General features: G+C 43.2%; 6 protein-coding genes across 11 annotated transcripts; 4 read left to right on the top strand and 2 right to left on the bottom strand.

Moving 5' to 3' along the window:
- Window positions 1-8080: 8080 nt before the first annotated feature.
- On the top strand, window positions 8081-32061 carry MTURN (maturin, neural progenitor differentiation regulator homolog). 4 transcript variants are annotated; one of them, XM_074900618.1, is made up of 4 exons: window positions 8081-8271; window positions 14172-14294; window positions 20356-20508; window positions 31245-32061. In XM_074900618.1, the coding sequence occupies exons 1-3, from the start codon at window positions 8110-8112 to the stop codon at window positions 20464-20466; spliced, it is 396 nt and encodes a 131-aa protein (XP_074756719.1). In that variant the 5' UTR covers window positions 8081-8109; the 3' UTR covers window positions 20467-20508; window positions 31245-32061. The 4 variants fall into 4 exon arrangements, with proteins under 4 accessions (XP_074756719.1, XP_074756718.1, XP_074756717.1 ...); XM_074900617.1 differs by lacking the exon at window positions 31245-32061 and adding an exon at window positions 23166-26648; XM_074900616.1 differs by lacking the exon at window positions 31245-32061 and adding an exon at window positions 21925-22298.
- Window positions 32062-81073: 49012 nt separating this feature from the next.
- Window positions 81074-141821, top strand: ZNRF2 (zinc and ring finger 2). The gene is made up of 5 exons (XM_074900614.1): window positions 81074-81997; window positions 113691-113786; window positions 133929-134034; window positions 134757-134834; window positions 136005-141821. The coding sequence occupies exons 1-4, from the start codon at window positions 81535-81537 to the stop codon at window positions 134812-134814; spliced, it is 723 nt and encodes a 240-aa protein (XP_074756715.1). The 5' UTR covers window positions 81074-81534; the 3' UTR covers window positions 134815-134834; window positions 136005-141821.
- Window positions 141822-147437: 5616 nt separating this feature from the next.
- Window positions 147438-177384, bottom strand: NOD1 (nucleotide binding oligomerization domain containing 1). 3 transcript variants are annotated; one of them, XM_074900612.1, is made up of 12 exons: window positions 177213-177384; window positions 168952-169290; window positions 166911-167085; window positions 163925-165728; window positions 161777-161860; window positions 160641-160724; window positions 159003-159086; window positions 156828-156911; window positions 154613-154696; window positions 153897-153980; window positions 151739-151822; window positions 147438-150300 (listed from the first exon to the last, which is right to left on the bottom strand). In XM_074900612.1, the coding sequence occupies exons 2-12, from the start codon at window positions 169165-169167 to the stop codon at window positions 150228-150230; spliced, it is 2856 nt and encodes a 951-aa protein (XP_074756713.1). In that variant the 5' UTR covers window positions 169168-169290; window positions 177213-177384; the 3' UTR covers window positions 147438-150227. The 3 variants fall into 3 exon arrangements, 2 of the variants coding, with proteins under 2 accessions (XP_074756713.1, XP_074756714.1); XM_074900613.1 differs by lacking the exon at window positions 177213-177384 and adding an exon at window positions 170339-170426; XR_012633231.1 differs by lacking the exon at window positions 147438-150300 and having other exon boundaries at window positions 151781-151822; window positions 153897-154147.
- An 861-nt stretch (window positions 177385-178245) lies between these two features.
- Window positions 178246-187645, bottom strand: GGCT (gamma-glutamylcyclotransferase). Its single transcript, XM_074898111.1, has 4 exons — window positions 187429-187645; window positions 184446-184591; window positions 181228-181363; window positions 178246-179302 (listed from the first exon to the last, which is right to left on the bottom strand). The coding sequence occupies exons 1-4, from the start codon at window positions 187579-187581 to the stop codon at window positions 179153-179155; spliced, it is 585 nt and encodes a 194-aa protein (XP_074754212.1). The 5' UTR covers window positions 187582-187645; the 3' UTR covers window positions 178246-179152.
- Window positions 187646-216361: 28716 nt separating this feature from the next.
- Window positions 216362-239338, top strand: ENTPD3 (ectonucleoside triphosphate diphosphohydrolase 3). The gene is made up of 11 exons (XM_074898109.1): window positions 216362-216822; window positions 217530-217586; window positions 220691-220811; window positions 223798-223915; window positions 227138-227288; window positions 228058-228217; window positions 231242-231472; window positions 231922-232194; window positions 232292-232402; window positions 232873-233010; window positions 236017-239338. Exons 3-11 carry the CDS (start codon window positions 220692-220694, stop codon window positions 236248-236250), a joined length of 1536 nt encoding a protein of 511 aa, XP_074754210.1. The 5' UTR covers window positions 216362-216822; window positions 217530-217586; window position 220691; the 3' UTR covers window positions 236251-239338.
- Window positions 239339-242353: 3015 nt separating this feature from the next.
- RPL14 (ribosomal protein L14) lies at window positions 242354-245862 on the top strand. Its single transcript, XM_074900611.1, has 6 exons — window positions 242354-242460; window positions 242923-243024; window positions 243649-243743; window positions 244471-244570; window positions 244936-244989; window positions 245558-245862. The coding sequence occupies exons 1-6, from the start codon at window positions 242458-242460 to the stop codon at window positions 245750-245752; spliced, it is 549 nt and encodes a 182-aa protein (XP_074756712.1). The 5' UTR covers window positions 242354-242457; the 3' UTR covers window positions 245753-245862.
- The last annotated feature ends 22553 nt before the right edge of the window (window positions 245863-268415 follow it).

Here is a 268415-nt window from a genome sequence, read left to right as displayed (position 1 = left end):
GTGCAGGGGCCATGAAGGTGAGAAGCCAGCCACAGGATCCCATCAGCCAGGTCACACCATAGCCCTGTAGCAGCCCAGCACAACCGATGTGAGAGGTCACTGGCATGGGGAAGAGGCTTTGACTGCCCTGAGAGATGATGGTAGTTGTCATCCTCCCTTTCATGATGTAAGAAATATACTTAGATACACAATCATTGCGTAATTAGGGAAAAGACCTGGATGCTTGGGTTTGGATGGTGGAGAGCAAAGGCAGAAGGGAAGAGTAGGGATGGGGACCACGCAGCAGCAGCAGGCTCTGGTTGTTCCTTGCTCTTTTCAAAGAGGAGCTAGTGGGTCTTAAGAGAGATCACCGATTCCCATTGGGAGAAAAGATACTGGTTAAGCCCACCTCCCAGAAGTGAAGGGACACTTTCAAAAACCAGCTCTGTGGTAACCCCATCTTCAAATTAGTTCTTTCAGGCTTACACAAAAGACTAAGGTGCTTTACCTCAGGAACAGAGCCAGATTTTTTCTTCTATGCTACTGAGGCTGGACTCGGCATCATAAACAAACTGGTGGAAACACAAAAATAAAGTCCCTGATTAAACATTAGCCAGTCAAGATACCAGGTTTGGTGGTTAGTTAATCCAGCCAGTGAACTCAATTCCCAAATGCCATCAAGAGATTTTAAGGTGCAGTAAATATGCTGTAGCTATGTCTACGCTAGCAAGTAGTACAGGCTGGGAGAAGATCCATAATGCCCAAGAGTGCTGAGATTGCAATGTGTCTGCCATCCAGCTTTCATCTGAGAGGAATCCACCTCGTGTGCCCTCTCCATGATGCAAACCACAGCAGTGTAAGTGGGGATGATTGAGGCATTCGCTTTCTAAGTGCTCTCCTGACCTGAGCTAACCACTAAAGTGTAGGCACCTTGCATGAACTGGCCCCGTTCCAGCTTCTCTGCAAAAATACTGGGATAAGAAACACATTAAGAAATACTGCTTAATCCCAGAAGCATAATATTAGGCTTTATAGAGACATTCTCAGTATGGTATTAATATATGAATCATGCTGAATAATAATACATGATCAAATAGCTGAAACATAACCATTTTTTAAAAAAATCTTTTTCCGCAGGAGAAACTCATATTTTCACAAGCTTTAAGGCCATGAACAGCATTCCTATGTGATACACACAAATCTCCATCTTATAAGGTGCTAAGTGACTATGCCAAATCAAAAAGAAGGCTGTCAGCAGCAGAGCTAGGACCAGGCTGCAGATTTTCTCATCTAATCCTAACAGCAGCCTCACACCCGCAACATCAACACAGGGCTTGCCTGTGCAGGAAGGTATCCTAACAGACTGAAATTGGGAACCAATCTGACTTTCAGAGAAGAGCTTTTAATTGCAGATGAATGTTCAGTGTTTGTTGCTTTCAGAAGCTTAGGCTAAATTTGGGAAGGGGAGCTTCCTTTGCCATGGGCTGTTGACCTGGCCAATGTCACTGCTGTCACTGCCTGCGCTTAGTTTTTCATCGCTCTTGCCCTAAAGCAAGTGACTGTAACAGAAATAAGCGACGCTTCCAACATCAGTGTGGACCTACTGACAGAGCAATTGCAACAGAAGTTAGGACAAGGTCTGGGCCAGTGTCCGTGCTTGGGAAAAGGCCCTCAGGGTATGATGTGCCAGATACTGCCATATCTGTGTCAGTTCACACCAGTGCTGTACCAGTGTCTTTTTTTCCTCTGTATAGAGTACAGTCAATTTTCCTCTGCTTCTCCCAGCCTTTAGAAGGAAATAAATCACTCTAGTTAAAATCACAAGTCCTAGTAAAAACCTGTTTGTGCCCAGAAAGCTAAGTATCAGAGCTTGCCTGAAGCTTAGGAAGAAGTGGCATCTTTTTCAATAAATTTACATCTCTAAATAGATGATAAGTGTTGAATCAATTTCCATATGTTTAAAATAGCAGAGCATTAAGGATTCTGGCACTTCAAGCAATCAGCTAATTTGGGACTATTATGAGAATATCTTTTATACTAGTGGAGCAATCATCTGAAAATCAGGGACAGTCTGCAGTTCTATGCCCTTTCAATATCATAAAGGACTGCAAATCAACGAAAAATCCTGTTTGTTTGCCTGAACACATTATGGTGCCTTATGACATTGAGGTCTTTGCAAAATCACCTTTCAGCTGTTAATAAGCCAATTCATAATATACTCCACACTTGGCTTGCCTGGCCACAGGGTCTGCACAGAGTCTGCTCATGGCTACACAGATCTAACAATAAACAAGAGTGTCAGCAGATACTTTCTGTGAAAAAGGTAGGAACTGGGGCATAACGAGCCCAATGTCCAAAAAAGATGCAAGGGCAGAAGCTGTCCAGTTCTCCTCTCAGTTTCTTCCATCCCTGATCCAGCCTGGGCTCAGTAAGCCTCATCTCTGGGCATGTTTGGCTGGCTGCTTGCTGACCCTCAGCTGGCTGGCCTTAAACAAGGTTACGCAACTCTTCATTCCTACCGTCACATCTATAGTTGAGATGAGTCATACCATTTCAAAAGGGCACTGAATGTTGTGTACGCAGCCTGTGTTTCAGAAAGTTTCAAAGAAAATCAACTTCTTTCAAAATCAGCTGGTGTTGTTTTTACCTGCATGCGGTAGGATGAAGGCTTCGTGCTGGGCTTTGAGGGTCAGAATAAAGGGAGGATAGAGGAAAATATCTACAGCTGAAGTGATCCACAGTGAATCCAGCCTCTTGTGTCACCCTGTTTGCTGAGTCATCAAGTATTTCCATTCTATTTCAGTACACCGCTCACAAATGTAATGTGCCATTGCTTTAAAAAATGCACAGCACTATCAAGCCTGGAGACACGTGACTGTTACTGCACAGCACCCAGCAGTGTGGTGTAATACTGCTGGTCTGGATGTCAAGAGCAATGGAGACTTCAAAACTGCCTGCCTGCAGGACCAAGAAGATGACAGGGCATCAGTATATTCTTCCTCACATTTGGCACATGATCTTCCTATTCCTAAAAAGCAGGGACATGAAGGAGGACAGACTTGGGGGTTGTTTGACGACTTTTTAAAATTTAAGTTCATATTTTGGAGCAGGCAATGATATCAGGGAAAGCTGCTAATTAGCAAGTGGGTTTTGCATAGCCCAGATCTTCATCACTGTTTATGTGCTTGATTTCTTACTGCCGAAACAATAGGATGTTCAGCCATTGACTTCAAAAGGAGGATTTGTGGGAGCAACGGGGTCTTCATTCTGTTGAGATTTTTAACTAATATTTTTTGACAGTTTAAAACTTAATTAAGAAACCGTGCATTTCTAATTTACCATCCCTCTACAACACCTTCTTGTCTTGGATCATTCTTCACAGTTTTCTTGCTCTTTCCTGAGCTCCATTTATACCATGGCAATGGGTTAAAAAAAAAAAAAAAAAAAAAAAGACAACCCAAAGCAAAGAGGACAGCCGCAGCTGCATTCCTCTTAAAGACAAGAAAAACACAAATCGATGTCTAGACTCTGGAAAGCTGAGTATCCTCGGGAGCCGAGAAGTCAGGTGGAGAACAATTTGCAAGATACCAGCACACTGTGGTGACTCCAGGCTCAGGGGATGATGCGGTTGGTATTGCGTGCTTGGGGAGGATGCAGCACCTGGTGGGTGGGTTGGAATTATTGTATCAGCCAGGAAGTTTTAGTAACCTTAGTGTAGATGTTCAGCAGTTAAAAACTCGTCTGCTGGGCAACTGTCACTCAGCTTGAGTCCCTGGAAGAAGCCCCTGCTAATGTGCTGCAGTATGATTTTTAATGCTATTAAGAGGCTTGGTGAAGGCGTGTGTAGAGCTGTGATGGTGCAAGCACCATTGAAAGCCCTGCATAAACTAGGCTTTTGCAGGGACAGCTGTTTCAGTATCTCACTCAAGCAAGCGCAATAGTCAAGGCTTTGGACATATGAAATGCATGCTGCAAATGAGCTGGTACTGATAACAGTAAGAAATAGGTTCTTTTTCAAGGCCCATGGTGTAAAGAAGATCTATGAAAGGATCAGTCCCCCTCACCCATTTTTTTTTTCCCCCTAGGATTTCTTGATCCTTTTCTCTTCTGGAGCAAAGGAATAAGTCTTTCCTTAGGACACCAAACTGTGGAGACAGTGTAGAGATTCAAGAGAACAAGCCAACGCAGCAGCAATTAAGGGTGTATCTCTAATAATTTACTGGAGCTCACCCTCCTGACCTTTCTGTATTTAGATCAGCAGGAGGAGTGTGTAATGAGGGCTGCAGGAGGGCCATCGGGTTCTTACAGCCGGTCAGGCGAATTAATGCGGGTTGCTTGGCAGTTCACCAAAAGCAGACCAATGAGGGCACTTCATGAGAAAAAAAGAAAAAAAAAAAATTCTCGAAGGTGGCCAGTCCATGCACTGGATTTGTCAGATTTCTAACCCACTGTAGAGAACAGTGGTTCAGTGTTTTGGGAAGACACCACAGCTGAGGGTAAGTTGCCTTTGTCTGACACGTTTCAGAAACCCTTCCGTTCCTCCACCACCTTCTGCAGCTTCTCGCTCCCCGTCCCCTGTGCCCCTTTTCCCCACGTCATTTAATGTCACTGTGTCCTGGAGAGTAGGGGAATAGTAAACACCTACAGGATGCTCTTCCCTTCCTCACTTGAGCACAGGGCTGCCAAGTTTCCAGCCTTCTAGACCATGCTCATCACGAGGCATCTCAGACACAAAGGCTTTTGTAAAGGTAACTCCTGGGAGCCCAGGTATCTGATACATTAAAAACTTTCTCCTCCACACCTCCTCCAATCCATGCAAATGGCAGAAAATTGGTTTATTCACTCAACCCTCATGCTGTCATTCCCCTTTGACCTGACAATTTCATTTCTGAGATGGTGGAGAACCTTGCATAAAACCAGAAGTCACCTATAAAATGCCGATACTTACATTTCTGATTCAACCAGCATGGCTGCGGCAGTGCACATGCTCCCCCTTACTAACACTCTTCATACATTCTTCAAAGTCAAATGCTGTTTCCAGTAGGCAATAGTTACTGGCTAGGGGCATCTCTCTGAAATGGTCTCACAACATTTCCCTGACCTCACCATGGCCTGGACCTGGCAATGGAAAAGCACCAGATCTGTTGTGTCCTGGAGGGAGATGCAAATGAAGTACATCCTCACAGGGTAGGGGGAAATACCTTCCTCCTGGTGCAGTTTCCCTTCTGCAAGCTATCCTTTCCATAGCAGACAGCTTCTTGACCTCCGCTCTCCTCCTCTCCCAAGAAGACAGCTGCTCCCCTTATGTGGCCATCCTTCGGGGCATGGATGCTCAAGGGTATTTGGAACAAGTCGGAAGCAAAACCATGCGCGTGATTTATACAGTATTTTGGAAAAGCTGAGGCATAGTACATCACTGCTGGCCATCTACCCGTCCCTTCAAACGAGCAGCGAGTGCTTCTGCTTTTGACTTGCAGGGAGGCAGATCAGTGTCTCACGCACTGCATCTGCCTCGCGTCCACGTTGCCATCCCTTGGCCCCTGGCATTGGTGTGACGGCCAGGGCCACGGTGCCTGGCTTGCTCTGCAAGCAGCACTTCTGCAGGTTGCATTCTAGCATTGCCAAAATCACCATCCTTTACCCGGTTGTTTTTATAATCTGCTTTTGGGGTACAGGTGTAAGGGCAAAGGGACTCGTCACATGTAAATAAACAAATAAGCATGGCTGTCTGGTTTGAATGGCTCCGCTGTCAGACATGACAAAGGATTTTGCGGTGCATGCTGAAATAAGATATTTAAAATCTCATTCAAAACCTGTCAGCTTCCCTACCCCACAGAAGGGAGATAACGAACAGCACATACTTCAAAGCGACGTTTTAAGGACTAAAAAGACGTTCACGTGGGGCTTTGAAAATGCACATAAATCATAGGTGTTAACACCGAGACCTCGTTTATTTGAAATTGTGGCTGCATGCAATGCAGCTTTGACTTTCCCCTTGCTGCTACAGGCCAGGGCGCTGCCAGCCGGGAGGACATGGCTGCCTGGCTGCCCGCCTTGGAGGCCCCAAACCCTGCGCACGGCCCCGCCGGTGAGAGGGAAGGACAAGGCTCCGCTCCCACCACTGCATCCTTACCCAACATCAACATCGTTTTTGAGAAGGACAGAAAACAAGACCAGATTTTGGGGAAGCACAAAGAGACGGTGGGATTGAGATCGACCCTGGCGGCTGAGCACTGTGGTGGGGAGATGTCTCTCCGGGCAGTGGCACCCTGCCCACCAGTTGCAGGCAAGCTGACAATGTCAGGTTTTAGGAGAAAGGGCTGTATTTTTCCATGTCCTATTTTCATGCTAATTAGTAAATACATTTGGAGGAAAAAAAAAAAACACCCAAGACTGAAAGAGTGTTGAAGTTGCAAAGCCCTGTGAAGGACTCACAGCCTCACCAGCTTCCGGAGCCCCAACAGCCTGTGGTCACGTCTGGGTTTCTGCAGGATCCCTGCCTCCTTCAAGAAATGGCAAGTGGTTTAGGATTTCCTTTCTAGTTGTTCAGGACTCACCGCTCCGGTCCCGAGCTGCCTGCAAAGCCATGGATCTTCCACAGATGCCTCACGCACCAAGTGTTTTGCGGGTATTACTGGACTCACCTCTGCCAGGCCTGTGTGGTAGGTGGGAGACTGGTATTGCCTCATTTTCTCCTGACAAAGGGAGGTGAGGTGAAACCAGGGTAAATACCTACAAGAACACCCCTATATTCTGGGATTTGAGGCACCTGGGCTGGGAGTTTTGAAACATTTGTCATTTTTACGATGCTTTGCACAGTCAGAGCGTCGCTCCAAGTGCAGTGAGGGGCGCTCAGCACCTGCCACTTTATAGCACCCCAGGAACGAGGGCAGTATCCAGAATATCTGCACAGAATAAATGAAACGTTCTTTGGTGGCAAAACCAGCAGGCAGTCACATCCCACAGGCACGAAGGGGCTGAGTTACAGCTGCAGGAGCGCTCATGTCACTGGTATTTCCTGACACCTCAGTGCTCACAGTGCCAGTGGAGGTTTTTCTCTGTGCCATCACCAGTTCCCAGCCCTGCTGCACCCATGCCTGGGGGCAGATGATGATGATGGCGGGGCAGAGCGCAGCGGCAGCAGTGTGGGTGCTTGGCGTGTGCCCCGAGGCCAGCCAGAGGCAGGGTGGGTGCCTCCTTGCCGCAGCCTTGCTGGCGCTGCCCCGCTTGCCCTCATCCCCACCCCGCAGCTTGTGGCCTCGCCGGTTCCTTTGGTAGAGGCTGAATGATTTTGTCACCGACTAATACGTACGATGGGCGCGTACGATGCCTAAGGCAGACCCCATCAGCGGGGCATGCGGTGCCTGCGGCGGGAATGCAGTTAAACACCGCTCCGGGGGTGAGCCACAGTGAGTGCGTGGCACCACTGGGAGGCCGAGGGTTGCCTTCGTCCGTGCGAACTCTTCACCCGCTGCCGCGGCTGGGCTCGGCGCTGCCCGGTCCCCTCCGCGAGGTCACAGGCTTCCAGCCAAAGCCCGCCCGGGTCTGTGGGGATTTGTTTTCCTTTGTGGCACAGCAGACACCGACGCGAAGCCGAGGCCCTTTGTAAATGCAGACCTCTCGTCCCGGAGACGCCTTGCCAGACGCGCAGACGATCCCCCGGGATGTGCTGGGCAGAGCAGCACGAACCCAGCCGCAGATGCCCGCTGCCCCGCGCCGCTGACACAAGCCGTACAGCTTTCCCTCCTCACGGGGTGAACCCGGGGCGGCGGGGCAGCCTCGCACCTGGGCGGCTTCCGCGGAACTCGGCGCAAGCGGTTTAGTTCCGCGCGGAAGGGTTATCGCTCGGCGGGCTTTCTCCCCGGGAGCGGGCGGCTATCCCGCGGACGGCGATCCAGAGGGAGGGAGCGGCCGGGGGGGCGGCGGGGACAGGAGGCGGCCCTTTCTCCGCCGGGAAGCCGCCAGGTCACCCCCGCCCTCAGACGAGTTCCCCCCCCCCCCCCATCCGCGGGCGGGGAAGGGGGGCGGGAGGTTCGCGGAGGAGGGGGGGCGGTGCGCGCGGGGCGGGCGCGGGGCGGCGCGCGCGGGGCGGCGCGCGGGCGGGCGCGGATCGCGGCGGCGGCGGCGGCGATGGCTTTCGAGGCGCTGGCGGAGGCGGCGGAGCGGTGGTGCGCCCGCACGCCCTTCCAGCTCATCGCCGCCGAGGAGACGGAGCGGCGCATGGACTTTTACGCCGAGCCCGGCGTCTCCTTCTACGTGCTCTGCCCGGAGGCCGCCTGCGGCGACAATTTCGTGAGTGACCCGGGAGGGAACCCGTTGGGGGGGAGGGGGGGAGTGCGGGCGGCGCGGTCACGGGCGTGCGTGGGTACCCGTGCGTGTGCATGAACGGGCGGGCAGCCCTTGCAGCCGCTTTGGGACGCTCCCCCCGCTCCCCCCTCTCTGTCCGTGCAGGTCCCCGGTGCTTGGGGGAGCACCCGAGGGGGGAGCGCCACGGGGGGGGTGGGGGCGGAGGAGGGAGCCGTGCCCGGGAGGGGCGGAGGGATGCGGGGATGGAGGGCGGTGGTGCCGGGGGCTGCGGGGGCTCCCGGCGCAAGGGCCGGGGGGATCCTCCCCAGCGCGCACCACAATCTGCAAAATGGAGTCCGCTGCCGGTGGGGGGCGGCCCCGCGGGCAGGGCTGCGGGCAGGGACACCCCCCGCCCCCCCACCCCCGCCTCCCCCATCACCCCGGCCCGGGGCGACTGCGGGCTCCGGGGCGGGGAGAAGAGGAGTGCGAGCCCCCCCCTCCCCGCTCCTCCTGCGCCCCGCGGGGGCTGCAGCTGCGGCTCCCCCCGCCGCCCCCTCCATCCTTCCGGGGTGCCGGGGCACGGCGCAGGGACGGGCGGGCTGACAGGGCTGTCACGGCAAATGGAGAATAGGCAGGAATAAAATGGAGTCAGGATGACAGGAGGGCCGCACCGCCTCCTCCCCCCCCCCCCCCTCCTCGCCCCCGGGCCGGCCGGGGCTGGGGGACCCGGGCAGGTGCGGGCCTGGCGCCGCCGCGTCCCCCCCCCCGCCCCTCGCCGAGTTCAGCGGCAAGTTTGTGCAGAAAAGGCGCCGGTAAAAGGTCCCTGGCTTTGGGACGCGGGGGGGGGGGGTATGGGTTGTACCCCTCCCCCAAAGCCTCCCGGTGGTGAGCAGAAGTGCAAGAAGAGTAACCGAACAGCAGCACCTCGCCACGGGGTTTGTAGCCTGCAAAGCTCCAGCTAACTGTAATGAAAGGATTTTATTTTATTCTTTTAAAAAATAGCTCCTAGCACAGTACATTACTGTAGGAATGTTGCAGGTTCGTCCCTTCCTGGAGCAACTTTCATCCCTCGACCTGCTTGACAAATGTTCATTAATTCCCTTCCCAACAGGTAAGTGCAGTATGAACCCCTTTGACAGACGGGTTCATGGAAACAAAGAGCAGCGAAGTGACTTCTCCAAGACCGCAAACCTCAGGGAGCAGGACGTTTATTTGTTGTGTCGGGCAGGTGGACATGCTGAATTATGAAAGAAGTTATCTGGAGTTCAGTTATGCATCTGTCCAGGGATACACAAGACCTTCAGCTGCAGTCCCAGCTGTGGCAGTGGAGCATCTCTGGTTGTGGATTCTCCCAGTCCACGGGAGGGACTAGCCCTGCACACCCATCTCCCATCGTGAGCCTGTCAAACCGCGGCGCGTGTTCCCTTCTAAGATGTCTGTGCCCAGAAAGGGCCATGCCGGCTGGACTCTTAAGCAGGGTTGTGTATGAATCTAATGCAGGACTAGGCTGAAGCTGTGATTGGATGCTAACATAAGAAATTGCAAAGAAAGCTCGTTATTTTTCTTAGACTTGTATTCTTCCTTTATATGTTGCTCTTTCAAAACAAAATCTAGTGAACTTTATAAAAAAAAAGCTTAAGCTGTTTCAGTCCCTGTTCCCATGCTTCCAACACTGGCCAATTTTTGTGGGTTTGTAGCCACATTTTCTTTTTCTTTCTTTTTTTTTTTTTTTTTTGGCAAATACTTTCATTCCAGGGTTGCTGTGAGAAGGACTCCAGGCCCAAAGCTGCCAGTAGTAAAGCAGAGCAAAAGGGCCAACTGTTGTCAAGTGGAGAACGTAAACAGTGGAAAACTAGAGGCAGTGTTTTCTTCTTTTTTTTTTTGACATAATTACTTGAAGCACTTTTTGTAGTAATAATACTTTTAAGACAGGCAGATAGGTGTCATTCTTCATTATTTTTCTGTTGATGGTGTCTCTTTAATGTGATTAAGAACCACTAATGAGCTGATTCACCAGTGTTTTCTGCTCCTAGTGCACTGTTGGAGCTTCCTTTCTGCTCCCAGTTTGGCTATCTTGGTTTTTGCAGTCATGTTCTTTTTTTATGTTCCAGAAGATATGTTTCCTTTCTACGTGAAATTACAGGCTAAAGTTTACTTTAAGGAGACTTAATACAAGCCAGGGGACTGATTCTCATTTGCACTTGAGCCTTGTTGCATGGCTCCAGTAACACAATGGAGTGCGAGAGTGAGTAAATATAAACAGAATTCACGGTGGCACACTTTACAGCCTTGTTGCACCCTGCAACTCTTATAAAGAAGCCTCACATTTAATAAGCATCTGGTGCCTGGTATTCTTGTTCTCTTTCTTTAGGTCTTCATTTCATAATAATGCAACTTAAAAAGCTATGTAGGAGGTGCCAGAGAAGTCCATGATAACCCACTTGTAAGGAGGAAATGATGAGCATGATGAACTTAAAAGGGAGGAGGAGAAAAACATGGAAAGGTTGCCAAGATGCAATCTGGGGGAGAATAACTCTGAATTTTGTATAAAATCAGAGATTCCAGATCGCAGCAGTCATGCAATTTTAATTTCCTGGAAAGGTGTCTTTGGGCTAGATTTTTAACATGCTAGGGATGCAGAAGATGCATCTAGATGCCTGTTGGCATTTTCAGTACCAGCTGGACACTAAAACTCTCTGAATCAGCATTTTAGATAGCTGAAGTAGGTATAATTTAGCTCCTGAGGCTTGTGGTGTTCTCAAAAAATTAATTGGACTTGTATAGGCATAACCAATGAGGGTGAGGGTTACGATGCTATTCCTTATAGTCTGTAATTTGTTTTGTCACCGTGTTATTTATTGCTGGTATTCAAAGTAACTGATAAAGCAAATTAATATATGATGCTACCTTGATGCAAGATTTCCTGTAAAATATACAGTCAGTCTGAGTGTTTTCTGCAAGTCAAGTTACCCCCACAAAGAAAAAGTTTTGCTGCCATGTTCAACAGGTGGGCTGGTTAGAAAAAGGTGGTACAGCAAGTGGCTGTCATCCAGCAACGCTGAATCCTCTAAAGGCGTGAGGGAAAGCAAACCCCTCCAGATGCAACCCTATGAATTGCCTCAGCTATGTGCTGCGTGTAGATGAACTAAATAATTCAACCATGATCCTAGGTCAGCTGAGGTGGAAATTAGTGGCTGTGTGCTTTTGTAGTGACACAAAAGCAGCTATGAGCAAAACTGGGCAAGCTTGGAAAACGCATACTCAGATGATGAGGTTAATATTTTTTTAATTGCGCAGCCACGGCCAAGCACTATGGTCCACTGGTTTGCCAGCAGCCCACTTCTCCCACCGCAGAGATCCTCAGGCTTCAGGGTTTTTTTCAGTAAAAGCATCTCTATGTGCAGCCTCACTTGACTGCTCTTAACTTTATAAGCAGGAGCCGAATCCTCAAATTACCTTTGTTTTTATTTTGAGGGGCCAAAATTCCTTTTGCACGTTCCTCTGGAGATGCATGAGTCAGTGGTGAGACTCAGTTCCTGCACTGCTGCGGTGCAGCACTGAACGTCCACAGAGAGCTGTGGATGCAGCTGAACTTAGAGGTGTTATAACCCTGGTCTTATTACAGTAGAGTTTTCTTGGGGGGAAAGATGAAATCAAGCTGTTTCTGAATGAGATACCAGCACTAATGGCATGTGAGACCTTTCACAGTGCATTTGTTGCTACAGCCAAAGTTTTAAATCTTCTGCAGATGTGGATATTGTTGGAAGCCTTACTTATTGCCTTACGATGCTGTGCAAAAATGTCTCTTCAAAGGCTCAGTGATCAAGTTACTCACTTAGGTTTTCCCTCCTGCTAGATCATCTACTGCTGACAAATTCACAGTGGAGTCTAAAATGTGGTGCAGCTTGAAAAGACACCGTAAACACATGGGGTTAACTTTCCCTGGGGAACGAACTAGCTGTTATTTATAAAAGCAGGGCCTGATTTTCATTTTTATAAGCTTCTGTGTATAGCTCTGGTAGTCAAAAGAAGCCACAATTTAAACAAGAATCAGGATGTTAGCAGCCATAATCATTTCATATATATAAACAAATAAACAATTGCAACAGGTTTAGCATGAGCCATGAATTGCCAAGCTGCAACATCCAGCTCCGAAGTTTGATGCAAAGACGAGAAGTAACTGAACGGTTATTGGTAACCCCAAGTATTACGAAATCGTGAGACAGACCTCCAAAATCTTGAGGCTATTCTTAAAATGTTGTGATTTGAAAGTGTTCATTTGATGTTTTAAAGAGGGTTCATTTGAGTTCACTTCATGTGCCTTCTGCCTTTTTAGGCCATAGAAATCACAAAGTGCAGACTTTTCTTTTTTTTTGTGTGTGTGTAAACAGAAACTGAGATTTGGTTGTCTATTTATAGAACTACAAGGCCCATGACTCTAAGATGGCATGAAATATCATGAGACTTGTGGTATGTGCCTTTGAAAATTGGCAAGACTGTAAAGAACTTATTTTTATTGCCAGACTGGTTAAGAGATGACTGTGATTATATGGCAAGAGCAGAACCTACACAGCAAGGCAAGGCTCTTTTCATAACAAAACATTTCACTATGTTTATGCTTGTAAAATGCAACAAGCAGCAAAGAAAATGTAGGTCAAGCGAGGCTCATAGGAAGGCAGTTACAGTTTTTGTCTGAAAGATGCAGCTTAGGTGATGTTAAGTAGTGTTCTTCGGTAAGTGTAAAACTGCATCCCTGGCAGGTACTCACCGCTGAGCAGGAAGGCAACATGCAAGCCTTGTGTTAGGGATTGAAACTTCTGTCATTCTTACTCTTTCCCTGAATGTTAGTTAAGCTTCAGAGAGACCCTCCTCTTCCCTTGTTTAAGCATAACCTACTGTTTATAGCACAGTAAAAAGCTGCACGACACTTTGGGGAAAAGAGCTGCTGTGCAAAAATAGAGGTATAAGAGCCTCAAACCAATTTTGAAGTATTAACGCTTGCTTCTCTGTTTAGCAGACTGCCTAAGACTGTCCCATGCACAAAGTCTTCAGAAAGAAAATCTTTTAAAAGTATGCATTAGCTTGTGCTGAGTGCAGCCCTTGTGTGCAAGGAGCATTGTTGCCTGAGTGCTTCCACCATCGCTCACCAGCTCTGTTTCAAACAACCTCGTAGCAGCAAAATAAGCATCAGTTTTGGGAGAGGCCTCACAGGTTCATGCTGGGGAACCAGCATTTCCGAAGCAAGAGCAAGATGAGAGGAATATCACAAATGGGTTTAAATGTGCCTGCCTGGGAAGAGATGATTCGGGTCTAGGAGTAGTAAACCTGAAAACAGGGAGGGAGGCATGAAGTGTCAGGATGTTGTGAGTGCCCAAATGTCTCTCCTTGGCTCTCTGTCTAACCTGCAGGTATATTTTGCATCTTTTTTTCTGCATCCTCGAGGGAATTGCACATCAAGTTCCACCTCCAGGGTCGTATCACGCTTGCACTAACGACAGGAAGACAAAGATGCTTTAGCTCTTCCTGAGGGCTTCATTGCAGCAGATGATGCAGAAGAAGGGAAGACCCAGCGTGACTGGCTGATGTCAAACAAAAACACCTTTACTAGTAAAATGCGTGTGTGCAAGGCGTGTGTACCCTTCATTGCTGGCGCAGTCATAAGGCGTTTTTTCTTCTGGATTGATTTCCCTGCTTTCTGATGCATCGTGTTAATAAAATCAAGGTTCCTTCTCAGAAGTGTGGCTTCTGAAACAGCCTGCACTGCCTGTTCCTAGCACAGGTCTGAACTGCAGGAGACCTGGTGTACTCTGGGAGATGTTTACATGTCACCTTACAAAATCATGTGGAAAGGCCAGTGTGAATTCTTACTAATGCCTTTTCTTTCTTGTGTTGCTGTTGGCTTTCAGCATGTGTGGAGCGAAAGTGAGGACTGCTTACCTTTTCTGCAGCTTGCACAGGATTACATCTCCTCCTGTGGGAAAAAGACACTCCATGAAATATTGGAAAAAGTCTTCAAATCCTTCAGACCCGTAAGTGCCTCTTTTTTACTTCTAAGCATTGACAGTTACCTGTGACTTTTAATAGGAAAGCACTGTATGGAGCAAGGTGGTTTTTCTTCTGCAGGGACTTACATCTCCAGTCAGCTGCCTGAGCGCATGGGTGTTAGCACATAAACTACTGTCAGGCAACTGGAAATTGTTTTTTTGGAAGCCAGCTGCCTTTTTATTTCCATCTCTGTGTTTAAGAGGATGAGATTCCTGCACGGGGTGGGAGGCCAACTGGTGTGGCAGCCGGTGGCACTGGCTCTCCAGCTGCGCAAGGGATCCTGTCCTGCTGATGCAGTGCTGACTCCGAGGAACAGGATGAGAGTTAGCGCCGCAGGACTTTGTGGCAGAGTTATTTCCTGGCACTGGAATTGGGGAGTTTTGCAAGAAGAAGTTGGAGCAGAAGCTGGCTTTTGTGGCGAGAGGGCATGTTATAATTTTCTGTTTTGCTGCTACTCAACTTTCTCTGTCCTTGTTTAAGACTAAGATTTGGGTCAAAGCCTGGGTTTCATCAGAGTGAGGTGATCTAGGCTGGCCATTGTCCTTCATTTTTGCCAAATCCTCCCTTTCTGCAGCCTCTCCTGTTAGTGCCTGGGCCTGAGTAAGGGGCTGGTGCAAAGCAGAGCGGAGGTTTGTTGCCAGACTCATGCTCCCACGATGTCCATGGGAAAGCTGACCAATGGCCGTTTTTATACTCAGCTGAAAATGTAGACCTTTTTCCCTCCTCTTTTTTTCTGTCTGACTAATTGAGAAGACTGCAAATGTATCCCAAGTATTTAGAGCACAAGGGAGGGCCTGGAGTGCCGGTATGAAAACAGTGGCCTTCCCTGTGTTACACCCTTGCATTGCCTTGCCACGGACCACCACAGCTGGTGACATAAAAGAGCATCATTTTAAAGAATCCTTTGAGAGACTGGAAATAAATAGAACAGATGCACACTTTTCTTAGAAAGGACTGGAAATCTGATCCGTCAGTACAGCTGCTTGTAATTGTGAAAACATACAAAAATATAAATATGTTTCCGAGAACAATATTTGGCTCTTGGATCTTCATAGCTGTTTTCTCCTGCTCAGAAAAGCTGTGTCTTTGAGGAGAAACTGCCATTGGTTTAACTAAAGAGGACTTCAAAAAGACTTAATTAAATTGGTACAGATCACTGATTTCATTTAAATCACATATATTTCAGCATAGCTTCAGTTACTGAGAAATTGGCTTCAGTCAAACCAAGTTAAGTTACTCTTCAGAGTAAAAAGGTTCAAAGCAAGGGAAACTATTACGCTCATATAGTCTGGGCCCTTCGTTAATACATCACATTTCACACCATGATTCCCACGACTGAGCACATAAATTGTGGTTGAGTTGGAGCGTGTCTTTTACGAAGACACCCAGTCTTGATGTAATGTCTTCAGGTGTCTTAAAGAACACAGCACTACTGGGCACTTTTTCTTCTCATCATTAGTTATGCTCCTGTGAAGAACTCTTTTTTTTAGAATTTAAATTTTTCTAGCTTTGCTTCATAGCTGTTGACTTTCATTATGCTTTTGTCTGCTCAAAAACAGTATCCTCGACTGTTAGAGACCTCTTGCAGACTGTAATCAAGTACCTCTTAATTTTCTCTTGGAGGTATCACAAAGATTAAGTTTTTCAGATTCTTCTTTGACCTGGTATTGAGAGATTTGTATCACTGTAACAAAACGAGGTTTATCATTTGAGGTATGGTTGTGTGTAGGTAAGTCTAATAAGGAATGTGTTGACATTTTTCCCTTATTGTAATTATTAAAAATAGCACACATACAGTAGGATAGATTTTTAAAAGTGAAGGGTATTACAGTAGATGTACAGAAACAATTACTTTGCACCGTCAGCCTTTGCCAGAACAAACCCACTTTTCATCAGTACTGGGAAATTATTTCCTTGGCGTTCCTTCATGCTCACCCCCATCCTTTCTCTGCTGGACTTGTGTTGCTAATCAGACTATTTTGCTGTCAGCTTGGAGGTAACTGCATTTGAAGGGCATTTTTTGTCCACTAAGTCTGCTCTCAGAAACCAGTCTGGCAAATTTCAGTTTGGAAAATGTCAGTTTAGGAAAAACTACTGCTGAAGGTCAGACTCTTCTGAAGTGTCTGACGGTCCTGGCCAGTCAAGACGGAGACGCTGAGGAGAGGCCAGGTTTTTAGCGTGTGCTTGGTAAGTGCCTTTTGAAAACCTTTCCTGCTTCAGTATTTGCAGCTGGACACCCAAGATTATTAGACAGTTTTGAAAGTCTTTGTTGGGGTCCTTCAAAGGGAAATGTTTAGCAGGAGACACCGGCAGAGCATTTGCAGCTCTCCATGCCCCTCTGCATGGCACAAGCACCTGCCCTCCCTTAACTAAGGGCTCCCAGACCAATCTTTGCCCAGTAACTCAGCTCATCCCTGCTCTGCATGTTTGTGATAACAGTTCAGCCCTGTCTGTGCAGGCTTACCCTGGGGCTGTGACCTGGGAAGGGACTGGCTGCGGGCAACACTGGGCCCTGTGTTTTGGAGGCAGTGAGAGCAGAGATGCCCAGCAGTTGGCATCTCTGTTGGTGAGAGACACAGATTTCCCTCTGCTCACCATTCTTCCCTGGGCACAGGAGGCAATGAGAGTGGTCTGGGGGCTACTCATCAGCCCTTGCTGCTCTCAAACATCTCTCTCCTTTGATTTATGGACATAAACACAGTGCCAGGGCAAGATATTTATTGAGATGAGATTTTTAAAGTGTTGGTTAACCCTTGACAGCTAAAGAGCAGGATCTCTAAATCCTCCTCTAGAAAAGGTCAAGCTGTTTGTTTGCTGAAGGTGGAGTGGGGCGTGTGGTCTCTGCCCATTGCTGCTTTCCTGGGTCAGTTTCCACAAAACTCTATGATTTGCCTTACCACTTACTCAGGGAGCATCCAAAAGTGCCAGACACCATGCAAGTACATGAAGTATCAATAGCACTGGGTTCAAATACCATTATTTGCCTCAGAGCCTCCCAGCTTCTCTGATGTCCTTCTCTCTCTGGTGCTAGAGGTGTCCATGCTGGTGCTTGTAAGGACATCTGCCTGGAGACTGCCCTTCACATCAGGATTCAACTGAACTGTGTTATCTGTAGCATAGCATCATGTGGACCATTAAAGTTCAGTCTTGTACTTCGTTTATTTTTCAGTGTGCTTGTACGTTAGCTTTTGGTAGGAGGCAATGTCACTCTGCTTTTGTGACTTAAAAACTACTAGATTATTTGTATAAAATCAGGGCACTTTGAAAGACAAAGACAAAGAAAAAAAGACAAATTAAAAAAAAAAAATGCCTGAGGGACATCACACCAAGTGGCAGAGTTCACAGAGAACCAAAACATGAGTTGTGCAATTCAGCAGCAAATTCCAGGGCTCCGTCATTGAGCTTACCTTCAGCCTAAAAAGCCTACATCCAAACTGGGGAGTCTGCAGTCTAAAAGCTATTTATCCCATATTCATTGAATTCATACACATCCCAGTGACCTCTCCTTTACCTCCAGATGGATACTTTGGCCAGTAGGAATAAATAGGTGTAGTTCAGGCAGTGCTGCCACTGGTTGTTGTCCTCCCTCCCTCCCTCCCTCCCTCCCTCCTCACCCCACTTCTGTCCTCTTTTTTCTCCACATGTCCCCACCTGGCAGTTTTGTTCCCCTCAGCTGTTTGGCTGATGGATCAGCTCTCTCTTTCTACACCCCTTTACTGTTTTCCGTCTTTTCTCTTTGTTTTCACTCTCCATTAAAGTCCTTTCCAGTCTGCCACATAGCCGATATTTTAATATATGAAGCAGATTAAAAGCAGAAACTAGTGTATTTGAAAGAAGACAAAGTGGGAGTCAATCTAGGATCAGCTGAGGCCATTTCCATCATCTTATTTTGTCCTCATCTTTTATACTCCCTCCTTCTGCTTTGGCCCAATGATTGTAGAGCTCCTTGCACTTTGGACCCTGATCCTCTCTCCTTGGGGTCAAGATGTTGGCTGATTTGTCATGCAGTCCAGAGAGATGTATGGGGTTAACAGCAGTGAGGGACTGTAGTCCTGGGGACGGCATCAAGATGCGACCCTTAAAAGCAGGACCTGTGTGGCTGAGGTCCTTCATGCCTTGGAAGATCCTAAAGTGTCCATGAGAGAGCAAAACTGCCCCGTGGAGGGGTGTCCCATCCTGTCCCATGCTCGTCCTTCTTACACTCCATAAAACCGCTAACGTCTGCAGCATCATGGTGATTTACGCTGTGCTAGGGAGAGGAGAGCTGGGTTTCCCGAGGGTGAAGGGAGAGGGGATATGTGAAAAGGAGGACGTGCTCTCCATCCTTTGGGATTGTGTGCATCTTTGCGGTTCTTGTGATGTATGTTGTGTTTTCTGCGCTAATTTTGCATGGGAAAGGCTTACGGTGTGCCATAAAATGAAGATTCACATGGCTCATTTCTCTGCAAATCAAGGAGGAATTATAACCAGACCTGGGCAAAAAGAAAGTGATCAAAGCTCTTTCTGCTGGCTGATACAGAGGGAGGAGTACAACACTCACATTTAATTTGAATACACCATATCAGTTTAGTGAAAATAATACTGGTGGATAAGAAAGTCTAGGGGCTTTGCTTTTGCATTTTAAAAACTGAGTATTTTAGTTTTAGCTTCAACGTGAAACAAAACCCCTGCATCCTGAAGACAAACCAAGTAGTTTCACGTTCAGTTAAGCATTTGTTTTGAAAAATATATATGCATAGGAATATTTACTTTTTGTTCTGCTCAGAATACAAGAACTTTTTCAGCTTGGGGTCTCTTGTAAGTATTTTTAAAATGTGTAGAAGGGGGTTTAGTTAGCAAATTCTCTTGCAACTTCACTGCCGAAGAAACCCTGCAACTAAACCACTGTTTTTCTCCCAGTAGCAGAGCTTCGTTGGACCTAGAGGCTGTGCATTGTGTTTGTGAATAATTTTGAATGTTGATCACAGACTAAATGAGTTTAGGTCCCTAAAATCTGCCTTGTCACAGCCTTCTGTTCATACTACCAACTAGCGAGTGTCACCCTCCTCCTGATTTTTCTGGGCTTTGCCTCTTCTAAGAGCTAACAGCTGCATCACTCTCCAAACAGGGTGTTGCATGCAGCTGTGCTGCTCTTCCAGCCCTGGCAAGCTAAATACATGGTATTCCCAATAATGCCTGGCACAGGATTTTGCTTTATGGCTATTAATAGCTGCTAGTGTAGGATTCTAATGTGAGATTTCCACAACAGATGCATTATTTTGACTATTACTTGGTTTACCTGTCTTCCTGACTTCTGTTGGCTTGGCAGCCTTTTGGAGAAGAGGGGAAGAGTTCAAACGTCGTTGTTTGCTCCTTTTCCTGTAGCAAGCAAGTGCTCTTGCAGTGATAGGAGCCATCAGGTGGAGGCATTCAAACATTGTCCAGGGAAGATGGGCTGGCAGGCAGTTCTTCACAAGCCCAAATCTAATTTTCAAAAATTGAAAGGGACTCAGACAGTTGGATACACAGTATTTCTCAGTGTGAGGGCTTCACCCACTGTGCAAGACTTTGTCTGGTGTGATGGAGTGAAGGGTTCAAGAGAAGCACTTAGCATGGTGGGATCTTAAGGTTTCTAGGGACTCCTTGCCTACTCCATACTAGCCAGCTCTGCATGAGGATGCTTTCTTCTCTGGATTTTATAGGGTTGCCAAACACAATCTTAAACCAAGATAACTACTGCTACAGTATTATCATGGTTGTTTGTGAAGTTAAACCACTGCCAAGTCTAAACACTCAACAATTCGTGATACGACCTCGGGGAAGAAGGTGAAGCTTTTTCCAAGTGCTTTGCTATGGTTTTATTTATCTTCCAGTCTCTGAGCACTCAGTTTGGTGTGAGGATGCATTTTCAAATCTTTCTCTCTCACAGGAAGGAGAGAAGGAGCGTGGAGAACATTACCCCGCGTTCCAGGGTTTGTGGTTTTCAGGAGTGGCACCTGGAAGATTTGCAGCGAAACTGCATGAGTGGGTAATTCTCTATTACACAGTATTTTCTCTTCTTTGTAGTTACTCGGGCTTCCAGATGTTGATGATGATGCATTTGAAGAATATAACGCAGATGTTGAAGAAGAGGAACCAGAAGCCGATCACCAACAGATGGGTGTCAGTCAGCAGTGATTCTCTGAGAAGCTAAAAAAATTCGGAAGCCTTTGGTACCAGGTGGGGTCAGGTGGTCCCACGTTAGCCTGTTCGAATGAGCACATCACATGGGGATATCTGGCTCTTAGGATAAAAGTTTTACAAAATGGTTTTAAAAAAAATTATTAATAATAATAATCATCTGTGATGAGCTTTGCTAAGAAGTGACCTGAATTTTGCTCCTGCTTCAGTGGGTTTTCTATGGAGTTGTCTTGGTAGCATTCTGCCATTATCAGTCTAGAGGTAGTTTTGTCACTGACTTGTCTCTTTGATTTGTGTTCAAGAGTAGCATTCGCTGACATGAATGTAGAGTACTGAGAATGTAGGAGGCGTGTGGTGAGAGTGCCGAGTCCTCACCAGTGACCTTTCCGAAGAAACCAGCGCAGAGAGCAAACGTGACCTGTGCTTTTCTTTTTAGTTCAACAGCTATGTTTTTTGACGAAGTACCAAACTTGGAGAGATTTCTCCTGAAAAACACTAGTTTAACAGTGGTCGGTACTGCAGAAGTGCACATGAAGGCTTAACAAAAATAATGGGAAGTGGGAAATCCAGGGGAGTATTGGTGTCAGACATATTTATGTTGTTTTACTGACACCTGAGATTACAAGTGCTGGATTAATAACTGGGTGTAATTAGTATCAGCTGTACATGTTATAACCAGCCCTGGTACTCCAACACCATTTGATCCTCTGACACCATTTGATCCAAAGCTGAATGCTGTTTTTGTACAAATCAATTAAAAAATAGCCATGGCCTATCCCACTTCTGCATGACACCAACTTTAAGCTTCGCTGTTTTTAACAGACTGCTAAATTACTACTCAAACCTTGTGGCATCATGAATTGAAGTGCAACTTAACTTTGAAGCCATAAGGGTGTAAACCAGCACCTGGCTCTTAAAATTGTGCTGGACCTGTTCCTATCCCTGGGCCTTTGAGCTAGTCTGGACATTTACACCTCTTTGGAGGGAAACTAAAATACTACTACTTTGGCTGATATAAAAACTAGTGAGGTTTTACTTAGCTGGGGACTTGCTCCCCAGAGGGGTTTGGTCGTGTCTTGGTATAAAGGAGAAGACAACCCCTCATATTTTATACTTATTTTGCATAGATTTAAGTGACTCAGATTAGTGTCAGACTGTGAAGATGCGGGGTCTCTATTTACTTGCTTTTTGTACTGAAAATATAAGAAGGGAATTCTGTTGTAATACAACTCTTTTCCACAACTGAGCAAAATGTTTCTAAATTTACTCCTTTTTTCCAATTTTTTAAAAGTCATGAAATGAAGGTCACACGCTTCAAAAGCCCTTTTATACAGAATTAGCTTTATAAAAACAAAAATTGAGCAAAGAAAAAATGCTTGGACAACTCCTAGAAACACCCTGTTGTTGGTGATGTCTCCTTTTCAATAGATTTTTTAAAAAGATTTTTTTTTCAAGGTTACTTAAGAGATCAAGTTTTCTTGGTGGTTTACTTTTCTGATGATGGCTTGAGAGATGCATCATTGCACTTGATTTTCCAATCTGGGGCAAAGACCTTCCATAACCGGGACGGTATGTGGTACTGGAGTATGCACAGAAGTGTCTGCAACACTGTAAAAGTCAAAATTTAAGAAAATCAAAAAAAAGTGGAAGAGAAACAGATCTTAATGAAACTTTGTACATTCTTTCAGCATGCAGGCATAAACATGGTAGTTGCAGCACATTTTCTATGGACTAGTGACGTGAGAACCGTGGCAGTTCATTGTATAACACTGTACAGCAGCAATAGGCTTTTTGCTTACTAAAATAAAGTGAAAGACCAGTGGTTTCCATCCCTGCTTTAAGTCCCTAAGTTGTTTGTTTACTCTCCAGCTAAAACAAATGCCATAACCTTAAAACAGAACCTTGCTTTTGGAGAACCTTTCTCTTCATAGCATCCAATCCTTTGGTTGCAGCTCATACAGGTAGATCTTTTGGGGCTGACTTTCCTCCGCTGTAACGTAATGCAAGACATAATTTACAGTAGCACAAGGTGGAGGCAAAGTCCTGTTCAGGTTTGCTAGCCACTTGCACCCATTTTGCTTAGGTGCAGGTGGTTGGCAGCGACACTCACGTGCATGCACCCAAACACACACCTGCACAAGCCCTGGGCACAGCTGTGTTGTGACCTGTGGCTGGGAAATAACTCTGCCTTTTTACAGACAGGCAGTTTTCCAGCCGGATCAGTCCCACCATCTGGTTCAGCGTGTGGCTGTACAGGTGAGGGGAGGGTGCAGGTGAACGTGGGTGGTAGCTGAGGACCCACAGCCGAAGGCAGCTTGCACCCCTTGCACGGTGTTAGGGGCCCGTGGCAGAGGTGCAGGCGCAAACTGAACCAGCCTGAGAGCTGTGAAGGATTGATTCCACAAGGCTCAATGGAGAAGTGGGCTCTGGGCTGGCAGCGAAATAGGCAGGAATTTGTGAAATGAGGAAAGACTGTAAGATCCAGTGCTTGTAATTGCATACGAGAGGTTGTAGTATGTACTGCAGTATGCTACCTTTCCCTGCATACTGATTGAATTATTAATGAACGGTTGAGCATTAATATGGTTGCAAGCAAACATAATGCTGTAAATTATGTAGATATATTATTTTCTGTATTCACTAACTCACTTTTTTTCTTGGAATGCCATATGCCATTTGGGTGACTTCCACACCAGACTGCAAGTGCTGGACAGCCGGGGGGCCCTCCTGCAGCATTCACCCCTGCACAATTCTCACTGAAGCCAGCGAAATTTTGTTCAAAGGGGACCTGCAGGACTGGGCACTCCAGGGGATGTGCGAGGCTTGGTCCTGGAGAGCGCTGGGCGCTCTCGTCCCTTCTCACTTTGCTGGGAGCCGAATGTGTTGAGCCTTGCTGCTAAACTGAAGCATAGACAGGCAGCACCGAGAATAAACTGGAATTTTATATGTAGAAAATTTAATTTACATGTGTATTAGATGTGAATGAGCATTAATATAGAATATATTTTACCAAAAAATATTGATCGCTTACTTTGACCAAATACATTTCTGTATTACCATTTACTTATTCCATACTTACCAAACGATGCAAGAGATGCGGAACTGGTTGAGTTGTATTACGGCGTATTTTTATATTTTATTTGTATTTTATTTTTCCCTCACTCTCACCACATATTGAGGTTAGTAGCCATTCAATAATTAACCACAAGTAGCATGACCCAGTGGCTAGGCTGCTAGATTGAGCTGCTAGATAAATGCTTGCAAGCCTGGGGACTTTGGTGAAAAGACATGGGTTCAGAGCTGTGACACTGCCTTGCCCTGAGCTTCGGTGGATCATAGTGGCTGGGAATTTAAGGCAAGCCTCCAGTTATGCATCCAGGCCTCCATGAAATTCAGTGGGAGCAGGGTAACTCCTTTGCAAGTCACACCTTAAGCCTTTTGTAAAAGGTAACATCAGTAGTATTTGCCTACTAGTGTACAAAGTGCTTTTAGATCTGTAGGTGAAAAGAAGTATGCATCATCATTGCCTATCCTCAAAGCAAACCATTAGTGAAAGGACACAGAAGAGTCTCCCTTTTTCCTCACCCTTCTCTCATAGGTACTTCATGCTCTAGCCAAATACAAATTTACCAGAGCAGAGCCTCTTGCAGAACTGGTGCTTCAGAATAAGAGTTGCACAAGTGCAGTGAGCAGAGTGCTGCTTGGGGGATGAGAAATACATGGGATGCCAGAGGGAAGAGCAGATTTCAGAAATGTAACAACTGGTTTGGGCAGCAGGGGCAAAAGTGAGAAAGGCCCCTTTTGGAGAGGTGCTGGGATTCCTGAGACAGCCCAAACCATCCTGCGAAGTATCTGCTTATTGAACCTATGTAGTTTATAAAAAAGCTGCTCTGGACATTACCAGGGCCTTGAGCTCATTTGTGTTTTTCTGTTAGTGTCTTGCCAGATGAATGCATTGAGATGGTTGAGAGAGGAAGCAATGAAGAAAAGGCAAACTAAAAAGCCCTCTCCTCTCTTCTACAACATTATTATTTATGACACTGTGTGAGTAGGTAGGAGCAGCAGTCAGGGAGCAGGAAGCTGCTTTATTAGGTGTGCAGTAGTATCTATTAAAAGGATTTGCTCATGGGAGAAAAAATAGGCAGGCTGTTTCCTCGCAGAAACGTGAATAGCGCACCCCTGAGCATGACAACCTGAACCCTACCAGACTTCAGCTCCACCTTCTGCCCAGCTCTGAGCTGTTTTCCAGGCAGTTTCCCTCTGTGCATAGTGCTGTGCCTTTGAAAGCGGCATGCTTGTGGGAATACCACTTCGGATGGGAATAGCCAGTTAGTTTTCCAGCGGCAGTGACCTGCACGTTAGCTGCTGCATCTTGGTGCCGTGTCCCGTGTGAGGGTGCTGTGCCAGACGGTGGCTGGGGACAGCAGGCAACATTGCTTCGCAGGTAACTGCCCTGTCCCTCTCTGCAGGGGGACTGAGACTGTGACAGTAAAAGTGATGGCCATAACATGGTGGACGTTGCTTTGGAAAGCTGCCATACAAGGCATATTCCCAGCCTCTTTCAACATGTTTCCTGATCTTTCACTGGGACACAGCGTTAACCCTTGGTTAGTTTACTCACAGTCAGCTTTAGCTGTGGCAGGAGGTGAGGTTACCACTTCATCCATCCTTACCCTGTGTCCATCCTTCCCTCAGGTTCATCCTTACCACTGGTGTCAGAAATTCCCACTCCCAGAAGAGGGGAAGCAGAGGAGGGGGGAGAGAAACACCTCATCTCCCGTAGCTTGCAGCCAGGTGCATCAGTGAGAGCCACAGTTCAGCGCAGTGCGTGTTACTGAGCCACGCTTTCCTTTCTGCACAGGCAGCACCTTCTCACAGGGGGATGAGGTGGCATGGGGGGCCTGTTATCCCTCGAGTACTCGTGAGTGGTCCATGCTGCACAGGGGTTATACATAAGAGCAGTCATTTTAGGTGCCAAACCCAAGATGGTTTCACAGGGAGAAATGCTTAGCTAAATAATCCATTCTCTGAAAATCATGATCCATTGAGGCTTTCAAGGCTGGGCATCCAGAAAATGAGACCTCTCTGTCTGCTGGTTGCTGGAGAGCCTGGCTGAGACTGCAGGTCTCTTTCTCAGTGTTGGCTGGTTTTGAGCTGGCCACAGGACATGAGAAATTGCGGAGGACCCTTCAGGGGCTCTAGCTGGATGCCCCTTTCTGTGAATCACTGAGCAGAGGGAAGTGCTTTGTTTTATCTCTATTTCTGGCAGGACCTCCCTGGCAGCCGGTCTCTGCAGCTGGGAAGCCTTCGCATGACAGCCAGGCAGGAGTGACTCAGGGCAGCAGCTCTTAAACCCTATTACAAGCTGGTCTTGAGGTGGTCCCTGCAGTTACCACAGAGCTAAGGGCTCAGGGACATCACTTCCAAGGCAGATACTAAAATAGATTCCTTAAATTTGGTCCTTACCTCTAATAAGAGGGACTCTTAGGGCAGACCCTGTCACCTCAGGTTTTGATAGGACTTCTGAGACTTACTTGTTGGTATCTGATGTCTGTGGCAGATGTACAAAGCAAACCTCTTACCGACTATCACCCGTTCAGTGAGCCAAATTATCATTTACATGCTCTGTTTGACTTTTTTCTCATCGCTGATTTTTTTAAAAAAGAAAAACAACCCCTAAAGGTGCATCTGCATTATTGCAAGCCCCAGTTTTTACAATGCCATGTAGCACTGCACTGTCAGTACGAGCTTGGTCATAAACAAATATACAGATTAACAAAAAGTGTGTTCGTTTGCTGAAAAAAACCTTCTTTGAAGTAGTAACTGCTGACTACAGTAAAACTCACTGATTTAATGTAAAATACATTGAACTTTGAAATTCCCTTTCTGTACTGACATGCTGTTGCTCATGTAGGCAAAGATCTGTGGTAACACTGTATGTAAAGGAAGTCTGCTTTCATCTTTGGGGGTGGTGGTAGAAATGTCAGCTCTGGATTTCAGTCAGTGCAAATTTTTTTGTTGTCAAGTTTTCCTTTACTAATGCAGGGACCAGTCAGACCTCAACATGTCAAGCAGAAATCATGTTGCACCACGCCATGCAAAGGCTGTCTTTGGTGTGCTTTCCACCATTTTTCTGGCTGGAAGATCTCTCTGTCTTTGGGACTACAGAGCTGTGAAATGGGTCACCAAAAGATGTTGCCCTTTTGTTCAGTGCTTTAAAAGGTGTAAGCCTTCAGCGGAGCCCTGCCTTTCTTCTGATCCTCCTTCCTCTCCCACCACCAAGGCATCACATCCAGCAGTGTCATTACACCATGAGCTTGCCATTAAAGAGCTTACCAAACTCTGATGACTGATGGAGTCTTCTCTGTGAGAAAAATCAACTAAACGGGGATTTTGAGGGGCTAAAGCATAGCTACAATGCATGTGGCAAAAGGAATTACAGGCTTGCATTTCCTGGGCAATGTTGGTGTGTGGTGGGATAAACACAGTGTTTGCAGGTGTAAGGAGGAGAAAATGATTTCATCTGATCTTTGGGCACTGCAGAGTAAGCCCTGCTTTGCAGGACAGGACCCAGAACTGCCGGGTGGTTTGGTTTGGCACAGTCTGAGGCAGTAAGATGGGATTGGTGGTAATATTTGTGGAGAAGCCAGTATTTCAGACCTCCCAGGTCCTCTTCTGTTTTGCACAGATTAGGGAGACATCTGTTTTAATTAGGAGACATGTAACGATGCTGAAATGAAAATTGGTGGTTCGGTTCAACTCATTTGTCTCGTCTCTTTAAACACTGCACTTTTAATTGCTGCTTTGACATCTTCTCACTCTGATTTAGTTGAAGGAATGCTGTCAGTCGTTACCTTTTGTCATGAGCCTCCCTGTCTGTGGGTTGAAGAACATCTTCCAGCCCGTGGAAGAGCAAGTGCTTTAACTTAGCACTTGCCTTGTATTTTTGGCACTTTCCATGGCGTGAGCACTGAGTAGGATCATGCCAATTAAGTGCCCTGTGGTGTGTCCAAAGCCCTCAGGGCTGTCTGTAGTCTATTACTGCAGCTGGCGGACTGCCTGCCAGGACCAACTCCCTCGTGTTGGTGCATGGTCCCAGCAACACAAGCCCCACAGCCTCCTGAGAGACCTTTGCATACCGTGGAAGCCACTGTGACAGTTGGGCTCTGGCTTACAGATACAGCTGCACTTGTGGAAGAGGTGATGGTCCCAGCATGTGTTCAGCTACTTGGAGCCCACTGCCCACTCAGGGCTGCTGGATGGACTTCTTCCTTCATCAGAAGGTTGAGTGAACTTAAGACAGTTTAGATAGCAGGTCTCTGCTGATAAGGACATCAGACCAGGGACAACGAGCTGCTCTGCTGTGGTGGGGAGCTCTCACACAAGGTGGCTGCAGCTGGGGACACTGCCATGTGCATAGCTTTTGCCTTAGTCTGGGTCTGTCCACACTCCAGCTCTCCAGAGTTATGTCACATCTTCCCCAAGCCAAGAAATGGGGATATTCCAGGGCTATGATAGGTTTTGGCTTTGTATCAAGGAGAACAGATCCATTAGAGATGTGCAGTTTGTGTTGCCTCTGTAGGCTGCTGCCTAATGCTTTGTCTCCCACCACAGCTGTCCTCAAGTGGAGTCATCTGGGAAATGCAGTCACCCGTCTCAGCAGCTCCCATGTGCTGTTTTAAAGAATACATCAGATTTTATGCTTGCTTTACCTAAGTCTTCATGTTCTTTCTTCTCTGTGATGAGGTTCTTGCTTCAACCGCTTGTTTAGTGAGTGATGAAATGCCATAAAAAAGCACATTTAACTGTATTTCCACTGCCTAGCTGTATGCATCCATGCTTTTGACCGAGTAGTGCTGTAGTTGTGACACCAAGGCAAGGTTTTTATACCTTTTATTAGACAGACTGATACAGGAGAGGCTGAAAGCCACAAGCTCTCAAGTTCCCAAGTACTTCTCCACACTGAAATAAAAGCAGCGATTATGTGTGGCAGTCTGATAGCAGGTGATACCTCTCCACAGCAACCTTACCTTGTAAGGTACACTTCTGTGCTTGTACACTTTTCTTAAGTTATTGCTGCTATAATGGTGCGATGGAAGAGGCAGTGTTGGAGCCAGGTTTTTATTTACAGCCTCTGGTAGTGCTAAAGGGCCCAGAAGTGGGTGTTAGCTATATTATACTCACCACAGGGCTCCTTAAGAGCGTGTGAAGGGTTCTAAGCATGCTTTGAAGCCTTTATGCTTTTGGGTTTGTAGCAGTCCCCTAGAGGTCAGCAGAGCCTAAATTTTGAAGCAACTCTAGCCAATGGTGGCATTGCAGCGATGATAAATGCAAGTTTGCTGCTGGCCTGCAAGACCCTGCTTTCCTCTCTTGCAACTTCAGCTGTTCTGGAGAAGGGGCCAGGCTGGGAAAAAAATAATCAGCACATGGGACAAAAAGCCCTGCTTTGGAGATGAATGGGATGAGAACTTGCCATGAAGAAAGACCACAGGGAGGAGGGGGGAGAAGCAGCCTGAAGATGGGTGCCAGCATTGTCAAAGCTGCACAGGGCAGCGGCAGCCGGACCCTACATCTCTTGGCCCCAGTGGTACCCATCCTTCCTGGGACTGTGGCTGGACCGCAGCGCATCCAGAGCTGCAGCTCCCGTCAGAGTAAGCTCCACTGCAGCTGTGCTTTGTGCGCATGCATCTGCGCTCCAGTGTTGCAGTGGTGTGGCTGCTGGTCACACTGGTCTGCTCTCAGCCTTGAGCTGCCTCCCCGTGCTGGCCTCAGCCATGCTGCAGCCGCTGACCAGATGTCACCTCTCTGCACACCCGGGCCCTTTCAGTCCCAACCTACCTCACTCATTTTACCTGTCACCCCTGCCCAGGGCTGGAAGCGAAGCAGGGTTTTCCCTGGACCTTCTCAGCTTCTGGGATTGGAGTGGCCATGTAAGGGAGCCAAGCTGTGCCACAATGAGATGCTGACAAGCTGGTTGCAGACAGCCACTCTATGGTCAGCTTTCCACAGTACCAGGATATGGACAGAGTTTTGGCACAAGGCACCTGCAGAGCCATAGGCTAAAGGGTGCTGAGAAGATGGCAAGTGGTGAGCCCTACCCTGCATGTACTAGCAATCCAGCGGACAGACCCCAAACCAAGACCCTAATTCCTACTGCCAGACCCAGCAGGAAGACCTGAAACCAGTGCTGTATTTGCCTGCAGGGCACTGTCAGCGTGTGCATTACATTTCTCAGTAATGAGAAAACGAGTTACCTGAAGTGGGTGTGAGCTTGCATTCACCCTACATACTGCTCTCCCTCTCCCCAGCTACAGCTGCAGGCTAAATAACTGAGAGGGCAGTTGGCAAAATATGCCATTTTCTCCCCAGTTTTTCTCCTGGTCAGCATGCCGAGGACTGTGGCTGCCCTTTCCCCTATTGTTTACCTGGCCACCCTCCAAGCACAGCTCTCGGTCCTTAAGGACCATACACTCAGCTCCAGCAAAGGCATTTGATGAGGACTGAGCCTTGCAAGCTTCATTCAGGAGGACATGTTGTGCTGGAAATGCAGCGATTCACATAGAAAACCAGTGCCAGTTTTTATCCCACCATGCTGTCCCTTTTGGTTAATAAAAGTTAGGAAATTTTTATATTGGCTCTTCTAAAGGTGTTTGGGTTTTTTGTGGGGTTTTTTGTGTTTTTTTTTTTTTTTTTAATTATTCTATTACTTCTTGTTTGCTGTATTTCTTTTTGTTTCTGCACAACTTTTATCAGGGAAGGTTTTGAGCTGCCTGTGAGTCACGTAGCAGCAACGGGGAGTGGCAGAGCAGAGCTGTGCGAGCCAAGCATGCGAGTTTGTGCCCTGTTTACGTCTCATGACAAAAGCTGCTGTTGGGTCACCCAGCTATTGATGGACTTTCTGGCTGCAGTGCCTAGGGTGGCCAACCATGATGCTAGTCACGTCTCTCCTCCATGTGCCGTCAGCTACAGAAAGTGTATGCCTCAAGCCTGATGAATTCAGTTCTGGTTTTGAGCCTTCTTGAGCCTTCTGAAGTCAGTGTAGCAGACTACAATGAAATTATTTATGCAAAGCCTAAATTACAAAGCACAGACCCGTGGATCCTTTTTCACCTCCGTGAAATGTCAGAGCCTGAGGGCAAGACAGTTTTATGGATTCAACAAGCCATGAGCTGAAGATGTAAAGTGGGATAATGAAATGCTCACTAAGGCTTCTCAAACTGTGAGGCAAGACTTCCTTCCCCCTAGTCCTAGTGCATGGGTACATGTTTTTCCAGCTCTGCAGGATAGCAGGAGGCACCTTTCTGGGAACCACCACAGCAAGACTCTTGCTAAATTCCTTTAGGCTTTGTCACTGTGCAGTTTCTTTGTTGCATCATCCAAAAAAAGGAGGGAGGACACCACCTGCAGAACCGGTAATGTGATCCCTAATTGGGCTTCATCAGCGTGAGCCCTCCCAAACACACAGGAGCAGTTAATTAGATAACTGGCCCCATACAGCGTCCCTTGTAAAAGATAGATTGCGGCACACAGCAGATCAGCAAAGGTGTGTACCATCAGCCCTAGGAACCTGCTTTCATGCATCAGCACACAAAAGAGCTTGAGGGTAACTAGGGGTAGACCTACCATCTCTGGGGTCCTCAGAAACGTGTAAGAAGTAGTGGAGATAGGAACTCCAAACTGGAGTGGGGAGGTGTTTTTGGAGGAAACCAAAAAAATCTTTGTTACTGTGGAAACCAAGCGATGAACAGCAGCTTGTTTCTTCTCTTGCTTCACAGGGGAGATGCTGGCACAGTAAGCCCTTGAGGAACAGCAGCATCGACCTTGGGCCAGCAGGCTGCAGCTTGAGGCAGATGTAAAGAGCCAAGGAGGAGGCATCTGAGAGATCACAGACCCCACCTCAAAGTGGTCTGTGGTTCAGGAGCTGGCAGCATACCTGAGACAAGGAAAGGAAATGGTAAAGAGGAGAGACAAGAAGTCTGAGACTAGGAAGAGGGCATCATAGCAAGGGATTGGTGAAGAAGGGGATCAGTTTGCTCTGCGATGGGACTGGAGAAGGCCTTGTGACAGCTGAGTGCAGCCTGGCTTGGCCAGAGCAGGCCACAGAAATGGACTTGGAGATGTAGCAGCATCTGATGGAAAAACACGCAGGCAAACATGGCTGTAGCAAGTGCCTCTGAACAGTGATCGCTGCACCTCTTCTTCTTCCTCCTCGCTATTCACCAGTGAGGCGCTCTGCGCCTGGTCCTGCGCCAGCCATCGTGGGCTCCAGGAGCTGCAGCCCGCCCCAGCCCCCTCCCCTGTCACTCAGCTTCATCTGCCTTTGCAAAAAAAGCATTGGCAAGACCCAAAATCCTTGTGACTAAGCACCAACCTGCTGCCACAGTGCTCCACATCCAGCTGGCCAGCACACTGAAAAGAAAGGGTATTTGCTGCTGTGTGAGGCACATCTGCAGCTCTGTGGCTAAAGTTCCCCATACCCTTGGCACAGCTTGTCACCATGTCCGTTTGCATGGTTCACAAACTTATATGTGTTATCACACTGTTGGCACTTTCACCACTGACTATTCTTTTGGAACAATAAAAATTATGTTTTCCTTCCTAATAAAGTTTATTTCCACTCGCTGGCCCTGCAGCAGGGTTGTTTGTACAACGTATGGCAAGCCTTGTCCATAGACAGGGAACCTGCCCAGGCCTGCAGGTCCTTGTGCTCACCCAGGCCGAGGGTGGAGAATTAATGGTGCTGAGAGTTAATACAACCAAAGCAAAGTGACCAAATGCTGCTATTCATTCATCTGCAGTGGCCTGACACATGCTGTTGTATCAGACATTAGACATGCAAGCAGATTACACAGAAGACATGAATAATATATTTCTGACTGCTACCACTGAAACCAGCATGTCTAATGGGCAGCTCACGTGGTCTTGCAGATCCCTGAACCTCTGCTCTCCTTTGCCTTTGCAGCTGGTGTTCAGCAGAGTAAAGCTTCCAGTCAGTGCCTGTCACCTACCCTTCATTTCTCAAAATGCATGCACCGCTCTTAGCCAGCAATGGTACTTAAATAGCATCGATCTGCAATCCCAATATCCCATAAAATGTTTCGTTAGCCATGATAACAGAGGAGAAGAGCTTCAAAAGAGAAGGGAAAGACTGCTGATATCATGAATGTCCATATTAGCTATGCTGGCAAACGACCTTTGTGCATTAAACAGCTGAGAATTCCTGAAAAATTTCAAGCAGATATTCTCCAGATCGAGCTCATTTTGACTTTTTAAACTTACACTAGGGCACAGTGAAAAAAATGCTGTTTCTACAGATGACCACTGAGGGACAGTGTGGAGTGCAGCCAAGAGGAATGGAAATGTCCTGTGGCGCTCCCATGCAGTCCTAACCATCAGTAACCACTGCTGATGACCAGTGAGGCTTACAGCATGTGGTAGCAGCAGAGTACACAACCATTACTCAGCTGTTCAGCAGCCAGCCTGCACTGATGAAGCTGGTTGGCGCTGGCCATCCATAGCTGGACCTGTGGGTTTCATGGCGGTGGTGGTCACATGCTTCTGAACGCACAACCACGCTCTCAGTTACATGCTCCACTGTCACGCCCACTGTGGACCCCAAGAACTGCTCACAGTTCACAGCCTCCTGGACAAACAACACTACCTAAGGTAGGCATTTGTTTCTTCATGATTCTCCTTTGAAAGATCCTCTGTCCTCTTCCCCTCTCTCAGCTGCAGTTGCTGCTGTTGCTACAGCAAGCTGCAGCCAACACAGGCTGGCAGGGCAGGCACGTGGCTCACCAAGCCACAGACGGACAGAAGAGCAGGTCAAACACATCAGCAGGAGCCACTGCCTGCAACCAGTGAGCAGCAACGTTGTGCATGGAGCTTTCTTGGTCACAGCAACACATCAGACCTTTGCAAAGTCCTGGCAGCCCCTGAGAAGCAGGAGAACATGGGAAGCCAGACAGGGCTTGCAGAGTTTGACCTGCCAGATGTGCATTGTGGACCCTCCTGGCTATTTTCTCTCTCATATCCTATTGGTACCATATGAGAGACTCCATGTGAATTAGGCCTGACTCACCCATGGAAGAAAATGTTACGTGGGAAGGAAACAACTTGACTGGGTCTGTGTGGAAGCAGCAAAAGCCTGGTTTAATTTCCCTCCTCTGCAGTGTTTGCATTCCTTCAATACCACGTGACATATTCTTGCACTCACACCATGAGGATTACCTCAGAAATGCAAGTACCTTCTTTATTTTTTAAAGTAAAGAAAGACATGGTGGCGAAGTACAGGGGGTGGAAGTATCTGAGCTCTGCAGGTGGGCTGTTACTGGGGTCACCCACTGGGTTTGCATCCCCTGGGAATATGCTGGGCAGGACAAGCTTAGTTCCTCTGCAGTGGCTCTGACCCCCTGGCAAGTTAGCACTCAGGATATTAAGTAGTGCCATTGGGTTTGTTTACTGATAAGCTTTCTGAGATGTGAAATCTGTGTGAAAAGACAGCACGTGGTTAAAGCTGATTTTACTGACAGCTCAGCTGTTACAAGATCTTCACAAAAGAGCAAAATCCCAATCTCCTCTTCAGCCTAATCAGTGAGTCTGAGAGCTGATTTTCATCCAACTCCTGCTCTTTTTGTCCACCTAACTAGCTGCTTTACGGCTGCATAGAGAACTCCTAGAGATGTTCTGGCCAAGCCTTTTCCTTCCATCTTCAGGATTTTCTGGGTCACAGAGTCCCTTGTCATACTGCCCTGGCACGTATACGTGACTGCCAGAAGTGCCTGAGAAGCAGATGACGGGGAGGCCCCTTGAATGACCAGGCTCTGATCCAGGAGGACTGGACAGCCTGCCTCAGAGCCTGAGCAAAGGCTCAGGTGAGAAGCCACGTGCTGACCAAACCCTGCTGGAGCCAGCAGCTGGGCAAGATGCTGTGGAGGCGGAGCTCAACACAGCTCTGTGAGCTGGTGTCACTGTGTGGAGGTGGCTCAGACATGCACTGTGTGCCAAGGCAGGCACCCTGGCGTGACTCCACAGCCGCCAGCTCGCCTGCTCCCTCCCACGCCAGCCTAGGAAGTTTTCTCCCCAGCCCTGCCCTAATAGCTCATTCCTGGCCTCTGGCCACCGTTTGCTGCTCCGGTGCCTCTGGTACAACTATCTGCAGAACTGCACTGTGACTGACAGAGCTGGGTTAACAACCAACAAGGGCAACCACGTTTCTGCTTTCTTCTGGATGGCTGTTTTAAACCTCAGTCAACCACAACTGCTTCAACCTGGGGGGCAGGGGATGACAGCGCAAGGGGACAGGGTGGGTGGGAACATCTTCAGTTGGCTTTGCTGCCAAAGCTGGCAAAGCAACATCCCTACACCTCAGCCTCGCTAGAAGCTCTCTCTACTCTTCCAGGGCTCCCATCACTTTGTTGGCAGATTCCTACATTGCTTGAAGGAGTTGCTTTTCCCTTTAGGGAGTAAATTGTTCACGCAGTTTGGCATTTATTCTGTCACAGCATATGTGGGACTATCATTAACATTAACAGGAATGACACATCCATCCAGTAGAGAATAATCTGCTTAATGGCTAAATAGGAAAGCTGTGTACGTTAAATTGCAGGCAGCTAGTCAGCTTTGTGATGTAGTTTTTCCTTTGATAAAAATGAGACTCATTTCAGAACAGGAAATTAATTTTCCCTCTTTTTATTCAATGGGTGCCATAAATACAAACCCGCCCCTTGACAACCCATAGAGGTGTCCGCTGTAAGCGATGTATTTATAGGAGTGGATGTGCTGTAGATGCATTAATGTAACACCAGCCTCTGGCTTTGTTAGACTGATGGCTTCTGAAGGGACAGATAGCCTAGAACAACATTTGTCTCAGCTCAAACCCTGTGCCAACCCATGAACAGCTTTTATAAGTTGAACTTAAGCATCCAAAGTTTCTCTGCTAGAAAGCAGGAAAGCAAGGTGATTTGAAAGAAGGGTGAAAAAAATGCAGGTGCGTGATAGGTACTTGATTTGTAGAGGTATAAGTAACCACCAAGTATTTAGCTATTCTCAAGAAGAGAATAACATCTGGGTGCATTTCAATCAGAAAATTCAGATCAGTTGTACTTAAGCCCAAGCTATTCTTTGAATAATTTAAGTTCTGGCTACAAATTTGCATAAATAAGGGTAGAAGTTCTTTGTTATGCATTTTAATAAATGAATTGAAAATACAGCTAGAGAAAATGGGAACTAGGGAAAAGAGCCACTGGGGATCCAACAGCAGCAAGGCTTGGGGCTATCATTTGAACTGCTGCCTTCTCTGTTACACATTCAGCTCTCCAGTAGATGTATAGCAGTTGCTGGGTTGCAGTATTTAGTGTGCATATACCACTGCACTGCCAAAACAGATTTTGAAGTGTGTGCAAATAGCAGCAGCAGCATTAGCAGACAATAGCACCTGGATGGCATGCACGTTTTTGCAGGTAGTCTAGCTCAAGTGGGACTTCACTCTGCATTTGGCTATTCATTTCTCTCCAGCCCTGCTCTCTCAGTTGTGCCAGTGAGATTACTTGTGACATAAACATGACTGGAGACTTGATTTGTGTTAAAAACAACCTCCCATATAGACATGGTTATTTCTAACCCGGGCTGGTTCATCTTTTGGCCCCAAATCAGGAACTGATGGAACAAAGGGATGTTTCTAAGAGGCAATGAATAGCAAAGGAAGAAGCCACTGCTGAAAGAAACGTGAATCAAATGGCAGCCTAAGACGATGATCTGTCAGTCCTCCTGTATGTGTTTCACTGCTGTTTGTTTATGGACAAGGATGTTCATCCTGAGTTGTGGCTAACCCTGAACTGCAGGTGGAGGTTACACATGAACAACAATTAATGTTTAAGTACTTGAATTCACAGCTGTGTTAATTAACAACATTAAGTTGTCATTAAAATGCAAGAACTGAACCTAAACTCCTTTTGTTGTCTCAAGGTCACAAAAGGACCTGGAGAAATCAAGACAAAGTGTGTTTCCTCCCTACAAATTCCCACATTGCCATCCCTCTCATTGCCACTGGATAAGTTCTTCTCACACTGCTGGCCACCAAGCAGCTCTCAGCTGCTAAAAACAAATCATTCAGGCAAGATGTGTGGGACCTATGTCTGTGTTAGAATAACCCCCTCAGCCTCAGCAGCTCCCCTGGAGCCAGGGGACAAGCCTGAGGTGGAGGGGAACAAGACCCAGCTTGCCTGACCCACCTCCTAACCTACCCGCAAACCTGGGGGGCTCAGGCTTCTCCCCAAGAGGAGCAGTTCACCTCTGGTTAACTGGAAACGTACCAGGATCATACTAAAGTGCAGTCAAACCACAAGCCAAAGGAGTATTATTGTTGATATTTTGTTTAAACAATGGTTTCCCATATAAGTCACGTATGCTACAGCTGTATATGCTACAGCCTGATAATTAACAGCTTGTTGATTATGTCTGGGGTGGATAATAAATACAGTGTGTCCTATTTTCTCCTCTCCCCATCCCAAATAAGGAGGTTCTGAGGGCCTTTCAGGGCTGCCACCAGCTCCTAACATGGGATATCCCCAGCACAGGTTACACTGAAAGGGAATAAAAAACCCACCACAAACAAGTACCTTAGTCCTCTCTCTGACCCCTTGTCTCCGTCTGTCTTTGCAGCTTCTGGCCTCCCATGGGGAAAGGAGCTGCAGCATAACTTGTTCCCTCTTTCCCCCCATCCAGGCCACTCCCGGGGGAGCAAGGAGGGAAGCCGGAGCCAGGGTGGTCCCATCCAGCCCCGCTCGGCTGTCACAACTGCAGCCCTTCACCCTGCTGGGGCAAAGCTGCTGGACACTGCAGTGTGAAGCCAGGAAAACAGAGAAAATGGTGTCTTGCAACAATTTGTATTAATATACAACCTGGTTTCTTTGGTGTTTTCCTGAAAACATAATCTCAAACGCTACCACTTCTATCACCACTTTTGAAATAAAATATCTCTCCTGATACCTGCCCGGCATCAGGACAAGAAAGCTCACCCACAAAGCAGAGGCTCTTTAGTGCTTCAAATTATGAGGAGCGGCTGTTCTTAACACAAGTAACAGGCAGCATTCATAAAAAGCCTTAGCATGGGAGTAGGGTCGGGCTGAGCACATGAATATTCTGCTGCTTAAAGACTACCAGCCTGGTGCAGAGTCATCCTGGCTTCTGTGGCTGCCCAGTACAATTTGAAGAGATGAAGAAGGAAGATCTGATGAAAAGGAAATGGTGTTTTGGCTGGTGGACACACTGGATACAGGAGAGCTTCGCAGATACTGCTCCTTGTTCCCAGAGGAGAAGGAGCTCAGGGCTGCAGATGGCTTTGGGCAGTTTGCAATTTCAAGGGATCATATTTTATTTTTCACTTGTGGCCAAGTCAGCTGCTGTATTAAAAAATGACCATGAACAAAATCATGCTGGACACGGCCATGATATGGGGAGGAAAAATCATGCAGCAGTACATCTGTTTCCCTGGCACACAGCCCAGCACATTAACCCGTGCTGGGGAAGAGGAGGGGAGGGGAGAAAGAGCTACAGTCTCCAGAGGCTTCCCTGTCCTGATGGCGAGTCTTTCTTGGGCAAAATCTTCCCATGTTGGATGAGTTTATGTATCCCTGTGCAGCACACTCTTAACTCAAGACGCATGATTAAATGGTTTCACGAGTAGGGGCAATCTCAAGTGTATATAGGCTTTTGTTCTGACCTCTTACCTGAGACCCACGGAAGAGTGGGATGTAAGATGCTCGAGGGAGCATGTGGAGGGACGCAGCTACCAGGCTTGCCAGCCTGTGCAGGCATAGGGAGATAGCCAAACAGGGCTGCGAGGTCAGTCTGGGAGTTTCCCTGAGGATGCCCTGGAGTTGGCAGCCAGAGCATCAGGACCTTACTCTTCTTCTGAGTAACAACCTTGGCCGCAGGGCAGCAGATCCCACTGTGCTGCCTCACCCCCCTCGCCCTACCAGCTGCTGGAGACTGCAGCAAGGGGAATCCCAAAGGCAATGAATTTGGGTCAGAAACCCCCTGACCTCCACCAGCCCCTTGCTAGAGCTGTGCAAGCTCTCACACATGCTGGCAGTCCCCAGGGGACTGGATGGATTGGGGTCTTGCAGTGCAAGTGCTCAGGGAACTATTTCTTTGTCTGGATTTCTCTGCTGCCGCCACAGAGGGGTACTGATCTCTGCCTGGGAGCCCTGTGTGCAGTCACTGTGTCAATATTTAATCACGGTAATTAGTAACAGGCTGGGTGGCTCAGGAATTCACAGCTCAGCATTTACCTATTCACCTCACCCATCTTTTGGGCACATAAGGGATATGTCTACAGCAGAGAGAAGCAAAGGCTCGCCTAAGTGCCCCATTTTTTTTGGTAAACATTTTATTTATAGGCTTTCACAAATGCATCTTCCTTTTGCTCTGGTGGCACATGGTGCTGTAAACCTAGGAACAGAAGAACTGCATTCCAGGTCAAAAACAAATTACTTTTGTACCTAACCTATGGGCAGCTGCCCTTTGCTCCCAGTGTTTTAAGGCTTTTAAATACCACAGACTGGTGGCAGTGCAGAAAGCAGTCTCCTTCCTCCTAAAAGTGGAGTAAGGCAAGATCCTGCATGCCTCATGCAGCTCTACCCCTGCATTACAGCAGAGCAGAACCACACATTCAGTTATGTCCATCAATGCCCTGCATCTCTCCCAAAGGCATCAGCTACCAGGAGTGGGTCCTCTTTGTTTTAAGGTGTGAGGCTCAGCCAGCAGACTCTGGCTAGTTGCTTCTGAAACCTTTAGGAATTTCTGTTCAGGAGAGTTATAAATTAAGCTCTCCTTGGGGACATCATAACTCAGATCCAAAGCCTCCTGCTTTGAACTGGCTTTCCAACACAGCAGAAGGACTCTACTCTCATTTGTGGTGTCCATGAGCCAGGGCTCCAGGATATACTGATTCTTCGGATCTGAAAGTTCAAGTTAATAGGTGTAGTAAAATGAAAGCCAAATGCGAAGAGCTGCAAGCGGAACGGGCAATAAATTTGTGGATAAAACTTAACATCAAGAAATGTTTCTGGGACTCTTTTTCCTGCAAAAGGGAAAGTGCAGAGGGGGATACTAAAGGTCTGTAAAGTCATGAGTCATGTGAAGGTGGAGAAAGTGGTTTTCACTTTCTCCTCTGATACAGGAGGCAAGGGCCATTAAATGAAACTATTAGCAGGAGGCAGGTTCAAATAGGTGAATGGTGTTTCTTCACCCAAAATGTACCCAAGTGGTGAAATATGTTACCTAACACAGGAGGATGTGGGTGCCCAAAGTTTACCTCATGTAAGAATATTTGTAGAAGAACAGATTGAGGGGGGGGAATGACAAGATATGGTTCTAGTGGCCTCCCAAAGCTGCATGTAGCCATCAGAACATGAGCTGCATTGAGTCCTGAACTGGAGAGAGACCTGTCATCCGGGGAAGCAAAATTTGCTGTTCATATAACAAAACAGTGATGGACTCACATCTCTATCACATACTGAAGCCTCTGTTGTCAGCACTTACTGCACAACAGAAGATAGTTACTCAGCCAATGTTCCCTCCTCATCTATCCTCACCCTGTCCCACATCTCCAGCAGGGCACTGGTTGCACCACATCACGTGTCTAGCATATATGAGGGTTTGATAGGAGATAAAGGTCTGAGCTGGACACCTCACTCACTAGTTTCAGCCCTCCCCAGTGTCCTGGTTCAGCTAGGATAGGGTTGAGTTTCTTCCAAGCAAGGGGAAGGGATCTCCAACCAGGTTATTCATACCAGGCGTGGCAGTGTGGGAAGCTTTTTCCTTTGTGGCTTTGGTCTGGGGAAGCACACGGTGGGCTGTCCGTAACCATTGCGGTATTTCTCTGTATATCTTCTGTCTTGTTTACTGTTATTGCTGTTTATTGTTATTATTGCTATTGTCGCTGTTCAGATTGCTTATTACACTGTTGTATTAAATCTTTTCTTATTTTAACCCAGGGTTTGTGCCCTACTTGTGTCCGGGGGGGGGGGAGGGACAACGGCAACGTGGTCTCTGGTCCCGGCAGGGCCTAAACCACTACACCCAGGAATACGGATCAGTGGCCAAAGTACTGGTAACAGTGCTCCAAGGCACATGATAAACTGAGCTCCTGCTTTTTTTAGAGTGCAAATACTGCAAAATATTGCAAATACAGAGTGATCAGCCTCTCTCCTGCCCCTGCCTGAAGGTGCTGGCCTGTGGGACCACAGACTGGGAGAAGGTCTATGGCATCATGGTGTAGTAAAAGGGGCAGCAAGGCAGTGACTATCCATCAGGGCCTGGTTAAAGGGAACCAGCTACCCAGCTGTTTCCCCTTGCACATCTGTATTGAGCTGTTTTCTCTGTGACGCCTGGTGAGATCCACCGAACACCATAGCACCAGCCTGCCCACTGTCTTGCACCATACAGAAGATACTCAAGATATCATTATCACCTTTCCCTAATGCCTGTGCGCACATGCTAGTGCATATGCATCAACTACAGTCATAGAAATACCTATGGGTGTATTTTTATATAGATATAAACAGCTATTTTAGGTCTGCTATTTTCCAAAGAGAAAAGGCCCTTTGGAAAGGGCCTTTTTTTCCCAGAGGAGGCAATTAGGTAGTCTATGTATTTTAATAAGGGCCGTATCCCCCTCTGCCAGCGATCAGTGAGAATGATTGCCACAACAGCCGAGCAGTGCAGCTGGCGAGCGTTTGGCTTAATCATTTTTCGAGGGGACCGGGTCTCTGTGGATCATTCATAAATAATTAACCCTGATGGGGACGCAGGAGTCAGCTCATCACTGAGGACCCACAAAAAAACAGACAACAAAATCCCAACCAAACCTTGAGTCTTTTCTGATTAGTGGTGTGAAGCTCCTACTAAACTGAGCTCAGAACAGAGCTTCTTGTTCACGCTACAGAGGAGAGGGTATGGCATTAGCATCCCTGGGGGCTCATCAGTGACAAGGAGAGGGAGGGGGAAATATCTGGAGCCCCGATGAGTGTGGATGGCAGGAGGTGAGTGAATAGGGATCTTCACTTGGAGCATGACAGCTGCAAGGCTCCACGTCCCCTCCGCTCCCGACAGCAGTGCCTCCTGGAGCTTTTGTTTCTCTGCAGCCAAGATGACAGCCTCATGCATCTTTTCACCAGGGTACGCCTTCCTTCCAGACATGGATGCTGTGCACATGGGATTGAGCATTATCAGACTCTGCCAAACAATAGGGCATTAAGGGAAAATGAAAGGTGGCTTTCTTCAGACCCAGACTTTTTCAGTTCCAAGTGATCTAGCTTTCAATGAGGGCAGCTTACCTGACTGGGCCACTCCTTGCTGAATGAAGGGAGAAGGAAATAGTCAGGAAAATACCCTGTGCTGTCGAAGATGGAAAAAAAAAGCTGCCTTCTCAATGCAAATGGAAATTAGTAACAAGGGAGCAATAGGCTCAAAGCTTTCAGGGTCTTGCTTTCTCATCTCCATCCTGCCACCCTTGCATGCATCAGCATTCTTCCTGCACACTGACCCTGTGCTGGTGCTGTCAACACACTGCTATGACCTCTCTGAGTTCAGTGCTGCACCTCCCGACCTGGTGCTGTGTCAGTGAGAGATGGAAGGGGCTGTGCTCAGCCATGCATCTTGTGACAGTGCAGCAGAGACATGCGAGTAAGGGCTGACATGTCCCTGTGGCATGGCAGTGTGTGCTTTGCTGGCTGATATAACTTCTGAACCCCACTCCAGCATGGCAGAAAACCACCCATGGAGGGTTCCAGGTGTGTATTTGAATGAGCCAAGGTCCCAAATTAGTGTGACCCTGTACAGCCTTCATCATCTTGTGGACTTCTTTAAGGCTGCAAATGCTGGGATAGCTGCTTTGGTTTTGTCTGAGCAAACAGTGAAAGCTCCAGGTTGGGCTGGGATGCAGGAAGGTGGTTTGGGAGCTGGCCGCAACTCTGGCAATGAGAACTCCTACAGAGAGCCTGCGGGCTTTCCTCTGAACCCCTGCTGCTTGCATTCCCATGTCCTTCCCCTGCTTTTCATACAGTTCTCTAAAAGCAACCTCCTCCTGCCTGTTCCCACCCCTGTCTCTGATGTGGAGGGGGACTGCACAAGCCATTTTACTTCTGTAGCTCTTGGTCTTCCCACCCATCAGAAGCTCTGTAGAAAGACCTAAGGGTGCTTGTTCCCTCTTTAACCTGTATGGATGATATACCATGCTGCGGTGAAAAAAGGGGGATGCTTGATTCACACAGATAAGTGAGTGTCATACATTAGACACTGTGAGCACCACATCAGCGCTGGAGTACTGTATTTGGCATCTAACAGCACATCAAAAAAAAGTAGTTGATATATTTTAGTGGTTCAGGGGAAAGCAATGATTCAGGAGTGGAGGGGTGTCTAGATAACACCACTGGTGAGAAAAGACTGTAGAAATGGACAATGATAGTGAGGTGAGAAAGCAAAACAGAAGATTGAGAAGAATGAGGACTGCAGTCCTCAAACATGATGCTGATGATGTGCAGGGAATAGTCTGTCCATCACAGGCAGGACAAGAATTGAACTTAAACTGCAGCAAGGGAGACTTAGACCAGAAGGTTAAGTTTCCTAACTCTAGGCATTGTGAGACACTGCAGGAGATTGCCTGGGGTGCTTACTGAATCTCTGTTGCTGAAGATTTCTAAGAGCAGACTAGGAAAATGCCTGTCAAAAATTATTTACATCTAATTGATTCTGCCTTGAAGCAGAAGGATAGACTAGATGGCTACTAAAGGCCTGAAGGCAGTCTTATTTCCTGAGGTGCTTTTACATGTGCTAATGATCTAAACAGTTCCTAAGAGCTAGGTATTTGTTTTTAATACCTAGCATACCTGGCATGTTCAGCATGCTCTTAACCAAGGTCTGGGTACAAAGGGAAACTTCTCTTTCAGTCAGCTAGCAATATCCCAAGCGAATCATCTGTATTAAAAATGCCACTCATGGCACGTATTTTTATGAGCAGAATATTCATCAGGTTGCCAGCCAGCCAGCTTCAGAACATGGAGCACACAAAATCCCTGGCTCACACATTTATGAAACCTGTGTTCCCACGTCCTCCTTAAGTTAGCAAAGATCTGTGATTTATGACAATAAACAGCCTTGATTGGACTTGACCATGGTTGAGAGCGCTCACATAAGCAGGTAAGGTCAGAGGAGTCGGGAACTCCCAGCACAGCCTGGGACAAGCACCAGGGACACTCCGCTACGGGGATTTCCAGTTACTTTCCAGTAAAGCGTGAGCTAGCCTGGTTTGGCCTACTGTACTTAGAGAAACACACAAGTCCAGATGAGGCAATGTGCTAAAATCCACTGCCAACCTGACACCCATGGAAAAATGGAGAACAAAGAGATGCCTTCTTTTTGAGGATGGAACATATGACAAGCTGAGATGGTGAACGCAACTGTGGGTCACAGGTGAGCCTCCATACACAGTGGTTTTGCAGCTGCTGTCAACCAGTTCTTGAAGCAATCTGGAAAAAAAAAACACCTTTCCATTAACCCTTGTGATGCTGGACTTGGGGTCTCTACAGAGAAAAAAACTGTTAGGAGAACCTTGTCACTAGGCTCTTCTCCCATGCTCTCCTGTAACACACATCCTTCATAGACGTAATCAATGCCCACTTCACATGGCTTCCCTAGACTGTTCAACTCCAGCACCGTCTACAAAATGTGGAGAGGAAGGTAGGAAGATGGAGCTATGCCACCCAGGGTCACAGTGCAGGCCAAGGGGCAGAGCTAGCAGGCTGTGCATTGGTTATGGGTAAAACTTCCATCGATTTGTCTGCTCTACTAAAAACCAGCTCTAAAGCCAGTCCTGCCTAGTTTCTGACCACTTCCGAACAGCCTGTGCTGTCCATGTGCCTCAGAATATCAAGTATGCCAGGGACTCCCACCAGCCATGGCCAGCTAAGTCCATGCCCTTTCAGGGGAGTCAGGTCTGGACAGTGGCCATGAGGCAAGGTGGACCTGGCCACAAAGACCAGCATTTCAGTCTATATGCCTTGTATGCTACTCTGCCTGCTCTGCTTGTTGCCAGCTGAAGGCTAAGGTGCTTGTTCAAGTCACTCTTGTGGAGAAAAGGATAGAAGGCAGCCAAAAAGCAGGTGGTGTGTTGTGGATTGCTACTTCTTTTGAAAACATTTCACTAGTGGACCTGTTGGCTCAGTGTATCTAAACTGAACAGACTACCTCCGAGATCCAAGGAAGAGATGGCCAGGCCTTCTCCCGAGCAGCAGTCACTCCTCTAACAGGCTGAAGCACAGCACAGTTGGTCTATGATCCTCTTCCCAGCCACAGCTCCTGGAGTCCCATCAGAGAGCTGCAAGAGAAATAAAATAAGTATGTGTGTGGACTCTGCAGGAATCTGAGGCAGAGAAGTACGCACAACTGTAGGGGAAATTATCTCCCATGCTGGTGACACAGAATGAAGAAAACCGTATCTCCAAACACATGCAGAGGGTCGGATGGTGCTAAGATCTGCCCTAAGTCTCCTTTTGTCAGGAGCACCCTGGCAGGACGGATCAGGGATTCTGTGGCAACCCAATTTAAATATGAAAACATCCAGAGTAAGTATGAATATTAATACACAATTCAGAGCCCTCCATCCTGGTCTGGGGCTTGCTTCTGATAAACTTACACTAAGAAGCAATTAACTTTGAAAATGACCCTATTGGACCAAGAAAGCACGGTAAAATTTTCTGTCTGACAGCCATTTCAGGCCATTTCAGTTCTTCTACGCTATTTCAACATATTCCATTTTTTATCTGCTATTATTGTGGTTTTCCTCAAAACAGTGTGCAACCTTGAAGTTTTCAGGCTTTGAGGATTTTGAGAGGATATGGATGAACTCATCAGCAGGAGCAAAATGATCACTGAATGAAATAATTTGCATAGACATCTAAATGGCTACTTTTAGGTTGCAGAGCTATTCTCTCACTAAAAGGAGAACAGTTTCCTTTTGAAGTTACTGCTTGAAACTGCCTCATGCTCTGGGAAAACAACTTGCTGTCAATTCACATTGTTTTCCGCCCACAATGATGCCTAGTTTGAAAACAACAGAGGTAAGCCTTCACCAAATGCCTTGTTCCCACTCACGCTGTCTCCTAAGCTTCTCTCTTGCTCAAAGGTTTAGCATCTTGGTCTCAGTTTCCACATTCCAGTTTTTCAGCAAGGTATCGAGATGCTGGCAGTTGCCAGCCAAACGCAGAAATAAGCTTTTGGTAAAGGAAAGGAGACAGATGCATTAGTTACCTGCCAGAACATAAAACTACCAAGGGTGTGTCTGTTTGACCCATCTCAGAACCATGCTGTTTTGCACCACAGAGGTGCAACATTTGCATTGGCACTCAAGTCTGGCTCATCGGTTTATCGTGCAAAGAATGGAAATAATAGAAAAGGCAATAGAAGTCTTACACCCCTTCTGCTGCAGGGAGCCCTGGCTGCTGCAGCACAGGATGAGCTCCTCTGCCTTGACCACGGCGTACTGGGATAAGCTCCTCTGCCTTGATGGCAGCACGCTGGGATGAGCCCCTCTGAGCCACTCTTGAGTTCACTAGTGCTCTTATAGTGTGGTGCTCATGACACAGATTCACCAGTCACTGATAGCGATTGGGTCCAGCATCTGGACTTAGCTTTGAGGAGTCCCTTGGACGATACGTCCATGCTCTTATCTCATTAATAAAATTACAGTTCCTGAATAGGTGTATCTAATATTTGTGGATAAGACAATACATGATACGTATACCCATTGAATGTAAGTACACTGATTAACTATGTATTGATTATGTGTACATTTGCTATACTGTTGATGAGGTACACCATGATTAAGTAGCAAAGGAACAACTTCTGTGATATGGAGGGTTACCCCTGGGTACTCATGGTACTGCATGTCGTTGGCTGGTGAGTGGTCACAGGTTGCTCAGCATATATGGGAAGGCAGCAAACATGCAAATTGCTCCTCATACAATTATTTCTGGTTCCCCCACGACACATACAGAAACAGCTAAGCAGGTGGTTAGCCGTCCATATGAAACCAAATGAAATCAAGGAAAAACAAAAATACAACACTCATAAAGCTCCATGCACTCAAGTGCACTGAGATCAGGCAGCTCTGCTGAACCGAAGGGCCTTTCACGCCACTTGATGTATATGTGTGAACTGTGCCCCTGTGAATTGCTAAGTGGTCCTTTAGGAGCCAGTTAGATGAATGAGATTCCAGTATCAGAGCTAATGCCCCTTTGAAGTGTCGCTTTGCCTTTGTGTGCTTCTGTCTCTGCATCATCAGAATGTCTTCCACAAAGCTTTATTATCACTGGTAATGAAGAACTAAGAGGCAAAATTTGCTGTTCAAGGCTTGAGTAGTTAAAAAAAACCCAACTTCCCTGGATACTGGAAAATCAAATAGAAGACTCCAGGGCAGAAGGGCTAATTAAAAAAAAAAAAAAAAAAAAAAAAGCCTGCTTTACTATGAAAACCCTCGAGGGGAGATAAAAGCTGAAGGGAGGTGCATGCTTGAATAATTGCTTTGGGTCCATGCCTAATACAAAGCATTGATTTTGGTTGCTTCATGAAGTTAGTTACTTGATTAGAAAAATCTAATTTAAAGGGACACTGCCCACTAAGATCACTCTCTTGGAGAAGTCTGTATCGCTGTCATAAGTAACTACTATTTTTAAAAAAAAAATAAGAGACTAGAGTGAAAAAAATTCTTTGGGTAATCACTTTATTTCATACAGCTGGCAGAATTAGTGGTATGTCATAGCTTCCCTCTTTGCTGTGTCCACTCCTTGCACCCTTATTTGGTCTCCCAGCAGCTTATTGGGAGTAGAAGGCTGGAGAAGTATAATTAAAAAAAGTAATAGGAAGATGTGACTGTAAAACAACAGCAAAAGATAGAAGCTGGCTGGATAGAAGGAAGCCAGGGAGGCATTTCCATATGATATTATTTGAAACTAGGCTATTTCCAGTTTGAGAGTGCTCACTTAAATAGGTGGGAATTAGACACATCTTTCTCAGGGCAAATGTATTGTTTTGTTTAGAAATGACAGATCAGGAGTGAGGCTGGGCCACTGACACACCTCGATTCATCTAACTTTAGACATTACAATATAAAGGTCTTTATCTGAGCTTGGGGTTTGAACTTCCTTTGTAGTCATTGGGAAGAGAGTGAGTCATCTCACCCCAGTGCAGACATCGACGAGAGGGCAGATGACTCACGCCTTACAAGCACCTACTTCTCTTCACTGATGACAAAGGCCAGCTCAGATGGAGACATCTGATGTCAGGTGAGATGACTCCCACCTTGACTGGCCAGACTACTGTAAAATGCAAAATATGAAGTCAGACAAAGAACAACACATGCAGACTGCTTAGTATGATGTTACCCTAATTGGTGACTTGATAAGAAATCTTGTGTCTGATTGCATTCTCACATCGATGTACACCAGCTGGAGAAGAAAGTCACCATTCATTCAGGACTGTCCTGGCATGCTCCCACCCCACAGGAATGACAGCCCGGATCAGCTTGGCAGAGGAAAGGTTGTGGGTTAAACCCTGTGGCCCAGGTTATGTGGTCGTTCAGACTGGGTGGCTGTAGCTGTCAATTTTAGTCTGAGCATCTGTGAGAACCATGCTAAAGGATACAGAAATACATGGTGTAGGAACAAGAATGCCAGCAAACAGAGGTTTTTGGTGTTAGAATCAGGCAGCCATCCCCTTTTTCAAACCCTCCATTTTCAGTCATCTTGCCTTGTCCTTCTCAGGATGTGACAAACAGTGACAGTGGCCACTGGTTCATCCACAACTGCTGAGATCCAACTGCAAGGGTCACTGAAGAGATCATCCAGAAACTCCCGTTTGTTGGTGACTGTAGCACCATTGCATGGTTAGGAGGCAACGTTTCTAGCATCACTCAGAAGCTCATCCTAATCATTAGTATCAGAAAAGTGGGTTTTCCCCCAGGCCAGCGTTACAATCTTCCTGAGAGGCCAGCTAAACAGCGGTTAGCAAGCTTATCAGTCTTGGTACCATTCCTTCAAATCAGCAGTAATTGCTGCATTTCAAAAGCAAACCTGTCATTAGATCTACAGAGTTGTCTTTGGAATGAATGAAGGATTCAGGGCTCAGCCAAAATGACTGTGTGTCTGACGCTTGTTATTTCTGCTCTCCTCCCTGGATGGTAACCTTGGGTTCTGTAGGGATGCCTAACCCAGCTACTGCAAATGCTGCCCATACTGGATTCTGGGTATGCGCTGCATGGACATGTCATTAACACTGAGACTCTGTCTTGTAACAGTTTCCTGCATGTTACAACCATATTATTAAGAACTCAACAGCATTGGAACATACGTTCAGTGAGGATGGGCATCTCTGGGTTCCTGAGCAGTACAGCTAGTACTAGCTTGGGACAAAGAAGCAGCTAGTGGCCAAGTATTAGATGCTGGAAATGTGAGAAAAACAAAACAGTGAAAAATCTGTAAAACACACATTTCCTTGATGCAGGGTGCCCAGAGCAAGCACAGGACAGGATGGAGGTCCACTGATTTGTGTTTGTCAAGGCACCAAGGAGGAATGTGAAGCGGGGTGTAGGCCGTGCAGTCGTATTCTCTACTCTTTTCTCTCAAGGGATGATTTTTGCAGTAGCCTGCTGGCCTTGTTCTTCATCCTCCCTTTTTTGTCATAAAACCCCAGCTGCACCTCTCGCGTCGAGCCAGCCTTGTTTCTCATCCTCCCTTTTTGCCCACGAAAAACATCTGTACCCCGGCACCCAAGAATGTGCTGTGTCGTTACTCAAAAGATAATGGCTTGACTACAGTCCCACCCACTCACACATACAAACTAAGATAAATACTACCCCAAGTTTGTACCTAACTTGGAGGGACAATAATCTGACACCAAATAAGAGGGACAGGTCGACAGGTTTGTGCTCTTGCCCCCCAACCCCGAAGTGACGCCTTTTGGTAAAATTTCCTCAGCTACACTGAGTGTATACCCGGGAAGTGTGTGTGTGATTGCAATTGTTTTTCTTTTGTGTAGTGCCATAGATCCAACCTGCAGTTTGTGCATTTATCATAAGCAATCTTAAAGAATCTGTATATGTTGCATAAAAATAAACCATACTATTTGTGAATCTGACAGCTCCTCTTGAATGCAACCAGACTTACAGTATATGGGCTGTTTGGGCATCTGGGTCAGACCTATAGTTACAGCCCCAACTGGAATATGTATTAAGAGGCAAGTCCAGCCACCCCTAGCCCCTCTAATCTCTGAGAACCAGATAGAACGCAAGGGGATTTATCTCTTATCAAATTTATTTTATCTCTTACCAAATCTATTTTTCCAAAAAGCCTAAATGCAACACCAAGGTAGTGCTTTCAGGATACCCTGAAATCATCCTGCAGAGTCAGTCAAAATTAGCAACTGGAAAGGGCAAAACTTTGGACACAGGCATCTAGAGACAAAGCTGTGACCAAAGCTTTCGAGGCCAACATGGAGGCCAGGAGAGAGGAGAGGATGCTTAAAGAGAATCCGTTAGCCCCTTTTGCATAATCTAAAATTCATGCACCCAGTTTGTAGCTGTGCACATTCCTCATAGACTGGTGTGTTTTCATGTGACTGCACAAAGAGATGGTGTAGTGGCTAAAATTAGCTAGAACACATCTAGGAAATGGGCAGTATAATAACACCCATTAATCATAATAATACTTGTCATACTTCCCCTAGTTTCTGCAACAAAACCTGTTTAACCATTCAAACTTCACAGGGGAATTCTGCTGTTAGGTCTCGCCATCATTACAAAGCAGAACCTGGTGCTGAAGCCCACTGCAGCTGTTGTCTCAGGTCCTACATCAGTTCAGGGGTTATCAGTTTTTATGAGTTTTTATGAGCACTCAAAGATAGTTTGGATTGGTTTCCCAAATAGCGATATTATTATTTATAGCCAACAAGTCTCATTAATCCAAATTCTGCCCCCTAACAAAAAAAATAATATAACACCTCCTAAGGGAGGAGGTTGCTTCTGAGTCATTGGCAGAAGAGTTTGTTCTCTGGTCTCATTGGCTCCCCAGCGTTTATGGCCTTTATTTCTCCTTCTTTCTGGTTTTATGAGTCTTCTCTTGGATTACAATCATGCGCCAAAGTCCTGCAAGGTGGCAAGAAATGAACAGGAATGTCTGGGCGTTTCTCTTAGAGCTGCCAATCAGTATCAGTGTTGAGCAAACGACCTGGTGCTCATTCACCCTGCCAGGTAGCATTGAACATGAGTCTGGGGCATGTTTCAGCAAAGAAACCTAAAAATTAGGGCTCTATCCTTACTTTTGTAATTTGAAAGCTATTGGTCAGAAGTGATTAAGCATTGAAATGTGCGTGTTATAACACAGCACAAAAGCTTGGCTAGGCATTCAATGACCTAGCTAATGAGGAAAGATGATCTCAGTCTGTTTATGAGAAGCAAAATGCTTCCAGCAGTGTTCAGATGGAAAAACAAGTTGGTGTGTAGTAGCATCTCACTTGACATGGCTGAGTGAAATCCTGTGTGAAAACCAGCTATGTTGGGCCTGAGTCCCAGAAATTCTCATGCATGTGCTATACTATCAACATATGGGCAGTGCTGTTTAAGTCAACAGGACAACAGGCCTCTCCTTCAAATGCAGTAGCCAGACTTGTGATTGGCAAGTTACATTCAGAAGATCCTTGCAGCTGGAATATGAGGGCCATGAGAGGCTATTGCTGTTGTGGTATAGGCAGAGAGATGTGAAGACTTGCCATTCTCTTGTGACAGTGATGAGTGTCTCTAATGAACATCAGAGTTGCTCCCCCGCCTTAGACAAGGCAAAGAGCATGCCTGACTAAAAGCATTAGCATCACTGCTCGCTTTCTGGTGAGCAGGACATTAACTCATCGTGACACTGGGAGCAGTAAGACTGGGTTTGTAGTTTTTGCTTGCTTGTTTTATTGTTTAAAGTTGAGAGAACTGTAATGAATACCCCCTGGAAAAACCTAACTGGATCTGAATAGCTTAATTAATGGAGATAGTCACCTACATAAAACCTTTTCTATTCTTTTCCAAATAACGGGGATCTGCAGTCTACAAAGCACGTGCTCTATGATACAGTGCTCAGGTATTGGTTAACCATATCATTATTAATGGTTTATGTGGAACTGTTTAGGCTCTTATTGTTCAAGTAGGCTATATGTATGTTTGAAGGTCATGAGTCATACAGCAAAATGTTCACTGCTAAGAACAAGAGAAATTTCTAGTTTGTTTTTTTCTTTTAAAAAAAATATAAGCCTGTTATAACAGAGAATTAAACTATGACAGTATGATGAACAACCAACTGACATCAACTTTATGGTTGAAGTGCTGGCCTTCATCTGAAGTGAAAGCTTTTCTTGTTACCTGCAGAAATTATTTTTGCAATTACTATTAACATTAAGCTGATTAATTTACAGTTGTAGCATTCTTGGTCACAGTTTAACAACAGTGAAAGGAGAACATTTGTGCCACATTCCTGCTGCCTGTTGGAGCAGGAAAAGATCTAGTGTCATGGTAGTAGAGGCATGGCTGTTCTCTAAACTGTCACCTCCCATAGCCTTCAGGAATTACCTGAACCAGGTAATGCTTAGCTGATAGTAAATTTTATAAAAGCCTTTCTCAGAATACCTGTGGAATTCACAGAGCAGTAGCAGAAATGCCTCTCTCTTGGACTCCACAGGAAAGAGGTATCAGAAGAGAAAGACTGCTGCTTTAGGCGAGGGGGGGGCACTGGCTTGGCAGGACTTGATTGATGCAGAGAGAAATATCTTAAGATATCTGTCAGTGGAAGCTATAGGCTTTCCAGGATTTCCTTTCAGTCAGACACTTATCCTAAAGTGTGGCCTGGCTGATACTGTGATGGAAAAAAGGGCAGAGTTAAGGTTATAAGGTTATAGAGCTGACATTTATGGTGCTCAGTCATAACACTCTGTACTGTTTTCTTAGTGTTAGGTGGGATGTTTCTATGAAACACAGCTCTTCTATTAAGTTTCAATAGGATCTTCCTTAAAAGGAGACCTATGCTCTTAACAGCAGTTCAATGGACGCAGTACTTCAGTACCTTCTGAAGTCCCTGCTGATGTGAAGGGAGCTTCAAGCTGTTGAGTCAGTTGTAACACTCTCACCTCCTGACATATTTCTGACTACATCTATGGTGAGGGATTGCTTAGCAGAGTTGAAACAGACTATTGATTTTGCACTTATATATTGGTAACTGCGGTGTTGACAGACGAGCTCTATCACAATGTTAAGATAATGAAATTAGACATGATCTTAATTGTTTTGCATGGTTTATGTTTTTAAAGTGCTCAGTGCTTATCCCCTCTGTATTGGTCTTTTTGGAGATCAGGTTTACACTGAAGATCAAGATCAGGTCTCTTGTTTTAAGTGCAAAGTACAAAAACAAGCTACTGTGCAGTAGTGCAACAGGACATCTCCCATTATTTTCCCTTTGACCAAGAGCCAAAGGAATCCATGGCTGACTTTCTGTCACTTGCCAGACTACCCAGACTACCATTGACTTTCTGGCTACCCTGCTAAACTGCAGAGGACACTGTACTTTGATTTTCTTCATAATTTTTTCCAGTCATAGAGGGCTTGTAGTGGGAGGAAATACTTGAATCTTGTTGTTCAGCAGATTTATGGACATTGTAAGTCACATTGACCTTGTGAAGTGTAATCAAGTTGCCACTAATATTTCAGACTTCTGCAAGTCTGTTGAAATTTTATCTTCCTGCAAACAAGCTCAGAATCCCTTTAACCAATGTTACAGCTTTTAGAGTCAACAGACATAGCTTTTAACGTACATGTAATCTAACCTTGGTTCTTACTTGTCTTTTTTTTTTTTTTTCCCCAATCTTACTCATTTTCACCACTACATTCAATGCATTAGTCCTGAATATCCTTAACAGAGTAAATATGTTAAACGTGGTGTGCTCTTGAAGCAACCTATCACAAAGAGGCTTTCCTTGGAATACAAATGACACCTTCAAATTTGTCTTATTTCCATAAATAAATCTATTCTAATGAAATAATTTGTGCCAAGATCATTTTCTGTTCTCAGGTGTTAATCGCCTTGCAAGTCTCTTCAGGTCTTCAGAGTAAACAGTTGCATCATTGTTGGTTAGTAATCAGTCATGGTTCTCCTGAACAAACATGGGCCGTGGTGGCACATGGTCCCACAAACTGATGCCAGGCTAATGAGGCAGTATGAGTAGGGCTTTCTTATTTGATTGAACTTCGTTTTTGACAGATACAGCAAAGAACCTCTGGCTCTTTTTAAAACACGAGCTGTACTTTATCATGAACATTTGCTTACCAGAATGCTTGGGTTTTCTACTGTTCTACTGTAATTTGTAAGCATAAAAACAGACAATCCATGCTGAGACAAGAAACCTGGTTACCGTATACTGTATACAGAAAGGCACTCAAGCACATTTTTTAGTATGGGTGAAGTTGCCAAGAGTTAAGATCATCCTAACTCATGTTCCAGATCAGAATAGACGTAAACCACCTGCATCTTAGCGTGCTTTTCCTGCTAATGTGTATTTTATACAGGACAACTTTATTTCCTGCACCCTTTGGAAAACAAATGAAAGTTATCACAAATAATAAATACTTCTGGCTACCTCATTCTGATCCAACCTATGAAGTATAAAGAAAAATTACCGAGCTCCCATGAGATGTGATTGATGGATTACTTATGCCTAGTGTTGCTGTTGCTAGAAATGCTCAAAAGAAAATGAAGAGAAATAGTAAACTGCGCCTGTACGAATGATGCTGCTAGGCTGAATAACTAGGACTGTATTGTGCAGAAGTTTTTTATTAATGGTAGATCAAAGAAGATAATTTCACTCAACTTCTTAAAACTTCCACAGGGCTAATTAACTATAACTCCACCAAAATTCAGAATCCAGTTTTTCTTTCCTTTTTTTCATTAACACAAAGATCTCCTGCAATGAGTGGCTGAAATCACTGTTAGCATACCCAGCAATCACACCAACAATGCAGGTAAAGGGATTTAAGACATAAGTGGAGCCTGAGGTGGCCAGCCAGCTGACCAGAAGTTGTACAGAGCATTCCTAGCAGATGTTTGTTTCCCAGAGTTAACAGAAACCCTTGGAAAGCAGAAGATAATGTAGCAAAACCTTGAAGCTACTCTGTCTTGAAAAATAAAAAATAGAGCTTTTCTCATAACCTCGCTCCAGGTACCTGACTCAGTAGGAACAGGGCCCGCCCAGTTTTTACTTAGAACAGGGCCTTATATCTGATCAACAAATGTATACAACTTATTTTGCAAATTTACAGTCACAAACCCCAGAGGTGACAAAAGTATGCAAATTGAACTCTTCCTCAGCATCCATTAAAGCTACTGCTTTTCAAATGAAAAGCATAAGTGTATACTTGACTATGTTTATGTACAAGAGTAGGAGCTATGTCTGCAAAATCTGCATTCGCATAACAGCCAACTCCTTTCCTGAGAACTCTTACAACAGGAAACTTAAAATAAAACACAAAGTAAATGAATAATTTAGAGATCTCATTTGTATGAATTCACTTCATAAAATATGTGTATGTGTGAAGGGGAAGCCAACTGACCATAAGATAAAATAAAAAGCCATGAGCTCACTGTGTAAGGAAAGTTATTTTCAGTCAGATTTAAAAGAAATGCTTTCTGTTCAAGCTTCCTATCATGCTCTATTAAATTGTAAGAGTGAAAACAGGTTCTGATTTAAGAAGAGATGGCACAACAAGATGCAATGTGTCACAAATGTAATTGTATATTGTATGCTGATGCTCTGCTTGTCTTCAGTTTCTTGGAGGCTGACCAAATGGGGAAGCTGATCATAGCTAGAAGAATCTTAACCCTCAAGAGTCCAATCCTGCAGCTCTTCTATACAGCAGTAATATTTCCCCCTTGTGTAATCAATAGGGCAATTTATGTTATTTAAGAATTCACCAGAAGTAAATCCCCCAAAGTATAGTTAGAGTCACTAACTCTAGAGTAATGGAGGTGAGAGCTGTGTCTGAAAATTAGGCCATAAAGACCAAACCCACAAATAATATAGGCTGATACAGTCTTTCAGATGGACAAAAATAATCTGTTGAGAATCCTCCCCACTATGCAGAGTCCCTCTCAATGGCAAATGATGCCTGGGTGTCTTGCAACTAAATATACATTGCCAATCTGGCTCCAGGTGCTGTTAACACCCATCCCTGCCTTACCATGTTCCAGCAGAGTTAGTGACTCTGGTTCATTAAATCTCCTTGTTACCTCCAAAGAGCTTGACTTGTCCCCAAGACACTCCTGACTTCTCTTGTGAGACTGCAGCCTCTACCAGTCCTGGTCCCACCCAGTTCTTTTGTGCCTTGGTTGTCAAAACCTGACATTCAGGCAGCTTGAACAGAGGCAAAGAAATGTATGTATAAATAAGAAATGAAAGCTATTTTGCAGTTTAAATGATATAATCTCAGACATAAAGTTTGACAGGCCTAGTATTTGAAGGGAAGAAAGGAAAGACAGGTTTTGACTGCTGTGATCCAGAACAGCCAACCTTTGGCTTCTTACAGTGTCAGTGGAGAAAGGCAGTGCCCAAGAAATGGAGGTTGCAATACCAAATGAGGGGTTACAGCAGCCAAACTGGGTGTAGTCTGTGGCAATCATGCCTAATGTACTAACAAAATATCATCACGTAGGAGGGCATTCATTTTACCCAAGTTTAGACTTCTAGATATCAAGCATCTAAGCTAACCTTGGTACAGACCCAATCTCTATAGTCAGTGGAGACTGTCCACCACCGGGGGCAATTATCACATCCTAAAAAATGAGGGTAAGCTTGGTAGGCTGAACGGCTTTTGGAAGATACCTATCATTGACCACCGACTATAAACAGAGCCTAACGACATCAGATAAGATTAAGTGGAGGATGCCAACCTTTTTCTCCTTAGTCCCAGGACTGATCCTCATTCACAAGACTACTCTTCTGACTAAGATTTAAGATTAGAGCCTGTACCACCTGACTGAGTGCACATGTAGAGAAGAAAGCATACATTGAAAGAGAACTCTCCTTATCCAGAGCCTTTCAAAATCACCTGAACAACAAGAACTTCAGTTTCTGTTCAAACTTTCAAGTATTGATGAGGTCTTCAGGTATCTCTGGAGTGAGGAAGGACAGCTGAGTAGCCTGCTCAACCCTGTTCTTCTCTACAGGCTCTGAAAATGGACTTCCAAACTAACAGGAAAGTGGTTTCTTGAAACCCACTTGCCTTCCATCCTGCTCCTGAAGTTACTGCTGGTGCAGCAGTCACAGGCAGGTGGCTGGAGGCTCAGGCTACAACTTGCCAGCAGAGGCTTTTCTTCTGTATTGTCTCAGCAATTAAATAATGGCTTGTAGACGTAAGTTGTACAGCTTTAGCCATTCCATCATGAACACCAACTGCCAATTTGGAGAGGACATATAGGATATACACCTATGCTGCACTAAAGAGCACTGAAAAAATATCTAAATTGGCTTTATAGGTTATCCTTGTGTCTCTTTTCACTGCCAAGACATAAAAATAGCTCATTAGTGCCCTACTGACAGCATCAAATGACCTCTGATTGGAAAATAGATGCTCTGGTGAGCTCTGAGGGGGTTGCAGGAAAACACTGGAAAACTAACAGGTCCTTAATATTTGTTTTTTTATGGTTATAACCATAGTGAGGAGGACCTGAGAGAGATCCTCACCATGACAAAAAACTCAGCAACTGTCCACATTGTTCAGAAATTAGGACATCTTGTATCTAGAGAGGAGTTGCATAATGGACTCATGAAGCTTCAATTCATAATGCTTTGCTACTGAACTGCAGTGCTCAGGAATGGAACTGTTCAGGGAAAGTCACCCAGAAAACCCAGTACGTGGTTCCAAAGTACTCCTATTTACCGAGGCAAGAATTAATGACTAGTCTAAATAGATATAAAATCCAAATACAACAGGAAAAAATAGGGGGCGGGGGGGGGGAGGGGGGAAGAAAAGAACTGAGCATTTAACTTGATAAACATCTCAGGAGGCTTGCCTGAGATCAGTTGATGAATAAATGAGCTGGTTGGTGCTGTACTTACATCAACCCCTACTTTTCTTCGAGGCTCTTGCTCTTAACGCATAATACAACAGGGTCATATTTATTTGGTGTTGTCCACACATGCTAAAGGGCATTTGATGATGAATAAAAAATAAAGCGAAAAACTCAAGAAATGCCATTTGCAATCTGAGGAAAGAAATAACAGAGTAACTCACTTTGAGAAGAGTGAACTTCCAGAGCCACTACCAGACTCTCTCTATCCATTTATCTGGAGGTCTGATGTAGCTAGTCATTGCTACAAAACTTTGCCTGTGGAGGACTTTGACTTGCAGAAGTCCAGGAAAATGAGTTGGAGGGAAAACCAAATCAGGTGGTGTGTTCTTCTCTGGCATTCATCCTGACAAAGGAAAATATGAGCAAAACATGCAAAACCTCACAGGAGCCCTCTGGTTCCCTGCAAATGGCTTTGTGCTTAGCACTGGTGTTGTTCTCTTGTATATGATGTGGTCATTTCATCACAAGCATGTATTCTACATGCTATAGAATACAATTTTTAGGTCCCTCAAAATTCCCTCTTGTTGAAGGCTTTTCTTTTCTTTTAAAATTGCTCACAGGCTTTGAATGCAGAGAGTACCCTGTGTCTGACTTCACTATTCCATTAGATATAGTGAGGGCAGATCTAGGGATATAATAGGACAACAGATTGGCTGGTATGTGTGCAGATTTGCAATTGCTTGTTCCTGCCTCCTCTGGAAACAGTGGAGGATCAGAAGCAGCTGGTATGCAGAGAAAATGAAGCATAACATCTCTCTAGGAGTGTGGACTGCCCAAGCACCTCTGGTCCTGCCAGGCCTGGGCTGTATGCTGGTGAGAGCAGGCAAGCTCAGATGGCTGTTTTCAAGGCTGTACACCATTTGTCCCTGTCTATATACCATTTGTTACTATTGCCCAGCATGGGCATCTTGCTTTGGTCCACAGTGTTGCTTGCTGTGCATTGCAGCGCTTCTGCATATGTTGCTTCTGAAAGTGGCAGCAAGTCTTGCTGATAGGGTTGGGTGTTATAAGCTGCTTGACAACCTTGTAAGCCAAATTTGGCCCGTAGTGTGTTACAAGGGGAAAACAAACAGCATGGAAAGCACCAAAGTGTGGCTTACACAACATGGCTTGATAAAGAAACATCCTTCTCCATGTCCTCAGCTGGACTTGCTGGCTTCCCTGACTTTAATGGAGTTATTCCAGCCTACACCAGCTGAGAATACAGCCCACTAGACTATGCATTGCCATGTAAAATTCCTGTGAGCAGTACGGTTTATTTTCTCATTTGTTGGTTCTGCCATCTGGCACAGCCTTCTTATATCCTTCTCCATTCACTATCCTCTGAAAACATCTTTTGTGTTGTCTATAGACACGACACTTTTCCCTTGCCAAATATTAGCTTTATGACTGAACACCTCTTCTGATTCTTTCTGAAATCACTTCACAACATTACCTTTTCCCCCCCCAACAACACCATCAGGTGTCTATTATGCAACGTTGTTTTGTGTTTCCAGGTGCAGTACGGGTTAAAAGAATACAGCTCCAGTTTTGCAAACATTTGTGCAGCCTCACAGATTTAATGGATCCCAGTGACTATAAATAATAAAGGGAAGCTAAATAATACACTCCTTCCTGTGAGGCACATGTAGGTTGTCTACATTTCTGAATTCTCCTCTTGAGAGAAGAAGCTTTGCCTCCATTATAAGACAGATACATATCATCCTGTGATGGCACTGCAGGGTCAGGCTGTAGCTGATGAAAAGTCATGGATGTCACATATACCAGAATGACATTTAAACTGAAAACTCTTGTGATTGATAAAAAATACAGTGTCCCACAAAGGCCTGTGCTCATCTACTGAGGGATGGGATTAGGAATTCTCCTGCAAAGATTCCCACATTTAATTTCCTTTGACTGTGTAGCCACAGGAGGTTGTTCCTGAAGATCTAGACACAGAACTCAAGGCAAAAGGAAAAAGCTTTTCTAACTACACATAAACACTACCCCAACCAGTTACATGTAGAGTACTCATCCCACTGAAACTACAATAGGACTTTTAACAGGTCTGTACTAGCTGACCTTCATGGCTTTGTTCTCGTGGTTCCCAGGATACTGCACACAAATCTGGAAGGACAGTTAGGACAGAAGGAAAGACACAGCCAGGACCTGGTTCAAAAGTCTTCAAGCACTGAGGTTAGATGGAGCTTTGCTTTCATTAGAGATAAAATATTTGCCTAGGAAGAACTTGTCAGCTAATGATTTCAAGAGTGAGAGACGGTGATCTAAGACAGATCCCTGAAAACTGATCTCTTCTGCCAAAGACCATTTATCGTTCCTGGAACAGACAGTATTTCCCATCATCACGAAGGACTTGTGAACAAGGTAATTATTCCACCTGAAAGAAGACAATTTTTTTGGTATGGCTACACCATGTCCATCTCAGGTATAGCAGCTCTTCAGAAAGAGGTCATTTACTAGTAATTTCAGTCAGTACTGTTTGTTGCTCCCTGTATAATCTTGTCTGCTTTTTGGCTAACTCTTGACCCTTGGGAAGAGGAAGACAACAATCACAGCTCCCTCTCCAGGCCCAGAGTGTCATGGTATGGAGCAATGAATGAAGAGGCAATTCTTAATGGCTCCCACATCACTTACAACTGCAGTAACAGATTCACTTTTTCCTATAGATACTGCTGAGTGGATAGAAAATATATTTAAAAGTAAGATCTACATATCAAAAAGTGCTGCTGAGCTCTTCTCTCTTTGAGACATACTTGAAGAAATGCATTGGTCTAGTTGGTACCTATCAGATGATGGTTAGCAAACAGGAAAGGTGGGAAGCAGATGCATCAGGGTGAAGCTTTTCAGTGCTGCTCTGACCAGAAGAGTTAACGCCCAGCACAGGGAGTTACTCAAAACCTTCAGTTCTCATGGGAGTGGGAAATGTTCAGCAGCTCTTGGGTGGTCCTCAGCATGTTTCAAGATCAGGGCTTTTTTAGGATATTATGTATGTATTGAACCACTTAGAGTGAATAAACAGCAACTCAAGAATAAATTGTGAATGTTAATGTGCAGGGTGGGTGACTTCTAACAGCAAAGAAAACAGAACTTTTGATCTTAAGACACATTGTTTCTCCCCTGGAGGGTGTCCTTTGATTGATTCTGTGTTTGTAAAATGATTAGAGAAAATGAGATTATTGCAAAAGATCAGGAGCAGCAAGAACCAAACACAAGAGAAAACATTTAAACAGAAAGGCAGGTGTGGAAGAGGGGCCATACAGAGCGAGAACTCTTCTCCATTTCACTGGTGCTCCTTTCCCACTTGTAAATACACTCCTGGGAGATTAACTGCATGAAGTAAAAAAAAATGGTGGGATGAAAAAAGAGGAACTGTGACATATTTCTATGACTCCCTAATAACTGACTGGCAAACTAGCATACCAGATCACTAAATGCCATCAATCATTTGCTGACCAAGATCAAAGAGTAAAGAGGGCATAGTTCACCTAGCCGGGAATTCAAGCAGGGATTTGACTACCTGAAGCCTTCAGAAAATCACTGGTTTTTCACTTCTCATGTTTCTCTTTTTCTCTTCTCTTCTCTTCTCTGTTTCCTTCATGTACTCGTTAGTCTACGCTTGTGTAGTTCTTACTTAATCACCTTAATCAAGAAGCAGAATTTCAGGTTGTTTCAATTGGTTTTTGCCAAGAGGAAATCAAGCCCAAGTATTTCTATTATTTTTTGTTCCCTTCCTTCCAAGTGCTGAACCTTGTATTAGGTGAAAGAGAAAAAAAATCTCCTGTGGGAAAAATAAGGATTGACTAGTCCTGTGCCTAATCCTATTTCATATTTTGCCTCCATCTGAAAATAGTGTCTTGTAATTGGAAGACCTATGGAACCAGCAATCAAATTATTCTAGTGTATATGCAGTTCAGATCCAAATAGTCAGATATGGACATCCCATAAACATAAATCAAATAAATCTGCACAGCAGGAGAAATTTGTCTTATCCAGATATCCAGAGCTGACAATATACGTCTGAGACCTCTACTAAAATGAAAGTATGATGCATAGCAAACAGCTTGGAGGAAGAGTAGCAATCAATACACTGAAGACAAGAAATGGAAAACAGGGCTGTAAATTTAAGCATCCCTAATGCCACAATACTTCTGAAGCAAGTTTGACAGACCTCTGGTGTTTTTATGGAAACAGCAAAGTCATGCCTGAGGTTTTCAGAATCTCCACTGAAGCTGCAGTTCTGTCAGACTAAGCTGACCTAGGCTGCTGTTGCCTCTTGACTACCTGCCCCTCTGCCCTATGACACAGATGGCTGGATTTTCTGTCTCTCCCTCAGACTGGCAAAAACATACCTAATCCTGCAGTGAGTTCGTTTGGAGAGCTAAACTGGAAGAAAATGCTGGGTTTTGTTTGTTGTTTTTTTTTTTTTACCCCATCAAATGAGTTGCTAGTTTCTCTCCCTTAACTGATGAGACAAGTACCAGTGAAGAGACAAATACCAGTGAAGATAAGAATGGAGAGTGTATCTTAGATCTTAGTGGAGATGCACTTGGATCATATTCAACTGTGGAACTGCAGCTTTAAATGCACAATCCACTCCCAATCATATGTATTTGTGTATGTGGATGTTTTGAAAGGCCTACACATTCAGTTTACTGCAGCTGTGTATGTTTACTTTGATACAGGATTCTTGAAACACTGGGTCCACTTGCTGCATGAGTTAACTACATGGAACTACCATACTCTTTGGCATTTAAACCTCCATTAAAGAACAAAATATGCTCCCATCCACCATGGTTGTTCAGGAAATCTTCCTAGGCGGACTCAACTGTGCATCTGTCTTGAGTCTGAAAATAGTCTGAAACAATACTGATGAGAGAGGTAAATGCTGCCCAAACTGCTTTTTTCCATTCAGGCTTTGACTCAAAACCTTATTGACACCATTATAAATGTCAACATTTGATACATAATACATGAATACATTTTAGCAGATGGAGAGGAATGAAAATGAAGCCAAGATGCAGTTGAGGCTGTGTTTGGAATTGCTGGAAGGAGGAGGATGAAGAAAGGAAAGATGCCAAGAAGGAAGTAGAGCAGAAACAGAGAAAGGAAGATGGGAAGGAAAGGAAGAGAAATCACTCCTACTGAGTTCTGCTGAATCAAGCACTAACAGAGTGAAAGAATAATAAACAGTGCATTACCTTCTGCAGCAAAAGATGAGGCTTTGCCTTTGCTCATTCTGTGAAGCTCCCTTTGAGACGAGCAGGAGTTGTGCTGTGGACAGAAGGCAATATACTTGTTTATATTCGTACCGTAGCCCATCCTCCATACCCAGGCATGGAGATTGTTCTCCTCCACAGGATGAACAGGATACCCCCCATCAGAGACAGCTTAACTAAAACAGTCCATTAACCACCTAGCTTAACAAGAGTAACCCACTGCCTAAAACCAATAGCTATATCAATGCTACAAGTTGCATGAAACTTCTGAAAGAGTTTTGTCATAACTAAAAATTATAATCATTCTAGATTAAACGGATACGGGATGCTACCATTCATCATTCTGGCCATAAAGAAATGTATACTTCTTTGAAAAGCTCATCACTATGAAGCAGAGACACATGCAATAGGGATGAACTGTCTGCAAAATAGTCTTTCCTATCTGCCAATGATGACTATATTTCTGGGGTCTAATAAAAAGAGGCCAGAGGACAAGATGAGAAAAAATGTGCAAGCAATTGGTAAACTTTGATTTTGCACTCTGGGGACCAGGTTACTAAGAATTATTATCATTACCCATGTATCAAACAGGAACAGAATACAATTTTCAGAAATCCCTTCATATTTTCTAAAAAGGAGCTTCAATGAATCTTCTCCTTTCCTCCTCTTCCTATGTTGTTTACGTGCTGAATATTCACACTTATTTTCTTAGAAACACAGTTGATTTGTTTCAAAGACTCTGCATTTAAAAGATAAGCATATTAGTTCATTATATTCACTATATTCACTATTCTCATGCTTTTCCTTCTCAAAATATAAAAGAACAACCACAATTCAATACTCAAGACAAATTTCCCTAGGAAAACAAGGGATCCTTGGTAGCTCCATTTTCATAGCATGGATCAGTTTGTCTGCTTTTGGCCTCAGAATTGCTTATCTAGCCTTCAGCAAGTGCTATGCACAAGCATAAGTCTGACAAACTTGATTTATGTTAAGAAATAATTTTTCTGTTGTCATAGAAACCCCTGCTAGATGATCCAGGCATGAATAAAAAGTAACAATGATAAGCAGGCTGCTGGTTTCACCAGTGAAATTCCCCTCTTTGTTGATGTCCCACCAGTAATTTCCTTGCCCCCCCCCAAGGTGAAAAGGCAAAAAGATGGTATCTGGAAGGATGGCTGAGAGGAAAAATATGCCTAGAGAGTGGCTTCAATGTCATAAGGCAGGCACTTTTCCCAGTCCAGAAGAGGGTGCGCAGCCCGCACAGCTTCTCCTGCAAAGGCTGCGCATGGGGAGCAAAGTAAATGTTACTTTCAAATAAGGAGCAAAACTGAACTAGAAATCCCCCAAGCCTGTTATAGAGACCTCCATGTCACAGTGGAGAGAGAGGGAAAAATTTGCTTCTCTTATGCCAGGGGTTTGCTTTCATCAGCAGGAATGAAACATACCCACATTTTAATGTTTGCACAGCTCTTGCCACTGCACTATGCATAAACGATTTCTGCTTCAGTAAGGGGAAGCATCCACCTGGACAGTAACAAATGTAAGGGAGGAGAAGAATCAATGAACACTGATCATCATGACATGTTCATGTACAAGTGTCTTCACCCACCCCAAGCTCCATGTCACAGTGTAGACAACTACGCCCTTCCCTATATAAATGACCATTTATTGTCATTTTTATGCAATGAGAGCACAGGAACGTACACTGTGTACTACAACATTTACACTCTACTCAATCTCCACCATCAGTCATTGACATTTTAGGGATGTTTATCCCCAAGATTTACAAGGGCAATGAACATTGCTAGTACTTGCCACTACAGCTGTCAGACTGACTTGACATTCTTTCCCAAGGGAAATCTGTTTCTGCATCTGCTACTGTTGGTTCAGCTTACAACAGGCTTTCAGCTAAAGGGTTGTTGCTGTGGATCTGTAGCCTTGCAAAAACGCAAAGGGACAGAAGTGTTACTGCAAAAAAGTCAGAAAACCTGTAATGTTTTGTGCAGGCTTGGAGTTCCTCTGAGCAATGCGTAGAAAAGCCAAGGGATTCCGGTCCGGAACACTCCTCTGCTGCAATTAGTACTGGGAATAGTCCAAAAAGACGAGGACATGGATAGATGACAGCTTCTTTTTGCCTCTAATGCTTCTTAGTTGCCATATGTCAATAATTAGAATAGAGTTTAGTGAACAAATATTGTCTCTTTTTCTGCTGGTGCACTGTCCAGACAGTTTTATTTCCCCCGTATTATTTATCATTTGAAAATATTTGCCAGACAATCTCTCCAAGTCCTTTCTGATCTGAAGCTTACTGATATTAATTTTGCAAGTGTAAGAAACAGAGGCAGATCTGGCATTGCTTCTGATTCCTGATAAGGCAAAAGCAGATTTTAGCGCTGGGTGTGCTATGGATTGTGGAAAGTGAATTATGAACTGATATTTTCCAATATTCTCTGTAGAATGCATTCTTGTAGGCTTTCCATGCAGCTTTCTTCTTGTCAATAAAGAAAAAAACACAGAATACAAGAGGCAGGAAGACAGCTGAAATAAACTTGCCTGATGATTTAAGTGGATATTAGCAGACATTTTTGACAGTGTTCACTGGAGTCTAGTGACAAGAATCTGAACAGAAAGCCTGGTTATTTGCTTCTTTTCTCCCAATACACAAAGGTGCATGGAGGATGGACAAATGAAAACAGAGCTTAATTATTGTCATGATTATTGTTGCTAGATTATAGGAAAGTGCCTATCTGCCACTTCTTCCCTGTGTGCACATGTACACTATCTCTTTTATGTTCACTGCCTGTCCACAGCTTGTCTTATACATGCATCTCGTTGTGTCTCATTATCACATTTCATTCCCATGCTCTTTATAGTGCAAAACAAGGTGTGTATTTGGTTATGAAAATGCTGGAGGGGGTGAGGGAGTTTTTGCATGGGAGATGTTATATTACCATGTCAATCATTGCTCCTTCTCTTTCTTAGTCTTTGCAGATTAATCCTGGATGAGCCTCAACTGGGATGCTTCTGGCAATGGGGAAGCTGAGATTTCAATCACAAATTCTCAGCCCAGGTCCACTGGCATGTGATTCACACAGTTACCAAACTTGCACTGAGGGGCCTGAAGCTTTCCTCCCACCGTGCCGAAAATCTTTTTAGAGCTAAGCATAACATGGATTGCTGAGGAAAGATTGTCTTTCCCAGTTGAACTCTTTCACTCTGGGCCTACATATAATCCCCTTTTTTTCTTCCAGAAGAAGGGCTATTGTCTATTAACTAGCCCAGCTACCAAAAAAAGGAGTAGAGGAGGCAGACGGCAGGCTGCTTCTCCAGCATTACAGCACCCACTGATGCTGGCTGGGCACATTGTTTCTACATGTCATCTAGGCTCCTGCTGCAGTTTGTCCACCGTGAGTGTGAGTACTGAAGAGTTCTGCTGTTGTAGCCTGCTGCTGAGATGTTTCTCGCTTTCTCTTTTGAGGTGAGGTGTGAGTTTTACCTATGTTCAGCAGGAGGTACCACTAAACATTGGGACCTGAAGGCTGCCAGGGTCTCTTGGACAAAGAGGGAGGCAGTGGGGTATGCAGAGGGACTATCGTGGGAAAGACCTAGGTGCCTTCCCCACGAGAGAGGACTAAGGATGGGTGGAAGCAGAACCACAAAAGCAAGATGGCAGCATGTCTGTTCTGAAACAGAAAAACAAAACCCATTCAACTGGAATAGTGATGGCTGCTGAGTGATGGTGGTTGCTGTGACCTGAGGTGTAGGCATCATGTGTTCAACTGCATAATCTACACTCTCAGAAAGGCAGTGATCCCTGAAAACAAGCGCTTACGTCATCTACATGCTCAGATAGCGCTGCCTGGACTGCTGCATCCTGGGGCAATTGCAGATCCAGCACGTTCATCAGCTGCTGGTAGAGGCTCTGTACAGAGAGGTGGAACAGGAGAATGGTTGTAGCATTAGGAGAGGAGTCACAGCAGCAGGTAGGTCTGTGGGAGAGAAGGGGTGTCTGCAGGTGCTGGGATATGAATATAAACCATGCTGCTGCCAAATCAAACAGTTCCCCTTGTTTGTTTCTTTTTTTTTTTTTTTTTTTTTTACAAATAACCGGTGATTTAAAGACAGAAAAAAGATAATCTTATGCCCTCCTTTATATTCTAGAGTGTCACCCCTCTCCCTGCTGTTTGGCATCTCTCCCATTTCCAGCAGGCACTTTCAGATGCAGATTTCTCCCTCAATAGGTATGGCAGGGCTCTTTGTCCTCATCTTCTTCTACCTTCATTAGCCTCTCTGCTGTTGGGGGCCTTGCTCAGATATCAGAGGGAACAGGGCCGGGTAAGAAGCAGAGCAGAAAAGGCCCCCTGAATACTGATTCATTACCATACAAATGGAGGAACACCCTAGCTATGCAGAGGGCGGTATCTTTACAAAGCATGCATAAATATCACACAAAACAATGATTACACAGCGCTTATGCACCAGTTAAAATTCATCCTGGGTAGACTGGATAACACATATCATATACGCTAAAATGGATTCACTTAGGATCTCTAAATGGTTTATAGATGTCTCCTGAGATAGGGGCATTGCCTGGGGCGTGGTGGACATATCTGTGCAGTAAAGTATCAGCAAGCCAGCAAGCCGTGACAAGAAGACAGATGAGGACAGGCAACTCGAGATGATTCCCCATTTGTCTGTGTACGTGTGTCTCAAAGGCCATCCATCCCTGAGCCATCCCCTGAGGATTCACTCGGAGTCCTAGCTGTGTGCTATGCCCAGATCCCTGGTGTGTCCACAAATACAGACAAGCTCATCTGAGCATTTGCACTAGGATGGGTTATAACCTTAAATCCTTGTGCTGTCGACAGTCACACAGGCACCTTGGGGAGGCAATGTTTTTTTTTCAAGAAAACTATTTCAAATGAGGCCTTTCTAGTTATGGCCCGTGGTTCACTGGAAACAAATGACAGAGAAGCTTGGGTTAGCATAATGCTGAGAGTTGTGGGATATACCCACAGCAGCTCCAACACCAAACACAAATGACAACCAAAGTGCTTGTACAGTTATTCCACCTCTGTTTGCCCATGTTCCTCTCTCCCAGCAAGGAAGATTAGATTGGAGATGGGTGATGACACTTGAACACAGCCCTGCAGTGCAGCTCTATGTGCTCCAGCTGGGTCCACTGCTCACTTGAGTTAAACCTACAGCGGAGACAGATCTTGAAGAGCTAAATCTGAACAATTTGGTCCAGGAAAACCTGGTTCATCAATTCCAACTTCTTTCTTGCCACCATGGAAACGTTTTCTGGAAGCATTATATAATGTCTATCTATATAAATAGCCACACAACATGCTGGATTTGCAACCATATAACCATATAATTATATAGTTACACCTTCCAGAACAATATATTGTAGCCCTCTAAAGACTTGAACAAGCAGGTAACAAATACTTTGATGACAAACACTCTGAAAGGACTGGAAAAGAAGAGGAACTAATAACCCTTTTGAGAACTCCTTTGATATGTGAAAAAAAGAATAAATCTCCACATTTCTTTGAAAATCAGCACAAGGCAATACTGTCTATAGAAATCTACTTTCTGTCCTTTCAGGTTCTCACTTTTCAGACATAATCCATTTGCTGATATGTAAGCCTCCCAGTAACAACTATGCTTTCATACCTTTATTAACCAGTAGAACTGGGAAACTGGCATATCCCAGATCTGGAAGAGGAAGACAGGGAAAAGATCTTACGAGCTCCACGAGAATGAAAATCTGGAATATAATTCAGGATTTCTTGCAAATGTTGACAGGTTGACCTGCCCATTGTACATGTGCCAGGCTGTAGCCTCATTAAGAGATTCCAGATTAATCATATGCATCTTTAGAAAGGTGTCTTAGCTAGCTTTATCTCAAAGACTATTGACGTGGTTCCAGTTATGTTGGTCTCCGGTTAGTATAATGGCAGGGGTTTTAGCATGTGTGTTAAAGAAGTAGGTGAAGAGGTATGTCAGGCTAGCTTAACTGCAATTTCAGACTGGTTAAATCTGTTTCTAAATCAATTTAATTCTGCTACCTCCATGCCCAAACCACACACAGAAAGGCCTTAAGAACTTAAATTATAAAACCCCAAGGAACAGCAGTTTATAATGAAAACAACAAGGCTGATAATTAAACTTCTACCAATGGTCTGAGTTGGCAGTCAGCTCAGTTAGCAAACAGTAATAGAGAAAGACAGTCCAAATTCTTTACTGCTGTCTGTGGGACTGATCAGCCTTGACAACGTTTCACCCTACCTTTCCAAAATGGGGTGAAAGGCTCTATTCAGACAACAGGCAAAGCTGTTTCCATCTGGCATACTCCTCCTTTCTCATGAGTTTTCCCCTACTGATTATTAAGGAGCTGTTTTATATAACATACCCCACATCCCCCTCCCCAGTTTGCCTCTGGATTCCCACCTCATTCCTGTCTCATTACTTCAGTTTTGATGCCTGCAAGACATTTTAATAAAAATTAATTTCCTACCTGAGAAAGCCCTAATATGCACTGCACAGTGATGTTAATGAAAAACAATAGGTGCTATAGCATCTGATTCCTGGGATTTTATGATTAATTATGACAGCAGCATTAACAGTAAACACATTTATGTCAGCGGGTGATTGACAAAATATTAATCTATTATATTCCAGTATAGGTGATATATATAAATTCAGAATTCAGAAGTGGCTTCTCTAGCCACAGCAATCTCTACATGATAAAGTATTCCCTTGACTCATTTTGAAAGATATATCCTGTTCTCTGTGAACTTACAGGGGATTTTTGCAGAAACGTTTATTGCATGTTCTGTACTTCATGGCTCTGCTTAGCAGGTTAGCATTAGTGTCAATTTTTTTTTTTTTTTTGTGACTGGCATTTGTGTAACTTGGATACCATGGCTTCTGCAAGAGTTCTGTTTCCAAACTTCTTCTTATCATAGGGATCGAGTTTAAAATGTATTGACCTTCTGGGCTTATTAAGGTCCTTTTACTCATTGTTTGAGCTTCTTGCAATTTGTAATGTGTTTTATCCTGACAAAATGATAAAGAGGTAGAGAGTAGAAAGGGAGGAACTGAATCAACAAGACACAAAGTGACTTATAAGTTGTCCAAATAATCAAGCTAGAGAACAAGTTTCCTTCTGACTTATGCTGTTGCTCTCCAAGCAACTGGAAACTCTTTCCAGTTTCTTCCATTGGGAAAGAATTCTTCATGTAAATAATTTTGGATTTAACAACAGGGTTTTAATAGTTTTTATCATCTTTATTCAGTTTTGATTTTCCTCTTCCCTTTGCAAAATGCCCTTCATAAAAAATGGAAGCGCAGTAAGATTTCTCTTCCAGTGTCCACGGCAAATAGGGACCTGAATCAAAGACTTGGTTTGAGTGCTATTAAGTAGAGGTACACCACATCAGGTGAGTTACAGATGATGAAAACTGCATCGTGATTTTGTCAGACAGAGCAAACTATCAGATTATCAAATACGAGTTTAAAGGAAGTCTGAAAGGATTCTGGAAAGAACCATTTTCAGATAAAGACAAGGAGAAATACTCAAAATATAAGAAGGGAGCTAAAAAAAAAAGCCTTCTCAGTTTTTTCAATTCAGGGGGATTTATGTATTTGTGAATTTTCTAAAGCACTATTTTCCTCCACTGTCATTGTCTGAGACACTGCACTCCATAACTGTCATTGCGCATTTACATTTTTCTTTGTCGCTGAGGACAGCCTGCTTGAATTAGAAACTGTTCATAGCCAAATTCTGAAGTATCAGGATATTAACTCCCATGTGGCAATGGACTAAAGCAGGGCTGCTCCACCCTTTCTCTTAGGCTCGCAGGGGAGTGGGTTGAAGGGCCACGCAGCAGCTCCTGAACTGACACTGCTCCTGACTGACATATTTTTTGCTTTACTTTAACACACCAAGCTGTCTGTATCCCTCTGTCAACTCCAGGCAAGGATGCCAGCCTCTAAAATAAGGGCGGCATGATCAGGCAAGATCGGTAGTTGTGTCAGCCACCCCAGTTTAATCTGCTGCTGCATGGGTCTGTCCACTGCCAAAACTCTGTCATTCCCGTCTCATGGCAGCAATTGTTTGTAAAACCAGTCTATTGCTTTACAAAAGTTACTCCTTCACCCCATCCTGGGGACTTGTCAAAGTCCTTGAGCCACTAAAAGGCCCCACAGAGGCTCTCTAACTTGCGCCGTGCTCCTGCAACCCTTGCTGACAAGTAGCCCTGACTCATGCTGTTTGTATGAACAGGAGTGTTCCCTTCACCGAACCGCACTCCTAAACACAAGGCAAAGGATCAGGTGGGGAATTTAATATTAAGTGCAGAACACTAAATTATTACCATTCAACCTAACTCACTGCTCCCCAGAATTTATTTGAAATTTTATTTAAACAGATTGTGTTCTGCACAAAGGAAGTCAGTGCTCTTAGATGGGATTATATACATTGTTGTCTAGTATTGCACTGAAAAAATACTGAATTTAATACACTCTGCAATGTTCCTAAAGGCTTAGGAACTTATGTTAGCTGAATATATTAATCCTGGACGTTCAATCACTGCACCAAATATGGTCGCAAAACCAGTCGCCTTTAAAATGTTAGTGGCACCTTCTTGAATAATTCGCTACCACCAGATTATATGTCCTTTGGGTCCTCTTGAAAGTTGAAAAGGAAAGGATGCATGGGAACACAATATGATAACACCAATGCTGAAGTGATTTAATTCAGTGTTATTATTATACATTTGGATTTTTTTGCCCCCATGTTTTTAAATTTCGTTAGGGACTTTTCCTAAATTCCTTCATCCTTTCCTTGGCATTTCTTTCAGTCTTTAATTTTCTTTCCCTTTTCCTTTTCTCTTTCCTTTGTCCTCTTCCTCTTTCCTTTTCCCCTTCTTTTCCTTCTCCTTTTCCTCTTCCTTTTCCTTTTTTTTCTATCCTACTCTAGTCTATTCTACATTTTTCATTTTACTACTCTATTAGCTTTTATTTCAAGAAGATTCTAGACATGTGATACAGTTTTGCATGTTTTTGCTCCTAATAATAATTATGGGTCAAATTTTGCACCCTAAAAATTTGGATGGATAAATTTGGTGTAATTCCACTGATATTAATGGAATTTAAACTGACATCAGACTCTAACCCTACATTTTAATGATTAATTTGCACGGTCTCAGCTGTGAGACAATTTGTTTTAAGCCCCCATTAAATCAGAAAACTAGTGTTTCTGACTGAGTATGCCAATCATTCTAGCTTATCTAGTGAGAGATGCCACATGCTTTCTCCTGCTCTAGCCTTATTTTTTGACAGCTACTTATGCTACTTATTGTCTAATTGGGCCTGCCAATCCTCCCTGTACGTCCCAATCTGTCCAGCCCAGACACAAAAGTCTGAAACGTTTTTAAAATCTGCATATGGTTGTTGATTACAAGAGATGGAGGGAAAAGAAATACAGCCTTAACATGACAACATGCTTACAAGTATATGATTATTGTTCAGAAAAATGAAGAATTGCAAAAATTAAAAGTAATTATATCTGAGTACTTGGGCTTTCTGACTATAAGGGGAGGAAGGGTACTATGGACAGGACAAAAGCCACATTTTCTTCTGAGGCTTTCACACTCACGAGGCAGTAAGAGCTAAATCCTGCTATTTGTTGCTTGTTGTGCTGTGAAAGAGGAGGAGGTAAGAGCTATTCCCAGGTAGCACCAAATGGTAGGAGATACAGCTTGCTAATGTGTCCTAATACACAGAGCAGGGTTTCTGGAGGAAGAGGATGTCCTCACACACAGCAATGGCTGGTGGGTTAGGACCTGCTTTGTCTCCATGCAGAGAAACAAGAAGTCCCCTGTGCTGGGTCCCGCTGTGAAATCTGCTCACCAACACCAGGATTTCCTCCACAGAGGATACATCTGCCAACCTCCACTAACCTTAAGGTTGAGACTTGCCAAACAGCACGCCATCATTTGGACTACAGTTTCTCAGTGGGGCTGGCAGAGCTCTGACATCTGCCAGGACCTGATCCAAAGCTCCTGGGATTCAATGGGAAAAAAAGTCCATTGATCTCGGTAGTTTTGGATCTGTCCTTTTGCTCATCTCCTTTGATGATTTATACAACACTGACATGAATATCTCAATTCTGAAGCACACAGAGCACTTTGTTTTAATCTCACCATTTCCCCAGTGACAGGGAAGGAAGTATGCTAGCAGCTAAGACACTGAAAAACACTCATTATTCTGTACATTATTATTACTTTTTACTTTCCCATGGAAGGCAGAAAAATGACAATGAAAAATCGCAAATATTTTGTTTTACAGTCTTTGCCTGCCCTTAAAGGCAAACTAAAATATTACAATGTGCAAATTTTTGTGTGTAGAAAAATGATGAGAATGTTTTGTATCAAAATGGGAGGTAGAAGAACATCTAACAACTAAAAGCTACTGCTAAACAAATGATCCCTTTGCCTAGGAAAAGCTTAGAGAGAGGATCTTTCTGATGTACCAGGGAATTATCTTCTCAGATTGGAGGCTGAGAACATTTCGTCTCTGTGAAGTCTTTGTAAAATCAAGATTGCTGGGCCATTGGCAGGAGTGCTCTACTAGTTATGCTGCTCCAGACCAAGTCCTACAATAACAGTGACTACAAAACAAACTTAAAATAAGTCACAATTGAAGATTCGTCGTGTCCTGAAGAGCAGTTTTCAGGGGCAGCCAGGGGTTGCTACGCTGAGGGTCTGGCTGTCAGACCTGGTACCCTGTGCAGTTCTCCAAGGGATGCTCCCAGAGCACTCAAGTTCATGGAGCCAGAGAACCTCCTGCTTGCTGGAGAGGTCCACAAACCACCAGTCGCTTTTATAAAGCAGGAGGGATTCTTTGCTGTACTTTCAGATTTTCATTCCAGTTCAACACCTTTTTCCTTCTTTGTTTGTTCCTCACTGGCTAGTGCAATTTTTTCAGCACTAGATGTCAGTGTGGACTTGCAGTACCAGATTGCTCTGTATTTTACCTTTAACAAGAAAAGAATTGCCATCCAAAATGAAACCAAGTATCTCCAGCCTCATGATGTGCTTCCTACAAAACAGGTCTTTTCTTTACTTTTTGAACTCCACGTGGGAAGTGTAGAACTGCATTCTGTCCTTGAGTGGGATTAATATGGCTGTAAAAGGGCCCTATCCATTTTGTGATCATATCACATCTGAGTTAAAGAGGAGCTACCACGACTCCGAAGGAAAAGCTTTGTTTAGAAAGTAATAGAGAAAAAGAAACAGTTTTGAATTATCTTGATAAATTGTGACTCTGCTAAGGTAGTGTTGTGCAGGTGCTCCACAGAGATGGTTAATCCTGTAACTAACAGTACTCATCTCAACAAGAACCTACTGACAAGACTGAGTCTTTGCATTTCTACTGTCTAGAAAGACATTGCATCATCCAGATATATTTTGCTACACCAGACTGTTACAAGGACTGTTCTAACTTGAACCTGATTTATTACTTGCCTGGCATTTTCTGAATACTGAACTGAAACCAGCTTGGGGCAGAGCAACCGACCAGGAAGTGTATGCTGGCTTCTGAAGCGCTGAAATGGCTGGTTTCTATCACTCTTTGGCAAACATTTTATTTCTTCAAGAAATTTAAGTCCCTCGGTATAAATTGTGACTGGTCCCTGTGCTGTTATGGGAGGGCTGAGGAAGATGCATGAAGCACCCCAAATCCCCTCATTTTGCAAGCAGCAACCTAGGACAAGATGCTGTTCCTCTTGCCTCTGGAGAAGCACAAACTGGGGAAGGGCAGAGCAGAGAGAGGAGGATGCAGGTTCACAATTCTTATTTCTCATCGCCTACTTTCATGGTTTCCGGCTTCTGTCAAGTGGATCTGAGCCAACACGACAGATGGAGCCTTTTACACCACCCTCATGCTTGGTTTACACCAGGCGTGATGCACAGAAGCTGAGGCAGAAAACGTTTCTGGCAGAGAACATGAAGCAGAGCTCTGACGTTCCTCCCGACTTGGTATAGTTGCGGCTGTGATCTAGGCCTTCAGAAAAATCCAGTTATGTGCTTTTGTATGAACTATGCATTAGTTCATAAAGTATTACCCTGACACATACACTAGTAAGCTTGCTCTCATTATACTTTAAGGTTGTTACTGTCCCCTTGACTTCTGTTGCACGAAGTGACTGCGACACGTGTGACTGCCCAAGCAGCTGTGCTTTAAAGCCCTCTGAGTAACTACCTAGTGTGTTTTTGTTTCTCATTATTAGGCTTATCAATAGCAGACTGTAAGTAGGAGGCTATAGAATATTTTAAAAATAGTGTTTAAAACAATCAATTGAAAATATTAGCAAATTCTGTGCAAAAATAAGGACAAAGGTATTATTCTCCTCAATTCTGAGAAGTTAAGGTAATATTTGGCAGATAATACAGAACCTGAGAGAATACAAATTGTACTTGGCAAATCTAATGTCACATGGCTCTACCACCTGCTGTCATTCCTACATACTTCACTCTGTTATTGTTTCTGTAATACTGTTTTCCATTTACTCACCTCTTTTTACAGATGTCTAGCATTCAAGCAATTAGTACTGCTAATGGAAGATGTATCCCGTAAAAGAGCTTGTCTGCAATCAGCTTCTGAAGGCTGATTTACCTGTGTAATATTCACTGTGTCAAGACCTGAAGTGCTTTCTTTATTAACTATCATGAATTGTTCAGATAAGGCTTGCTGTAAAGCCGGATGCCTCTCTAGGTGCAGAAGGGTTTCATGGTCTCGCACCCTACGTTGTAAGGCAAAAAAGTGTAATTCAGGAATATACCTTGAAAGACTATCACTATTTCCCTCTGCAGATGTAAAAGGAGCTGAGGCAACCAACAGCCCTCCCCCAGCTTCTGAATCCACACCCAGCTGGCATTGCTGGGTGCTGATACACGAGATCTGAAAACAAGAGAGAGTAAACATACTTCCCATCTGTTAGTTTGTCCTCCACCCCCTCTTCTTAGAAATCACAGAAACAGAAAAATTAACTGGATGGGACCTTTATATCTCAAATCCTCTACCCTGGGCTCCCATACCCCCAGATCTGCATATCCCAACATGTATTGATGTCACTTCATTCATGAATTGGTGCAAACGCCTTTAGCGTAGATATGGGCATAGTCTAAGAACTATTTGTTTTCTCTTACTCCTTGAGCATGTCATAAAAATGGTTTGCACAGTAGCTTCTGAAGAAAGATAGCAGGGGGGCAGGGCTATAGCTGCATGAAAGGTCGGGAAGCTACAATGGGATAATTCATGCAAAGCTGCTAACAAAAAAACCCACCAACGAGTAAAACTAACACAGTTTACTGGAGAACCAGTAACAACACCGGCCTGATTATGCACTACAATGGCAAGTTCATATGAATGTCATTCGGTATTGCATCTGCTTACCTACAGAGCTACTCAGGGGCCACGATAATAAAACTGTGAATGTAGAACAGCTTAGAAATTATTTTGAATATCTTTCCTATTAAAATTGTTAGACTAAAGTATATTTCTTACAGTACTACTTACAGCATGTGGTAATGGAGCTCACAGCACAAATTGCCATTTCTTCAGGTAAGTTATTTCCAAGTATTTCTTCCTGTACAAGATCGTCAATCAATAAGTCCAGTCAAAATGTCAGTTTGTTTTTAAGACTATGTTATCTTTGCTGTGAACATCGGTTTTCTCTACGGGTAACTCCAGGGTACAAAATAGAGCATACTGTTTAAAGTGTGACAGAAAATTCAGGAAAGTATAAACTTCAAACAAAAGATGGATGTTTTTAAACAGAATTTTTATAAAGCAAGGACAAACTTCTTTATTCTTGTAAGCATCACCACATATTTCCAGAATAATTTTAGGACCCAAACCTCGAGCTTTACAAGCTGCTTATTTTTTTTTATTCCATGAAAACTGATCACAACATGTTGCAGGACTGTTTTTCATACATCAGTGTAAGCATATGAGTAAATCTTCATAGGATTAAAGTAAACATGTATAAAGAGTTATTCGATGCAAATGAAAATCTAAGATACTGGATAATAGGGTCTCCTGCATCTCTCAAAACACCAGTTACTAGCTGGAGGTACACTGATACCAAAGAATATCTAAAAAGATGCCTACGATAGATTTATTTATAACTCGTAGTCACACTGACAGGGATAATATGGGACCTATTTCCTTTGGCTTACAGATGCAAATATATAACAGTCTTGTCTGTTGGACGGCTTACTCTAGCTGCAGATATAAGGCACGTGTATTTTACACATCTTATTTTAGAGGGATCAAACAGTTCTGGTGCGCTTTCTCTATGAGCAACTGAACAATTCAGAAGTCTTTATTTTCAGTATCTGTGAAGAAAGGGTGTGCAGCACTCTTTATTTTAAACAGCAGAAATATACAGTAATGTAAAACCCGCATTGATCTCTTCCAACCACAACGTACACCTCTAGTTTGGTGTCTGCTCAGAAAATCTAGTTTCCCAAACCCTATAAGGAGCCCACGCTAGCAATTATAAAATCAGGCTGTGTGTAATGAGTGTGTGCCATGACTTTTTAAACCTTTCTCCTTTAAAAAGGAGTGCCTGATCCGTGTTCTGAGTGCCTGATCTCAGTGTTCTGAACAGAATGCAAACCTCTGGCTGGCTTTATTAGCTCAGGGTCAGACGCCTTTGTCAGAAATTAAATCTTGCTTGAAACCTTGTTTCCCCGTAAAAGCCACCAAAGAAGAGGGCAGGAGAGGAGGGAGGATCTGTCTGCATAGCTCACAGCTGAGCAAAATTCAGACCCATTTCATTTATCAGCACACATTTTCCAAAATGTGCAATATTATGAATTTATGGCCAATTTTGTATGCTTAGGGGCACACCTGCCACCTGGTATTTTCAAGGAAACTGGTCAAGAACAAGTCCATTATTTTCACTTGCTGATAGACAAGGTAGTGTAACCAGAATTGAAGTGGAGGTATGCAGCTTATAACAAAGAACAGCAAGTATATTTGCCTGTCTAAACTAGTTTTTTTCCACTATCCTGGACAAGGAACAAGATGGTTAGTTCCTATTTTGTGCTTATTTAAGTAGGAACAAGATTCCCTAGATATGTTTCTACATGAATAATAACCCATACAGGCCAACAGAAGTAAATTTTTATAGAACTATCTGCTCTCCACTGAGTCCTTGAGATCTGTGGAAATATGGTCAGCAGCAAGATGTTCTACTTTCTCTCTGCACTGTTTCCTCTTGTCACTGGTTATTTTCTATTCTGGGTAGGAAATTGAAATTCTTATGCAAACTACTTCTGGAGTATATTAATGAACAAATGGGTGGATGTTACAGTGCCAGGTACTTGCCTCTACAAGACTTAACGGCTAGCAGACAGTCATTCGTTAGAAGAAACCTAACTGTACTGCTGGCTATATAAAGCAATTTTCCATATGTAGAAAAATTTCTGTGTAACCTTTTTTAAGAGGGGCTGGGAAGGATGGAGGGGAGAAAGATGGCTCAGAAGCATGTCACATTGCTTTTCTGAAGATGTAGGTGTTCTTTGAGGTATGTGACCTGTTTAGCCTTATACTTGATAGCGAGAGAGCTGCAAATATATGCCCTAGATGAAAAACAAAAACGGAAGCTCCCCCAAAAAGAAAAAAGAACAGCCCATTGCACTGGGAACAGCCACACTCTCTGGGAAGGGAACATAGGCTGTCCTGTTATTGTGACTTCTGTGAAATAGTCTATGCTGTTAAAGGTAATTTTTTGAAGAGTGAGAAACCGTCTGGCTGTCTTAAGGGCTTTTTTCCCCCCATCAACTTTTATCATTTAATCCTAAATTGAATAAAAGGTTATTCACAGTCAAATATAATCTGTGTTTAATACCTGCTCAACTCTCAGATCCACTGTAATGAAATTACAAAAAGTACTGTGTAGAGATGTGCTATTTTCAAAATGCTGTTTATTCTAGCAGCTGACCAGCTCCACTACTACCCAGTAGTGGAAATTTTAAAAACTCCATAAAACTCCGAGCATGCTGTCCTCTAAACCTGCTCCAATAGGGCTGAACTGCCACAGGCATTCTGTGAGCAGCAGAAATTATGAGTCATGTTTGCAACATCTTTGCCCATGCAGATTCTTGGAATCGAGCAAGACAGGAATTCCTATGGTAGCTTTCCCTTCTGTGGGAACATTAATAGGATCTCAATTTCCTACATAACTACTTATTTTCTATACTGTTAGAGTCTCTGAGAGATTTGGCTGAAGCTGGTCAAGGGTTTCAAAAGCAACTGGTGGTAGAGCAGAGAGCATATTCACACTGTTTTTTTTTCTGTAGGAAACCGAACTAGAAAGTCCTCATGCTTGATCCACCTTGGGGTATCTACCACTGGTAGCAAAAACTGCAGCTCAGAATTCACAAGTGGAGATGGCATAGCTTGGGACGACACATTATCGACCACAGCTGTCTGCCCAGCACCCAGCACACAAAAGACCAAGCTGTTTGTGAGACAGCTGTGGAATCACTGCCTCTCACTGAGGCCAGCCATGGTTTACAGCATCCTTCTCTAAATGAGGTTCAGAATGTCTCAGCTGTCCAGAAAAATGGTGTCAGAACGACGAGTTAGGGCTGGTAGCCTCCTCTGCCAGCCCCAGCTATGGTACCGCTTCTTGCACATTGAACTGTGAGCTGCACTGATGCCAGAAAGCAATTGCACGCAGTTGTAATGGAGATGGCAAAAGGAGGGGGAAAGGGAGGCCTTTGAACCTCTTCACATCTGAGGGTGAGCAGAGACACCATACGTGTACATCTTATGTATGTTACACTTGTACATTATATATACATAATACATATAGTAATGTACATGTAATAATTACATGCACATAACATGTACGGTAGGTTACACAACACTTTGGGTGTTAAGATTTTGACCTGGTTTATTGTATTAATTGTAAACTAGCCTGGGTACTATGCCATTGCAACACAGGCATGAACGTAGTTGGAATCCCTCCCTAGATGGTGTGACAGAGTCCCGCGACGGTGCACAGCGCTGCTTCACGGTCACGTACTTTATTTTAGAGCAGATGGTAACCCGTAAAAACAAACAGTTTACCTTGGATGACCGATTGTAGGAATCACGTTCATACAAATGCAACGTACATGACATCCAAGATCACGTACCCTTAAAGAGCAAACTAATTTTATGTCTCTGATGGTTTTGCCATGAGCAAACCGAGCCCGTTATCCACATCGGTGTAATTCACAGGGCCAACCCTTCTGGCTGTTAGTCAATCTCATCAACAATAACGGGAGTTTTTCTTCAGAGTTAGAGCCTGAGGTCTACAGGATTTTCCTTACCGCCTGTGAAACAAAGATGTAGGAGATTTCCACCCTTCGCATTCCAGCTTCTCCCCGCAAGCCGCCCGCGCTGGGAGGCCCCCACCCGGGAAAGCGGCCCCTTACCCCGCCAAGCCCAGGCTCGGGGAGCGGCGGGCCGGGCCCTTCGCCGCTCAGCCGGGGCCCGGGCACCCGGCCGCTCGGCCCAGCTGCCGCGGCGCACCGGGAAGCGGCGCGGCAGGAGGCACCGGCCGCCCTTCACCTGCGGGGCTCGACACCGAGCGCGGCCCCGGCGGGAAGGGGGGGGAGGCGGCGCGGCCGCCGCCGCGCCCGACCCGCAGCCGCCGGCGGCACTTTGGCTTTTTCCTCCTTCCCCGTCGGGGCGGCCGCTCCAGCACCCCGCGGCGTTCATCCCGCCCCGCTCGGGGTGTGCGTCTGTCTGCGCGTCTGCGTGTCCTGGCGGGTTCCCGCCTCAGACCGGTCTCGGGGATCGCCCTTCCGAGGGGAGCGGCCCCGGGGCGGCCTCGCCCGGCGCCGCCCCGCACCTTGCGGGAGGAGAGGGGCAGGCGGCGGAGCGAGGCCAGGCGAGGCGTCGGGCCTGGGCCGTCGCGCCGCCGGGGGCCGGTCCCTCGCCGGGCGGGGGGGTGGGGGGGAGAAGGAAGGAGAGGCGGCGGCTCCTACCGCCGTAACCGCTCCCCATCCCGCCCGCTGGTGCCGCCCCCAGTATGGCGACACGGTAGAGGAGCGGCTGCGCCGGGGTGACCGCCCCCTCCCGCCTCCCCCGGCACAGGCACGGCGCGCCGCGGGCGACCGAGCGGCCTCGGCGGCGCTGCTGCCGCCGTTGCCCCCCACAGGGCTCGGCGGAGGAGGAGGAGGAGGATGGCGGCGGCGGTGCCGGCGGCGGCGGCGGGCGCAGCAGCAGCAGCGGTGGCGGGGCCGAGCGGCCGCGCGGCGGGAGCCAGCACCGTCCCGAGCAGCTCATGGTGGCGCCCCAGACCCGCCAGCAGCGGCCGCCCCGGGGCCGCCAGCTGAGCCGGATCCCGGCGGGCGGCTTCTCCCCTCTCGGCACCGACCCACCGAGCGACCCGTTCCCCTCCCCCGGCGCGCCCTCCCCCCCCTACCCCCCCGCTCCCCGGCGCGACTCGCCCCTCGGATCGCCCCCGCCGCGGCCGGACTCCCACCACCAGCCCCGGGCGCCGCGGGGAAGGCGACGGCGAAGGGCACCGGGCAGCGCCAGGAGGAGGCGGCGGCGGGACCATGGGCGCGAAGCAGAGTAGCCCCACCGCCGCCAATGGCCGCACCCGGGCGTACTCGGGCGGGGATTTACCTTCCTCCAGCAGCAGCAGCAGCGGCGGCGCTAACGGGACCGGCGGGCGCTCGGCCGGCGCTGGCGGGCGGTACGCGCACCTGGCGGCGGCGCCTCCTCACGCCGCTCCCGGAGGCGCGACGGCGGGCGGCGGAGCGGCGGCGGCCGCGGGGTCGGCAACCCGGAGCAGGTCCTTAGGGGGGGCCACCGCCTCCGGGGCCCGGGCCGCGCAGTCCGCCTTCAACATCCCCCACAGCAGCGGCCCCTACGGCTCGCAGGACTCGGTCAGCAGCACCCCGGAGGAGGGCGGCCGGGAGCGGCCGGCGGGGGGCGGCGGCGGCGGGGGCTCCTCCGGCGGGCCCCGGCTGGTGATCGGCTCGCTGCCCGCTCACCTCTCGCCGCACCTGTTCGGAGGTAAGGGCCGGGGGCGCTGAGCCGCCTCTCCCGCCGCGGCGGGGCTGGGGGCTCGGCCGGGCTGGGCATCGGGGGGGCGGGGGAGCGTGGGGACCTTCCCCGGCCCCGAGGCGGGACGGGCAAATGAGTCGTGGCTTGGGGGAGAGCGGCGGCTCTGCCAGGCTTGAGCCGGCCGGAGGGGTGGGGGTGGCACGGCTTGGAGACGGGCTTTTCGGGGGAGCGTCTCCCATTGTTTGTCACGAGAGCTGCGAAGGGGGGAGGTTAAAAATGAAACGAACCCCGCGGCGGTGCGCTCGGGACGGCGAAGAGGAAGCGGAGCCTCTCCGGCCGCGACTTTAGACTGTAATAGCTGTAATCAGTGCCTGTGTAAATACTCTTGCCTGCTACTTACATAATTAGAATTTAATTGGATCATGTGTCTCCGCAGTTTATTCTAAAATGGCACCAAACCCCTCTTTAAGTACTGATTAACACGTGGCTGTTGCTTGTTCCTCTTTCCGAGTTCTCGGGTCTGAAAGTCGATTAAGAAAAAAGAGAAGTTAAAGTAAGTTTCTTTGCGTGTTTCCCCCCCAAGAGCCGAGCCGAGCCGGATAGCTGGCTGTGCCGCGGAGGCGCAGCCTTGCAGCGCCGGCACCCTACAGCCTTGAGGACGGCCGCATGTGCTCTGGAGGCAGGAGAAACACTCAGCTGAACTCTGACTTAACTGAGAAGCTGAGGCCCTTTAAGAGACATATTAAACGTGGAGCAAGTTGTCATCGTCTATTGTCTCTCCCGTGATACTGAGATGAATAGGGCTGGTGTAGGACTTGCATTTTACTGCCTGCGTTCTTTACCTTAAAAATCTGCCCGTAAGCTGCCAACCGCTGTCAGAGTTGCTGACTGCCTTCGGTACTGCTTATTCTAAAGGTCGTCGGCCGAGTAAGTCAAACATTAAGGTGCAAGGTGACTTTTTTGGTGGATTAATTATCTTTGTAATTCTAATATACATGTGTATTATAACCTGTCTAAATACTAACCAACTTCCCCAAACGATTCCTTTTAGGAAGGAGGCGGCTAATGTAAAATTCCTATGTTTCTGTATTCTAGTTAATCCATACTACTTGTAGCGGGCTTGGGTTTCTTATTTTCGGTAATGCAGCCTGGTTTTAGCCAAAGCAGAGTTTCTTCAGTCCGACCCTCGCAGGGTGCGCAAGGTTTCCGTCACTTGGCTTGCCACCAATGTGTTGACCTGAAGACAGCATAGCTGCTGTTACTTCCACTTCTAAAACTGCCTCCTTCCAGTGCAGTGCTTGAACATTAACAGAAAGCTGTCAAACCTTTTTATAATAAAGGAATATTGGCCCTTCAGAAAGAAAACATAACTATTCTCAGAGTACCAAACCGCTCAATAGGATTGCTTTGTTGCAGGGATGCTCATTATACCACCACGGTAGCTTGTGGGGGAAGAAGATGCATGTGTTTCTCTTAGTGACTTGTGGGGGAAGAAGATATGTGCATTTCTCTTGGTGTTGAAAGTGTACCCCACCACGGAGTCTTGTGCAGTTCGTGCTAAGCACAAGGGAATCAGTAAAATATGTAGCCAGTTGTTGCTCAGAGGTAAAACTTTTTTTTCCCCCCTCCTTGCCTAAACATTGTCTTGCAACCTGACTTGCTGCCAGGAGGGACTGGATTAAATGTAAATGCAGTGATGAGGATCAATAACCTAGGAAACTCTTTTTTCAGTTGCAGGAAGGTCTCTTCAGAATAACTGAATTTGATCGTACTTTCCTGTGGCACGCAATAATCTATTAGTGGCTTTACTACACTGTATTTTGTCTTTTGCAAATCTCTGAAATTGGCATATTAAAGAGAATATAGGCTGAAATGTGTGTTAGGCGTTTGAGTGGCAAGTTTCAAAATACACTGTCCTTACGTGGTCACAGGTTGTTAATGAATCCACTTGCTTTTTCTCTTTTAAAAATCTTCATATTTTTTATAGGGATGAAAAACTGTTTAATCATAAAGCTGCAACACTTGTGAAGAAGGCCTCACTTAAAAAGTCACTCTCTTTTGCAATTTAAATATTCTGTAATATCAGTGATACATTATACCACATCACACTGAATGCCGGCATCCTTATTTCGCCGCATGCATTGTGTTTTTTTCATTCCTTGTCATAACTGGACACTTAGAATGAGTGGCCCCACTGGAGATCATACATCAATAGCATCAGTGTGGTGAAAAAAATTGGTTTTGGCCTGATGGTAACTAGCTCAAGCCTGTCTAGGTGTGGTATCTGGCATTTATCTTGTATCTCATAAGCATGCTTGAAGTCCCTCCCTTGTTTTGTAACTTGCAAATTAGCTGAATTGTTTCTTTTTGTCTCGAAAACTACTGAAATTAATTTTGACAATTAGCATAGCAATTCTGTGAAAATGAGCATAAAAAAGAACAAGAATAACTTCCATAAGTTGAACTGAATCTCCAACTATGTATGTTTTTAGACATACTGCTTGGCTTCATCAATCAGTGACACGTGGGTGTTGCATTTGTTAAATTACTGTCATTAATTTGCCATTAGTGAATTACACTCTATTGTCACTTTTACTGAGCAGCTTTGCATGCTGAAGTAATGTATAAATATTAACTCTCTAATGTAACTTACTTAAATCCATACTATGCTTGTTAATATGCCATTTGAATGAAAATATCAAAAGTATTATGCTATTGTATGTTAATGTATTGGAAAGTATGATCAGCTATTTTCCCTGTTCCTTCAATGGGCACTGTAGTAGCAGCAGCAGCCTTTCCTGACTGTGAGGGTCTGATGTTCCTGTCCGACCTCAGACCTTTATGATCAAAGTATGACAGAGTAAATACTGCTATATAACCTTATGTCTCATCTCAGGAAGAGTTCAGTTTACTGAATAATTGGGGCCTTGGTCTCATGAAAAAAGAAATACACGTGTTCATCTCTTTGTGCTGCAAGCATGCCTGGAATAGACTTAGAGCGTTAAGCAGAGTGAGACCCAAATTCCATAAGATCTTACGGCACTCCCAGATGCAGAGGCCAAACCTGCATGTGACGTTCAAGTGCTTTCTTGCAACACAACGCTGAGTTCCAGCTTCCTTTAAGGTGATAACACTGTTATTAGGAATTTTGACCAGTAGTTTCCCGCTCTGTTCCTCAGTGAATGGAACTTCCCCTCTTTCCCAGCCCCACAGTAAATATTCTTATCTTCTGTTAAGAACCGCACATAGAAGAATTGGCCTTGAGATCCGCAGTTAGTTTTTTCTCTGTGTTTTTAAGAAGTATTACTGCCTAAACTGTCAGCAGTACAGCAAAGCTACCGCTGTAGTTAGAATATAGCTTGGTTTTGCCAGTGATGCTTGCGACAGCCAGTTCAGATGGATGGTCTTTTGGAATTTTCTTTGCTTTGAGTAACTGCTGATGTGTTACTTCTGTCACTTAAAATGTTGACAGCTCCTCAGAACCCACTTTGTGTTTCTGATCCTCCTTCTGGGTGGTCACAACAGGAAGAATTCTTGGTGAAAACACATAGTATAAGTATCCTTCTGGTGTTCAGATTTCAATCTCTTCTTGGGAATGATTTTGTAAGACAAGAATAAAGCCTTTAAATGTTTTTGGTGTTTTTTTTGTCTTTAAAAGTCTCCTAGGGAAGAATATGTAAAAATTCAACTGAAGATAGCAGAAATGTTATATACTGAGTCTTTTAAATTTCCACATCAGTTTCTCATTCAAGTTGATTGAGCAGAACCTGTACAAGTATCATACGAAATCTTAGATTGTGTTGTATGTGGTCATATACAATTTTATAGGATGTATTTATAGATAAGTTTTTAAATATATGTTGTTGTCAGATACAACTGTTGACAGCTCTCAGGCCTGTGTCAAAACTTGGAGTAATAATTTGGAGATTAAGTTGCATCTGTTCAACTTTATTAGGAGAAGGAAACTTGTGAGGCTTTTTAGGTTCTCAAGCCAAATAATGATCAGGCTTTTTTATGAAGTACTTCATGGTACAGGATTTATTGTCAGCTACTGAATGTACTTAGCACAGTATGGGTTGAACCTTATAGGTATGTTATAGTAGCATTTGTTTGCAATAATAGCTGGTAAAAGTAATGAATGAATTCTTCATTCTAGAGAAGAAAGTTCATGAAAGCCTGAGGTTATAACCTGAATTATTTGAATCTTGTTTTTGTTTCCATCTGATCTGTTTAGTTATATGGTACATTTGAATATGTTCTTGAAGTTCTCTTCATCTTTCTCACACCTTTTCGGGGGGGGGGGGGGTGTGGGGGGTGTGGTGGTGGTGTATGACTGTCTTCCTTGCCTTTCTTTCCCAGTATCGTCCAAATACTGTTGCTTTGAGAATCTGTGAAACTCTTAAACACTTCAGACTTCGATGCTGCTCCTGTTTGGCCAGCCAAAGTTGTATCTCTGAGGTCTCTGCCCCCTGAGCTGTGAGAAGCATTGGGAAGTGTGCTTTGCAATGAGACTGTTGGGATATCCTCTGTGTGGGAATCCTGTTAGAAGCAGTGAAACTTGGTACTGCAGTTTCAGGCTGGATGCCTTGGTACCACTTAACATACCTTCTCTTCCTGGCAGTTGGTAATTTTTTTTTTTTATGTTTGAGGAAGGCCAGTGAATCTTCAATACAATATATTTCTCTAAATTACTTTCTGCTCGTTCAGAATGAGGAAAGAGTGTAAGGATTTAGTCTGATAAAAGCTATGTTTTTGCCATACAAATTCTGCCTTTTTTTAGAGGTATGATAACACTGATATTTGCTGCTGTGAACACAAAAATATTCAGGTGCATTTTCAGATAGTTTTGCTGTTGCAGTTCATAGGTCTTACAAGGTACAGAACAGTGAAAGCTAAGAGGCTGTCGCTGCTTTGGTGTTTTGATTTGTTTCTATTCACTTGGCTGCACCAGTGAAACACAATCACATCTATGTTTGTCCACTTTGGAAAAATGAGAGCAATAACAATGAGAGGCTGGCTTGAAGTCTGCTGATTGTAGAAGAAGGTTACAATGGAGACCAGTCTGAAAGCTGGAAGAAATACAAACATACACATAACTTCACAACAACCACAGATGGAGGATAGATAGATGTGCTTCATTTTCTCTTCAGTTATACCGATGAGTTGACACCTAAGTGAGAGAGTCACTTCTGCAGTCTCTGAAGATACGTGAGGTTTTGGAAATGTATTTGCATTCCATTAACCAAAATACAGACTGAAAAATCCAGTGTGCTAGGAAAGCAGTCTAAGGATAAGCCTATTGATAAGGAGTTTTGGAAGAGCTGTTCTGACAGATGGGTTTGAGGAATCCCATCCCTTTTCAGGGTCTCACTGTTACTGTGTTTAGTGGGCTCTGTTGTTCCTGCGTGCATACAGTTCCTGGTGGGCAGCAGAGATGTAAACTCCCCTAAGGAGGGGGCAGGAGAAAGTAGCAGAAGTTCAACACCACCATCCTGCTGCTCCAGCTCAGTCAGGAGACTGCTTTTAGTCTCAAATGTTAAGTGTTTGGACAAATCAGCTAAAAGAACTGTTTGCATCTTTTGGTAGTGCTAGTGAAGCCCCTGGGAGCCATGTTTTGTTTCCTTTAGTTGGAGACAGATTTCTGTGATGAGGAGAGGCTTGAGGCACTGGAGTAACGACTGAGGTGAGTGATAGTGGGTCTTTGAAGGGCTTCTTTTTCTTCTTCTCCTGCCTGGCAAACAAAAGGGGTTACGAGAAGCCAAATAATAAAAATGGCAGCACTGCATTTAGGGGAGAAGTGTAAATAGTTAATGGTCTGAAGAAAAGGAAACAGCCTAATTGTAATAGCATATATAAATATTTCTTTTGGCTATCAAGACAGCGATAATACCTGATTGAGCCTTTGCAGTGCCAGTTCAAACAAAGACCTTCCTCTTTAATGTCTTCTGAATACCTATCTAACCTTGATATCCTGACAGTGTGCCTCTCCTCATGTTCTCACATAATTGCAGACTAGTCTCCAACAATCTTCCACGTCATTTCTTTTTCTTATAAAGAAAGCCTTTTGTCACTGCTAGAAATTCAAAACTATTTTTAAACTGCATTGCCTACCCATCTGCTTGGGTTAGTTCTCCTCTTCCCATTCCTGCCAGCTGCTCATGGAAAACTTCATTGCATACATGTTCTTGATTTGCTGTCTTAGCCTTGCATGAAACTTTAAAGTTTTGAACAATGTTATGAAGATTTTTGGGTAGGTTTCCCCTGCTATTTGCAGATGCATGAACCAAATTGATATTATTTTCAAGATTTTTCTTCAGTGTTTCTACTGCTCATTAGTGGTTTAATTAGTTTCGGTAGAGACGTATGGTCTTTTCTACAGATTGTGTTCATTTACTGTGGTAATGGAACATGTTGTTCTTGCAGATGTTTAACCCATGGAAAGAAACAGTGAGAAAGCTTTGCGTGCTCTGAGTTTCCATTTTGGAATATCTTTAAAGACTTGCATCTTATCAATCAAAAGAAAACAATTTGTAGGAAAAACAAAATTACCCGAGTAAAACCAGAACAGTACTTTGTAAGCATCCAGGAAAGTTTTTGCTGTCTACTCTCCAGTTAGGTATTTCCTAAACAAGTGCCTGTGTTCCCAAGACCACCTTTCCTTTGTAAATGATCATCGTGACTTTCATAAGGATGGTGTGCATCCAGAGCTCTTTGACATCTGTTGTTCGGTAGGCTTCAGATTCCTGATGCTTGCAAAAATGGGAGGGTATGCCATAGAAAAAATGAGACCAGTTCTCACTTTCACTCAGGACATGCTTCTGTTTTATGCATGGAAATTGCATAGTATTGACCTGGAGAGGTCAGCAAGCATGCAGGAAGATCTCGTAGGGCTCGGGATGTCTGCCTGCTCGCCGAACAAAATATGAAATGTTGTGTGGGATTTGACTCCGTTATTCTTAGTTGTCTTTAGGAACTAACCTACTTGAGTGTTTTCTTCCTCCTTATCTGCTCTGTCTAAAAGTCAGACCACCACAGCCTGTGAATAGTCCCCAAAGGGTGGGTGTGCTGCATACCATTGTGGATATTTTTAGTAGATTCTGTTTGCTGACTGACTTGGTGTGCTATAAATACAGAGTTCTCATCTGGCATGCACTTTGCATGTCTTTTAGTAACTTGTAATAAATTCACCTAAGAATAATGGCCAGAAAAAAATGAGCTGTTACAGTTTATTTGGCTTTCCATACAAAGTGTCATTTATATAAAGCAATTATTTTCCAACATTTTAACTGTAATTGGCTTTTAAAACTAGTGGTGTTCAAAACGCTTCCTAGTTGGGCTATCGTAATTAGTCCCTATGTCAGATTGATTTATACTGCAATTTCACAGAATCATCTAGGTTGGAAAAGACCTTGAAGATCATCTAGTCCAGCCATTAATCTAACATTGACAGTTCTCAGTTCATTATGGTTTTAAAAATTGAAGGTGGAGTTTTTAGATATGAGAGGTTAGTTGAGCCCCTGAAGTAGTATCAATACTATTAAATGACATTCTTTGTTATGTCAGTACTCGCACATTGCCTGGATATGCGTGAAGGCTAGTCTGTGGGGGAAAATGAAGCTGTAGTTAATGATTTTCCTGGAAATCTTTTTTTCGTCAAGTATAGATGTATATACATTTGCTTGAGTTGAAATATAATTAAGCCACTTAGCACATCTTTTAAATTATTAGGACTCAATGCAAAAAGGGGAGGGACCCATGTCTTATTAAAATACAGATGCATTGAGTATTGAATTCGACACAGAATTGAAGCATGGGTTCTTGATGAATTGCACTGAGCGTAACCTAAAGACAGTTCATCTGTACTGCTAAAATAAAAACTGTCATAGTGTACACTAACAGATGTGGCCTTCGTGAAAGATGCTTAAAAGTGGTGAAGGCTTCCATGTGCAGCAGAAGAAAAGTCTGCTTAGAAGTGCTTTCTGCAGATTGCCTGAACACACAGACAGTATTTTGAGAATCTTAAAAAACCCTGTCTTTTATAATGAAATCTGGACCAATCTGGTGATAGGCTTTCAGAAAACTTAGAAAATAAGCAGTCTCCCTACCAAGAATCCTCATAGTTCCCTGAAAATCGTGTCACTTTTGAATCCTGACTTCCTGCAAGTATCAGGAGTTTTGCTTCTTGTGAACTGAAGAACATCACTCCTCCTTGATTCTTGACCATGAATATGAACTTCCAGTATAGAGGAGTCTTGCCTGTCTTGAGAAGATGCTGTGGCCCTGTCAAATAGAGCAGAACATTCTCAGTTAAGCAAACTTCAGAGAGATAATGGTGGACAATCTCCAGAATATAAAGAACAGTGTTAATAGTAAAATGCAGTTCTCTGGTCATTTAACTGCTTTCACCGTGAGACAGTCTTTGTTCTCATTGTCTTTGCTGTATCAGCAAGGATGACTGAAGTCTAAGATGCCAGGCTTGAGGATTTGTTGTCCGTTTTCTTGGGTCTTTTGCTGTCCTTTGGGAAGAGTGAGTTTAAAATCACACACATGCATTCTGAATATTGGAAGGTGTATTATGCTTGTGCAGTACCTGGCTCAGGGCTCCTGTAGTCTCTTAAACTGGATAAACATGATTCATCTTCAGAGGTGATTTTGATGAAGTGTTCTGAAAGATAGGTAGTATTACTGAGTTTGGGTGTGAAGGGCCCAAATACAGGGTTACCTATGCAACTTTCCTCTGGAGCTTTTTGATTTTTGTGTTGTGATTTTGCAACCTTAATGGTCAATTAGGATTGGTTTGAGTGTTTTGGCTTGGGGTTTTTTTCCCCTTACTGATGTGGGTATAGTTGTTAGAGGTAGTCAGATCTAGGTGGGCTTATACTTGTTGTATTTCTATACTGGGAGTAATACTAAATACATGACAAGTAGTTTGTCTGAGTTCAGAACAAACCAAAAAAGACTACAATTTTTGTTAGAGCTCTATTAATCTATGAACGAATCACAATTTCAGAATAATAAAATATAATTGTAAAACTACTTTTGTATTTTTGAAGTTCTGTTTAAAGAAATAAAATACCTGCTCCACCCATGAGATAGAGCCATAAGGCTGGCTGAAGAGAAATAATCTACTAGAAGATCATGTGAGTGAAAACAGCACTAAATTCACATACGTAAAAGGGCTGCGTGCTATCAAAGAAACACCCTTTGAATATCTAATTCAGCTGTCCGAACATTTGAATACTAGATGACTCACATTTAGATACTAGATGATAAGCGTACAGGCATTGCCTCACTTTTTAAGGACCGAATTATATTACTCTTCAGTTAGCTTTAATTGTATGGTTTCTACAGCTCAGCCTTGGATTAGTTTATATCCATGAATTTGTGTGTTTTGTAAGCAATAACATTTTCAAAGACAGATGATACTGGGCTTCTCCATAACGATGGATGTGAAAAACCAAAGTGTTTGAAATGCTTTAGAAGTAACATACAATACTGAAATAGCTTTCAGTTTGTAGGAAATGCAGATTCCATTGTTAGCATAATAAACCACGTGCTAAAATAAACTTGGTTTTCACACACTTGATAAGACCAAGATCCAGTGACAGCATACAGCTAAGGACTGGGGGAAATGTTCTGTGCAAATGTGGGACTAGTTCTGCTGTAAACAAAGAAATAAGAAGGCTAACACAAATAATGTGGTTTATGTTGTGCAAATGTGGGGGATGACGTGTTCATCCCAGGTTATTCTCCTTCGTGTCTCCACTGTGCCTCTCCAGTTGTAAGGCATGTGGTTGTGTTCAGCTGATGAAGTCAAAAGCAGCTGATGAACACATTTTGACCTGGAGGGCAAGAGTTCCTGCTAGTGGGCTGGGCTGGTATGTCTTATATACTTCCCTCTACAAGTGTGCAGGCAACTAACTTTTTAAATGTATTGAATGATTGTACATTTTGCTTTAAAGCTTTATTCAGAAGAAATGTTCAAAAGAGTTTTAAGCTCAGACGGTGTAATTTCTTGACATTAAACAGTTTAATATGTTGGGGAAAACTTGATTTGTGAAAAGTGGGCGAGAATTAAGCTTTATGAAGACCACTTGGGCCAACAGCAGTGTTGAAATTGCTTGTTCCTATTCACACAGATAAGGCAAATGTATGCTGTCATGGAACCAGAGGTCGTGCAGTGGTTGTCAAAAGTATTCTAGTTTTTAAATTCTAGCCAGTATTGATTTTCTTTTAGGGATTGGCTAGCTGTAATCTTTGATCAAGGAATTTTGACCATTGGCTAAATACATTAAAAAAGGTCAATATTTTAGTAATAAATAATTTTTTTGAAAAACTTGTTAAATATTGACCTTTTTTTGACAGAGCAAAAAATTTCCAGGACCTCTGCTGCAGTCATTGCTTTTAGTAGTGCTAGAAAAGTCAGTAGGAATTAATTTTTGTAATTTCTTTCAACTCTTGGAAAAATTCTACTCTGAACGGTGTTTATCAAGAAGGATGACTTGCGTTATATTTGTTGTAACAGACATGGCAGTCTTTCTCTGCAAAATACTTGCTGATGTATGTCTGTTGCCTGATTTTTATTCAGTCGACTAATCATATTGACTCCATTTTAGCTGAATTTGAATTTACTGATGCAAATACTGGCGTACAGATTTTGTATTTTATCCCGGTATTTTATTGATGAAAAACACGTACTTAGCAACAAAGCTTGGAGTAGACAAAAGCATCCAAAAATGAAGTGGATCACTGTTGAAGTGTACTGGAGAAGTGGTTCTTGTATTTTGCTATCTGCAGGTTATTCCTTCCATCTCTGCCATTCCACCCATTGTTCATTACTTAACTAATGAAAATGGCAAGTGTAGCATGTGGGGTGTAGTGTGGTATTGAATGTTGTTGGCTTTTTGGGTCCAAAAAGCGGTACAGCCATGTTGTTTGTTCGGTGGCGGATCTGGATTGCTAGCTATGCTGAGAAACAAGGTGCTGCGCTAATTAGTGTAGCTATACTGCCTTTTAATAACAGAAATTACTCTAGCTATGAGTCTGATATAATGCGCTGAGAATGGGAGACCTGAATGTCTTCTGATCTCGATGAGATTATAGCAATTTGGGGATTATTCTGATTTTCCCCTTGTTTTGCTCAACAAATACCTTAGCTTGCAGGTTAAGTACACAAAAGTGATGCATGATTTGTCAATATGAGGAAGGCTCTTAAATGCTTGAAAGTAGTCAAATGTCTCTTTAACTGTAATATTGACTGTTAAGTGCTGCAAAATACTAATTATAAGATGTGCCTCTTAGGACTTTTTTTTTTTCTTCCTTTTACCATTGTGGATTTGGACTATTTCTGGGCTGTTTGACAACTGTGTCCTGTGGCAGCCTGTTCTTAATTGTAAAACTTTGTTAGCTGTAGCATGCAAGCATTCTATGAAATACGTTTAAAAACAAATGTTTGTATTCAACATGTGGCTGGCTTGACACTACCCATAGAGGTGCAGAATTAGAATAAGTGAAAAACATAAGCTCCCCAGGAAATTTTAGCTCAAAGGAAATCCTCTGAAAAAGATGCCAAATTTGTAAGCAAGAGGAAGGAGGGGAAAAGTATGTATGGAATGGTGGTGTTTGTTACATTACTCTTACTTGGAGGGAATTAGGATGAACGGATGTATGTGCTGATAGAGTTGTTTTCCAGTCTCTTAAACTGTGATCCTGTGACACACTAAAGCTGTGTGTGTGTGTAGCTTGTTGAAACCCTCTCCTTTTTTCTTGCTTTTCTCTGCCCTCTTGCTGTTTTTCATGTGGATGAGTCATCTTACTCGCTACACTTGTATTAGTAACTGAAGTGCTATTGGAAACAAAAATAAATTGCAGAAATAATGATTTAGCTGGATCTTTAAAATGTTCCTGTTTAAAAAAAAAAAAAAATAATCAGTGTCTTAGTTTAGGACTTTATTCTTTTTTTCCTAGAAAGACCTGATTTTGGATAGTATATTTAATCAGGATTTTAACTTACCCTGGTTTTATCTAGCAATAGTTGTATCTGTAGTGTTAATGGAGGAGTAATGCTGAAGAGAAACATGTTGAAAGAGATAATGAGCTCTATATCAAATAGAAGAGAGGCCAGTTTGATGAAATTATTTTAGGGTATCTGTTTTGAGGTATTTTCTTGTCTCCAGTTTTTCTAATTTGCATTTACCGAAACTTGAAAATTGAGACGTAATTTTTTTTGTTGTTGTTAGCAGTATTTTGAAGCGCATACAAGTTAAAATTGATTAAGCTTGCTTCCTTAAAGATCTAACTGGGTAAATGTGCTCTACATAGAGCACAAGGCATTAAAGTCTGGAACTTAAATGTCAACATATTAAATTCTAATCTTCTCAGTTTTCTGTTTATGCTTTACAGATGTGTGAATTTACAAAATTAGACATTTGTAATTTCATTTCAGACATGTGAAACTTCATGTAGAAGTAGGAAAGGAAGAAAAACTTCAAGTCAGTACCTTGTTTTTCTTGCATTTTCCCTCCTGTAGTTTCTGTCTGACATATTTAGCCTTGTGCTTCTTCAGGCAGTGATGATAAATGTACTAGGTACTATGTTTCTAAGCTACTGGTACAGCTAAAACACTATGAGGACAGCTTTACTCAGTGGGTCTTACACGTGTAGAACTTTTGGTATACTCACAAATCTGCTTTGAAGAGCATAATCCTATTTGTCAGAAATTGTCATATATTGACAAGGAGGAACTGACAGGGTTTTTTTCCTGTGCTGAAGGAAAGGAGCTCCTTCTGTAATCTCAGTATTCACATCTTTAAATTGTTAGATTTATAGCCCTCTGCAGAAACTCCTGAACTAACTGCAAGATAATTTTAATGGTGCTTTCCTAACCCTGAAAGTCAGTGAATGGTATGACAATTGAACCCTGTAGTTGAGGATTAGGAATATCACAAGTACTTGTCCGTAGAGGGGTAAGTATAAAGATACAGCTACTACAGTCAGTTATTGTTGTATGCAATACTTAAACAGTGCATTTTCATTTCTCCAGAGTGTGTTGGAAAATAACAGGCCTTGCTCTTGACATTATAAATTAATATTCAAGATAATTTTTAGGTTGGTAGGCATACAGTGTTTTTTCCTGAAAAACTTCACACAAAAGGGGTTACAAGAACAGATTTAATTCTTATGAGTGATGGGTGGGTGAAAGTCTCTTTGTTGATGATCACAGCACTTGGAGGGACTTTGAGGTTAACAGTTCCTTCCTGGCACTGGAATGCCGGATCGGTTGGGTTTAGCCCATTTTGAGCAATTGATGCTTATCTATTCTGTCTTTAATTTCTTAATGGAAAATCATCCATTTCCTTGGGTATTTTCCTGTGGCAACTAATTTTACCACTGGAAACTTCCTAATAAGCAAATTACTCTTACTATTTCAGAACTGATTCCCAATTTTGAATGCAGAAATTTGCAATTGATGCATTTTTATTAATGGGTAGTTTTTTCTTCATTACAAATGTGAAGGGCTCTTTTTTCCTTTTTAATTGTACTTGCCTCTTTGAGTAATTAGATACAATTTCAACAATGTATATAGCCTTGAAATGTAAGTGAAGGGCATTTGTTGCACTGTTACAGTTCAGTATCTCTCATTTTTTATATCTGCCTACTTTGATTTAGGCTTGTAGAAAGCTCTAATTTACTAGATGTTTCTGACAAAAAAGGCCCAGGATGGTAATGAAGCAGATGAGATTTAACAATAAAGTAACTGTCTTAAACTTAAGTTGCTGCTTCTGCCAGTGATTGTCCAGCTAGCCAGATTCAGGAGGACAGATTTGATAAGAGGCTTCATTAAAACCAGAATTATGTAGAGAGATATCGGATATCACTATTTGCGTTAGCTGGTAAACTTGAAGCTGCTTCTTCCTGTAGAAACAAGAAAGCCAACTGCAATTATTCTTTAAAACTCAAAGCATCTGATAGGCTGTGAAAAGCTTTTCCACGACACAGACAAATGTACAGTTGTGACTGTACATACAAATTGGCACCTGTGGTGTATAAATAGAGATTTCAGATTTATTTTTTTTTTTACACTTGCATAGACCTCGTCATCCTTTACACAAACTGCAGTTAGTATCTTTGCATCTTTGAGCAGTGAATCTTGCCTAAAGACCATGAGTAAAAACCATTAAAAGGGCTTGATTCTGGCCTGGCTGGAGAAGACAGACCTCACATATTAATATATCGATTTGTGTCATTGCTGTGGTATTTGGCTAACTGCATTTAATAACAGGATTAACAAAAGACTAATAGTCAAGGATGAACTGGTCAGGGTTTAATACACACTCTGTAGAAGCCAAAAAAAGGAGAAAAGCCAAAAGCCGAGGGGAGGCCCTGGCAGTGCAGAGACCCGTTCAGCACCCGCGCCCTGGACAGCTCAGGCGACGCCTCTTGGCGGCGGGCGCTCCCCTCCAGCTCCTCCTGCTCCCCATGAGGGGCGCCCCACGCTGTAGCCGGGAGTGAAACAAGGTACCTTGTCACAATAGTACGCTTCATGCTGGCCCGAAGCCTTCTCGTTGGGCTACTGAGTTGTATTTAAAAGACCAAGAGGTTGTGATAGACTTGTTTGCCCCAATTCCCTGTGGTACAGAAAGCAGCTTTGACAGCCTTGAGAGCAGACAGACAGACTTTCCCTGGAAGGCTATTTGTAACTCTTTTTAAGTCAGACTTATATACCTACATTCCTATGTGTTGGTTCTTTTTTCTTTTTCAAAAAATCTTATTTGGGTTTCCGAAGTTCAGTCTTCATCTATTTGTTCCCTTTTATCCTAGAAGAAAGATTTCTTGTTGGCTTTCCCAGTCATTGGTAAGCTAGCTTCCTTGTTCTTAGTTTCATCTCTGTTTGCTTTTCACATGGTTTAAGGACTTTCTGGAGCTAGTTCTTATTTTCTGCTAAAAGTCTTGTAGTTTCAACAGGACTTCCCTGTTTGGTTCATTCCAGTAAGTGGAATTAAAAGGAAAAGGTTATACAGATCCTTGCTGTTATCACACTGTCTGTGCAGGTTTTTTTGATGCTGTGTGACACCACTTTCTTAAATGAGATGATTAAAATATTTGACCTTAAGTGTTTAAAAACCTGAAGAAACTTCTGATGTGTTTTGAATTAGTATTAGAAAGATGCCTTAAACTGTAGGAGGCTCACTGAAAGATTAACCTCTCGAAATAACATTAGTTTTTCTTGACAAGAGGTTAAAATCTAGAAGGTGGTATTCTGAAATATTTACTTTTGAAAAGGGATAGTTTTGCATCCAGTAATGCTGTGGTAACAAGATAAGATCCATCTTTTGTGCGGAGGAAAAAGAACAAAACATGTAAATATTTAATTTCACTTAATGGTTTTCAAAGCCAAGATGGAAAACACAGTAATACTTTGATTCATGTGTGAAAACAGGGTTTGTAAATACTTCAGTGACCTTTTTCCTTTCTTTTTGTGACCCTGCTGCAGAGAGCTATGTGGTTTGAATATTTTTTTCCCTATTGTTAAGTGCAGTTTATTTAAGATAGTATGTGCTTTTTTTCCTACTTATTGTTATCTTTTTACAAATGTCTTGCAGGATTTTCCTTAGGGGTGGGAATCCTAAGTAAATATTATTTCCTTTTTATGCAGAAAACCTTTTGGTATACTACCATACCATTACACCAGCTTCTGTAAGAACATTGTCAGCTTTATTCAGTTTGCTGCTAAACAAATAAAAAAGGAAGCCACGTGCATTTCTTACACTCCCTTCCTAATGGAAGAAATAAAGTGAATTTCAGGAGGAAAAGAAAAGAAACAGGTTTTGCTATTTCAGTTGTTGGAGTACAAGCATTTCAACTTCTAAATGAAAAATAGAAATACCGTCATTAAACAAAATTAGTATTAGTGTTTCCTCAATGTCCTGGAAAAGCTGTGTTTCCAAATCAGTTGTCCCTAACTTACGGGTAACTTTGCTTTGTTGAGGTTGGACCTCTGCCATCTATCTGGGAACTGTGGCAAGCTGTTGCATAATCTGCAGGGTTGCGTTTCACTTTTCAATATTGTTTTGTCTTCCTCTCCTTTAACTTGCTTCATTAGAGATATCATATATTATATGAGCCAAAGGTTTTTATAGAAGTCACATTCTAGAAGTTATTTCCCTGGTATTGTAATTTCATAGGTTTGTATAAAAACTATTTATTCCCCAAGTAGTTACAGAAACATACAGAGATTGGATAGTGAATGAAACATTATTCCTATTTGCTTGGATGGGAGGGACATGGTTGGGGGTGGAACCCACCATGTACATTTACATTTAAATACATTTAAAATCTGCTTTAACAGATAAGCCAGTGCAAGACAAAAGCTAGTAGTTTTATAAGAGGTTTTTTTCCCTTGCCTCACTTCCAGTTTCTTTCTGTAAAACTGTCCCTGAAGGAATAGGAATTGATAATAGAAGTTATCATAACTGGTACCTTAGAAGATGTTCCTACATCTTTTATAAATTGCTTGTTTGTCTATTTAAAAAAAAAAAAAAGAATCTTTATAGCTGTCCATATCAATACATTTAAGATCAGAATTTTTGTCCTGATTGGTTTTAAAGACTCAGATTTGTGTATACGTGTTCTTGCCAGAATAGTAATAGATTAGAAGACTGTATTGTCTGAAGTTATTCCAGAAGGCTTGCTGTTTTATTTTGCTGGATGGTACCACCTTCAGCTTTGTAAGATACCAGGCTACGTCAAGAGCAACAATGATGTACTGCAGGATTTATAATCCCACCTGTGTTGTAGGTCAAGTAACATGCTGAATTGATCTAAATGCATCTGAAACATTCAATGTATTTTTTTAAGAGCCTAAATGAACTTTTTTCCTCTTGAAGCTGTCGCTATGGTTCTAGAGTAACTAGGTGGCAGCGAAACAGATTAGTCTGTCTTGAGGTCTAGTTCAACTTGTGATGAACTTTGTTGCAGGTAGAAGCCCGGTGAATGAATTGAAGTTTTTAGTTTTCTTTCTAGAAATCATTGTGTAGATGTTAAGTGCTGTGAACTCCCTTCCTTCACTAAGAGCTTAATTTTCAACGTTGTTTTGAATGTCTCTGATGTCAATAAAAATGATCCTACTTACACAGTAGTGAAGAAGGGCAATTTTCATGTTTATGTTGACTTCTACCCAAAAGCACATTCTTGTATGTAAAATATTTATATTCCTATATGTATGACATAACCCTTCCAACTGCATCTTTTTTCCCTTTAGGCCAGCTTCTGGACAGTTTTCATAGTTTTAGGTAAGGACTGTTTTTACAGCAAGAGCAGAATTTCAGCCTGTCTTACCACGTTCAGTGGAAAGAACCAGACAGACAGCATGTCAGGCTGAAGTCCTCTGTTCACAGAACAATTTCAGCATTCAACTTTATCAACCTGGAGGTTGAAAAGCTGGAGGATCTCCCTGAAAGATTAGACAGCTGTTAATTTTCTGTAGCCTGCCTACTGCCCTGCAGAGATGTCTTTCATATCCGAAACTGCAGTTGTAGATTATAGGATTAATAGAATGAATGGTACAATGTCTACACAGTTCTGGAAAGCAGAGATGTAAGTTTAGATGTTTAAATGGTGCTGCACAAAGCCAGGAATTGTATTGAGTATTGCTTCTTAAGGATAAAACAAAAAAGTAGGTTTCTCTTGCTGGCATATCTCCCAGTTTACTGATTTGTGATTTGGTACAACTGCTATAAAGGACAGGTATGGCAAGACCTCCACTAGAGAGAGGAAGAGTGACAGGAATGTCAGGCTTCCTTTGGGAGCTTTTATTAGGTGTTCCTGAAAATAGTAGAGGCAAATTTTAAAAAAACGTTACTTGCCAAAACAACAAAGCCTGGAGGCAGAGGCCTGTGGCTTACTTCTCACTAGTCTTCAATATGGATAGGGTTTACTATGCCAGAACTGGAACAAGTCTGTCTTTTCACAAGAGCTGATGAATTATGCCTGGCTTAATCTCACTAATTTGTTGGTGGCCATACTGTGAAATTTATCACAGTTGCTGTTAACTGCACTCCCCTGTGTGCAATGGACTTGCCTTCTGAGGGCTTCTACGATGAAAGGGAGTGGATTTAAGCTGGTGTCCATGTGGGAAACAGCTACTTTTGACCTCTCCTAAAATCCAGAATAAAAACGCCTTCTAGAAAACTGGTAACAAGGTTTTAAGTGTGAGAGAGTTATCCTTCAAGAGCATTGTGGAGATTTTTGTTTTGTAAGACATTGAAAGTACATCTTCTGTCTACTGAAACAGAAGTCTTTTTGAGGGACTAATGCTCCTCTTAGATGAAGGAGGAGATCTAATTTGAAACAGAAAAATGGGTATAAATGATATTAATTCTTTGCAGTTCTTAAAACCTGGTCTATGAAAAGTAACAATGTGACAATTCGGTACCCAAATACTTAGCAGTCTAAAATCTTTCTGGCTTGGAGAATGGTTTGTTTAACTGCAAGTACCTGTCGAGAACTATTGTTTCTTTCACAGAGGCTTTTAGCAAGTTGGGATTTTATTTTTTTTTTTTAACCTAGAATGAAAGGCTACAATGGGAAAATAGATATAAATCTGTTTCTAATCATTTTGGCATTGGGTTAGTAGTGGTAGTAGTCCCAAGTAGTCTTACCTCAGGACTAAAGTGATGGATGATTCATAAATTATTTTTTAATTAATGTCTTACACTTTGAAGAATTGGAAATATAAAGAGAATTAAATCTTAGTTGTTTGAGAAGGTCTAGGTGTCCGGTTACTTAACATGCATCATGGAAATTTTTATTCCTTAAAAAAAAGTTGTTTGCTGCTGATGTATGTTTATAGTACATGTTTGAAGTGCATCCTTCATTAGCTTGTCACTTGTTCTAGAAGTCCACAGTTTTTGGGTATGGTTTTGTTTGTTTGTTTTGTTTTTAACAGAGAAGTGTTTACTTAAATGCATCTTACTGGTCTTTGCCCTCTAGCTGCTGTCTTGATCCTGTCAGTCTCTGGATTGTTTTATATGCCTCTGGCAGGCTGACTAATACAACAAGGTGCTGTAGGCTGCTCCAGTGTACCACTGGGAAGGCTCAGAGTCCTGCTTGCTTGGGCTGGTCCCTAGCAGCTGACATGCACATGCAGGAAGGGGCAGCAAGAGCAAAGGGGGTCATGCTGCCAAGAGGCAGAAGGAAGGTAAAGGAATGAATGCATAAATGAGCTGAGAGGAGTGCAGGTTCAGACCCTGGCATTCTTTATGCTGCCCTCAAGAACTCTTCTAAAGAGCTTTTCAATTCTTAAAAAAAACCTAGCAGACTTTTGGGTTTTTTTTGTTTGAGCATTTTATTATTTATATTTTAACTGCTCAATCACTGGTTTTTAGGGATCTGTGGTAGAGCCTTGCTAACTCATTAGGTAAGGCTCTGGTTATGATGGCAGAGCTACATGGAAAGGCAGAGCAGATTTATCTCATGATTCACTTTTTCTGTGACCCTTGTGTCAATGTCCTTGTGAGCAGATGGTCATTTTTATGTAAGGTGGCACCTACACACTTATATTGTTTGACTTTCTGTGCAAGCTGAAACAAGTTTCTTACTACCTTTCTAAAGTATATAATAGAGACATTGCTCCTATTGTAACTATTGTTTTTTCTTGTCTATTTTAGAGTGTAAGCTCTTTGGAGGAGGGACTAACACATATATATGAACAAACCCATTTGCAGCACTTGACACACTGTGATCCTGATCTTACAAGTACATTCCTGAAATAGGAATACTATGATGCCTCTTTAGTCAGTGTTTAATAAACAGAACAAACCACAAAACCCAAACAAAACCCAACACCCCTTTCTTACTAAAATATAATTTATTAGCATGTTGCAGTTTCATGCCAAGAAAACCCATCAACTCTTTCTTATTAAAGTTTAACTTTGGCATGATACAATTTCATGCTATCTCAGTATTCAAAAAAACCTCAAGACAGTGTCTCCTTCTTTTATGTATAATGCTTATATGTATATATCAAATGACAGATCAGGATTTTGGACAGTGAAGAACAAAATATACTTCTTAAATAGTTGCAGGTTCTCCTGCCTTCAGTAGTGTTATGGATGAGTACAACAATAAAAGTATATACTTTTTACAGAAAAAGCTGTACTTGGGTAATAAAAGCATTTAAGTTACCATGTCATTTTTCAAACTACTAAAAAGTCAAAATATCATTTAAACTAACTTGTTCCAACTTCACATCCCTATTATAACTTAATTTAGAATCTGTGCTCTGTGTGTGTGTGTTTGTATATGTGCATCTTATTAACAAGATCTGGTTAATGTAAACAAGATGTTTCTCTTCTAAGTGTAGATGTTTAAAATAGGTAACTAATCAAATTTCTCAATTTGACTGATAGACCAATTCAGCAGTTGTAAAGAGTGAAAAAAAGAGAAAATGCTCAGTAACATTTTCTACAAAGATAATTTAAAATTTGAGTGATACACAAAATATTTCTTAACAGTTTGTTCAAACAGTGGCATCTTAATCATGAAAAAGCAGGAATTACATTGCTGACTTAATTGCTGTGGTAGGAATAATGTGGCATGTTATTTAAAAGTTTGGTTGGTTAGGGATTTATGGATGTTCTGTAAGATTTTGCAGAATATGGCGTGGGTGCTGTGTACTCTCTTACAAGAGGTAAAAGACTAAATATAGACAAATCTGTCACAATTGATATGTTTAAAGCATGTAAGTCAATAGCTTGATTTTCTTCAGCTTTTACTGAGAGTAGTTAAGAAAACTTGGTTGGGGGGTATTTCTTTTGGGTTCAGTTCTATCTTTTTCTGAAACAATTATGCATCTTCTTTACTATTCCTCTTATTAGGAATTTTGCATGCTTTCTTCACTATGGTATATCCCCAGATGTTATTAAAAGGTTCTGTCTTAGAAATAGGAACTTTTGGAAAGCTAGTCATTATAATACATAAATGCATATCATTCACATTTAGGAAGCCGCTCTCACGTTTTATCAAAATTTGTACATAATTCATGTTACACGCTTAAATTCTGTTAATACTGAAGGATTTAATTATCAGATTCCAGTGTACACCTTTCTGAAATTGTGTTTTGTAACCCTTGGTGGTCTTCCCATTTTGTAAGTTTCTCTTTAATCATTCCGTTAAAAGTCTGGCTGCTTATGAACCTACATCCTAGCTTCTGCAGTAGTCCATATACTAAGGTAAATATTTTCCCAGTTGGAAGAATGGAGGGATCTTCTTCAGAGTGAACTTCTCTTAGTTGAATTTTCCATTTACAAACAGAAGGCTGCTTGGTGATAAGCAGAGATGGCAGTACATTTTAAAAGTTATGCCTTAAAATTCCTTTGTGCTGAGGATGAACGATATTTTTCATCCTGGACTTTTCTACAAAGCTCACTCCTTATTCATAAGTCATACCTTTACTCTGGGGGGGGAACCCCCCCAACAAACCCAAATAAACAAACACAACCATATTTACTCTGTTCCTACCAGTTTCAAGTGAATAAGAATAAATTAGTCCATAAGTTAGATGTTCACCTACAGAATTATGAAATTGGTGCCCTCTGTGGAGGGCTGCTATTTTGAGAGCTAAAGAGGGAAAATACAAAGTATAATAATGGAGGAAAGTCTGCTGTTATGCTTAGGTAATACATTCTTGTATCTGTGATTAAAAAATGAGATGAAAAGCACAAGAAAACAAGTATGCTTTGAAACCTTTGTCCTTGACTTTCTTGAAACGGTACTTTTAATAGATATAATTTTTCTATTACACTGAATGATAAATGTAATTATAACTACTTTTGGAATATAATTTAATGTTGCTGTTGAAAAATGAAACATTATGTTTAGAATTAAAACTCCTGAGAACATCCCACATAACAATTTAACTTTTTATTGACAATCTTCCCAGCTGTAATCTTTAATATTTTGTACACTGACTTTTTTGTCATTGATTGGTTTTCCCCTTTTTTCTTTGTCACTGCTACCTCTATTTCTGCAGGAACAAGTAGGTTATTGGTAAGTATTTCAACTAAATCAGACTTTACAAAGTTTTGCCTTAGTGAGGACTTCTTTTTTTACCCTCACTTACTTTGGTAAAAACTTTGTAGACAACAGACCAATTGTCTGTAAATGCTGTGCTTTCTCAGGTCTCCATTATCGTCTTGTTTGTGTAGTAGAGTAATAGTTTTCAGATTCTCCAAGAGACTTTGTCTTCTGCATGCTTTCAAGCAGCATCATTATCTGTGCTGACTTCTAAGATGCTGCCTTCTCCTGGGGCTTGCTCCTTTGTTCCTGTCTGCTGCGTTTCAAGTGCAGTGTCTCTCCCATTTATTTATTTATTTATTTATTTCCATAAGACCTCGTATGCATTTTGGCCAGTTTGCTCAGAAGACTTCTCTGCATCGGACAAGATGCTCTGTTTCACCTGTTCAGTTTAGTCATCCTTGTCGACCATTATTCAACTGTTTTCACATCATACTTCTTCCCTTTTAGCTATCATTAAATATATTCTCAGCATGGTATAGCCACCCTCTCCTCTCTTATTATCATGCTTCATGTAATTTTAATCAGATTTCTATTGTACAGTACAAGTTTTGAAGATAATGACGTCTGTGCATTTTCAGAAAGTAGGACTTCATTCTTTCTTCTGATCTTGGAGCAGCTCTTCCTTTTAAATGATGTGATTTCTAATGGAAAATTTTCTTTAACTTGAGTGTATTTTTGAAAATAGTGACTTTATTGACAGTGTGAAGAAGAGAAGGGGAGCATAGACAAGCTGGTTCCCTGTACTTAAAAATTTGTAGTTGGCTTGCTAAATTACTCAGTCCAGAAGAGCCTACTTCTGGCAGTAGAATACCATTATCCTGTCTGTCTTCCCCAACTTTCATTGTGAAATGATGAGTGAAAAGACCTTTTTCAGGTGTTTGAGGAAAATATTGCTCCAGGCAATGAGAGAAAATTGAGGCAGTAGGAAAACTAAGAAACAAGCAAACAAAAAAAAGTAGATTCAAGAGAGACTAGGAATGAGAGAGAATTCTTCTTCCTTGAACAGTAACAGTTAAGATAAAGTTAAGAAGAAAAAAGCAAGAGGACATTGTGTTTTAAGGCATTTCATTTGCATAAAGTTTTCAGACCTCCGAGCTGACTTGCAGGGAGTTATTTATCATTATCTGGTAATGCAAGAACTAAGCTTGTTTGACAGGTTAATCTTGCCTGCCATGTGTAAATAAAATTAATTTGTGCCCCAAACCATTGACCATGCTTTCTGACTACTTGCCTTATGAGCAAGTTAGTTGATTGGGCTCCAGAATGTGTCCAACCTGGCTTAACTGTGTATTCAGACAACCTTGTTGTACTCTGCAAGATTTCTCTGAAGTGTCCCCAGTTGTGTACAGAAGCCTCTGAAGTGGTGATAGGGCTAGTTTCTTCCCATAGTACTGGTGTTACTCTGCCAGTGTGGCTAGAAGGGGACCTTGCTCTTAATCTCTGCTTGCCAGAGATCTGTCAATGAATAGACATGAGATAGAGGAAAGTTTCTTTCTATTGGTGCCTCTGATTCAGATTTTGGAAGGGAGTCATCACACCTGTATGAAAGAAAGTGTGTTCCCTTGGGTTCTCTCCCCTGCCCCCCTCCCTTGGGAAAGGTGCTATGGAAATTCATGGTGTTCTTCAGGGGAAAGTCTTGTTGATAAGTGGAGGTTTGGTTGCTAGTTGAAAATACACTTCTCAAATTTAATAAGCTAAAAAAATAAAATAATCTGGATTTAGGGGGTGTGTGGAGCCTTTTTTACATGAAAACTGAGGCTTACTCTTACCTTTAAATCTACCAAATGCAGCTCCCAACATGTTTATATTCACACTTGTCTGTCTTCAGTTGCTTCTGTTCCATTTCTGTGCTGAGGGGGTGACATGTCTGAAATGCAGTTAATAAAGTAGTAAGTTAAAGAGTGAATTAATAGCTTACAGTAGCTTTAAAAACTGTTCTTGTTTGTATGCTTGTCAGTTTGAAAGTGCAAAGGCTAGGAGTTTGGGTGAAGGAGACTTGAGCAGTCTTTTGTCTACCTTGACTACAGATCCCTATGGATGATGGTATGGGGGGCAATACCCACCCATAAACACATGTGGAGCTAAGGTCTGTCTTCCTTCCTTTGTTGGGTGCTTGCATCGGTCTAAAATGTCACTCCTAAAAAGCTGCTCGTCTAATAACAGCTGTTCTTATTTTTTTATTAAGAGGTGAAATCTCTCTTTCCACAGGTCCTTCCCACTTATAATTCATCTTCTGGTTTGCAAGATATTTTAGCATAGAGGTGTGTTTTTTCTCTTTTAATGGTTCTGTTTATTATTTTTCAATTTCTAAAAATGTGCAGCTGTCAATTATAATCATCATCATATGTTACTTTTACACTGATATTAGGCACCTGAAGTAGTGCAGCTGATAAAGGCTTTATTTATAAATAAGAATGTGTCTTGTTCGATTTCTCTTCTTCATTCCGTACTGTGTTATTTTTCAGTGACTGCTACTGAAGATATCACTTTTTCAATTACCAACATGAAGGGAGCTAAAGAAGTTATGTAGTAAGATTCTGTCTTTCATAAGTTTTTGCTTAGGAGCTTAAGTATTATCCAAAAATATCTTCTCTAATTATCCCATGGGCTCCTTACCTAAAATAAGTTTCAGGTTTGTTTTTATTACCCACTTTACATATCCCTTCTTTCTCACTGAGTGTTGTGGGAGCTTTAAATCAGAAAATACAAGAGAGAATCCCTTGTTTCCCTCAAGGAATTCACAAGTGTGTTTACTTCAGTTTTATGGCACAAAAATGGGGAATAAACCCCCTCTAGATTAAGAGCACAAAATCAGTAAACGCTGAGAAGAAGAAATTACTTGTGCTTATCCTGGTTCAGTTTTCTAGAAAAGACAGAGTTTGGAACATTTGTATTGTGTTCCTTATTTCTATTTGATTTCCTAATCTCTCCCAAATTGAACGGACTTTTCTTTATTTCTTTTCATCTCCAGAAGTCTTTCCAGATGGTGCTGTGTTCTCCTGGCTTAGGCCATTGACAGCATAAGGAAGGATGAAAACTAGAGAACTAGATGTATCTTTTCACCAAGATACTTTCTCCCTTAATAAAAAACTTCTGTACATAAAATAGCAAACTTTCTCTGAGTAGCCACTTGTATTGGGAGCTACAGCACCCAGAAATTCTCCTATAGAGGGTTCCCTGGTGGTGTCTTTTTTTCTTTTACCTTCTAATTCAGAAATTTTTAAAATGTTAGTTCTCTGTTCTTGAATATAGTATGAAGTAATCTTCATATTCTCTTTGATGTTAAGGATAAAGTTGTCAGGTAAGATTTAAACTGTGTTAAAGCAATATGCTGTCATGTACAGAGCCTTATGGTTTTGAGCTTAAGGAGTTACTCATTCTGTCTTTCCATTTCAGCTGTCTGAGAAGAGAGAATTCTGTGAACACATAACTCTGACAGACCATGTAATATTTACTGGAGGGTTTTTAAATTATTTTTTAAGTTTTACAAAGTAGTTTACAGAAGAAGGGAGTAACAGAAGTTTGACTTGACCAGGACTGTTGTTACTTCACTGAGAATCTGAATTATTCCCGCCTATTTTTGTGCTGTTCTTACAATCTCACTTCATAGTCCTCTACACAGTTGAATATAAAAGGAAGAAGTTGAAAAAGTAGAGACATTATACTTTGACTTTAATAAAATGTTTATGCTATTCTGCTTTATATTCCCATTAGCAAGCTTAGAATATGGTCTAGGTGAAAAAGTAGGTGGATGCTGAAATAGTTGAAAAAAAACCCCTGTAGCTGCTCTAGGAGATTGATTCAAATGAAGTATCACTGTGGTCTACTTTAGATCCATTTTCAGTCATCTTTTTTGGAGGGTGGGCAATTTAAAAAAAGAAATATAATGCCAAACTTGTAAGATCTGAAAGTACTATGGATATGGATAGTACTATGTACTATACAACGGCAAAATTGGTGTTCATAATTTTTTTAACATGCTAGAAAAGTGTTCAAATTGTTTAAAAAAGACAAGAATTACTGAATGTGAGGAGAAATAAAACATACGACTCAAAAATGGGACCTGGCTAGTAACAGTTCAGCTGAGGCTTTAGGGATTGTTATGGGTCATGAGAGGAATGAACCAATAATTTGTTGGTTTAAAATGTACATACCTATATACACACACATAAAGGAGATATCTCTATGTATAGATAAATCAGTATATAGATATTCAACACCTAGTGTAACAGAATGATGTGATAGGTAATTATTAATTTCTGCTTAGGACTTGTAAAGTCTTAGCTTGACAGGTCTGCCCAGTCCTTGGCAATGCAGTATGTTAAGGTTGGAGAGTCCAGAGGACAGCAATAGGAATAAAAGGTTTAGGCATCAGGGCCTGTGAGGAAAGATTAGGGTAACTCATTTTTTTTCAGGCTAGGGGAAAAAGACGAAGGGCACACATCTTCCAGTGTGAACATGGTTTTTATACTGAGGACAGTTATTGACTGTTTTCCGTGTCTACCATACACATAAAAAGTAATCAACCTTTTTTAAGTGAAGGCTGCCAGATTAGACATAAGGGAAGATTTTTCTCACTCCCTAGGAATAGCACTGTAGGTTGTCTAGGATGTCTGTAAAATCTTTCACTAGTTGATTTTTAAGGGCAGATTAAATCCCCTAAGTACATTTAACCCAGTTTCCCAGTAAGGGATAGACTTGGTGACCTCTTGAGGTCCTTTCTAACGTGTTTCTCTGATTATGTGAAGTCTTTTCTGTTTATTCTGGGAGGGGATTATTGGTGATGGTTTGTTTTAACATCATTATGCAGGCAGTATTTGTGTGACAGTAATCTTGCAGACCACCCTCATGCCATCATGTTTACTGGATGCTGTTCTTCCAGATATTTTTCTAAGTATCAAAGAACAAGTGCAAGTACATAAGTAACATTTGTCAGGCTTCTTATTGTCAGATTATTTTAGTAAAGTATGTGTATGCAGGGATTTCTCTTATGACTTCTTCAAATGTAAATCAAAATGGATTTATCCATCTCATCTGAAAACACAAGGATACCAAAACTTAAAATTCTAATATATCACATACTACTTGTAAAAAACCAGCTGGTCTCATACTTTGTTTGGTTTTGGCAGTGTTCCAGTTGAGATGTTTTCTACCGAAAGGTTACTCTGATCAGGCTGATGCAGTCTTCTGCTTTGGTGCATGTTTTATTTGAGGTTACTTCTTGCTACAACTGTTTATTGACAAAAAGGGTCATCCGTTCTTCTGTTCAAGTCTAATACTGTTTTAATGTGTTTTCTTTATGTGCAATTCTGTGACACTGCACTGTATTGTCTGGAAGTTCTTAGCTCGCTCTCTTTATGTATTCCCCCCCCCCCCCCCCCGTAGATATTTCAGAATGAGTGCAAACATGATTTTTCAAAAATTATAGTGGTCCAGGAGTTTGTTATTTGTTAGATGTTTTTTGTTTGCTTTGCTATGTACTGAACTGCAAGTTAAACAGTCTGATGTTTGCAAAGCAAGGCAAACACAGTAAGATATTAATAAGAGGTTGAAATTGGTGCGATAGAGTGAGTGGCCACCCATCAACTTATCCCTGTCGATAGTTTCTATGCCTTCCAGAGATGAAGGTTATAAGTTCAGTAAATGGATATGAGAGAAGATGGGATTTCTTGGCTAACCGGAGGTTCGTATGCAAAAGATGGTGGAGTCTGAAGAAAGTGATACATTCAAGAGAGAATGAGAGAGAGAATTGACTTATGAATATATAAGTCCTGCTACTTACACAAGTTTCTGTGCCACCTTGGGATTTTCTAGTAGCTGTACCACAACCTTCTGTTCTGTCTCTCTTTTCTTGTAATTGTACTTTTTTCCAGGATTATGGTTTTCAGTAATGTGTTACTTTCAATATTGTAGTAATGATTGTGAAACTAGATGGTGGGAGCTTGTAAGAATTTGTCTCCCTGCCCCTTAAGTGTGTAGTTGTAAAAGTCAGCTAGAGGCATGTGCTTGATCAGATTTGGTGCTGTACAGAAAGAGAGCGGGGTGGGAGATGGTTCTTCCCTGATTTAGGTTGTATCACAGGGAATGTCCTCTCTGCTACTGGAGAAGGAAGGACAGCTTTGTGGTGATATGCTGACAAACACTGATGACCCTAAATAGTTCCTCATCTTGGATGAGGATAGGGGATGCTGTGAAACCAACACCTTCATAAGAGCTGGATTTTTACCTAGAACTATACATTATCTTTTGAGCTCTTCTTGTAAAGAGAGTGAGAAAGTAGTTAATTGCGTTATGTAGGTTTTAGAGGACAATTCATATGTTGCCACCTCATCTGATGACTACTTCCATTTTGTTGTCCATATGTCTGTGAATGCGTTGTTTATCTGCAAAACTCAGTAGAACAATCATGTAGAGAGCAAGTTATTTTTGACCTGTTGCTGATTGTTAGTCATGTGAAATTTTCTTCAGGTTTTCAGAATTGTTCCTTGAGACTGGTGGTAAAAACAAACCTAGGCTATAAATGTTGTTAGCCTGCTGGGCAGTGGTACAATAGAGTCTTTGTTTTTACAGAGTACTAATTGTAAACTGGGTCATGAAACTATTGCCTTCTGATTTGAGGAAAGGTGGGAAAAGAGATTTTTTTTTTTTTTTAAGCACCTTTAGCTGGCTTGTGGACAGTGTTGATTGTTCAGTTATTTATGTTTTTAAAATAGAGTTAAAAATAAAGCACATACTGTTGTCTACAGTCAAAATAATTTGCTCTTTGGGGTTACTAAAGGAATTGGAAATGTTCATTTCCTTCACACGAAGCATACACTGTGCATCTCTTGGGGAAGACGGATAATTTCGGGAGCTGGGTATTGCAGCAGAATGTTGTGAAGGAGTGAAAAGTTGGATTTCGTTTGGATTTGAAAAATGTTTCAGCAAGTGTTGTGAGCTCAAGGCTCTCTTTCTGCTGTTCTGCTAGTCTCTGGCATGCAGCTGATGCTGGTCACTGGGAAAATATTTCCCACAAAGATACCTTTACCACTTGCAGTCCATAAGGCTTAGTTAAGTTGGTCTGTAAGGCTTAGTCAAGTGTGATGTCCTCCACTTTTTGGGTTCTTCAGTGTACTGTTCTGCACACTGAGTAGAGCTATAGCAGTCAGATATCACAGACTTGCTGTGTCAGGAGGATATTTGTAGTTGTTTAACTATTACCTTCAGATATCCCTTGACACTGGACAAGCCACAAGATACTGTACTGTTAAAATACTTACTATATTGCTAGAATGTAGACTGTTTACTAGGTTTAGGGGCAGGTATATGGTAGTATAAGCACATTCAGCTGAATACCCTAGGTGGATAGGCAGATTTTTCACAGCTGTCTATCTTTAAGCATGGTTTTAAGTAAAAGCATTATTGTTGTTGTTATCATCATCATCTACCCAAACTCTCCTTACTCTTTTGTTTGGATTTATGTGTTCCCTCCAAGCATTCCTGGGATATGTGCCTTCTTAATTACACTGTTAACTTTAGCAGTGGTTCTAAAGACATATTAATGGTTTTCCCTTCCCCTGTCACTCCCAATCAGATGTGCTGATGACCCTAGGGAATAAACTAGAAGGGTTCTGTCCAGAAGGCAGAGTGAACCTGTTAATGACTGTCCTGGTGCTTAACTAGCCATGGACATAAATGTTAACTTGCTGTAACGCAAACACTCAGTTCTGGTACAGCAGGACTCAGTCTGCAATGCATAATGAAGTTACGTACTTTTTCACATCAAAATATGTTGTTAATTATGCCTTATGGAAGCATATAAATGAGAATAATGCATGGATCTAAGTAGGTTTTGACTAGACTTGAGAGTAATCAACTGCATTGGACTGATAAAGGTTGAGAGAAAATGTAGCCCGAGTCAGTTTTTGAAGAAAACCATAACAAAACAGTTATGGGTGGGTTTAGGTGTTTGGAGGACTGGGACACTAGTTTTGATTTTAGTCATGTTGAGATGCAGCCTGGGGGAAGGAGTGGCTGAAGGGTGACTAATAAAGCTTTCTACAAATAAATTAATACTTTCAACTTGTTTTTTCCAAAAGATGTGTTTGGCTGTTGTATGCTTATTAACCTGTGGTTGTAAGTGGTGTTGTAAAGATGTGGATTGTGGGAGGAGGGTTAAAAATAAGGAGAGACAAGAAATATTTAAACTGAAGTGTAAGACTGACACAAGAAGAAAGATATGAACTGCTTATGACTAAAATGGGAAGAATAAGAACTGTACTTTATCTCAGGAAGTGGTTTCCAGTGCATGTTCAGCTGCTGCGCAGAGTTCTTCATGGGTGTTACCAGTTGTCTGCTTTGACTTGCTCGCTATTAGCTGCACTAAAGAATTAAAATAATTGCCTTGTTAAATGAAGTGCATTACTTGTATCAAGTGCTAATGCTTTAGGTTAGCTGCTTGATCTACATCTGGATAATAATTAACAGTAAAGATCAAAATTCTCAGGCATCAGTAACTTGGAGGTGAAGCATCAAGTCGCTTGTCATCCTTGACTGACTCAGTTCGTTGTGGAAGGTTAGAAGTACAAAAGTAAGGGGCAACAAACTAAAATGTGTGGGAGCAGGCCCAGATGTGGATGTTGGTGGAAGGTGCAGTGGTCTTTTATACATGCCTGCATTATTACTTTTCAATGACATCAAAGAAAATGTTACTCCTTTGCACTGAGCATGGATTCAGGTATTTTTGCCATATGTTCTCCTGTAGGTATACTCCTTAACAGCTGTTATGTATCAAGATACCTGTTGGTGGCTTTTTGTCTCTCACTTGTATGTTAATTATTCAGCAGATCGAAATCAGTCAGACTTTTCTGTGGACTGTAAAACTTGTCCAGCCAATCTTGTCCTTTAACTGGAAGACTGCTGTCTTTGGTAATGACATAAATTAAAGTGTTAAGCAGTTTTGTCATGGACGTTTATGCAGTTGCATCACAATCCAGACTGTCTTAATTATTCTTTACCCCATATTGCCTCAGGCTGTGATCTCAAGAGCTAGGCAAGGTCATGCTTGGCTAGGATGAGAGAAGTCAAACAAATTCAGTGCTACAGGAAATATTAGTGATTCAGTAGGTAAGGCGACACCCCTGAGTTAATGTTTTCCCTGTGCCCCAGACTCGTAAATGATGCTGCAGCTTGCGTGATGAGTTGTAAAACTTAGGTCCTTTGTTAAAGTTTCAGTGGTACTCCTAGTAAAAATGAAGATGTTAATTCAGGGTTCTTCCCCAAGTTCAGACTTTAATGGCTGTATTCTCTACACATTTCTAATTTCTGTTTTAGTACTAAGAGTCATATTATCCTCTTGTTCCTGTCTTAAACAGTTCTTGGAGTTGATGGGAAAGTTTGTGTTCCAGAGATGCTGACATGTTTGTAGTTGGCAACAGATCAGTTTGCAGAAATAATAGTTTATTTTGAGGCCTTTTGAAATCAAGGGAATTATGTTCATGTAAGAAATGTCAGGTCAGAACTGAAAAGCTGGCAGATATTTTTTTTTCTTTGTTTTAATGTGTGCAGAATAGTTTTTTTGGCTTGAATGTACATATGTGCAATGTTGTTGAGTGTTTTCACACTTATATATTTTTATTTTCCATAGGATTCAAGTGCCCTGTATGTTCAAAATTTGTATCTTCTGATGAAATGGATTTACATCTTGTGATGTGTTTGACAAAACCAAGGATAACCTACAATGGTAAGAAAGAAGTAAGCTGATAATTATTTATTCATTTTAAACGTTAGAATGGTGATAATTCCTTATTTAATAAGATGCTCTGGTAACTAGTTCAGTGGATTCAAATGATGTATGATTTTTGCTTGTAGTTTATTTGTTCAAATTAAATCCTAAGAAATTGGTCTTTTCTATACTGTATGCTAATATAATTTACACTGTTGACTTGTTATGCAAATATAAAATTATTTTTGAGTGTGTTTATTCCAGTTTTTGACCACAGGATCATAGATTGGTCAGTGTGCATTTAATGTCCACCAGAGATAGGTGTAGCTTAAACATTGTCTTATCTAATCACATAAAGTAATGAGGTAGGTCAGTCAAGTCTCCTTCTGGGGTCATTCTTAGGGACTGTTACTTGATGCACTGTGCATTTGCATGTTGTTTAAGAAAATGACCCTTTCTTGAAGGAGCTAAAGAACTTTCTCCTTCTTTAGCTGACTGCATATGTGATACTTCATAAGGACTGGTAGATATATATGTTTCAGTGAAACTTGCCAGTGTCAAATGAATCACATGTGGTAGCTTTTTTTCCCCCTACCACTAAGCTCTCCTTCTGGGCAACCTTTGATGCAAAGCAGACAGGACTTTAGCCACTGTTGTGAGCAAACTTTCCTATTACTGTGCCTTAGGCTGACACTCAGTTCTATGGCAAGCACACAAAAAGCTTTCAGAAAACTAGGAATTAGAAAATCTTACCAAAATCTTAATGCCTACTTTGGCAGAGCTGCCCTACTACCATCAGCAAATCTCACAGAGCCTCCTGAATGAGCTTATTGCTCACCAGTCATCAGATGTGTAATATGTGAGACAGAATATTAGAAATAAGTTGCAGAGGAGAGGGAATTGGACTCTTCCTGGAGGCGGACAGCAGAAAGTTGAGAGTTGGTGGTCACATGTTTCATGAGGGAAAAATCGGATGCAATGTAAGGTAGAAATGCTGCATAATGAGGGTGGTCAAACACAGTAGCAGGCACCTGAAGAGGTTGTGCAACCTCCATCCTTGGACACGATCAGAAATTAACTGAATAAGGCCCTGAGCAACTTAGACTAACTTGGTCCTGCTTTGAGTGAGGGGCTGGACCAGAGAACTCCAGAGGTCCCTTCCAACTAAGTTATTTATTGCATAAGTAACCTGCAGCTTCTCTTTGACCCTCCTGGCACCTTGCTGTTACGGTATCCTACGCTGGATTTCTTTAATTAGAGTAAGTCTTGAAGGGTGGTTGGGCCCAACTTATTCTTTGTCTACATAGCAATAATGCTGGCCCTTAATTGCAAAAATAGTTTGAAATTGTATAGAGTTGTGAAATCCCTTTTTAAAGCACAGCACTGGGGAAAAGTAAATATTTTTTTTTTTCTCCTGGTCTTGCAACGTGTGCATTTGAGAAGGTTGACTTCATCTAACGGAGGGGGCTTTGTTTCTCTTTGGTTTGTCTTTTTTAATTTAAGACTGAGCATTTTCCAAGATAAATTGCTAGAAATGTGTGCACTGAGGGATGTTGAACATTAGGGAGAAGCAGGCTAGTCACCCAAGTCAGGGAGGGATAATGCACTTGGGATCAGTTAGGGTGGAGCAGGAGGAGGCAAGCTGGCAGAGAACAAGATCTGGTGGTAATCCAGTTGATGGGATGTGCCCAAATTATGAATTGACTGACTGAAACCCTTTGCCCTTGCTGCTTCCTACATGTATGTATGAGTATGCTCAGCTGACTACCTTTTTTTTCAAATATACAGCAATTACATAATGTAACCTCTGAGTGTCGTTTGTGACATTCACTTGTATCACAATGGTATATATATATTCAGATGTTCAGCCTTTTTTTGTTTGTTTGTTTGTTTGTTTCCTGCACTTTCAACTGGCACACCGCTGGTTGGAGCTCCTTTGGGCCACTTTGCACAGTCTGTTAAGTCAACAAACTTCTCTGTAAATGAGCAGAAGTAAAACCTGTGAATAGCACCTGAAGCCACTCTCTGGATAACCTGCAACATGACAAAAGCAGCTGTGGGCAATGTAATACAAGTTATTACCAGCAACATGTCATCTCTCAATTTAGGAGTGTGTCTGCTGTATGGAGACTCAGACCCTCATTCTAGGAAATGGTTATATAAGCTTGAAAGGAGAAAATTACTAAATTACGTAGACTGGTTTGAGAGAGACACTTACTTAGAAGTATGGTCTCATTCTCATAAACACTTAATAGAAGCGTGCATTGATCTTTGTAACTCAGTTGGTCACCTCACAGAGTTGTGGACTAAATCTTAAATTATAGCCTATAGCTGGTTATTTAAATTACTGCAGCACAAAGGAATTGAGGATATGGCTTCAGAGTTGTGCAGCCCTCATTTGTTACTTTGTGGTATGACTGTGATCCCTTTAACAAGGCTAATGAAAGAGAATTAACTTGCACATTGATAACCTAATGCTGCATGATTACAGGCCCAGAATTGCATTTGAATGTCTATAAGCATGCGCTTTTTTTCTTGTGTATTTTGCTGTTTGCCGTGATGAGGAGATCAGTGATGGATCTGCCGTTTTGTCATAAGCCATAAGAAGGACATCTCAAATTTTGTTTGGGAAAAGAAAAGATACTGCTATGAACTTTTGAAACCTTCTTCCAAAATGGAAGACATCTTTTTATGCTTTACTTTCTCATTGTTATCTTGGCCTTATGCTATACATACCCAACAAAATAGACCCAAGTAGGCATCATTTGCTTGTGTTAGTCACTAGTAGTTCTCAGTCCTATTACCACTAGCAGGACTTCTTTTTTTTCCCCTCACCTTTTCTCTCTGAAGTTTGTGTTGTAAGTAGTTGAAGGGAGCCTTAGACTGCAGGTATTGAGATTTTTAAAATTTGAGCAGTTGGACTGAACTGTGCTTATGTCTAGTTCTGTTGTAGATGTGTTTCCTAGTGATACTCTTAATGTATTAGTTGATCTTTCTAAGAAACAGCAAGGAGCAAATTGTATGTATTTTGTCATTCTGAGAAGACAAACCTTTCTTTTTAAATGTGAGTCTGAGGCAGGCAGTCTTCCCTAGAAGAATGTTATAAGACTATTTAGTTGTGATTTGAAGTTTAAAAAAATTAATGAGTCCTCTCAGCCAATCTCTAATTGCTTTCTGAGCTACCTTTGTGCATTGCATTTGGCAGTAGGACGGGTCAGTGAACTGCAAACTCTGGCAGCTGTATGATTTACACGTGTTTTCTGAAAGAGAGTGGTCACAGATTTGTCCCAGTTCTATGCTGGAAGTTGTGCTGATTTTCATATAAATAAATCAGTACATTTTATTAGCCTTGTTCTTTGAAAACCATGTGACTTGCCTGCAACAGAGATCTCATTGCTGACTCAATCTGGCATGTAAAAAGAGCTCTTTCTTTTTTCTGTGGAACTTTGTTCCACATCTCTTAAACTACTTGTGGTGCTCACACATGAACCAATATCTAAGCATTTTGATACAAAAGCTGGTTAAATGATGGAATTGTGCAAAAGCATTGTGGTGTGTGGTGGTGGTGACTTACATAGCCTTGATTTTTTTTTATTTTTTTTTTTTTTTAGCAATTAAAAACTCTCTTTATACTGTTATTTGCTGAGTTGCTGAGAAGCCGGAGTAGGTTCCATGCACTGGTGCACTGGTTAGCCACAGATTGCCAAAAGCCAGTTTTATGAAGAAAGTAGATTACTTGCTAGTTGGCAGATTATTGTTTTAAAAAAACCCACTGCTAAAATATTACATAGCCATATGTAGTCCTTTAAGCTTCTCCAGAGTGCTAAATGAAGCCCCTTACACCATCTCATGCAAGTTTGAGTTACACAGGGTGCACACTTGGGGACTGCTCTGCAAAAAATGTTGATTACAAGGTGGCCCTGTGTTTTGGTCAGGCAGGGGCATTTACTTGAACTTACTCAGTGCTTTGGAAGCACCTTGCCTGCAACTCCTTACGGATGTTTATACCTATCTGGTGAAGTTTCAGTTTTGAATACAGTTATTGTTCATTTTGTGTTGTTACAGTATTGATGCTTTTTTTCACTGGAAGGTGTTTTATAAAAATTGAGAAGACACAGGAGAGACTTGTGACTTTAGGGGCACGAGTTTTAGATGCTTTTCAAGAAATGCAACCAATTCCTCTTGAAGAAACCTTGCTGTTGGTTCTGAAATAATTCTGGGTTTGATTTTAAAATTCCTTTGTTTGTTTCTCAGAGCCCTTTGTAAGACTTCATTATTATTATTATTATTTAAGGGCCCCTCTGAGAGCAGGGACTAGCAGCCTGGCACCTGGCCAGATGGGGAAGCCAGTGAACCCGGAGAGCTGGGGAGAGGCAGTCAGCTCACTAGACTGGTTGGCTGGCTCGGCGAGCCGGCTTGTCCCCTTTCAAAAGTTTTGATTGAATTAGCACATTCCTGTGGAATATTTTGGGTTTCATCAAGTCAGCACTTTATGTTGGAACGCTGTTCTACTGGAAACTTTCTAAGCGGGTCTCCTCAAAGCCGCTTGCTCAGAGGTGGTGCTGCTTTGACATCGATGCTGCTTTTGCTCAGACCACTCTGCATTTAATTCAGATACAGTGGTGGGGCTGATTATTGGCCAACATATTTACTGAGGCTCGTTCTAAGAGGAAAAGCTTTTAATAGTGTAATTTCAGAGAGGGAGGGTGTTGAGACATCCAGTATGTGAGCTGCTGGAGAGTTTTTCCTTACTCAAGGTAACAAATTTGCAATTATTCTTTTTAAATTACAATAAGTGAATTTTTTAGTCTGTCACATCGAAAAAGAGCAGGGGATTAAACATTGCAGATAGCAGGGATTACATACATGATTTTATATTTAAAGTTTATCCAGCTCTGTTTTGAATGGGGGATTAGTATGTGAAAAGACTGTTGCAGACTGAATATTGAAAATTAAGGTAGGTGTACTGGAAGGAAAACATGAATGAATCTCAGTGTGCTCTTCCTTTCCTGGGGTGTTCAAATCTAACACCATGCACAGCTAGCCCAATATTTCTGTGCTGTTTAACTGAATTCTAAGTGGCTTAGGACACAACAGTGCAAGTGATTCAGATTAGCAAGGATGCAGAGCAGGGTTTTGTCACAAGGATTTAAATACACTGTTTATTCTAAATCAGTTTGACAAGTTTTGTCTTGTGAGGAAAGAGAAATGCTGGTACTGCCACATCCTGAGGCCTGCATGTAAGTGAGCGTCAGAATCCTGAACTGCAATCTGTATGAGCAATAATCCTGCTAGAGGAGTTGTGAACATCTAAATGACAGCTATAGCATATACATTTTGATCAAGAGACTTGAACATTGGCATTAGTCACCTAAAGGACTAAAAAAAAATATTTTGGAAACATTCTTTGTGAATGGGACTGACCTATTTTTTTTCTAACACAAGTTATAAGCTTTGTTGATAGGTAGCTGTTTCAACATCTTTGGGGTAAGCTACTTGTGCTAGAGCTTGTTCAGTTTATATTGCTCAGTAGAAGGGAAGAAAAATAGCTCACCTTAACCTATGTTTGGGCCACCAAAATACATGATTCTGGTAGTTCTGCCCACTGCAGTGACTAGATTTCCTTGGCCACTTCTGTGCACAAAAAAAGGGAGAGTATTTTACTCAGCAGGGCTGATGCTGTCAACTGTTTTGGCTGATGCACTCAAAACTTCAGTCTGGAATGAAAAGAACTGCTAACTTCAAGTTCACTTTTCTGCCAGGGTTCCTGAGATCATACCCTAAAAGACCTTGCAAAAGGGCATCTTGCCAGTCTGCCTGGAAAAGCTTAAGCCTTCCTCCTTGTCCTCATCCTTTAATAGGACTAGACTTTCAGCAAAGCAGTACGAAATAATACTAAGGCAATCAGTTCTTTCATTCCACTTTATCCGACGTATAAAATTCTCCATGGACTTTCTCAGTTCTTCCGTTTTCTGAGTTTTAACATGATTCTTGGCTAAAAGTTTCTAGCTTCTTGCTCTGCCCTAGATGGTTCTGTGCTCTGCCCTCATGGGTACAGGGGAGGGAGAAGAGCATACTTTATAAGGTAGTTTAACAGGACATGTAAACAGCCGTTTATCCTGTGCTTGCAGTTAAAATAGTGACATTTACGCTTGTTTTGATCTTGTGAACACCCTCCAGAGTATGTGGGAGGTTCATTCAGTTTCCCTGATGCTTTGAAACGGTTTTCTTCAGTAGTTTTAAAAAATAACTAGAACTGTTGAACATCTGTTGAACTTTTAGATTTTGCCTAATGTGGTGACAGTAGAGCATTAGTATAGTAAATAAAATTTAATATCAGACATTGCACAGCTGTTATTCTGTGAATTGGTATAATATCAGCTCAGACTTTTCATAGCTTGTCTTGCAAATCGTTCTTACAAGGTTAAGGAGGGAAATTGTTTTTGAAGAACTGATTAAAATATATTGATTAGTTTGTATTTCCTCCCTTTGGGAATTGTTGGTAACATTTGAACAAGGAGGAAACTTTCACGGCTGTTCACCAGTGTAGGTCATGGATAGCTACTAGTGCAAACCAGATTGCCAAGGGAAACAGTGGGAAACTCTAGGTGTTCCTTTTGTTCAGTAAAGCTGTACTTCCTTCCAACCATCCCAAATCTCTTCTTCAGCAGGTTTTGGTACCTCACAGAAGAGCATCACTGCAAAAGCAGACTGTTACAGTTTGGGTTTGTTGGGAGGGAGATTGTTAAATTTAAAGAGTAACGCTGACAAATGTCACTAAATAAAACCACACTCAAGTTCAACGCGTACCTACCACTTGAAGGAGGTAGGACCTGCTTCGGTGACCCTATTTCAGCCTCAGCCAGTGGATGAATTGGGTCAGTCTGCAATAGCAGGGTGTTGCAGCACTTTTAGAGGCTGCAGTCTTACCTTTCTTCCACACCCACAAGCTGTCAACCCTTTGCTACAGAGTCAGAAGAGTAAGTTGTGTATTTCTAATGGTGTGGCTCTGAAGAAAGCTCCTGAAATGGGAACATAGTGTAACTGAGAGGGACATGCTTCAAATGTCTGGAACAGCAGTTCCCAGAACTGCAGACTGCCCCATTTATCTTGGTAAGATAGAATCTCGGAGATTTAGTGGTGGTGGTTGAGGTGTCAATATTGCTTATTGTTTTACTTTTCATATAAGAAAAAGGGAGGCGTAGATTTGTAAAGAAGTTATGACAGCTCACTTTCGTGGTTCAGATTGGGGTTGCTCAATAGATTATGCTGAATTTTCGTGCTGTAATGAAGTAAAGTTGACGTGCTTGGATCCAGCTGAGGAGGACACACTGCAGAGATCACATCCGTTCATATCTTAAACTGTTCTCTGATTTGTTGTGAATGTGAGGTACTCTTTTAACGAACCTTTGGTGAGAAGCATAATTGGTGGGTGATTTCTCTGCATGCTTTCCCTTGAGCCAGGCTTAGATCTCTTCCTGTGCCTGAGCTGTTGCAAATCACTCCTGGCCAAAATAGCTGCAATGTCACCTCATACTTAATTCAGGTCTTTAGAGTGGGACAACAATTTTTTTTTTCTCAGTACATTGGAATTGCCTTTATATAAATGCATACATGTGTCACGGGAATATTTCATATGTATCACTGGATAAATACAGTAAAGCTTTTGACAACTATAGAACAAGCCTGCCTGTTTCTGAAAGAGAGAAAATAGGATCATTCGCGTGCTGAATAGCTCAAGTTGTTTCTTTTCCTTATAAGCTACTCCTAACCTCAGATACTGCCATTGTCTTGCTTTGGTATTGGCAGTGCTGCTGAAGTCAAATGATTATTCTTGTCCTAGAAAATTGCAGATATACCTGTGAACCAGTGCTGTAAAGAACATCTGCAGGTGACACGAGGAGTAATTCAGATTGGGTTAGAAGGGGACCTGATATATTGTGCTGTGTGTCATTGTGTTTCTCTTATATAATGGCAGCGCAGTGCTGTATGCAGTAGAAAACTAAGGGACAGTTTTGTTCGCTGGGTAGCAAACGCTCACTGTGCTGTGACTCCACATCATGTGATACAGGCAGACAGGAGCTACCTTCCATGTCTTACACTTAATCAGTCTTTAGCTTTGAGAGGTCATTCGAAGGATGTCATAAATCGTGTCTGCAACTGCTGCAGTCTTGTGACTGCTGGGAATTTAGCTTCAGGGGAAATAATGTTCCTAGTTTTGTATGGTAATTCTGCAGTCTTTAAAGCTGATACCTCTAAAACCTTGAGATTTTACTTGTTTGTTAGCAGCAAACTGACTTATCTTTTGTAGCTGCTCTGTGGAAATAAAACCCTTAAAAAATACACAGCTTTTCCTAATCTTAGAGAATAGGTTTCATTGGCTGGATTTTGAAATAAAAGTACTTGAAATCTTTAGGTTTTTAAAAATAAATGCCAAACTACATCTCACAGAGGTGGAGTGATCTGTGGAGGAATTTCATGATATTTCCTTCCCTAAATTCCTCACTGTTTTGCAGGAACTAGAACAGATTATTCACAGATCAGGATTTTTTTCTAAAGAAATATAAAAGAATAAGAGGCATTCCTTCTTATTCAGAAACTACCCCAAGGGCAGATCAATTGAAAGTATTGCCTGAAAGGTAACTTGTAATTTTTTTTTGTTCTTCAGATTAAAATCTTGCTTTAAAACCTGATACCCTTTGATTACTTAAATAGTCTTGTGCTGTGGAGTTACAGCATGACAAAATGACAAAATAAGTCAGTCCAGCTTTTGCAGGGGGTTTCAGTGGTAGAACAAGCCTAACTCTTCAGAAAAAAGCTGGGTGAAAACACTGTTAATGTGATAGAGTACTCTCACTTCTGAACTGGGGATTATTATCACTGCTTGCACAGAAGAAAAGTTTACTAATTTTTAATATTTCTAACAAAATACAGTGATTCTAGAACAGGCTGTAAATTACCTATTGACAAGAATTACATTAATTATATACTAACATAGGTACAAAACACTAGACTTACCTATTGTATCCTCCCTGGAGGAGCCTCCTTGATACCTTAAGTTTGACCTGGCTACAGATCTGTTCAGCTGCAGAAATAACCCAAAGTTCTAACACAGCTGAAACACAAAAACCTTCACTATTGCTAGATTTAGTGCTGAACTGTATCAACACTTAAGAAACCTTGTTACAGTTGCCTTATAAAAACCTCAGATAACTTCCATTTTAAGCCTGTACTAATAGATATCTGTAATTTAAAGCCAGATCAAATTTTCTTCATTTTGATAATGTTCCTCATCCCCTCCTTCGTTGTACAAAGTTTCATTAGGTAGTTTTCATGTATAACATTAGGTATTGGATAGCCTTCATGTAGCTAAGCAATAATGTAGTAATATTCATTGGTAATTTTTAGCCCATAAACAACGTTTATTTGTATGGAATGAAGAGATGGGAGGAGGAATTGTTTGGTTAACACTTTTATATTTTTTTCTCCCAGTTCCAAGGAAGTCTATTTCAATCTATAGCTTTATTAGATGAAATGTCTTGTTGTCATAATGGTGTCCAATAGTTCTGTTAGCCTGTAGATTTAAAAAATGAGGACAAAAGAAAATTTTAAAATGGTTGTAGAAAGGTACTGCCTTATTATGTAGATAAAACTTTGAACAAATACTGGAGAATTGTCTTTGGATAATTATTTTTAAACACATCTCCCATGTTAATTTTTTGGTATTATTTGTGAACATGATTGCTGAATATATTGAAATTATGTGGGTGTCTTTTATTTGACTTAATTGCTAGGATCTAGAAATTGATGCTATTTGCTTTAAAATGTAAAGAAAGGTTTATTGGTGGTTTGTTGGGGTCTTTTTTCCTCTTGAAATTAAAGACCCGTATACTTGGTATCTTACTGGGGTAGTAAAAACCTGTAGGTATCTGTTAGCACCAGAAATATGGTATTTCTACACTTTCTGGAATACATTATAACACTGGATTATGGGTTAGTGTAGAGCAGAAAAATTGAGATAGCATTGAAAACTCCGACTCAATATTTGATGTTATCAGAACTTTTTGCATTCAGATGTGTTTTGCATTCCATCTATATTGCAGGGGTAATTGCATTTAAAATAGGAATAGCTTGTAAAAAGCAGACTGTCTGCTGTGAACAGAAAAGACAGACAAGTAAAAATTGCGCAATGATTTATATCCCTGTCCTGTTTATGCATGTTGACACCAGACATTCAGTTTTAACTTGGAGAAAGCTGATCTTGAGCCTGCTGGGGAAAAATGCACCCTGTAGGCCTAGCACCTGGCACTGGGGTTAATAAGCCAGGCTTTATGCGCACTGAGTTTTGGCACCAGTATTTTGCTCGGTAATGCATTGTATCTTCCCTAAGAATAGTGTCTTAGTCAGACACACCTGTGTTTCTCCCCTCCTGTTTCAAGCTTAGGCTCATAGTTTCATCTTTCATGCCATCTTCCTTAGTGCTCCCTATGCATTCATTTTGCAACAGATCAAATCAAACTCTTCTGCAAGCTTGCAAAGAAATGAGTCAGTTATTTGGCCAATGTTAGAAGGATATAAAAAAGATTTTGCAAAACTTATGTGCTCAAGGCATCTGTAGGAAACCTGGAATAGGAACTTGAAAAAGGAAAAACTGAAGAAAACACTGACTCAAATCCTACATCCAACTTCCAAATAAGTCACCGTTAAAGTAGCCCATGTTGCCCAGAGTAATAGGATAGCTAACTGCATCTGAACTGCTTCTCTTCATTCCCTCTCTGCCTCTGCTCTTCAGGGACACTGTTGCCCTACCCTTTCCTTCCATGAAGGTTTCTAATGTGCCTGCTTCACCTACATTGTGTTAGATGAGAATTCCCATGGATTTCATTAGGCCAGGACGTTCCCGTCACACTCTCAATTTGCTGCAGACCATTACTAGAATGAAACTTCTTAATTGAAAATCATCACAAAGCAATTTCTCTGGCCTCTGACCATAGTTTCAGTGATGGTGAATGGTTGAAGCCTTGCCACTTGGAAATACTGTGTTCTGCAATCTTTTTAATCTCCTTTCGTGTTGGAGATAAAATAAGCTTAGTCACTTTAAAAAGCTGCCAAAGCAAGAGGGATTTCCCAATCTCAATGAAGATGCTTTTGTACAGTCAAATCAACATCCTGCCCATGGAAAATCTTTCTTTTCCAATTTAGATCTTTCCTTCAGCTTGATCAGTCTTTGTGAGCACTGTTGGTAATACCATCCACTCAATATGGGAAGTTGCTCATTTTAATAGACTTATAGCATCATAGTCAAGTCTTCTTTCCAACCATAAAGCTATTTGGAGAGAGCTGACTCTGCATGGTATGTGAAAGGCATTCTTCACTTTCCTCCTGACCACAGTGGTATCTTTTCCTTATTAAATCATTAACTGAGATTCCCAAGTGATTTACTACCAGAAGAAGCTTCTGTAGATAAATACTCTTGGGGTTTCATGCCTAGTTGGTTGTGGTGGTTTGTTTGGGTTTTTTTTTTTTTTTTTTTGGTTGGTTGGTTGGTTTTAGTGTGGATTTTTTGTACCTTTGGGTAAAGAAGTCATCTGCTATGCAAGGCAAGCTGGACTTCAGGCCTCTCATTTTTCTTGAGTGTGTCCCCTTTGGTGACAACACTTAATTTCTGTCCGTTGCTCAGGGGAAAACCGTATGGTTTAGCCACCTTTGAACTGGATCTCCGGATTGCAATCCCAAGTCCTCAACAGGCCTCAATTGTTTTTTTCATCTATCGTAACAGTTTCTTAGTGCTGGTGCAGATTGGCAGGTACGTATAAGTAGCTTTAAAATATTTTGCTTTGTTTTACTCCTCAAAGATAAGAAGCATTGTTTAGCAAAGAACAAAAATGATGAAAGACCTGCATGTGTGGATCCTGCACTGGTGTTCTTTCTTGCCTGCTTCTGTATGTTTCCTTCATCCCAGCTATGTCCAGCTCCCTGTAAGAAACAATCCTCTCCAACTGCAGCAGACTCTTTGTCAGCAATACATGCTGGTTGCCCCTGGCCATTTACTCAACCACTCCTCCTTTTGCAGCATATTTGTGGTGTAAGATCCTCTTTGATGGTAAACTCAGCCTTGAGAAGTGTAAATCATTCTTACCCCAAGGAGAACATATTCCCCAAGTGATAGTTCCTTACGCTGTTTCCTAAGGAGTCTTATTTAGGTGCTGTTTCATTTCTTGTGTGTTTGCCCCTTTACATGCTCCTTTTGATTTAACTCCTGACATTCAAGATTAATACCCGATAACCTGAGAGGTCATGTAATATTGATTAAAACCCAAGAAAACAGCCTAAAGGCAGCTTCCTTGTTCCATGTGCTGCAATAAGCAGCTTTCATTTCTGACAGTATGTGCTGGGGTACACCATTCATGACGGGGTATCACAGTAGGGCGCTAGTTTGGTACTGCTGCATTCAAGGCTTTTTCACCTAGTTGCCTCCTGGTGAGACAGTATTTAGAAGTATTTTCATCTCCTAGGAATAGTTTTTCTGAAGGAAGCAGGGGAAGCCTTGGGACAAACACAGCATGCCAAGGAAGACTATTCAAGAACAATTTACCCCTTGGGTCATTCATAACACAAATGTACATCAATTCAGTTGGAATAGGGACTTAGCACAGGATGGTTAAGGCTGGCACAAAGTTTCTTTACATCATGTTCTGGAGGATGAGACTGTTTATTTGTGGTTTGTTTGTGAACAGGTGCAGCTCTTTGGCTTGTATCTAGACTAAAATTTGACAGTTTAAGGACATGGTACTTACAAATGCGGTGAACGGAATTTAGTGCAATGGGAGAAAGTTGTTTAGCTGTCTTGAGACGATTTAATATTCAAGGGCATCTCAAACTGCAAGCAGACTGATTAAACAGAATTTGGGAAGACTAGCTTAAGCAGAAGTTTCAGAGTCAATCAGATGATTGTCTCTGTATCAAGAGCAAATCTTGAATCACTGTGGAAATGCACAGTCACTCTGACAATAAATCTCAAGACAGGAGCATGTTTCATGTCCAGTTGGGTTGGTAAATTTTATCTTGTATGAGTTCCTACTTCAGCCCAATGACTTCTAACAGAAGTGTAAATAGGGACTGAGAAAGTTGATGCACTGATCCCAATGGCATAGGGAGTAGCTGTGGATGTTGCTTGGCAGTGAGGAGCTTTATTTCTCAGATTACTTGGCCTTTCTTCAAAGCCTAGCTCTTCACTGGGAGTCCTGGGATGCAAACTTGACTTTGTCTATGAGCAAGGTATCTTAATTAATTGGACATTGTGTGAAAGCTGTGTTTCTTTAAACTTGAGATTTAATTGGGTTTTTTGCAGAATTGTAGCCTGTATTGCCACCACATATCTCAAAAGTTGCAGATAGTTTTCCATTGTGGCCACTGAAGCAAACCTTTTTACAAAAGAACAGTTTCCCTCAGTGCACAAATCCCTCTCCCCTCTATATTATTTTGTTTACCTTATTAGAACTGAATCCAGGTAGCTATGACTATACAGGCTTTTATATTCACCCTGCTCCCTAAAACGTATTTTTAGTGCTACTATTTCAGTTTCTGTCTTTGTTCAACAAAAAGTGAGTATTTTTTCTCACTATAGACCCAATCATTATCTCTCTGAACAGGAAGTATCTGTCTATTTCTCAGAATTAGCTTCTGAAAGCTGAGAATGTCCCACAAAAATCTAAATCTAGTTCTTCAAATGTTGGCCTAGCTGAGAAACAATGAAACTTCTGCAGCCACATCCCTCTAGCTCAGCACGGTGTTGCAATAGAAGTATTGCCACGTAAGCCTTGCTCTGCAAATATTTTTCTTGTGCGACTTTCACTTTGTTTTGTGTGCTCCCACCCCTTTACCTCTGTGTTTTAAGAGGAAGGAGCACCAAAGACTGTAGGCAGTGTTTGTGCAGGAAGTCTTTCATGATGGGTATCTGTTTGTATATAGTTATCTCAGTCTTGGACCAACACTGAGCAAGGTGAGAGGGAAGGGGAAAACAAGGATAATGGTTCGACTAGGAATGTAATGGGCTGCAGTGTTGCAAAGGGGTGCAGTGAGATGCCAAACACACCTCCCACTCCCGCCACCAAATTCATCGCATGCTTTGTCAAAATTTGAGGAGGTGTCACATGTGTTGTAGCTGGTTAGTTTGCTTTAGAGAGGTTATGTTTTTGTGTATTGTGATGGGGAAGGTGTTTTGTAGATTGTTTAACTTCTAGGTATTACCGTGCAAGTCGTGCAATGGTGTTTGGGGTTATTGGGCCTGTTGGAAATGCACAGAAATTTGCAATGTATTAGTTTTTTCAGCAGTATAAAAGGGAATTTGGATTGAAGTTAGTCAGGAGAGCTGAATTCTGAATTTCCCCATGTTCAACCTTCTAGTATTGTGAATTCTGAAAACCACTTCGCTGTGGTTCAGGTAAAGCCACTAGGTGTTAAAAATCTTCCCTTTTGCATCTGATCGAGAGGTGCTTCCTTGTATTAGAGCAATAAAAAATCTTTCTGCTTGGGAACCCACTGCTTCTTCGGAAGGTGTGTTCCTCTCCAAGGGCAGTGCAAGTTTAGTTTCTGACTGTGAAGGTGCAGTCTTCATATGTGAACCAAGCTAATGGCTTCAGCTCTGCCTTGCTCAATCTGCTGACAGACCCTGTAGCTTGGAAAGCTCTGAGTGGCAGAATAAGCATCTTCTCCAGTGACAACTGAGTGATCGTTCTCTTACTATTGAGGGCTCTGAGCATTAAACAATCAACTTCCCTTCAGAGTGTCTTTCTGCCTCAATTTTTGAGTAGCAGCAGAGGGCTGACCTGATCATCCAAGAGCATGTTGAATCAGGGATGTTCTGCTTGTGGCAGCCAGAATACTGAAAACCAGGTAGAATGCCAGCGAAAATGCTTGTTCTCCTAGTATTTAGGATGGACTAGGAGAGAAAGCTTTTGTTTGCAGCCAGTACCAGCTTGCAAAGATAGTTACTGAGCTGCATGACAGAAGCACACCCTGCATAATGGTCCCTTTTCCTTCCACCCCAGTGTCATCTACTCCCAAGGATATTAAACCCAAATAAGAAGGCTGTCAGTATTATTCATATCAGATAGTGGCTAATAACATTATCTCTTCCTCCTTCCTCCAATGTCTGCATTGCAACAGTAAATGAAATGAGATGATGGGGGTAGGAGGAGTGGTAGGAAAAGTAGGTCTAGAGAGAATGATATTTTGGGGAAAATAGGTATGAAGAGGAGGAAAACGCAGTAGAAAATAGGTGGAAAGGAATGGAGAGGGAGAAAACCAGATGCAGCAGAAGCTGGAATGATTTAGTAAATCAAATCAGTAGCATTTAATAAGAGCATGTTAATCACATACACATATACTTACTGGCTACTGAATAATGTGCAGGTCTTGTTTACTTATTTTTGTAACAGTGTAAGGAAAAGCTTTGGGTCATCCCAGAAGGTGATATTAGTAAAAGTGTAGAATAAATTCCTCAATGTGGGTGAATGCATGCTATACGTATGAAGAAATACGTTGTCATCTAGACGTCTAGAGCATGATGTACTCCATTTATAAACAAGTAAAGGCAGTCTCCAACTCTTAACTGGGAGAGTTATCAGCAACAAAAATGAATGAATGAATGAATGTGTAACAGATGGTAATGTGCTATTTACTGAAGTTTCATCAACGTTTTTTAACCTCTTATGGCTCTAGTTCTACCAATTTTGGTGCTGCTAAGATACTGCTCAGAAGGTATGTTCCGATTAAGTTTCAGTCATACTCCTGAAAGGGTACACTTTTGTGGTGTCCTTCACTGTTAAGCTAGCTGTGGTGGCAGCTTCCACAGATATTTAAGCTTTTAAGTTTTAGAAAAAATACAAATATTTTGAAAAACTATCATACTGGATTAGATCAAAGGTCTTTCTGACTTGGTGTTCAGTTTCCAGTGAATGCCTAGAGAGAAATAAAATACTGCAGCTATAAGGCGGTATCTCCCCAAATACTATTGCTGTCTCCATGAATTGTGACTTGGGATTTCCTGAGTGTAGAGCTATATCTATCTGTGTTTTAAAAACAAAAAGCAGTAGCACAGATCTTAATGACTTAATCCATAAGGTATGTATTGCATGTGCTTTTGCAGTCCTCAGTTTAAAGAGAGATTCTTCCATCACAGGCATTGCCTATAATTTTTTACCATGGCTGAGTTGATGGCTTTTATAGTTGTTTGATCTGTTTTTCAAAAGTTCTAGCCAACGTTTTTAATTGGTAAAGTGTGTGCAAAATTGCTGGATGATTGTATTTTAATTCAGTATTACCTCTTTTTCTATAAATGCAGGAGTGGAGTAGACTTTATTTTTCAGTAAAGATAAAAGAATTTTAGGAGGAAAAATGACGGACAATCAGAAGTTAAAAGAGTAGGATTATTACTAGGGATAGAGGAGAGGAGGAAGAAGTGCTTGAGCAGACAGCAGGAGGGAAATACTAACTCTTTTAGCAGATTTAATCTTTGACACCAGTCTTTGGCTAGTGAGTACTCATTCAAATAGCTGGGAAGGTGGAGGAGTGTTTACCTCCTATTTGGTGCAAGGCAGATGGATGTGGGGGTGTGGTGAGTGTTTGTGTACGTACCCATATGTGGGCGAAATGGAAAACTGTGGCCTCTGCTTACTTCCTCTTCCCACTTCCATTTAGGTAATACAGTCATATAAATGTTTTAATCATAACAATGATGAAATCTCAAACTTAGGGGGTTTTTTGAAGAGAAGAAGAAAAATGTGTATCTGCTGAATCACTCCACTTCAGGAAAATAGGAAAACAAAATAAAATCTGCCAGACTGCAGTGGTTTTGTGCAAAATGATTTACACATTTTTCTGTAACGGATACATTTAAAAGTCAGTGTTAAATGGGCCTTAAACTGACTTTCCATCTGGTATAAGCTAGTGTTGGTACAGGAGAGTGCTGTATAAAACAAGTACAGAACAAATTCTGACCGAATCCAGGTCTAACAGGTTTTTTCACTCCTTTTTCTTTATCTGGGATTGATGATCCAAATCATCTGAAGTGGTCAAAAGGGAGTCAGACCCAGAGTATCATAGGTCTGTGAAGGATTTGGTTTTGCTGTCATCACTCATCACAATGATGAGCATAATTATATGGGTTTGGAGTCTGTTAACATGCAGTGCCAAGTTGCATGCAGGCATTGGGTATTTTGTATGAATTCCTTCAGTATTTATGCTTTTCTCTTGCATGAGAGCCCAGTAGGATTCATAAGGTTAAAAGAAGAAGCAGGGAGTGGCAACTCCTTGCTATTTCAGAGGAAGAGCAGCATTGAAACCAGTGAACAAAATTTCTGCAGGGGAGGCAGAACTCCACTGCGTTTCTGAGGCCCCGTCCACGCCAGCCGTCCGTGAGTGTTCACATCAGGTTCCTCTGGCACGACTAGGCAAAGCCTAGTGTGTGTCCGACAGCTCATCCTGGTGGGAAAGCCTGGGGTGAAGCCAGGGAGGATGGCAAGCTGTTTGCCTGGGACTTGTCCAGTAGGGCCAGTATGGCAGGAGGGAGGGAGGAAAAGGAATCTCAGACACTTACGCCAGGGCTAGGGGGAGATACAAATGTTTAAATTGGCATCTTGCCCTAACACTAGCCAAAAGGTGCAGAACCTTGTTAAATTGCTCAGCGGGAGTTCAGACCCAAGCGTTGTTCAGTCTGGGGAGTGCACGATAAGCCAGACATGTACAGTAGAGAATGATGGGAAAGCAGTTCACAGGAATGTTTTCCTTTATAAATTGTATTTTTATTGGACGGCTTTTTAATTTTTGTCATCAAAGCTTGACTAAATGCTTCCCTCTTGAGAGTGCTGAGTGAGGGAGGCTGGGGTTTAATTCGCCTCAGGTATCTTAGTGCCATTTTGTTTTGGGTACCAGCTGCTGATCTGATAAAGTGACTCCATGGCAAAAATTACTTTTATTAAGTATGCTCTGTGTATACGATACAAGCTTGAATTATTCATGGAGCTTCTTCCTGCAGCCTAACTGGGAAGAGAGTAGATGTGCTCATAGGACTTTCGGCAAAGTGGTTGTGCAAAGGCACAGTTTAGGAGGGTGGTGTTTGGGAGCCTCAGGCAGAGATTAATATCTCTGTAGCAGGACAATGCTGTCTGGAGAGTCTTTGTCTCCTAGTGTCAGATATTAACTTATCTTTTTATACAAAAACAACAAAAAAAACCCCAACCCAAAAACCAACCTAAGGAAGTATTTATCCATAGCACCCTCTTCTGGACAAGTTCTTAGAGTCAGGATTCTGTAACGACAGGTAAAGAGTTTTAAGATCTTTTGTATTGTTTTAAATTGCTTTGTATCTTACGTACCTCTAATGTTCTTGGAAGCTTACAGTTTCTGATAGAACAACAGAAGCAATTTCTTAATATGATGCCTACCAATAATGTTACCATGTGTAAAATACATTTGTTTTTTTTCTTCATTGTGGTGTATATGTATTTTGTTATTCTGTTTTTAATATTTTTCTGTATAACAGTTCACCTCTCTTAAATACTCTTCATGTATCCTCATGAAGATGCCACACATGGCACGATACAGTATTTAACCAATGAATATAACAGAGACTGAAATAAGCACTGTTTTAGAAACCCAAGCACCTGCAAGGCAGCTTGCTGTCATTCTAAGGGAAACAAGGCAGACCTAATTTAGTTTCACTTTTTGCTGTCATGATAGCTTTTCAGTTGTCTGCTTGTCATTTTCTGTGTGTTTGGAATGCCAAAGTGATGAGTATTGGAGCCCCTGGAGAGAAGAGCATAGAACTGGTGGTTTCGCAGTCATACCTGGGAACTGTACTCTTCATAAACAGTTCCTTTGGCTCCTTTTGGTTAAGAAGAGGAAGCTTTTTCCATGAAATTTGAACACGTGGGCTTTACTTTGCCAAGGGTGCACCTTTCTAATCTGCCAGAGATTTCCAGCTTAATTGCTACATGGTCCCTTGTTAGGAATGCTCTGTGCACTGTGTGAGGTCATGTCTAACTGGGACTTCTACCCTGCTTCTGGCAAATGGGGCCTTATGTGATCTCCTGTTTTGCTTTGTGCTAAGGCTGAATTCTTCATCCCACGTTCTGGCTAAGTGAAGTGTCCAAGAGAGAAGGTTTTTATTAAAAGTAATGTATTTTCCCAGAAATTTCTGTGTGAAAGCCAACTCTTGTGCATTCCTATAACTTATTTCTCCTCCTTTGTTATGGGACTTGGTAACGCTGCAAAAAATTCAGTATCCCCAGGAATTTAGGGTCATTGGAAAACTGACGGAAACTCCTACTCCTGTTGCTAACAGTTTGCACACTTCACTTTGAGGAAAAGGGGGATGGAATGTGCTAGAGCATGCTGACATGATGAGAAGAGGAGGTTGAAGGTGTGAAATATTAGTACCAGCAAGACTGGTAAAAGAAAGCCAGATGTATGGAAGAGAGATGAGTAGGAGAGCAGAAAAATTGATAGGCTAAATGCTTAGAAGTTAAGATCTTTACCTAGTTAATTACCTGCTGTGCCCTGTCCAGAGAAATGTTATGCTCAGTTCTTGAACCCAACCTCCATAGTGAAAACCAAGCATGAGGTCAAAGGTATAGCGAGGAAAAACCCACCCAGCATGAATCCTCAAAGCTCTGGAGGCGTTACGCACCATCTCTACGAAGAACCCAACTTCTCCAAGGCTTAGTTCTTGGGGTCAGCAGCACATCATGTCTGCTGCGGCTGCGTGGTTCGGAGTGCAGGTTTCCGAGGTCGGATCAGAGCAGCCTGTTGTGGTGGGGTATAGATCTACTGGGAGAGTATGAACTCCAGAGGGATCCTGGCTGTTGATTATCGCCACCCCTCTTCTCCATATGGGTGTCTTCCCACAGGACTTCATTTGGAGCTGCAGCTGTGTTGTTCAGGCAAGAAACTGAATCATAACCATATTTTAATTTGAGCTGCTAGGAGGTCTCCCATCAGGAATCTTCAGTCAGCTGGTGTGTGACTGATCCTCACCTTGACAGGACTTTCTGCAGGACAAGAAGTATTTTCTGTAGCTGTCCCTGATGTTCTGAATAAAGAATATTTTACTTATAGTAGTCTGCTTTTTAACCATTTACCTTTGTGCTCTTTCTTCAGAGGATGTGCTGAGTAAAGATGCTGGGGAGTGTGCAATATGCCTGGAAGAGCTGCAGCAAGGAGATACTATAGCACGGCTGCCTTGCCTCTGCATATATCATAAAGGGCAAGTATTCCTCAGGATGCATTTGAAATTCCAGAAGGTTGCGTTTATTGGGTAACTCCTTACACGGAGTGCTTAAAAGAACACTGTAACTTAGTTTGCTCTTAGTTTGTTTTTTAAATGTAAACAGCAACAAAGAAACAACAGCAGCAACCCTAAAGATGTTTTTACAATGACATCTTTCTGCATCTCCACCAATGTATTTGAAGTCAGTTTTCCCTGCTGTCGTGTTCTCATGCTTGCATGAAAAGCCCACAGGAAAAATCACCTGTATGGGGAACATCATGGCTAGGGAGCTGTGTGTATTTAAGTCTTGCTAATAGACTTGGGGCGGGGGGGGATACATTTTAAACATGTTTTGTACTTGTTTTCACAAGTGTCTGTAACTACGAGAAGTAAAATGTCAATGAATGATACAAGCAAGATGATAGTGTTAGTAGTGAAGTAACCCATGTATAAAAGATGGGTAGTAACTTGTAAAATGCTTCCTTAGAAAATTTTAACACTTAGGAAGTTTCGTTTTTCAACAGTATTTAATATCCAAATATTATTGTGGTTTGAGGTTATTAAATTTTCCAGTGATGAGTATATGTATACTTCTTTGTATAATATAAACGCATTCTAGTCACTGGAATTATGAGAAACCAATTTATATTCATATTTACTGCTAAATGTTACTGAGATATTCATGTCAATTGTTTTCATTTTTGTCTTGCATCCAACAGCTGCATAGATGAATGGTTTGAAGTAAATAGATCTTGCCCTGAGCATCCATCAGATTAAGACAAGATTCATATTTTTAGGTAAAACTTATTTTTAGATGCGTACATTTCAACAGTAAATATCCTGATTATCTGAAATAACTCTTTATGCTATTTTTTAAAATTTGTGAATTTGCTACTGTGTCTCAGAACTGCAATATTAGTAAGTATTGATGTATATTGAAATATGTAAAAGGTTTCTGCATCCTTATATGGCATGGTCTGAAATGATGTATTTATTCCAGTTTTAGTACTGGAAAGTGGCAAGTCAGTGCCAATAAAGCTTTAGCATTAACTTTTAAAGAGTATTTTTTCCATGGAAATGAAAAAAAAATAAAATAATAGAATTGTGTAATTTTGGATTGTTCCATGAGTATACTGGCATTTATTTCTGACGGAAACTTTTGGAATCATAAGTTAAAACTAGGTATTTTCAAAACTGCTTTTGTCTTAATGCATTCCAGAATGTTTAAAATATATGAATATTAACATGTTTCTATCCATCCCATCTCACAGAGGTTCACATTTTTCCAGCTTATGTTTTGTGTTAATGATTGCAGATCTGCAATTGGTGTCAAAGGTTTAAAGGATAGATTTATTCTTCTGGTTGACTAGTTTGAAAACTTTATCTTGAACTAAACTACTGCCCCTAAGCTTGGCAAAACACGCCAACAATCATCATAATTCTTAGAGAAATGGAGATGTCTGAAATTCTGGCTGGTAGCTGAGGGTTTGGGTTTGTTGTTCTGATGGGAGTTAAAAAAAAAATAAAATCTGAAGACTTCATCATTGGCATTTATTTGTTCATTTGTTTCATCTCTCTTCATGAGTCTGTGTTGCAGGTCACATTGCAGTGCTATGGTTGTTGCAGGGGCAGCAGAGAAAACGTGAAGGAAGGTATCATGCTACAGGGATAATTATTTTAACCTCAGGGCAGCGTTAGCCAAAATTAATGAACAAACACATTTCCTATATGGCCCCCAACAACTGAACTGTGGAAGAAGCCTGCATGCTGTTTATGAGCACGTTTGTCTCCACATGCTCATGGGTGTCTAACCTCCTGTTAAATTCTGTTTGCTTTTTTTGACAGGAGAGATGGTGATAACTGGGGGTTTAAGGAAAAGGGGAAGGAAGACACAGTGGTTGTGCTCATGCTGTTTGAGTGTGTTATATACTGAAATAACGGTACTTTGTCTTCTGCTTTTTCCACAGCTGCTTCCACTGATCAGAAAATGTAAGAGATGTGAGGTTCCCTTGCTGAACACAGTGTGCCTGGCTTGAGACTTACCGTTCTTTGTGGCTGAAAAAGGCAAAGATGGACAATGACATGGAAAAAGCATTGCAGACACTGGTTACTTGCCAGTAGTGCTCGGTATACCAAACACTCATGCAAAGAACACACAGGGATTTTGAAAATGCTGCACATTCCGTAACAATCGACTCCCCACAGACATTACTGACACTGTTTTGTATTGAAGGCCAAAGTTCCTAATTTCAGCCTAACCTGTGGTTCTGTGAAGAAGCGGGTTATTGGACGTGTTTCCTACTGCCTCAAGTGGAAGGGGAGACGTTCGATACGTGCTATCTGAGACCCTTGTAGGAGGATGGCCCCGATTTTGAGTGGGAACATTTTCACCTTCTCGTTGGCTGAAGAAGAGTAAATGGCAAACTAAATATAATCTAACAGTGTGAACTTAACTTACTGAATTCACATCCTGTTTTACGTTCTTCACTTTTTTCAGGAACAGAAAACATAAACTTCTCTGCATAGGAATACTATATTTCAGAATTTTGTAACTAAACCTTTGTCACAATGCAGTCCAAAGAGTAAAACCAAGACAGGTAACTAATTTATATTGATCAAGCTATAGGGATTGTTGAAATCTGCACATTGTATTGCTATTTAAGTAACTAAAACTTCTCTTTTACTGCTTGTGAGTAAAAACAAACAAAAAAAAATGCAGCAAAGCAAAATCTTACAGCTATGCAACTTTTTTTTAAATAGGAAAAAAAAAGAATTATTACCAGTTTTAAGTGCTGCCAGTTAGGGTAATTTGTTTAACGGGTATTTTTTTAAAAATGTTTCAGGTAATTATTTTATTGTATTACTCTCATCTCCAGGCTGCCTCCTGAGGTGTAAATGAATAACTGCAAATGTGGGCATAGCAAGAGGTTTTTATAGGCATGGGTGAGATAACATCGAGGTGGGATTTGTGTTTAATTTTTAAAACACACCAGTTTTTGTTTCCTTGTTTGTACGTTTTTTGGTGGCAAGATCTGTAGTACTTTGCATCTAAATCCTTGGTGTCTTCATGTGGAAACCAGCATTTGACAGTGTGGTGTGGTATTTTTTTTTTTAAGTGCACCTGCATTTGTTTAATTTATTATTATTTTACTGTATTATATTGATATAACCAGGGCTCCACAAAACACAGGATGTCTCTGGGGGGTACACCAAATAAAACTGTGGATAAATATTAGTTCCCATAAAGTATCGCAGTTTAAATTAAAAAAAAAAAAAAAAAGACAGGAGAAAAAAAGACAAAAACTGGAATGAACAGATATCAGGGCTTAGAAGCATACTTTTTATATCAAGAATTAATTGTAGTTTCTGAATTTCACAGCACAGGGAGAGTTTATGAATATTTATTAGCGACAGCATTTTTAGTGGGTTTCAATAGTTCAAATAAATTGCACAACACTTCAAACATTTTTCTTGTACATACATAATTCTGCTTTTCTTTTTTTGTTTAAGTACGTATTTCTCTCTGTTGCTACTGTGATTCATATCAAAAAGGGCAAAGAACAGGAGCAACTGCTGCTATCTGGAGAACAAGTTCAGTGCATGTTATTAAACTCTCCTATCTTGCTTGCAGAGCAATTCTTGCCTGGATAACATTTTCTCCTGAATGTTGCTCTGTAAAATGCCTTTGTTACGCTGCAAATCTAAAGGAATCCAAACTAGATTAATTATTGTAATTGCCGGTGCAGTTTCTACATTTTTGGGCTTGCATCACTGGTTTCAGCTGAACGTGTAACTATGGGACCCTGTTGTATTCTCTTTTTCAGTGGGAGCAGAAGCATTTTGTCACATTTTCAATTCTGTAGTCACATCAATTGTACAGTTATTCCCTGTACAGATTCCTTTTTAGCCGAGAATATTTGTGTTGCCTTGTATTATTGGGGGGTGGGGGTGGAGGGCGGTGAGGAATTACAGCACCTGAAATATTCGAATAGTGGTGTGCCTGCAGGCCCACTTTTCCAATGTTTTAGGTTCCTGCTATCTTCTGAAAGTAAAGCTTTTGCATTTGCATTGATTTAGTGTTTACTGTTGGCTTCATGCCTACAGAAACTCACCTGTAATAATGTAAAGGGGGTAGGTAAGTGTTCTGGTGTCCTGTGCTCCAAGGCCATAGATAGCCTTTGGCTTGGGGATTAAGTAGGTAAATATTATAAACATAAATCTGTTTACAATTTAAGATCAGTTTTGGTAGTTCATATTTCTAGTTAATTTACTGTTTTTTTAAAAACATTGATTTTTCTGTATTCAGATGCAAGTAGCTGGTTTAAAGACCCAGCAGTTATCACTGCTGTCCTACATTTAGGACCAGTGTTTGAAAAGCATGCCACTAGCAATCGCACTGATGCGTGGTTTTGCAAGTAAGAATTGCCACTTCCATCAGCATGGTAGAGCAGCAATACCTTGGATTATTGAAGGAACTGATGGGAGGTCAGCCTTAGTTCTTAGTTTGGCATTCTTGGTATCCATAAATCTCTTCTGAAAGGCTGTGGGAGGTTTTTTTGTATCAAAACCTGTAATACAGACCAACCCTAGAATGATGGTGGAAGCGTGAGAGTGATGCTTGGGTTTGAAAATGCCCGTGGAAAATCACCTACGTAAGCTTTCTGTCACCAGCTGTGTTGGTCCGTTGGCGATGACCATACTGTAGATGTAGCTCTAATCATAGGCATCAGCTTCATTTTACAGACATCCTCACAGTGGCCCTGAATCATTGTGCTTCAGAAGGGGAAAATAAACACCAAACAAGTCCTGTGTTTCGATCAAGGAATACCACATTTGCCCACAAGAAGCAATAATTTAAATTACGGTGCGATATGCTTCTTTGCCTGTAAATATATTGAGATTGCCAATTCTGTGCTGTTTCAGAGTATTTTCTGTCATCTGGCCTATATCTTCCCCAAGTATGTAAGGGTGTGACATAATTCCCATACTCAGGTCTGCCATAAACATGCTGCTTGCCAGAAGGGGAAGAGTAGACTCAACACTGTCTTGAAATGTGAGATTTTTCTGAACTTGTAACATACCCATGTATCTTGAGTAGCAACTTGTGTTTTGAATTTGATAGTGGAGGTGGCTATGAGTTGGATTGTATATAACTGTATCCCGTACAATACCAAGAGAGCCATGCTGCTGTCAGCACGGGGCACCCATTGTCCTGTCTCTTAAATTAGTATATCTATGATAACACTTCCCTTTTGAAGGAGGTAGCTAATTTTCTTTCAACATGCACGTTCAGTGATGAGTTTAGTGGGACGTAAAAGCAAAAATATGAAGCACACTGCAAATTTGTGGTATTTTGGGGAAGAATCAAACCTAAAACAGATGGTCTTATTTGTAATCAAGTTAATGTCGTATTCGAGGGTAAGTGTACTGCAGTATTTTGAAATGGAAAGTGTGTAGGTGATGTACAAAGATGTGGGTGGATACTTGTGACCTTTTTTGCCCTGCTCCCCCCCCATATGATATAAAGGGGGTTTTATGACCGAATCTCAAGATTTATAGATTTATCCTAGTTCTTAGTGTTAGGAGCATAGGCTTTTCAGTTAAGTCTTTGCTGAAAGGCTGGAGAAATGGTAAAACTGACTCCCAGAAGACTAAAATCTCAGCAAATGTGGGAAAGATAATTTTTATTCAGAAATGTGGGTCTTTGGTGTTTCTGGATGGATAATGTCTAATATATAAGATGTGCTTATGGACACTTTTAGTATGCCGCCTTTTCCGTGTGAGGGCTTCAAAAGCTTTCTCCAGTTCTCTGTTCCACCAAAAGCAGGGAACTTGTCACTTGAATGTTACTAGTATCTCTGTATAAACAGCAACAACACAGAGGCTGGTTTTGATATAAGCCATGATCTCTCTGAGTTTCTGTGAATTTTAGCTGCTTTCCCATATTGAAAGAGAATATTTGTGTGCAAATTCAGTATTGCTGTTTTGTACCTACTCATTTTGCTGTACAGTTGGGAGTTTCCTGCCAAGAGACTACTGTATACCCAGGAGTGCAGCAGTGCTACTATGGATCTTCAGCTCACTTATGCCAGTGGAGGATTATATAATTTTTTATGAATGCTGTATTTTATGACTCACTTTCCACCCTTCTAAGCTTGAAAGTCATATTAGTATCAATTTCTTCTCCTCTTCCTAGCTGAAGACATGATACGTTTTAGGCCATTTTCCCTCAGTCTTTGGACAGGTTTTCCATTGGCATCAGCGAAAGTAATATAAGAGGTTGTAGTTGGAAGAGGAGGACTTGTTATAGGTTTGCTACAAACCAGCCAAACATGCTTTTTTCCTGCAGCAGTGTCATCAGCTTGTACCACTTAACATCCTGTCATTCAAGATACTCTGCGTGAGAAATTCATGACAGAACTATGTCTGTCTCGGATTTGTTTCTTGAATGTAAAATTTATGTTTCTTCATATAAATTAACCTGCTTCTAAAATCAGGTTGAAGATGTTTTAGTGTGTTGGGGGTGGGGCAGAAAAAAACCCCAGTCCTTACTCTCAAGTTGTCTCAAGTTGCATTTGGGTATTTTACTACACTGTTTGGCTGACTTCCCAAGCTGCTGCATCGTGTTCTCTAAAGACATTTCTCAATTAAATATGTCAGAGCTGATGGTGGGATAAACTGTAAAATGACCTTACTGTGGGGCATTATTGGTTGCTGAAGACTTGCTCAGGTAAACCACCGTAGGAATATCCTGCACCTGAAAAAGGTTGGACTTGGTTCTGTCTTTAATAAGTTGCCAGTGTACAAGAAGTAGAAGACAGCAAGCCAGCTAGCTGATCTCTCTGGCAGCTTTTAATCTATGTGTGTTTGTTTGAGAGACTTTTGCCCTTGGGTGTGCTTTGGCAAAGATTTTGCAATGATAAGTAGGATTTGCTTGATTCTGGCAGAGTTTCAAGTGTAAGTAACCCGACATTGCAAGAACATAATCTGTTGCTGAATCCTGTTCCTCTTGTTTTCTCTCAAATCTGTCCCTTTTATTGCTAATTTGTTATATTTAATAGTAAACACTTCTCAGCGTGACTGGTCACAAGCTCTCAAGGTGTGAAATGCTAACAGGAAGAGACACCAAGGTGTGATTCTGTGCTTTTCCTGTACATATTAAGATGAAGCTCAAGTATTCGTTATCGTACAGTCAAGAATTCTCTCCTAGCTGATATTGCCAAAGCACTATAACTTTCAAGGAAGAAGGGAGGTGGCTTAAGCTGTAGAGGGGATGTTTTCATGAACTGCTTAATTTTAAAAGCTGCAGCATCACACTGGAGTGGTGATCCAGCATTAACCTTACCGTTTGATTGCAAATCTCATTTTGGCTCTTCCTACCCTTTGGCAGGTACCTGCCGGTAGGGAGCAGAGTGTATATCCCCCCTTTTGATATGCCTCTTCCCACAGAGCTAACCCTGTCCACAAAGAGAGGGAACTCCATGCTAGCTTCTGAAATGCCACCCATACGTGCAGTGGTAATGGACAAGATGTCTTCCTTCATTACCCGCAGCAGAAATCAGAATGTAATTTGCAATGTCTAATGTAAAACGTATTTGTATTTTTTTTTAATTGAGCAGTATGATTGCAAGTTGACTTAAGTTGTTCAAAGGTACTCTTTTCAGTGGTTTGCCAGTACATAATCATGAATGAAAATATTTTTTTATTGATTTTTAGGTTGTATGTTTAACATTCCATTCATGTAAAATATGTATAAATATATGTAATAAATCTTTTGAAGCACAGTTTTCTTCACACTTCCAGCTGTGGGTTTGGGTTTTTTTTAAGTATTGGTGAAAGAAGCATCGCTGTGGGCCAGAGCTGCTCTATGTCTGTGCTGCAGACCAAGCTGAAGCAGAGAAAGGAAAAGCAGTGTGTAGTCACAGTTAGAAAAGCAACTTGGTATCTTGCCTGTCTGCAGGTGGGAGCGCAGACCCTCTGGGCCAGCCTTGGGCCCCTCTCAGAGCCCTCTTTGCAGATCCTGCAAAGCAGCTGAGCTATGGGACAGGCTTTTAAAAGCTGGCCAAGGACAGCCATGGTGGCAGAGCAGGGCTGGTGTAGCTGCTGTTTAGCCAGGAGGGGGCTGGTGGTTGGAGGGGCCATGTCTGGTTGGTGTGTCCTCTGGTGAGCCTCAGCAGACATGATGGCCTTCCAAGGTCAGTTTAAGTTAGAGCTGACAGGGCTGGAGGCGAGGGTGGTTTAAAAAGAAAATAGAGGGTGGCAAACAGCCCTTTCTCATCACCTAGGGATTGGGAAGCTCCATCAAAACGTCAAGCTGGTTTAAATACACTGCTTGTTCCTTCAGTTTCCTCAACCCAAATACTGCTCCAGCTTCCTCCCAAAACACTTTATAGTTTCTTCTTTAAAACTAGCTCCCTGCCAGTGTGCCTGTGGCTTGGCAGTGCATAGATTTCCTTGTCCCTGAAGGTCACCAACACTTTTCTGTTTGTCCCTAAACAGCTACTACAACAGGCTCCTGCAGAGATATGTTTGTTGCTGGAGGAGGGAATTTCTGTCCAGAACCAGTAAGGGCATTAAATTGTTCTCCAAGAGCACTGCATCGCTGACTGCCTTGAAACCTCCTCCCGGGGCAGATGCTGCAGCTAACGAACACATCGGGTCACCTCTGGTGCTGCTGGTAGCAGTGGGCGTGAGACCCAGCTGGCTGTTACTTCTCCACATCTTCCCTCTTTCCCCAGCAGCAGCTGAGGAGCTGCAGCCCTTGTGCTAGAAGTGAGTGAAATGAGGATGGGGGGCACAGGTGAGTCATGCTGCTGAGGACATGCAGGCTTTGGATGGTGTACAGTGTAAGTCTGCTGGGGAGAAAGGATGATTTTACACCCCTTCCCCTACAATAGATGGGAGTGGAGCTGCAGGTGCTCCGAGGAAGACCAAAGTGCATTTCACCAAGGTTACATGGAGCATTAAAAATTAATGGAGCTGGAAACACCTCTTATGTTGGTGTGTTGCATCTCAACAGGGCGCTTCTCCCAGCCGGAGGGGGCGTCTGCAGGCTGGTAATAGCTGCTGGTGGAATGTGATGCAAGGATTTCTGGCATGGGTTCCCCCGAGGCTGTGTGTCTGTCCTTGCTTGCTCCACTTTTGCCAGAAGCCGCCTGCTGTGGCCAGGGGTAGCTGAACCCATTGCTAAAGCACGGCGATAGTTACGAACCTCACAATTCTCTCCGTGGGAGATGATAATTTTAGTGCATGAATTATTCAAGTCTACACCAAGAGACAGTTGGATGTAATTACAAAGGAACGTTGTTCATATCTCTTGCTAGTGTAACTCCCCCCCCCCCCCCCCCCCCCCCGGCCCCCGATTGCCTTCTGGGAAGCCTGAATTCCTTCACTGCCAGTAATTCCTGTGTTTTCCTGCTCACTCTCGAGCCATATTATGGAAGCAATTGATAACTAGTTAGAGCTTCGTTTGGCTTCGCATCAGGAAAATCTGCTGGAAATCATTCCAGTTCAGTAGGTACAGAATTTTGTGTGTGGAATTTAAATTAGTGGCATCTGTTGGTGTCATTTCCTGCCTACAGCTGGGACATGGGACATGCTGCCTTTGCCCCAAGTTGCTTGCCCTGGGGGTGAACAGGGCAGCAGGGCTGGCCTGGGGCTGGTCCTGGGGGCTGTTGGTGCAAGATGGTGATGCTGCACCTGTGTGTGTATCTGGCCCCACTACTGCACGCTGTTGCTTGGTACAGGCAGCGGGCTATGTCTGCTTCTGGATGCTGCATTGCTTTTAGCAGGAGCAAAACACACAGCCTGCGGCAAAGAGGGCAGGGAGGGAGAGGACGGTCCCTTGCAGCAGCTGGGGCTAAACGGGGGTGTTTTTCTACCCTGGCTTTGAGTGCCCTGTGCTGGAAGATCTCATCCTCCTTCGGAAGCTACAAGACCTGAGCAACGTCTGTGCCTGGGGGAGTGCAGGCTGGAGCCTGCTGCTCTCAGAACACCCCCTGGAGTGTTTGTTTAGCTGAGGAGGTGCCCAGCTCCATCCCACCCTGAAGGGAGAAGGGTGCCTGCATCCAAAAAGCCAAACAAGGCCATAGAGGATACTGCTTGTGAGGTGCCGTGCAGCTTGTACCCTGTGTGTCCTTGCCAGCCGGCCACTGGACAACAAGGAGCCTCAGCAAAAGCCAAGTGAGATGGAGTTTTCTATAGCCCTCGTTTAATAAAGCGTCTGTTTTCTGAGGGGGATGAGATCAGGGATATGTGGGGGCAGGGAGGAGGGTTTGACATAAATAAATAATTGCATAAAGCCCATCCTCAGTTGACGCAAGATGACTCACTCCTCGTAAAGGCAAGAGCGTAGAGGAGGCAGATATTAAAAGCACAGCGATGGGTCCTCACTGAGCTCAGTGGAAGCTGCAGGTGCCTGGTGCCTCTCTGGATTTGACCCATTATCTTTCGAGTCATGTTTTGTGTCGAGCTCCTGCCCTGCTTTTTGTTTTCACCCTGGTTACAGATTTCTTTGTTTGAACATGTTTAAATTTTAACAAAGCCTTTTTTTTTCTCTCCCCATCCCCTCTTAGTTCTTTCAGCTGGCTTCAAACAGAAGGAAAATACCAAGCTTCTGTCCGAGCCCAGTCAGTCTTTGTTATCGAGGAGAATGACTACCATGGGGCTGCCCCTGCTGTGCAGCAGTGGGGTCTCCTCACCCGCTCCCTGCCTCAGCAGACCTGGCTGACTTCTAAAGGGAGCAGCTTTCCTCTTCACAAGTCACCCGGGCCAGGATTAACATCTGCTACACCCAGGATTAAAGAGTCTGGCAGGTAATAGGAGCATGAAAACTTGACAGCTTCATTTGCTCCAGTCCATGAGGTCTAAGTCTCCTGGCTCATGAGGCTTTAGCAGCTAATTAAGTTGCGGCCTTCAGTGTACAGGATGAATCCCCAGATGCAAGCGGTTGGGCATAATTTAGCTGTTTGCGAAGGGTTTCCTAGAGCTGGAGCTCCGGCTCTCTCCCCCATGGGAACAAAGGGGACACTTCTGCTCCAGGGCCAGTTTGCTCTCAGGCACAGCCGCTCCCCGCAGCGGTGGAAGTGGCCCATCTGCTGTGCCACCAGTGGCCACCTCATGGGCCAGCTGCCCATGCTGGGGGCCAGGACTGGGGAACCGTGGCACCTTCCCCAGTGAAGGTGCTCAAATCCGGGCTGGCCGGCGCTGCACAAGGTGGTCACTGGCTGAGGTGCTAAGCTTAGGAAAGGCGTCTGTCCCTTCCTCTTCAGTCCAGCTGGGCTGCCAAGAAGGGCTGCGTGAGCAGGGCATGATGATTTAGTTGTGCCCCATTAGGCACGTGCTGCCCCATCTTGCTGATGCCCCCAGAGTGATGCTGCTCCAGAGGAGCAGCAGCGGTGGCCAGGGCGTGGGGCTGCTGCCCTCCAAGCGGGGTTATGGTGGCCAGGACTCTGAAAGCCGATGGCTCTGGGGCAAGGGAATGAGAGGAACAGACAAAGTGGGAAAATTGCATCTGGTGAAGTGTCAGAGCCGCTGCCCTGTGAATGGGCCTGAATGTGGGGCTGGGGCCAGGGGGATTTGGACCCCTGGCCCTGCCTTAGCAGCTCTGCTAAAGCAGAGAAAAATGTGGTGGCAGCTACCAACAGGACAGCCAGAGCAAGGGAGATACTGGTTCTTCCTGTCCTGCACCTGGTGCCCACTTCTGCATCTTCCATTTCCACGTTTCTGCGGAAGGTCTGGGGACGCTGGGTAGCCCCTGTTCAGCAACCCTGGTGCCAGCAGCAGCTGCAGGCCCTGCGTGTGACGAGGATTTACGTATCACCCCCTTCAGGGGTTGGCTTGACCCCCGAAGGTGCTGAGCTTGGGTGGGTGAGGCAGCATCAGCCCTGCCAGAAATCTGCTGCTTTCTGGTGCAGTCACCCAGGGACTCCCTGTCAGTGTGAATGTACAAGGGCACAGGACATCCCCTGCTGTCCCAGTATAAAGCAATGGCTGTAGTTTTTGCCTCTGGCTGGTTATAAGACCAGTTTTTATTCCCTCATCCACCTGCTGTGATCTCTCAAGCTTTGATGCTCCTGAAGCCAAAGCTGCTGTTTTTGCTGAACCATCAGCCCTCCTTTCAAGTCCTGCTGCATACCTGAGGCAAGTTACTTCAAAATTTTGCAGGTCATTCCCTCACCCCTGGTTTGCCTTTGGGAGTGGAGAATAAACACTGGCTAACTTTGAGCCCGTTGAGATTCATGGGGGATTCAAATGTGAAGTCCCCAGGATGAAGGAGGGGACTCCCCCGTTCCTGTGGTGCTCCCTGCAGCCTCTCGCCATCTGTCCCCACCCGGGGAAGCAAGGATGGACTCACTGCTCTTGCTGCATCAAGTTTTTAGAAGCCTCACCCATCTCACAAGGCAACTGAGAGCCTCCAGCAAGCGAACAGAAACCATCTCCTGTAATTGAAATCAAAGTCCCCAAGTGCAGCGGGCAGCTCCTGACCTGGTCTCTGTTTTCATCTGGCACGGTCCTGACATTTTGTTTCTACTTACTAAAGCGACAGTCAAGTAAGTCCTTCGTGCACAGCTGCAGCTTTTTGCTGCTAAGATTATTTGTTTCATCAGTTGAAAACCAACTGAAGGTTGAAGGGACCTCTCCTTCCTCACAGCACACCCGTCCCTCGCTGCTTTGGCCTGGCTCTGACACCTTTGCTCCCGACTGCGGCCACCTGTACAGTTTTGCAATAGGCCCCTGTTTCCCTCTGCCAGACCCAGGTAAGGGAATGGAGCGAAGCTGCAGGGCAGCAGGCCTGGGTCTCCCGCTGTCTTTCGGCATCAGCGCTGCTCCCACAGCACGGGTCGGAGGGGTCAGGAGGCTGTGCTGGCTGCTGCTGAAGGGCAAAGTCTGTGTGGCCTTACACCACTCTGCAGATCTTAAACTAGGCTCTGACAGCTGAGGATGCTGGGCTGACACCCAGATTAAACCAGGCTCAGAAAAGCATCCTTTCCGAAGACCTGGCAGCGCGTGCCCAGAGTGGGCACTGCCCAGCCGCGGGGCTTGCGCCACCCAAACACAAGTGTTGCACCTCAAGCCTTGGCCCCCAGCAGCGGGTGGCAGCGCAGCGAGCTCCCGCAGTCAGTGTGGCAGGGGCCTATGGGGGCACAGCACGGCAGCACCGTGTTGTGCCTGAGCCGCTGTTGTGGGTTCCCTCGCTGCCGCTACCTGGGTTGGCGCCCGCTGCCGGGAAGGTCCCTCGTGGCCAGCGGCGGCTCTGTGCGCCCTTCTCCAGCTGTGGCAGCTCCTTGCTCATCTGTGGCCAGAATTCGTTAGGCTGTCACGGTCCCGTCTCCATTAGCCAAGTGTCTGCTCAACAGGGCTCCAGCAAAGCCAAAGCACTTGCAGGCAGCTTGTCCAAGTTCTTTAAAAAGCTGTTTATTATCACAGTGGGCAAGTGGAAAAAACATAATGCCTCATACAGAGAATGTCTTAGCAAATTACAAACAAGTCTTAAAAAGTTAGTTGTCTCCAAATTCAAGTAAGCAAGGCTCTCACTGCGAGCTGCAAATGTGTTGCTCCAGTGTGCTCCACAAATACTCCAGTAAGACTACAAAGAAAGAACTGCAGCCTGAAATGCTATGCCAACAAACAAGGAAACTCCAGCTGCTCCCACTGCAGCAACCAGTTTCCCCAGCACGATTCCCAAAGCTGTGATGTGCTGTGTGAAGCAGACCCTCTGCTCTGGGTGAGCTGGGAGCAGGACACTCTGAAACATCCTTCAGTCCAGCCCAAATGAGAACTTGCAGCCTGAAATTGCCTCTGAAATGAGTGGCTATGACTGGCACGGTCACTGGTACTGTAATTGGTGCCCAACTCTGTCCTACATGGAGCTGGGCTTGATCCTGGCACCACTCTGGGGCTGTGCTTGGCTGCTGCAGCCCCAGAGATGCTCCTGTCCCTGAAAAAACTGCCCTGGATGCCTGGCTTGTAACAGCCGGTCACTGAACAGGATTTGCAACAGGGCTGAGGATGTTGTCACGCTACAAAGGCTGCTCTAAACCAAAAAAAGGGGCAGAAGTGTCTCCACTGGAAAGCTTGGAGGGAGCCATCAGGGACACTTTGTGCTGCTTTAGCCAATCAGTGAAATGAGGACAGGAGCTGGAGTTTTTAACTGTATTTTCTACCTGGTAAATGAGCAAATAATTTGGCAACTAGAGCGAACTGTGAGCATATTTCCCTCCAACAGAGGCAATTGACATCTCTGCTGAAGGCCCTTCCTGCACCACTGTCTCCTCCCCTCCCGTAAGGGCAGGCTGGCAAAACAGGAACATTTTGACAAGGTGCCTGGGTGTCTGATTTGTTAAAGTCGCTGAGAAGTCTTTAAAGGCCTTGCTTTGGCAGATGTTTTTGCAATTTAAAACCAGCTCATCTGTAACTTTGCACCCTTTTGCTTCAGTAAAAAATAGCTCAGGTGCAGAAATCATTCAAGTTAGCTGACTTTACTCAGCACGGTCATCTGTCTCCCTGTGAAACATCAGCACTGATATCACAGACAGGGAGGAAAAGCCACTGAAAAATATCAAACACTAAGTTGTTTGTTTGTTGTTCTTTTTTTTGTTTGTTTGTTTGTTTTTAACTGATGGTTTTGTGGAAGGCTTTGGGAGTATTTTAAAATGTGTTAGTGAGCTGGAGTGAGTAGACTTGGGCACTGGGAAAGGTCTGATACCATGTAGGAAACAGAGAAACTCTGACTTAAAAGCCAGCCTTTTTTTGATGTTTTGCTTTATGAGGCAGATCTGGGAAATGGGAAGGTGAGGGTTCAGTGGTTTGGGATTTTAACTGGAGAGTCTTCTTCCAGCCTACTGAGGTTTTGTGGGTTAGTCAGCAACTACAGAATCATTTCTCAAAGTTTTGGAGGGGTGGTAACATGGGAGAAGGAGGGAAAATGGATCATGCTTTTCCATTTTAGGTTCCTTGTGCACACTGTGGGGTAGATTTTGAGTTTACCTTTACAAAACATGCCTAATTTGCGCACACACACACAAAAAAATCAAAATACCCCACTCTTCACAAACTAGTCTCTTTTATAGGCATCAAAAGTTATACTACCTAAACACTAAGTATTTTGGGGAGGATAATGTTTTCTTGCTGGTCCTTGTAATTGCTACCTGCCCCTTGCCTAGCACTTTCCACTAATTCAAGCATAGAATAAAAAGCTTTCCAAGCAAATCTCAATCCTTCTCTGTGGTTACATGTTGCCGGGAGAAGGGATTTCTACTTGACGCAATTGATTTTCAATCATCCTTTCTCCCCACTGAAGCTAGGCAACTTAATATTGGTGTATTGCCACCAGCACAGTGTCTAGGCCAAGAGCCAAGGCAATGAGCAGCCTGCTAATTAATTTTTCACATTTATCTCCAGACCCCCTCCCCAGAACAAACACTGTGGAAACAGGAGGTGGCAGCTTCTATGCAGCCCTCAGGAAATTTGAAGCAAAAGTGTTTTACTGCCAGTTTTATGCTTTTACAATGATGGCAGTAAGGACTTCTGCTTGTATAAAAGAAAATGTGTTGGCTTCAATATGAAAAAAAAGATTATTGAAAGTAATCTGAGCCTGATGTATCCATTTCTAAAAAAAAAAAAAGGCAGTGTCTACAATGCTGTCTGTAGCCAGTGGAGAACTAAGGGCCTGATTTCTAGGCAGAAGAAAGGTATTCATGTTGAAAACACTGGTACCATGCAACTATTATAGACAGATTATGTTTCCATGTTCATTTTCAGGTACTGTGAGCTTGTGGAATTTGTGCATCTTGCACCCTTTCTTGCGTGTATATATGTGTGTGTGTGTATGTATATAAATAAGTTAGAGATTATTTACATCAGTGTACAGAATAAATCTAAACACAGTTATCACAATGCACAACACCTGCCAGTGGATTTGGTCTGTTAACCCTTTGCATTTCATCTTCAAAGCACCATACAACATTAATTATTTACCCAGGCGACTTCCCACTCACCAAAAGGATTAAGAGTAACACGCAGGGTGAGAGATGGAGTTGAGGGAGTGCAGCACGTTCATAAAAAGGCAGCTAATCATGCATCTCTCTCCTGCCATGAGCACTGCAGATTCACGCCTTTATAAGCTCTGCAGTACAAGTGTAGGAGTAACCTTTGTAACACAAAGCTTGTCAAAATGGGAAAGTCCTCATTCAAAAGCAAATGATCCGTTCTTCATTTTCAAAAGCTTTGGCCTCTTCTTGGCTTATCAGGTTCCCGTTCAAACTGGAAGCAAAAAATAAAAGGGATGTGAAAGTAAGGTAGTGGCTGTTGCCCCTCTCCTATTTTTCCAAGGTTCTGGAGCAGAGATCACAGCTCTGCAATGCCGTGTGAGCTGCCTGCTTCTCAGGGGCACACAGTTGGGAACCGGCCTCAGACAGGCAGGCTACAGCACTGCTGTTCCCACTGCACATACAAGGAACAAGGCTACTTCTTCAGAAATAAAAACTGAACCTAAACTTCACTGAACCAAGATCAGTGTGAATACCCAGCTGTTTGCATTTCAGCAAGCAGCATATAGCTGACTACAGTTCTTATCATGCAGTGGGCTAGTTTAAAATAAATTTAAATATTCTTCAGGGCATTTTGTGTCTTCCATGAAAAGATGGGAAGAAAACTCTATTAAGTACTCAGGTGTTATTAATGTGAAATGATTTACGGCAAAATTTTCACAGCTGGCTACATAAAGTTAAACTACATGTATATTTTCACCCCTGAAAATGAGCAGCCTGGTAAGTGCAGCTTTCAGAAATGTTGAAATCTATTAAACCATTTAGATTTATGAAATTATTTGGGTTAATGAGCACCTCTGAAAATTCAGGCAAGAATCAGAAGACAGATTTTGGTCTGAAGATTCAGAATGATTCAAGTGGGAATTGATGCTTCTGTAGACAAAGCTGACAGTGGCCTTTGAAAAAAGCATCCCTTCCACAACTCCAGGGAACGCACTAGTCAGATAGTGAGTCACTGTCTTTCTAAACAAGAATCCAGTGTCCTTTCACTAAAACAAATATAAGTATTTAAAAATAAATTTCGTGTTCAATAATAAAGCAGCGGTGCTAAAACCAGCACAGTTCTATTGACTCCTGAGCTCCCTGAGGTGAGGGAAGGAATGCGGTATTTGGCTTTGTGCCTTACAATGCACACGTGTGACTCTGTGATGCCTACCTAATCTAAAACAAGCAAATCTTACAAAAAGTTAATCTTGTCGCTTAGCACTTTCAGGGTGTTTGGAGTACCGCCCAAAGAAAAACCAAGCACAAATTCTATAAACCAAATTAGTAGTGCTAGTTAAATGTAACCATCCCCTGCTTGTTGAAATTTAGCTTTTGAAAAGCATGAACATTTTCAGAAGTTTAAAAATAAATCAGGACAAGCAAAATTTGGTCTATAAATTTAGGCCCCAATTCTGCAAACACACACATTCTGCAAATCAGTGGTACAGACAGATGTGAATTTAGACAACTGTCTGGCATTCGTAACAGACATGGAAGTGTTTCAATGACAGAGGCTTTTTACCTATTTGAAACTCGCAGCTGGAACTACAACCCCTGCCTCACATAAACTTGCTCTGCATTTTTTAGGCTGGAAAGTAGTAATGCCAGAAGAGTTTTTAAAGGAAAAGAAAGTTTACAAAGCGAGTCTTTGAGGAAGAGATCCTTACCAGACTTCTTTAATAGCTGTGTTCTCCTTGAGAGCTTCGCTGATGTACTTCACTCCTTTGGCTGTAATTTGATTCTGGATAAGCCTAAAAAGCAACTTCATGTCAAAATAACATGCAAACTAATTCACAGCGCGTGCACAACCTACGCTCAGCTTGACATCAAGAAGCAAAGCTGTCTGTTTGCCACAAGAAGACAGTTGTGATTTCTAGCTGTGAGGATGGTACACGGTACTGGTCAAATGCCCCACATGCACTTTCAGAAACAGAGCCCAGAATATTAGTCTTTTCCTTTTAATCTTGCACAGGGTTGCATTCTGGAGATACTGAGCTTAATTACATAACACTCAAATTTCTGCTAAGAACACTTTACTACTGCTATGGGATTGTAATATTTAGACTCTTTGAGACAGACTAACCTCTTAGCTCCGTTTTGTTCTTAAGAACACTGTGAGACATTTTTAAGTGACATACAGAAAATTCTGAGTACAGAACCTGTGTGGGCCCAGTGTTCTAGCAGCCAGAGGTTTCCAAATCCTCCTGTCTTGTTTATCAGACCAGCAAGATCTTTGAAAAATAAGGCATTGAATATGACTCTGGTATGAACAGGTGTGAGTCCCAGGGAAGCCACCTTAGCAGCTATGAAGTATGTCTCATCTGAGCTGAGGAAAAAAAATGATACAAAAGATCCTCCAGTAGCACCACTGATGAAGTAGTAGGTAACTCTTGATAACCACTGTAGACCATCCCCTTAGCTAAAAATGAATAAAGTCCCCTCAGCTGCATAAGTATAAAAATACACATCAGACCAGCCTAATTCAGTAGTTACCTTTCAGTCTACATGGTGTGCCCCATAGCTGTAGCAATCCATGTGACTGGCTGCATGAATCCCACAGGATTCGGGATGAGGCTGAAAACTGGAATGAATTGAATGACCTCTTAGGGAGGGAGGCAAGGAAGGAAGCAAGGAATCATTCCCATTAAAGGACTTCTGGCACTTGTAAATAAATCAAAATGCAAAGGGAGCCAGTAGAATCTTTCAGGATAAACACTTCAATTCTGTCTCAAGTTCAACCATCTATGTAGGGCACTACCTTTTGGAGGTATCCACTGGTATAACCAACAAATTAGGATATAAACTTGTCTACTGGCAGAAACCCCTGGACAATACTGAGCCATGGTAAAGACATCTATCTAGATTACTATGACTGCTTTGGATGGGGAAAGTTTTATTATGAATTCAAACCAAACTGCTCAGTGAAGCATATCTGCAGCTGTGCGCAAAGAAACCAAGCCCTCCCCCCCTCTTTTTATTTTCAGGGTGATGGGCACCAGAGCTTTGACTGCTTTCAAAAGAGGCTACAAGTACTTGGCACCTCTGACAAGCAGCATGTTTCCTAAGGGGCGGGAGCTAGAATTAATACAGGGAATGCTAGAGTGTGGTTAGCAAAGTCTTTGTAAAGCTTGTCAAGGGACTCCATTTATTATGTTATTTTGATCACTTCGAATGAATGGATGGCTATTTATGTTGCACAGCCCACATCTGCCCAACCCCATCCATGGACAAATTCTTGTGAACCTCTGGATTAGAACAGCTAACACTGTGTTTTCTTAGAAGTTTAACAAGTCTCTTTGTGATCCCTAGAAATAATCCCTAGTTTCCTCGGGATTTACGTTTTATAGATGAGTGTCTTGCATGAGTGAAAGTGCTAGCCCTAGAAGAAAACATCAGGCAAATGGGACGTGTATTTAAGTGTCTGTCATGTCAGTTCTTGGTTGAAGAGTAAGTGTTGAGCTTGCTACTTTCATAGTACAATGATATAGTAAGAATCATAGTAAGGTTACTCTGTTCTAGCTGTCTGCTTGTATTTTTTTGGAAACTTTTGAGTTTAGGCCAGTACTGTTCCCCTGAGGAGAGTTTAAATCAATTAGTAGTTTGAAAGTTACTAGGACACACAAGGAGCCTAAACTTTTCCCTGTATGAAAGCAGGTTCAAAGTGCTAGACAGCAGCTTTATTAACTTCCATTAGAACGGTCTACAACCAGTCAGCTGCATCCAGACCATGCACAGAAAGCTTACTTTGACCTACATAGACTTGGAAGGTGAAGCTTTAATGCAGCGACTGCCAAAGAGCCTGTGCCTCTGTGGAATGTAACTCACCATAAATGCACCAGTTTCTTGTTGACCTTCAGCATCTCTGCAAAACTCATTGCTGCCTCATCATCCAGCTCGTTTTTAGTCAACCTAAGTGGGAGAGAAAATGTTCATTTAGGATGTTATCATTATTTTTCAGCCCCCTGTTTTTCTAGCTTGTCTGTGACTTAGCTTTAGACAGCCGAAGGGGGATTGCTGTTCCTGCCCTGAGCAGGAATTTGTAAAGGCTGGACACAAAGAGATACTGAAGAAAAGCCCTGGAGGTAAAAGAGACAAGAGTATCAGATCTTCATTTCTCAGAGCAATGTTCTAATGATACTTTCTTATGATGTTTTAGTGTCTAAAAGGTGAATGAGGTGTAGTGGGAAAAGGTAGACACGACACTGAAGAGGTGCAAAAACTGAAGACAAAGAACTTGACTTCAGATGATGAAAGTGAGAGAAGATGGGGAAAGCAAGATGGAGGGAGCAGAGCAACGCATGACACTGGGACACTGGAATATGTCCTAAAGGACATGTGCTGCTGATCCATTACTCATGTCCATGTTCTTCCAAAGGGGTATATCTTATAGCTTGCTGGTTGTGAAACCATAGGAGATGAGGAGAGTGGCGGAAGGAGGAGGGAAGAGTAGGAAGAGGTGATGGGATTGGAGGAAATAAAATTAGGCTGCAACTTTCTCTGGAGAAAGAAGAGGAGGAAAAGTAGACCACACTGTCAATTACCAGAATATTTTCACAGAGTCGTTGTGTTGCATAGCTTCAGCAATACTTTTGCCTCCCTCTGTGGTGATACCGTTGAATGCGAGACTGTGAAGTAAAGATACAAATGTGTAAGAAACAGCCAGCATCACTTGGGCCTCCCACTGCCAATTACTAGTGAATATCCTGGATGACCTGCTTCCCAGTTCTACAGTTCAACATTTGGGTGTTTTGAAGGCTCACATACTTTGCAAACCAGTAAGTCCTTATGACTTTTACAAGCGAGAACAGTTCACAGGCTGCAGCCTGAGTGCAGGTCTGTCATACAGGCCGTAAGGTTTGCTGTTGGCAAGTTGTACTCTTGGGACTGACAGCAGAGTTGTACCCAGTGGTTTTCAGAGTCAAGGCTTTTCACAAGGACTAAGAGTTGTGCTTCACAGTACACAGGTTTTTAAATGCATTTGCCATCCCAAATCCCTGTACAAGCTGGCACTTTGTCCTTTAAGTCCTTCAGACACCTGAATACCTCATTCTTCTTCCAAACACAACACCTTCTATTGTATATAGAGAGATGAGCTTGTAAATGCATGCTTTCCATTACAAACCACAAGCACTTCTTAGTCTGCCCTTCATTCTTTGAAAAGACACTGGCAAAATCATCCAGTTAAAGTTATGTTCTAGGCTTTGAGAGTTCAAAAAGCATCTACCCCCTCAAATGCCAGGCCAGAACCTAAAAGTAATGCAAGGTCTGAAAAAAAGGTAGAAAAGGGGATCAAGTAGTACAATGGCACAAGTAACATGTTAGCACGAGTCCCTCCTAGCTTCAGATAAAACTAGATATTCTCAGCCCATAGTGACTGGGCCTAAAAATGGCAAATATGCCCAAGTAAACTGATGTTGTAGGGACTGCCTTCCCTTAGTCTTCACATAAAGCTACCACTGGTGCTAACTATTAATCAAATCATGAAGCAAGATTAACCAGTGGAAGGTAAGAAATGAACCCAAGTGCAAGTGCACTACAGAGCAGAAGATTCACCCTGCACAGGTGCCAGCAAAACTTAGCTTTAGCTAGCACAGTTACTACTCCTCGTTTTTGCATCCACATTCATCAGCACATTTGTTCCAGTCTGACAATTCCTCAGCTCTGATTCAGGTTCAAAATGTTTTCTTTCAAGTCTGATGCGTCTGGATGGATTCTGCAATTATGAAAAGATGGCTATTTCAGATAGCTTTTAAGTTTAAATATATCTAGGTCACTGCACCTGTTCAGCTTTTAATTTTTAAGCCCTGCTATCCACTCAGAGAAAGGAGGACAAGGCACCAGCTCTGAAAACCCTCGATCTGAAGTGGCAGCAATAAGCTCTCCAGAGATCCCCGAACTCCGAGTACTGTATTTCTAAAGAAACTAGTGCCATGTGCCACCTCGTGGTGAAACCAAAGAGCCTTGTCTGCTCCCTCATTGTGGAGGTCAGTGGAACTGGAAGACAAATCGAAAGGATCACAGTGAACCCAGTGCTCCAGCTGTTTGGAGTGACTCCAAAACAGCAGCAGCTGCCACAATATGCATCTTTAAATCCCTAGCCAGCATCTGAATGTCTGGCAGGAGATGGGCTGTTTTACACTGCTAGCTTCCCCCTGTGCTGTGCTCCCAACTTTACCCATGCTAGGGCTTCCAGAAGGCTAGTTTCAGATCAATCACTGAACTCCAGTGAGAACTACATCTCATTAGCACTGAATGTGTGGTGTCGTAGCTCCACTGGAGTACTGGATGAGCCTGAATTTAAGAATGCCTCAGTCTCTACCCAAACAGTTTATTACCTAAAAATTACTTCGGTAAAAGCTGCTGTGCCTTTACAACCAAAATGGTTAAGACCGAGCTCACTGAGAGCCTGATTCTGTGACAGTTGGTGCATCGTTCTACTAATGCTCCCAGATCAAAATGGCACCCACTGACCATGTGCTTGCACAAATGCCAGTAACTCTGTGCAGCATGAGGGGAGGAGGTGCAGACAGAGGGAAGGATGCCAGCCCTGCAGTATCTTTAACTTGCTTAATGGCTGCACAGGGCTTTTTGATTCAATCTGTCCTTTTGCTTGCACCAGGAGCCTGTTGGTTACCCAGCAAAGGCTGCAATACCAGATGGCATTCCAAGCTAATGCTTGGAGGAAGAGTCATCACTTCAAAGCACGATGGGAAAGCCAGCGCTACGCTGAGCTGCCTGGCTCGGCTGGTGTTTTACCTCACGTTCGTTAACCTGGGGTGGTTCCTTAGTGCCTCTGCAAATGCCTTTGCTCCTTCGTCTCCAACTTGATTACCCCACATCCTGGTGAAGAGAGAAAACCGGGAGATTATCAGTGTGCTGCCTTACTGCTCTTCAGCATTACAGACTCCCTTTTTTTCTCTTCCCTCCTCTCCCCCTGATTACTTCACAGTCTTTCAGGCTTGTGAGAAACCTGGCAGGTACCCTCCCCACCGAGCCAGGCATGTTCCACTCCCTGCACACCACACCACCAGCCTCTGCTGACTCACCAGTACCCTAAGGCCACAGCACAGAAGCAGCTCTAGGAGACAGCCTGCTGCAGCAGGAATGCTTTTGGGATCAACCTTGCTGCGCTGGGCAAACCCTCTGCAGCCCCATACCCTTATGGGGTAAAGAAAGGATTCTTGTGGTCCAGTACGGTGAGCTGTGGTGAGAAATACGCTAAGTCCTAAATCCTGTAATTTCCCTGCTCAGAATTTCCTCCCCATCCCTTGCTGTGATTTTCCTGTTACCTGTTAGGCACAGACTGGCCTTTACACAGTGCAAAGTCCAGGTCTTGGGAAAGACTCCCCAGATGCACAACTGCATGGGGACCCACAGCCAAATGGATGACTCTCTGAAGTGAACTGCTCGACAAGCTCCCCCTCTCCTTCAGAATAGTCTGGAAAAAACGGCTGCAGTTCCTTCAGCATTACACCCAAATGGCATCTCCTCTCTTGCCAGCTGCCAAGAGAAAGATCAAAATCTCCCAGGACAGTATGACCCAGGGATCTTCCACCCATTTGTAAGGAATAGTATTTCCAATGGCAAAACAATCCTTGGTAACACAAAGGGTTAAGACAAGGTAATGTGGTAAAAACTGCAGAGATTTGGTCAACATTTAATAGTAGTATCTGGTCAAATCTTTTTTATGCAGACCAAGCACTCTGAAAATTCATCCCATATTATGAGGCTTCAAAGCATCTCTGCTGAGGTATAAGGGGTTTTTTTACCGGGATCATGGCTTGATGACTCAGAGCCGCACTCAGCTTGATGGGTAATTAGTTGGCAGCTCCTTTAAAATCAATTGAGCTTTGTGGTATCTGAACACATCCACTTCCAGTAAGTTTCCCAGAATTTCTTTGTCCTTCAGACCCAGTGCAGTTTGTTATGTAAATGTTGAATATATCTGTTTAAACATTTCTGTCCAAGCTATCCTAAATCCATTTGGAGTGATTATTTCCTCCACAGGAGAAAACCAGAGTCCTTCAGTGAAACTGCAGTAAGTACAGCACAGCAGACCCAGCTATATGACTACAGAAATGTGCACGCTGTTGACTGTGCTTGTGAAATATTGTAGAACCACAAAATTAAAGGACAAAAATCTGATTGTTCAAATCTGATTTTTATATTTAAGCGTTATTCAAATATTCAGAATGGCCAAACAGAGGTTTTAATACCATGTATTCGAGTATTGGACTCTGAGAAAAATGTTATCCTGTGGAGTGGAAAGAGAAACTGGGATTTGCCAGAAGGGGGAGAGAAAACAAAAAATAAAAATCAAACCCTCAAGTCTAGCACCTCTCCTTAGAAAGAGGACAGAAACTAAAGGTTTAGAGTACATTCAGTTCTCTCTCCAATAATAGCAGACTCTTCAGTTAGGGAAGGACTAGAGAGAAGAATGATGGGAATTACTTTTTATTCTCCCAGTACGCAACTTTATTAGGACTTGATGCAGAAGGTTTGACAGTTATAACAATGACACTCAATAACTAGGTACATTGCCAACAGTCATAAAACCACCCAGACTTAAAAATGACCAAATATCTCTAGAACAGCTGTGCTGCCATACGGAAAGTGGCTATCTTTACATACTGTCCTCTTGCTAGTTTGTACCTCATTTAAGGTTCTGTCAGAACAGGGAAAAAAAAAACCAAACCCAAAACAAACATTGTGTGAACTGGCAACAACAAAGCAGCCCTCTTTTTCCCTCTGAGAGAAAAACATAGCTCTGCTTCTGCACCAGTTTGTTCTAATGCTGATGATGGGGAGGGGGGTGGGGGGGAAGGAATAGCAGAAGTAGAGAAGGTAAGAATGAAAGAAGGAGTCCTAAGGGATTTACAGATGTCTTGCCAACATCAAGCTCTGAGCTCTGCTCCTTAGCACTGGACTTACCCAATTTCAAACATTGTCTTGCTCTTCTGGATGGCCTGGGCAAGGCACTTCCCTCCTTCACTAGTTATTTTGTTTGCTCCTATTCTGCACAAAATACATGAATTGATGAGGTACATCACTTACAGCTGTACACCTATTAGAACACCAGCTCAGAAAGCAATACAAGTAGTATTTAAGGCTAATTAAGTCTGGAGGCTAGCTACAGTTATCAAAGATTAACCTAGAGTAAAAAAAACACTGCAGGTATTGGACCTTTGATTAAGACATCATTTTGTCTTTCACATATTTTGCACGTCAGCCCTCCAAATCAGAAGTATTACAGTAAGAGTCAGGGAGTGGTGCTCAGTATGTCAGAAATGAGCTTTCGGAACTGATCCTCAAGGCAAGGACCCCTGCCTAGTTTTTAATATAGTTCATAGTATCAGCAGTTGCTACAGAGTACATGAATTACATGCAGCATGTTTCATGATGCCACAGAGAATAGAATACTTCTTGATTGCGTGGCTCCAGAGGAGACTGCAGCTGATAAGCACTGATTGTAATAATTTCAAGTCTTTCTGTTCTGAGCACGGGCTATAGGCAGTGGCATGGGTGAGCACAGCAATGAGTGTCTCTGACTGGCACTCTACAGAAGACCTTTTCTTTTTTTGGCCTATGTAGAGATATCAAATGGCTGGAGCTCAAGGAAGAGATAAGTCTCAGTTGCATATACATTGGTGTAAAGAACAAATCAAAACTAAAAACTCCTCAGCTCGCTACATTTACATAAAGTAAAGCTGGCTTTGACTGACTTCAGGCACATGAATAAACACTCGATGTCAAAATAATCTGTGGGGTTACTACACAGCCTGCAAGTAACCAGGCTTTTTTATGAAAGTTAGATTAAATAAGCAAAGCACTGTATCAAAGCAGTGAAAGAACCAAAGTGTTCTTGGATTTCAAAAGACTGCAAATATTTCAAGTGGGAAGGATGTGGCTAGTGTGGGGTTTCAGAACAAGTTAGTGGTAGACCAAGGACTAGAACCCAAGAGTCCCTGGCTGCCCATTGCTACGTTCATACCAAACAGCTGACATTGCTGTAGTTACCTCTACTTTCTGCTACGGTCACAATTAAACCACTGGTTAATGATCTACCTTTATGTCAAACCAGTGTTATGCATGGTCAGACACTCTTATCTGGGGAAGTTCCAGGGCTTAAAGGGAACAACGCATCAAGTGAATGTGGGGAATTCCAGAGTTGAGGTATGATACCAGCGCAGTCTGACTCCAATGGCCCATAAAAGACAAGATACAAAGAAGCTTGGTACTAAATTGAAGTGAATTTGCCTACTGCAAGGGCCAGCAAGGTTCATGCACTACTGAAGCCTCACTCAGGTACTCAGACTGGATTTACGTAAAGAACAGGTTTCATGCTCTCCTTTTTACTTACTACTATATTCCAGTAAAGACTATGGACTCAAGAGTTTCACCTGCTGCCATTCACTGCTGGACTACTGTAAAAGAACATAAAACTGCAACCTAAAATACATTTAATTTGAAACAATTCTTGTCTCTTTTCCAATCTCTCTCCTGTTTCAAGTTGCTTTACCTTAGTTAGAATAACGCAGAAAGGCAAAAAAAAAAAAAAATCCAACATACTTAACGTATTCAAGGCTTGAACACTCTTCAATCAGTTTTGCAACATATTTGGCTCCAACGTCAGTGATCTGATTGTTGTATAAGCTTAAAGAAAAAGCACATTGGAAAAATAGGTTATTCCTGCTGTTACTTTAATATTTACAACCTGAATTTTTTATAAAGCAGACATAGCATCTATCTTGTTTGTATGGCTTTGGACACATCCACATGTGCTTGTATTTCTATTTTGATATACAATTCATACGGTGAAAGGCTAGATATAAAATACAAGAAGACCAGACTGTAAATTGTGGGAAAATATTTATATCATTTTTTAAATAAATGGTCTCCCCAAGCAAACAAAGCTTCCCTTTATTCCTGTGTTAGTACAGAAATAATATTGCCAGAAAAGAAGTCACCAGAAGAACATATTTTTGGTCTTTTTTAAAAGTCATAAAATCTCCTTTCAAATATTACTGAAGATCAGGTACCTGAGCAGATGTACTTACATTATGGCACTGGAGGAAGAAGGCAACTCTTGGTATCCATGTTCACTTCTCAAAAAGTCATTTTTATGTAGCTACTTAGCCAAGAGCAGGAAGTCAGAGCTAACATGCCTTCCAGCTTCAACTTGATTAAGAACTAATGAAGGATTTAAAAGAAATTGGTACCACGAACATGACACTTGAAACTCTGTGTTCCTGATAGTGGTGTCTACCAAGCTGCATTTGCTCTCCATAGTTGAAATAAATCAGTTTACAGCAGAGAAAACAGGAGCTCTAGCTATAAAGCACACGCTCTCTTGCTTGCGCTTTCTCCTCTCCACAGCTAGCAGAAGGCTTTAGGTGTAACACTAGCATGCCCACACAGTTCAGTAACCGGGCCGTGGTCCACACTGTGTTATGGAAGGGCTTGATGTTAGCAGAGGCCACCCAGTGAGGCAGTGCAATGGGAGAGGAAGCTGTGGCGCTTTTCCCAGTGCACTGTTACAGGAGGGCAGCTGAATTGTTTCTTACACAAAATGCTGCACTGCTTATGTTCAGTAAATGAGGAGGTAACTGTGGTTTCCAGTCCACCTCTGCGTGTCAGTAGTGTCAGCACTGCAGTTTTATTTTCTAATATCAGTATCTAGCATTTTGCCCTCAGATGGTACATACCCCAAGAAAGTCACAATTTGGTACTTCGAGAGTTCTTCATACAAGATCCTTACACCCTGATCTGTGACCTGATTTACACTGAGCCTGGAATGAAGGGAACAAAAAGAAAATTTGAATCAATACAGATTACAAGTGTTCATCATCCATGAGTTAACGAACAACTGGAGGGCTGTGAATTTTCCTCTGATATTTTAACAGGTATATATATATTTTAACAGGTATATATACATTTTAACAAATACGCCATTTATTAAAAACCTTTAAGGGAAATGTGAGCTCACTTTCATATGACTCACTTCAAAACCAACAGAAAAGTCCCCATCTCCAAGGTAATGCTCTGGAAGCTGTTCCCATAGAACTGAAAACAATAACATGTAGTAAGTCAGAAGCCAGGGACAAACACCTCATTCTCCTCCTGCGTTTACTGTGATTGCAGGAAGAAATTCTGCTTGACGCCCTAGCAAAACGAAGCTTTCCAAACTACTCTTTGTGCAACCTTCTCTCTGAGTACCTAGCAAAAGCCAGGCATCTTGAAAGTCACAACACATTCAGGCTTCACTGAATAAAGGTTGTGAAAAGCCCTGGCCAGGAAAACTGCAGTCCCATAGGTGTGCTGGATGTTTCTAATTTTATTGTCCCAACTAGTCACAAAGCAAATCAATGCCAGTCATTCACAGAATAAAAATACTTATTTTCACAGTTGTTTTGGGTATTTGGGGGGTTTTCTTAAACCTCTCAAGTGTTTTCACCTTGCCTAAACAGACAGGTTCCCATAAAACATTCCAATTCTGATGAATCACATTTTCTGGGTAAAGCTGTCCCTGCAAAAACATTTTGACTAGCTTTAGTTTCTGCACCAACTCAGAAGCTGAACATTCACTGCCAAGAGTCCCTTACCACCAATAGCTTTCCCAGCTCTTGCTAGTTGGTAACTTGGTCACTTTGGAATGCACTAGCACATAGGAGAAATCAGAGACAATTTCTACAGATCAGAACAATCTGCTTCTTTGAAAGGGATGGTTAAGCTGTTAGAAACATTTCCTGACCTGCAGAAATTGGTCATTAGAAATGAAAGTCCTAACACCAGAAGAGCCATCAAGACAAAAAGCAACCTAACAGACTGGTTTGGTGCTGGGGATGGTTTTAAGATTGTACTGTGCATGACGTGATCATATGATAGGGACAAATAATGAAAGTCTGTCTTTCTCTTTGTTTTGTCTTACGTACTTATGCATTTCCCCCCAAGTTTCCTTATTGCTTTCTCTTGGGAGGTCAGTTGATTTGCAACTAACTGGAAAAAAACAAGTGTCACCTGCTTTGATTTAGTCCTAGAGGAAAACAAGGCAGAGCACAGACAACCATGAGGAATAAATCTATTTTTATATATTAAAAAAAAAATCTCATAGGGCCGCAGGAGATTTTAAAAAAAAATAATATTTGAAGTTCCTGGTTTCCTGCATATAAATGTTTGGACAAATAAGGTACAGCTACGTGGCACAACCTCAGAAGACTGGAGGTGGAACGATCTGGCCTGTGATGTTAGAGGTGGAGTTAGTTTTCCCTGATCACACTAAGCTGTATGTCCTCCCTCCAAATCACCTCAGGGAAACACCACATCTAAAGACTTCAACTCCATCCTTTCATGGAGTACTACAGGTTAGCTTTTGTTCTGTGAAAGCCAGACATCTCAGCAGGGTGTAAAAGCAAGAAATTCAGAGCTTTTGATCAAGTGTTATAATGAGTAGTGGATCTTCTCTTACCCCATATGACCAAGGGCAGAGATAGGCTCAAGCAATCTTCAGATAATGGAGGAAGCACTTGTTTCCTTTCTTTTCCCTTAAGCACTTCCTCCCATAAAAATCCTCTTCCGAAACAAAACAACTTGAGATGGAGCTAACTAAACATACAGGTTTAAACAGTCCTGGCTTCTAGGGACTTCTTACGAACCCTTCCATTTGGGTTTCCGAATTCACAGCTTGTCTCTGGTTCTGTGACTGGCTGAACAAAGGTTTCAGAAGATCTGAAACTTTAATTTCCAGCAGCCATAAAAACCGTCATCTTTCTCCACTTTTGAGAACATTTTCTCCAGCTCAGCAGTTTGTGGAATAAACCAAGGATAAGCAAGAACCTGCCTGCACAGACTCCTACCTGATCACTGCAAGCTTGCTGAAACAAGGTAGCAGCTGTTTTACTCCATAGTCATTGATGTTGTTGTTGTCCAAATCCAGAGCGAGGCGCTTTTGAAAGTGATGCACAACAAAGGAAATAGCACTGCAGTCAGCAGAGTAGGCATTGCAGTATGTGAGCTTGATGTAATTGGCACGCATGCGTTTGGCAGCCAACTTCCCCACCTTCTCGCTCTGAGTCTCATAAAGGCACCTTAGCATCCAAACAAAGTTGGGCTGGACCTGGATCTGATTGTAGTTTGGAAGCCTGGACCGAGTGATGCCTTTCAGGTGGGATTTCATGCTCTCCCCAAGGTATGTGATGAGTGTCTTTCTCTTCCTCTTAATGACTGCAGGTGAAACTAAATGTCTGAAGAGCTTCTGCTTGGATCTAGAAAGCAGGCCACAAAGAAACAGGTTGGTAAAATGAAAGTGTTCATTATTTCGGAAAGGATCCTCCCCTGCTAGTTGTTTCTTCAACCAAGGAATACGAAAGCAAGTAGACTGGGCAGTCTCAGCGAAAGAACATTCATTGAAAAACTGAAGTAATGCCTTGGCACTCACTTTCTCTTCAATAATCAGGAACAAAGCTGTGAAAAAAGACTGAAGGGTTAAGTGCAAGAACTCATAAGTGGTCTGATTGTCACAGCCACTGTAACCTTTAACTATCCTGAGAAAGCCCAATTGCAAATCTCCTTCAGAGATGTTTACTGATGAGACCTCCTCCTGCTCAAAGATAAAGAAAGAGTTCTCCATCCCTTTATATGCCATTTTACCCAAAGCTAGAAGAGTTTCCTTCCTTGATTTGAACATCTCTGCTTGGCTCCTGGTGGTGTTCTTCAGCAAAGTTGTTTTCAGAGATCGGTTCAGATGGACTTCAATCATAAGCAAAAATACATCTGTTAATGTAACAGAACAGTCTGGAAGCTCGTGGCTGTCAAACATGGAATGGAAGTGTTCATAGCATTTAAAGATAATCCAGCAAAACAAAGGCACTGAGCACAAACTGCAGAGATTGGGGTTGGCTTCCAACTGGTTCAATACCAGTGTTCGTTGCCCCTCATCTTTGAAAAACGTAGCAGTGTATTCTTTCAGGTTATTGCTGGAGAAACCACGGAGCAACACTTTCTTTCTAATGATGTTTCTCTGGATCTCGGTTCCTGTCCTCGCTGTAAGAATTTTCTTGGATCCCTTAAGAAGCTTTCCTTTGAGAAGGCTTACCAGCAGCACCAGGGGGTGGATGGGTTCATTGGGTGAACACATCTCAGGCACACTACTGAGATCAAAGTTGGAATAGATCTCATCGAAGCCATCAAATGTGAAAAGAACTGTATGAGGGAATTGCAAGATATAATGGAACACCTCTGTGGGGTCCTGGTCTGGGTAGCAATTATATTTGAAGAGCAGGTCTTTCAAACATATGGCTTCATCTTCCTTAAAGCAACTGAACATCCTACATCGGAAACGGAAGAAAAATTTGGCCCCTATGTCCAATTCTCTTCTAGCCCAAAGGCTTTGTATCTTTTGCAACAAGATGGATTTTCCAATTCCTGCATCACCAAAGACATAAATAGTCTCTCCATCTTCATTAATTAGCCCAGCTGTGTCATCAAAAAGGGCTTCTAACTGACACACTTCTCCTAGACTATCATTGGTAAAACTGAGCAGCTGCATAGTACTGTTAGAGTAGATTTCTTCAAGCAGCATCTCTTCCCTCTGAGCATATGACATAACAAACTTGGAGTCCCGTCCCAGTTCATATCTGAGTTTCTGGCAGTACCTGCTAACTAAAAAGACAGTGAACTATTATTAAAAATCATATGTATACAATGACCCACCTCTTTGGGAACGGAGAGGGGCTAATAAGCAAAAGTAATTCTAACGTAAAATTGGTTCTTTGGTAGATTACTTTTATTTGTGCTACCACGATCACTCTCTTGGGAAATTCAGGTGCTAATGAAAGGTGACATGTGAGCCACAGTTTTCTGAAAGCCAGTACTGTCAATGCATTGGTTTAAGGGGCTGTTACCTTTCAGCTGAGACTCAAAGCCAAGACCCTGACACTTTGTTAAAGGCTGTTTTACTCTCTGGAAAGGCTTGTTGGGGTTATTGGTCACTGATTAATCTTGGCATCTGCCTTTTCACTATATTTATATTCTACCTGTGATTTTTATCAGGTAGGTGGTTCTTTCCTAACTTGTTCGTTATTTTTTATTATTGTATATATAAGGCATGCGTTTCAGAAAGCAGGTGCCAGGCACCTCAAAAGATTCTTTTTAAGATGACAAAAAAAAAAAAAAAGAGAGTTTCAGTTATTGTGCAATGTTGGCTTCTGGTTTTATGGCTTCAGATGGGGGCAAAGTAACTCTTGTATTTCTATTGTATGAAAAAGCCTCTCAAGAGGAAAACATTTATTTCTGCAATACTTTGACTTTTGGTATAACTCATCATCTAGGATGACAGAATAATTCAGGTTGGAAGGGACTTCAGAAGGTCTCCAGTCCCAGCTCCTGCTCAGAACACGATCATTTATGAGATCAGATGAGGTTACTAGTTGGATCATGAAAACCTCCAAGTATGGAGACTGCGCAGCCTCTCTGGGCAACATGCCTCATTGCTTGACTGTCCTCATCATGAAATACTGGCTATTCCATTGCCAAAACGTCAGTGTTGCTAAAAAATTGTAGTAGAGGCCTACAAAATACTACAGATGGTACAAGGTGATTATGACATTACACCACATATCCATGAACAAATGCAGAAAGAGCTTGACTTTAGCAAAACAGGGTGTAAAATATCAACATGACTGTTGTGTTATAGTGTGCCTTTTAATTACTTGGCTACCACTGCTAGCAAGCACAGCATGTGCACAATTATCTTCCCTGGCTGTGCCTGCCTAGACTCTTATTCTCATGTCACCCCGTTAGCTGGGTAGTTCTAAAGGAGAGGATATAGACGCATGGCCTTACCTGGATCTGTATTTACCACAGGTTTACTACAAATATTCTCTGAAGGCTTGTAACCTATTTCATCCAGCCAAGGTTGAAGTTCATAGTAAGCATCAGCGACTTTCTGCAGGACACAGATGAAATATTCTGAAACTTCTTCTCCCTTGCTTTGAACCAAGTCTAGAATTTTGCGAACCTGAAGAAACACCACATGAAAGATCACTGACACATAACATTTTATCACAGTTACACTTGTAGACTGCTTTAGGATCCTTCTTGGACTGGAACAGGGGACCAAAATCAAAACTGGTGCTTCAAAAACTTGAATCCAAAACCTAGCTCTGAATTTGAATCATCACAAAACCCACTTGCTGTTTGTCTTTGGATGTTGCAAGAGAGTTGGCTCTGCAAGTTAAGGTCTGAACTTGCAGCTGGATCATATGCTAACCAGAAACAAAATGAATAAATACCACTCCTCAAGAAGGAACCCAAAGGATTTCCTCAGCCTGGCTAGATAGTGTATTTTAAATCTCATGCTGGTTACAATTTAAAAAAGGGGTGATTTCTCAGTGCCCTAAATTCACCTTCTGGTTTGTAAATACTCCAGTCACATTCAGATTTACCTCAGGATCCAGCCAGATCCAGAGCAGGGTAGGCAGAATCTCTCTCTGGATCTTAATGTAGATCCAAAAACCTACAACTCTTCCTTTTAACACAGCAGCTCAGTTCTGCAGGCTCTCTCTGTACAACGGACTAGCTGCCTGCAACCATTACTAAAACTACTGGCTACCAGGCAGTGACTAGAGCAGTTCAAGACTAAGCGCTACCTCTAAAGGCAAGGCAGAGTCTGATCTCTGTGCAACCAGTACAGGGCAACTCCAGTACAAAACCCTCTGTGAGACAGAGCAATCATCTGGGGACCCATTTTGAACGTCTGGATCTTCTTGCTAGAAATAAATTAAGAATTCAGTTCTAAACCAACCAAAAGGTTTCTAGAGACTGTGGTCTCTTGTGAGCTTAAAGCAGGGTGAGCTACATGCAGCGCAGCAAAACCATGGTGTTTTTTGTCAATTTGTATGCTCTAAAAAGCAATTTTATGCCTTCCAGAGAAGCTCCCAGAGTCCACTTCACTTACACTACTGTGGCCTGCTCTGTGTTGCTGTTTGGATTCCTGATGCATGGCCTCCCCCTCAGCTTTGTTACAACAAGCATGTATATTATGCTGAACAATAAGAAATGGAGATGATCATACAGTGTGCATTTATTTCACTTTGACCCTATACACAGAGCGAGCACTGTGTTACCATTTCAACTTGCCAGTGAGAATGATTATTTTATGAAAATCTGCATTGTTAGTGAAGTCTCTGAATTTTTTATGATTTGCCTGCCTCTAACTGTGACACTATTCTGAAGCTGCATGACTGGTTGGCCAGAGAAACAAACGTAGAGTTTGTTTTAAGTCATGATGCAAAAAGCAACTGTGTACACGTGATAATTTTCTCCTGTCAAAAGACTAGGAAATAATTTTTGCTACTGATGTCCAGAGATGAATCAAAAACCCAAATGTGCCAGGATATATCAGTTTTCCATACAAACATCTACAGTGTACATAGGTCTTTAAAGAGAAGGGAAGGTGTGCACATGGACAACACACAATCATTAATTTCTAAAATAATATTTCATTTCTGTCTCTCCTCCTCTAAAGCAGGAAGATCTGTCTCACAGCATCCTCAAGTAGATTTTCCTTGCAATACTCTACACAATAATGAAGGCTTGCTGTAGCAAGCTGCACTCTTAACAGCCACTGTGGTCACCTCCTTACCAGAGCACAAAGCTGCAGCTGGGGGAACAGAACAGTAATTATCACCCTGCTTGTTCTTACAGCTGCCAACGGGCATTACAAGCAGTGCCATCCATGCTGGAAAGTGATGTGCTGGGTAGGGAAACTCCAAAATGACAAAGACAGACACTAGACATAAAATTGCCAGATAAGGCCATAAAACCCAGTGGTAAATTGGAAGTAATAAGAAGCTCATGCTGGCTAGTGAAATAAAAAGAATACCTTATCTGCTTGAGTTGGAAACTGGACAACAATGTCTGCATCTTCAGCGGAGAAGTAGTCATTCTTAATCAAGTTGTCAATCAAACACTGTGTGTTTCGGATTCTACTGACCAGAAGTTCTCGGTATACCTTCAGCAAAGCAATGAAGGATGGAGGACTTGCTCCCGGAGGCTTTTCCACAGAAATCTCAAAGTTAGCACAAAACTGGCCTTCCATAGTTGAGATAGCAAGAAGCTGCTCCACCTAGCCTCATCTTTGACAAACTGTCCATTCGCAATGAGAAGTCAGCTTGGAGTTAACTTTGGGGAAAGAGACAATCCGTCCTTCACACTACCAAGCCTGTAAAAAGCAATTGTATAAAACATCAATTTAAACCTTATCCTATGGAGATACATCCTTCAGTTAGCCACCAAAGAATACTTCCAACCTCTGCATAGTATCACAGCCAACTTTATTAAAAAGCTTCTTCCTCAGGTACTTCCACTTATTTATTCAGGTTTTAGGAAAAAAATATCTACAGCAGGCAGTCTCTCTTCTGTACCAGTAATTTACTGTAGCTTACCCCAAACAATAACAATGGCATCTGCTTTATTAACTGCCTGTTCTTAGCACATAATTTAATATTTTTTATTAGCTTTTCATGTTTCAGTAGACAAAGCAGAGCATCTGTCTAAACATATCTGGACAAGGAAATAAAGGGAATAAAATTATATTTCATAGCAATTAATTTTGAAGGAGGAATTAATTTATAGTAGCAATTCGCATTGCTTTTTCTTTGTTACAACAACAGACCCTGTATAAAGCATTGCCAATATGATAACTGTCCCTGTAAGTGAGGCCTTGTGAACTATGAGACAGTTTTAGCTAAACCAGGAATAAGTGTTTTGCTTGAGGGCACTGGGTTTGAAAGGCAATAGTGAGACCGTGGGAAAATCACTGATGTTTCTGTTAAGAAAGCCAAGAGTAAAATGATGGTAACAGTGAAAATGCTGCTGAAGATTTCAGAGCTAATACACCACTTAGGGGCACAGAGCACTCACTCCACACCTTCAAAAGCTATTGGTTCAGACAGGTGTAAAACAGGGAAAATATCACTGCATTGGTTTAATTTGGTTAATCTTATCAAATCTGGGTTAGTAACCATAAAAGTTAAAAATACATTTTTTCAGTATCTGAGAAGGACAATGTTACAGAGAGGACTGAAATAAGTGATTATAAATATACAAGATCCCACCTCTTATGATTCACACAAAAAAATCTGGACCTCCCATTGAGCAAGAATTGCACAGAATAACTAAATTCACAGACTCTTTCCCCATATGATGAACTAGGCCTGGAAGATGGCATCACAATTCATATTCATTACTGGATGAGGCATCCAATCCACCTCCACTTTCATAAAGGGAAGAGATTGCACACAGTACAGCTTGTAATGAAGATACCAATTCAAAGCCTGGGCAAACACTTAGGCTTGGATGCCTGACCTCAGCCCCTGTATACACCTAGAGACACAAAGACATCATTAGCTCAGACAGCTACGGGCTCAGGAAACCCTCTCATTGCTGCAGAGATCTTGTTTAGAAACTGTACTCTTCAGCATGAATGCTCTCTCCTTGTCCACAAATATGTATGCTGTGTATGTCCTCATTCTCTATACCAGCTCTGGAGAACTCTTTTTAGATGGCCATTTATTTCCATTTTTCTTTAGAAGGCACAAAGCAGTAGGAATCAGGATCAGACTGCTCTCTATTGTATTACTAAAGGTTGGGGTTTTTTAATTGTAGTTAATATACCATATAACAGGCATGAAGTTATATTGTAATTACAATTCAACAATAGATTCATTTAGGTATGAACCTTGTACATATGATTTCCCATGCAAAAAGCAGATTTTTTGCAAGATCACAACAAAATCACCTCCACATAGACAATGAGAACCTGCATGACCAACACAAATTACTGGCACCCTCCAGTAACAGCTAAAATGTACTGTTGCTTCAGCAGGTCACAGGATATTTTGAAGATGTTCTTAGATTCTGATTCCAGTCCTATTAACAAAAACAAACCACAAAGCCCTTCTTCAATGATTCTGTAAAGGTGCCAGCTCTGCTGCTACAAAATTCTCACAATTTCCCAAGACGTTTACAGTGCTGACAAACTTTCCAAATACTCTCCCCGCACTCCCCTGACAAGCTGTAACTGAGCCCTGTCAGCTCACAGATTCTTCTAGGTGACCTGCTACTGGAACAACCTAATTGCTATGGGTTCTCCATACCAGAAGCTGCAGTCTGCATCAGTGTAGATTTTCCTGCTTGACGCTGGAGAAACACACAGTTTATACTACTTCATTTTAGTGATACTACCTACCTACACTTACAACCACAGAACAAACCAGCTTAGCTCCTCCAATTTCAGAGGACCAGTAGGTCCTAATTTACAGTCACTGACCTGCACAGATGCAAGTAACTGCATTAAGAGTTAAGCTCTCCAAAGGCTAAGACCAGGCAAATCCCCAGCACAACAGTTCTGGATCATAGCCAACTCCAAAACTGCAAAACTCTTGCAACCAAAAGGAATGTTAACCAAGTGATCTGACTTTCTTACCACATGAGTAAGTGACTGCATCTACTCAGACAAATCAACCTTTCATTACACCATTCACATGACCCACCAGATGAAGTGGCTGATTTCTGAGTCACTCAGCTTCCTAGAAGCCACAGTGGCACATCTCTTTGTTTAGAAGAGCTCATTCCATAAATGAACTCTATCATGGAGACCAAACAATGTTGAAAATACCATTTACTCTAAAGCTTTTGCAAGCTTTTAGTTAAAAGAGATAGAGTCACCTTAAAACACATGCAATAGAAATATTAATCCTTTTCTTTCAAGATACTGCATCTACCCAACATTCTCTGCTCGCTTTGGTTATTCTAGGACCACATTATTCTAATGTATTTTCTTTCCTCCTACTTTGTGAAAAGAATGGAGACAAACATCCAGGAAACCATAATAATGAACCAAAGTGCTGTCGTGTACAAACTCAATAGAAGTATTTTCTTCGCTCTTTCAGATCCACCTACAAAGAGGATCAAAAAAGAAAGACGAAATACAGCAAAAGGACAAGAACATGGCAAATATGGGAAGATCAGAAGGTCTCAAAGATGCCTGCCCTGCATCTGACTAAGTCCAAGTCAGTACAGAACGTGGCTGCTACTGGAAGGGGTGTGCATGCATATGCTGCAGGAGACAGCATGTTCCCTTTCACACAGGGTGATCTGCAAGAGAGTGGAGAAACAAAAGAGCCATCAAAAAACAATATAAAGTGAAGCTAAGCATCAGAGGAGAAAAGAAGAACGAGCAAAAATGCCAAGCTGGAAAGTCAGAGCTGGCAATACAAAATCTGTGCATAATGATGTACTCAGTGATATTTTCAGCTGCAGTATTAAATTTAAGGCAAAAAAATCACCACCATCAGTACTGGAGAAAACAGTAATTTTTATCAGTCTCTTTTAATAAGAAAAAATGGAAATTTCCACCATCCACAGACTAAGAAAATGCCACATCAGATGAGCAGCTGAACACCTTAAACAGTGCTGGAATAGAAAGACTTCCTGACACATGTAGTTAAGAGCAAGGCAGGTATGTGCACGTTTGTAGCAGAGTGTATCATCTATATTGAAGAAACTTCAGGTCCTACTCAGGCTAAAGTAAAAATTTTCTACAGTAGCAGTTCTAGGTGCAACTGCACCTGAAAGTCCTGATCAGCATGAGAAATGTACTTGTTCTCTTAGAGAAACACACTCCCACACTGCCCATAAGATTCTGACATACACGACTGATTCTGCTTTGCTAGGGTGTTTTTTTGTTGGTATCGGGTTTTTTTTAAACACGAGGCCACTGTGTTGACATCGTGAGGTCTTTAACTTACCTGCAAGTCCAACACCTCTCTTTCTGGAAAGAGTCACAGCTTCCATAGTGATTTAACATGAGCCTTCTCAAGGGATCTCAAAGGTACAAAATACTAAGTCTCTTGTTAAAGGATCTGTTAGTTTTACAATGCGAGGTTACACATCTAGTATGTCTAAAGGTAAATGCTTATGCAGCTTATAAATACGCATTGAAAGCACTTCCTTGCTTGAGTGCATATTGTGTTCTCTGCCTTATCTTGGGCACTCCAGATGCTGGATTCAATTCCAGTGCAATTCTTGCAATTGATGTGGCATCAGTCAGGGGGGCGCTGCTAGAAAAGACCAAGACATACACTAATGTGAGATACCTCAGTGCACTGACAAAGGTCTAAAATAATCCAGCATTGAGAACTACTGCCTCATTTCTGGAATGGTTCAATTTCTGAAAGGGCTAATGAATAAAATCATTTTTCTGAAGGCCATCTTGAGACTCTTACAATCCTTTGTAAAACACCACCAAGTTATGATAAGGAGACCTGTTCTAACAGCAATAGTCTGTGAACACATCTATTTAGAGAAATGAACATCAGTATTGCAGTTTATACAGAGAAAGGTATGTATATGGGCAAAAGGGGAAAGATTTTTCAAGCCTGATACAGTAGCTGAAACAGCAGAACACCTAAGTAGGAATGGAGAGAGAGGGCAGAGATGATACCTGGACAAAGCAAGAGTCTAGTATGGGAGATAACAGGACAGATGCTTATGGGGAAATGCTTCCCATCTGGGAACAGAATGGGCTTCTTGTTCCTGAAAAGAAAAATAAAAACCAATGATTTCTTCAAGAAGCTGCCAACGATGCTGAAGAGAAAATTCAGTTAGCCATTTTGAGGACAGCAGCTTCAGTCAAGTGAGGAAGACAGAAAACAGACTACCAGGAATTAAAACGAACCAGAGAGCAGAGTGCTCACCCACAGGTTGCAAAGGCAAAGCAGAGAGAAGACAGGCCTTGGCCAAATGAAGTGTCAACAGGGATTCAAGGGATGTGAGAAGCAGCAGCAAGTCTGGCAAGAGATGTGTATCATATGCCTGCATAAGTGAGAATAACGAAGAGGAAGCAAGATGGGGATCAGTCCAGGGATAAGGAAGGAAATGAAAAAGGGAAATTAAATTTGTCATAGTAAGAGTTACAGTAAAAGTATCGGTGCTTACCGCAAGGTTTTAAGCTGCAGTGGCACCAATGGCCTCCTGCATGAAGACACTGGCACTTTTATCTAGTGGTTCTTCTGACCTCCCTCTATTCCCAGCATTGAGCAAGCATATATACATTTATATCTTTCCTGGCTAGCCCTGCCCTTCTCACATCCTCTTTTCACCAAGATCTCCCTGCTCTTCTAACAAAACTGCTATGCTTATTCAACTTCCAGCACTGCAAGTTCTCTGGCAGTGAAAAATACACTGGTTTATCACAACAAGGTCTTTTTAAATGTAAATGCTGTAGATAAAGGGGCTGAAGAATCTTAAATAGCTAAAAACCATTTCTGGTTTTGTGTGAACTAGGGAATTCACTCCTCATTGAGGTGGCTGCTCTCAAGGAGACTTCATAGGATGAAGCAATAAAGGCAATACAAGGAGCAAATTACTTAACATTGTCCCTTAAAGCAGCTGATTTAAGACTAAACTAGACTATTTCTGAAGAGCTGAAAACTCAGTCAATGCTACTTCTTCTGTAGTCTTGCTATTTTGACAAAAACTGTTCCTTTAAATTGCCTGTGAAAAAAAGTCCTATGCCACATAACTATCCACAGCCAGTAGCTGGAATATTTTCAGAATTTTCACAGCACCTAGCAGCCAGCTCTGGCAGGACAACAGGGAAGCACATACATGCCCCTCAGTGCAAGGCCAGGGCTAGTGAAGTTCCTGCTCGCATAGCCTTCTGTCTGCAGTATTCAAAATGCAATTAGTCTTCAAGAGGTGGCTCCATTTCACATGAAAATCTGTGCCATTTGTCTCAAAGTCTGATTTGTTTCCCGAGAAAAGCTATTTTATAGGCTCAGCCACCTTCCTGCAGTCATCTACAGCAAGAGGAGAACTGAAGATTTTGACATGCTTTTATAATATAATAATATTATTCTAGATAATAGATTATATATATTATTTTATATTATATATTAATTTTTATTATTTTAGTATAATATTTATTTATAATAATGGCAATCTAGACCCAGTCAGGCCAGTCTAAACTTTTTGCTATCACTGTGAGAGACAGATTCATGTGTGCCACAACAGCCAGTCTTTGACTACAAGAAATGAGTAAGACAATGTATTTCCACACAGCAGCTCTAACCTTTAAAAGAGCTGCAACTATTTTACATAGTTCAAACCCGGTAAAAAATGTGTAGAGAATAAAACAAACGGGCACATACACTACACACAAAGTCTGCATGTTTTGATGAGAAGTGATGCAATGTATTCCCCAGAGGTACTAAAAAATTACCCTTTTATTTTTATAGCAGAAATGGTGTATTGAGAGTCCCTGTACTGACCTTAAATGATATTCTCTATCCAACAGTTAAAACACGCTCATCATACCCCGGTTTACAATCTCTGTGTAACTATCACCATAGATGCTACAAATAGCAATAAATGCTACAAATGTCAATAAATGCCCTGGGAGCCCCATGTTAACAACACACTAGTGTAATTCCATTACAACGTGATTTTGCATTGCTCTGGGGTTACTGAGATCAGCATCTCTCAGTGATTCCCAACTCCTCTCTCCTCTTTGTAGCATAACTTTTGCAGCCATCCCTAGTTGTTTGGAGAGCAACAGATATAAGAGAACACAGAATAAGATATTTCTGCCTCCATCTGGTAAACTGACAAGCTTTTGTTTAAAAAGCACAGGCTTTCACAGAAATATTTATACACCTCACAGGTTTCGCTGCTACCTTTCCTAACAGCTTACTTTTAAAGAAACAGAACTTTATGTACAATGTTTGGATGAATTAACAAGCCCTTTTCAAAATGATTTTACGCGGCTTCCTGATAATTCCTTTCTGGTGGGCAAAGAGATGTTCTTCAATCAGAGAAATCTTGAGGATTTTTTTTTTTTTAAGAGATGGAGGAGGGGAACAACTCACCGGTATATCTAAAAAAATAGAACTGCTTTTCTACCCTTATTTTACGATTTTCGCACTCAACCTGCAGTGAATTCTGCAATTAAAGTTTGCAATTGATGGAATCGCGTATCCACAGCACTCCCAATGCTTTGTTCTCCCAAGCTTTGTTCTGGTCATTAACAGACAACCTAATTAGCCAGAGCCACGCACCCGCCCACCGCCCGGCTGTGCCTGCCCCTCCACCGCCCCAGCAAAACGGGGTCCCGCGGGGGGAACCGCCCAGGCGCCAAGTGAAACAGGGTTAACTGCTGGTGCCAGCAGCACACGGGCGTGGAGGCAGACCACCGTCCCGCCACGCCGTGCCACGGCCTCCCCACGGCCACGGGGCACCAGCTCTGCCCAGGCAAACCGCTCCCGCCTCCCCCTCGTCCGGATTCTTTCGCGTTAAATGAGCGGAACGCCGACGCCTCAACGACTGCCGCCTGAATCGGCGCAGGGATACGGATCTTCAGGCAGGTTTACGGCGAGTAAATGCCTTGTTTTCTTTTTTTTTTTTTAACTATTTTATCCGTCGCTCAGGGGAAAGGCGAGGCGGGCGCGGGCTGCGCGGCAGGTAAGCGCTGCCTCCCGCCCGGCTGCGGGGCGCTCCCTCCCACCTCCTCCTCCCTTCAGGACCTCGCCACCCTCGGCCTTCAGGAAAATGCCATCACCGGGCAGCATCTGTAACAGTATTTATTCCCGGCAGCGCTGCTGTATGACGGCGCTGCTCCCCCGGCCGAGGCGCTGCGGAGCCACTGCTGCCTGTCCGGGCCGGCCCCGCTCCTCGCTCCCTGCCTGCCACACGGCGACCTCCTCCCCTGAGGAAGAAGCACGGACAAGTCCCCAAGTTTTCAATTCAGGAGCGCCAGAAGTTTACCAAGAGGCGGGAGCCGCCGGGGCGCTGCCTTCCCCCTTCCACCTCGCAGCCTTTTCACGGGGTAACAAGCTCTGGTTTATAAAAAGCAGAAACTTCGATTTCCAGGCTCCAGCCCTGCCCGGCGCCAGCCGCTGACCTGGTGCCGAACGCCTCCGCTTCCCGCCGGCCCCGAGCCCCCCGTCCCTCCGCGCCGCCCAGCCCTCACGCCATGGCGGCCGCCCCCCCTCCCCGCCACGGGCACACACGCTGCCGCCGGTCAGCGAGGCGGGCAGCGGCCCGGCGACCCTCCTCCGCCCCTGGCCCTTCCCCTGCACTCACCGCGGCGGCGAAGGGACGGAGGGGAGGAGCGGGGCGGCGGCCGACCCACGGGTGCTCCGCTCCACCCCACCGCCGGCCCGCCGGGAAGGAGCTCCCGCCCCACACGCGGGCTCCCATCCCGGGCGGGAAGCGGCCCCTCCCCACGCAGGCATGGCCGAAGGCCTTTTTTTTTTTTTTTCTAACGACCACCACCTTTCTCTCCCCACACCGGCCTGGCGGAAGGGCTTCGCCCCCCCGCCGGGAGAGGTGCCGGGCGTCCCGCCTCAGGGTTCCCCGGCCCTCGAGTACCCACTATTTTCTTCAACAGGAGGCATCAAGTACTTCCCCGCACCTCCCCCCCCAAGGACTGGTTTGTTCTTGCAAGAGTAAAATAACCATTTAGAAGTTCAAAAGCCCAAAGGAGCATAGTAAGGATAAAGAAGAGAAGTAGTGCTGATGTTGAGGAGCGTGTTCATGCATAGTTTTGCCCTCCATACTGAAATCATACCCATCAAAAAACCATAAAAAGCAAATGAAGTGCCAGTTACCTTTCCACCTTGTGCTTACATAAGCAAAACATATTCTTGAAACATAGATTGAACAGATGGGAGACGTTCGGTAATCACAATTTTATTTACTTAGTTTCAGAGTAGACAGTGCTAATACAGAAAGTACCATGTTTTACTGCAGTCACTGTGCCCTACTCTGGAAATGGGCATGTGACATCAGGACAGCACCTATACATCCCTGGCAGAAGTTTGCAGAACAAATTTATGCACAGAAGACATGGTAAGTCTGTTACTTTATAATTTGTTTATCTATGCAGTCACACAGTGACACCAATTATATCTTGCATCCCTCTGTACATCAAGAAAAAACTACAGAAAATGACTCAAAGTTCAGTTGTTTGACACCTTCCAGGTTGTCCATTTTATCTTGTCCCCCCCAGACTAACTACAGGGGTTGCCAAATACCATGAAGATAAGTATTCCAACCCTCCCAAGAGCTTCCAGTTTTGCAGAAGATTGTCAAAGCAGGAAGGGGGGGGGGGGGGGGGGGGGGGGGGCAAGTCTGTTGTTCTGGTGTTTGACAAACAAAACCATGGAACAAATGCACTAGGACTCACAGACTTCCTGATTTCACTGGACATGGCCAAGATAAGCAACAAGCCAGTCAAAAAGGTCATTTAAAAAACACCTTGGAACTGTCTAACTAAAATGAATACTTTAAAATCTGTTGGTTATACCTAAAGAGTTCACCTATGAAAGTTACTAGACATAGAAAGGAAGAGGCCATTATGCTTTGAATGAGATCCTTTGCTGAATGTTGTCTTCAGGCCTAGGTTGTCTTTTGGACAAACACTTAAAAACATGGAGATAGTTAAAAAAATATTACATTTCTTTGTTAACTATATAAACAAACAGGAACTCTATAGCTTCAGATAGGTTGGGCTTTAAACCATTAAGAGAAGCAGCAGAGGAAAAAGTTGAGTCTTAGAGTTTTGACTCTACTTTGCATCTAACAAATCTCTGAAATTCTTGATAACTGTGTATACAACCTTTAAGAAAAAAGGGCTTGATCCTGCAGCCCTTATTCCTCAGAAGGCAACAGATGCCAGTACTCATCAAGATGGCCTTTTTATTTTAAAAAGATCAGTAAACAGGACATGAAGCACAAGTTTGCATGCAGCACTGCATGACAATTACAGAAAGATAATTTCTAAATCTGCAAAAACTTCAGCATGTACTCAAGCTATACATCCAAAGCAAAGAAGTTACCAATGTCAGTGTGTCTTCAGAATGCACATTATGTCTAATGGCTTACTGTAGGTACACAGCAAACTCAAATTTTCTTGATAAATAAAGAAACTGCTGATCAGCACAGTGAGGAGAAGTACCTAAATCAAGGTGAAGGAGAGGTATCTAAATCAAGGTGAACCGCCAAGCAAGCGCAGAGGTATTCTATGCAGAATTTATTTTCTTTGCTTTCACAGCAGCTTCAATCTCTTCCATGATCGGCACTGGCCCTGCATAGTTATTAGTTTCAATAGCTTCTAATTTCTTCTGATAGTCAGCTGGCAAGCCATTCTGTTCTGCACCCATGCAGATAACCTACAATCAAAAGGGAGAAAGAAAAAAAAGCCTTCATTAATAGGAAGGACAGACCCCTTCCAACGTTTACTTGTACAGGAAGAACCACTTAAGGTAACAGAATTAATCCCAAATAATGCTATTTGTACCTAGAGATAGCCAAAGGCTTCAGGAAGACCACTGAAGACCTTAACAGTGCCAACAAAATTACTCTGAAAAGACTTGTAACTACTAAGGCATACCTCTAAGATTCTGAAATGTAGCCAACTTGCATGAGACCGTACAATTAAGCTGTTATTCAGTTATTCTCTTTCTTCCAGTGAGGATGAGAACTACTTTTTATGAGTTTAGCCAGCTTTACTATCACAACTGAGTAAGAAGCAGCATATATAATCGAAATTATTTTTCAAAGTGAAGCTGTTCAAATCAAAACCACAACATGGACAGGTTATAGGAGTAACAGATGCTTAGTTAAAAAGCATGGATTCCTTAGAGTTTGTTACTGCAGCCTTCCTACATACAAAATAAGTATTGGTACAAGAGAAAAGAAGTGACAGTGAGAGGAAGAGAGGAGGCTGTAGGGAGCCAAGGCTTTAAAGGGCCACAGCAAGCTCCCATACACAAATGGACAGATATGCAGATTTTAAAAGCTGACACTATTGTAAAATATTCTTTCATGCATTCAACAGCCAGGATATTCAAGGATGAGGTATCTAGAAGGAATGAACTTTGCCACAAAAAGTGCACAACAGCAGGTGGATGTAGATCACTGTGTGACAATGTGGTCACCTATACTAAATTTTTAGCCCTCTTGCCTGGTTAACTGAAATAAAAGCTGGGGGCAGGGGGGAAGGAGAGAACTAACAACTGACCCTGACAACAGCAGGAAGGAACGTTTAGCTAAAGTTGCCAGTATTGGAGGTTTGCTCTTACAGCATACTAGTGAGAGCTTGCACACAGCAGCAGACTGTGTATTAACTCCCTGGAAAGCCCTAAAGATCCATCTTGACAGGAAGCGGGTTGGCAGGGAGGAGGTTTGTCAAGCAGCAGAGCCTGCCTTCTGAAAGCGAGCTTTCTCTTCAGAAATCCTGCAGCAGCTGGCCTTAGCTATGCTCCTGGAAGCTGATTCATAGGAGCAAGTTCCTCAGTTAAGAGAAGGCGGCACACCTTGGAATTTAACAAGCTCGAGACCTGTTTCTTTGCTTTCGGTAGAAAAAGGCAACACGTTACAGTGATGCCTATCTGCAACTGCCAATAGCTGCACAATTCCAGACATGCAGTCATGCCACCCAAGGCTAGGCCCGCATCAGATCTCACAAGCTAAGCAGGTCAGGCCTGCTGCATAACTGGATCATGTGTCTGTATAGAGTCGGCGCGTTGCAGAACAGTGTTGAAACACTTCTGCCTCACCAGCCATCAAGTGGGAACCCAGCAGTGCTCTGCAATGTTGCTGGAAGTCCTGTGATATACTGATGATGCATCTGGTAAAAGGAGGCAGGTGGACTCCTGTATTAAATGATAGTATGATACTTCATAAGACAACAGGGATAATCTGTGTCCTTGAGACAGCAAGGTGCTGTATTCTCCCCCACAGAAGCTTCCCTTGTCCTTCTAGTGGAGTACATTAATTTTTTGGAGGATCACTGCATATACGTAAACAACATCCTTCAGAAACCCTGGTGACAGTCAGAACTAATTCACAAGTTAGAGGCTTCACATAAGGCATAACTAAGCCAAAAAATAAAACTGATTTACTAGGCCTTTAAGAGCCACCAATCTTCTGCAAGCATCTCTATTACATTGCACACAGATTGAGTTATACCTTTACATTAGAGTTACCCATGCCTTCCACTTGCTGTAAATAAAGTACTTATTAAATAGGACAGAAGTACTACACTATATATTTCTGTTCATTCTCTCTGAAGTTACAGTGATGCAACACCTACCTTTTTATACTGAGGAGAAGGGGAACCACAGACGCAGTCCTTCATCTGGTAGCTTCGACAGGTCAGTACCTCTCCTGCTTGAGTGTGGACGTTAACTTCTATTGGGACATAAATGCCATCTTCAACTCCTTCTTGCCTGTAAAGGGCATATATTCCTTTTATGCCAAAAACCTGATGCATCTTTCAAACAAACTGTGCAATTAAACATACGCATTTACTGTAACAGAATTCAAGTCAGGACACTGGTCTGTGCTGTTAACAAAAACAAATAAAGCAAAAGATATTCTAGTACTTTTTGTGCAACTCCAAGAACAAGTTTCTAAAGAAGCAGCAGCATTCACTTTTATCATTTCAGCTGTAAGAAAGAGTTATCTACAAGAGAAACACAACCAAGATTAACAATTAATGAGCTAGGCACATATCATTCATTACCTTTTGCTCAGATAACAAAATAATTACAAAGTTTTATCTTGCCCATTGTGTTACATTTGAATAAGGGGAAACTCACACAACTCTTGCAATACACATTCCCATGAATAATCCAAGGCATCCTTTAATTTGCACAAGATGTGTACAGCAACAATGAGCTAGATCGGGGCAAAACCCATTTTCTTATTTTTTAATTAGCAAAATCATGCTGTCTTCAGAAAACAAAACAAAACTCAGAAGCAAAGCTACTTGTTATCTTTAATCATTAGCATTTAGCCAACAATAAAAGTCTGAGGAATTAGTAAGAAGTAAACAAGAAACTTAAGCAATACAAGATAGACTTTCTAGCACAATTAACTTCAGATGTTTTTTAGATATGAGATAACATGGTTTTTAATGCTGCTTGTCAAAACACCCTCCTGACAACTTACCTTTCTTTTAAAGACTTACTATAATTTCAAGTTATTTAACATAACATAACTTAGTTAATCATATAACATGGCCTGTGTTAAGTACAAGCAGAGACTAGAAGTTAAGTGCAGATTCAAGGCCTAACAGACTGCAAAATAAATCACATGGGCATGTGACAGCAAGAAAAATGTTACAGTTAAGTAACATCCACTGCTAGGATATATATAGAAAAGTCAAGATTTAGTCTAACTTATAGATTTGTGAAGTACAGAGGACAAAAAAAAAAAAATCTGACCATGGGACAGCACCAAAATGCATTTGAAGCCAGAAGGTTCAGACATCTAAGCATGAGATTCCCCTCCCATATTTTTGTTTTCTATATATATTACATTGTTTTACTAGGATTTCACCTAATAACATGCAGCGTCAATGACACATTCTCTCCTCTGCTTCTGGATAACAAAGCACAGGTTTCTCTATCCAGACCGGGGCAGGAGCGAAAGGGAGGGAAGGAAATGGTGAAATTACTTTTTTTTTGGTAGATAGAAATTCCAGGAAATAGGTTGGTTGAGAACTTCTATCTGCTTGTGCACAGCCAAAAAATTCCAAGATCTTCAGGATGTGCAGGAACACATGCAAGCTCTTTTGAGCTGGTTAGGTTGGTTGTTTCTTAAAAGAACTTTATTGACTATCATTATGAAAGCCAAGAACACATCCTGTTTCCTTCCATTTCTCATCCACCTTCATGGCATCAGTGGGGCAGCTGAGAAAAAGCAATCTTTAATGCTAGTGTCCATCCTGCAGTTTTTGGTGATGGTATAGCATTCAAGTCTCTAGCATCTTAGGGAGCATTAAAGTTTATCACCTGTGAAACAAATGTCAAGGATCTGCAATCTATAGTATGTAAACAACATTTCTAGAAGTTAAAATACAAAATGCTGTCCCCATAGGGCGAACACAGTGTTATTATCAAAGCAGATGCTGCCAGACAGCATCTTCATACTTCTGAAGTTTATGCTTTAGGAAAGCATGGTAAATCAGGAGATTTCAGTAAGGGTCAGCAGGGGACCAGGAAGGTAAGTGCTAGTGTAAGCAACAGAGGGGGAACTGAGAAGGTAATAAAGCAGGAACATGTGAAGCTCTCCCCAGCAGAAGCATACCAGCTAGATGCCCTCCTGTTTGGAACTAAGTGTCCCAACCAGGACTATGAGAATGCTGAGAGCGCCCATTCCTATGATGTGCTAACAGAACTTGGGCAACAGTTTTTGCTGTGTTTCAGGTTCGCTGTAGGCAATGAAAAGCAAGTTGGAACTTCAAGTTTCATGGCCAAGGTTATAAGAACATGTCTACACAGCACAGTGCAGCCATAACCAAAATTGCAACAGTACCAGAGGCAGAAGAACTGTATTAATGTAATGCTTTCAATGGGTTTAATATGCCCGGCTTCCTTAGCCTCACTAGCCTGGATTTCTGCTGGAATTAACCAACAGCAATGAACTGCTCTGAAGAAATGATCCTTGGGTACCAGAAGCATCATACTGTGCAAGTGCATCCTGAAAGCTGTGATAAACACATGACGCCAGCCAAAGTTTTGGAGACTAAGTTCTAAATCCTGCCTTAGACCCCACAAGAAGTTACACTACTCCTTGATTTGTTTACCCAGGTGGTCCTCCAGACTTCAGCTGGGGAACTACTTGCTCAGGTTACCTTAAACTCGTCTTAATTATCAGGCACAGGCAGAAGACTCTCCACTATGCACTGTGATGGTGCAGGCAGCCTCCACCATTCAAAGGGAAAACCAAAACCACCTCAGCTCCCTGCTTTGATCTACCTCAAGTTCAGAAAAGTTTGAATCCTTAGAAGACATGTAAAATAACCTCCTCAAAAGGTCCCTTTGTTTATATTAAAGATCTCTTTCTCTTCTGCAAAGTCTTGTCCTCATCCCTTCTTTTTCCACTACAATTGGAGTCTCCAGATGCAGAGAGACAGAAATTGATGTTAGTTGCAAAGGAAACTCTCCCTAATGCAATGGGAAAAGGGTGACAGGACAGAGTTCAGAGTGGTTTAAGAGACAGGACATTATGAGGACAGGGATTTAAAAAAAAAAAAAGGAGCCTGACCAATATATCAACTCCAAATCAAGGTCCACACCTTATTAAAATACCCTTAAGTAGCTTTAGCTTGAAAACAAAGCCATTTTAATTACACATGTGTTAGAAGTAATACAAGTACTGTGAGGTGAAATTCACGTATTAAAATCCAAAGCATCTTCTCAATTCCAACACCAAAGCTTTCACACAGTTCTTTACCAAAAATGAACTACTACTTTTCAATTGCTCTCTAAAAGAGTACAAGACAACAAAAGTTAAGTCACCTACTTATCCAGTGAACTTAAATTGCTAGTGTTCATTTTCCACACTATTCCCCATACTTCGTCTCCAGGGCTCTGAACAATGGTAGCTGCACCTCCATGCCAGACAGAACTTGTCCTGCCTTGGTGATGGCCGAACTTGAGCTTAAAATCCTGCAAATGAAACCAATGCAGAGAATCAATTTCCACTTAAGATAAGGGCTGTTGGCTATTCTTGACATGAAAGGGGCAGCTAAAGGAGGGTCTGCAAGTAGTCAGCTGGAGTCACAGGAGGAGGAATGGATAGGAGGGATCTGATCCAGCTGCCATCTGACAGGAGGCTGAAGTCAGCCTTTTCCACCCCACCTTGAGAAACAGCAGTCTTGGGGCAAAGGGAAGAAAACTCTGGCAGAGAACAGTATTGCTAAAAGCCTTGGTCTGTGGAGACCTGGACCAACATCCAACCTAGTAGTCTAGCCTAGACATTACCTATCAATTTCTAGCAGTGAGAAGAAAGTAGAGGTAGCCCTTTTTCAAGGCACATACTGAATTCTGCAGGGAACACAGAGGTGCTGAAGAAATGTCAGCCTGACTTTTGTCCAAGCTGACAGGGACAGGATTGCTTCCCATTAGACAGCCTGAAGAGCCCTCGGCTGAGATGTGCCATGAAAGAGGGAACTGGCTACTGCTGCCCTCTTGTTCCTCCAAAGACATGCCTACCTGGTGCCCATTCCTTTGCAGCTTTTGGTGCTGTTTTAAAACTTAAAGGCTACCATGCAGGGTCCAGGAAAATAAGGGTAAAGAAGCCTACAAGATGGTGAGCCTTGGGTCTTGTCCTCATGCACTAACAGAACTGCCCAATTATAAAATACCATCCTCTGTATTGGCCAGTGTTTTGTGCCTTCCCAGCACTCAAATGGAACATTCTTGGGTATTTTTAACACAATGCACATGCCTCCTTGAGTGAGCTTATTCAGGTTTTTGCAAGTTGAAACATTCTTTTAGAAATCAACTAACTCTTATGAGTAATAATCAAATATTACTACAGAGTCAAAAAAGAATAGCAGGTTCTTGCATTTTTCCAGTGTAATTTCCCATCTGACTCCATACACTCCATTTCCTCTCCTACTTCTTAGCCAATCTGTGGATGCTTCCCTATCAGTAGAGAAAGGAAAGAAAAAACAAACAACTTTAAGGAAGGCTACCTGCTTAACTATAACAACAAAATCTGTCAAAGGCAAAAAGGATTAAAAAAGCAGCAAAAAATAAAACTCAAAGCTATACAACCCCACAGCTTTGCTTATTTCTTATGATCACCCTCTTTAAGCTATCACTTTGATTTAAAACATGTGCGTACATATTAATAATCACTTTGAGACACATTACCTTCTTGTAACATGTCCTAACAGATATGGGGAAAAGGCTGCAAAAGTTGAGCAGTTGGAAGCTTGAACAAAGAAGAGCACCAATCGGAACACTGGTTGTTTTTTGTTTTTTTTAAGTGATAACCATTAGCCTGGCAAGCAGGAAACCTTCTGTTAAACTATGCAGGCAACTGCAATAGACACTGCAGGGAAGAGGGAACAAACACACTGGATATTTTCTCGGGTCAAGAGCTTGGTCTTTGGCCCCTCTTCTAAGTACCAGTGTAATACCCTTTCTGTGCTTGTTACACATCACACTTCTTACAGCTTTTGGCTGAAGATTAACAAAGCTGCAAAAAAATAAAAACAGAGGGCAGTGAATTTAATATTCTAGTTTAGCATCCAAAGTACTCTGTTTACAGGCTATTTTTTTTAAGCCAACGTCGTACTACCATAGAGTAATTAACAGAAATCAGCTCCAACCTTTGCACGCTTTCTCACTCCCAAGCATCAGTGATTTTCCAGCTTAAAGGGAGTGAAGCCGGCTGGTGCTAGCAGGGAGCACAGCAGTCAATCAGTCAGAGGTTGTCCTGAGAAGCTGGCACCTCACTGCCAGCTCTTGAACAGCCAACCTGCAGCGTGGCAAAGAGACGCTTACTGCGTAACCCAAAGATCTACCTGAAACCTAGGAGAGCTGAAGCATAAGGCTTTCTTTTATTCAAAGAGAAGTGCACAATACTGCTGCTTTCCTCCTCACCTCCAGGGTCTGATCCTGCAAGGTGTTAGGCTCTTAGCACATTCAGCTCCTCAGCAGTACCTATAAGCACCTCACACTTTACAGCAGCAGGCCTCAGTTGCCAGGCTGATAACCCCAAGAGCCACCAAGTATCTGACTATAGGGAGTTTATCCATGACAAGTTTTTGGAACTTTTACATACACTCCAATGTAGACAATTTCCTGCCAGTTACCCCAAGAGAACCTTCAAGTCATCTTTAAGTGGTATCAATCAATGCTCCGCTCTACAAAGGATCCTTCCAGTTGTACAAGCTGTGCAACAACAGCTTAATGACCACAAGCTCGTACTTCCAGGCCTACATTAAAGCCAAGTTGACATACTGACATTTAATGACCCCAGGCAGGGGGAGAACCACCAAGGTGTAGGAAGGCATCAGCTGCAAGTTGTGCAGTACAGGGTGAAAAACTGACACACAGCACAGGGAGGGCTTCTCACTAGTACCCAGTGTGGCAGAGGAGAAAGGGGAATTTTTTATTCCTTTAAAAATGCCCGAAGCTTGTCCCACAAACCCAGCTGAGCACCTGCTTCTTGCTCGTCCAGGTTCATAGCCCTTGTTACACTACACGCATGAGGCCTTGGCTGGCAGCCTCACAGACGTGGCTAAGCCCAGCAAGGTAAACCCCCAGAGGCGGGACTGACACCAGCACCTCGGCTGAGGGCAGCCTGAAGCGCAACGCTATGGCGTGAGGGGCGATGGGTCCCCCCCGCCTCAACGGTCCTGCGCCCGGTACTGGTAGAAGAGACCGGGCGGCAGCAGCACCGGACCCCAGAGAGCAGAGCCAGGCCCAGGCACGGCTCCACCGGGGCAAGCGGACTTACACAGACCCACCCGCCGCACCCTCCAACACACCTGCAGGCGCGCCACGGCGCAGAGCACCGCCGAGGGGCTGCTCAGCAGCAGCCGCTCCCGCAGCAGGTTGCTGCCGTACGCGTAATACAAGAAGCAGCAGCAACAGCCGCCACCGCCTCGCTCCGTGCCGGCACCGCCGCTGCCCGACTCCATCACCCCGCGCCCAGTCCGGCCGCGCCGCGCCGCCGCTTTAACGCCCTCTCCCGCCGGCGGCTGCCTGGGCGGGGCCTCCGAGCGGAGCCGCCCCCCATTGGCCGCCGCCTGCGCGCCGCGCACCGCCCCCTCCGCCGCTACTTCCGCCGCCACGTGAGAGCCAGCGCGTCGCGGTGCCGTGACGCTGCAGCGGCGGGGAGTGACGCCAGCGCGCACGCAGGAGTGACGCCAGCGAGGCGCGTGCCTCTGGGCCGCCTAGGGAGCGGCACCCCGTCGGGACCGGGGGCACGCTGCCGGCGCCTGCAGCCCCCGGTACCGGGGCGGGTTAGAGTCCCCCGAGTAAATTCGGGCCGATGCATTTCATTTGTGAGCCCCCTGGCCGCCCCCGAGAGAAACGTAAGCGGTGACGAATGTTAGATCTATTCCGTGAGAAGGAACATGGTGCAGCTTTTCTCGGCTGGGAGCGCCCGAAGCAGAGTAGGTTGGGAATATACAGGAGTAAAAGGAGAGAAGGTGTGGGCAGGCGGAACGGCAGACCCGCAGAGGCGTCTCCTTGCTTTCCCTGACATAGGCCGTGCTTGAATGAGGCAGGAGGAGGCCATATTGCTGGCGTGAGCCGCCGAAGCAAGGTGTACGTATATACACAAACAATGACACAAAACAGCCACAGAAAGCTGTAGTTAACAATAGTGATTCACTGATGCTGTTACAGTAGCCCTCAGCCCATGCCGGCTTCCTGAGCGGGAGCAGCTCGTGTGGGATTTGGAGCAGGATCCCTGGCAGCACAGTGCCCAGCCTCTCTGGGCACAGCCTCACCCGGAGCATGCAGATGGGAAAGCAGCAAGTGGGAGAGTTGCCACAGAAGGGAAGGCAGCTAGCAGGAGAGCTGAAGCAGCTCCTTCCTTTAATGACATGTACAGCACTGAGTCCCTCCTTAGTTTTTCCTGCATGGGCAAACTCAGATTCATCATAAAACACGTGTAGTGATACATGTGGTTCCGAATCTTCACAACTAGAAGTTTTCTTTTTTTTTTTCTTACACAGGAATAAATATTTTAAGGTGTGAGGGTACTGTTGTGTTCACTTGTTACATGGGTCATAGGATTATACAGCTAATTTCTGAGTTTTACTCCTTACAACAGCAAATAGCTGAACATCTCTTGAAAATCTGCTTCCTGTATATGCTTTTAGTCCCCTTTCCCAAAGGAAATGCAAACTCTGCAAGAAGTGTGTCTCCCTCCTCTTCCAGCAGCTTCTGGACTGTTGGCTAATTTCACCAAGAGGTGAAAGAAAGCAAGAGTTTTCAGAGATAACAAACTTTCTGCCACTTTCAAGGAAACAGGCAGAGATGATGGGGATCCCACAGGAGAGGCTTCTGGAGGGCTCCCAGCTTTGACTAAGGTTCACAGCTTTGTGTACCTCAAAATCAGCCAGTACCCAAAAACCAGGGCAGGTTTTCCAGGCACTGGTGCATGCTGAACTGCCCATTTGGGTTTGCTGTGAGCTGTCCCTTGTTAGCTGAGCTTGCCATTTCTTTTTAAACAGAAAAAATCTTATGTAGAAATTGGAATGAAGACATAGCAATTGTTACTTTTTAATCTCAAAATGACCTTTCCAAAAAAAACCCAACCAGCCTTTCATAACACTTTTTACATTATTGAAACTTTTGACATTCTGCACAAAAAATGCCTTTTTTTCTTAACACTCAGAGTTTCAACAATTGTGATGATTTTTCATTCACAAAGCATGTATAGTTTGAACAGGGGGAAACAGTTTTCTCCTGAAAATTGTGTCCTTTTTCATGGTATTCAAATCAAGACTTAAATGTTACAAAGTCAGATGATTAACAAATGAGAAGACCAAGTCCCTGATCCACGGACTGGGTCTGTGCACATGAAAGCCTTTGTTAGCAAAGGCAGTTAGCAAAATTACAGTCAAATTTCTGGAAGGACTGTCAGTTTAAAGTACTGCTACTTACATTTCTAAGTATTTAATCCCTAAAATTTTTTTTTTCAAATTAAAATCTGTTGAGGTTCTCACTCTTTATAGTCTCTGCTGAATACCAAGCCTGTTCTATGACCAAGGAGCAGTAGCCAGTATTTCCAGGAGCTTGTTTTTGGTGTGCGTGGTGTAAGCTGGACTTGCTTATTCTATATACAGCATGATGCTAATTCAGATGTTATTCGGGTAAAACCTAGATTTATGGTGTTTAGATTAATTTTTAATAGAGCTGAGTCAATCAGTTTGTGCTTCTGGAGCCCGTTTCTTCCCCAGCACGGCTCATGGCAATTTAGAAGCAGCACATTGAGCCTCTCAACTATTCATGAGGGTGATAGACATGAGAGTTAAATTGGAAGGGCCAGCACTGCCAGTGTGGGTCAGTGTCAAAGGAACCTTTGGCTTTAAACTATCTGGAAAATATAAACCTCTATTCCCAACAGCTTTTATTAAGCCATTTTTTATTAAAGCCTTTATTAAAACTGTTATTGATAGAGCACCCAAATGAGCATTGTATGTTCTAAGTCAGTGGGCAATGAGATGGCCAATATCTAGTGCAGAGCACTGAGCAGCTCATAGAAATGAGGCCTCTTGAGTCTACAGAGCCCACAAAGCATACTTCAAAGAGGGAATGTTACCTCTGAAACCTGCTGTCAGGAAAAAAATAGGATTTCATTGCCGAAAAGATGCAAAGGCCAGTGCGTGTGCTAGGAATCAGCCTCTGAATTGTCTGTAGCTTCTCACCACAGCACCGTGAGGTGGCAAGCTTAGATGACTCTTTGTTTTCATGCGCTCAGGCCTGAGATGGAACAAAAATACTTCTGCCATGAGCCAGAAAAGGGACAGAAAGCCCCGGGCAGGTCTGCTGAGGCATGCTGCAGGTATGACCCTTGGAGGGGCCCCAGCCTGGGTCTCCCTGGTGCCATCAGTGCAGTGTGGCCAGTCTGATGGTGAGGCAGCACAGGAGGGAAGTGAGTTTGGTCTGGAGGGAAGGCTTTGTAAGTCCTTCCATTGATGTATGTACAAATCATGGCCGAATGGCTGTATCTGCATAGGAAATGGCTCGGCCACATACATGATCACTATGGGCTGACCTTGCTTTGAAACCAAGTTTCCAACTGAAAAAGAGGCAGGAGGGTGGGAGGACCTTTCCTGTAGCAATTTGAGCAGAAACCTGCAGGGCTTTGGTGATGTTACTAGATTTCACACTTCTGCTGGTTCATGATCCTTTCAGATGAAAGTTAATTCTCCTGGAGAGGAGGGTGTTAAAAGAAACCCTGGGTTTTTTGAAATTAAATCAGTTCTGGAGTTGACAGCTATCTCCAGAGCAGCTGACATGAGACCTGTGTCAACCTGTTTGAGGCCCCAAACAGTTTGGAGGCATTGTTTCCCCCTGGATGTAACTACAAAACCTGCGCAGAGTAAGCAGTCAGGTGTACGCCTCCTGTTCGTGAGCTTCCCAAACATGGGGGAAAGCTCTGGATATCCACAGCTATTTGTGCATTGTCCGTGGAGGAGATCAACAAGGTTGTTTATGCAAAGAAAACAGGAATTTGTTTCCGTCAGGTTTTTACTCCTAGATGCAATATATTCCTGAGCGTATCCTACTTAGGCTTTTAGGGGGAAAAAAAAAAAAAAAGGAAATTAGGAAAAAATCAGGAATTAGGAAAAAATAAGATGTGCTGGGGTAAATTAAACCTGCTGAAATGTCTGCCAGTCACTCAGTGTGCCTCCCCATCACTCCTTCTCCATTCCATAGTTATCACAGCGTGAGCTTTAATTGATATTGAAGAAAAAAAAAAGAGAACCTGGAGGAATAATAAGGGCAACTGATGCAAATGAACCATGTGTGCAGTCCTCCCCACAGCTTTCCTCTCCTCCCTGAGGAGCCCTAGTAGGATGTGCTCTGCAATTAGTATTTCATTGAAATGATACCTTTTTTGCTGCAAGATGGTTACAGCTGGTGGTAGCTTCTTAATACAGTGTGCGAGGTCTGGGGGTCTGCAGAGATTTTATGTTCATGCAAATGAATGCAAATGATTTTACAAGGTGTCATGGTATTGCTGTGTTTGTTCCTCCCCTACAAAACAGGGACCATGATGTCCTGCAGAAACTCAGCTTCCTTCCCTGCCTTGCCTGACGGGACCCACGGGGCTCGTAACCCCACTGGCCAGGAGGAATTGTTCATTTTGCAATTCAGTTTTTACATGTTTCTGCAAATAGTATGTGCCATCATTTAGGAGAGATGAACTATTAAAGTGATTGTGTCTGTGCATGTATCTTATCCACCTGCCTCTTTTTTGGCTCTGGCCAATGCCAAAGTGAGTTTTGGCCCTTCCTGAGGCAGCCCTGAGCTCTCCTTGGCTGCTGTGCACTCAGTGTGGTCCTGAGATGTCACTGCATGGTCTGTGCCATTTGGGCTGGAGGAGGGGGCAAAGAGAAAGGACAGCTACGTGAATCTCCCCTCCAGATCAGATACTGGAAGGAGGAGGGTGTGTATCTATGTCTTGCTTTTAGGGTATGTATCTATGTCTTGCTTTTTCTTGTACCTCCTGGAGCTCTGGTCTGTACAGACAGACTGAACTTCTTGCTGCCTGAGCTCCTAACTCTTGGAAAGACAAAACACATGCAATCTATTTTTACAAAAATGCTAAAAAATTGATGGTCATGAAATCTGGACACATAAAAAGTGGGTGAGAGCTTTTGCAAACAGATCCCGGGTCCTGGCATGCAGCTAGCTGGCTTTAGTCACTTTGGCTTGTGAGGGTATCTGCTCTGCTCACAGACCCACAGGTACTTGTGGGTGTGACTTCAGCAACTGGTTTGAAAATCTTTCCAAATATTACATCAGTTTTCAAAGGAAGAATTCTGGGTTGTACTGCACAGACTGTACCTGGGGTACAATTTTTTATCTTGTATATGAATGTACAGCGGGAACAACTTAATGCTGAATTTCTGCTCATCTTTGTGTAAGTACATTCAAAGTGTGTCTTCTTTCCTATGACCTAGTGTTTTTCTTCCCTCATTGTAAAGCTCTTCTGATTGATAGCAATTCTCTAGTGATACAAAGCAAATGATTACAGGAGATTTTGTCAAAATAGTTTCCCTTGTTACTGAAATCTCTTAGTTTGCCGTGTCAAGAGGATTTTGTCAGTGTGACTGATGTTTCTGTGGCCTGTTCTCTCAGGGTGCATTTGCATCTCGCACTGCAGAAGTGATTCCTCCTTTCAGAGGACCAGTTCTCATTGCCCTCTGTCTCTGGCAGGCACTTGTGTGTCAGCAAGCAGGTTGTCTCTCGAGGCTGTCAAGTACTTGAGCATTATTTTTTTTTTCCCATGAAAGTTATGACTGTGAAATGTAGATTGGTAGGTGAAAGGGCTGTATCCTGCTGTCTTTAGGCAGCTCTGCTATTTAGTGTCCATTTTGCAATTTATTTATGATTTTTTATTATATTTAATATTTATTATTATTATTTACAGTTTAATGTTAGTTTGCTTTCTTCCCATCCTTTTACCTTCTGTAGGCTGGGAGCACTATTGTTTTCTTCCTCCTTTTGTTCTCTTTCAGCAGGGGAAAGCTATCAAATAAATTCAGTTCCAGATGGTATTTTCCAGTCCTGTATTAACCCTATGGCTTTACATTTGAACCCTGCAGTGTATTTTAGGCAAGAGGTAGATTGGTACTTCTTTTGCATTGCCATGTCTGTAACCATTTCTGTGTTGCTAACCTTCAGCCTGCAGAAGACTTCACACAGCTCCAGCCACCCTGCAGGAATGTGCCTCATAGCCACATGCTTTCCCAGAAGCAGCACCGTTGCCCTTCTTGACCTCTCAAGGACAGCTATGGCCTGGGAGATGTTGGGATGGAGAAAGCCAGTAGCATTTCCTTGTTTGCATGAGCAGAGCTAGAACTGTTGCAGAAGCATGTGCCATGGATGCCAAAACAGGCCCTGGTTGTACTGCTCCTCCTAGTTCTGCACAGACCTCACAGAACACGGTATGAATCCCCAGTGAGTGTCTCCAGAAGTGTTGTAGCAGTTACTGGTAAATTCAATTCAGTCCTTCCACCAGGCTACTGGTCTGTGTGGATGTTTTTGTTCTGGAATAAAAGTGTCACTTTTTTTTTCACTTGTTTTAAACTCGTTTCAGCATGACATAAGCTAAACCAGAAAAATCCTTGTGTGTCAGAAAAAGAGGTCGATCCTCAGCATTGCACTGGTGTGACAAAAGCAGTTTGAGCTCACACTGGGGTTACCATTGCTCTGCTCTTCTGTGTAAGCAGATCTTTGAACCAGCAACTAGACCTGGTCCAGCTCAACTGCACAGTATTTGACCACGGTTAGGGGCCTGGCAGTGTCTTCCTCACTTCCCCCATATGATGCAAAACCTGGAGAGGAAGAGAGCAGGCTAAGGGCATGCTCTGTATCTCTGGAGAAGATTGGGCAAGAATATTAATGCTCCTCTGCCATCTAGGGGCACATTTCAAGGAGAAACAAGAAAGAGTAAATCCTGTGTTCCTTAAAGCTGGTTTGTTTTTTTTTTTTTTTTCCCCTATCTTGTGCTCCTACACTGCTGTCTTTGAATAACTGTATTCTTAGCACTCGTTCCCAGTGATGGAGTGCTCTGCCTACCATCTCTCTCCCCTCATTTACCTCTTTCTTCCACAGCCTCTGCCATTTCATCAGGGATGAAACCCTTGGAGAAGGACAGGAGAAAAAGCTTGACAGTTGAAAGGGTGCTGGCACTTCTTTGCTTTCTTCATCAGATGAACCTTCCAGGATACATCGGAGATGCATCATGTACTGTCACATTTCTGTTATCTCAAGGGTCTCTTGGGTAAAAAAAGCAGAAGCCATCCTCAGGCTGTACCTGCAGATCCCACTCTTTATTAAAATTGATTGCAGTGCTCACATGAAGTCACCCTTTCTTTTGTTGCTGCCTGTGCTGGTGCAATGCCAAATAAGTGGCTATCCCTCTCTAAGTGCAGTTACGGTGCTTGGGAAGGTGAGCCTGGCACATAGGAAAGCCAGCCCCAGTGGCTCTTGCTTTGTGGCAGTTGCTGTGTAATTGCTCCATCTTCACTCTCATAATTTCTTTGCAGAACAACTAGGGAGAGCTGGTTTTTGTTTCATGCAGCCCCAGACTTTGTAGTCTGTTTTCCTAAGGAAGCGCAGCTTGTGCTATCACATTGTGTGCCCACGCCACTGGGTGTGCATCCTTCACTGCCCATCCTAGGGACTGCTGAACACACTGGGCCACTCCTACTAAGCCTGCACAGAGGTGCTGATCTCTGACCGTATGTTCCTGTGAATTTTAGGAAAGGGGGCAGCTGTGCAAAAGAAAAGTCGAACAGGGAAAGGCAGCAGTTTGACTACAGCTGCTCTAAGAGAGCAAAGACCCTGCCCAGGAGAGAGACAGTGGCCCAGCTGCAGAAAAACTTCCAGTAGGAGTTAATGTTTGTCAGAAGTCAGGGGACAGACAACCCTTCGGTCTCTGATCTCTGATGAAGCACTCCAGCGACTCAGAAATCACTCAGCAGCAGCAAGATCTGAATGCAATGAAAACAGGCTGTCTCAGGTTCAGTGCTTTGTGTGGGCTTGTTTTTCTGTTCATCTCTCATCGGCACCAAAAATTTCAGCTTGCCAGCCAAGTCAGTGATGTGAGGAGCACCCCTGGCAGAAGTTCTGCCTCAGAGCGCATGTATTATTCACAGGGTTTGCAGAGTGCAGGATGTTACAGAAGTCGTGTCCTGCCGAGGCACAGAATCTCAGAGGCAGACAGAGGGAGAATAACATTTTCTTTCAAGGCACATGTGGCCCTGAGCATCTCTAGGGATACACATTTGGTAGCTGATTGGAAACAGGCTTATTTTATCTCTGCCCGCATAGGAAGCCCTAATTTTTTTTTTTTTTTTTTAAGCAGTCGGGAAAAAAATAATACATGTTTTCAGCAAGCCAGGACAGGTCCTCATTCCTCCCTTCCCACTTTCAGGAGCATAATCAGTGGGTAGGGAGGCCCGTGCAGCGGGCATGCTGCCACAACAGATTGTGAATTGGTGCTACTTGCATGACGAGAGGCATCGAAAAATAGTGAGTTACAGGAAAAAATGCAGCCAGCAGTTGTCACTGATCTAGTTAATCAGAACTGCCCCGCTGTCATTTCCACTCTACCGAACAGTCAAAAAAATAGTAATAAGAAATCAGTGCGAGGGGGATGTGACCACCAGGTGCCACTGTCGCTCCATTGGGAATAGGGGGCGGCTGTAGGGCCGGGCACAGTTCTCAAGAAAAGCCAGAACAGGCAGTCATCACTCATTTTGTCCATCTCTGGATCTTCCTACAGGGTATAGCTGGGACAGCAGCCTCTCCCCACCCTCCTGTAAGAGGGACACTGGAAAATCCCCGATCCTGGGAAACCGTGGGTACTGCTCACCCCCGACTAAGTTTCAGTTTGCTGGCAGTGTTTCTGTGCAGGGAGGGAGGGATGTAGATGGAAAGCTGTTGCTTGAGAATGCTGTGGCCTCTTTCACCATCTCATTCTGCCTTACCTGGGAAGAGTTGGTGCTTCCTCAAGCCCACATCCCCTCCAGGAGTGATGAACACCCTGTGGTGTTAATTAGCATTGAAGAGAGATTTTGTAGTTGCTTTAAACGCAATAGTTACCCCTTCAGTTTTGGCCATGGAATTCAAGCCTAAGGTTTCCACAGCGTAGCCAATCTGATTTTGCTCATCTTCTGGGCAGTTTCCTGTGTCCTAGGGAAGAGGGTCCTGGCATTTCTTGGTCCTCATTCTCACTTGTGAATGAAATCAATCCCTTCTGGAGCCACAGCCACTGCCAGACTCTCTGGGGGCCAAGTACACTTTGGTTTTCCTGGAGAGGAGCAGGCTTTCCTGCCTGCTTGCTACCACGAAGGCTGACTGATTACCAGTGGCCCCAGGGGATGGCTCCTGATGAGGTAACCCTCACATTTTTTAAGATGAGGGGGGCGGGAAGGAACAGTTTGCGCTTCCACTCTTGGTTTTCTGATTTTGGTGATCTGGGCTGATGTTTGAATGCAGTGGTGTTTGAGAAGCAAAGGGCTTCTAGACCTCTTAAGGTCAGGTGGGCACCATGTGTACTTCTCATGTGACCCTGAATCACATCAATAAGCTCAGGTTTTTGTCTGCTTCTGCTTGCCTTGCTCTCCTTTTTGGCAACCTTCCATTCTGTCCTGTCCACTCATCGGACTTGATTTTTGATGTAGCCTGTAACATCCCACTTGAGTTCTCTAATCAGATCTCTTTCCACTTGAGTTCCCCACGGACTAAACAAACCTGACATTGCCAGCCTCTGCTTCAGTTGAAGGCCCTTCTTGTCTACCAGTTTATTCTTTATGCTGTTTACCTTTTCTTTTCCTAGATCATGAATAAAGATGTTAAATACAAGGTCATTGGGGGCTGCTGATTTCCAAACCCTAGAGCTAGTGATGTTTCAAGACCAATTCCATTATGTGATTACGTTTCACTTACTGGGTTTTCTCAGGGAAATAATTTGTCACAGAACAGCAGGCTCCAGCTTCCTGTAACTCTCTTAAATCAATCCCATCACATTGCAGAAGCCTTATTTTAATATCTTCTGTTGTAACTGTTTAATTGTTCACTTGAAGAGGCCTTCCTGGTGTATTTAGTGGCAATTGGGTTTTTCAACAGATTACTATTTTAAAACACAAGGGCTAGAAAAAAAAACCCACAACAAAACAACAAAGAACACCTCCAAACAAATCCAGATTTCCTGGAAAAATGATGAATTGAAAAATGTGTTGAAAAATGTCAGCCTTGCGTTGATGCTGGCCAGATCTTTGGGGTTCTTCAAGTGGTGAGTGAGGTACCTCATATAGGGCTGATAGGGATTTACAATGTTTGACAGTTGTATTTTGTGGGGTTTAGTATTGTTAGATAAGGACTTTATCCTGGCTTTGGCAGGTTTTGGTTAGCTTCACTCTTCAGTGAACACTTTTTTCATATCTAGTGTCAGGATCCCTCCCCAGGCCAGCCTACTGGTGTGTTTCAGTATGGAGAACAGTAATCTATAATTTGTCTGCACCTGCAGACAGCCCTACCTGTTCTGCAGAACAAGTTCTTCCTGCAGTGCTAAACACATGAGGGAGTTTAAAATGCAAAGCTATTGCTAGAATAATCACAATGGCAGATCAAAATTTCTACCTTGTTTTACCCATTTCCTGCCTTTGTTGATAGAAGTCTGATTGTGCAAACAAGAAAGAAAATGCACCTCTAGTCCAGTTTGCCTCCTTGGAAAGGCTCACTGCTAATTTCTGAATCAGGAACCAGGTGATTTTCTATGCATCCAGCCCTGGATCTCCTGCTCCTTAACAGGCTTCTGACCTTATCTTCCACCACTGCTCCATGTGCTAACAATTTGGGTGAGCCAACCCTGGTGTGTGCCATCAGCATGTTGGTTTTTCACATGGTGTGGTCCCTCAGCGTGTTGAGAGAAAGGCAGTAATGGACAGTACTGCTAATGGCCCTGCTGTCTCAGGGCTGGGGGAAATGCAATATGTCATCACTGGAAAGACACAGCTGGGGTGTGCTTTCTAGTTCTCATGTTATATGAAGGTAATACAAGGTTGTTAAAAGTATCCCTTTTTTGTCCAGGCAAAAATCCAGCTGGGATCTCATCACAGGAAAAAAAAAACTGTGACTGTAACTCCAGAAAGGACCAACAAGCACTGTCTGAAAAAAAAAAAAAAAAAAAAAAAAAAAAAAGACCCCAAAAAGCCCCTGATGGATTTAAATCACCAGGTGTACATCCAGTGATACCTTGATCTACCTGGCTGAATGTCTTTCCTAAAGCAGAGTTTTCCCTCAGACTATTCTGAATGGCAGTCATTGTTATTTGCTCTCTTGAGAGCTATACCTATTCCTAGAGCTAGTTTAAATTAGCTGTCTCAACTAATTAAAGCATCTTAATTAATGGAAAAATACTGAGTCTTTATCAGGAGCTCCTTGGCTGGAACACAGACTAAGATACCAGAGCTGAGTAGAAAAAAGATGTTTTCTCTTAGACTTTAAATAGCTGGCTAACATGAAAATGTGGTTATACCCAAACTTCCACGAGGATGAAGTTTTTCCCAACAGCTACAACCCAAATCTGGATTGTTACTCCATTTCACTCAAACTCCCACTGAAGTCACAGTGGTGTTACCTGAGGAAAGGCTGGTTTTGTGGGGATGGCTTGCAGAGGAAGCACAAGCAGGGGAGAGTGTGAAAGCAGTATTATTCACTTCCCTGCAGAGGAGTGAGAGGGTGATGCACTGAAAGTGGCTGCCATCCTTCCCCTCTGCCCTGCCACCAGATCCAGTTGTGTCAAGGATGGCAAGGGTGGAGACAGGGGCAAGCCACGATCCTCCCCTGCTAGGATGCCTGCTCTGGTCACAGGGTGTAAAGGCCAGTGGTGCCACTTGGATAATCCCACATGAGCCCTGCAGTTTCATGGGCCAGGCAGTGGAAGCCACAAGCTGATTTTACACCAGGACTTGCTAACTTGTTTTCTCATGGAGGCAATATTCTTGTCTCGCTGTTTCCAGATTCACTAGGTGAACACAAGAATTTTATTTGGTCACTGAGGTTCCTTCTCTTCAGGTTTCCTGGGAGTTTCTCTGTTCCTGAATGTCTGCCCAGGGACATCAGGCTCCCAACAGAGGTGGGTCTGAGCAGTGATGGATGCAAACATCGGAGCCCCCAGGAACTCTTTCTGAGCACAAACAGCAAGAAAGTGAAATTTTTTGTAAGCACTCACCAGTCTGATGACTACAGTGGTACAGTTCTTAAGAGGGCACATTAAAACAAGCAAAGTAATTACTATCCAGTTTAATTAGCTCAGAATCTAATCACCCTTGCAATTGAGGAAGAAGACCAGAGTCTGTCTGTTTCTAATGAAGCAGTACAAAATTTCTCAGTGCCTGTCCTAGAACACCAAGTAGGTGAATCTATGTACCTTTTATCTCTCAAACAAGTGACTCAACCATCCTTTTAATGCCCTATTCCATCAGTGATTGTAGTGATCCCGTGGATCATTTAAAACAATTGGTACTAAACAAGAGTGATCGTGAAGCCCCCTAAATCCTGGTTTGTGCAGTACTTTCCCCAGCACTCATTTTTTTCTGCCACTATAAATACTATAGATAAAGTGTTCTTGACTGAACAGGACAGGAGAAACCCATTTTTGTTCCTGCAGTGTTTGCAGGAGAGTGCCTCAATCCATTCTGGTTTAGAGAGGGAGAGAGATGAGAAACATTCCCCTTGTCAATGCTTTGCTGTGCAAACATCATTGAGATTAATAATTTTTGGTCTATTAAATCAACAAAGCAGATAATTTCTCCCATTCTTCTTCAAGTAATTTTGACCTTCTTTATGCCTGACTCAGACCAGATCCCTCTCTTCCAGCTTCCCTTCATTTTTCTTACCTATACTGGCTTTTGCTAGGACTGAGAATTTATCTGATAGCCAGCTGGTGCCCCACTCAGGTGCATTAGGAAAGGAGAGTGAGGAATTTTCTGAATGGCTGAACACATCGTGTTTTGCAGTATTAGAGACAAGGCCCTGGAAGGTAGGAGCACAACTGCACTAAGGTTTTCTAGGTCCAGCTACTCTTATGTATAGATAGGCTAGACGAGTGCATTGAGTGAAGTTCAAGGACATAAAAATTTGGGTGAGTTAGAATGCAGATCTGCAGAGTGTAATGGAGGTACCTAGAGCTGCTCTGAACTAAAAAGAACCACCAGCTGATAAGGGTCATTAATGTAAAGGTCAGAAAGTTGTATGTAGAAGCAGAGTGGACTTTAGCAAAATCGTAAGAAAAGTTAGTATAAAGAAGAATGTAATCAAGTCAAGGATGGGTTAATCTAAGAGAGCTGCTTATTGGTATCTGCTTCTCAGTATTGGCCATCATTCAAGGTGTCTTGACTTACTGGTAAGTATGTGCCACTCCTGGGGCTGCATAAAAGAACCTTATCCAAGACTGCACTCCATGCCATATGGGTCTTCTAGCAAGCTGATTTCTTTCTCCCACAGAAACTTTCACTGTGGTCATGTAGCCATTCATGTTACATTATAGGTGGCTACATATCCAAGCTCTGCCTAATGTTGCCTCTGACTCTTACCATTTGCCCTTTTCAAGGGATTAGACGTAAAGGAGGAAGAAAGCCCTCAAGTAATACCACATTGCATGGACTGCACATGTAATTCACACCCATCATATCATAAGGTCAAGAGCATACCTTGCCTTGGGAGGGCTTCCTGGCAGGGAGATCAAAAGAGACTTTCCTCTGAGTCACAGTAACTATGGGGTGGCCATTGCTAGCAGCAGTAGAAAGCAGGGCTTTCTACTAATGTTACAGCGTGGGCCTCTGGGCCTGTCAGGAGTTTTGTGGGTGGTTATGAACCTGTTCATCTCTAACTGCGAAACATTGCTCAAGAATCAGGAAAGCATGAGGGTGCATTGCACCATCTTCTGCTATAGCCTAAAGCTGATTCTGCAGTGGTATGGTTTGGCCATTTGTGATAAAAGTCTAACGAAACTATGCAAAAGTTTAACAAATCTAAGTAGTTATTATAACTAACTTGTGCTCCAGTAAGGGAAGAAGGAATGGCCACAACAAAATAATGCTAAGCAGACACCAAACTAAGGAGGTACCGCTGTCCACACACACACATTGAGCAGATACCTCCCAACAAAAAACCTGGGACACTGGTGTTTCACTTTAAACCTTCCCTCTTAAGACTGGCACCATTGACCCTAGGACCCAGGAGGGCATAGAAAGGGTGAGCGTTAACAGTAGAGAATGGACTGAATACCAGAAAGTCTGTGAATAACAATTATGACTAGAGAATTAATAGGAGTGAGCAATAATTGGATAGCTTGGAGTGTATGTGTTAGTATTATAATAATTGTATTAATAATATGTCTAGCAAGTACAGTGAAGATTGTTCCTTCAAGCCTGTGTGCCATGCATGGCATCTAGCTCAACACTGTCTCATGAGCCCTACTCCAGAAACACGGGTGAGGAGACTCAATGCACACTGGAATATATATATCTATATGAAGAATAGACATATATATATAAAAATATGTGTGTGTGTATGTATATATGCATATATATGTATGAGATATATATGAGCTATTCTTTCACATTTCCAAGAACACAGATTGTGTGAAGGTCGAAGGGACTATGGTGGATTAAAGGCAATGGAGCAATGAACTCCCTCAACCCTTCCACCCCAAACTACATAGTGTTGACACACAGGGCGTATGCTCTCAAGACCTGCCTGTCTTGCCTCCTTCTGTGACACACAGGTGTTGAGAGTTGCCTTGTCTCAAGACCAAGTCAAATAGGCACAGACACCCGTAGCTGGTCAGTGTGGGTGAAGGAAGGAGGAACAGGCAATCTTCTCTTCCCAGGAATAGGCAATCTTCTCTTCTCTGGATGAATTGTTAGAAGCTCCTTTTACTATGCTGGATTATTTAAAACCTGTTCAATTTTGCAGTAGGTTCCCTGGGATGAATATTTTAAGTGCTCCTGTAGTGAGCATAACAGAATTTGAGAGAGGTCATTGCTACCTTGTTGTATATTGATTTCTGTCCGATGAGAAAGCATTTTACCTGGCTTACAAAGTGTTCTTCTCTAAGATGCTTAAAATAGGACTGAGGAACCATTATGATATAAACTAATCAGCTGGACATCTAATTCAGAGATGACGCTGAAATTGCTTAAACATTGATTCTTTGTTATCTTTTCCTGTGGACCATGTTGCTTAATTCTGTTACCATCAAGCTGGTGTCAGAAGGAAACTTCAGTGAGCGGCAGCAATACAGAAAATGTATATATTTTTTTTCTACCAAATATTTTGGTCTTTTGAGTATTTTAACAGTAGGGTCTGTGTGTTCAGATAAATTGCAGCTTTTATATATTTTTACTGCTTCTCAATACATCAGTGTTATTACTTATGATTGCTAAGCCAGTCAGGCATGAAAGAATGTATATTGCAAGTATATTGTGATACTGCTCTCAAAATTGTAAAAAAAAGACATCAAATTAAAAGACATCAGGCAGTTGATCTACTCCCTGAAAGTCCCACCGAACCTGTCCATGCAAAAAGAGGGCAAAACAGGGATGTTTCTTCCCCTTTTTAACTTTATTCCTATTTGTTTAGTACTGTTGAGAACCTAGGATGAGAGAAATAATCAGCAGCATGCGCAGTGTGGGCCTTAGCCAAACCCCGTAGAAATCAATTGGAAAATATCTTTCTTGGGAGGTGGACTAAGCTTGGTATTAATCAGAAGTTGCCAAATCTTAAGTGGTTGTCTCTGTGCTAGTGCAATGTTGTCTGCCATCAGATACCCTGTCCTGATTTAAATCTCCTTTTTCTTCCTGGAAGGGGTAGGTTTGTTTTACATTTTAAACTGCCACTGGTATGAGGTTAGCAGATGCTCCCAAGAGTTTGTGGGAAAATGTTCTGGGATGCTTTTTGTATCTGAATACAGTCTTCTGCTAAGAGAAGGTCGCAGCACTAATAGGAGTGCACAAATACAGTTGAGACATTGCAAAAATGTACAGATAAAGCACTGCAAAAATAAACATATGCAAAGAGGGCTGATCCACTGATCCACCATTCTTTTCTAGACCTAACATTGCTGCTGTGCTCTCACAGTTCAGCAGGCAGCAGGGAGCTCTCCTGAGGTCCAAGGATTACACAAGGTTCTAGGTGAAACACATGCAAGGGAAAATTGCCTCTTTCCTGAAGGGGCACAGGATTTCTCAAAATCAATCTATGATCCATGTGGGGGCAGATCCTGTGCTGGTCTGAAGTAATGGAGACCTCTGTTTCTTAATATTAATTGATAATTTTGCCTAAAAGTCTGATGCAGAATTTATTTCTAGGAGGCACTGCTAGGAGCTCCATGATACCTAATGGCTGCAATTCTCTAATAAGCCCTCTCATTGCAAGGAAAGTTTTTTTTTTTTCTTCAGTCTGTCTTCTAGTTGTGTTTTCTAACTTTTCCTCTCTGCCCTCTGTAGCTTCCTTTGTCCTGCTTTTCCAGCAGGTTCAAAAAAAAAGGATCTTTAAATAGGATCAGTTCCTCTGTTGTGCTAGCTGACCACTGCAAAATAGGATCTGCTTCATTTTTCAAGCTTTTGCATACATTATTCCCAGTCCTCTTGGTACCTGCTGGCATATGTCATGGGCAGTGCTTCCTCAGTTTGTTTTCCTGACTGCCGTGAGAATGCAGGTTAATTCCACATAAGTGAACAGGCACACTAGAGGACCCCACTGCCAAGTGCCAGATAGATGGACGTGGAGACAGAGATACGGTGACTGGGATCTAAAAAGCACAGTGAGTGAGAACTGGAGTGGGGAAAAAAGCATGGGTGCTTCTCTTCCTCCATGTTCAGCAAGTGGGAAATACAGAGATGCACACAAACCAGGACTGGTCATACCCTCCCTTAAAATTCTGCTCAAATGTCAATGATGGTTTCCCCATTTTTCTCAGTATAGTGCATCTGAGAGTACATTTCACCAGGAGATTTAGAGACCACCAGTGGTTTAGTGCAAGACATGTGGCAAATCTTTGATGTTGGAAGCATATCAAGGAAATATTTTGTTTCAAATTGACCGCAACAACTTAGTCTAAATAACCAGCAAGGAAACTACTTGTAAAGAAGCAAAATCTTTGTGTTTCTTAGCTTGGCTCACCATCCTACCTGTGTTTGCGTTTCTTGTCTCTTGCCTTGAATGCATTCACCTATTTTCTCCCCCTATTTCAATCCCCAGCCTGGCAAGTCAAAATGTAGGCAGTGTTGTGGATAGCTTGGCTGTATTTTAAGCACAGGAAGAGCTGGTGCTACCATTTTAAAACTTTTCTTCTGCTTTCCAAAGACTATGAAACAACAGGTCTCCCGGGTGTTCACAGAGGCACAGCTCTGTCCTGTCTGCATGTAGTCTTCTGTTGAAGATCTGGATATAAAACAAATTCATTCACAAAAAGTCTCTGGAAATAAATGCTTGCAAGGCACTTGTTAGGAAACAAAATATTGTTCACTTATTTAATTAAAAATAGGTGTTTTTTCCTCTTTGCTCAGACCATGTTATCTTGCTTTTCAGGGTGGGACTAGCTGGCAAAACCAGTCTAACCCAAGAGCCTAGACCACAAGCCCTGGGAAGGAAATGAGGTTTTGCCATAACTATTTCCTTACCACCTGTATCCAGAGGGAATGTACTGTGGTGCTAACCTTTACTGTCCTTGCTCAGTCGGTGGTTAAGGGTAGAAGTCCAGATCCAGCAGAAAATATAAATATCTGCCATGCATTTGTCTCCTGGTGAAGTTCACAGCTATCAGTTAGTCCCCATGGCTCTCTAGATTGTGCATGGAGGCAGAGAAGCGCCTCCAAACAGGATTCATGACATCCTCCTCAGAAATGTCAGCCACAGATAACGGAGGAGAAAATACTGAGGAGTAAATCTTAATTCCTATTTGTCTCTGGAGAAGAGCCTTACTTGGTGTCGTGGAGAAGCACCTTGTTCCACTCAGGATGAGTAGCTTGTCCTTCTTTCCTGCAAGTGGGTGTCAAGGTCCTTTTTGGGAACTGGCAGAGGAAAATTGCCCTTTAAAGCTAAGCAAATGCCAGGTGTTTTATCCTTTTTGCCCCTAATAAGGTCTGTTAAAAGCTCTCTTCCATGACATGAGAGACCCAGATGGAGTTCATCCTTCCTCCAGTAGGGATTCACAAGCACACTTTCCATGTCCTAACAATGCTGGTACCATCAGGCAATAAACTATTGTGATGGGAGGGCTAGGGGAGTATTTTTGAGCTCTCCTGTTGAACTGAGCCAATTTTTGCACCTTCACCATTGTGTCTGTGGACTGATTTAATGTCATTTGCTGCTGAAATGGATATTTTTGTTTTGGAATGAAAATTTTGATCAAAAATACCTATTCCATTGCCAAATTTTTATCTTCTAGCAACAGACTGATTTTTAAAAACACTTCTAGGTGAGGTGGTTTTTAAAAGTCCCTGCAGAAAGTGGGTTCCTAGTCAATAGCTAAATTTTCAAATTATGGAGCATCTCAGCATGTAATTTACGTTATAAGTGAGGAATACATGAGACACTTCCTTTGTGTCTCATTTCCAGCCTTAGAAGGAGAAAATGTGTCTTGAAACAAGTTTAGCTATCACTAAAGAAAAACAGTTTTATGGATTTGTTGCATGAACTAATCAGTTCACAGTGTTAGCGTCAACATATGAAAGCATTCTGCAAAGAATGAGTGAATTTTAATTTTGCCTGTGAAGTTAGCTTTGTAAAATTTGTGAGTGCAGAATTCAAAAGTTGGTGGAGTTGAGCCAATAGAGAATTTGACCTCAAAAGAATCTCTCTCACAGTCTCAGTAGACCAGTTTGTTAGTTCCTAGGAGTCAACTCCATTTGCTCTGGAAAACATGAATAACTGTAAACAACTCTAGCAGAAGCTTTAAAAAATATTCTGTCCTTTCATGCCTGGATATTCTGTTTCATTGTGGGGCAAATGTACCTAGCTCTGAATTAGGCAAAATTGCCCTTCTGACTTGGAAAGTGTATTGGGATGTCTCCAGGTAAAAGGGATGAGATGGGTCTTACTTGGAAGACGAGGGAAAAGGGATGAAATAACTGAGTACAACAAATTTGTGTCAGTTTTCTCTTAGAAATATGAGGTGCTTAATGAAAGCTGCCTCTCACACCGTGTTTCCATGCCCTTGACAGCAGTACAGAAGTCATATGTTCACACAGAACAATTCTTTGGTGACCTCTCTGATGTGCGGATCACAAACATACTTTTCTTTGCCCTGGGCATGCTGTACTACTTCTATTCCCACTTGTTTCTTCAATAAACATACATATTGTGTCAGCTACAGACAACGGCCACTGCCCTCATTTCTGAAAGCTGCCTCTCTGTCTGTCTCAATATATCTCATCGAGGAGCCTGGCAATGCAGGAGAGCAATTTTCATTCGAGTGGTCCCTTAATTTCCTTAATCTATCACCTTTGGCGATTAGTGACAGGAATGTGGACAACCCCTGCAGGCAGATGTGACAGCAGTAGGTGCAATGTATGTTAATTTTTGACCCTTTCCAGGTGACAGCAGCAAGCCCCTTTTTGAAAGACACCAGAATGGAATCATTGCAGTTTTGCTTGAATGTTTGAGCTTCCTCTCTCTCTATTTTTTTTTCCTTCTAATTAGGATAAGATAGCACTAACTGTTACTTCTCCTGCTGGATTTTTCTTATGTCTGTACGCAGGAATGGATGCAGTTCCCTCACAGGGTCAGGGCTGTTCTAAAAGTCTGTGCAGAGTCACGCAAACTTATGTACATTAATGCAAAAGTGAACCTCATGTTTCTAAGAGTGTATAGGCTGGTCTTTAACTCTTGTTGGTTGTTCTGACCATGAAAGCCTCACATAGCTTTCTCAAGACCTTCATTGTACAAAAGCTTTGCAAAGCTATACCTAGTGCATATTAAAGGTCTGCTGGAAACATGCAGGAGATGGCCTGCATGTCACAGATCAGGTCAAAGGCAAGTGTTGACAGTCAGACTCTTCAAAGGATGTGAAGTTTCAGATTCATGTCTGGGTCAGAAAGCTCTGCCAAGGTTTGGCTGTAAACATGATACATGTAAATAAGCTGAGTATGAGACACTTAAGTAGTGATGAAATCAGCTTGTGCAGGGAGCCCGCAAAAAGCCTCTGTACCCCATCACACTCCCATTCAGCTCTTCTTTTGACTGTTGTATACACTCCATGAAAAGACATTTCACCCATAACAAAGACCATATATATACCCACTGAGATTTTGTCTGTGATGCTGTCAGAGTCCAATATGCTCTGACCAGGCTCCTTCACATACTCCACAAGGAGGGTTTAATGTTTAATATCAAATTGACTTTGTTATATTTGGCTTTACATGGGATTTTGATTTAGAAGAGTGATAATAGCAGTGTACTGAAGGCACAATGAATCACAATACAAACGTGATCCCCAGTCTTTGCATGCCCCACTGTCACTATGCTGGCTGTCCCCAGCTGCCCGGCTTGTTTGGTGCTGCATTTTGCTGCATGCACAGCCTGGCCTTCAGGTCGGTGATGGGCTGCACAAATCCCTTGGCTGCAGGATAAACTTTGCAGTTGTTTGTAGTGGGGAAGCGTTCAGGTAGATCCCTCTTGGCATGGCTGATTAGGCCTCCTGCGTGTCCATGCCGTTATCTAGGTGTGCAGCAGTGAGTTCTCATCTGAACATCTGCCTGTTTGGCAGTGGAAATGATGAATTTTTCTTGTAAGAATATCCAATAGTAACTCCAATGACCAAAATGGGGGAATATCTCCTCCTCAGAAACTGTCTGCCCAACATGCTACGTGTGGGTTGGAGGCCCATTTGACCTGTGGTTCCCACCAGGTAGTGGGATGTAAGATTACCTATACCATTCTCTCCTTACAGAGTTAGCTATAATAAATAGTACTTTAAATGATACTTTACAGAGTCTATGTGCCTTTTTTTACTGTTATAATAATGGACCTGCACCTCCTGGTGCAAAGCAGGATGAAAGGATGGGTGCCTGCACATTTACTAATTGCTATTATTACTATTATTACTGCCCAGGTTTTTCTAGTCCTATTTGGGCTTACACATGCAGACTTAGGAATTGAAAGCAGTAACATTAGAGCATTTCATGTTTTCATTTTTCGTCATTGTATTAAAACTAATAAGCTAATAAATAAGCAGTAAGCAAGCATAAATATATCCTAAAAAAACCCCAACACTTATAACACTGGAAAAATATATCTCAGTTTATAAAAAAATTAAGCATGTCTCAGAGAATTAAAAAAAAGATATCTTTGGACAAGATTTCTCTGTGCAAGTCTGGAACTTATTGAGAGAGCCAAGTCGATTAACCCAGACTGCTTCTGGCATTTGAGTTGCTGTTGAACTTTTAAGAAACAGACAGGCACCTTGTGGATTTGCCTGCTGCCCATGCACAGGCTCAAAAAGCCATCAAATACATTCAGGGGCAGAGAGGTCCATCAGGGGCCATTAGAGCAGATATGACATCTGGCTCAAGAGGTCTCCAAGGCTTGAGATGGCAGCAGCTGAGAGGGTATTTCAGAGGAATTACCTGTGTGTGGTAACCCAGTCCTGACAGCCACCTTACAGACATCTGCTCCTACCAATATTTAGAGACAAGACACATCCACCTTCTGTCTGATCCCGTATGTCTCTTAGTTCTTTTGTATTAGTCTTGGGAAAGCAGGGTTGAATTATTGAGTTGAAGAAAGAGAAGCAAAGTGAAAAATACAGTATTAAAGTGTGCATAGGCATATTCCCAAAATACAGTTAAACTTGTTCAGCAGATAGTCAAAGTGAAAATGCCTGTCTGGCAGCCTCTGACATTTAAAACTTTTCATATACAGGTTTATATAAAAAACTGTATAAATACAGTACAATACAAAGCTAATTCGTTCTTGGCAAATAGCTTTGGAACCATAGATAAAGGATTTGTTTTTAGGTGAGTGATAATCATTTGCACTGATGTGAAGCAACCCCAGGAAGGTCAGCTTTTGTGCTCGTGGATCTTAATCAAAGTCAGCCGGACTATAAGCCTGTGTGGCTTCATGGAGCCCCATTTCAGGTTTATGACGAATGATGTCTTTTGTCCCAGTTCTGCCCTGTACCCTGGCCAAATGAGGGCTCCACTGTTTTTGGCACCATGTTTCTTCAGAGCTAATCCTTTCCTCAGAGGGGTCACAGGACAGACCATGACTGGGGGCAGATCAGACAACAGTGCCCTGTCTGTTGTCACAAAGCAGCTAAATAGGGTTTAGGCCCAGTGCATTGAATCCCTGTCCATTGTCCAGTGCTCCTAAAGTTTGTAGACCACTGAACCTGGCTCCCATGACTAAAATGAACCAATGACACCTAGGACCTCTAGCTTTTGGTCACCTGGTACTGAGCAGTCATTCAAAAACTTTAAAAATAGTCATATAATGGAAATGTTAGGTTCATGGCACATTATTGTTTCCTTCTGCCTCTCCTTGATACTCCATATTCCCATACCTCTTATTTCCCCAGGAAGTACATATTCTGAGATCTGTCTTGCCCCTATTAATATTTGCTTTACTCCAAATATTTTATTTTTTTTTTCTTCAGAAACAGTCTACCAGGTTCTCATCTGCTTAAAATCCAAGCAGTTGTTCTAAACTTGACTCCGGCTTTGAAGTCTGCTTTTTTAGGCCAGAAGAAGGTCTGGGGGGCTCAAAGCTTGCCTATTTTTTCCAACTACTCCATCTTTATACATGGTTAGTACCAGATACTGTCTCCGTCTACAGACTTGTCCTCCCCATGTACTTAGACCATCATAGCTGCAAGGGCACTTGTCTCTTCATACTTAATCAGGATGCAACAGAAATATTTATTCTCACCATGCTGATGTGTATCATATCCTATTTGTCTCTCAGTAGATGTCCACAGTAGATCGGCACATATATGCTTTTTTGAGGAGAAGATTTTTTTTGTCCTAAATTTATTTAAAGGAATCTGCCACCACTGGTAGATGGAAACATTTTGGAGAGAGACCTTCCTTATATGTGTGAGTCATTTGAGGAGGAAAACCATTTCAGCAGAACAGCATGACCATTGGGAAGAGCTGAACAAGACTGGGCGAGGAGCAAAGCAAGATAAGTAAGAAGGAGCAGGATGACTGTCATGCTGAGGGCCAAAAGGTGGATTTGGCTTTGGAGGAGGAAAGTTGAGACAGGATACTGTCAGGATAACTGATCTGGGGAGACAGAGGAAGAAATTAATACCTAGGCAGAGACAAGAGCTTTCAAAGTATTCATATGAAATTATCACCCTTCTTATTTTCTGCTCATGCTTCTGACATGGCCAAGCAAGTAACTGCAGTGTTTGTGTCTGAGAACGACAGAGCTATTGGGCACAGCTGGTCCATATATCAGCTGCCTTAAATATGTCTGGCTTTACTGTGCACGTACAGTGAATCCTGTGGTTGACAGAGCCTATCACTTAGGACTGACATAACAGACCCCAGCTGCAGGCAGGATCTCTGTCACTTAGAGTTTATATAATCTTTGGCACTCACACTTACACCTGGGGCTGGCTCAAGGCACAAACCTGCCCAACTTAAGCCAGAGATGCTGCCTCGAGAGGGTTCATAAACTCATCAGCCAATGCTAAAATGGTGTATGGGATATGCTCTCATGCAGGTCATAAATATTCAGGACACCAAAATGGAGATAAAAAGAATAAACAAAAGGAAAAATCACAGATAAACCAAACCTGGATGCATTCTTCACACTGGGTGTATTATTTACCATTACTATCATGGAGAAATGGCACTGTACTTGTGACTGCAAAGATGAATGAAGATAATGAAACACAGTGAAGATTGTAGGAACTTCCCAATCAACGTGCACCTCACACCCTCCACCAGACCCAGCTTTGCACTCCAGTTAGCAAGAAGATATCTTCCTCCCTACTGGAAAAGGAAAGGCTTTTCAATCTGTCAGAATCAAAACTGTGATTTTAGTAAGTCTCTCTATATTCATTCAGTTGGCGAACAAACAAGCTATTTAGTGCAAGCTGTTTTCAAGCAGGAACTACATAAGGGTGAGTCTGAAAATTAGAAATGGTTGTTATGATCACTACTGCTGGGATCATTCTACTCCTTGGTGTGCTGTTTTTCTTCTTCCACAGATTTCTTGTTCTGTACAACGGACTTTAATGACTATAATTGCATTTCTGAGCCTATGAACAATCCCAGACAATTGCAGTTTAATGTTAGTGCATAGAAAGAGACAAAAAGAAGTTGTTACATTGACTCAGAGTTAGTGAAACAATGTAACAATGAGTAACAATACTGGCAGGTGGACTTGGAAAAGTTGTAAAAGAGCTTTGTTCATCCACAGATCTTGTATTCAAGGAGATAACCTAACTCTGAAATTGCAATGGAAAGGATTTTATCTAGGAATTTTAGAGTTACTCAGCCTATTTGATTAATTCCTGGAAGAACACAAAAGGGTGATAGAAAGGTTGCTACAGATAATTCGTCGTACTTCTTTGAAAATGTAGGGGATGAATCTCTTCTGAACTAGAAAGTTGTCAACACTTACTTCTGAACTAAGAAAAGTGAAACATTATTCACTTAGAGTTGTCAGCCTCAGAGAAATATTCCATGTTGAGCAGTTTTTCAGACAGCAATTTTTAAAACATTAAGTCCTAAGGAAGAATTTACCCCCATCCACTGGAGATAGGGCATTTATTTGAGTACATCAGTGAATTTCTTCCAAGAATATGGTATTTCTATATCAGATTCCTGTGGTCACTTTTATGACAATGGAATATATATGTCAGGACATAACATATGTTTGCAGGCATGGCTAAAATATTGAACGAGTTTGCTGTAAAGCTCCGTAAGCTTGGCTTGCAGCTTGAGGGCAGGGAGCAAGAAGGATGGGAGCAGTCACTGGCATTCCTGGAGAGTTCCTCTCCTTCCAGCAGCATAGCATGGCTGGCCCATAGCCTCTCCTGCTGCAGCAGCTAGTTTGGCTTTCTAAAACTCGAACATAGCGAAATAGACAAAGGGCTGTGTTTTTCTGCTGTCCCAGCAATCTGCTGCCCTAATTACATGCTTATTTTGCCTGTGTCTACTACTTGTCCTGGCTTATAACCACGTGATAAAGGCTGTCCCTCAGGGTTTTTAAGTGATTAAAGCAGCTCTTGATTCTTTGGACACGAGATGCAAGGTATAAAGCTTTATGTCTCAGGAAGGGAAATAAATAGATTAGAAAGTATTTTGGTTCAGTTTCAGAATTAAATTCTTACTAGTTTCAAAACCTCACAAAGAGAAGATGTGGAGCAGAAAAGTGTTATTGCCACAGAGTCATGCATATGAGACAGGAGATTCAGAAACTGAATCCAAGACACATTATTAGCTTTAGCGCTGTGGTAAAGGAATAAAAACATAAACCAACAAGTAGCTGCCTAAGGTATTTCGAAGACATCAGTGAAACTCCAGAAGAGAAAAGACAATGTCTATATCCAGCCACTATCCAAAACTGAGACAAACTGAGTTTTTCATGCCATAGCTGTGAATTTGCTCGCTTTTTTTTTTTGCTTTTTTTTTTTAGTGATGATAGAAAACTATAGGGCAGTAGATGCTTTTAAGATTATTAAAAATGAGGTTTGCTACTGTGTAAAAGAAACAAAAACCTGTATCCTTTCCCCATCCCTGGAAGTGTTTAAGAGTAGAGCTGACATAGCGCTTAAGGATATGCTGTAGTTGGGAACTGTCAGTGCTAGGTTAACAGTTGGACTAGATGATCTTCAAGGTCCTTTCCAACCTAGCTGATTCTGTTATTCTGTGATCTCTGAGGAGAATCACATCTAAACATTCTTCAAAAATGTAGATTTCAGATGTGGTTTGTGACTTCTTGCTTGAAAACCTTGCTATCTTCCTAAATTTGGCAATTACCAAGGTATGCTGCTATAATCATAGAATCATAGAACCATTTAGGTTGTAAAAGACTCTTAAGATCATCACGTACAACCATAAACCTAGCACTGCCAAGTCCACCATGAAACCATGTCTCTAAGCACCACATCTATGGGTCTTTTAAATACCTGCAGAAATGGTGACTTAACCACTTCCCTGAGCAACCGGTTCTGTGCTTGACCACCCCTTCTATGTAGAAATTTCTCCTAATATCCAATCTAAGCCTCCTCTGGTGCGACTTGAGGCTGTTTCCTCTTATCCTATCACTTTTTACTTGAGAGAAGAGACCAACACCCACCTTGCTACAACCTCCTTTCAGGCAGTTGTAGAGAGCAGTATGGTCTCCCCTCAGCCTCCTTTTCTCCAGGCTAAACAACCTCAGTTCTCTCAGCTACTCCTCATAAGACTGATGCTCTAGACTTTCGTCAGCTTCACTGCTCTTATTTGGAAACAAATAGAAAAAGTGCTTTCTCACTTGGAATGAAATGTTGGACACAAAAATGGCCTACAGACTTTATGTAGAATGTCCTGGCTCCTGCTGGCCCAGAGGGTCCTAAATCCTTTAGAGAGCTCTGCCTGCGTTACCAGTTCCCACATTTTGTCATGAGGTAAAGAGGTGAACATGAAACAGGTCTTTGGGAGCAGAAACCTAGTGAGTGAAGGGTCCTTGTCAACACTGATGAAAAGTCCTGGGAAGAAAGTATCCAGGAATATTGATGGAATTGATGAACTGAGCTAAAGGGTATCATACCGTTTTGCTGGCATCAACAGAAATGGAGAAAAAGGCAGTGGAAGCTTAGCATGAAAGGGAGAAGCCCTTTGCTTACTGGACTTTGCAAAGAATGCACAGTAACAGGGGACAGACCTCACTCCTGTGAGCTTGCAAAATATGATGCAAAAAACCAGACTAATGTTATTGCATCCGCCAGTATCTTCTTACCTCCATTTTTACATTAACATTTCTCTCTATTTCACCCTATTGCTCTCTTTTCAGAGGATATTTTGAGGCCTCTTAATATTCCAGCATGAAATGCTGTATGAGCATTGCACAAGTAGCAGCTGCAATTCTGGGGTCTCATGAGATGTATCATCATCCATCCCCTCTCCTCTTGTCACTGTATAGGAAAATGGAGCAGTATCTGCTGTGTAGCCTGTGTAAATGTGATACCATAAATGCATTGCAGAATTGTGTCTGTAACAAACAGTTTATTCGTGTCCATAATATTTTATAGTTTCTAGAGATTTGCTATTGATCATCTATGAATCTGCCAATATCACTCATTGTCTTTTAACTTCACATACGTGTGCTCATCAGTAGCAAAAGCAGTAATTTTTCCTTCAGGCTGTCAGGAATCCAGCTCATTTGTCATTTTTAAATGGACACCTGGGGCAGATTCTGTCCAAGCAAAACAAATCAATACAGTTAGTTACACTAAATGCATTCAAACAAGGATACCTGAAGCATGGGGAGAAAAAGGTGCTGCAGCAAAGGAAATGATGGAGAGGAGATGTATGCATGCTACAGGCTTGGTGAAGGCTTGGAAAATGCACCAAGTTTAATCTGTGCCTAGGGAATGAGGAATGGATGGAGGATCAGGAGAAAGGAACTATAAAAAGGAAGATAGGGCTGAGGATAAAACTGAAGAAAAGCCAAAGAGGTAGTCTTAGGAGAAGAAAAAAAGAAGATAAAGTAGTGGATCCGAGATGGGCCCCCAGGGTTGAAGCAGATGAACCGATGAAGCCAGTTACCATGCCGCAGACACTGGACAGGCCTGGAGGGGAATCTCGTTTCTAATCAATTTGATTCAGGACCACTGTTCTGGACTTTGAAAGCAGCTGGGGGATTTTATAGCCCATATCAATTATGCTGCTATCATGGCTTTAGCACAGCAATAAATGTCACAAGAAAAGCAGTTTGTGCAACAGCCCCGCTCTTGGAAATGGTACAGAAAGAAAAAGAATCTCTTATGTCTGTTTTTATAGAAGTAGGTGATATAGAAGGTAGGGTTTGCTTTCGTTGCAAGCATTAAATTTTAGTCACTGATGGAGGCTAATTGTAGGACTGGTTGAAGTGGATATAATGTTTTATTTTTTATTTCAAAATGTTTATGTTTCGTGGTAGCAAAACGAATATGCTTTTCTGTGGGGCCAGCAACCCAACTCACTTGTCATTTCAAATGAATACCTGAGACAGATTCTGCCCCAGCAGAGCAGACCAATACAATCAGTCAGACTACATGTATTAAACCAAACACACTTTGATGGAAGAAGACAAAGATGTCACAGGAATGGAAATGATACGGAAGAAAGGAGTTACATGCATCAGACAGGGAATGAGGATGGATGGGAGGCTTTGTGTTCATGTGCTGGCAATAGCTGAACGGGTCCACCAAGATCATCATTAAACCAGCTTTAATAATGTATTGTCATCAAAAAGAGGAAATTACCTCCTCTCCCAAAATTAGTAGACTATGAAAGGATGCTCATATGCTTAGAAGGCTGCAGCTGATTCCTTGTTCTCCTTTCTTTATTTAAAGGCCAAGGATATTGTAATTCATCAAGATTATTATGAGAAAAGAAATCAAAGAGGTGCATTTAAGTTTTTTACATGATGTGACTCTGAATCCTAGAACAACAAGCAAATGGTGGCAAAGTGGTTGAAGTGTCTCGCTGTGATTCCAGAGCTCATGCCTCTGGCAAACCCATCCTGCAGGCTGCAGGATGATCCTCGGCTGTAGCTGATCACACAAGTCCGACCGGTGACGGGAGCAGGATCTCAGTGACATTGCTTTTAGGTAGGTTTCTGGGTATGCGCTAGCTCCACGGAAGAGTCCAGGTTTGGCAAGAACTCTGCAAAACTACAAAACAAGTAGTGCCACCACGCTTGAACTTGAATAGAAGGGTAGCCCTGAGACCCGAGGGCTGCCAATTTCTGAGGGTTGAGCAAAGCCCTCCTGAGAAAGCACTTGTTCCTTTTAGAAGAGGCAGTACCATTCTTTCACCCACGGTGCCATCTCTAGGCAAAACCCTTTCTGCCTTTGCTTTGGGAGGGAACTGAGGAGCGTGATTTAGGGACAGCCAGCAACATCCCGCTCTGTCAGCTGAGACAAAGCCAGATCCGCGCTTCCGGAGAGAGCAGCTGCTGGAGGGGGAGAGGAGGGAGACAGGGCCGCGTTGCGGGAGTTTTTGCAGGCAGACGGTTGGTCCCGGCACGACCTGTCCCCCCGCTGTCGCCTGTCCAACAGCCGCAGGGCCGGAGCCGGGCTGATGGGCAGGGACGGCGCCCCGGGCCACCCCCCCGGGCCCTCCTCGCCCGGCACCCCTCGCTAGGCGCGGCCTCGCCCCGCACCTCCCGGTTCCCCCCCGCATCTCTGAGTGCGGGAACGCCTCTGGTGTGCCGACTCGCCGCAGATCGTCTGCCTCCACTTGAATCAATTCATCCGGATTTTATTTAACCGCAAGTTGCCTGGTTGCTTGGGGCTTTTTTAATCTCTTTGGAAACGCGGGAGCGGAGGGCGAGCAACCACGGAGTGACTCTCCGCAAACCCCCCACCGGGGCGAGAGGCTCTCGCAGCCGCCACCTCCCCGCTCCGAGGGCGCACCCCCCGCCTTCTCTCCTTCGCCCGGGACGGAGCGGGGAAGCCGCGCTTTAGGGAGGTGGGCTGGGAGGCGGCGCGGGGCTGGCAGGGTGCGAGAGGACGGGCGGCGGCGGCGCGGGGGATCCCCGGGCTGGGGGGGGCGGCAGCCGGGCGGGGGGGGGCGCAGCCGGGTTGTGGGGGGCGGCAGCCGGGTTGTGGGGGGCGGCAGCCGGGCTGGGGGGGCGCAGCCGGGTTGTGGGGGGCGGCAGCCGGGTTGTGGGGGGCGGCAGCCGGGCTGGGGGGGGCGGCAGCCGGGCTGGGGGGGCGCAGCCGGGTTGTGGGGGGCGGCAGCCGGGCTGGGGGGGGCGCAGCCGGGCTGGGGGGGCGGCTTTCCGCCAACGGCCGCGCTGCGGGGCTGAGGGGCGGGCGGGCGCCGCCGCCGTGGGGGGAGTGGGGTTGGGCTGTCCCTCCGTCTCTCCGCGGGTTTTTGGGGGGAAAACTTTGTGCGTTCTCGCAAATCACAGTCGTTGTGCGAAGATTCCTCACCCGGGACGACGGTGAGCTGAAGGAAAGCTCTGAGGTTCAGCCGCTAATTTGGGCTCCATGTGCTTGTTTTTACTTAATTTCTCCTCCGAAGGAAGGCCTGCGAAACGTCCTCGCAGGTTTTCATTGTGGGTTTTAAAATGCTGCAGGTGCTGGGGTTTTGGGGCTTTTTTTCAGCATTTGAAAAACAGTCACTTACAGACCACTTCTAAATAAACGCTAACATCTTTGCATCTCTCCCAGTTGTAGTGTGAAGAAAGGTATTTACGGTGCTTGCCTACCCACCCTATGAACAAACAGGTCAGTACCTAAAATAAAGAGGGTTTGGTATTTCAGGTAACTCGGGAAAAGGAATTTCAACGTATAATACGCAGTCATTCATACAGATGTGTATTTACCTAGTTAATCTCAAAATGTTGGTGGCATGAAGAAGTCTAGACCATTTTACTTTGCAGACAGGAATTCCTTTTGAAATAAGGTGTAGAAAGTGATCCTTCCAGTATGCTCCTGTGTGGCCCAGTGGACCTAATTGGTTGTAGAAAATATATATTTGTGCTGTTTCTTGCTTCAGGATGATGTTGTTTTAATAATGGAATGCCACTGCTTTTTGATATTTCGTTAAAATATTTTATTGGGCTTTTTGCTGATACTGTTAGCAAGAGTTACTTCTGTTGCAACTCTGTTTAAACTGTGGAGTGAATGAACTCATCTCTGGTATCTATCTCTACAGATTTCAGTGAATGGGCAAGTATGACTGTATTGCCTGGTATGTGTGTGAGACTTAGATGAGTGTAGCTAACAGTAAATACAGCCCTGTGCTTCTGATCCAGTTATGTGAAATCTTGCAGCGTCTTGCACAATTCAGATAGTGAAGATGTCAACTGCGTGACAAATTCAAGTGGGCATGGAGTGTAAAGTGTCCTTCTGACACAGAGGCTGTTGCTTAAATCAGGATTTACAGATTCTTTGATGAAATTGGCCTGATTGCCAATGGGACAAGATTGTATGAGGAATGCATTAAGAGATCTCTTACTCAGTATGCTTCCTGTCAAAAAAGATTTTTGAAAAGAGAAATAATCTCTGATAAAGACAAATCCCAGTACGAGGGAAGCACATGAGAAATTCAACAAACCAAGATTTCAATTTCTATTTTACAGACGTGGCAGAAAATATTTCAACAGTTGTCATGGGTGTTCTTAAGTATTAATAGTATAATAGTGGCCATTGCTTTGCTCTTTAGTAACGCTTTAGTTTTTCAAAAAGTCATTTGCCCTGAGTGTTTTTTTCTTTGATAATCTTATTTTTTCCTAGTGCTGAGCATCAACGGTCTGATCCAGGAGTGACTAGTATATATTAAGTCACAAACAGATAGTTTTCTTTCAGTCACTTTACAGCTACAGATAGCACTGTGTACAGTTGAAAGATAAAGATTTTCTTTCCTCCCCCTAAAGACAAGTATTTTATCCAGATGGTTATTCATAAACATATAGTTAAAATCTGCTCTCTCTTTTAAAAAATGAATTGATCTATATAAATGCTTCTAATTAGTATGCCCTAACATCATCCACAGGTTACAGTGAGAATTCATCTTAGGTGCTAACTTATTTTCTAATAGTAAAAATAAGATTTTATTCTGTTGTTTATACATAGTGTACATGATGTTTAAATGCCTTAGTATAGTAAAGCAGTGGACAACGGTAAATAAATCATCAGTGTGGCTGGTAATTTTCGCTTAAAACTGGCTGATCATTAAGATAATAAAGCTATTACCAAGCCAAGAAAGGAAAGTACTGGAAGAGTAGATTGGCGGTAAACAGGTAGCCCATATGGATTTAGAAAAGGGGGTTAAGGAGTATAAAAAATGATGTTCTGGAAGTGAGATGTGTCAGGCTGAAATGAAGAGTTTCCAAAAGCCAATCTGAGCTAGATTTCACAACAGAAATCAGAAGACAAAGATGGAAAGCAGCAGCACTAGGCAAAGCTCAGAGTGAAACTAGTCCCAGAACAAAACTACTAACTTGCTTCTCTTTTGAATGTGAACATAGATGTTGACCATGGGTGCACAGGCTGAAGAACCCATGGGGTTTAGAATATGGAAACTGTGTCAAGAAGCATTTGTTCTGCCTTTTCCCTCAGGCCTTTGGCTCTGCTTGGAGCTAAGGAGACCATATGTTGCAGGTCTAACAGTGCTGACCCAGCGTGCTGTGGCTGTGGACTATAGACCACCTTTTAGCTCCTGTCCTCTGCACAGACTGGCACTGGCCATTGCTGAAATGGCAGGGCAGCCACCGGTATACCCCACCATCAGTGTGGGAGATGGGAGTCAGGATAGTTCACACCAGGCTAGCTTGTTATTTCTATAGCAAAATAACTGGTTTCTGCAAATGAGAAAGGCAGGAAAGTTCGTAGTTTTGTGTTCCTCTGACAGTTCTAAGCTTGCCATCTCTCATCAGCCACCTCTTTCCTCCTCAAACTCTGTAGAGCATAAGAATTTTTGATATGGGGATTGTCAGTACTTGGAAGTACCGAAAGGCCTTTTGGAGTGAAGAGCTGTCTGGACAGGGACATGCAAAAATAAAGGAACAGAAATTACAAGAAACGTAAACCACATCTGAATTCTAGAAAACATTTCTAGAGGAAATGAACATATAAAGAGCCTTATCATCAGCGTGCACGTTTCGTGTCATCTTTGGGTTTGTCTAACATAACTACATGTTAGATTTACTTAATTTAGTATCTTTTCATTGCAAGATCTGTGAATTAAACAGTATATATTTTATGTGTAGTGCAGAGTGATAATAACAGCCTCCACATTAATATGCACGCACACGTGCACACAAACATACTTCATGAACACATCATTAGTTAGAAGAAAGATGCCCACTTCAGTGTTCCAAAAACCTTTTTTGTTTCCTGCTGACACAGCCTGTACCTATTATAGACACCGACCTTCTCTCCCTGGCAGAAACATCCAGCTGTACTCAGCAGCTGCCAGCATTGTGTCTACATGGCTGTGGTTGTGTCTATGTTGTAGGCGTCCATGGGATCCTGAGTGTGCACTAGCCCCAGCCTGCCCACCGCTCTGATTTCCTGAGGCACTGGGAGATGGTGAGCATGCATCTACATGTAGGCACTGTGGGAAATGAGCAGACTGGCACCTGAGGGTGAAATCTGGCATCATTAACATGACAATATTGACACACCCCTTCTAGACAATAAAAAGTTAGTGGTAGCAAAACATCAGGCAGTTCTTGAGGAGAACACGGAATTTTCATGTAGCGTAATCTAGCTGACGAAATGAGATTTCATGAGGAGTCTCAACTGATATTCAGGGCTTCCAGCCTTAAGATGGAATCCCTGAATCCTGTCACATTCCTTAAGTGTATCCCTTTTTGTTGTTTCAGGATGCTCACCAGAACCCCAGGTGTTGTTGCCCAAGTGTTCCTTCTTCTAAGCATAGTTCTTGTCATTGCTATTGCAGTGATTCAGATAAATCAGCAACAGATCCTCTCCCCAGGGCTTAAGGTAAGTCTTAGAATGCCTAAGAAAGGAAAACTATTTTTTGAACTGATATTTAATCATGTTTCTTCCAAAACTAATTATGGTGTGATTCAAATGAGCTTACAGCCATAAATTGATGTTTAATCACATCTTCATCATGGGAAAACTGAAGCTGAGAGAAAAAGAGAATTGGTCATGATCACAGAGTCAGTGACAAAGCAGGAAAGGCATTCCTTGATTCCCTGTCTGTGATGCCTATCACACAATATCTTATCCAAGACTGAGAGGCCAAATAAGGAGGATATGCCACTGCTTGCTTTTTTTTTTTTTTTTTCCAGAGATTGGAAGTAACTTTATAATAATTTTGAAGTCAGAAATACACAAAGTTTAAATACTGCCCCCAAGCACAGTTAGGAAGTTTGTGCCAAAATCTTTGCAAACTGTGTATCAAAAGAATTTGGGCTGTTAAGTGTGCACTTTATGATTTACCACATGTTGGGACTTGATGGATATTAACAGAAGCAAAGTAGCTCATGATGAGGGGCAGAGCAAACTAAAAAGACAAGCAGAAATACTCTGGAATTCAGGCTTTGCCTTGTGCTGCTGGAGTACGTGTGGAGATTCTTCAGGGAGAGAATTACAGAAACCAGAACTCTGAAGCTTTTTGGGGTTAATGTTGTCTCCCTGTCTTGTCCCGACTAATCTAGTCCCTTGACTAGATGATGCAGTTGTTGGGTATTAGGGAATCACCAGGCCTTTATCTCTCTCCACTGGTGTTTGAGTAGAGATGACAGAAATCCTCAGTGGGAAAGTTGAAGTAGAGGGGAAGGGAGGGAGAAAAAGTTGCTCTGTTCTTTAATAGCTGCTAGTCCAGATAAGGGTTTCCCTGTGCTCTCAGTCCCACACAGTGCATCTCAAAGCAGGAAGGCATTGCTTGTCCTTAAATGGCAGCCAAAGATGATCAGACTTGCTACCTGGACAGAAATGTAATGTCACCGAAGAATTTTAATTCTACCAGTTTGTCTTAGGCAGCAGGCTGAGACAAGGCATGTAGAATTCTCTCACCCTCTTAAAACGCTGCATCCTCTGTCATTTCTGTTTTTTTAATTAAAGATTAATCTTAGTCCTAACACCTGGCACACCTCTCACTGATCATCACTTCAGGAGGCTGCATGGGCCGGTTCACACAGAGTGAACTCACACCAGTTCTGAGGAGCTTCAAGAGTCACCCTGAAATGGGCCCAAGAGTCCTTTTCAAAACTGAGCATCTCTTTTAAAGGAAACAAGAGGCTGTTCAGGAAAATAGGAGGAGGGAGAAAATAAAATTGTGAGTTGCACATCAGTTCAGATAAGTGTACCACTACCCTTTGGGCCTGAAATCTGTTACTTTCAGGAAGGAGGCTGGGAAATGCAGGGGAGGGTGGAAGTAGGTCAAAAAGCCCCACAGTTAGCTGAGGTAAAAATACTCCCATTACCTTCTAGCTCTACCTAGGCATGATAGTTAGCTCTAAAAGTAGTTAAGTTTGGCATTTAAAAGTAGCTTATGGTTGGCACTCTGAGCTGACGGAGACTAGATTTAACTAATAGCCCTTGAGCAGATTGACCATTACTGTACTATGTGTCTCCAGAGTCCTCATCTCTCTTTCAAAGAGGGGAAATACACTCAAAAGTATCTTTGCCAAAGTAGTTACTTGAAGGGAGCCTGATGGCATAGTGGTTTGATAGTATCTGTGGAGCCTTTCACCTTTTAGTTGATCAGGGTAAGTATCGTCTGGATAAGTATAAATGAAATTTTCATTACCTAACAGTCCTTTAGGAAGCAGACTAGACTGGTATTGCTGGTAGTTCTTTGGGGGCTGGGAGTTTGTAGGATTACTGCGGAATCTGGGAACTAATGAGGTGTGGAATCTGAATGGTTTGCCACCTGAAGCAGTGATCTTTCTCAGTCAGACTTGAGGCTCCCTGGGGAGGCAGTGGGATGAAATTTATTGGCCTGCTGCAGGGGCTCTTACTGCTTTGCAGCCAGATGGAGGCTCTTATTTTTCAGTATTGTCAGGCTCCTGGGCATCTGTCTTTTTTAAAAGAAAAAAGTTGTCAGAGAAATGAACCCTACACTATGTGATTCTTGCCAATTAGATGACTTTGGAAGGTCGGGGGGCAGCTAAACGTACTTCCATGGATCATAAAGAGGATAAGCAAAATTGCAGTTTTCTTCCCTTCGTGCAGTTTGCCTTCCCAGTTGCTACAGTTTTCTGCTGCCATAAAAGATGGAAAAGGGGGAGAGACTGGTCTGGTGAGCAGTGGAACAGGATGGAGAAACCTGGGCTTTAATCACACAGAGAGTCCAGTTGACCTGGGGCAAGTCACTTAAATATTCCTCATTTGTTTAATAAACAAACATGGGGTAATACTGATTCCCTCTTTGCTGTCTCACACTCTGGTGCAGCCTGTTTTCAGTGGCAAGCTCTCAGGTGGACTGCCTAAACCACTCAAAGGGAGAAGTTTATGGGCAATTAGAAAGAACCAGACTTGTTACATCATTCTGAATGTGGACTATTATGTACTTTACCTCTTTGCTGGTAGCTTTATGGATCCCTTGTGCATCCTTGAATCTAAAGCCTGTGCTTAAGTATCAAACCCTTCAGTGTCCAGGGAGTATAGCTGGGATAATGGGAAATGAACTCGCTGCAAAATCAGGTCCTAACACAGTGTTATCTATGTGTCAGTGTGGATTTTGAACCTGATGCTGAAAAGAGATGAGCATTCTCCATCCCCACTAAAATAATTATTGAAGATATTTAGTATGTTCTTTGTTTTGCAGCCAGATTCATTCTGTGCTTGGCTGTTGGATTCATGCCTAAGCGCCTAACACTAGAATTAATCTCTCTTGTAAATATACTGTGCATACATTTTCTAAAGTATTGATGGTGCAAAGAAGTACAGCTGTGTATGGGCCTTTAAGCTGTCACTTTTTGTTTCTTGATCTAGTGTATTAATTTTTTCTCCCCAGTATGGAATAGTCCTTGATGCTGGATCCTCTCGGACTACAGTCTATGTCTATGAATGGCCAGCAGAAAAAGAAAATGACACGGGAGTGGTAAGCCAAACCTTCAAGTGCAACGTGAAAGGTGAGCTCAAATGGAAATTCCTTATTTCTTTCAAGCCTCCAAGAAGAGGATATCTGAAAGCTTATACTGTTTGGTTTTTTGGTTTGTGTTTTTTTTTTCTGCTGCGTTCCCTTTTAAGTGCTGGGGAGTGAGAACTGTTAAGATGGTGTCTGTATCTGTCAGTATCAGTCCTTCTCCTACTGATAGACAGAGTGCTCTAATCTGCAATGGAGAGAGGAAATTGTAGCTAAACTTGATTTACTCCACTGCAGTGCATGATTGGTGCAGACAGAATTCGCTATACAGAGAATCAGGCACTGTAAATGTTTAGGCCTTGGGCCCTGAGATAAATTCTTTTAAAAGGAAAGTATAAAATATGTTTAAAAATAGATCAGAATAAAAAGTCTTTGAGAAGAATGGGGATCTAGCCCTTGTTAGATATTAGCCATTAATTTTGGTGGAGGTAAAAATGAGTGTCAGCTATGCTATAGGAGTTTGACAAATTAGGTTTTATTTTCCAGAAGTCTTAGTGATGTTTAAAAAAATTTCTGCTGTTTGAGTCAGGATTCCTAGAGAAACAAGTCTTGTGCAGTTCATGTGGAATTAGAGGCAACCGAAAGAAAGTTATGAAAGGCATGCAGAGAGTGAACAGGAGGAGCTTCTCCATACCACAGAACTAGGAAGTGTCTAATAAAATTATCAAGTAAAACAGCTAAATTGCAGAACTGTTTCTGACAGGATGTCATAGTTGTACCAGATACGCAGGTCTGGCCTTTGGCTCAGGGAGACCTGTAGTTGTACAGACTGACTTTTGCTCATACTCCTGTATGGTTAAGTATAAGTTTTAATAGCTTGTTGTGAATTTCTTCATAACAGCTTTTGAATCTCTTAGTTAACTTCAATGACATTTGACTAAGCTTTCAAAGATACCCAAGTTCCACACGTACTATGAAGACAGGTGGCCAGGCAGGGGAGAGAAATTCACATTATTAAACTAGCTAGTCCATAAGGGGTTCTGCAGGAAGCCAAACTTTGTAAATTCTGCTACTCTGAGTTAAATGAGCTTTAAAATATCCTCTAAGATACTGCCTTCAGCAATACTGCTTTGGAGATGTAGCCATAACTAGTATGAGTAGCTAGGAAATGAGTAGAAGGCAATGGTTTCTTAAGATCATCAACGTTTCTATCTTCAGTGTTAAATATATGTGTGGACATTCTTAGCAATTTTAGAACAAGGAAAGGAAAGCAACTGTAATGTGCACAGAAGTAATGCACTGTCATGTGCCTGATGGTGTGTCTTTATAGACTGCAGGAATGGCAGCCAGCCTGCTGAGGTGGGGGGTATACTGCTGGCTCATGTCTTGACTCATTAGGAACGTTGCCTTTAGGAATCCTGGTGTATCAAAAATGCACAGAGAAACTGCGTTATTTTTCTTGAAAAATGACAGAGGAGTACTTTGTGAATTTGTTTTAATTGGTTTAGATTTTGGTTTACATCCAAGGAATATAAAAAATTGCAAACCAGAGGAGGCCGAATTGCTGTGAACTGTTCGGGTCCAGCGAGCTCTTAACCATGTTCAACCAAAGTACTCATCCTCCAGTCTACAAAATCACCAGGGTTCCCTGCTCCAGTCTTGGGTGACTGCACTAGAGGAGACTGGGCTCATGGGAGAGGTCCCCAACCAAGCTGTGGGGGGCAGCCTTGAGCACTTAAACTGGGGGATGGATCTGGCCATACTGAGAGGCAGACTTTCACATACCTACTGAACTTGAAAGTCAAATGATCAACTACTCTGTAACTTCCGCGGTGGTTTTATAATTTTATTTCTGCCTTTATTAGGTACCTCTGCCTCATGTGGGGCTGCTGCTACACACACAAACCCCTTTCTATGTAGTGCAGTTAATCTGTCCTGGTCAGGCTCTAAGCATCCTCAAAGCAGGCAGCTGTCCAGAAGAAAATGGTCACTGCCTTGTGACCTGCCCTCTCTGAACACCAGGAGATGGAGGTTGTTGCTGCCAAGGGAGCGTGAGGCAACAGCAGTCGCTGAGGATGTAAAACAGCAGTTGCTGCAGTTTCCTCTGGTAACAGGTTTTCTTCCAGCCTCAGGCCTGCCTGTGCTAGACTTAAGACTTTTGGAAAGTCTTATTCCAAACCAAGGCTGTGAACAGCTAATGATGACATGGTAATGTTTATGTTTAAGTTCATACTGTGGAAAAGGGAGTGGTGGAGTGTGGAGTCTGTTTCGTCTGTTTTTATCAATGCAATGTGGCTGAACATAAATAGTTTCTCATTTTAACTCTGTAAGAGCCATCTTTTACTTAGCTTGGGATCAAGCTATGAGAGAGATGGCTGTTACAGGAGAACTAGATGGAATTCTGGAAGAGTTGTTCTCTGTGGGGCAATGGCTTCATGGGAATGCCTGGATTTCTCCCTGTGTGGCTTCCTCAGCTAGGGAATTTGAGTAAGGAATGTTTTTTATTCACACCCAGGTTGAAGTCCTGCTGGTCCTTGGAGTGTTGAGCAAGGGAGGAAAGACTTTGATGTTAATTGTTCAAATAGTTATGCCTTATGCAGCATGGTGTAACTCTCATTCCTGTTATTTTAAGGCTTTGGAAATTTGGAAAACTGTGAAACACTTAGTAGTTTGTGCACCAGCCTAGACTTGGACTTCTATGACTTCAAGAGCCATTTGCATGCATCTTGAAATTTCACCAGCAATTCCTTGCAGAAGCTTCTATATTTTCTTTTCAGTCGAGAGCAGAGAGCTGGAGAGGTGCCATGGTGTCCACAACAGTTGTGGCAAACCAATGGGAAATCTTTGTTTTAGGTTGTGGAAGAAGAGATTTTCTATACTTTAGCAGATCGGAGAAATCTTACATCCATTAGAAATGCTATTTTCCACAGCATCTGCCATGAGTAAACCTATCTTCTTCATAAATATAGCATTGCTGTCTTTGTGGTTTTATGTGGTTATACTGTGTATCTTACTCTAGGTATGGTACTATAGCTGTGTATGTACACACAAGGAAATACAGGTGAGCAGTTTGCAAATATCTTCTGTCTCACACAGCTGAGACAGTCCCTACATTTTTTATTTCTTTAGCACTTGTAGATCATCCTATCCTTGTTTGCAATTGCAGGAGGGAAGGGGGAAATCTCTTTCTCTTAACACCTGTTTGCTAATTGGGCTAATTTGCAGTTGGCAAAGCAGAATGAAATCAATCTACTTGTTCTCTTTTAAGGCCCTGGTATCTCTAGCTATGAGAGTAACCCTGGAGCTCTTGTCAAACCCTTTGATGACTGTCTGAATAAAGTCAAGGAGAGAATACCAGTTCATCTGCATAAAAACACTTCTGTTTATCTGGGGGCTACAGCTGGCATGAGACTACTGAGGTATGGCAGAAACTTTAATTCCTCTGTATGTGTCCTAGCATAGCAGTCTTTGAAAACAGAATGTGAAAAATGTATTGGATGCATTTTTGTCCATTGGAAACTGGCCATCTCAAAAGGAAATGGGGCCCAGCCAATTTAATTTAATTAACCTTTTTGATAGGGAAAGCAGGGCTGTCTAAAAATCTGCTGTTATGCTATATTGAAAAGAAATGCTTGCTTTATTCTGGAGAAAGCAAGAGTTTAATTTTCTCTTCCACATCTGTCTTAAAATTCAGTGTTATGTAAACAGATAATGTTTGTGCTTATCCGTGGGCAGCAAAGGCAGATTAAAGCTAGACACTGCAGAGTTTTCTGAGTGTGAGCGTGGTGTAATGTGGCTTTTGGGGTCTGTCTGTGGCTTTAGCCCTAGCACAAACCAGCTTTTTGTATTTGTTCTGTGGCTAAACAGAGTGGGAAGAAAGGCTCCAGGACTTTTAACCATCAGCTGTCATATAAGCACTCAGTTTACTAAAAAGAAAAGTATATGTAAGAAGCAAAGCACCCATGCACTTGTATGATAAAGAGTGAAGTCTGTACATAGTGGGGGAGTTGCTCACTGAAACAATGCTGGATACTTGCTGTTCCCTGTCATAAGCTTCCCCTTAGGGAAATCATGTCTGTTTCTTTATTAGGTGGTTGTAGGAGTTTTCTTGAATTGCTAGTCAGTGAACAATAAAGATAAAATTGCCTTTCCAGATGCTCAGTGTCTCATGTTTTGTGACTTGCTTAGGTTGCAAAATGAAACGGCAGCCAATGAAGTCCTTGCAAGCATTCAAAGCTACTTCAGAGCACAACCTTTTGAATTTAGGGGTGCTCAAATCATAACTGGGCCAGAGGAAGGGGTATATGGATGGATAACGGCCAACTATTTAATGGGCAATTTCTTAGAGGTGTGTGGAAAAAAATGCATGCTTTTCTTTTCACTGTTTCTCTCTTATAAATGAGAAGTTTGAGAGGACATGCCTGTTAAAACATCAGAGCTATAACTTTCATTTTGCACTGAAACATGTAATGGTGTATTTCTGGCAATAATAGAACAAAGTAAACCTAAATCAAAGAATATGATGTTACAAGAATGTGATATAGCAAAGGTGAAATTGTTGACCCACAAAACAGGGCTCTTCCCTAAATGATATCGGATGCCTTACCTAGAAACAGAAGTTGCGTTGCTCTTAAATGCATTGGTATGTTAAGTGTGACAGGTGTTGATTGTCTTGAAAGTGGTTCCAACTAAAGATGTTTTCTTCTGCTTTTCTGTGACTTCCTCAGGTGGTTGCTGTTCCTGCAGCTCTACTGGTGAAGGATCTGCACAGCTTAGGGGTCTCCAAATTGTTTGGCAGTGTTGGCTCACTTGTCTTAAACAGACAAGACTGAAGTAGTGCAGGTGGTTAAGTTGATGTGGCCAGATGTGCCTCAGCTGGGCCAGAAGTCACTCATATACACTCATTTGATACTGCTGAAAAGCTGCAGGCTATGAGCAGTGGACTGTGATACCAACTATCTTGTGCAGACAAAGTGATACCAATATAAAGATGCTTATCCTGTTCTTGAACTCAGAAATAGGGTCAGGCAAGAGCCTCAGAGTCAGTCAAATGCATTGTAAGGTCCCTTTTTATAGAGAGATATTCAGTATAATTTCATTCCCAGTAAAAGCTGTACCAAGATGATCAGAAACTGCTCATCTGCGTTCATGGCAGCAGTGTGCTGCCCTTAGCATTAAGTGCACTTCTTCCAGATAGTCTCACTAGATTGAAAGAAACTTCAGCCAAACCTCTGAGTATTGTTAGCTGTCCTAGTTGGATGGTTCCTGTTAGATCATGGCAATTAATAAGCAGGGATTAGTTGTGGGTGATCTGAATGATAGCTCATGGCGAATGTGTTGCTGACTCTAGCAAAATTAAGAAAAACAGTGTTAGAATTGCATGTTCTGGAAGAGTTTTTCTCATTGTGTGCATTTCATGCAACAAAAATGACATCACGAACTTCAGGGTGGTGTCAGTCTTCTAGCATGTGGTGGTTTAAGCCCAGAGGGCAACAAAGCAGCCTGGCTCACTCCTTCCCCCTCAGGGATGGGGAGGAGGAAAGAAAACAAAAGGCTCAGGGATGGAGACAAGGGAGAGGAATGACTCACTCGTTACGGTCATGGGCAAAAGACAGACTTGACTGGGAAAGAAAAAGAACACCAATTAATTTGAACACGACCACTTAATTTTCCAAACGGAGTAGGGCAGTGAGAAGCACAACCACATCTTAAGAACATCTCCCCCCCCCCCCCCCTTTCTTCCTGGGCTCAGCTTTGCTCCTGATTTCTCTATTCCCACCCAGCAGTGCAGGGGGGCAGGGAATGGGGGTTGTGGTCAGTTCATCACCGTTGTTTCTGCTTCTCCTTCCTCCTTGGAAGGAGGACTCCTCGCACTCTTGCCCTGCTGCAGCGTGGGGTCCCTCTCACGGGACACAGTCCTCCATGAACTTCCTCTGACATGAGTCCTCCCCATGGGCTGCAGCTCTTCACAAACTGTTCCAAGATGCTCCCTCCTACAGGCTGCCATCCTCTCAACAACAAAGAAGCTTCCCTCAGGTTTATGGCCTTCTTCGGGCACAGCCACCTGCTCTTGCGTGGGGTCCTCCACGGGCTGCAGGTGGGCATCTGCTCCACCGGTGACCTCCATGGGCTGCAGGGGCACAGGCTGCCCTCTCACCATGGGCTGCGGGGGGGTCTCTGCTCCAGCACATCTCCTCTCTTCCACTGACCTCAGTGTCTGCACAGGTATCTCCCTCACAACCCTCCTTCTACCAGGTTCTCCTTAAATGTGTTATCACAGAGGCACAACCACCATCGCTAATTGGCTCAGCCTTCGCCAGAGGCGGGTCTGACTTGGAGCCGGGGGAGCTTCGAGAAGCTTCTCACAGGAGCCACCTTTGTAGTGCCCTCCCCTGCTACCGAAACCCACCACACACAAACCCAACACACATGCTAATTTTAATACTCCAGATATCAGATTCTATATGGCAGATTTGTAAGGACTGCAAAACACTGTGGAGCCAGTTTAGTATAGAGAGTTATGTGAAGATCTTTATGTTAGAGTATCACTAGTAGGAGAAAGAAATTTTCACTGTTTTTGTGACAATGGACTAGGAGTCAAATTCTTCCAGGGGCTGTTAATAGGAATCTTTCACTGTAGAATTTTCTTGTGAGTGTATTTACTAGCCATAAAGTTTCTCTTCCCTTCTTATGTATATATTCATATCATCATGCTCAGTAAATAATACTACAGTAAATATTGAGATAGTCATACAAAATCTATATTTTGCCCTGTGACTGCATACATCAAATACAGAATTTGGGGGATGTTTTGGGTAATAGGGAAAAATGCCAGCTGAACAGATCAAATTTATTGCCACTGCAGTTTCAGCAAAGTAAATGTGCAGATTAGGGGTCCTTGCTCTTCTGATTTTGATGGAGCTTTCATTTGACTTTTCTGTGTTTTTCACTCTCCTTTCCTGTGTGATCTCTTTAATATTCTATTCCTTTAATAATTCTTCTTGCCTTGAAACAAGCAAATCTCCACAATATTTCCATCCAGATTTGTTCAAGATCTCATGGGTATCTGGATTTCAATTCCCTGCATTCTAGTACGGGTACTGATCTGGCTAGTCCTGGGCTTTGATCATTGTGCTGTCCTCTGAGTTGAAAGCTACACTGCATTCCATTTTCCATCTTCCAAGATTATTTCACTTTGTAAAAGTACAACCATCTTATGTAAAAAACATCTGCATGTTTTCCTTGGAGCTAAGATTTTTTTTTAGGGGGCGGGGTGGGGAATCTCAAAAAGTTATATAAAGAGTCTAAAAGCTTGAAGGGAGACCAAGCAGATTATATTTCTAATTGTCCTTGTTTTTATTTTTACATGCAGAGAAACCTTTGGAGGACATGGGTCCATCCTTATGGAAAAGAAACTATGGGTGCGCTGGACCTTGGAGGAGCTTCCACTCAAATTTCATTTATCTCGGAGGAGCCTCAGGAGAACTTCAATAGCACCTTGCAAGTGAAGTTGTACGGTTACAGCTACAATGTCTACACTCACAGCTTCCAGTGCTATGGGAGAGATGAAGCTGAGAAAAGGCTTTTAGCATTGCTGCTCCAGGTCCGTTTCCAGTCCTTTGCTATGTTGCTCTTGCAGGTGTTCAGTAATTGTCTGAGCAGGTTCTTAGGCTTGTGTTCACTTCCTTTTGGTGGAATTTGGAAACGCCAATAAGAGCTCTGTTGTGCTTAGTTGTGGGCAAACACACTTAGGTTTTATACATAGATCTTCATATTTGTTAAAAATTGGTGAGAGTTTTGTACCATTTGACAAGAAGGCCCACTAGTCCTGTAAGTGTTTTGCTGATCTTGCCAGTGATTTTTGAGAAAGGGCTTCCAATGAATTACAATAGTCAGCAATGTTGTACTGATCAGCCATGACAGAGAGAGAACAAAAATACATGCATATGTGGTTTAGAAAGATTCCCGTAGTTAATGTCAAATTAGGTCTGTCTTGTGTTTGAGTAGCCTTTATTGTTTGGGTTTTTTTGTTTGCTTGCTTGTTTTTTCCAGAAATCAAACACCAGTTCCAATGTAGGTAATCCATGTTACCCTCAGAATTACAGTACTGCATTAACGATGAAGTACTTCTCTGGCAGCCTTTGTACGCAGTCTCTGAGACCAGCAAACTACTACCCAAACCAGCTTGTGAACTTCCATGGAACAGGAGACCCAGGTCTGTGCCAGGAGATGGTTTCTTTATTGTTTAACTTCACTGCTTGCAGAGATGGAGAAGACTGTCCATTTAATGGAATACATCAGCCAAAAGTTAAAGGCAGTTTTGTGGTAGGTTTGCAAACACAGCATTTCTTCTTGAGCTTTCTTGCCTTTAATTTCTGTAGTTCTGACAGTAACAGGCCTGTCATCTACTTCTTTTCTATAGGCTTTCTCAGGATTCTACTATACAATTAATGCTTTGAATTTATCTGGGCACTTTTCCCTAGCTGACTTCAATTCAAGTATGTGGTTTTTCTGTTCACAGAGCTGGGCACAGGTAAGTGGGTTGCTTGGGTTTTATTTTTTTATTTTTTTATTTTGTATCTGTAAAAGGAAGATATAAAAAGAACATGGACTGGGCAAGTATTCAGAACTCTTCAGAAGTCTGTATCAACCTCAACATTTGTTTCCATGCTGTGCTTCAAGCCATGTAGTATTTCTTGCATGCTAGGTTTTGAAATTCCACCTCGTAGATCTAACCATGCTGTAAAGATAGCATATAAAATTTAGGAACCATAATGTTATCAATCTTTCCTCTACAGTTTTATTTTTATTTTCATTTTTTACCACATAAGTTATATCACTGTCAGGGTCTTTCTTTTTCTAAACCTCTGTATCTAGTTGTCCACAGTTTTGTTTCTGAAAAATGCTAATAAATTCTAAGTAGAATCCAAAGTAGTCTCTAGTTAAAAAACAAAAGCATTTTTTTCATAATTTACATGTTTTAAAAAAACTTTTTGCTTTCAGCTCCAGTTTATGCTGCCTAAATTTGAAGAAACATATGCTAGATCCTACTGTTTTTCAGCCAGTTTCATTTATTACTTGCTTGTACATGGTTACAACTTCGATGCAGAAACTTGGCCACAGATACGTTTTCAAAAGGAGGTGAGTAATAATTATTTCCTCCTACTGTTATTTTAATCCAAAGAAGTTTAGGAGGAGACAGAACATGCAGCAGCCTAGAAAAATATAATGGCTGTAAAAACAACCTTTGTAAATGTCTGTCAAATGTTTGGTATAAGACAAAGCCATTTTTCAAGCCTCAGTAGCAATTTCAGCCTTGTTCCAGAGGTTGGAACTCCATTACTTGGAGATGCTGCCTAGATTCATTTAAAGAGCTTTAAGCAAGGATCAAATAATTGTGTTTTAAACCTTGCCCAGTTTGTTGAAGTAGTGGCAGTGATCTGTCTGAAACACCTCACCAGTCAAGGTCAGTTTAAGCTAACTCTGCTGAGCTGGACAGGAGAAATCCCACTTTTCTGCCTGCTGGCAGATCCTTGGGGGACCCAGCAGAGCTGTTTTGTAGTCAGTGAGTGGTGTTGAAGCAACTAGAGCAGTTTTCATCCTCACCTGGCACATCCATCTGTGCCGTAATCTGGTTCTCTGAAATAAGAATGTATATTGATGGAGTATTGGCTTTCAGTTGGCAGAGAGAGAAGGCTTACAATGTTTGTGTAATAGCTACATTCCTCTCTTTCCTGACCTCAATTTTTCTCCTAAAAAATAGAGTGCTTGGACCAAACTTGTCCATTCTAAAGCTACTGCTAAGAAATCTTTGCTTTCGAATTGGAAGGCATGGCGATTTATTTAAGACTGTTACATCAAGGAGTGTGGTCCCTGCAGTGCTCTGACTCCATCCTTTCCTCTCTGCTACTGTACAGAGCCTTATTCTAAAACCTTGTCCCAGACCATCTCTTAATCTCTATATAGTCTGGAAATTCTTCAGCACTTGCATGCAAAACCAACAAAAGAATAGATTGTAGATCTTCATGGAGTATTCTTAAATGCAGGGTATGCTGGCAAGATGTGAATTGGAAATTGTAAGCATTTTCTGAACAGTCGTATCTGTTACTGGTGCACTAAGGAATCAGTCAGGATTTTCTTGCCTTATTTTGTCCTCTGGTGGACAACCATTAGGAGCTCTGGAGGACTGTCCAGAGTTTAGCTCTTCTACAAGGAAATCAGCAGAGAGCTTACTTTGGGATGTTAATCTGGGCCTGGTAGGGGATGGATTTGTCTCAGTATTTAAATATATCTTGTATTGTCCTCAGCAGATGGGAGCAACCAAACACAGCAATGTTTTTCTGTATTTAGCCAAGACTATAAAAATACTGAGCAAAATAAAACACCAAAAGGCTTATTTGAAATTAACACTTTGTTACCTAGATTTTACACTAGGATAATCATGAAACTCCAAAAGGAAAAACTACATTCTCTTAGCAGGGGCAGATCTATTTAAAATAATGAAACCTAATGTTAACTGATCAGCTAAGCTGCCCTAGAGATAACAGCTCAGTTTCTCCAAGAGTGGAGGGTAGATTTTTTTGCCTGTGCTAGGAGCATATTTCTTTTCAATTAATGAAAAGAACTTTAATCCAATGCTAAGATCTGGGCGAGATCTAGAGCTGGACGATTTGCAAATGTTCTAAACCTGAGAATGAGCTTTTCCCCTCACTCAGCAATGAAAAATCATCTTGATCCATCTTACCTCTTTGTTCACCTGTCATATTCCAGTTCAGGTTGCTGTAGCTTTCTTTTTATCAGTTAACCAAAAGGTATTAAGATATACATAACTACAAAAAGGACCAAATATTATAGGCTCTCATGGCCTCCTACAACCCGTAGCTGACTGTTCATTGAAGACATTCATTCATTTATTAAAGTTCATCCCTCAACTTCATCATGATGCTTTTTATACAAGAATAACCAAAGAGGTTTGTTTTCCCAAATTTAAGCAAACTACTTATGGGTAGCCATTCAGACAAACTCATCTCTGTAGCTACAGAGTGAGATGGCCTGTAATAAAGTTGGAAAGCCAAATGAGTTTGGGAGAGCTGACTGGTTGCAGAAGAGCACAATTTCAGCTTTGTCTGTCCTGTAGTATACCCTAGAACTACCTGGAGTGATGAAGGTGATGCAGGCCCTTTGAAAAAGAAAGCAACCTATGCTATAGTGTAAACCAAACACAAGTGTAGCTGGCCCTCTAGGCTAGCCCTTGTTTAATGAGTTCTACTGATACCTTTACAAATGCCTTATTTTTTCACTCTCAACAACAGATTTTTTTTTTTTTAAATTGTAGTTTGATTTGTAGGAGGCAGTGATATGTACTTACTTGCTTTATATAAATAGGCAAACATGCTCTGTCTGCACCCTTTGATCCTGTGCTTGTCAAGTGGCAGGATGATGATTTAATGAAAAAGACAGTGGAAAACTGATAAACTCTTGCTCAAATTAGAAGTGGGGATAGACAGCAAAGTGGGAGGACCATAGAGCGAATACAAACATAACCCCTTTGCTTTTGTTTCACTCGTTTCTAAGTAGTTTTCCACTTATGTTTATTTTTTAAATGGAAGAGCCTAGTGCTGGTTCTTTTGCAGGCAAAAAATGAATCATGAAACAAAAGATGATGAATGGAGTTGCTGCTTTGGGGACTTTACCCTGGCCTCCTCTTTGTCTGTGTCAGTGGGACTCTTTGTGGGGGTTTTTTGTTTGCTTGAACTAACATTTTAGGATTTGGCTAAGGTGAGGACTAATTCTAGGAATTAGCACAGTAGTGCTGATTTTTTTTTTTTTTTTTTTAAAGTGTGTTTCTTGCACAGAAAATCCCCCTAACTGGCTGTCTGTATATGTACTACACATCCTTATAGCCAACCATCTAATGCCTGTATCTCACTTCCTTAGCCCAATTTACTGACCAATTTTAGTAGCATCCTCTGAAACTACAAAAAAAGGATAATTCAAAATTATTCTGTATCTTCTTTGCATGCTCTGCTAAAGTTTTCTCTTTGCTAACTTAAAAAGCAGTTGCCAGTATCAGCAGTTGAACTTTTGGAACCTCTTTACTTTGCCTGGGAAGTCCATGGGAATAGGACTCTTCTGTCTTTATTTCAGGTGGGTAACAGCAGTATAGCATGGTCACTTGGTTACATGTTAAGCCTCACGAACATGATTCCAGCAGAAGGCAAGCTGATCCAAGTACCTCTGAAACCTTCTTTGTTCACTGGGCTCCTCATCTTCCTCACAGCAACGGCATTGTTGTGTCTTCTCTTCCTCGTTTACTTGTGTATTGTTTCACGTAATCGGAAGAATATGAGTCGTGTTGAACATGTATTTATTCCAGAATGAATGAACTTCACTGAAGACAAAACAAAAATTTTATAGTTCTATTAAGTAGGACTTTATTTTTGAAAAATGGAGGACGAAAAAAAGACAGGCAAAAAGACTTCAGGATCAGAAGCATATAAACAGAAGAGACACAAAGGAATCTTTAATATGTTGAATTGGAGTGGTTTTGAAATATTTTGGTAATTGTTTCCATACATCCAGTTTGTCCAGTGTGCAGCAGAGAAAACATGGACAGATATGTCACTTTGCTTGATAAGGGATTAATAGGCTTTTCCTGCCAGGTACGTATTATTTATTTGTTCGTTAACCCTGCGCTAACTGGTAAACTCAAGTGGTGATGGATTTGATCATGGTGGAGGTTGTTTAAGATAAAATTAAACAAGTCAGTAGGAACTGTGGGAGGCAGGAACATGGTAGCTGTTCTTGTGTGCAGTGCTGACACTAAAAGCCTGCAAATAATCTGATTTCTGAAACTGGAACAAGCCCTGGGTAATGACAGGAACTGAGAGGAACAGCTGGGATAGAATTGTTTCTATTGCTGTTCCAAACTGATTGATCCCCACCACATAAAGGTGTAATAAACTACCAGCACTTCTCAGGGCTTTCAAGCCTGTCTCAAACAGCTGTATCATTGGTACTATGGAGATCTTGGAATGCCTCTGCTGTTGTACGTAAGATTTGCTTTGAAGGTGGAACAAAATGCTTTCATACTTTTAGTAACTGAAACTAAATTTGAATGTCTCATAGTTACCTCCAGAACCCACTGGAGTTTTCAGTGTCCTTTTCTCTAACTTCCACAGAAACACTTCCTGTAGGTTCTCATACTGGAACACTGACTTGTATTCCCCGTGTATTGTCGATGTCAGACAGTGGAAGTCAGTACTGGCCTCTCATGTACATATTATTTCAACTGTCTGGATAGAGTCTTAGACCTGGGATCTTTTGAAGAATTGACATGTTAAGCCCTTCATTCAAGGCCAGGAGGAATAGGAGCCAGTCTGCAGGCCAGCAGAACACCCTTTCTGTAGTGGGTTTGGGAACACATTGCTGGAGCTGCAGTCATGGCTGTAATGCCTTGATCAGCCTTTCCACTGTCCTGGTCTCAGTGTTCCTTCAGCAGCACTGAGATCTACCTAGCAGATGCTTCTGTCAAGCACATTAACTCCAGAGCTTTCCTGGAAGTGCTGCTGCCTTCATGCTCCAAAGAGCTGACTTCCTTGAAAGCCCAGGCATTCTTCACCAAACCCCTCATTCCCTTAAAGTGTAAGACTACAGTTTTACCCACCGCTCAAGGAGTCTCCCTTTTACCTGTCTGTCTTTTGTATAGCTTTGGTCTTCAGCTGGCTTCTGAAATTATCCTTGAAATAACCCTGCCACATCATCTGCCATCTCTTCCCTTTGTGCACCCTTTCTGTTAATTCCTCTTAATATTGCTGTAACGTGATCTGTGAAGCTGCAGGGGGGAATACATCTTGAAGGGCCTAGGAGTTAGCAGAAAGAAGGGATTGTTGTACTCTTCAGAAACTGCAAGAGGAGAAAAGAGCATCTCAGCTTCACTTCCCTCCTCCGCTTCTACCAGGAGGTTGCCCAGATTCAGTACCTACATGGAGCTCCATATTTCTCCAAATGTCCTGCAAATAGCTGCTGCCAATCACTTTAATACATTCCTCCCTCTCCATCTTCTCAGGACTGCTTCCCTCTGTGTGTAGTTTCCCTTGCATCTTTCCTCTCTGAAGGGATGGTTATTCATTTCATGCACGGAATTTTCCAGTGTGAGAAAGTAATAACTAAAAGGAGATTACTATATCCAACATCTGTTGCTAAGAAGCTAAAGCCTGTGAGACTGCCTGAGTAGTGGTTTTCACACAGGTGTTTTGCATGTAAGAGATCTACTTGATGTATATGCTCAAAAGTCAATGTTGGGTTATGAAGTCCAATGGCACATAACGTGTTTTCTATCCCTGTATTGATTAGGTTGTGAGGCAGGAGAACAGTGGCCAGTGTTTTTACCCATGAATAATATTTTCAGTTTCTGTCTTTTGTTTCTGTATCACTTTCAGGTTTGGTTATGGGGTTGGGGTTTTGTTTTCTGTTTTCACAGGCTGATAGATGATTTGAAAGAAACTATTTTTTTTATATATTTAAAAAGTTAGTGATTTTTCAAGAGAAGCAGCAGTGAGGGCTTTGTCCCTTATCTGTTGGTATATTGCTATGTCCCGTCAGTCTTACTGGAGTAGCAGTACTTAAAATAAGGCAGAATTACAAGATGATGGAGTGTTCTGTGACTCCCAGGTTATTTCTGATAAAACGTAAGATTTATTTCACAATGCATGGACATTACAGAGGATGGCATCAGAAAAAAGCCTTACTTTATTTTGTGTGGCTGATCTGGAAATGCAGTAAAGGGTAAAAAAGACACCATTAAAACTTTTTTTCCAGCAGCTAAATTTCTGCTGAAAATCATATTCTGTGATACTTACTTGCCATACAAAGCCTTTACTTTGCTTGTGAAGGGCAGGGCCACTCGTGTGTGATTTTGCACAAATGGAACACCCGTGGAAGTTATTCTCCTTACAGTTGGCAGCTAAAGAACAAGTACATTTGTTCAAGAATCGTTTGGACTTCCAGATATACTTGGATAGATTATCTATTCAAAGAATGCCCTCCCTCCATTAATCACCTTCTGTTTCCCTTTTTCAGTATTTCCCTCTTCTCCCTATGTCTATAACCTCCATCCTGTATCACCAGGATACCCACCTCTTCAGCCTTACCTCTCCCACCAGTTCCAGCTGGGCAAGCTGGAACTATTGCACTTCCAGCCAGGCAAGCTGCACTGCCACAGCTTACAGCTTCTTCCAAGCCAGCACCATGGCTGCAGTTCAGGAGTACAGTAAAAAACCAGCTGGCGGGGAATGGCAGCCAACGTGGCTGCCCTGGGCTGTAGTGGTTGCTCCAGGAGGGGAGGGGAGGCAATGGGGATGGTAATGGTGTCTGTAACCATAGCTAGATCCTCCCCCAAGGGAGAGTGGAACCAGACTAAGGGTGTAATGTCCTGTCAGCTAGAACTGAACAGACGGTGGGAGTGTGTACAAACTTTAGGTTATTTATCTTTTTATACTCTTTACTCTCTCCTTATGAAGAATAATAAAAGTAAGTTGTGGAAAGCAAAGCTAAGTGTACTTTTTATTTTTTATTTGCCCAATACCAGTATTTTAATCCCGGTAGACAAGTAATTCTTATTAGAGGGATAGGAAATCCCTGAGATGCTTTTCTCAGGGATGAAAATTTGCATGCTGCAAAACTGATCCTGTGAGATCAGTGCTCATTATCTCCAGAATCTGTATTTTCAGTAAGGAAACCCTGGTAGTTAAAACCAGGGCTCTCTTATTTTTTTTTTAAACACTCTTTAACATTTCACTTAGGGACATGGACACTTTGTAGGGCTTATTTCATGTTCACCACCATAATGTTGATCTGAAAGCAGCAATTCCCAGTTATCACAGACAGTAGATCAAGAGTGGTTAGAAAAAGAACTGTCGGGCACTGGGAACAGGGACAGGATTATGTAATATGAAAAACCTCATCTATGGAGAAGCAGCAAGAAATTAATCCACCGTAAGAAAGAGATGAGAAATTAAATGCCTGTGGGTGTTTCTGAAGGGGAAAAAGGTGATAAATTTTCTCATAAAGCAATACACAAACTCAGCAGAAGAAAGCAGTAACTTGTACTGCATGGCATGATTCAGCATGGGTAAGATCAGTTAAGGGGGCAGAAAAGTAAACTGTGAGTATGATAGTCAAACATTTTCCAATTTGGGGCGTTTTTATTCATTTTTAAAATTCAATTATTATTTCAGGAACAATGTGTGTTCACTTGGATGGCAATGGAGACTGTATCATAAGAAGTGCTCACCTACACTTAATTTATGAGTGCTCTTCTGTGTAGGAAGGGGAAGGCAGTATCTAATTACTTGTTCAACAACATTTGTGCAGGCCCAGTGTATGTTTTTAAATGCGTATTCATGGGAGAAAATGCTTTTAAGCTTGAAATCCTGAACTGTTTTCAGTGTTTGATGTTAAGGCACAGCCCAAACTTGGTGTGTTTTGTGATGCCTCTTCCAGTCATTTATGATATTGACAGATGCAGAAATGCATGTGTGCAAGTTATAGTTACATAGAACTCAGTCATCAATGCAGTCACAAGTGACATTTGAGTATCTCTGCCATTAAACATGCAAAGGCAAGATTTTAGGTAACTTCCCTTCCTTCCTCTTAAGTAATACTGGAGAGTAATGTTAGATCAAATGAAGAAAATGAAAAATACTGCTTTTCAGAATCACTGCAAAATGGAAGAATCAGAAAGTCTTCATCTTCTACTGACTTCCTAGAACATGTTGTTTAAAAATGACTTGTTTAATATATGTATTACTATATTACTGTTGTAAAGAACAGTTAACAATATTGCTATAATGGTATTCTGGATAGGATTTTCCAAAATACCCAAGGGAGTCAAGTGCTCATTAACATTTTAATGATCCATTCCCTAGGCACTTTGCATAAAATATCTGCACCATTTAAAATTGCTTAAGTGCATTTTTTACTTGCTCTCTTATATTATAAAAGCAAAACTGGCCAAACAACAACCACTCTGCTTTAGGCAGCTAAGTTGGGATGTTTCATTCTACTGTTGACAGACGAGCCAGACAAGGTCAGACAGGTCAGAGCTGTGTTCCAGCAGAGCTCAGCAGCACGCCTTGCTTACGCTTTGCTACCCTCAAAGCTCTTCTCTTCATAGCAGATGTTTTGGCTGATGTTTAGGAGTGAAAAATCCTGCAAAACATGATCTGCACCTGTGTCAATATCCTGACATGTGTCCATCAAAGCCACCCATGGAGCTTTTCTGTCGTGCCCCAATGGTCCACAGGGCCCCTAACTAACTGCCTGCCTTCCATTGGCAGCAGCGCTGCTTGGCAGCGAGGGCTGCAGGAAGCTCTGGCAGAGCTGCGAGGCTGCTCTTGAGCCAGTTGTGCAGTGGAACATCTCTCCACCTGGCACAGCTTCTCTGCAGCTCAGCTTGGGGCTGGAAAGGTCCATCCTGTACGCACTGCAGAGCTCCTGCTGCATCTTTGCTCTCTAGGAAACACCATTCATGTGGGGATAGGTACTGAGTAATAAAATCAGCACTGTCCTGCACTTGCCCCTGGAGCTTGGAGAGAACACGGCCCAAGAACAGAGCGGGCAGATTCTTCTGGCAGCACCCACGTGCTTCTGTGACACTGGTCCTGGCACGGTGCCTTCTGCTACACGCAAGAGGGACCAACTCGCCATTAACAGCACAGGCCTGACGCTTGACTTCTGCATGGAGTGCTGCCTGTCCCTCCGTACTGCGGCGAGTGTAATGCAGTCAATTAAATGCTCCTTTTGGTTGTTTTTAAACCAACTTTTCACCATCAGGTGGCATCACCTACTAGCTTAATTATAACGCTGGTTTACCCTCTTGTACCATTTGTTCTTAATGTGTACCGCTCCTGTCTCCTTCCCAAGCCTGTTTTGTGTTTGTTCTGTTGTATCCCAAGTACTGCCAAGAGGCTTTCAAATTTGGGGCCAGTTCTGCACTGACAGGAAAACCCACGCACCATCCTGGTGTATTTTTCACTCACAGCCCCATTAAAACGTTCTGCCTCCCCAAGAGAGGGATAACTTTTAATAAGTTGTCTCTGAGCGTGTTGGCTGTGCCCTGCCAGCCCTCCCCTGAGCTCAAACAGGAGCAGCTCGCCAGCTTGGCCACAGGACGGCCCCGGCCTCCGCATGTGCCGTCCCCTCCGGCGTTCTCCCGCCCGGGGGCTGCCGCCAAAGCCGCTCTCTCGCCCGCGCCCCGCAGCACCGAGGCTATCCTCCCGCGCTCGGGAGTAGCAGCAGGGGGCTGAGGGGACAGAGCGGGACCAGCCCCGGTCCCCGCCAGGCCCTTCCCTCCCACCAGGCACTCCACGGCGACTGCGCATGCGCGCGGCGGAGCCCACGGCCGCCACGCTTCCCCCCGCCCAGGCCGCGCGCCCCGCCCGCAACAGGCCCGCGCGCCCCGTGCGGCGCATGCGTACTGGGCACGCCGCGGCGGCAAGGCGCAACGCGCATGCGCAGTCGCGGCTCGGAGGCGGTTTCCGGCCACCGCCGGCGCTGCCTCTCCCTTTCTGCTCGCGGGCCGCCATCATGGTACGTGCGGGCGGCCGCGGCCTCCGCGGCCTGGCGAGCCGGCGGTCTGCCTGTGCCCTCCCGCCGGGGTCTGGGGAGGGGAGAGAGGGGACAGGACGGCGGCCGTCTCGCCCGTGCTGGGCTGGGACCCTTGGGCGGGCGCGGCTGGCGGTCGGGCAGGGCCGCGTTCGGAGGCAACGCCTGGTATGGCCGGAGCCGGCGTGTCCGGCCCTGGCGCCTGGCGGCCCGCGGGGCTCCCTGCTCCTCCACGGCGTCTCTTCCTCCGCCTGCCGCGGCCTCCACGCGGGGCCAGGGCCGGCAAAAAGTAGTTAAGGGCGTTACCGTGGGCCCTTTCCTTACGCCAGGGGAGTTTGTGCAGTTCGAATGCTTGGGGAGCTGCTTCAAAGGCTGTGAGAGCCTTGAATCTAGCAATGGCCTTAAGTACATTCGCGCCTAACTCCTGTCAATTTTTGTTGTTCCCAGGTGTTCAAACGCTTCGTCGAGATTGGCAGAGTTGCTTTTATTTCCTTTGGGCCACATGCTGGCAAGCTGGTGGCCATTGTGGATGTTATTGACCAAAATAGAGTAAGCTATGAGTGCTTTACTTTTATTTTCTACTTTCTGCCTTAATAGAAGCTTGTAAACTAAGACGGAGTGTATTTATTTTACAGGAAATTTTCTGTGAACAGATTTTTTTCAAAGAAATAAGCAACTGACAAAAAGATGGAATTTAATGGCACTTGTATTTGAGATTTTCAGTAGTAAGCGTTTTTCACTGCCAAGTTATATATTCCCTTCTCTGCTATGTTTCCTAAGAATAGAAGTGGACAAGTGAAGTCAGGTGGAGTGGAATGGAATTAATGTATGTTTAAAACAAATGTTTGGGCTAGGGAACTCTTTTCACTTAATGTTCCTGAAAAAGCTGGGAAAAAAAAAAAAAAAAGATGAACTAGTATGTCATCTTAGTTCTGTGTGCTTTTTTTAAAGTTGTTTGTTTTTTTTCCAAAGATGAAGATGAACCTTTAAAATTCTTTCTGTAAAGCTTAGATTGTATTTTCAAGACTTAACAATATTGGGTTTTGTCAGCATAACATTTATTTCAATTTTGAACTGTTATTGTCAAGATACCGTTCATATGTTATTAGGAAGCTGCTGTCTAAATCAGGTGTGATGGGAAAACTGCTACAACCCCCCCCATTTGTTTTTCAGGCACTAGTTGATGGCCCCTGCAGTGGTGTCAGAAGGCAGGCTATGCCCTTCAAGTGCATGCAGCTGACTGACTTTGTTCTCAAGTTCCCACACAGGTGAGCTGTTGGCATTTTTTTGACCTGTATAAAAATTCCATGCTGCCACCTAATGACTGAACTATGTGATCTGATGCTCACTAAATCTAAAATGTTCATATGACATTAAGTCAATGGGTTAATTTAATACATGTGCACAGTACAAGTTTGGTAGACTGTTAGCAGACTTGAATACGTTGAAGTTTTCATGGCCAGTATTGGCTGATGACTGCTCTTTGGGAACAAAGGAAATAGCACACTGGCCTGGGCAACTTGCAGATACTTGTGGAGTGGATGGTGTGGGGGGAAGCAGTTACAGTAAATACCTTGCAGCTTTGATTCTGCTACTGTGTAAGTCACCTTCAGACATGAAATAATTTCCCTGTCTGTAGAACTACACTGGAATTGTAGGAGGCTGAACACATTCTGTTCTTCTTAGCTTAGTTACTATATTAAGTTTCTGCAGTTTAGAAACAAAAATTGCTGTCTTTCTGATTCTGAAGCGGTGTTAGGAATAGCACATGAGTATGCCTCTTGGAGTTGTTCATCCATCAAGCATCCATTAGCAAAGCATTTACAAAACAAAATGTTAATTAGGCCACATAGATGTATCTGGCATTGACTTTAAGTATCTGAAGTAATGTAGAAAGGTGATCTTCCCTTGTAGGAAATTTGGTGGGCCAGCATCAGAGAGAACCTTTATTTTTATAAAGACTCTGAATATAATTTTATGACTGTTCTAATGCAGCGCTCGTCAGAAATGTGTGCGACTTGCCTGGGAGAAGGAAAATATAAATCAAAAATGGGCAGCAACAAGATGGGCAAAGAAGATTGAAGCCCGAGAAAAGGTACAAAGTTTTTCACTTTGTAACTGCTTCTGCTTATTAAAATCAGGTGGATTCTAATAAACTGTATTTTCGATTGCAGGCTAAGATTAAAGATAAACAAGGCATAGATTTTTAAAAGTTGCTACCAGTCAGCTTCAACTTCTTGTGTTTTAACAGTAAATGTGGTTTTGTTCAGTCATTTCTATAGCCACCTTTTTTCCTGCACCATCATTCCTTTGCACCCAGCGAAGGGCTTAAATAGTGAGCTAGTTCCAGATGTGCAGCTAAACCTAATTTATAGATGATCAGTTACTTGTGAAATGCTTTGAAACTTACTACTTGTGTATGTATATATCAGAGCTTCATGTCTGATTCTTTTCAAACAGAAAGCCAAAATGACTGATTTTGATCGCTACAAGGTTATGAAAGCAAAGAAAATGGTAAGTGTTTTGATACTCTTTGTAGGGTTAATGCTTGTAGCTTTCACTTTAGTCACGTACAGATGTTAGCAGCCTTACTTTTATAGCTGACTTGGGTTATGGACTGGCACAAAGTATGTGACTGCCTTGAATTTTTCATGCTTTTTTGGTCACCACTTTCTTCTCAGTAGCTGCTCAAACTTGAAACAGTGTGATCTGTTTGTCAGTCCTCCAGGTTATAGTTGAGGAAGTAACTATCTGCTGATGAAATCAGATACTCTTGATGGGTTGCTGTTAGTATTTCGTTCTATAGTGAAGGTCTTTGCACATGAAATATTGGGGTGCCCAAGTTACCAGCCAGAATGATGTTGTCCCCTTAGTAGATCAGAAGTTTTATGTGGAATTTGACATTTTAAACGTAACACATGGTAAATCTTTTGACTATATAATAGATTTAAATATTTTGACTGTATAATTGGTTAGCAATTATCAAAAAATGCAGAATCTGAAAGTTTAGACTTCCAGGAATTGTATTTGAGCTGTTGCTGTTTTCATTCTGATTAATAGTAAACATTTGTATTTTTTACAGAGAAACAGGATCATCAAGCATGAAATGAAGAAGCTCCAGAAGATGTCTTCTAAAAAAGGCAAGAAGCCAGAAAAGTCAGAGAAGTCGGAGAAGGCGCCGAAGGCACAGAAGGCGCCAAAGTCAGAGAAGGCACCGAAGGCACAGAAAGCGCCAAAGTCAGAGAAGGCGCCGAAGGCACAGAAGGCGCAGAAATAAAATGAACTTGTTATGTATGACTGTCCTGTTTCTGATTCTTTAAAACTAACAAATGGCTAAACGTCTGATTTAAATTGTAATCATAAGTTCACTTTTGCTTCTGACCAAGAGTTGTTGTCTGTCTCATTTATTAATGTCCAAGTGTTGGGTTCTAGTGTTTTCCAGGAACACGCAGAAATGTTTTTTGTCACATTCTGTGAAGTTGACCGTACAGACTGTGCTCAGTACTCCATACCTAATGCCAGTTGGAATAGTTGCATACTCAGTTAATTGAAGTAGGTCAGATTCTGACATTTTAAAGCAGTCTGCTATTTAAATGGTTGGGAATGAACAAAATTACTTGCACGGTCTTGAGTGTGAAAGATGAGAAATAATCAATTGTACTACTTTTCCTATATAAATTAAGGCATAAACTGAAAATACGTGTTCTGGTTAGAACAGAAGTTATGTCAGTGTTTGAAAGACACAAATTGATGTTCAAATGCTTTAAATTACTTCATATTTTCTAAAAAATTTCCACTGTTCTTTAAGTAGTGCTCTGGAATACTTCATATGTCTAACACCACAGTTGTCCTGCAAGCACAAGTTACAATAATTAATGACGTATTAACAAGATGGAAATTGGTGACTTGTGTTTAAGCATGCTTGTTTTTTGGAATTTTCAAAGTTCAGAGTTTATGTCAAGACCTGAGCCTAATTAGTCCCTTAAACTGTGCAGTTTATAATTCCTGCTTTTGAATCAAAACGATTAAGTAAAAGGGAACATGACGTAAAAGTTTCTGAATTCACCTGAAACACTGAAGTGCTAAATTTAGTCTTTGGACTATAAAGTTGACACATTTCAGTGTCAGCATCCATCTTTTTCTGTGTTTTCTCCTGTGTAGTTTGTTGGCAGGGGATATATTTTCTTCATATTGAATGAAGATCTCTGGTAATTGAAAAGCAAATTATTTTCACAGTCAAATATAAAATGGAGGTTGTAGGACCTTTAAATGTATTGTCATATATAATCAAATGTGTATTGTCAGATACACTCATAAGCGTGTGCTTTTACAAATGTGTGCTTTTTACGTAGTTGGATGGCTGGCATTGCTATTTCAGCCAGAAGTGGGCGTCTGCATGCTCAGACACTTAAAACTATACATTATGGTCTTGAGCTGTTTATATGCCTTTGGAAATTGGGTTCAAGCACATGGTTGATAAAAACAGATATAACAGCTAAGGAAAAAGAAATTATGCAAACTGGGATTAAAGCCCATGTTCAGACACCTGGAGATACTGATTTTGATACTGATTTAAAATGATTTTGAAGTGATTAAATCCACCTACTCTGAAACAACTTGAAAGATCTATCAATGTGGAGGTCCTTTCAGGTGAAAGAGTTGTTCCTTAGGGTTTGGGTGGTTTTTTTATGTACTACTGTTAGGCTCAGTTATATAAGACAGGAAAAATTCATAGAAGTGCTTGTAGAGAAAATAGATGTGCCTTCAATCCTAATGAGCTCACAAATGCTTATTCTGTGTTATTTGCTCATTTTTAAAGGTGCTCACTTCCAAACAATAACTTTGGCTGTGACTGCAGCAATTTGGTCCTGGTGGGAATGAAAGCACAGGATACACGGAAATATTTCCATGATAGGAAGCATGTTGTAACCTGCCAGCCTGCCTAGCAGCTCTCGTTTTCCTGAGCGGGAACCTTGTAAGGGTACCTGCCAAACATGCCTAGAGCGAGGGCTGCCTGCGGCCGGTTGTGTTGGCCCCAGCACTGCACCAGGCAAAGGGATGGGTGTGCTGGGGGAGAGGGGCGTTAAAGATAAAGGCACTATTGGGCAGAGAGAATGTTACGTGCCTTAGAAGAAAACTTGGTTCTGTAATACCATGTCTGCCATCACATGCTTCTGTGAAGGTACCGTTTTCTTACAGTTTGGAGGAAAGGGGAGAAGAAAAATAATAGAATATACCAGTCTTCGGTACCTACCGGTGCTGTGTGTTTCTGACAGCGTGTTCCGGGTGAGCAGCATCTGCTGCTCCTTTTAGCAACTCGTGAAACCTCTCTGAAACCTTCTGCAGCTCTCTATCGTTCTCTATCGTATCCCCTTCCTGCCGATCCACGAGTGCTGTGCCATCTGTGCTGGGTTGTCCTTTTTTTAGAAGCTGTGGGGAGACAGAAAACTACAGAAGCACAGTTTTGTTTTGGAAGGTTACCACACGATGGCAACGTTGGCTCTTTACAAGGTGGCTCCTAAGGCTCACCTAAATCATGCAACCGTGCTGCCTTGCCCTGCAGGGAGCGGTGCCCATGAAAGGTCATGGTACAAACATTTTGAGAGCAAGGGACATGCTTAGTTCTTTATTTTGCCTTTATAGTTGACTCAGATGGACGTTGCTGCACTCAGGATATACTTCTTTAATTTACTTTGTGGAGCTGAGTGCAAAGAAATAGGATCTACCGTTTAGAAAAAGCTTGAAGTGAAGTCCCAGTGTTTATTTTCTCAGCTTATTTCATGCAGAACATGTAGGGACCTTGCAGGGGACAGAGGGGGGAATGTACGTTATCCTAGTTAACTCCTGACACTAGCAGATAATTGCCGTACTTCATACACCTATACCAACTCTGTCATCATCTCTGTACGGCAAAGTCTGGGAAACATGAGCAATTCTAGGAGTAGAATTGGCCCCCTTAGCATAACGTGTAGTTAAAAGGTGTAAAATCTGCTGTTACTGTGAACCAGCTGAAGTTCTGGGCCGAGTGGTTTGCTGGTGATGCATATTTCTTCTTCAAAAAGGCTGTATTTAAGTGCTTTTTGGCTCTTGTCTAAACATGTCTGTTTCTGTGTTTGGCATCTGAATGTGTTTTTTTGTTTGGTTGGTGTTTGTTTTGTTTTTGGTTTTGTTTTTTTTTAATGTAATAGACCTCAGAGATGAGTCTCTGGATTTACTGATCTTTCTGGTTTTCAAATACTAGTATTCAGACTGTCCTTTGGTCAAGATTTGCTTGGTGACCATGATATTTTCAAATAATTTGGTTTTGTAGTTACATATATGTTAATAGTAGATAATGCTGTCCTGAACTACTTCTGCACCACTGATGCTGAGCATGGACTTGTGGCCAATGTCATCTGATTTACAGCTGGATTCCCTCTATTTTGTCTTCACTTGTAATGCCCCTTTTTCCAGTCCTATATGTTTCTCTGCCCACTCCTCCTGCCTGCCTTTCATCGAAATGAAAAGGTGCTAATTTCTTTTCACAGTGTTATTGGTGTAGAGTAAGTACAGTTTACAAGCAAGAAGTGGTAAGTGGAGCCAATTATGGGGATGGCTGTGTGGTTTGGGCTCTACTTCATTTCAGGTTTCTAGTTTTTGTTTTTTCCTTTGTACAATTTCTCTTGGGTTTTTTTTGTTTTGGTTTTAATTTGGAAATAGTTTTGGATGTTGTTTGGAGCTTGAAGCTGCATATATTATTGTCACACTCAGGTACTTCTGAGTTTATACTGGGATTTCTTCCCCTGAAATAGAAAGATCTGCTTTTACCTGTTTAACTCTGCATCCCTAGCTGTGCTGGAGTACCGCAGTCCTTGTCCCTACCTTGACACAGGCAGCGGCCCTGTGGGTACTGGTGATGTACCCACACCCTCCCTTTTTCCTGGAGCTCCTAACAGGCTTCATTCTTGGATGCTGTGCAACCTCCAGTTCATGGTGTCCTTAAGTAGGAATTTGGCCCGACCTTCACTTTGTGCAGCTGACCCCTGTGTCATATTCTCGTTTTAAATAAATTAAGTGTTGGTCATTTTTTCCTCACCTCACTTTCAGTGATCATAAGCCAGTCTGAGAGATCTCCAGGTAAGTCTTTGTAGCAAACTCTCTCGCCTCCCCGAAAAGCTTTCAGACCACCATGTGCATCTGAATTAGAGAAGTCTTCCACCTGTAATCAGCTATTTGTGCTGATCACCAACCTAAAAATTATGCCATTGCCACCAGCACAGAGCCACTTCCTCCTTCATAAGATGCCTTGACCTAATTCTTACTACAGAGGAAGTACTTTTTCACATTTCCCCAGTGGTCTGCTGATATGAGGGTATTTTCAGGATATTTTGTTCTGTGGCTGTTTGGGAGCATTGCTCCTTGTATATTGTAAGGAGAGGCCCTGCCTTGCTCATTATGGTCCTCAGCAGAGCTGAGCTCTTTCCTCGCGGCTGCCTTGAGATGCTTGTGGAGTGTGGGTGGTGTTTTGGGCCGCTGTGCTGCTGACAAAGGTTTATATTCATATTTAAATAACATAAAAGAATATTATCTTTGAGATCAGCTGGAGCTTTACTTAAGGACACACAGTAGGAGAGCACAACGTCTGAGTATTTTTCACAATAACTCAGCAGCCAAGACTTTTTAGAGCCACTGTTTGGACCTCATATTTACAAAAGCCATCAAACAAAAGAAGGGGCCATTGCTAGCCGTGTTATTGCGGTCAGATGCTATATAAAGGTGATTTAAACAAAGGATGGGAAATAGGCTTGTGAGATTTTTCCTTTTCTCTTTCTCCCTGGAGCCCCTGAATAAAGGGATTTTTATTTTTTTTTTGGTTGTTTATCTTTTATTTCTACCGCTTGTCTCATTCTCATTGCACATGTGAGTCTTAGCTCATCCTGTAAGTCTCTGTGGGTAATGGAAAAAAAATCAGAGAGTTTATGGCATAATGAAGTAAATTAAGTCTGACTAGCTGAAAGTGGCATCATTTTTGCTCTGGTTGCTTGAAGCATTTTTCAAGGTCCAGGGGGAGGCTGGCAAGCTGCTACTGTTGGCGATGCATGCAGGTCCTCACCTCAGGTGTGAGCAGGCTTCCTCAGCTCCCAACCACCTGAATGTGACCTTGGAAGGGAAGATGTTCATGCAGTGGATATGCCTGGCCTCTGCCAGAGGTGCCACAGTTCTGCTTGAGTGGGAGGGAGGTGTCAGGGCAGGGGTTGATGTGTTTTTCCAACCATAGCTTCACAAGAAGTGGGGTATGGTCCCTGTCATGGCTCCCTTTGCTCTCCCCAGTCCCCCCTGCTCACCAGGCAGTTTTGGGTTGTTCTTCAGAAGACAAAGGCATGCAGAATTCAGCTGACAGGTGGGAATGACCACTTGATTGTGGCTGCACTAACCTTTCTCACTGGCACTGAACTGCACTAGACTTTGCCAGCAGCACCGTTGGGAGCGTAAGTTGAGATCCAGCCGGGGTCTCTGACACTGCCGATGGGAGAAGCTGTGTAGAGAGAGAACATGAGTTTAGTTCCTCCTCATGCAGTGTCCCAGCATCCCCATAGCAGGATTAGGGGTGCTAGAGGATACGCCCCTGCCTGTTCCCCTTAGTATCTCTTTTAGATCTACTGTCCATGAATTTGTTCAGTCTGCTCACACTACCTCCCTCCGCAATCTTGTAGTAACATATTCCAGAAATTCACTGCCACTGTGTAGAAAACTGCTTTAGTGTTTTAAACCAGTCTCCTATTGTGAGGACTAACCAGTGCTTGAGACAGGAGCTCCTATTCAGTCCCATGACACCGCATGACATCCTTACCTGCTGTAAGCTCCGAGGTGAAGGTGAGAAAATGTTATTTCACAGAGGAGTCCATGAAGAAGGGGTAGGTTTTGGTGAGTCTTCATTCAGAGTGCCATGACTTGGTATTTGAAGGACCATCAGAGTCAAAATTAAATGTCAATGTGGGTATTGTGTCATAGGACAATTATTCCAGTAGACTTAAAAGCATCCATGCGCTGTATGATACAAAATGCTTTCTAGCACCCTACAGCAGATTTCAGTTTGTGGGCAGAAGAAAGTCCCAATGCCATGCCACAGGATGAGAGCACCCAGGGTCACAGGCACTGCCAAATGTCCTCAGTCACGAAATGTGGTGTCCTTATGGAATTTGGAATGGGACCTACAGCCTGGAGCAGGATAGCCCCTGACAATCTGACCTTTCTTTCTGACCACCTGAGCCTTGTTTCTACTCGAAGCCTGAGAGAAGCTCAGCTCCAGGACTATTGCTTTTTATCATTAGAAGATGATACAAAGCAATCCCTGGGGACTTGGACAGAATGAATACTCCAAGTCTACAAGATTCCTTCCTCTCCTCTCCTACACTGCTCCACGGGGGTGTGACAAATGTTCCTAGCCCACACCCTCTCCTGTCTGAAAGATCCCAGAACTTAATTCCTCTGATTATTAGAAACTTTCTAATTGTCAACCTAAATATTTTCATGACCAATTTATAACCAGGAGGCTCCACTTTTTGCTTCTGTAACTGCAGCGCTGTCAAGAAAAATTTATGAGCCCATATGCTGGTCAGGCCCTATTTTCAGCAGCCACAATTCAAAGCTTTCAGATTAAATACTGCCTGATTACTCCATGTGTTAATGCATTTCTTTTCTCCTGCCCTACCATCATGGTGACAGATGACTTACCCTAATGCAAAGCTATATAAACAGCTGTCACGTCCCACCTGTGGGGCAAGGGGAGTGACTAAGATTTGCAAATCCCCTTGGTGTGGATTAAAGTGAAATAATACTCAAGGTCTGTACATAAACATCAACTTTAATGGGAACAAATATTCTGTAGATGTTAGCAGTCTCACAATTATGCCTACCTAAGCTTTATGGGAAACCAAGTTGGGCTTTTAACAACTTTAAGAGAAAAGAGAAAGATAGAGAGGGGAAAGAGAGCGAGACAGAGATGACCAATCCTGGATACAGCATCGGACCTGCCAAGGGTGGGTTTGGTCTAGAGAGTCCCCTGTAGACTTGTACGTGCCTCTATTTATTGGCTCAAGCTCCTGGGCTTCTGGAACCTTCTCTCACCCCAGTTCGAGGAGTGGTTGACACACCAGTAAAATCAAGAGAAATGACACCAGACTCCTCCCCATGACTTACTTCTGGTCCCCCCTCTTGGGGTGTGGCCTGGGCTCACAGTACAGTCGCTTGGGACTTGTCCCCCACACCACCCCATGGCTCCAACACTCCATGGTCCTCCTCAACAGCAGTGATCTGAACACATTGCACTGAAGGAGAGAGAGAAGAGAAGCAGCTAATCAGGCACCTTATTATAGCAAAGTCGATAGCAAGGCCAATTGATATCAACAAGACCATCACTAAGAGCCACCACTATCCAATTCTACCATCCTGTGAGTCCAAGTTTTTTGAGCAGAGTTGAGATCCATGAAGTGGTTTTCCCATTCACCCTCCATTCATTCAGCAGCAATAACTGGAACAAGTCTCCTGTCTTGGCTGTGATTTCCTGCATCTTCTGAAGTGCTTCCTCGATCATGGCTGTGGCATTGTATATGGTAATGCAGCATTCTTTGGGCATTCAGTTATACTATGTGGATTGGACAAAAAATGTTTAAGGGACCAAGCACATTCATAACGAGCCCGGTTATGATAAGCATGGCCACCCCATTTGTCAGGAATTTGAACAAACCAACCCAGGGCTAATGGGACGTTATATTTGTGATGCAGGGGTTCACCACCAATGTACAAGATTACAAGGGATCTCTACCTCCTGGTGACATCTCATCCAATTCGGTACAAGATTACAAGGGATGTTCACCACCTGGGTGTCACCTTCCACCTGTGGGGATGGGGGAGGAATTACTCCTTGTTCTGGTTTGAGCTCAGCCAGAAGCCCAACACCACACAGCCAGTCGCTCACCCTTTCCCCCACCCAGCAAAACTGGTGGGAGGGGGGGGCACAAAAAGAAAGAACTCATAGTTTGAAACAAAACACCAGTTTAGTAACGGTAACAAAACAACAGTAACAACAGGTAGTCCGAACGGGTAACACACAATGCAGCGATCCTGGCAGAACCAAAGCAAGAGAGAACCCACCTCCTTTATATACTGGGCATGACATCACATGAGATGGACTACTCCAACAGCCAATCAGAGTCCAGCACTCTGGTTGTGCATCCTCCCAGCTCAAAGAAAGTTAACTCTATCCTGGCTGACATCCAGGTTGGGCGCTCTGGCTGTGCTCTCTCTCAGCTCAAGAAAACTATCTCTAACCCATCCGAAACTGTGTGGACCAAGACTGTTCAAAGTCCCGCACAAACATCAACTTTAATGGACTGTAAATGTTGGTGCAACCGCAGTTGTAACTACGAAAGCTACATTGCTTTGTGGGAAACAAGATGGACCTTTTAACCCTTTAACGCTTTAACACTTCAAGAGAAAAGAGAAAGAGGAGAAGAAAGAGAGGGAGGGGGAGAGAAAGGTATCACCATGCTTGGACCTAGTGATGATGGTGACTGCCATGGCAATCCTCTGGTGGCAAGCATGAAACTGGCTCCTTGGGTTTGTGCCTGTTGCAGTCTAGTTCCCACCTTTTGATTGCACCAGTCACATCCCTTGGGACCTTCTGGAACTCTCAACCTTCTGCGCAGGCACCTCTGTGTGTGTGGGGGGGTGGTTGCAAAGGGTCTTGGGGTGGTTGTGAGTCCCTTCCTCAAATAAATTCTGCATAACCTCTGGCTGTAGGTGGCAAGTAGCCTTGCCCAGCAAGGCCCCACCTGTGTACCAAGAGCCCCTTGTGGGCTAGGGCCAGGCTGCCCCACACCTGCAGCTCAGCCTTGCTAGGCAGCCACAGTGTTTGAGACACGCATTAACGCTTTCAGTCTCTCACCCCAGGGACACAATGTCCAGTTCTTTTGGGCTGCAAGGATGGCATTTGTAGTCCCCTTGCAGAGTTGTTGCTTCCAAAAAGTAGCACTCCACGTGTCACTCCAGGTCGTGTTCATTGGAAATCGATAGATCACTGGAGACGGTATGTACCAAGTTGTCCTGCTATACTCTTGGAATGAAGATGAGTCAGCTCCCTACAAACATTTTCCCTTCCTGCGTGCATTTCAAATATACTTCTGGTTTAACACTTCTAGCTTCAAATTCAAAATTTGTGAGAACTTTAAACAAATGATGGCAAGTTTAAGATCCACTGACACAGACGTGGGGAGGTCCACACAAAGACTTTGGTCTGTTCGATTCCAGATTTGGATAAAACCAGTAATCAGTTCCCATGCCAAGTCGGATTGGTTATCCAAAGCCCCAGCTGATTTAGACAAGATTATACATCCATGAAGTAAGAATATAAACTTCTCCCATACCATCTTTCCCTGACAAAGAACAAAACCAGGCCTAATCAGATGAACAATGCAAATAATGACCCATTCATTAACCAAAAACATAAGTCCCATGGTAGGCTTCTGACAACCTGTAAAATATGTGCATAAAGACAAACAGCGATTAATAGGATGGGACAATCCCCCAGGTATGAATTAGGTGATCCTTCCTGTGTGCATCGGTGACTTTCCATAATTGAATGAGCTTTTTTCTAAGACCATAGTAGGCATACTATCCATTAAATCCTGAGGAATCCTCTTTTAGATTCCCTCAGTTCACAATATGTTTCTCTTCACCCCTGAGGCTCACAGAGAGGTTGATTTTCCCACTATTTCACCCTTCGCACAGCAGTCTTTGATTTTTTAGCTCCCCCTGTGATCCCCATCCTTCTACCATAATTTATTAACTCTTGGGCTACCTCTCCTCAAGTCATGGGTCCTCCTCCTTGTGCCTATCTCCCTCCTCATGGGGCTCATCCCGTAAATCGTCTTCTTGTACTGCGTATAGTTTCAAAGAATCAGGCAGGCCCCAAATCATGGGAGTCATGCTATCAGGGTTAGCAATTAACAGCATTGTGGAAGGCTTCTGAGGGACTAAACACCTGTTATACATTAACTGAAGACAAGCAGCCTTCTGCAAACTTTCAGTCAAATGGTTTATAGTTGGTGTCTCAATACTTACTGGTTCCCACCTCTCCAAAGGGTCCAGACCCGCTGCCCAATAGGCAGCTTGTTGAGTTAATGACCATGGCTCTCTTGGGTCATCAGTAGTTAGGAAAACCCTTGGTCCCCAGTATCACTAGGCCTTGTCTTCCAACAGCAAAACTCTGTTGCGACTGGTCAATGATATTTTCCATACATAGTCCATCTCAGTTTCTTGAGCTAACCTGCTGTATTTTTCCTGGATTTTTCACATTTTGGCCACTGAGTACAACATGGTCTGGATAGTAACTTGCAGAGTTCCCCCACCTCAGACATTTTCAGTGGTGTCTGCCTTAATTAATAGCCTCATCACCGCTTCCTCATTCCTGAGGTAACATATTTCTCATCTACTTCCCAATTCCATAGTTGGGCACAAGGGTCTTAGGCCCTGTTTCTCAGCCACCTGTGCTGAGCTTGTAAGTCCTGGCTCACTCTCCAGAACAGAATCAAAATCTGTCCAGTCAGGAGATCCTTGTCCCCCTTCTTCTAATTTGAACCGTAATATTTTTTCTCAGTCCAACACATTTGACAGAGCCACGTGAAGTCGTAGCTGAATGATATTACATTCAGTGGCTGGATCTGCAGGGTTTTTATTTGTTCTTGCAAGGATTAAACCGTTTCATCATTAGTTTGCTTAATCAGTTGCCTCTCCACTGGGCTGCCACTAGTGCTGCTCCCAACACTGATTACACCTTTTTTTCTTTTGCAAGTGTTGTAATTGTATCTGCTACAGCCTTTGGATCATGCCAGCTAATAATGGCCCATGCCATTGCTGGTGGGGAAGGGCATGCCTTATATTCCTTGAACTTTCCAATAACAGTAGAGAGTCAAGCACCGGGACCTCCCAGGCAGTCATGGCTTGCCACTGCTTGAACCTCTCCTGGCTTATTACTGAGAGGTCACTTCCCTTCTCTCGCTGTCTGTACTCACCGAGTAGAGCATTGGTATCCCTTAGGACCTTCCAACACTGAGGGAATCCTGTCCTTTCACAGCCCACCTGTGGGGCGAGGGGACTGACTAAGATTCACATATCCCCTTGGTGTGGATTAAAGTGAAATAACACTCAAGGTCCATACATAAACATCAGCTTTAATGGGAACAAATATTCTGTACATGTTGGCACTCTCATAGTTATGCCTACCTAAGGTATGCAGCTTTATGGGAAACCAAGGTGGGCCTTTAACACTTTAACAACTTTAAGAGAAGGGATAGAGAGGAGTAAAAAAAGAGACAGATATGACCAGTCCTGGATACAGCATCGGACCTGCCAAGGGTGGGTTTGATCTAGAGAGTCCCCTGTAGACTTGTACGTGCCTCTATTTATTGGCTCAAGCTCCTGGGCTTCTGGAACCTTCTCTCACCCCAGTTCGAGGAGTGGTTGACACACCAGTAAAATCAAGAGAAGTGACACCAGACTCCTCCCCATGACTTACTTCTGGTCCCCCCTCTTGGGGTGTGGCCTGGGCTCACAGTACAGTCACTTGGGGCTCATCCCTTACAACAGCCAATATAGCGTCTTTGTGGACCCAGCTCAAGCATTTGCCAGTAACTTCTTCCAGGAAAAGAAACAGATTGCTTCTGTTTTGTTTTCTCTCTCTTTTTTTGGAGGGGGAAATGTTCCGTGCATCAGCTTGTGTTCATTTTTTCCTTATTTCTGTCCAATCCCGCAGGTTAGAGCTGGAGGTTTGCTGAGATGCTCCGAGGGAAATGAAATCATATTTGCTTGATGCCCCCTGGTCTCAGGACACGGGCACATCTGCAGAGAATCCAGCAGGGTAGGATTTGCCCCTGGTGTCTGGCCTGTTCATGTGCAGAGGTAGGAATCAAGTTTTCCCATCTCTGGAAATGTCTCAGAGAGAGCCACAGTCATGCTCTGCAGGGAGCCAGCGCATGCAGCACTCATGCAAACCTCACCACTCCTGTGCCAACATGAATTGCAAGCAGCGCCGCTCTGTGCTCCTTCCTGGCACCGTTCGTGCTCCCTTTCAGGCTTCCTGAAAGCCATCCAACTCCAGTTTTAAGCCATGCACAGAGTTGTGGATGGTGCAGGAAAACCTGCGTTCACCCTAGATCTGCCTGTGAGGTGCAAGGCAGGGAGGAGCTGGGCTGTCCCCTGCGGAGCCCCACCAGAACTCGCTGCCTTTCCCAAAGCACATCCTGAGTAAGATGACCTTGGGCAACTCACGCTCAAGAGGCCAAGGGAATGAGCCAAGCAGCTCTCTGAACCACCAGTGCTAATTCTTAGCCTCTCTAAGTCCAAATAATTTGAGCTCTAATTTTGCAACTGCACAGGATTTTTTTTCCTGTGATGCTATGCATTTTCCAGTGGAGTTTTCCCAGGCTTGTCTGTGGCTTTTCCTAGCCACCTTCTATGAATGTGGTAGCACAGATGGATGGCTAAACAAAGTCTACGTCAAGAAGGAGCAAGGAGCAGAGTGTAACGATGACCAGCTAACATGATTTCCTGGTCAGACAAATTCATTACCTTCCTGAGAAGACCATGGCATCTGTGCTGGCAGGGCACATTTGGGTGTCTCCAAGGCAACAAGCACAGCACCATATGCCATTTTGATTTTGAAAAGTGTATCATTTAGAGGGACTGCTTTACATATTAGGTGAGAATCTATCTCAATAACAGATCTCAAATTGAGACATCAGTACTAAAGCTTATTTACGCTGTGGGGTGGAATTGTTCTTCATCCAACATCCAGTATTTTTAAACAGTGATCAAGTTAAGGATACACAGACACATGCATGTATTTATTTGCTAGTAAAGTTTGCAGATGGTGTAGGATTAGGGAGATAGTAAATAATAAAGAGCAACCTGAATCCTTGATTTATATGGTCATGGTCCAAGAAAATGGTGTTTCTGATTCATCCAAGTACTGGGGTTTGTATTTAGAAGGGAGAAAGAGTGGAGGAAAAAATAAATCTTTTATTAAGAGAATGGGGTCTCTGCCTCAGAAAGGATGGACCATGAAGAGGAGAGAGGTGTCTAGGATGAGACACAGGTAGAAACTCAGTGTCAAAGTTCAAGCTGCTATAGCAGCTGCTGGGAGCAAGGGAACCCAGGGGGATGGGTGTCCTACAGGGCACCCTTGGCATGCCGCCCCGGCAGGTTCACCCTCTTCTGTGGGCTCGGGTTGTCATGACACAGGTGGGCTCTTGGTGACTGTCTGTTCTCACACTAGACTGACGTTCAGTCATTTCCAAAAGCTGGTGGAAGAGAGACCCTTGGCAGTGCAGAGTGATCATAAAAGCTGCCTTTTTTGGGGGGGAGCAGGCTAAGGAAAAGGTTGCTTCTCTAATAACACAATAAAACTTTTGGACACCAGACATGGGTGGTAAGAACTATTTCTGGCTGAAGATGGGATAGCTTTAAAAATAGCCTTGAGGAAGAAAAAAAAATTTAAAAAAACCCTAACTCATTTGAATCATCACAGTTCATGTCCTGCAAAAGCAATGTTCCAAGTCTGACAAGTGATCCAGAGTTTCTAGCCTTTATCTAAAATGTAAGCAGGAGAAATGAGTAATCACCTCTGAAGGACTTAATAACTCTTTGTCCCTTCCTCCATATACTTGTGTTTGAGTCATGATAACAAGGAGGACACAATAGGTATTTGTGGGAGGCATAAAACCCGTGTGCTCAGGGAATGTGTGATTCTTCTGCAGATGTTACTGTTTTCTCTGGCATCTTAAATGCTGCTTATAAAGGATTTCTCTCCCTTCAGGATGTGACCCCCTGCTTTTTGTCTTGAGTCAGACAAATGGTGACAAAGGCTTCCTGGCAGCATTAATTTACTCTAATTATCGGATTGGGGGTGTGCCACTTCTTCAGCATATTTATGAAAATTCAGTGCATTCTGTAAGTGACCTGGGTGGGCTTATTTCCGTGTGAACAATGAAGAAAACCCGAGAGATAGAAGTCTGTTCCCACACACAATACAGTCAAAGACATCACCCACGTTTTCTCTGCCTTAGGGACTTGGGGCTTGTCCCCTTTAGGGTCAGTGGCAGTGGCTGGGGAAGCAGGACGCAGGAACGTGTCACACTGAAATCAGATGCAAAACTCAGTTTTACAGCTTGTCTGCTTCTCTGCATCTTCTGAGTTCCAGCACCAGAGCCAGAGCCACAGCACTGAGCAGAAGCCCAGCTGTGTCCCCATTCTTCTTGACCCTTGAGCCTTAATTTCCCATCTTTTTCACAGCTACTGCAAAGGAAGGCTGAAGTATCAGGGTGTCCTCTATAGCCTATTCCTTAGTAAAGCGTCGAGGACCATTACCAACAGATAAAAGAGATAGTGGGGAAAAGAAGAGAAATTTGAAGGCTTTCTGAGCAGCTCATTTGTAATCAGTGGTTGACAGGCAGTGATTTATCTGGGAAGGTTTTGGGGTCTCAGAAATCCATTCAAGCTTATAATTATCTTGGCATATGTGGAAAGTCATATTCATAGTCCCTCAAACCCATTAAAGCTTCACACTTTTGTAAAAGGGAGAAAAAACTCCTTCAACTTTACTTTCTTGGAGGCGGAATAGCATACTGTGCTTTGTCAGCTCTTGAATCTGTCCCCTCTCCACTGCCTGTCTTTAGCTCCCAAGGGAGAAATTGAATGCAGGTCCACCAGGACAGAAAGGGAAAAACAAAATATTTTTGGGGAAAAAAAAAAAAATCAATTGGCCTATTTCCATCCTTTTGTAACAAGTATTCTGTGAGGACAAGCAAGGGGAAAGATGAGTCAGCCTATGAAATGGAAGCAGGGTTATATCAGAAGCTTTTGCTAATGCCTACAGTGGTGGCACTTTGGGAAGCACAGAGGTCCCTGTGCTGCTGCGGGTACACCAGGGCCCATGGCCACCTTTGCTCACCGTCCCTTTCAGTAGGCTCTTCAGCGCTGCCGCTTTTCCCTCAGAGAGAGGTCTCAGCTCTTCTACCTCAGAATACTTGCTTCTGGCTAAGCTGTATCTGCCTGGTGATACCAGCAAATTGAGAAAATACCTGTATGGTCTAGCGTGAGCCTCAGCAGAGCCCCTCTTGCTGCTGCCCTGTGCCTTGCAACCAGGACTAAACAGTTTTTCCTCTTGCCTAAGTGTAAGGTGAGAGGGGGCAGGCTCAGGAGATCTTTGATACTGGAAATCATAGGTCATCTGGCCCAAGACACTCATATGAAACCTGATTGTTTGGAGGCTTCTATTTTGCCTGTAAGCTGGGGGCAGCCCCACCTTCTTGCTCTCCTCTGTCTCCCTTTGCTGCCTACACCACATGGGAGTTTCTTGGAGTGGGAACTGTCCCTCATCCTGCAGAGGTGGCATTGGTCTGATAGAAGGACTGGCCTCAGCTAAAATCAGGGAAACCTCAGGGAAATCTGTGAATGAGTGAGCAAGAACTATTTCAAGCGGTAGGCATGGCTGTGAGAACATGAACAGAGATGGTCAGGGGATAGAAAAGGAAGAAGAGACAAGGTAAGCGATTTCTACTACGCAGGTAATCACTGACTTCCCAGAATGAGGTAACAAGGATGCTGCTGATGGGGGCTGGGGCTGCGCCCATGGGCTTGGGACTACCCAGCTTAGGTACAACATAGGAATGGGCCTATGGATTTGGAAGGACCTCCTGGGCCTCCTCAGGAAACAGGCTCATAAAGCACTTGGTTCTCAGGTCTTGATGCATTTTTAATCTGATTTTTGCACTGTGAACATCATTAAAAAACTTCTCCAGGGGAAGGAGGGGAGAAGAAATCAAATTGAAATTTCAAAATGCTGAGATCGGAGTGTTTGTTTCGAGGCTCAGTGGATTTATCATACCGGTTTGGCCACTGATCCCTTAAGTCTGCCTCCCACAGCAGCCATCCATGCCTGTTTCTGATGGCAAATACCTCAAATGTCAGGCGTGCATTTTAAACAGTTATTTGTACAGAGAGGCAATCCAGAGAGACCAGCCGGAGTGCTTGGCCTGTCAGTCAAGGCTTGCAACGCTGCTGCACTGACAGGAATCATTTTGACAGAAAATTGCATATAAATTGAATCATTTCAAAATTAAGAAAGGGAGATGAAAGCAAATGCTTCCAAAATGAGGTGCCACCGATGAGTCGTGACGTGCAGAGTTCAGCCTTGGGAGCCCTGCAGATCCCTCCTCTGGCACTCGGCTGCTGCCTGCCCAGCAGCCACAGGTTCCATCCATCTTTGCACCGAGGCTAATATTAGGTTATAGCTAATTACCTAATATTACTAATTATATTAGAAATATTTGGTTATTAGCTGCCCCAGGAGACTGGCAGCTAATAGGAAATGTGACATGTCCAACACTGTGGTGACAGCCAGTGGGGTTAGTGAGCTTGGTGGCAGCAATTGGGGGGGGCCCAGGGCTTGGTTTCCATACACCTTTCTCCCACCCAAGGGTGGCGAGGAGGTGGGTGTGCTGAAGCCGAAATCAGACTCACTGCTTTTGTATGTAACCTTCAATCCACTTCTTTTCTTAGATATAGTTTTGAGTAGCAATGGAAGGGGTGTGAAGGCACTTGATGAACCAAGGGGGTGTGAAGGAGCTGGGGTACTGGGACTAGCAGAATCCCATGCTGGGCAAAGCATTGTGTTGCACTCTTTGCTTGTGCTGATCACATGAAATGTCACTGTAAGACCATGTACGGTCAGTGAGCTAAAGCAGGACTCAGGGACACAGGAGCTCTGCCACTGCCCCCCCCCCCCCCCCCCCCCCGCCCCCCCCCCCATGCTGCCTTGGTCAAATCACTTAGCCAACTTTCCTTAAGCCTCATCCTCTTCTCATTTTAGTCTCATTTCAGTGTCTTCAGTGTCCCTCACAATAATTTGTACCGTGCCTTTGTCGGACTTTTAAAAAATGCAGATATCAGTAATGAATAATGCTGGTCATCCCCATTTGATTTACAGTTTCCTGGCTGAGTTAGTTGCACAGGTTGGAGAGCTGGAAACCCCTCACGCCTGAGACAGAGGGTTTCCTCCTGTCCCCAGGCTGGGCTGGCTGGGCCTGGAGCTGAGGCAGGTGATGGCATCTTCTGGCACAGTGGGGCACTGATGGGTTTTGCTTGGCCGTAGCCCAGGGCTGGAAGGGAAAAGTTATATGAAGGAAAAAAAGCACTTTGCAGCCTGATAGCTGTCTGTATGCCCTGCTTGGCCATGGAGGAGTGGTGAAACATGCTGCTTTCTGAAGCAATGCCTCCAGTCCCTCTTCTCCCAGACGTCTGAGGAAACGGTGTTTAGGATGCACCCTACACCCGTGTGCTTGGGGGGCCTGCACTGGCCGGGCACTGTGCGGCTCACCATGCCGCGGACCTGCCATGTGGTGCTGGTAGGTGCGAGGGTCTTCTTCCCCCTTCCCTTGGGGTCACCCCTCTCCTGGATGCCTGCAGGCACTGTGTGCCCTGGAAAAGTAGACACCCAAGCACCCTAAAAATGTTTTAAATGCATTAATGCCTTTTAAGTAGATAAGAAATATTCTCCCAGGGCTGTACCCGCTCCAGGCACTGATGTGACACAACTCTTTGTTGGGCTGTTACTGAAAGGCAAAGCAATGTTAAAAAAAACCTGCATAGGGCATTTTCTCGAGCATCCATGAGCAGACCTATGGTTTGTTTTCCCAGCTCCGGGGCTGACATGGTCCCTGGGGCTCTGCCTGTCCCTCTGCTTGTCTGGCACTGGGGTCACTGGGCGCAGATGAGCTTGGGAGGAGCACGCGTGCCCTCAGCCTCCTTTACCTGTGCCTCCTGGCTCAAACCGGTCCTTGGTATTAAAACAAAATGAAAAAAAAAAAGCAGCAAGAAGGGCTTTTATTGTGAAAAAGAGACTCTTCAAATGCCCGTTCCCCCCTTCCCAGCCTCTCTGCTCCCCTCCCCACAGGGAGGTGGGTCTGGGATGAGGCAGAGTTTGAAAACTCGCAGCTGAAGTTTGACGGGTGTCCTCCCGCCCGGGAGGGGAGGGGGGACCGGAGGCACCCCCCAGCCTGTCGTGGCAAGGACCCGGCAGCCCCTGGCAATGCAGAATCCAGCAGCAGGGATTGTGGAGAGCCTGGAGGGACACCCCTGGGTGACAGTGCCCGGTCATGGTTAACGGCTCGGGGAGAGGAGGCAGGCTGATTAGTTGCTGGAGGACTTCTTTTATCATTGCTATTTTATTTTTTTTTTGTATTTTGCGTGGGTTCCTGGTGTTGCATGGAAGCGTTGCAGGCGGCTGGTGCCCAGCTCAGGAGGTGACTGCCTGCCGTGTCACCCACGGGTGGTGAAACACACGAGGAGGAGCACGTCGGCTGGTGCTGCGAGATATGGTAGGATTTAGGGGTTTTCTTACCAAGTTGGTGGTGGGAAGCGATGCTGGGTCTGCTCAGGGACACCAACCCCATGGGGCAAGGTGCAAGGCTGTGTCTCGGTTGTCTCCATCCTGGGTGCAAGTCCAGCGAGTAGGGGCATGGTGAGGCAAGCGAGGCACGGACCCTCTCCAGCATGTGTCTGTCCTTAATAGCACTAGGGGTGGACAAAGCAGATTGCAAGGATGCCCATAAAGGCAGTGCCTGGAGCTGCTGTAGCTAAGGGCACTGCTATTGGCCAGGGAGGTGAAAACCATCTTCTTTTAAGAGTCTGGGTCACATTGCTTCAGGCAGGAGAAGAGCATGGGGTGAAGGCAGAAGGGCAGATACACTCGGAGAGCATGAACAGCCCCTCTGTGCTTTCCATTTGGTCCTCACAAAGCACAGCGCTTTCACAAAAAAATCACAAAAATGGCCAGTTAGACAAGGGAAAATGTCGTGTCCTCCCTGTCCCCCCGCCAAGAAATGGCATGTTTCTCCAGCAATAGCAGATTCCCCTGCATCTGCAGCATGTGCCAAAGCTTAGGGTGGTTTGTCATGTTGTCTAGTTTTTGTGCTCAAGTTTGGGACAACTCTTGGCAACTGATTTCCAGACCTATATGAGCAAGCATGAGCCAACTGGGCTGGGATGGGGCCCCCACTGCTCCTCGTCACTGCTGTCCTGCAGGGAACAGCCAGGGCATCACCTGGGGGATTCACATTGGAGTGGGGGGCTCATTGTCTGCTCTGCTGCCTCTGCCCTTGCAAAACACATGTGGCGTAGGGATTGCTTTGGTGGCGGCGTCTGTGTCACTGAAATGTTTTTGTCCTCAGAAGTCTGGTGATGACTTAGAGCAACTCTGGGAGCCAGCGCATCCCGTGGGGCCAGGGTACTAATGTGGCCGTGCCAGCCTTGTACCAGACTGTGTATGTGTATATGGGGGACACTGATGTTGCGCTTTATACTTTCCATCCTACAGTTTGCATACGCTGTTTTGAGTTTCTTAATTAATGCACTTCAACAGTAGGAAAAACAGACAAGACTGGGGCTTGTATCATCCATTTTGGGGTTGGAGGTGACTCCTCCGTGTCAAAGAAAAAAGCAAGGCAGTCCTCCCCACACCAGCCTTTAGTCCACAGTAACACTTTCCCATACAAGCCTTCACTATGAAGCCTTTCAAAGAGTATGTAGCCTGTGCCAGGTACCTGGTGTGGTCTCCCCTGCAAGAGAGGGGTATTCAGTTTTTGCCAGGATTTCAATTTTGCCTTGGCAAGGGAAGGTCTGGTTTTGCAGTCCTTTCCCCTTTGTGAGCTCATGTATTGGTTGCTTTGATTTCACCTGTAATCCAGGTCTTATCTGGGCACTGCTCACCTGTAGGCAGGGCAGTGATGGTCAAGAGGAATAAATTCAGGCTGTGCCCTAAGTTTATTGTCTTGTTGCTTGTCTTGTTGCTTCATTTGCAGCAACCCCCTGAGTGAAATACTCAAGCCGGTTTTTGACTTCTTTCAAAATCACTAGGACAGTGACCATTGCAGAAAGCCAGAGAGAACCCAGCTGGAGCTTTGCTATTAGTACCGAGCGCGCACTTGCAGCTGGCTGCTTGTTGGGTCCGGCCGCTCTATGTGCCCGACCTGCCAGAGCAGTCAGTGCTGGGGGATGACTGCATTGCAGAAACATCTTCTGTCTTCTGGTTTCAAAATCTGCCAGCAAGTAATTTCCAACTGCTCTGTCATTTGCCTAGTATGAGGCAGTCTAAATAAGAGGGACTGATTACACTTTATTAATCCTCTGGCATAGATGCCAAATGCCTTAATTACCCCTTCTGTTTCAAATACTCAATAACTCCAGTCTGCCTGCAGCTATTTGCCCTGCCCTGAAGGTAAAGCTCCTTTTTTGGGGACCCAGACTGCACCAGTGCTCATGCCACGTTTGCTCTGTTCGCTTGTCCGTGGGGTTTGCTGGGAGAAGGACAAGTGGGTTGGAGGGTGGCTGCTGGCAGGCTTTGCCCAAGATGGGGTCTGCAGAGCACAGGCAGCACTCAGAGCTGAGCAGTTAGCAGCTCTCTTCTTTTTTTCTCTTTAAGTAATGCCTTAAACGGAGGAAAGAGGGGTTACCTTTCTGCAGCTGAGGCCAGGGTTTGTATGAACAATTCTGTTTTGAAGAAAGCCCGCAGGGCTGAAAGGCCCTGCTGTCCTCCTCCTCCCTCCCCTTTGGAATCCCACGAATGCACTTTCCTGCTCTCCAGGAAGGGTAAAACCTGACAGCCAGCTCAGGGAAACCCAACCGGCTGACTTGGGCAACCTCTGCTGAAACGCCAACAAGGGAATCCAGTGCTGCCCCTCACCAGCACCCCAAAGCTGGTTTTGTGAGCCCCCACTGGGCACTGAGCAAGTGCTTCTGTTCCCCGGTGCTGGTCCACTGGTTAGAAATGAAAATTGACAATAAGTGGACCAAAATCCCCCTTTCCCTACATATAGGAAAAACATGACCCCCAGTAAAATAAATAAAATGGGGCTGAGTGCCAAAATGTGTAAGAGAGTTTTAGCAGCTTTTCAGACACTCATCAGCAGGATTGGTAAATTCATCAGAAGCGAGAGGAAATTTGATATAATTTTTTTAATGTATTCCTCCCTATATTAAATGCAGCCCCAGAACATGTTGGAAAAAAGATGTGGCTTTCTAGCACTTCTGCTCTTTGCTGCTATTGTAGGTAGAGGAGCTGAAGCAGTGAACCCCCACAGGGGATGCCAAGTCAAAGCTGGTGAGCAGCCCAGAGGTACAACGAGAGAAGCTACTGGGGCGACGGGGGTTGTGAGGAAGGGGATCTGTGGTGGCTCCCAGGTTCCAGATCTTACTTCCCTGGGTTTGGGAATCCCAGAGGAATCGTCAGCGTGAGCCACTGTCTGTGGCTGGAACTGAAGCGCTGAGGAGCAGGACTGTCAATTCCTGAATGCCGCAGGGAACAAAGCATATTGTTTTTCATGAGAAGAAACCCAGGCATTTCGAGGCAGTTTGTGTAGGGGGGCTTGAAGGGAAGGAGTCCAGCCCGCGGGCTGCAGGCTGCTGCCCTCCTCCAAAGCATCCCCTGCACAACCCCTCACAAACAAAGGCCAGACTGTTCAAAATGAACGGGGGCATGAGGCACAGATGTTGCACAAAGGCGAGCCACATCTGTTTTGCTGGGGAAGGGGCCCCCTTCTTGCTGTTTCAGCAGGCAGATGGGAAAGCTGCTCTGAAAACTTCTGGAGCTGAGTGCAACAGGCTGGCTGGGAAACTGGGACGAGGGGAGGGGGAAAAGGGAAACCTGACGGGATCCTGCACAGCAGCGGGGGGAGTGGGGGAGCAATGGCTGCCCAAAATCGCTGCTCTCCCTCCTTGACGTCCCTGACAGCATTTCTAGGTTGTGCTGCTCTCACGTAGGTGTTAGAGTTAGAGAAGCAAGCAAACAGAGAGGAGGGAAGATGAGAAGGACCTCCATTGTCCCGTGATGGTAGCAGGAAGAGTCGTGCATTCAGGGCTGCTCAGACCCTCACTGTCTCCTGTGAACATGAGGTGCTGTTTTGGGTCTGCAGTGATGTGGATGGTTTGGGTGCAGGTTGATATCACTTAATGTAAGGCTTTTGGTGGTGAAAAATAATAGAGATGTTTGCACACATAAATGGCAGCAGACCCGCGCGTCTCGGTGACATGTTCTGAAAGACAACCAGCAATCTCTTAGGAGATGTGTCTCCAAGAAATAGAAGATCCAGCTAAGTTCAAGAGTCTGCAGTAAAAGCTGTGACTGAAATTAAGTAGAAGAAGGATGAGGCATCTGAAAGCTTTTCGTTTGCTTGCTTTAAGCAAAAGAAGTATGGCATCCTGGAAACTGTTTATTTTCGTAGAGCTTTATGTTGACTTCTGGGATTAAACTGGAGAGGTCCTGAGCTACGCTGTACACAGTGTTGGGATGAAAAGTGCCCTGTCCATCCTTCACAGAGCTGAATATTAACTTCTTGGAAGCCAAAAGATTTTCACAGTGGGAGCAAGGAGAATTACGAATCTTTCCTTTTTCTCAGTGAAAAATCAGACAACGCTGCAGGGATTTAGTCCATCCCAGGTACAGGATGTGGTGTGTGTCCTCTCTGGGTTCCCCCAAGCAACAGCCCTGCCCTTGACTGCCTCAGCTGCACCCCATAGTGCAGTGTTCTCCACCCAGTGATGATCATCCGTCTCCTCCATGGTGTCCTTTGTCTCCTGCCCCAGGGTCTCCCTAAAGATGCTGAACAGGGGCATTTGGGACGCTGGGAGCCTTGCTGCTCTTGCAGGATAGTCCTGGGGGTTTTGCAAGCCTGTGTTTTGGCTGTACTTCTTTGGTCTGTAACTCAGCTGGGACCAGACAGTGCAATGGGAATGGCACTATTAGGTACAAGTGCTGAGATTTTCTTGTTATGCAGAGCAGTTTCCAGTACTGACTGAACATTCTGTTCAAAATGGCCTTTTGGATGACAGGGTGTGTGAGAAGCGCCAGG

Source organism: Athene noctua, chromosome 2 (assembly GCF_965140245.1).
Source record: "Athene noctua chromosome 2, bAthNoc1.hap1.1, whole genome shotgun sequence".
Classification (NCBI taxonomy): Eukaryota; Metazoa; Chordata; class Aves; order Strigiformes; family Strigidae; genus Athene; species Athene noctua.
Note: the sequence above shows the minus strand (reverse complement) of the source record. Positions and strands in the feature narration are given on the sequence as shown.

Excerpts from the sequence above, each read along its gene's own strand:
- MTURN (XM_074900618.1), top strand. The coding sequence starts at position 8,110 with ATGGCTTTCGAGGCGCTGGCGGAGGCGGCGGAGCGGTGGTGCGCCCGC. Across the intron at positions 8,272-14,171 it reads CCGCCTGCGGCGACAATTTC|CATGTGTGGAGCGAAAGTGA; the intron begins GTGAGTGACCCG and ends GTTGGCTTTCAG. Across the intron at positions 14,295-20,355 it reads TCTTCAAATCCTTCAGACCC|TTACTCGGGCTTCCAGATGT; the intron begins GTAAGTGCCTCT and ends TCTTCTTTGTAG.
- ZNRF2 (XM_074900614.1), top strand. The coding sequence starts at position 81,535 with ATGGGCGCGAAGCAGAGTAGCCCCACCGCCGCCAATGGCCGCACCCGG. Across the intron at positions 81,998-113,690 it reads CTCGCCGCACCTGTTCGGAG|GATTCAAGTGCCCTGTATGT; the intron begins GTAAGGGCCGGG and ends TATTTTCCATAG. Across the intron at positions 113,787-133,928 it reads ACCAAGGATAACCTACAATG|AGGATGTGCTGAGTAAAGAT; the intron begins GTAAGAAAGAAG and ends CTCTTTCTTCAG.
- NOD1 (XM_074900612.1), bottom strand. The coding sequence starts at position 169,167 with ATGGAAGGCCAGTTTTGTGCTAACTTTGAGATTTCTGTGGAAAAGCCT. Across the intron at positions 167,086-168,951 it reads TTCCAACTCAAGCAGATAAG|GTTCGCAAAATTCTAGACTT; the intron begins GTATTCTTTTTA and ends GTGTTTCTTCAG. Across the intron at positions 165,729-166,910 it reads TGTGGTAAATACAGATCCAG|TTAGCAGGTACTGCCAGAAA; the intron begins GTAAGGCCATGC and ends CTGTCTTTTTAG.
- GGCT (XM_074898111.1), bottom strand. The coding sequence starts at position 187,581 with ATGGAGTCGGGCAGCGGCGGTGCCGGCACGGAGCGAGGCGGTGGCGGC. Across the intron at positions 184,592-187,428 it reads GCGCCGTGGCGCGCCTGCAG|GATTTTAAGCTCAAGTTCGG; the intron begins GTGTGTTGGAGG and ends TTTCATTTGCAG. Across the intron at positions 181,364-184,445 it reads AATTTAAGTTCACTGGATAA|GCAAGAAGGAGTTGAAGATG; the intron begins GTAGGTGACTTA and ends TGCCCTTTACAG.
- ENTPD3 (XM_074898109.1), top strand. The coding sequence starts at position 220,692 with ATGCTCACCAGAACCCCAGGTGTTGTTGCCCAAGTGTTCCTTCTTCTA. Across the intron at positions 220,812-223,797 it reads TCCTCTCCCCAGGGCTTAAG|TATGGAATAGTCCTTGATGC; the intron begins GTAAGTCTTAGA and ends TTTTCTCCCCAG. Across the intron at positions 223,916-227,137 it reads CTTCAAGTGCAACGTGAAAG|GCCCTGGTATCTCTAGCTAT; the intron begins GTGAGCTCAAAT and ends TTCTCTTTTAAG.
- RPL14 (XM_074900611.1), top strand. Across the intron at positions 243,025-243,648 it reads ATGTTATTGACCAAAATAGA|GCACTAGTTGATGGCCCCTG; the intron begins GTAAGCTATGAG and ends TTTGTTTTTCAG. Across the intron at positions 244,990-245,557 it reads TTATGAAAGCAAAGAAAATG|AGAAACAGGATCATCAAGCA; the intron begins GTAAGTGTTTTG and ends TATTTTTTACAG.